This window comes from Haliotis asinina, chromosome 15, assembly GCF_037392515.1.
Source record: "Haliotis asinina isolate JCU_RB_2024 chromosome 15, JCU_Hal_asi_v2, whole genome shotgun sequence".
Classification (NCBI taxonomy): domain Eukaryota; kingdom Metazoa; phylum Mollusca; class Gastropoda; order Lepetellida; family Haliotidae; genus Haliotis; species Haliotis asinina.
The window spans coordinates 6,946,234-7,234,591 of record NC_090294.1 but is presented as its reverse complement, the minus strand read 5'-3'; the positions used below and the strand labels follow the sequence as shown (position 1 = coordinate 7,234,591).

At 39.7% G+C, this 288,358-nt stretch overlaps 10 protein-coding genes across 12 annotated transcripts; 5 read left to right on the top strand and 5 right to left on the bottom strand.

Annotated features, from left to right (window-relative positions):
- The first annotated feature begins 3,420 nt into the window (after positions 1-3,420).
- LOC137265569 (methyltransferase-like protein 27) lies at positions 3,421-13,411 on the top strand. Its single transcript, XM_067800988.1, has 5 exons — positions 3,421-3,570; positions 10,989-11,117; positions 11,962-12,097; positions 12,700-12,792; positions 13,211-13,411. The coding sequence occupies exons 1-5, from the start codon at positions 3,421-3,423 to the stop codon at positions 13,393-13,395; spliced, it is 693 nt and encodes a 230-aa protein (XP_067657089.1). The 3' UTR covers positions 13,396-13,411.
- Positions 13,412-29,290: 15,879 nt separating this feature from the next.
- On the bottom strand, positions 29,291-34,394 carry LOC137266239 (methyltransferase-like protein 27). The gene is made up of 5 exons (XM_067801735.1): positions 34,245-34,394; positions 31,040-31,168; positions 30,793-30,928; positions 29,742-29,834; positions 29,291-29,475 (listed from the first exon to the last, which is right to left on the bottom strand). The coding sequence occupies exons 1-5, from the start codon at positions 34,392-34,394 to the stop codon at positions 29,291-29,293; spliced, it is 693 nt and encodes a 230-aa protein (XP_067657836.1).
- A 16,712-nt stretch (positions 34,395-51,106) lies between these two features.
- LOC137266238 (solute carrier family 23 member 2-like) lies at positions 51,107-64,269 on the bottom strand. The gene is made up of 11 exons (XM_067801734.1): positions 64,132-64,269; positions 61,531-61,688; positions 60,532-60,611; positions 56,454-56,521; positions 56,021-56,202; positions 54,514-54,634; positions 54,159-54,315; positions 53,209-53,462; positions 52,675-52,948; positions 51,665-51,773; positions 51,107-51,254 (listed from the first exon to the last, which is right to left on the bottom strand). Exons 1-11 carry the CDS (start codon positions 64,267-64,269, stop codon positions 51,107-51,109), a joined length of 1,689 nt encoding a protein of 562 aa, XP_067657835.1.
- Positions 64,270-67,877: 3,608 nt separating this feature from the next.
- On the bottom strand, positions 67,878-94,898 carry LOC137265567 (solute carrier family 23 member 2-like). The gene is made up of 11 exons (XM_067800987.1): positions 94,761-94,898; positions 80,964-81,121; positions 79,755-79,834; positions 74,071-74,138; positions 73,638-73,819; positions 72,479-72,599; positions 72,035-72,191; positions 71,078-71,331; positions 70,538-70,811; positions 69,468-69,563; positions 67,878-68,251 (listed from the first exon to the last, which is right to left on the bottom strand). The coding sequence occupies exons 1-11, from the start codon at positions 94,896-94,898 to the stop codon at positions 68,094-68,096; spliced, it is 1,686 nt and encodes a 561-aa protein (XP_067657088.1). The 3' UTR covers positions 67,878-68,093.
- Positions 94,899-113,896: 18,998 nt separating this feature from the next.
- Positions 113,897-133,234, top strand: LOC137265566 (solute carrier family 23 member 2-like). The gene is made up of 11 exons (XM_067800986.1): positions 113,897-114,099; positions 119,524-119,681; positions 120,538-120,617; positions 122,960-123,027; positions 123,436-123,617; positions 123,917-124,034; positions 125,770-125,926; positions 127,549-127,802; positions 128,552-128,825; positions 131,373-131,468; positions 132,605-133,234. Exons 1-11 carry the CDS (start codon positions 113,983-113,985, stop codon positions 132,835-132,837), a joined length of 1,737 nt encoding a protein of 578 aa, XP_067657087.1. The 5' UTR covers positions 113,897-113,982; the 3' UTR covers positions 132,838-133,234.
- A 3,639-nt stretch (positions 133,235-136,873) lies between these two features.
- On the bottom strand, positions 136,874-179,645 carry LOC137265563 (insulin-degrading enzyme-like). The gene is made up of 29 exons (XM_067800983.1): positions 179,425-179,645; positions 177,433-177,617; positions 173,219-173,295; positions 172,442-172,468; positions 171,487-171,590; positions 170,460-170,629; positions 166,710-166,832; positions 165,641-165,753; positions 164,362-164,451; positions 163,722-163,794; positions 162,567-162,659; positions 161,878-161,969; positions 161,511-161,591; positions 160,970-161,073; positions 160,616-160,718; positions 159,262-159,357; positions 159,022-159,048; positions 158,274-158,356; positions 153,403-153,547; positions 152,720-152,830; positions 152,120-152,240; positions 150,756-150,847; positions 149,845-149,956; positions 149,328-149,495; positions 148,341-148,465; positions 145,310-145,457; positions 144,385-144,446; positions 143,266-143,424; positions 136,874-142,339 (listed from the first exon to the last, which is right to left on the bottom strand). The coding sequence occupies exons 1-29, from the start codon at positions 179,532-179,534 to the stop codon at positions 142,238-142,240; spliced, it is 3,096 nt and encodes a 1,031-aa protein (XP_067657084.1). The 5' UTR covers positions 179,535-179,645; the 3' UTR covers positions 136,874-142,237.
- Positions 179,646-185,725: 6,080 nt separating this feature from the next.
- Positions 185,726-196,894, top strand: LOC137266237 (uncharacterized). Its single transcript, XM_067801733.1, has 9 exons — positions 185,726-185,804; positions 186,112-186,168; positions 187,008-187,037; positions 187,525-187,584; positions 189,696-189,788; positions 191,291-191,347; positions 191,687-191,767; positions 196,047-196,278; positions 196,870-196,894. Exons 1-9 carry the CDS (start codon positions 185,726-185,728, stop codon positions 196,892-196,894), a joined length of 714 nt encoding a protein of 237 aa, XP_067657834.1.
- A 1,739-nt stretch (positions 196,895-198,633) lies between these two features.
- On the top strand, positions 198,634-203,268 carry LOC137265570 (protein C19orf12 homolog). Its single transcript, XM_067800989.1, has 4 exons — positions 198,634-198,790; positions 198,920-199,030; positions 201,294-201,386; positions 201,914-203,268. The coding sequence occupies exons 2-4, from the start codon at positions 198,934-198,936 to the stop codon at positions 202,132-202,134; spliced, it is 411 nt and encodes a 136-aa protein (XP_067657090.1). The 5' UTR covers positions 198,634-198,790; positions 198,920-198,933; the 3' UTR covers positions 202,135-203,268.
- Positions 203,269-214,322: 11,054 nt separating this feature from the next.
- On the top strand, positions 214,323-223,038 carry LOC137265565 (uncharacterized protein C2orf42-like). Its single transcript, XM_067800985.1, has 9 exons — positions 214,323-214,458; positions 215,916-216,625; positions 216,928-217,060; positions 217,449-217,625; positions 217,780-217,902; positions 218,202-218,306; positions 219,084-219,292; positions 220,005-220,164; positions 220,533-223,038. The coding sequence occupies exons 2-9, from the start codon at positions 215,930-215,932 to the stop codon at positions 220,736-220,738; spliced, it is 1,809 nt and encodes a 602-aa protein (XP_067657086.1). The 5' UTR covers positions 214,323-214,458; positions 215,916-215,929; the 3' UTR covers positions 220,739-223,038.
- Positions 223,039-225,579: 2,541 nt separating this feature from the next.
- Positions 225,580-281,336, bottom strand: LOC137264842 (regulator of G-protein signaling 12-like). Of its 3 annotated transcripts, none has more exons than XM_067800184.1 (15): positions 281,047-281,331; positions 261,192-263,650; positions 238,166-238,276; positions 231,928-232,107; positions 231,725-231,811; positions 230,796-230,942; positions 230,506-230,649; positions 230,340-230,397; positions 230,049-230,218; positions 229,700-229,879; positions 229,341-229,538; positions 229,064-229,151; positions 227,861-228,078; positions 227,378-227,546; positions 225,580-227,105 (listed from the first exon to the last, which is right to left on the bottom strand). In XM_067800184.1, the coding sequence occupies exons 1-15, from the start codon at positions 281,249-281,251 to the stop codon at positions 226,129-226,131; spliced, it is 5,391 nt and encodes a 1,796-aa protein (XP_067656285.1). In that variant the 5' UTR covers positions 281,252-281,331; the 3' UTR covers positions 225,580-226,128. The 3 variants fall into 3 exon arrangements, with proteins under 3 accessions (XP_067656285.1, XP_067656286.1, XP_067656287.1); XM_067800185.1 differs by lacking the exon at positions 281,047-281,331 and adding an exon at positions 266,436-266,602; XM_067800186.1 differs by lacking the exon at positions 227,861-228,078 and having other exon boundaries at positions 281,047-281,336.
- Positions 281,337-288,358: the final 7,022 nt, after the last annotated feature.

The window sequence follows — 288,358 nt, the reverse complement described above, 5'->3', positions numbered from 1 at the left end:
CCGATGGGCAAATGTTCCTAGAGAATATCGTGTGTGCTTTAACTCCCATGCAGTGTTAAAGTTCAAATGCGATGCTTTATTACCTTCTTACCTCAATTCAAAAACCTTGTGGAAAGGTTCACGCTGTTCACGTTAAAACAAACGAGCAAAATTGGAAATCTTGCTATGTATATTAATGTAATATTTACGTTTAGAAAAAATGCATTAACGTTTGCTTCCTTTTCGCTTATGTCTGCCATTTTGACATTTATATATATATATATATTGGTGGAGTTTTAAGTAATACATTGAACTGAACTGATCGATGACGGGATATGTACCCCGAGGACGTGGTATATGTTCCCCCAATTAGCAAAGTTACCAACCGTCTTTATATTTACCCTTTCTGCTTCCCAATGAACTTACATACTTCAGTGTTATCTTTGATGGATTTCTGACATATTCAGGAGACTCATGGTGTATATACTAAACGAAAGAAGTAACTATGCAAAACATATAATTATTGTTACTTAAAAAGCTATGAACATAGCCCTGAATAAACATGAAGCAAAGCACACCGGTAAACATTATTGACGACGTAACTGTTCAAATTAACCACGTTCACATTTTTGGAGTTGTCCTGGATTCATGGAAAGTATTCCTGCAATCAGTTTGATGTTTGTGCTACTGTCCTTTACGTTGTTGACGACGTTGCCAAGGACTAGACCCAACACTAGGCTTTGATATCAGGCAACAAAGTACGTAAAAGCATTCATGAATACTTACAGTTGCACGATATGATTCCAAACACCCGGTGCACTGGAAATATGTTGATGACAGTATAAATGCCATTTCAACACGTTTGTAATATAAATAAAAGAGCCGGTCAGTTGGATCAGTCTCAAACCCCATTGAATCATAGGTATTTGTATTATGGTTTACAGAGTAAGATTGCAATGCAGCAGAGAGGGTTTGGGTGATCCTGGCACAGTCAGGCCGGTAAGGCTCATCATCAGCTCAGGGCCCTCGCCCCCTCTACACGCAGCCCGGGCAGCGAATGGGACTTGTCCCAGGAAACACTGCCTAGTCGAACCCACCAAGAACGTTCCGGAGAATATGGAGGCTCCCCAACACTGCAGCCTTCTGCATTACCCAGATTGTCAGAAGGGTTGTGCTCCCAGTGGAGCCCAGCTCCCAGGGCTCTGGGCCAAGAGATCAGGAGGTACCAAACCAAAGGCACCGAGAACAATGGGGAGCCTGACAATTGTGTACTTTGGATGCAAGCGACATTTCAAAAGCGAGGTCCGCACATTTATCATGCTTTTCCTGAATCTTGTCAATCACACTGCTGTCAAAAGGGACAGAAAATTCAATGATATAAATAATTTCATTGATTTTATCAAAAAGGACAAGATCAGGTTTGTTGGCTGGAATTCGTCTCAGGCTGTATATTGGCCTATTGCAGAGATGTTTATAGCTGTCATTTTCCAGGACGCCCTGGACATGTTCATGGTTGTACCATGGATGGGCCTCGGGGTCAAAGCCACAGGCATGGCGGAGAAGATGGTAAAAGCAGCGAGCCATGCCATCATGTCTTTTAACATATGTTGTTTGTGCCAAGGAAGGGCATCCACTGACAAGCTGTTGAACAGTCTCTGTGAATTCATTGCGAATTCATCGTGAATTCATTCAAAGGCGACATTTCATATTGACATTTTCTTTAAGAATCACATTCTGGCGATTGCGTGTGGGAAGTGACTGGTCCTGAGCAGCAAAAAGGAAGCCCTCAGTTTCACATTTGAGACCAGCCGACTTCATCCAGGCGAAGGAGTCGGTTGGATTGCTGTTCTGTTCCACACACTACACTGTACACACGATGTAGTGTAGACAGCTTCTCCACAAAGGACCGACTCTGAGCAGACTTGGTGAAGGACTTCACCTGGTTTACTCCCATCACTGTTCCGTCCTGCAGTACATCGCCATCAACAAAATCAAATTCAAATTTCAGATTGTGACCAACAACCTTGGCACGCTTAAAATAGGTATGGAATTCCTTGTTTCCATCGTGAGTCTTGACATCACCAGAGGATCATCTGATAAATAAATGTATGCAAAATTACACAATAAAATTCTGTCATGAAGAGCTTCCACATAAATGAAACCCCGACCTCCAGAATTGATTGGCATATATAAACGATTAAGAGAGAACGAGGGTGGTGTGCTCTGTTATCAGACATGATCTGTGGTCAGGCGGTCAAGACCCTGGATGTCTTGTTTTGTCTATTACCCCAAAGGAATAGGAGAGGACTGGCACAGCAAAAGTATTGGTGGCATTGACCTTGTTTCGAGCATTTAGCTTGGAGCTACAGATTTTCTTGAAACGAGATTTATACTCGACCCGAAGTTTATCTTGAATCTGGGCATTCTGGGGCTTGTCTCGAACTTGCATTCCAAGATAGGTATATGCCTGATGTTCCACAAGATGCTCAATAACTCCTCCCCCTTGTAAACTGACCGATCCATCTTTGGTTACCATGCCACGTATTTCTATTATCATTATACTATTATTATTTCAAACCTATGTAAAATGATTACATATATTTACATCTTCCGTTTCTTATAATCACAAATTTAAATATATACACAGAAATGCTTCATTATATTACCACACATTTCAAACAAGCGGCACATAAACTTATACTTAAAATAAACTGCCATTGATGTCAAATTCCCAACATAATGGCACTCATTGAAATGCACAATGTCGTGCGTTGTTGTTAAGCGCCATTCGGGCGATATGTTGAATAAATGTGAGATGTTGCTTTTAGGTTTACCCAGACTTTTCAAAATGAGTGAGAGTTTGAAACAGAAAGGATAAAGAAGGACCTTATTCTGGTTTCCCCATTCCATCGGCGTGGCTCTTCAGATCAGTATATGTCTCCAACGCATCTCTCTTCTGGTAGCACGTGGGTTTGTGACGTCGGTGTGCCATCGTCCTGTTGACGATTGGTAATACCTGGTCACGACTATAATATTTACAAGCTGGTGTGATGTAGAAAGGATCTTACCATGTAAACAAGAAACATCACAATTTTGTCGAAAATCATACACTTAAGCCCAGCTTGTTTCATTGTACCTGTTCTCCATAAGTGTGTCACGTGTTTCGTTCTAATATAACAATTCTTGACGACTGCAACAGCTGGCAGAATTGTATTTCTAATGGAAAATAGTATAAATGGTTTCGGAATAGGTTTGACACACCTGCACATAGTTTCACAGACCTCAAGTGTCATCTTTTCTGATCAATCCCTCTGACATTGTCATCAGTTGAATAGCGTCTTGTGTATGATGCACCACTTTAACAGAAAAAATGAATACATGTCAATACCTGTCACAGTGGAGATACAACACTGGAATCTCTCGTCAGAAACAAACATCACAATGTCGAACGGCCGAGATGACATTGGAAACTTAGAATGGAAATCTGATGATGCAATTGCGTACGAGCAGAATGCCAGGGCATTTCGAAAAGGAATCACCACGGATGAGGCCATGAGGTATTATTCACAATACTATCAACAATATGAAGAGGTGAGGTATAACATTAACAGATACTCGTTGTTTTATAAACAATGTCTCTCAAAAGACAGGTGATTGTCAAATATATACACTTATGTAAGGACTGATCATGATATGACTGATTCTTTAAAATATTTGACACACCAAGTCATCCAGTTTTACGTTAGGGTACGGACATTTGGACGCGTGTTAAATTGTCACGAAAATATTGAAAAAGTTAGTTTGAATACATATACGAAAATTTTAATTGTGGGCTTACAAACACCTAATGTTATAATGTGTAGTGATTGTGGACGTTATCCGTAGTATATAAAACTCTTATGATATTTTTAACATACACTGTTCAAATACAGAGACAGATCTTTAAACCCTTAAATGTTGAATAATACATTATCATTCTGCACACACACACACACACACACACACACACACACACACACACACACACTCATATATATAAATATATAAGGTACTTATATATATATAAGGGTTTCTATATATATATTGGGGTTTTTAAAAATCTGTATATATATATATATGGTATATATATATATATATATATATGTATATATATATATATATATATATATATATATATATATATATATATATATATATATACCATATATATATATATATATATATATATATATGGCCTTCATGCATAACACACATCTTTGACAAAACTAAATGCTCTCTTTACATATTGTTGTGCTATGTACAATCATTTTCTGATTGACTAAAAACTAAAAACATAGAGACATTTTTGAGAAGCTGCGAGTGCCAGCTCCGAGGAAAAATCGAAAATTCTGGATGGTAAAGTTTGGTATAGTGGCAAACTGTGGTACAGTAAGTTGCAAACACTTTGTACTGTATAATACAACATAGCAAAGCTCGAATTCAACCATTCAGATGCGTGCACGGGACCGAAAATGAGCATCGCATCAAACTCCGGTAGTAATCTCTGACGTTCCATACCCCAAGCCGTAAGCCCTAATGGGTTTACTTGGGAGGGTTATTGGTCGAAGACAGCTTCCCATTCTTGTGAAGTCTCAACATGTTTCCTTTGTCGCACGTTTTGAGAAGCATGCGCATGTGTGTCACAAACACCAAGGCAACGAAGTTTCACTCTGGAGAAGTTACAGGAGAGTCAGACACTACAGTTGGTGTATATAAGAAAGCTTAAAACATTTTTTGATGATAAAACTTGCAACTTGGAACATGTTATGCATATTGAATCAGAAGAGCATGTTGACAACCCCACTGCTACGTGTGGGGAACACACAAACAGTCACAAGGCAGAATGTAGACAAACTGACATTCTCATACTCGAAGCAGTGACAGGCCTAGCGAGTGAATTAAGGGGTGTAGTGTCATCACTCACAAGACGAATATCGGAATTAGAAACTAACCTGGAAAATAATCTCAAGTCCTTAATCACGACTACAATAGAGACAGAGGTGAGGAAGTTCAAGGATGAATTTCAGAAAGATTTTTCCAGGTTAGAGTCAAAAGTGAATAAATTAGAACAAACACATGCTGAAATAGTGCAAAAGGGTGTAGTCTCTCAGAAAGCTGACTCATGCTCCATTGTGATCAAAGGACTAAAGGAAACTTCACAAAATGAAACACCTCAAGATTTGAAGAGCACTATTGAGGACCTGCTAGTCAACTCATTACAATTAGAAGGTGTAGAAGCTGTGAGCTGTGAACGCTCTGTCAGAAACCATGGTGAGAGCAGAAACCCAGGTCACATAGTCAACCAGCCTGGAACCCCAGAACAAAAACATTTGGTTGTGAAAAACAAAAGCATATCAAGGAATAAGAATAATATGGAAAATGTCTACATTGATAATTATAAATCAAGAGAAGAGCTTAAGGCAGAAAATAACATGCACATGCTTCTCAAAACGTGCGACAAAGGAAACGTGTTGAGACTTCACAAGAATGGGAAGCTGTCTTCGACCAATAACCCTCCCAAGTAAACCCATTAGGGCTTACGGCTTGGGGTATGGAACGTCAGAGGTTTTAAGAAAAACATGAAAAATATTGATGCTTTTAACCTTAGATGTGATGCTGTCAACTTTCTTGATTGTGATATCATTGGACTATGTGAAACAGTTTTACAAGGCACATATATAGTTGAACTCGAAAGATATGAATGGATAGGACAGAACCGGCAAAATTTACATGTCCGCGCTCAAAGAGGATCTGGTGGATTAGGATTTTTGGTGAAAAAAATCACTTATATCCACATGTTAAGAGACAAAATGACTTTAACTCAGAAGGATGTGGATACAGATAGGTAGAAACAATAAACCCGACATATACATGTGCATTGTTTACCTGCTTCCAAATGGAACAAGTCGGATGATAGATACCGAACTTTTTCTGAATGATCTCTTAGAGCAGTTTCATTTTTATTAAACAAAAGGAATGATATACATTTGAGATTTTAATTCTAGATGTGGAGATGTACAAGATATCATTGAAGGAGTAGACAGCTTGGAACTAAGAGAGGTTATTGACAATGTAATGAACACTAACGGTGAATCACTTATAAATTTTATTACAACCTCCAGCTTATGTATGTTAAACGGTCGTGTTGGTACGAAAGACTACATATATTTGAGAGCAAATCTGAAGTGGACTTTGTGTTATCCCCATATGAGCAGTGTCAGCATGTGTAGAACTTTACAGTACAAAGAATCAGTGAACTGATCAACAAAGCTGGTCTAGACCCACCACCAAATTTACCAGACCACTCAGTTTTAACATGGGAAGGTTTTTCACTACACACAAGTAATGATACGGAAAACACCAGAAAACCTACAAAATATATTATGAAGCATAATGCTGAAGATATTCCCTTTGATTTCCTCCTCAACAATGAAAGTATGAATCTATTAAAGAACCGGATTGAACAGACAAGTTTGAATCAGACAGGAACTGTATGATGAACTGTTGTCAACCATTAAAGAAGAAATGGACATGAAACTTGAACACTCGGTGATTCATACTAATCGGGACAGGAACAGGGCAAGGAAATCAAGAGCGAAGCCATATTGGTGTGAAGAGCTCCAATTAAAGTGGACAATGTGTGTGATAAAGAGAGGAGATGGACTAAGTATGAAGGGTCAAAGCTAGAAAAGGAGAACTAAGGAATATGTGCAGTGCAGCAAGAAAAGAATTTGACCAGCTACACCGCAAACATAAAAGGACTCACCAAAGAGAAAAACAACAAAATCACACATTCCTTATCTAAACCAAGTATTTTTTTAAAGATATTGGGAAACTCGGGGTAGAAAATGAAAGGAAAATCATGATACCTGAGGAAATACCCACAGAAGGAAGTAAAATTATAACTGACCATAAATTTGTGATGGACAGATGAAAAAATTATATTTCTGCCTTGCAAAACCCTGCCTTAAATATAGATACCCAACAAGCAGATCACTCGCAGGACTTATATAACATGTAACAGGAGGCGACTTTAACTGAAGCGGAAGACCTAAATATACCAATAAGTATAATAGAGGTTTCAGAGCCTATAAAACCAATGAAAATGAACAAGGCCACAGGAATTGACAATATTCAAGCAGAGGTTGTAAAGAATGATGCATTCTACACAGGATGTCCAATCTCATGTTTGTGTCTGGTTTAGTACCTACCCTATGGAGAAGAGGAATTATTAGCCCAATACCGAAAAGTGGAGATGGTGACCAACGGATCCCGATGAATTATAGAGGAATCACACTTCTCTGTATCCCATAAAACATACTCATGACTTCTAAATAACAGAACATCCAGCTGGCAAGAAAAGCATAATCTCCCATCATCTGCACAAAATGGATTCAGAAAAAGACGCTCATGTCAGGACCATATTCACACTCCAACAAAAATTCTCTACAATAGGAAAATGTCAAAACTGGCAACGTATAATTATATGCTTTGTGGATGTGAAAAAAACTTTTGATTCGGTGAAAATATATCTTCTGTGGTACAAGCTAACGAATCTGTATGGAATTCATGGAGCTATGTTAAATGCTGTTCAACCACTATACCACGATGTTAAATGCTGTGTCAAAGTCAAAACTGAAAGGACAGAGTGGTTTGATGTATCTTCTGGAGTAAAACAAGGCTGTTGTTTGTCGCCAACATTATTCGCCATGTATGTGAATGATAGTATACATAATCTGAAGTGTGGAATAGATATTGATAACATCAACATATCTATTTTGTTATATGCAGTTGAAATTGTGCTTATATCCCCAGAAGAAGGCAAACTACAGAAATTACTTAATCACCTACACAAGCGGTCCCAACGATGGAATCTCCTTATGAACGTAGATAAACGATCCTTCAATGCAGGCCAGTGCCAATGCCCAGGTCAACAGTGCAGTTCAGTTGTGGTGATATGAAAAAATGCTGTTTTCAATACAGATATTTAGGTATGTGGATAAATGAATTCTGTGACTATAAAAAAAACGTGCAATAAATGTGTAAATGTGCAAACAGAGCTCTTCGTGTGATAATGAGCACGTTTAATGCTCTGGGTGGGGTCAGTTTATACCCAGCTGCTTGACAGCTTTGTGCAGCCTATACTTAATTACAGTGTTTCTGTCTGGGGTATGAATATGTACAAGGAAATCAGTAATAAGGCCATTGGATTTTTCTTGGGAGTAAGGAAAAAAGTTCTAACGTAGCTGTCAGAAGTGAGATGGGATGGAGTAGTGCATACTCGAAAGTTAGGATTGAAGTACTGACAGTCTGGACAGTCAGAAGAAAGTCTTCATGGGACTATAAAGTTATAGAATTTGGATTCATGGAGAGCATGATGTAATTGATTATTGTGTATCAACAAGCAGATCGACCTTCCTCAGCAGATGGTGTTAGATATGTCGGATAGAGAGAATTGGAACTCAGATTTACTTAATGACAGTAATAAGTTAAATGTTATTAAATTAAGAGCCTTTAAACAGGAAATATATCTATATATCTATATATCTATCTATCTCAATATATATATATATATATCTACATATATCTATCTATCTATCTATATAAACATATGTAAACAATATGTAAACAATATCCATCCGTCCGTTGATCCATCCATAGCCGCCCATTGAATCACCCACCCATCCATAGACACACATGCGTGTGCATCCACCCACACGCACCCACCCATACATACACATGTTATCAGTTGTTCACTGGTCACGGGGGGAACATGGGTTGATGTACCCTTTGTGTTCACTGAGCCAGAAGAGTCCCGAAGGTCCAGTGAACAACGTGTCTGACTTACCGAAAACCTCAGTGTTAAGCCCGAACTGTTTGAAGAACGGGTATTGGATGGTGACAGTGAGTACCGAAGTTAGGCAGCAGCCTAAACACTACTCATACGAAGTACCAAACAAATTCCCATCGATATTATATATATATCGATATATATATATAGTCTTTGAAGGGCATTTAGAAGTGAAATGCATAAGAATGAAGATTTTATGGATATCAACTTCTTTATATGAGAACACAACGTTTCGGAGTTAATGCTTACTCCTTCATCAGGTGATTGAGAATGGGGTACAGAGGGTTATTGTTTTACCTGTACATATAAATATAGCTCTGTACCCCATTCTCAATCACCTGATGAAGGAGTAAGCATTAACTCCGAAACGTTGTGTTCTCATATAAAGAAGTTGATATCCATAAAATCTTCATTCTTCTGATATATATAATAATATCGATGGGAATTTGTTTGGTACCAAAACGAAGTACCAAACAAATTCCCATCGATATTATATATATGGCTCAGTGAACACAAAGGGTACATCAACCCATGTTCCCCTCGTGACCAGTGAACAACTGATAACATGTGTATGTATGGGTGGGTGCGTGTGGGTGGATGCACACGCATGTGTGTCTATGGATGGGTGGGTGATTCAATGGGCGGCTATGGATGGATCAACGGACGGATGGATATTGTTTACATAACATATAATTTAATAGTAACTAGGAAGACCAGGGCTATATAGATAGGGATACATTGTCTATGGCTCTATAGTGTGGTACTCGACAGCTGGTACAGGCTCTATCATCTAACGATGAACCTCATATAGCATAAAACCCAGCCTATTCTAAAGCGTGCAAGCGTTTGATAAAATATATGTCAAAGGCACCATCTGGCGAAGTTACTAGCATAATGATAACACGTTATTTCTGAAGCAGGGCTACTTAGGTGGTACAAATACAGACTGTTAAGTGTTGTGCCTTTCCAGTACTGTCTCAAAATGAGAAACGCACCTTTAGGAAAGTGTTTTAGGCAAGAGAATATACTCGTAACTGTTCATTGAAAAGTAATCTGCCCGCTGTGTTGGTGATTCTTTTTGACGAAGGAATAACCATTTTTATTTCTTTAACTCAGAATTTTCTCAAAGGTTACACTATCCATTATGTAGTCAGAATGTTTTACTAGGGGCTGCATAGAACCTGAACTCACACATGTTGTGTCTACATCTTACAGCGATTCGTCTCCGTCATTCATCTTTTTTGTATGGCTAGAATGTTATAGTGTTGTGTGACGACAAGCTGATTTCACACTGAATTCCTTCTGAGTCAACGTTTTCGTCTAGTCAGGAAGGACAACGGCACATAAAAATGAGAGCATAGCGTCGCTGTCCTCGGTCAAATCGGTTTCTCCTTTACAATACACTTCAAGATCATAAGCGGTATCAACCTGTGATAAATATTTCATTTTACCACAAAAAGGAAGATGGGTACTTTGAAATCATCTCAGTAAATTATCATTCGTCGATATATACACACGAGCATAAACTGAGTACCACCTGAATTAGCTGGCATTTTAAACATCCAGATAAAAACAGGCGATCACACAACATCACACTCGAAAGCATATGCACAACACACACGCCACACAGTATCTCAGAAGTATGTTGTATACTCTCGAGGAAAGGGGGTAAGTGCATTAGGATGTTAATTATATGAATGTAGTATGTGTACTGTAGTTTTTGACCTGATTTAAAGGTAGGCAATACTAAATCACTACTTTTCTTGGCACGGCAGGACGTAGATTTCAGAAAACACACGATGACACGTTATTGGTAGACATGACGCCGGAATGCCCTGTCATTACGATATTATGCCGTTATGACATTATGCAAAGGGATTATACATATATTGGTTGGGTTATATTTATTCATTTTGCCAAACCAAGAATATGTTAGTTCTTCCAAGGAAACAGATCAGAAATCTCTCTTTCTCTTTCTCTCTCTCACTCACTCACTCAAACGCACACACACACACACACACACATACACACACCGCCTCTCTCTCTCACTGACACCACCTCACTAAAACACCTGCTTAACCACTTTCCCACACTGACTGATTGACGTTTCTTGCTCAAGGATCTCCGGCCAGGACGGTACAACGGTCCCAGGATTGCTGCTGATGCTGTGGCCCGCTACTATCCCCGGGGCAGGGACCAGAAGAAGGTCATTGACATTGCCGCAGGGACGGGATTCGTTGCTGAGAATGTAAGCATTGGTTTGACCTTTATAATGGTCAGGCATTCTTGTAATTCAACTGGATGTAAATTCGCATCATTGTGTGTATTTGTCGCTAGTTTTTCGGTTTATATATTTGCACATACACGTGCACGAACATTCACCCATGCATGTAAACATGCAAGCCTCAGACACACACCAACACAGTGACATCTATATTGTCCTGCTTTACATCGAACATTGATGAGATATTTTGGTAACAACAGTTAAGTAAACATACTAACTGATCCTCTGTTATTGTACACATATGTGTACTAATTTAATTCTTAATAAATCTTGAATACTATTGAATAAATACACGTTTGTTGAAGTGATCAATACTTCGAGTATCCATGTATGCTTCCACAGCTAAATCTAGTACGGAAATAAACCATTTGAATGTATATAACACGTGTTTGTATAATATACATATATTAACATACGGACGCATATTCAAATGCATTCTGAGGGTTCCATGTATGCGTATTGTCCTTGGCTATTGTCCTCTGTTATTCAGATACAGTTTCCCGTGTAATATCACGTTTCTTGCTCTGGAAGTCAGCAGCAATTAGTTTCATGCCATGTTCATTTATCTGATTAAAATACTGTACACACCAACTTTCTCTAGTGTCATTTTACACCCAGTCAAGCAAATTCCAGTCCTGGGTGTTGGGGTGTGTGTGTGCGGGGCGGGGATGGGGGTGGGGTTGGGGGTGGGGGTGGGGTGGAGTGGATAGTGGGGGGTGTATCGTCCAATGAATATAACTGTATAGTTCAGGCGTATTTCTAAATAATATCGAAACAATTAATACAAGGTCAGATGCGAATGTTTCAGTTGAAGGCACATGGCTTCACGTACGTAGACGCCCTTGAACCGTCGGCCAACATGATTGCTCGGGCCAAGCAGAAGGGCCTGTATCAAAAGATCTACGAAAACATGTTAGGACAAGATCCTTTGCCAATAACAGCTGGTAAGCACGTGACTATATCTGGGTGTGACTGGTCTCAGTGCCATCTACGTCAAACGCTATCCCTTTCATAAGAATAATCTGTTGACACTAAAGTCGACTGAGCATGTGTCTATAATTCACTGTGAAATGGTGACCCTGCCAGGTGCTCACGACTAAAAGAGCGTAACCTGCACAACCCGTGACATACGCCAAAAGCACATGCAGACGCAAGTATTTTGCAGGCATGAGAACATAGAAAAAAGGGAAAGAAAAAATAAAAGAAATATTTCAGGAACCGTACCAAATCACGCGCATAAAACATTTAAAAAAAATGTTTCTGGAACATTTCAGGAAATGTTTTTAGGATGTTATTAAAACAATATTTTTGGTCTGTTAGCTGGGGAAGTAATGCACTGGAACGTTTGAAGTTGAAGTAGTCCATCTCTTTATATGTTCTCATTACCGTTTGTTGTTGTTGTGACACTTCATCATTCGTTGAGACATATCACATACATATACACACTGATGCCGCTTCACGATAGGAGACACCGACACTGGTGAAATAAACACAGACCTTCCCTAGGTTGAGCCTCTCAATGTATTACAGTATGTTACGTCGGCAGATACGTACGACTGTGCAGTCGTCTGCGGTGGATTTGGGGAAGGACATATTCCATGTTGTGGATTATATGAACTCCTCCGGATTACAAAACCAGGTAACAACCACAAAGGATACAGAAAGAATACGCTGATCTGAAACCCAATGATTTCATATTTCACTTGTTCTCATATCTAATGCAAGTAGTTTGTTTGAGATGCATTCTAGAAGTGGCATGGAGATGGCAAAAACTGATGAACTACTGTATATTCACAATAGCGATATTTTGGTGTAGCTTCTTATACCGTTTTCAAGCATATGAAAGAATGGTGGAGTACACAAGCTTATATTAATGGCACATGTAAATATAGTAACGAGATAACAATAATTAATGCTTTGTTATTATTATGTCATCTCATTCTCGAATCACTAATAAAGAAGTTGATCATCCATAAATGTTTTGCCATCGCCCGAATACGACTATCAAACTATATCAAGGAAACAAATAAAAGTCATGTTTCATTCATTTTTTTCAGGTGGTGTGATATGCAATGTGATGAGAGAAGAATACTTAAATGAAGTGGAGGAATACAGGGAATGTCTCGAGCCACTCATGAACTCGTTAGAAAAAGCAGGAAAGTGGTCACTGATCTCACGTGACGTCGTTCCAGACTATTTTATTGACCTGCCAGGGATTGTATTCATGTACAATGTTAACTGAAATCGTCAGCCAACTTAATAACGACGGTCATATGCCAATTAAATATGTCAACGTACTGAATAGCAATTTACACAGTTCAAAAAGAGTCTTATTTGAAGTAATAAAAACTTCGTCCTCTGTTGCAGTTGAGTGAACCTTTTCAATTCGGAAGTTGATAGGCCAAACATGCACGTGCCTATTCCAACAACTCTAATAACGTCCTGGCGTACAAGAAGGGCATACCGAGAACTATTGGTGAAATTGACTTGTTAACAATGAGCCGATGTAGTTTGAGCTGACTTATCGCTCAGCCACTGAGTGGGCGGAAATGGGGCAAATAGAACTTCTTAGATGAAGGGAGACGTAATAATTCGACAGACAAGCACAAGAACAGCATTACACAATGCCATTTAGAGGTCAAATGGTCAAATGTAAATGTTATATTAAGGATTACACTTACTTAGTAAAGCACAGATTCTGGGTGCCTTTTGTAATTTAAATATTGCAGCATAAAGAAATATTCTGTCCAAAAACAACAAACAAATATTTATTGAATGTCATAATGTAGCACATTTTCTTATTTTTGTTTTGTTATTTTTTGTTTATTCTGTTTGCACATTTTTTCAAAGTATAAGTCACATGTTTCATACTGTAATCAACAAACTATATACATACCAACTGCATGCTCTTAATATTTTCAAGAGAATATGCAGGGATCAATTCACGAAATGCTATCCTACATGCAAGTGACAACCTGTGACAAGGACCTGGGTGCTCCAGCAAAATTCCAGTTGTAACGTAGTGTGTTAAAACATCAGACGTTTCGGTGCATATACACATATTTCCGTGGTGTAGTTCCCATGAAACCATAGCAACACAGATACAAAGCCGATCCCTGTTTATAAGAATTTTCATAGCCGAGTCATTGTTTTAAATGAGTCATTGTGGCCTCTACAATTTCCAGTTATTATTTTGAACGTTTCTATTGAAGATGATAGGAGTAGAACATGAAGTATTATGGTAACAGATGAGCAAAGCAACTGGGAAAGACATGTGTGTCTGTGCCGGTTTCAAGAAGGTAAAATAACATGAAATAGACGTCTACGAAAATAGATGTTGCATGTCTGGTGGTGCTAGCTACCATACTGGCGTCAACCGGGGTTACGTGGTCCTAGTTAGTCTTGACTCACGGAAGATAATGCGGTCACATTCTCCCCAAAATGATAAATCATAGAAAAAAAAAGCATGAGAGTAACAGAAAGTAAATGTCCGATTACCCGATAATAAATTTATGACCTTCTTAATTCACACCATCGTAACCTTATGTACGTGACTTCAGACATGCGAGCTAGTTGCACCGTAAATACAGAGGGAAGTTAGTCCAACGACTTGATCCTCAGACTAACCGCTGGTGATTGTTTCCCCAACTGATGGATTTCACATGAATAGTAATAAATCAGTGGTACATTTATTATGTGTGAATTACTTTTACGGTGGTATTTGTATGTTTCTATATATATCTGTATATGTTTTTTTTAGATTTATGAGTTTAAATTTGGGTCATATATTTTGCAACCCACTTGATATAGATATATGTTTTACAATGTGTCGACAGTTCCAACATAGGGGAGAAAATATACTAGTATATCAAACAAAGGTGAGCCACATATTTCATATTCCATACAATATAGATAAATGCTGAATAATGTGACCACAACTCTGTCATATATAACATATGTTTAACAATGTGTCGACTGTTCCAACGTCGAGGAGAGAATATATATCACGCACAGGTCGGTGACATTTTTTACAGCTCACATGATGTGAACAAATGTTGAACAGTGTGTCGGCAGATCGAACATAAAGCAGGGAAGATATATAACATTCAATTTAAAAGTAAAAACAGATGAAATAGTTCGTACAGTAGAGTATAACTCGGACGCTATTAATATAAACAGTTAGAAAACCTATCACCTCTAAAGGGCAAATCACTAATCTGCGTGAAGACATGAACATACGTCTTCTAATCCAAGAGACGCACTCCCGCAAGACTAACCTTTATGTCTAAGAAATTCCTGACGATAAAGATGCTAACAGAAAGAATGTCGTGAACTTTTCACAGCACTTGGCTTGCAAAGATCACGGAATAGGAGACAGACATCATTCTATACTTCAGAAAGGTGCAAGGTACCCCTCGAAGTTTATCGCTATCGAGGTAACCCCATTGATGTAAACATCTCTACTTACCTGCAGTTCGATTGAATGTCTGCCACTTTAAATTACGTATATCACAACAAACATTTATTTCTACAACCACTGTTTACCTAGCCCAACATCCGAACAGACATACATGACTTACTAACTGACACTAATACTACGTTCGACGCAGCGCGATATATACTCCGTGCTCTGTGTTCGAGCTGCCGACACACTGTTGAACAATTATTTACAACATGTGGGCTGTAAAACTTTATGTGGTATATATGATCCATGCTCTGTTAGAGCTGTCGACACACTGTATTGCATACGTGTGCAGGGAAGCGGTGATAAACAGACGCATTTTCAATCAAAATTGGATAGTTTACTGGACTGTTCAGTCAAATTCGAGTATTTTACGTAGTCGTGGTAGGATGAAGTAATCGAAATACACCAAATGTCGAATAGCCACTCGCAGAATAGATGGTATACGTGTACATGTATATCATAGGTACATGCTAACTGTAAATGCCATCCATGAACTAATTTCAGGCATCAAAACTATTTCGTGAACATTACATTCGAATATAGTATATGCTGATGAACAGGCAACTTGGAGTGTATGTGTGCGTGTGTGTACGTGTGTGTGTACGTGTGTGTGTACGTGTGTGTGTGTGTGTGTGTGTGTGTGTGTGTGTGTGTGTGTGTGTGTTTTCCGAGATTGATGGTTCAATGCTGTGCACTGTCAGACTCAAAGTAAACTAGAACTCTAGTTAATCCATCATCCTGATGATGATAGCGCTGTTTACGGCAGGGTCGACTCCATGTGCTTCTATGCGGAGACAGCTTTACTCTTTTTATGTAGAGAAATACTTGGTCACACAAAGACGAGTGCCTAAAGTGAAATCATGTTACCCGTAAGCAGTCAGTGAAAATGGATGAAAACGTCTGTTGATTGTTGGTTTCCAACCACAGTGCATATGCCAAAATATACTCTTTTGATCACTGCATATGAAAGACTTTTGGTTAGTCATAAACGAAACACCATTTTTTTAAAAAAAAAAAAAAAATTGTGGTTAAATAATAACATGCGCCTAAAAGTTTCTAAAAAGCCGTCTGCTTCTCTCTCGCCAGCAAACGAAACCGCAGAGAGGTTTCGTAACTCTGTCGCCAGAGCCCTACAGTGAAGTCATAGAAGGAGCAATTTCCAGTCAAATGTATAGAAAACGTGTAGGAAGCTCGCAATTTTGCTGATTTCTCGACGTCACCAAAGACATGCCGAATTGTTGTGCTGCCGTCAATGTTCCTTGGCGTCGGGTGACGGTGTCACTATGCACAGATTTCCACCAGACTCCGTAGTTTGTGCTTAAATTGGTTGTTAGTGTGTGCGAAGTGAGCTTTGTGGAAGCCTGTGGTATATACTAAATCGGATGGTTCGCCCTTTACCACGCTTCCAGGATAGAAAATGGAGTTCACGTTTCATCGAGTTTATAAAATCAAGACTACATACTACACATTGCTGGCCAAAAGGATCAAGATATAACGCTTTCTTCCTCGGAAACGAGGTTGTTATGTTATAAACAGTGTCATGTAAATACCCAATATATGTCAATAAAATACATGTTTTACTACCAGTAGAAAGTAATTTTGATTTTGTAAGTCGGTGAAAACAAACTTAAATAGCATTCATCCTCAGACAGGGCGCCGCCATTTCTGAAAACCGTGAAGTCACGGGCTAAAGTGCGTTGGAATTATTGAGATTATGATTTGTTCTCATCAAGTTAGAAACTCAAAAGTACTTTTTACTGGTAGTTCAATGTGCATCTGAATCATGGCCAAAAGGATTTTGCACGAGACAACTTTTAACATAAGGACTTCTTCCAAGGAAGCAAGGTGGGGGTCGAAGTGACATTTATACTGCAAGCAATGTCATATTGACCTCCACCTCATTTCCAAGAGTGAAATTGTTATGTTATAAGCAATGTCATGCAAAATCCTATTGTCCATCAATAAAATACATATTTTACTACCAGTAGAAAGTAATTGTCCATTTGTAAGTCGGTGAAAACAAACTTAAATAGCATTCATCCCATGACAGGGCGCCGCCATTTTTGAAAATCGTGGAGTCAAATCCATTTGAATTAATAAGATTATGTATTGTGTGTTCTCATCAAGTTAGAAAATCAAAACTACATAAATGTGTACTTGAATCATTACATTGAATCATAAGAGTTTAGAACAAGAAGGGGGAGCGTTACACGCATCCCACCAAACTATCATTCAACACAACCAAACGTTATGGAAAGTGCATAGCTTCATAACTGTAAAAAATGCACATGTCTGATAGCAGTGAATGTCATACATGAGTCATTTTATTAGGGGAGCGAATAAAAGCCATCAGTAAATACAAAAAAGAAAGTGAACAATTGTTGATCCAAATAGAAGATGGCACGGGATTCAAAACGTAAATCTGAACGAAACCTCTATTCCAAACAAGTGCCCGTTCGCTGAATGACCTGAATGAAAGAACAACTGTATTGTGCCAATGATCAGAAAGTCGTCAACTGTAATGTGTGTGCTCGGTGAAGGGAACCTTCTGTTCCCTTCTGTATCTTTATTTAGTGATAAAACACACTGACGCATTGTCAGCACTGTATGTAATTGGACAACGGCGCATACATTTCTGCTTGAGGAGACTGGGTATATTTTTAAAAATACAAAGGTGTTTTGTAGGATGAAAGTGAAAAGTCGTATATATAATCAAGAAATACATTTTTCTAATGACATGATAGAATACTGTATATTGAAGCTGGGAAGGTCCTGGAGGACATGGAGAGTGAGACCTGCTACAGCGTTCAGGTCTTTCCTTGACGATATACAGAATATACCAAATTCATTGACTCTATATTATTGCATCATATACGAACTATGCTGTGGTGAAATCAGTCGCATTCAGGATTACTTAGCATGATTAGCCAGGCGCACACCTACGTGTACGTGTGCGTGTGGTGCTGGTCTTGGGAGTGAAGGGTTTGTTGAGTGTGTGGGGTTTTGAGCTTGCACATGTCTTTACCGATGCTCCTAGTGCAGTGAGACAATACCAACAAGAAGAATCGAAGCCGACGTTTGGAACACTTCTCTCCAAACAGATATTCTTTCCACTGGAACAAGTTGGAGGTACTTTCAACGCAGTCTTACAATTGCTAAAAAACAAATATCATTCAATATGTAATGGATCATTATTACGACGACGAAGAGTCTGTGAGTAATTTTACCAAAGTCAGTGAAATCAGTTTATATGACGTAAATCCCCACATGGGTACAATGTGTGAGGCCCATTTTCTGGTGTCCCCCGTGATATTGCTAGAATATTGATAAAAGCGGCTTAAAAACAAACTCACTCATTCATTCACTTGTGCCTGAATGAATGATATACTGAAGTGCTTTATTGATTTAGGGCAAGAATAGCATATAATAATAGCTAGCATCAGGAATGATGTCTTCCGTTAATGTCTCGAAAATTATTACATTTGTATACATTGCAAGTAAATCAGTTCAACTTGTTTGGGGCTTCGGGTCAAAGTTTCATCATGAATATGTACTTTTAGATAAATAATTCTCGTGATAATTGCATCAACGGTATGCAAACGGTCAAATCACATCATGAAATGATGACACCACTGCTTGAAGTAAAACTGATAAGCAGTTAAGTGTTTGGATATGGTAGAAGGACACATAACTGGGAGTTAATAATGTGGAGACAGACAGTTACTCGTCCATTTTGTACACATTGAATTCAGCTTTAAGATTCTCAAACAAAGCTCATATCGTTGATATGTCAAATATTTATTCCAAAAATTGCACTGTCATGAGCATACAAAATAAACAGTCTTCTTCACACTGCAGGTGATAGTAACTCAGTAGTAGCCGATTCCTGAAACAAAAAGTAGTCACATGTAAAACTGGGACTTATGGAAAAGTAAGAAGGGAATGTTGAGACTGCTTGCACGATAAAGTATACCATGTAGTTCAAGTAGCTGACACAGCTATGAAGATGTTTATCAACTAACATCAGCTAATTTGCGTAAAATAGTAATAAATACATGGGTACGTGGTCTCATTTCGTAAGAGTGGCCATAGGTTTAAAATGGAATAACGGATGAAATAAAGTGACAACATGTGTTGTGAAATACCTTTTCCTAGTCCGATTCCGTATCCTGGCATTCCGTAGAAACCACCGTAGCCTCCATACAGACCACCCATTCCTCCGTACAGGCCATACCCGTAGCATCGTAAAGACCTCCGTGCATTGCACCTATTCCGTAGCCTAATGCGCCCAGCCCACCCATTCCATGTACTCCATACAGACCGGTTGGTTCACCCAAGGCGGTAACAGCCAGGCAGGCAACCAGGACGGCGACGATCTTCATCATCTTGGGTACCTGTTCAGTAACATTAAAATCATCTTGAAGACAGGGAAACAACATGTTATCATTACTCGTCTGGAGAATTTACTTCTTGCCACTCCCAATCAATGATGTTATCACTTTAGGCAACTAGATATGCTTTGCAAATTTGTACTTTGATTTAGTTATATTAGCTGAAAAAAGAGAAGTGTGCAGCGCAGCGGAAGAATGAAAACTTCAAAGTAATCACGTTTATCACAGGCCAAGAAAGCTACTTACAGTTTGGTTTTAACACGTATCTGTGTCTTAAGAGCTGGAGAAAATAAGAGATGATCGAAAACATTCCCCCTTTCCTGTATATATACATTTGTGGGCTATATGTGATTGATTTCTCTTGGGATGACCACTTCCAGGTAAGCAACACGCCTTAACGTTGATGATGTAAACTGATCATTCTTTTCGCCTCAAATGATCCGCCTCAGGTTATTCATGTATGTTTGTTTACTTCAGCATTCTTTTAGGAAGTAGAGGTGGTATATAATAGGGTGTAGGTCTCTCTCCCCATCTTCTCTCTCTCTCTCTCTCTCTCTCTCTCTCTCTCTCTCTCTCTCTCTCTTTCTCGTCCTTTGTACTTCTAAATGAGGTTCGTCTGGAGAAGTGATGAGTAGAATGCTCCATCTGTGCACATACTGCTTCCTTCTAGGTTTTCTTGAGTCGCGAAAATTTGAATCTTGTCCCCTACATGGTCAGTTATCAGGAGCTAAAATCATGATCCTTTCGACTTCCATTAGATATTCAGGCTTGTGAAATCCTGGCAACTTAGTGTCATTCTAAATGCGTTTTATTAGGTGATCGAAATTATCAACGAAATATCCAGTGCTCATATATACCTGTCATATTGTATTCTTGATAAACCTTTGATTGGTTTAGGAATTAAACTCCGTGTGGTTCCGGAAATGTGGATCTCCGTGCTTCTTTAAGTAAATCAAGTGCTATCAGCTACTGAAGTAGAAATATAACGCGTTGAAAAAAAATCTCCATGAAATCGAAGTTCAAACGATTCACTAATTTCACCCCAGCGCCCATAGGTCATGCGCAGTGTGTAGGTCGCGCGGCTTGAACCGGATTGGCGGCCCGTAAAGACACAGCAAGTGATGCGTGCAGGGATTATTGCTGTTGTCGAAGGTGGAGAAGTAGAGGTGTTTCTTGTGATTACAAGCACCTTGGGTCTGCAATAATAAACATATAAACTGGTCCCAAACTTGTTTGCAGATTTGCAAATCATGTTTTCAGGAAAGTGTGGCATTAGCAATACCAATTTCATAATTTCATAGTTAAAAATGCTCAGCTGGATAACTGTTTAATGTTTGATGTTTTAATACATGTCTGTGGAACTTCTCTGGAAGGCATTGTAGAAGTTGACATGTATAGATGAAGGAAAATCAAGTTCTGTGGATAGTCATAACATCCAACGCTTCAACCTCACCATGAACAGGGGTCGAGGATATTTTATCTCATCAGCCTATCACCACCTAATAAAAGATCACCACTAATCCACCAATACCCCGGCCACTGGCTTCAATACTACCTTTTGTGATTGTATTCACAACCAATGAATATGGACATCAACCTACTCTCTTCAGCCATGTCAGCATTCATGGATCTATTGTATAAACTCATCCAACACATTGTTTTAATCACTATTACTCTGTACATCCATCTACTCTGTTCAAATCACTCACCAACCATGCAATGTACACCAACCTTGTCTATTCTATATACACACTTCCAGCTATGTGTATATTCTCCATGTTACAACTCTATGTATCACTTACTCGATAACGGTGTTAGTACCTACACCGAAACGTCGCACCCATTGCAATAGAGAAGTTGACTATCCATAGAACTTGGTTTTCCTTCATGGCTGTGGAAGCATAGAAAAATATGCTGATCGAGATAAGCAGTAACAGTCAAAACCGAATACAGTCAAACCTCGTTGTGTCGAACTCGTCGGGTCCAAGGGGAATGTTCGACTTATCCGAGTGTTCGACACATCCGTCAGCATTGAAAAGACCAAGAACTGCTTTCTTGACACCTAGCTACGTGTTTGTCTGCCTGTTTGCTGGCAGGTGTGATACTTCTGCTCATGACATATGATTACATCTGTGGGTTGCAAACAATCTACATCTATCTTTGTCGGATGACTGGTCGAAAACCGGTGCACATCTCAGATTGCCAGTTTCGGTATGGTTTCTTACACCGTTATCACTGTTGCCTGACAACGTTTAATGAATCAGTGCCGTCTTAGGACGCTGTCCTTTCGGTTTATCACTAGTCTCAGGACGCCGACCTGCGGTTTCCTTTAAAGGTTAAGCTCTGATTAGGCTTAATTAGCGTTGCGGATAATCTACTCTAGATGTTTTGAAAAGGTGAACTCGTCGTTCCTGTTAATGGCACATTTGTTCCAACAACCAACAAGCACCTACCCTAGAAGGGTGACATTCACGCCTGAAGAAATACGTCGGCAAGGCTCACCCAAACATTTTTGAGATCGTGTCGTTCCTGTCACGAGAACAGACCAACACAGAAAACAAGCTGGTCCAGTATATATGCTGCTGGATAGATGCTTCCGTCCAAGAAGAGGAAGCACAGGGAGTTGGAGGGACAACTGGGTTACATCAATCTCCAGCTTGAACAAGGAACACTGTCCGTGAGATAGTTTGCTGATTAAGCATGCCACCTACTGAATTTGGGTTAACATCTATAGATCAATCCCCGTGAAAAATGTAGGCAGCATGCTGTATGAAATTACGATATATTTATGGGAACATGTCAAAATGGCCATCCGACAAAATGGCCACATTGACCCTAGTCAAAGTAGCCATACCAAAAAGTCAAAATGGGCAATACATTATTTTTGCATTTTTCAATACTAATGACATTTTGTAGTATTTGATATCAAAGTGTGAAAATGACATAAAAAGTTATATCACACAAAACATGGTGTTTGTTATTAAAGTACTTTCCTAATTGATACTTTGAGACTGCGGTGGAAGAGAAGTTCACCCTTCGCGAGACAGGCTCACGGAAGGAAAACCTCCACTGATGGAGACTAATAGATACATATATGTCCAAAAGGTATTCCCCCTATATGATGGGTTGAGATTGTCACTGAGATGGAAGAGAAGTGCACCCTTCAATTTTAAAATTAACTGTTAATCCTCGTGTCTATTGCAATCGTTCTTACACTTTACAGGGCCAATCTTCAGGAGGACCATTGGATTGATGGTCTGAGTTTGACTAGACCTAACAGCTGTCTGGCCCATTAGAAGATCAAGATTTGGATTAGAAGTAACTGGTAATAAAAATAAACAGTAAAAAGGTGCTTGTACGTGAAAAAAGAACATACATATATATGTGTTATTTGTTTAAAATGATTTGTATATGCGTAATAAACATCAAGTGCTGTCTGATATAACTTCTTTTCTCATTTTTACACCTTGATATCAAATAAGATTGAAAAATAATAGAAAAATGTATGTCCATTTTGACATTTTTGTGTGGCCTTTTGACTTTTTGGTGTGGTCATTTTGATTAGGGGTTGTGGCCAATTTGACTTTTCTGTGGTCATTCTGACTTGAAAGATTTGTGGCCATTTTGACTAGGACCCGTATTTATGATGTATTTGTTATGTATTTAGCTTATTTATAGTAAAAAGAGTTAAAATCGTGTCAAACGACTTTGTTGATGAGTGTTGTGTATGGAAATAGAGTGATATAAATAACAACTGTTTTCATTTTCTCACTAGGTGTGCACTCATCCGCATAATCTGGATTATCTTCTTCTAACAACTCTTTGATTTCCATCGTCCTTGTAATCCATTATGTATTGGTAACATGAAACTAATGTCAGGACCCCAACCTTTATTTTTCACATGAACCAATGAAACCATACCGAAACATTGCATCATATACAGTCAAAGAAGGTATCCATGAAGAATCGCACTTTCTTATTATTCACCATACTTCGAAAATGCCAATCAGACAGATCATCTCTGTATACACACAATGAGCCCTGAGTGAATCTTCAAACGAACCATCCCAAAGAAAGACTTCGTTACACGTGAGTGCACATTCATCGGCTCTAACTGGTTTCGGTCTCTCGGGTGCTTCGTTGCGACGGAAGTAAACCCAGGTACAAAAATATTGCATGGGGTAGGAAGATTAAACGTTGATCAGAGATAATACCGAGATATCTGGTTTCTTTAACACCTTCTACCATCTACCATTTGCTTCATGGATTTCAGGCAAATGCTGGTAGTGTATATTATCAGTCCTTGTTACTGTAACTCGTGTTAGAAAATACATCTTCATCATTATTCTTATTAACATTTATTCAACCGAGTCGCCGATATTGTTTAAACTCAGGGACATAACTCGTTGAAGAAGAATTTCACCAGATTTATTTGCAATGTCAGCACTAAGGTGGGGTCACCACTTGGTTAAATAGCTTTAAGAATGGTTGCCAAGTGATTACTTCGACATAGGTAATGACAGGCCGTCCATTCATAATCACGTATATGTTTGTTTCTGTAGATCGAGAGCAGAATATGTTTCAGTGGTTGGATGTGAATGAGTGTTTAAGTCATCATTAAAACACATAAATTATCGGACATAGAATCAAGTACTTTCCCCTATTCTTTGCACTTATGTTAGCCATACAGGCTATTAGCATTGCAATCGCCTATGTTGATGTAAGCTTTGTGTAACTGATAATACAGATCCTGAGGATGAGTCTACGGATGGGTTTGTGAAGGTGGAATTTATAGAGAGCAAATGCCATATGTAAAGATAGGCGTTATGCAACTACTTGAAGATTAGTATTCAGATGCACTAACAACTGTCTCACCCGGAAACGAAAATAAATGGTGACATTTGGACTACCTCAGTTCCCATGTACCTGTATTTTCAAGAATAAAAAACCTTGGAGACTTACTAATAACGTTCAAGGCAAATAAGGTGACTGTGCAGGTAGACGTGTTTCTGCTAGGGACAAAAAATTCACTCTAAAGATTTAGGTTTGTGCTCTAATATATGGAAGTACCGCGAAGCCCACATGGGTGTAGTGAAACCTGGAGGAGAGGTAGAGGTCGTTTTATTCCGACCAGGTGAGACGTGTTTTCTACCCCGTTATAAGGCTACCCAGGATACCCGTTTGACACTCAGTCTCGCTATGTTGTTGTTGGTCCCTCACTTGTCTGTCTCGGGGAAGGCTGATTCCAAACTGGAACTACTACAGTTCCAGAGTAGAACTAACAAATCCGGGGGTAGGATGTTGACCAGATTATCTACCACCAATGTCACCGGGATTGTGTCATCCTCGCCATTGCCAGGTTGTTTGGACCTCGCTGTAGCGCTCAAGTCGATGTAGGTTATCTTTCCTCACTTGACGATAAGTTTGAACGTTTTGCCCGTGAATTCAACTAGCAGATAAGTGCGCTTTAATCAGTAAACGACTCACTCCGTGACAGAGTTTTGTTCTAATACACGACAAAATGTTATGGATGTCAACTTCTCCTTTATTGTTTTCACAACGTTTCTGGGCTATTCTGTGCCCCTTCGTCAGGTCATCCACCTTGTCGTATATTAGAATACTGACTTCTAAATGCCTCTAAAGAACCTCAGAGTTTTGTTCATAGTGACGAAGACACAGAAGTTACATATCCAGTTCAGGTGCATAAATGTCATTATGCAAGGCATAACTAAGAGCAAGGAGAGACTTGGAACAAAGATGAAAATAAAGTTAGAGACTATCTCTAAACTAAGTGAATATGGTTAATGCAACATCAGTCCCATTATTCTGGCCCATCGGTTGCATAGTAAATCTGGTACCAGACCAGTCATAGTCCGTTTCACTTATTAACACATGGAATCAGTCACCAAAGACTGGTTGCAGGACTGTTGATTGTGCGTCTGTTTCACTTGAGTGTGCAGAGTAGATAACAAGGTATTCTGGATAATTTTAGAGATTTATTTCATACTGATATTGATACCGCGGTTTCGAAAATTAAGTCCTTACTTCAGTTATCCGGTGTTAGACCTGGAACAATCAGATTCACTTCACCCTATTGACGACAACCTCCCCGATTTGATCAAGAATGTTACAAGCTTAAGTCCGAAAAATGCAAACAGTTTCAGTAGTAAAAATTTGATTCTAACCTTGAATCTTATTTGAATGCAAAACATGCTTTCAAAAGATGCTGCCAATTAAAAAAGGTTATCTAGCCAAAGCTGAAAAGAATCCTAAAATATCAGCAAGGCATCCAGACTGTTTGATATTTTGGAGCACCTTACGACGTCATGTTAAGAAATCAGTAACAAATCTGATAATATTTCGTTACTTCAAAGATCTCTTTTGACTTCAGTAATAATTCTGACGATTGTGATGATTTTTTCATTCTCTTGTAATATGTTGAGAACCCCAGTTACTGAAGAAGAGGTAATAAAATCTCAAAATAAGTTGAAATAGAAAAAGGCAAATGGAGATGACGGCATCCCTCCATCATTTTACAAATCTGTTCTTACTTCTCTAGCATAATGTTCTTGATAATAGAACATTCCCATCAATATGAAACACTGGTATGAGTGTCATTCTGTTCAAGTCTGAGAGTATATCTGAATCATCCAACTGTCTTGGAATATCTCCTAAATATTTCTGGAAAACTGTTTACTAAATATTATGGAAAGGCGTTTACGTGTTTCTGGTCATTTAAACGAACGTCCTCTGGCAATACTACAACGTTTAATACTTTCGCTGGTGTGAGGCAGGGCTGTGTCATAAGCCCCTGACTGTTCATCTTTTTCATTATTGAGCTTGTAGATGATATGCATGAATTATGCAATATTGGAATATTTGTTATCCAAAAATTAAAGATGCACTATTACCTTGGATTGCAGACAATGTGGTTATGTTTTCATTCATGGTAAACGGTTTGCAGAGACAGTAGAATTTTCTTCAAACATTTCATGAACACGTGTTGATTAGAGCTGAATGTGGAAAAATCTAGTACAGTTATCTATAGAAACGGGGGTATTGTGGAAAATTCTGAAAATCATTCCGCTACCAAACTATGAATGTTGTTTCTTCGTATTATAAATATTTGGATCTTTTATTTTCAAGTCGATACACTGGACCATCTCATTTGAAACCCTCGAAGAAGGCATTATTTTCCATTTTCAAAGTTTTTTTTAATGTTTATAAATGAATTTAATTTGATTCTGCTCGCTTAATTTATGACTCTAAAATAGCGCCATTTTTTGTGAAATGGATTAGAAATATGGGGAGCAAACATTTTCAAAAGCAGCGAAACAAGTAGCTGTAACAGGCATATTCAAGATCAAATAAAAGTTGTTAGATGTTGGATTAAACTTACAGGATGGCCTGAATGTCGGTACCCCCATCAAATGATAGTGCTATCATTAAGTAATCAGGGAAAAAATCATGGCTTCAAATGTGAGAAATATGTTATTCTCAAGCGTTTTTTATGTGTTGTTAAATCAAGATGTTGGCGATATGCAAATATCTTTTGTCAGCATTTAAACAACGAATTAAAGATATTTATATTCAGAATTGGTCCGAAACAGTAAATTCACTCAGTTTTCCTAGTCACTCTTCACAAAGTAAATCAATGTTCAGGCACGAAAAAATATATATCAGTGTAAGCCACTTTTAGGATTTTTTTCATAAATTCAGAATCTCTCTACATGTTTTAGAAATATAACGTTTTAGAAATATCAATATATTGAAAGATTGATAAAACTGAAGGCGAATTTCAGATATTGTTGGTCCATGAAGCTTCTTTTCTGCCTGTCGAAAGATGTACTTAAAGTGCACTAATGAAACATCACACACGATGGGGAGTCTGTTTATTATCAAATCTGTTGCCATTTCCATAAAGCATCTGATGTCCATTCTTAAATCACGCAAAAAACTAGTATCTCGTGTCATGTGGCCAATAGTTGTCAGAAAGCAACTCCAATCGTTCTTTGGGTCACTTGGCCTCAACTATTCAATAAACGCTGTCTGTCTGTCGGTCCTGGTCAATAACTTATGCGCTCATTTTCGTAATCTCATCTTGAGTATATCATTCTAGCTGTGACGGTATTGTCCAGCTGGGATATCAATAACCGTGTTAATGCTCCATTTCCTGTGTGTTTCCACCACGACACCCCCTATTTACATGTGTACTGTTACTTCGTCTGGTATTCTGTCTGCATGTGCAAGAACAGCACGAGCAACGAACAGGATCTGCCGCTCACTGGGAACGCCCTGAGGTTGAGCTGGAGCTCCTGTGACCTCATCGAGCCTGACACGTTACTCATTGCCGTATTTATGATGACTGAACGTGACGTCCGCTCACTCTGCTGTCGCCCATTAGAACGTTGAAAGCGACGTTGTCCTTGTAACGTCAAACACCTAGTATCCTGTCTACATTGGCGTTCACAACTGGTGGGGAATTACATTACTAGCTCTTTGTGATTGATGCAAGTAGTTTCTTGTAGCATGCAGTTGCAAAAGTGTAATTTGATTACTTTTTTTAAGTGAGCATGTGCATGTATCCAGTTAAGTGTTGAGAGGGAGTCACTAGGTTCTAATATTCTTGAAACTTCACGTATAGTCAAATTATTGATACTTCTACCTTAGAAGACCTAACATGGTGTCTGTTTCTGGTTGCGGGTTCTGCCAGTCGGGCTAAACATGCTTACCCGTTTCGTGAACATCTAGTGTTATCTCTGACCCATTCATATACGTTTCCCAGGTGTTCACAGCTAGCTTTTCACTTGTGTCTCAGACTATTCTTTTTTCTCTGACGTTCTATTATCAATGAAAACATAATTCCTTGGTGACGTCTTAAGACTTGAGGTCAATATCGATCGACACATATGGATGATGGATTTTTTTATTCTTCATTTTTTACACTCTTTTATAAAGACTATATTTCTTCTCCTCAGTCCGTTTCGCATATGGATGTTTCAAGTTTTACGTTAATGCAGTTTATAAAAATAAGTTTACAATGGCAAATACAAGTAACGTAAAGCGTTGAAATTGGCGAACTAAAGATTAAGTGAGGAAATGTTTGTTAATTTCCCAATAGTTTCATGCATGATCTTTTATGTGCCTTTACGGTACGCAAAGAAGCTATTTGTCTTGATTAGAACCGACATGTGTTTATTAATTCTGATATAACTTTTATAAATGATTTACATTACTATTGACTATATTGGCATCAAGTTTAACTGATGTATGATGGTCGATTAGTTAACTATGTACATGAATACAATCCCTGGCAGGTCAATAAAATAGTCCGAAACGACGTCACGTGAGATCAGTGACCACTTTCCTGCTTTTTCTAACGAGTTCATGAGTGGCTCGAGACATTCCCTGTATTCCTCCACTTCATTTAAGTATTCTTCTCTCATCACATTGCATATCACACCACCTGAAAATGACAATGAGGCATGACTTTATAGGTATCATTGATATAGTTTGATATATGCATGTGAATAAAAGTATCGCAACACCTATTACCTTTTCTCTCTCAATATCGTAAAAATTGCCACATAACACCATTTTAAAAAATAAACAAAAACAATAACCTATTAGTTGTTTTTCCCCCATTTGTATAGTCTGAGAAAGGGTGAAATGTGAAGTCCACGCATGATTTCATATCGGTGTATAATTTTTTAGTCACTTTGTGGTTGTTACCTGGTTTTGTAATCCGGAGGAGCTCATATAATCCACAACATGGAATATGTCCTTCCCCAAATCCACCGCAAACAACTGCACAGTCGTATGTATCTGACGACACAAAAGAGAGGCATTGTGACAATCGGGTGGGTAAAGCTTTGGCACAACATAGGGGAGGTGTGTGTTTATTTCCCCACTGTTATTGTCCCCCTTCCTGTTGTGTCATCAATATTATTGATAAAAGCCGACTGGAATCTATTCCTCTTCACTGTAAAGAGTGATTGAGTTTAGTTTTACGTCGCTGTTAGCCATATTCCAGTAAAGGGAACACCACAAATGGGCTTCATACTTTGTACCCATGGTGTGTAAGGAGGAACGTATCATGCCTCTATTTACCTTGTCTTAATCCAAATAACAGCAGTAACAACTATCGTAACAATAATTACGATCTGTATCCACTGAGTGTGTTTTCTGGGATGAGTTCTGTCCGGGATTTGAAGCAACACTTCAGAGATATGTAGCAGAGACACGCACATTGCATTCCTGACCACGCGAGCCGTGCCAGTTTCCTTGTCACAGGGATACACAAATGGTATGATCTGAACTATACACAAATGGTATGATCTGAACTACCAGTTGACAGAGATTTGAATACGTCCACCTCGTCTGTTTCATAAATGTGTATACCTGTGCATACGGATGCAGTGTCAAAAACAACAACAACCAACCCGACCACGAGAACATGTGACGAGGGGGATGACATCAACTTTTTACCAGTCAAACGTTCCCGTGTTCTATTTCTGTATATTTTTCTTTTGTTTTCATATTGTCTCGTGTGCAATACACTCGTCTTTGCATGTGCTTACGGAGAGTGCGCCCGTTTTTGCCCTGGCCTGGATACCGTTTCATAGTGGTTTATAGCCACATACTCATAACATCCTTGGAATCACGCAGTCGGCTTTAATGTCAAATGAAAGTGAAAGCTTTATGATGCAATTTCCGTCACAGTCCAGACGTACACCATGATGGCGCTGAGACCAGTCACACCCGAATTTACTCACGTGCTTACCAGCTGCTATTGGTAAAGGATCTTCTCCTAAAAAGTTTTCGTAGATCTTTTGATACAGTCCCTTCTGTTTGGCCCGAGCAATCATGTTGGCCGATGGTTCAAGGGCGTCTACGTACGTGAATCCATGTGCCTTCAACTGAAATTCAAAAACCGAGAAACCATCGACCAATATAAGGGATTCTGCTAATGTGCATCAAGATAAAATGCACGAGTGCCTGACCATTACAAATACCATATCAAAGCTTACATTCTCAGCAACGAATCCCGTCCCTGCGGCAATGTCAATGACCTTCTTCTGGTCCCTGTCCCGGGGGTAGCAGCGGGCCACAGCATCAGCAGCAATCCTGGGACCATTGTACCGTCCTGGACGGAGATCCTTGAGCAAGAAACAGGTCAGTCAGTGTGTGAAAGTAGATGGGTAGATCTATGTGTGAGTGAGGCTGTATGTGTGGGTGAGGCTGTGTGTGAGAGTGAGGTGGTATTTGTGAGGTGGTGTGTGAGAGTGAGGCGACGTGTGTCTGTGACTGTGGGTGTGAGAGTGAGGCGGTGTGGCAGTGGCGCTGTGGGTGTGAGAGTGAGGCGGTGTGTGTGTGTGAGTGAGGCGATCTGTGTGAGTGTGTCTGTGTGTTAGGCGGTGAGTGTGAGAGTGAGGTGGTGTGTTACGATGTCTGTAAGTGATATTGTGAGTGTGGGAGTGAGACGGTGTGTATGAGTGAGACAAAGGGTGTGAGAGTGAGGCGGTGTGTGTGAGAGTGAGACTTTGTGAGGCGATGTGTGTGTGTGGACACGCGTTTGTGTAAGTGAGGCGGGGTGTGTGTGAGATTGTGATTGTGAGAGTAAGGAGATATATATGTGTGTGTGTGTGTTAGTGAGACTGGGTGTGAGAGTGAGGCTGTGTGTTTGAGAGTGAGTGTGTCTGTGAGATTGTGGGTGTGAGACTAAGGCGGTGTGTGAGAGTGAGAATATGGATGTAAGAGTCAGACAGAGTCAAACAGTGCGTTTGTGAGACTTTGAGAGTGATATTGTAAGTGTGAGAGTGAGGCAATGTGTCTTAGAGCGAAACTGTGGGTGTAACAGTGAGGATGTGTGTGTGAGTGAGGCGATGTGTGTGTGACTGAGATTGTGGGTGTGCGAGTGACGCAGTGTGTGTGAGAGTGACGTGTTGTGTGAGAGAGGGAGACTGTGTGTGAGCGAGAGAGTGAGTGAACTGACAGTAGAAACCAGTTATACTTCTTACATTGCTGATCTCTTTCTTTGGATGAATGAATCCAAATATCATCTCTGGTAGGCGAAATGAATAGATACAACCCACTACCAGCCATCATATGTAAATAAGTACGAAAACTCTGCATGATGTTCAAATCCAATAAACGACAGGGTTAGTATTAGAGCTCCTTGCTGCCATGATAATTAGAGACGAACTCTCTGCGGCCGGCGTAGTATTTCGGAATGCAATATGGATGTGAATCTTGTCAGACGAGTTAGGTCTTGCTTATCACGTGTGTCAGGCGGTGCTTAATTTAAGGCCATGTGTATACATTGTTCAATAATAATGATTGTAATGATTATAACACTACCAATTTCTCCTTTGTTTCGGGATCAGATATCTATGCTATTCATAGTACAACCTGATACCGTAACAGTTTATGATCAGGAAGAACCCATGCGTATTTGCAAGGACAAATCGATTTAATAACTGAGGACAAGGGCGCCATACCCTCATTTCTACATGTCGATTTCCAAACTAAACACTGGCACAGGAATTCAGAGTGAGTGAGTGAGTGATTTTAGATTTACAATCACATTTCACAATATTTCAGCCATATCATGACTAAAACAAATTTAGAATTCACCATATATGCATGTAAAATATAAAAAAGACTGTCATCGGAGAACCCAAACCAACTAGGATATCACAGAATCAAGAAATATAATAAGCATCTGTCTCTAAAACTGGATTCCAAATTAGGACAATACAGCATATAAAACGGGCTTTAGATCGCTACTGCCTGGAAGTAGATCACCATACTAGGAACTTAGTGTTAAATCAACTGGCATTAACAGAATAATATCATATATGTAATGTACTAATTACAAGAAGAAACTGTGCACACATGAAATCAAAATATACAATGGAAGTGTGATACATATTACATTTATTTAACAGTATACTGCACAACATATACTTCCCATCACAAGTTTTGCTTCACTTAAAGCATTCACTATATATTATGTAATGTATGTATACATGGATGCAAGTATGGCTACATCGAAAATTAATTTCCACTATTTTAGGAAAAACAACTGCAAACTTTGTGCGGATGAGTGGCAGGAGGATCTTGCATGAAAATGTGCAAATATCGTGTTTTTGGTGTAAAGTTTTGCTAAGAAATTGACAATTTTCACTAAGTTTAATTATGTATTTTTAACTCCTGACCATGAAATGTTCAACGTTACGAAATTGTCTTACAATACATTTGTTCATGTGTAAGCATATTGTGGAATATTTATCAAAAGCTAGTTCAGAACATTTTCCTGAGATAAGTGGCTACATATAAACTAGTGAGTGTAAATCTTTGATGGGTAGTATATAAAACCACAAAACCATGGTAAAAGTCTATCTCACACAGATGTCCAAATGGTTTTGTAACTACCTCAGTACTAATTTATTTATCAAACCTGATAAACAGACGAATGATCTAGAGAGGTAAAGGTGGGATTGTTCCATATAAACCTATCTGGAGCATACAAACAGTTTGTACGACACATACAAAAATACTATAAGTGTTTTGTACTTTTTGATACGTTGTCATTGATAACATTCTTGTTAAGAAGTGATGAAAACCTCGAATTTCCAACCTGTCACTATGTGCAACTGATCTACTGCTGCATATAGTGGCTTTGTTACGGTTCACCAGGACAGTTAGGAAGCTTTATATAGCATACCTTATTACCAAATATATGAAACCGCGATAAATGACGTGAATAACTTACATTAGTAATTCATGACACGTAAAAGTATATCACAGCTCTCCTCTATCGGTTTTTTTCAGTAACAAATTCATGATTACCTCTGGATACACTTGACTTGATGTGTGTTAAATGGTGGAGACGAACCACAAAAAGGTTTCGATATAAATGTGGTATTTCGGATAGTATGCAGGCCCTTGGACATACATGCATCTCACGGTCTTGTCTTGTTCATTTACTATAGTACAATGACATTATTGATATTTTAGGAATCATATACATACATATAATATATACACATATTATGTGTCAAGTGCCACAGCTAGTAAGTATTTGCACTGTTCCACACAAATTGAAAGCGTACAAAACATAATCCCATTAAGTGTACTTTATTGACAATAATTAAGTCAGTTTCTCCACTGAGTGACTTCTACGATGCGTGTATAAAACACGGAGTATCATTTGCTATCGTGATACCTCACCTCTTCATATTGCTGATAGTATTGTGAGTAATACCTCATGGCCTCATCCGTGGTGATTCCTTTTCGAAATGCCTTGGCATTCTGATCGTAAGCAATTGCATCATCAAATTTCCATTCTGTGTCCCCAGTCTTGTGTCGGCCTTTCGACATAGTGATGGGTCCTGACGAGAGACTCCAGTGTTGTGGCTCAACTGTGACAGGTATTGACATATATTCATTTTCCTATCCCGGTAATGCATCATACACAAGGTGCTATTCAACGGATGCGTCGCCTCCATAGTTTGCTAATGTTTCATAGTTAACCCAACAGTTGCCAAACACCATCAACGAGGGGAAGATCTGTGGGCTTTGCTTTACTTTCAGAGAGATCGACACGAAAAAGACGTTTATTTTGTTTAATACTTGAGGTCTGTAAACCTATAAACATATGTGCCATACTTATTTCGAAACTGTTATAGTTTTTTCCATAGAACTACGATGATGCCAGCTGTTAGTCATCAAGAACTATTATTTGAGAGCAAAAAACACACGATGCACTTGTGGAGAATAGTACTATGCAACAACCCGAATTGAATGTCACATTTATGCAACATATCGCACACAAGGCGTTTAAGAACACTTAACCACATAGTACATTTCAAGCCCTCCTGGACGAGATACAAGATCTAAGATCTGTATCTGCCTTGTGCGCTATCTAAGAAATACAGTACCACCTTTACCAGAGGATGAGTTTGGGGTCAATTTGTATTGTGCAAGAGGATGCATACTGATAAATGATAAATAGAAATTACAAATTACTGGACAGATGGTATGGATTGCATCATCTAGCGGTTTAGGTTTTTTTGTTGTTTTGCTTTTTTTTTTTTTTTTTTGCTTTTTTCTTTTTTGCTTAATGCTTAATGCATGTATTCTGAGACCTCGTGATGATTTCAATATGTTTTGTTTTTTGTTTTGAGTGTGTATCTTACAATTTGCCGTACTACTTGAATAAGCCCGATGCAATTTCCCTTACTGACCAAGATATTTACTGAGATGAACAACTGGATTGTCACTGAATGTGTTTGCTCACATATTTTACCCTGGCATGCTTTAATTGTAATTTTGTCTTGTCGCGTGTGGTAACTGCTCTACATGCCACATATATAATGTTACATTAATATAATGTTAGTTTTCCATTGCCTTGTGTTACAGTTAAAAATTTGCCGTGACAAATGATGTAAGAAACCCTAGCAATGGCACTTACCATAAGGACGAGTACAATACCATCGGTGGTGAGTTTACAAAACGTACATACGTATTTGATAGGTGAAAGAATGCTTACCGCGGAGAGATAGTTTGCACTCTTACTAATGCCAATGTACTTATTACTAAGTCATGCATTTAAATCATGAAGGAAAAAACCCGATTGTATTAAGATTAAACAAAATACGTTGAATGAATTGGTTTCACTGGGAACAATGTGCGCGTAAACAACTTTGAAGCAAACACTGGAGTCATGTTTATGTGAAAGGTTGATCTTTCCTGTTGGTTAAATTTCCTTGTGCCAGGAATATGGTGCAATTAGCTTCGTCATACTCATTAGGCGTGGAAACATAATTCTTGTATTATGTGTTTGTAAATTACATATAAATAATGTATGGCTAGTCCGATGATTGAATTATTTCTTCGGACTCAATGAAGGATAAGATTACTGACTGAGTGACACTAGACAAACGTAAACAATTTCTGCTTATATAGTGACAACTGACAAGTGATGCCTGTACATACACGCTATGATTCTTGAAGATCATGGTAAGAATATTTTCAACTAATGTTTGTCGTGAGCTGCGGCTAAAATGATCCGTCGTCATGTATCTCATATTGCGTGGATCGATTCTCTTGAGTGAGGTGGTAAACGGGAACCATACCAGTTACTCCTGCAATACGTTTATAAATTTGAACATCAGGTATATGTCAACACAAACCTGTGTACTGTCATGAGGTGTCATTGGTATCAACATGGACGTTAAATGTATTACTGCGGCATTTCGATTATCTTTTATACACGACAATCCACAAAGAACAGTTTCAAACCGTTTGACCTTGATACACATGGGCCATGAGTATTTTGAACTTTTTGTGTCCTCGGTCCAACCTTAAACAAATAGCGCAAAACTTGGTAAGAAAGGAAAAACACTTGTGTAGTCCTCAGGCATGCAAAATATTATTAACGGTTTGCCACTGACATTTATTCATGACTGGCGGCTACAAATGTATACGTGCAGTCTCGATTACGATATGTAAGAACAATGTTATAATTGTTCAGCATCCATCGATTACCATTAGCATACACATTTTTAGAAAGGTGTCTCAGTTCAGTATCAGCTTAGATATTAGTGAACCAGTGGGTATAATATCTGTTACAATATTTCAACCATGTCCATGCGTGAATGGGATTCAAACGGATCGCAGGAATATCTGCTGAAGGAATCTGACATCTGTTACTCTGCCACTGAACAATATAGAATGTACTAAATATTATATTGTGTTTCCATCTGGTTTAATTGCTGTAACCAAGTGCAATAGGGAACATAATTGCAATTAACCCATCAACTTCAAGTGATATTCATTTTAAGTTACTATCTGACATGAATGAAGTTGTTCTTTTGTTAAATGTTTTAATGATACGATGGACGATGACGATAAGCGTATACGTTTCCTTACATTCTCAATGAAAATGTTCCGTTCCGTCCGTGGATGTGTGCACCGTCGCAAGGTCATAGCTAAAATGAATATTTAATATAAAAATATTTTTAACAGTCGTATCCTGAATTAGTATTTACAAAGTGAAACTGGTTGTCTAATTACTTGTTTTCAGCAGTTTTACCGTTTCTTGTGACATGATTGTATTTGACTCAGTATGAAGAAATGCAGAGGTTTCGTGACTCCCTTATGTCCCTTTCACTTATCTCCCTTTCCTCTCGCATACAATCTCACTCCTAATGCAAGAGGTATCAAACCACACACGCCCTGGTTGAGAACCTAACACACAACACAGAACACCGCATATACAGTGCGGTGGTGAAGCTTAGTGGTCAAAGCGTTCGCTCTTCGCGCCTTGTTCCATTTCCCATATGGGTACAATGTGTGAAGCCGGTGATCCTGCTTGAACATTGCGGAACCCAACTCACTCACTGTAACGCCACATCTTGTAACTCTTCCAAAAATGTCCATTTCCAAAGCAGTTAGCTTACAATGTTGATTTATTTTGTACAGTCAGACATCACATTTCATTTCCATAAACAGAAACATTTACACAAACCAGATTTATTTTGTACAGTCAGACATCACATTTCATTTCCATAAACAGAAACATTTACACAAACCAGATTTATTTTGTACAGTCAGACATCACATTTCATTTCCATAAACAGAAACATTTACACAAACCAGATTTATTTTGTACAGTCACACATCACATTTCATTTCCATAAACAGAAACATTTACACAAACCAGAAAAACATCCTTCAACATTCAGATACTCGTTGAAGTTCAACTCTTAGATCAGTCTCTTTAAATTTACTTTACTTTAAAATTTACTTTTAAAAACACTCGTGTTTGTGGTTCAAACTGAGAATGATGTTGCCAAATCAAACGCTCAAATAGCAAGGAAAGATAGAAGAAAACTGTTCTTCTTGGAAGCAGGCTTTCCCAAATTGAAGCTTACATAGCAAGTGGATAGAGAACCACGGAGCATTGTAGAGAGTGCTTGTTCTGATATCAAGTCTGGCCTTGTGACCATGGACAGTTGAGTTGCTGAACAACACATCTGTGACTGTTAGCACGTGACACAAACACCAGGACAGCGCGATAGCCAGAACCACCTGAAAACAGAAACAGTTTAATCATTAACCTTACTGCAGTAAAGACTTGGATGAATGATCTGTTAGTTATACAAATTTGTGATAAAGAGAAGAATTTTTTAACAGTATATCAAAACACCTTTTTCATTTTAACGAATTGTTACAAGGTAGAAATAATACATCCCCCAAAACATGCGAAAAATATAACAAGACCCTTAGCGCAATTGATACCTGATGATTGCAAAATGTACACATAGTGAAATTCGGGCGTGTGAAAGGTTAACCTCGCCATTTGTAATCTGTACTCACAACATTCGGGTGTTTTCTACTTCCTGTCGCAGCCAGGTAAGGGAATAGTGACCTTCATCAGAAGGATGGAAAACACCAGGACGAGGCCGATCGATCCGCGAAACCTCTGGACGTGAACATAAGTAGCTAGTGCTGAACATATGTATCAAGTGTTGAACATACGTATCAAGTGTTGAGCATACTAGGTATCAAGTGTTGAACAGAAGAACCTAGTGTTGAACATAAGTATCGTGTTGAACATAAGTATCAAATGTTGAACATAAGTATCAAGTGTCGATATATTCATGTTGCCCAGGCAGTGTCTTAGTCAAGTAGCCGCGGTGTGATTCCCCGTCTTAATATTCGCAGGGAGTACATTTGAGCGTTTTGTCAAAATGTATTTAGTGGAATGCGAGTCAAATGTTTTAAAGTTATCTCCCTTTCATTGATTTGCATTCGCAAAAAATCGGTAATTTCCGTGTGCCATGCGTCATTCAGTGTTATTCGAGGTAAAGAAGTAACCGAATGAGTTGCCATTGGCAGCGGGGTGCATTGCAGTGTACCTCAATTGTAAGCGGGGCACAAAACCTAGATATTGGAATGGTCGTTATTTAATCTGATATCAGGTTTTGGAATGACGGTTAACTAAATAACCATCGTATCAGCCTAAATAACGAGCATTTGGCAACTCATTCGGTTACTTCTTTACCTCGAATAACACTGAATGGCTGGTATGAGTTTTCGAAACGGGTTCAGTTTTTAAAAATAAATACATAGTGCAAAGTCATAGCAGATGTCTACCTGACTCTGGAAGAAACCGGCATTATTACAGACGAAATCGGAGATAGCATTATAGTCAATGAAACATTCGATTGTCTTACATTTAAAAAGGTGAAAATTACACTAGCAGATCCCTGAATGGCAATCATGACATCAAGAGGTCACGGAAATCGTATACATGTCCTCCATACATCTTGCATAAGCGCTGAACAAACAACAAACCCGACCTAGGGTGTATATTTCTATCTAGAGTTCTTGTGTGAAAATAGATACTGTGTCCGCTTCAAGCATTAAAGGAATCTCATGGTTTGTTTACGAGTATACCTACCACGTCGATCCGGCCATAGCTAACAGTATACAGAACGGTTTGGTCTTTCATGAAACTGACCAACGAAGGAGGGTTTCTGCAAATGATAGTGCCCTGAAAATAGCGTTACCGTTATTATAGCTAAAATGGATATAATTTCTTTTTTTTAAAAACGAGAATGAAAACAACGGCGTCGGTTTTGAAGCATTTACTGTTAACAACATACGACGGAGGTCACTGACACACTTTTCACAAATATGGAAACGTCACAGAACAAAACAGGTGACGTTACCTTGACCTTTACCCATACTACCAGCCTCCATTTTTGTCAGTGGTCAACAACGTTAATTAGAGTTCCATGTTTTACACTGCTGTATGTTGTAATTTATGGTACAATTGTTATGGCTGGCACCTGCCAGAAATTGCATAATGGCACTGGTGAGTCATAAATATCGTCAGTAATGAACCAAGATCAAACAATCCATGGCCCATGGGTGATTGAACATCAAGAGCCGAGATATTCATGACGTTACCTAATAAAATGGCCCGTCCTCATGCATTTTGCGGGCATTATCAAGCTAAAGTGGCAAGCTCATTTCTGATAACGTGCGGTACTTTTAATGATAATTGTATCCATTCAGCTATAAAATAATCTGTCAGAGTAAAGATGTGTAGATTTTCGATTTCAGCAATATCTTGCCGAAGACTACGTGGACAGAATGTTTGTTAACATGAATATTACACGAAATACAGTAAAGTGTGACCAAGAATATAGACTACACGGTTGAAGAGTAATACATTTGACGCATCAGCGGATCCGAACAGCTTGTCTTGTCGCTGGATTTTCTAGTTAATGTCATGTCGAATTTGTTTGAATTCGTCCAACAAATGCCCTGTTCTGGGTGGTCAGAGAACAGACATGTGTTCATATACTTTGTTTTGAAAAGTGCTACTAGAGGCAGGTGTAGGTAGAAGGAGGACTTGCTTACCGTTATGACTGATGTCACTGATATTCAGCGTTTCATACATACAATTGACTCCTAATCCACATTTCTCAGTCGGCAGTACAGCAACAACTCGACGATCAATTGTTTGTCATGTGTTGACACAAGTCCCTGATGAGATTCTCACTATTTTTTATTTCGATACTGTAATCCGTTGTCAGGAGTGTTAAGTTGAAATTGGGTCTGCGTCCTAATTAGGTAAACAAGTGACTGCTACAGCTCTAATTGCCTTAATTAGTTTAAACTACTGCTACCTTTGATTCATACCGCATGATGTGTGTGGAGACAGTCACAGTTCAGATGGATACTTGTCGGAAGAAGGTATGTGAATATCGATTCTACGTGCAAACATCGAGTTACAAGGGTAATTTTGCTTGTCGGGACCATGAAATGACATCGAAATATCCGAAATATCGAGACATTCGTATCGAGTGAGTTCAAATAATGATAACTAGGACTTTTCCGGGACCTAGAAATTATATCCAGACAACCGAGATACCGACTTATCAGAGTTCGACACAACAGTGTTCGACTGCATTTCCACTGTTAGTTTCACCTTTGCATATTCGTCTAACGACTCGGCTAGGCTGAAGACAAACATGTCCTACCTGTTATCCGGGAGGCGATTTATCCACTGGGTAAAGAAACGTTGTTCGTGTAATTTCTATCTGGATCTCTGAGTTCTCTTATCCAGACACCCGAGGTGCTGTCATTGTGTCAGCCATGTCCTGTATTAACATGATGACTGTCATGCCTTGTGTGCGACTCGTGTTATATATAGCTACTCACTACGGTGTAAGCAGCATCTGAGGTGCACTGGTAAGACTAGAGGAGGTTGAGCATGGCGATTGATTACAGAAAGGTATACAGTGTGTAAAAACAAAATAACAAGAAAGGCACTGACAGTCTCTATGCACCACTGACTGGTTACAGTGGGATCAAATTGTTGTCACAGTGACATGGGTTATACGGAAAACAGAAAACGACAAAGAAGCGGATTGAGTACATAGTAAAACACTAAACTGTAAATGGAATTAGAATATGTTTTACAGTATCTGTTCTACACATTTAGCGAAATTATCATTTGTCATTTAGGAACAGAACAGGACTAAATTTTAAATGAAATTAAAATATTTAAACTTACCAATAAGATAACAAATACTACTGGATCTGCACAGGACTAATCATGGACATTTTATTATAAAGGTCACATGCAACGTAACACACAACTTTGCAGATTCTGATACCTTTCGGTATACACTTACCGAAAGTGGTTTCAACAGCTATTCTGCGCTGCGCTCTTAACGCAATCGCACTGCATAGCTTCGCGGAGCTTGAAACGGAGTGTGAGGTCACGAACAGCAGTCTAATCTTCGTTGTGTACATAAACAAGTCAATAATCTACTAGTTACATTAAAACAAAACATGTTGATTGTGATAAGCAGACTCCGTCACACTGAAACCTAAATGTCTGGTTTACTGACACTTATATGTCAGCCTGCCTGCTAGAGGCAATAAGCAATGCACAACTTCAATCGTTGACCACATGCATTTAACACCTATGAGGCTTATAAGGCAAAGAGCCGACTAAGAGTATCGGCAAATAAACCCGTGGCCAATGAGAACCTTCGTTACACTTGTGTGCACAGCACAGGCTCTCACTGGGTTCGGTATCGCGGCTGTTTCGTTTCGAGGAAGGTAAACCCAAGTACAAAACATTGCACTTTTGATTTGCGATTACACGCTGATAATTTTGTTTATTTGTTTGTTTTTTCTTAATCAACAATGCATTTTATATAACATGAATAAGTGATAGCTGTGTTTTAAATATGTTTGATTTTTTGGCTGCAGGTTACCTTTAACTTTAATTTAACTTTAATACATGCGATGCCGCATAAGTAAATTGCATGGGAGGGAGGTCACCAGTGGCCGTGCATTTGCCATGGTGCAAATGATGTCGCTGTGTTTGCATTCTGCATAGTTGATTCTCTCTCACAACAAGACTTTGGTGAGTTTGCTACTAAATATATTTTGTGACCCATTGCCTAAGATTTTGTCTCACTTATATTGTACTTGAAATCTGTATTGTGAAATTGACTTGTGACTTTGTATACCTTGCTGCCGTTGCATAATAATACAATTTGAATGTTTATGACTTGTCTTTGTTCTGTTTTGCTGGTTCACAAGGGAAATTCTTACATCGTTTGTCACGGTAAATTCCTAACCGTAACAAAATCTCTTGAAATAAAGTCATAAAGGTATGTGAGCTGATTTGAGGTAGATCTGTTAACAAACTATTATTGCGGAGGAAATTGACTACATGTTTAAAAACTCACATTTTGAATACTTTAGCAACGCACCTCGTCAGAACAACTGGACGGTTTACACTGCATTTTTGTAATAGGTGTTACTGACGCTTCTTTCCATATACGTGGAGAGGAATGTTGAATAACTGGCGATAGTGAATCAGCTGATAATTTAAGAAATTTGTAAGAGATGCCATCAGGTCCAGTAGCTTTTGAGGTATCTACGGTAAACGAATATCGTGTACTTCTTTTACAGTGAGTTCAATACGTGTTGAGGAGTTCATAGTTAGTAAATCTATTGGTGGTAGCTCCTTATTTGGTTTGGGTACTGTAGACTGTTCTGTGAAAACGTCATTTAGAACGTTAGTGATATCACTTGTATCATCGTAAACAATGTCATTAACAATAATAGGAGGAAAGTTATCTTATAAGAAAGGTTTTAACTAAAGACCATCATACTTAAATGCCGCGAGAAGTGCTTATTTGCTTATGTATTTGCGATACATTATCTTTCTTAGCATTTCTAATGGCTGCAATTGTTGTGTTTCTTAAACTTTGCCCAATCTTGTGGTCGATTTCTCTTTTTTGCTTGTGTATGTTGGCGGTTTCGTTTCCGTTATCAACTTACGTATGTTGCCATTCATCCACGGCGAGTCACGGTTTCTAATGGTAACAACTTTACTACGTATATGTGAGCCACATATTTTATTTAGATTTCATCTGAGATCTTCAGCAATAACACCTTGATTGTCTGTATACAATACAGTCTCGCAATCGATGTTTGAAATGCTATCATTAATACCATCATTATCAGCAAGTGAATAATCATTCATAAACGTTTCGTTTATAATTATATCCTTTAGGTTGTGAGTTACTAATATCTACGAAGATAGAACAGTGGTCACTACAGGTTGGGTCCAGGACAACAGAGTTTCGTGTGTCTTTTGTTCAAGAAACAAATATCAGATCAATCAAGCTGCTAGGCTTTGGCGTTATTCGCTTTGGTTCAGTAATTATTTGTTTAAGTCCATAGACTGTTTGTAAGTAGTCTATCTTTTGTCTGTTTTCACCAACTAAATTAATCTTAAAATCTCCTACTAAAATCGTGCTCACATATAAGTCCATCACGTTACCAATCGATTTGTCCATAATATTCCAGTATACCTCACTTTTATTAGCCTTGTAGAATGTTCCTAAGAGGAAAGAACAAGTTTTCCATCGCACCTGCACCCAGATAGTTTCTCGGCCAGGTAGATCTAAGTTACTCATGTGTTTACAACATAGGCTACCTTCTACATTAATTGCGACACCTCGTCCGCAAGATGCTCTAGCCTTCCTAAATGGTAAGTGGACACCTGGGATGGAGATATCATCATTACGTATATCGGGATGTAGCCAAGTTTCAGTTATGCATATAATGCCGTAAGATTCAAATTCAGCTTCTATAACATGAATGTTATCCTTCAAACTTCTTCCATTTAAATGAATAACCTTCAAATGGCTAGTAAATATTGGTCCAGGATTCGAATTCATCACAGCGCAATAGTAGACTGAGAAACAAGATCAACATAGAGATAGAACTGGTGTGCAGACACCAAGATTTATGGTGTTGTTTGAATGAGGTCTTGTGTCAAACGCAACTGAATAACTGGTCAGGTCGACGTGGTAGACTCGTAAACAAACCAAGATATTCCTTTAATGCAGGCACACTATTTATCTACACACATGAAATCCAGATCGGAGTATACTCCCTAGACCGGGTTTGTTGTTTGCTCAGAGCGTATGCAAAAGTTATGAAAGACATGTATACTATTTCCGCGAGACCTTGATGTCATGATTGCCTTGCAGGGATCTATTTGTATAATATTCACCCTTCTTTAATTTAAGACAATATAATCTGTTTCATTGACTGTAAACCTCCGATTTCATCTGTAGTAATGTCGGTGTTTTCCAGAATCAGGTAGACATCTGCTATGACTTTGCACTAATCATATCGGAACTTTCGTTTTGAAACTAAATCCTTTTAGAAACGTGATATAAGATAAGATAATGTTTTTTTTATCCCGAAGGAAATTTGTTTTGTATGGTTACAATTGAAAACACATACAATACAAGAGAAACACATACAATACAAGAGAAACACATGCGATACAAGAGAAACACATATATAAGGACATAAACACCTATTCGTATGTCAAGTAGTACTAAAACAGCTGGCAACAACGCCCAGTATATGAGGTAAAGATAAACGTGAATGTATAATAGCAAATTTAAGAATCAGATCTATATACAGGCGACATTAAAAAGAAAAAGAAAACTTTGCTGAGGAGCATTAGCACTAAACGTATTTATATAACATTTTGATAAAGTATTGTAAAGTGATTAACATACATTAAAATAATTAATTTAAAGCACTGATGCTTGCTGGGATGAAAGAATTTCGAGTCCTGTTTGTTCTGAATATCGGCGTACGCAGTCGACGGCCAGAAGGAAGAAGTTGAAATTCCGAAGATAGGACATGACTGCTGTCATTTATAACTTTAAGTGCTTTCTTTCCAATTTGCTGCTTGTAAATAATGCCGATATCTTGTCCAGACATTTCGCTTGGTATGTTAACAATTTTGGAACGTTTACATCAAGTTTGAACAGACAGACCCCCATACCAGCAATGTACATTGAAAACTAAAATACTTTGAATAAAAGACTTATAGAACAATGACAATATGGTTGTGTCAATCCTAAAATAACGAAGAAATAACGTAAAAAGTATTGCCGCTTTAGCCCTTTCTTGTGTATGTAGTCAGAATTGCTGTTCCAGATGAGCTTAGAATCTGTCACTGTGCCATGATACCTATATTCCTCAACACTGTCTATGATTTCGTTATCAATGGCAATTGGCAGTAATTTACGTTTACTTTTCCGAAAATCAATAATTATCTCTTTTGTTTTCTTAACATTTAATTTAAAGAAGTTACACCAAACAAGAAATTTTGTGATTTCGGAACGACAGTCAATCTCCGAGTGAATTGTAAATCCAGCGAGTCCGGCGTCATCTGCAAACTTTACAGTTAAACACTGTGAAAAGCTACTGATACAGTCATTTGTATATAAAATAAATAAAACCGGGGAAAGGACACAACCTTGCGAGGCACCAGTGGAAACGAATGTTGTTGTTGAATGGGTGTTATTAACAGTTACAAACTGGGGTCTTTTTACAAGAAAAGATTCTATCCATTTTATAACACATGGGCTGACTGACATAGTACATAGCTTTTGCTTTAAAATATGAGGCTGGAAGGTATTAAAACCTGAAGAAAAGTCTGCAAACAGAAATCGTACATAGGAATGGGAAAGTTCTAGATGTTTGTAAATATTGTTTAATAAAGTGATGGTAGTGTCCTCGACACCTCGACCAGCTCTGTAGGCAAAATGAAGAGGGTCGAGACGGTGCTCTGTTTCTTGCAGGAGCAAACGCTTTACAATCCTTTCCAAACATTTCATAAGTATAGGCGTCAAAGCAACTGGACGGAAGTCGTTATCGACGGTGTGCGTGGGGATTTTAGGTACTGGGATAATATTTGTTTTCCAGATGCTCGGGATTGAATGGCTGTTGATAGAAATTTGAAAAAAGTGTTTTTAAAATGTGGGATAATTGTTCACGGCATTCTTTTCAAACTTTACCACCAAGATTATCCGGATCAGTTGCTTTGCGAGTATTTATTTCAGAATTGAGGACATCAAAGGGAGTTAACTCAATCATACGGTCATTGGTTAAGATATTTCGGACATTGTCTCTTTCATCACTGATGTCCACTGTATCAAATCGAGAGTAGACAGTATTTCAAATGTTAGCAAACTGTCGAGGGTTCGAGACGTTTATGTCAACACCCTTCATATTTGTCCCCAGTACACATTTGACTCCCTTCCAAGTCCGTCCGAAAATTGTTGTTCAATTTTAGACTTGTATTGTCTTTTACATGCATCTGTTGCACGTGGTATTTCCTTCTGAACACCTTTTACTTTCGCCATGTCACCAGCAGAGAACGCACTTTTCTTTTCATTGAGCACAGACTTGAGTTCTTTAGTCACCCACGGCTTATTGTTAGGATACAGCCTTCTTGTTTTCACGGGTATGACACAATCAACACAGAAATTGATGTAATCAGTTACCACGTCAGTCAGTTCATGAATGCCCGAGCGGGAGTTCTCGAAAACGTCCCAAGCTGTACAATCAAAGCAGCCATTGAGTTGGTCGAGTGAACCAGCTGTCCATGAGTTTTTGACTTTGATTTTGGCTTTTCGGTTTTCAATTTAGGCTTGTATGTGGGAATTAGATACACTGAGTTGTGTATCTGACGTACCAAGAGGGGCTTTAGCAAATGATTTGAAAGCGTCCTTGACATTGCCGTAGTATAAGTCGATTGTTTTGTCCTTGCGTGTCTGACAAGTTGAATATTGACAGTGGTTAGGTAGAGTTTTATTGAGCCTGCAATTGTTAAAATCTCCAAGAATAAATTTGGGTGCATTCGGACATGTTTATGAATAGCATCTGCTGCCTTGTTGCCGTTAACATCCGGTGGAATATACACGACGCTGATAAATATTTGTCCAAACTCCCTTGGAAAATAGAAAGGCCGAACTGACACTGACAACATTTCCAGATCTTCTGTACATACTCTGTCATTCACAATACCATATTTACACCACTTGTTATTAACATATAAGCACAGACCAGTCTAAATTTCGACCATTTCAAAACCCAGGTTGTGAAATGGTCGTTATTTAGTTTGATATCAGGTTTTGGAATGACAGTTAATTAAGCATGATACAACTTTGTCTTGCTATCATTCCTAGTAAAATATTACATTATAACTTCCAATATATGGTGGCGATAGCTAGATTTGAACCCACTAACATTTGCTCTCTAGCTCGGTGGTTTCATCAACTAGGCTATCGCGTTACCTGCTGTAATGAGTGAGTGAGTGAGTTTAGTTTTACGCCGCACTCAGCAATATTACAGCTATATGGCGGCGGTCTGTAAATAATCGAGTCTGGACCAGACAATCCAGTGATCAACAACATGAGCATCGATCTGCGCAATTGGGAACCGATGACACGCGTCAACCAAGTCAGCGAGCCTGACCACCCGATCCCGTTAGTCGCCTCTTACGACAAGCTGAGTCGCCTTTTATGGCAAGCATGGGTTGCTGAAGGCCTATTCTAGCCCGGGACCTTCACGGGTCCCTGCTGTAATGAATATTAACTTACCTTATAGAAAGTATATAGATAAGGGTGTATGTCTGTAAATGTGTAACATTAATGTCAATTGATGATTAAATGAGGAACGAAACACAGAGAGTGACATTTGAAAGTGTCTACGTGACACCCCAGTTATGTGCACGAAATGCTTACACTCCTGAAAGGACAAGCAGGAGAAGAGCAAGAGAAGAAGCTTACGTAAAATCAAACATGGGAAACTGAGAATACTATATTCGGTGGCATTTGGAGTGAATGAGTGCGAGTTAGTTAAAGGTCGCTTTTGACAATATTCATGCATTACCACGAAGAGGGACACCTGAAATGGGCTTCACACATTGTAACAATGGACATTTGGAAGAGCGTCAGTCTTTTAACTGATGTTACAACATTCAAAGCCTTAACACCTACTATTATATTGATAATGATTCATGAACACAATATATCGACACTTGATACTTATGTTCAACACACGATAGTTACACTCAGCACTTGATACATATGTTCAACATTTGTTACTTCTGCTCAAGACTTGATACTTATGCATGGTCAGCACTTGATACTTCTGTCCAACAGTTCATGCTAGGATATAAAAGTCCCTCATTCATTTTTAACATACCAAATGTCAGTGGTTCTGTAGTGTGGTTATCAGGAGCCATATTTATTTACCCAAACCATGTCATACGACACTGTAGAAAACCGTGGTGAGTGTCATACTAATCATCAATATATCCACTCTTGATACTTATGTTCAAAACTTGATGCTTATGGCTAACACTTGATACTTCTGGCCAACATTTGATACTTATGTTCAAAATATGATATTTCTGTTCAACACTTGATGCGTATGTTCAGCTCTTGATGCGTATGAACAACACTTGGTACGTATGTCCAACTCTGATGCATTCACAGATCGATCGTGCTCGTCTTGGCGTTTTGCATGTTTCCATGACAAACATGGGGTCTACGTTTCAGTAGCACTAAAAGTCTTGCTGTTACGGATTATGTCCGACCTAAGTCATGTATGACGTCACCAGTGTAGAATGTCATGGACTTTCTTACGGAATATGAATAATGGCCGAAGCTAAGATACTAGTATGAATAGCACCAATTTTGCATTATGAATTTAGGTACATGTTTCTGATGATGTTATATTTAACCCTGTCATTTATTTTCCAGTATTCTCCTTTAATGTGTGTCAGCAATGTTGCAGATATTCACGGCTGAGTGAAGTGTCTATCACTGGACTCGGCATATACACTCAATATATACAAGCGGTGGGCATTTGTGCAAGCTTCATATACTGCAATGTAAACAGTTCTATTTGTTGTTCCATCTAAGGAGGTAAACAGCTCTATTTGTTGTTTCACTATTGATCAGTAAATGAACTGGATTTGCAAATAAAGTTGACTCATACTTGGTTAACTTTAAAACAGTGCCACTAGAGGCGGTTTTCGGCGAGAATTTGTTTACTGCAATTGAGAACGCCTGACGTCACTGACTTTCACCGATTCATACGTTTTCACCGTTAACTTTACCTTTGTATATTCTCCCAACGGCTAGGCTGAAGACAAACATGTCTTAACTGTAATCCATGCTGCTGTAGAAAGTTGCGGGAAGGAGATTTGTCCACTGGGGAAAGAAAAGTTTTTTGCCTAATTTCTTTCTGGATCTCTGTGTTCTCTTCTCCAGACGCCCGAGGTGCTGCAATTGTGTCCGCATAGTCCTGCGGTAAGATGACGACTGTCGTGCCTTGTATGCGACTCTTGTTACATATAGGTACCCACTACGGTATAAGCAACATCTGGCTTCACTGTTAAGACTCGAGCGGATTGAGCATCATGATGTTTGACACGTTAATACTTCAGATACAATATTAGGTATCTCAGATCTTCTACAGAAGGCTTGAGTTTTTATGTATACTGTGTCCATAAATGTATTTACTTTGTGCAAATTGTTTAACATTCAAATGCCTTCGTCAACTACAGAATCTGTATGGCATGTATAAGCATTCTCTGTTTTAGAACCTTATTTGCTACAATTATCGTATCATTATAGACGTTGGATATCTAAATTTAGAACCTCAAACCACAAGCTGCCGACTGAGACTGGACGTTGGTACGGTATAGAACGATGTAACAGAGCTGCCAACTTTGTGCATTACCTGTCTGTGATGAACTTCACTTCCTATTATACTGCTCAGCACTCAGAACCCTCAGACATAAATTTCTTCCTCAATATTTCTGTAGACACCCCACTATTGACAAATATTGTATCTAATGAAATGTGACTATTTACCGCTTAATTCAAAAATTGCCAGATTCATCAAAACTGGACTTTGCTCCATGTCGTAATATGCATAAAATTGCTGTATGTTCTCTGTGTCACCTTATGTGATTTTGAGAATAAAAATTCTGCTCTGTTCTATGGCCAGAAACCTACGTCCCGTATCATCATGGGCGATTTAAACGGGTATATCCCTCAGTTGGGAAGTACAGGCACAAACAATACGGGGAAGATTACAGGTTCATAACACAAAAGCAGGGACTGATAATTACCTCGATCAGGATCCCGTTTCACAAAGCTCTCGTGAGGCTAAGATCTCGTAACTTTCCTCGTAGTATTCGTACCTTGTATACTGTAACATAGGGAGAACGAATGCTACGAGAAAAGTTACGAGGTCGTAGGCTTGCGAGAGCTTTATGAAACGGCACCCTGTTCTTCAAACATTTGCCTGAATCTCGATATTCTTTTGAAATACTCGATCAAATATTTCTAGAATGGTGGCCTAACTTTGACTACTAGTGATCTCTTATCTTTTCCTTTCTTGTACATTATTTCATGGTTTATTATTATGTCTCTGAGCTAGTTTTCACAAACTTGATAATCTGGTTCTTCATGTTCTTTCGGGACAGCAATTTATACAGATTTTATACATTAACTATTTGTATATACGTCTGTCGAAGATAGCTTAAACATTGGCGAAGTGATCTCAAATTTTAATTTGCTTATTTCGCTAACTTCAAATATTATTCCACCATATGGCCTCCCCTTGTCCTACTAACACGTGACTACCGCCTATTTGAACGTGGGAGACACAGGGAAATATGAACAGCATCTAAGTTTGTCAATGAATGTGTTGATGTATGGTAGCCTGTACGGGTCATCTGTTGTCTCTTGATTGTCACATGCTGTCTCTCCATCTCGTTCTGCCATGCCACGTTCTGCCATTGCGCACATGAGATAGTTTGATAGTGACATAAACATAGTTTTATCATCGGAATCAAGACGTAACAATATCAACGTCTGTTCTAACTCACAGAAGATGGATGGCACACACGTTCGAAACCCAATGCAACAATGTTCACCTTAAATGCAAACATAACAAGTGCGCGTGTGTTTGTGTGTTTGTCTGTCTGTCTATCTGTGTTCAGACAAATACAGTCATCCGCATAATGTGTGCATGTGTATAGACAAAACCCAATACATAACTAGCCAACACAATCATCAAGGGAAGAGAATGGCATGTCACGTTTTCTATGTTAACTAGATATGATTAGTGAGAATCAGTATTTTTTGTAATTATTGCCGTTGCCATGTGTATACAAAACCCAATCAATATTGGTCTTATATCTTTCGTGTGAGGTACCTGGTGCCAGATTGTCCAGGAGGCATCCCACAAACATGGTCACGAACATGGGCGTCACCAGCAGAACCTCCACCACTTGATCGAGTACCCCTATGCCTGGCAACAGAAAAATATATATGATGGAACAGCTGACAGAATTAAACATGGCGCAGAGGTCCCTGTACAAGCAAGTCGTAAAGATTATACCCACTGGTTACTGGTTGGTAATGTAAACTCCTCTAAGCTTTTTCGGGCTGAATTTGTCTCTTAGGTGAATTTTCTTTCTACAATATCTGGGATTATTCAAAATACAGTTTCAGCCAATAATAGTTAGTCTCTTGGAGTTAGGTAGTTCCAAATGACCAATGAACATAGCTGTAGCAAATTTGGAGTCACGTGATCTTTTTTTTGCTTTGACTGATAACAAAACAAATAAACTGATACACTTTAGTTTAAATTCCAAACAATAGAGCACACTTTCACTAGTTTAGTGCATAATTTCGAATAGCAGAATCGGAAAATCCATTCAATTTCAGTGGCTGACACTACCTTTCTTGGAATTCAGCGAAGGCCGACTGGTTTCCAAGAATAGGTTCAAATCGCGTTCAATAACTGTAAGGTGTAAGAAGTTAGTCTGTAGTAGTCGGAGGTATGAATGAATGAAATGAATGATAGATGATTTGTATCGCACCTGGTTTCCAGATTGGACATGACTACTCACCGGCGCTTGTTGAAGTGAGCGGACAAAAAGGAATGTGTGGACATCGTGATGCTTCTGTAATCAGCGTTATCCCCCAAATCATATCACGCCCTTCTCCTTAAATGTCCTTTAAAGGCTGTTTTATTACCTTACCTTTGAACCGTGACAAGGCTTTTGCGGTGTGATATTATATCCTAACGACGTAATTCTCATATCGCATATCAACGTGAACCTTCATTCACCCTGTTCAGTATGTGGCAGGCTGATATTTGCCAGACACACCCAACCTAGCTACTTCTCGGGTAGGTGAGACAATACCTGTATTGATGGCGTTGTCGTTGGCAACCATCCAGTCTGGCAGGAGGAGACCCAGAGAGAGAGACATCCCAAGGATAAAGAGGTTTCTGGAGGAAGACAGGTCGACGGACTTCAACATAGACACGCCCACTGCCGTCACGGTGCTCACTGTCACAAAGTTGACCCCGCCCACTACAGGGTCTGGGATTATTGTAAACACAGCTCCCACCTTGCCTACGACACCCCCTACTATCAGAATCAAGGCAGCTGTCACAAACACACCCCGACTCGCAACCTGTTGATCAGAAAACACCTGTACATGTTATAGAAGAAGCAAAGTGGCCAGTTGAAATTATTATTTTGTTTGATATGGTTTTTAATCCTGCACATTACTGTAACAACGACAGATAGAACCATGACTGTCAGAAATTCCCAAAGCTGTTTTTATTCTGTAATAGGATCAATGCTTACTGTGAATGGCACCCACACTACAAACCACTCATTTGCCGGACACACATTGTGTCTCATGAAAGTGAAATCCATTTTTCAACTGACCTTAGTGACAGTGACCACCCCGAGGCTCTGTATGTACAAGATGCTTGAATACACTCCTCCCAACATGCCGCTGATTGCAGAGCTTATTCCGTCCACGGCTATCCCTCTATTCAAGGCGTGTCCCGGAAGGGGAGGTAACTCTACTACGCTCGCCGTTGCAGAGTAAAAGCCTGGGACCTGGATGATGGTAACTATGGTGATGAGTAACATGGCTGTGAACCCCGAGGAGCTTATGGTCGGCGTGCCGAAATGAACTGAAAAATATAAGAGTCATTTGTTCGCACTGCTGAAAATGGAAGATTCTACGATCCTTTCCGTTAATAACCTCGGTTCCCACGATTGCGACCTCCATCACTTTTGTCTTTCTCCTCAGATTTAACTAAAACATCTCTAAGAGAATAAGTTGCCTCTTCGTTATTGCTGCTACACAAGTGACATCTGTAACAAATGCATGCGAAGGCAAGTCAATTGTATACTTTGAAAAACACTGGAACATATGTCACAAATCAAAATAGGGAATTGCATCATTTTGTCACTTCTGTGTCAAATTTGGTAAATCATCCGTAGGTCTACCACGGCATATTTCAAAACGTATTCTGGGGTCTAGAAGAACATAACTGAAATAAAACTGCTCTCAAACACACCGAATAAAAACTGGCCCGTAGTAGTCCATACTAGTTGGAGGCCGTTTCTAGATACTTTGGTTCACTGTGTTTTATCAGACCCATTCATCAATGTTCACTAAATTCCTCACTATACTTGCCAGCTCTTTTATTTACTTATGTTTGAGTTATTTGCAGTGTTGCTGCGCTAAATATATCCATTAACGAGCTCAATGTATTCTGTATGTCTTGTAGTAAGGACTTCGTAAAGTAGACTTCATGTTTCAATATAAACAGTTTAGTGTAATTCCAGCTGAAAACCAACGATTGTACCATATTGGAGCTTACATGGCAGAGGGAAAGAGAACCATGGAGAATTGTAGAGGGCACTTGTTCTGACGTCCGTTCTGGCCATGTGACCATGGACAGTTGAGTTGCTGGACAACACATCAGTGACTGTTAGCATGTGACACAAACACCAGGACAGTCCGATGGCCAGAACCACCTGAAGACAGAAACAGTTTAACTATTAACCTAAGTGAAGAAAAGGCTTGATGAACACATCTGTGATAACGGGATTAATCATTTTTACAGCATATATACAATTACGAGAGAATTGATTTCTGATGATTGAAGAATGTATACATAGTAAAATTCAAGCGAGTACAGGGTTAACCTCACTGGCCAAAAGCTTTATACTCACAGCATTTAGCTGAAACAGCGGATAACGAGTCACGTGCCATTTCTTCTTCCGGTTGTAGCTAGGAAAGGGAATAGTGACCTTCGCCAGAAACACAGAAAACACCAAGACGAGCACGATCGATCTGTAAAAGCATCAGAGTTGGATATACGTCTCAATCGTTCAACATACGTATCAAGTGTTGAACATACGTCTCAAGTGTTGAACATAGGCATCGAGAGTGGAACATACGTCTCAAGTGTTGAACATAAGTATCAAGTGTTGAACAGAAGTATTAAATGTTGAACAGAAGTATAAAATGTTGAACAGAAGTATCAAATTTTGAACAGAAGTATCAAGTGTTAGCTATAAGCATCATGTGTTGAACATAAGTATCAAGTGTTGAACAGAAGTATTAAATGTTGAACAGAAGTATCAAATGTTGAACAGAAGTATCAAATGTTGAACAGAATTATCAAGTGTTAGCTATAAGCATCATGTGTTGAACATAAGTATCAAGTGTTGAACAGAAGTATTAAATGTTGAACAGAAGTATCAAATGTTGAACAGAAGTATCAAATTTTGAACAGAAGTATCAAGTGTTAGCTATAAGCATCATGTGTTGAACATAAGTATCAAGTGTTGAACAGAAGTATTAAATGTTGAACAGAAGTATCAAATGTTGAACAGAAGTATCAAATGTTGAACAGAATTATCAAGTGTTAGCTATAAGCATCATGTGTTGAACATAAGTATCAAGTGTTGAACAGAAGTATTAAATGTTGAACAGAAGTATCAAATGTTGAACAGAAGTATCAAGTGTTAGCTATAAGCATCAAATGTTGAACATAAGTATCAAGTGTGGATATATTCATGTTTATTATGACACTCATCATGGTTGTATACTCTATCGCATGACATGGTTTGGTTAAGTAAATTTGGGTTCTGATAACCACACTACAGAACCACTGACATTTGGTATGTTAAAAGAGACTGAGCGACTTTTACTTCCGCTTTAATAAGATATTAGCATGAATGACTGTGCTTGGGACCTTTGACTTTTAAGAACGTGTACTTTATTATTGTTTAAAGTTGTTACACTATGCTTGAAATACGATAACACAGTCTTAATAAGTGCTGAACATAACAATCACGCCTTTGGACATAAGTATCAATGGTGGGAGATAAGTATCAAGTTCTGGACGTATGAATCAACTGTTGGACATAAGTATCAAGTGCTGACCACAAGCTTCAAGTGTTAGACATACCTGTCAATTTTGGACATGTAAGTAAGACATGTTGAACGTAAGTATCGGGTGTTGGAGATAAGTATCAAGTGTTGAACATAAGAACCAAGTGTTGAGCGTAGGTATCAAGTGCTGAACATAGGTATCAAGTGATGGACATAAGTTTAAAGTGTTGAACATAAGAATCAAGCATGGAAAATTAGTATCAAGAGTGGAACGTAAGAGTCAAGTGTTGACGTATTCATGCCATCCTCTACCGACAAAGTGGATACTGGACTACTCACAAGCTAGCTATTCCCCAGTGTTGTTCACACAGCGGCATCACGTAACGACAGATCGTTAACCCGAGGACCAGTACGGTTGGAGCTACTGTCAGAGGACTGATGAACCGGAGGAGGAACCCCAGAATTCCCGAGATTCCGAGAAGGAACTGAACTCCTGAGGCCAGCATCAGGTTCCCCTGGATCTGATGTGTGATAAATGGTAATTAGTGCATAAATTGTGGATTCTGTGTTTTGGAAGTCAGTTTATTTCTATTTGTATATTATGTTGCGGCAAGTTAATTGCACACAGGAATGACACAGTTTACTTAAGCTTTAGTTGTTTGTGTTCTTATTGGTGTAAATGTATGCACACACAAAGACACGCACATACACAAATGTAAATATACAGATATCGCCTTAACTAAAGCTTGACGATTGAAATACGATTTTGCACCTCTCTCATTCGGATCTTCCAATTGGTAGATGAGGTAACATTTGCAGATTCATTTATGCCCAGAGACTCTGAAGGAGATGGTAAAAAACAAATCAACGGTATGCATGTAATGACAACAAGGATGTAAAACTTTCGCGTCAACTTAGTGTGCAGATTCTGTCAGTCTTGTCACAACCCCTAGTGTACAGGGTGGCTTACCGAAAAGTCCACACCTAGGATTGAGGGCAAAAATCTTTTCACGCGATGTGTTGATTTAGCGTTTTTGTTTCAAGGGATTAAAGTATGGATGACACCGAAAGGATGAACTCAGGATCGAAAAGTAATCACCAAGGTATATATGAGATCTGTTCACCTGTTCGAACACTATTATTTAGTGAGTTCACTTAGTAACACCTAGTATTCACTCAATGCCACTAATTAATCCAGTATCATATCACACATAATAAGGAAGCATGACGTATTTCTAAAACATCATTACCATCATGGCAAGTACACAGCATCAGCGCTACTTTCTTTCTACTTGTTGCTTCAGTAGGTACCTGTGTATAGGGGATATATGTATAGAATTAGCAGGAGAAACACAGGAGGTGCAGTTTCTTGGAAATGCCAATAGAAATCATTGTAATTCGAGTGTTTCTACGATCAAAGACATTCTTTCGAAATGGCCATCAGCACCACTGGTATAGGACTGAGTGTAATGAAAGGGGTTTTCGTTCCTATTTTCTGTATAACAACAACAGTGCCCACTTTCTTAAAACAACAAAATGCAGTCACCCGTAGAACAATAGAGGGTTAGTTATAGTTTCCTTCAAGCTATATCTGTGAAAACAAGTGAGCAACATGTGTTGGTGAGCGAAGTAAGTCTGAGCTGAATCTTAGTAACGCTAAACTTTTCCGACTTTTTAGTTCCTTCTACCCGAATTTATTCCACCTCGATCATTTCCTACGTGATGATCTCCAGCATAGAAGAAAATCTCTCCTGCAATACCGTGATTGTGTCTCTCATTTAACTGGAGTTACGAGCGTGCATTTTCTGGAAATTGTATTATTGATTAAATGATAATTATTATTTACCTCCCCTTTAGTAAGTGTTTTGGTTAGTTGTGGGTACTTCCGGGAGACTACTAGAAGATTCCACCTGGATGGCGATGGTCGAAAAGTGCTCAAATGTTCACGAATGAGTGACTTTGTATATAAAAGCTAGTTGCCGTGTTGAAGACGGACACACCGATTAACTGGATTGTTTATATCTGCCTCCCTGCGTCAAACCTTGACCTTCATAACCGCTGTTACATTCAGCATAACTGCTACTCACTCTCACATCAAGACTTTAGTGAGATGGCCCATTACTTTAGATTTGACTCAGTTACGTTGAACTTGAAGCCTCTGTTGTGCACCATTGTATCTTGCTGTTGTTTGCTGAATGCATATTGCTGAACATTTTAGATTTGTCTGTGGTACATTTTGTTGTCTCTCGATTTCTTATACCTTTTATTAACCGTAACACTGGTGATTCCAGATATGTCGATGACCTCTTATTGTCGTTACGCATATTGGTGCATCTTAAGATGCATATAAATAAATTATGATTTCAAACTCATTACACCGATGTCTTTCTGAGTTATTGCTGAGTGAGTGAGTGAGTTTAGTTTTACGCCGCACTCAGCAATATTCCAGTTATATGGCGGCGGTCTGTAAATAATCGAATCTGGACCAGACAATCCAGTGATCAATAAACATGAGCATCGATCTGCGCAATTGGGAACCGATGACATGTCGCAACCAAGTCAGCGAGTCTGACCACCCGATCCCGTTAGTCGCCCCTTACGACAAGCATAGTCACCTTTTATGGCAAGCATGGGTTGATGAAGGCCTATTCTACCCCGGGACCTTCACTTGCTAGTTACATAGCAGTTTATGAATTAAGAGTGAGCAGACTATGCAATATACCATTACCCACTATTCTGATACAGACTATACCCTACTCTCACTGCTGTTTTACCACGGCCCATTTTCAAAGGTGGGCAAAGTGGGAGTAAACCATCAGTGCTGCGTTGAGACTGTCTGATCCTCCCTTGCCATCTTGATTTGACACAGTCGCCGTTTCGGTATTTGTACCCTGTGCACTAAAAATGCAAACCACGAATCCGTTGGTATGTGACCAGATGGTGGCCACGTGAATAAGTGCAAACACCTTGTTGACGGTACAGCAACTTGTAGTGAACTTAGACAAAGTAGTGTGACTATGTGTCCCAGTCCGTCCAGTTATGAATAGGTACCTCGTTAGGATAAGGAAGCCGAATAACCTCGGCGCACATAGTGGCAGCAAACTTTGTGCACTCGAAGGACATAGTATCAGCGCTTCGAGGAAGCACTAGTTGTGTAGATATGTGCGCTATATAGATATCCTATAATATAATAATGGAGCTCTGAGCCAAATGCTCAAAACAAAGTCAAAGCTACCAATACATCTGCAGCGCCAGTCCTTTCCTATTCCTTTTTACTAGCATCAAACAAGGTATCCAGAATCTGACCTGAGGTTCATTTTGTTGATGGCGATATTCTGCTAGACGGTACAGCGATAGGAGTAAAACAGGTGAATTCCTTGCCCAGGTTTGCCCAGAGTCAGTCATTTGTGGAGCAGGTTCCTTAGAAACCATAGCATTCCGTGTGCATGCAGTGTGTAGAACGGAAAAGCAATCCAACCGACTTGTTCACCTGGATGACATCGGCTGGTCGTAAATTTGAAACTGAGGGCCATGAATAGCCTTAAACGAATCCATCCAACAAACCCTAGCTTGTCCTTTTCGATAAAGTTAATCAATTTATTTCACTGAATGTTCTGTCCCATTTGACAGCAACGTGATTGGAAAGATTAAGGAAAAGCGTCCTAAATATGCGGACCTCGCCTTTGAAATATCTCGTTTGCATTCCAAGTACAGTGTCGTCAGACTCTCCATTGTTCTCTCTGCCTTTGGTTTGGTACTTCCTGATCTCTTCGTGCAGATCAGGAGAGTGTCAGGCTCTTCACCGAGAGCATAGCTCTTCTGACACTTTGGGTAATGAAGAGGGCTGCAGTGTTGGGGAGTCTAGATATTCTGCGGACAGTTCTTCGTGGGTTCGATTAGTTTCGTGGGAGAAGTACCATTCGCTGTCTGAGCTGCGTATAGAGGGGGCAAAGACCATGAGGTGATGATGACTGTGCCCAAGGATCACCCGAACCTTCTCTGCTGTATATTTCTTCTTATTCTGTAAAACATTATTTACTGACCGGCAAAAGAAAGTATACAATACAAGCACGCAGCTCCCTTCTTACCGAAATGTTAGACGTCGGATAATGTCACGTGGTGCGATCACATTTGTGGGTTGTGGGTTGCTTGTCTAAGTTGCTGTCTATTCTGTGGTGGACCTTTCCACACGCCTATTCTAGCGCATCCCACATGTGCTCGATCGGGGACATATCTGGATAATACTTTGGCCACTCGTCGCTACCAACGACGAACGACGACGACGACGACGTCCCAATGCAGTCTGAGACGTCTGTGTTCGGGGGCTAACACCTGTCCTTTGAAGGGTGTGTCACGAAGACGTCTAGCCACCACGTATCAACTGACACAATGATCTTGTATCTTGTCACTCTTAAGCTGTATGCATAGATCTCAGTTATGAAACTGAGTGAGTCGTCTTCACGGGTCTCCTTCTCCCGCCTACAATTGTGTACATCGGGGAAGATGTCCTTTGCTCCTTTGTTTAACGCCGTAACGTTACAGCTATATATACAACAGTCTGGACATAGTCCAGTTATCAGTTGAATCAGCATTGTTCTGCGCATTTGGAAAATGATGACATGAGTCAATCAAATCAGCCAGTCTGACTACCCGATCGTCTTAGTCGCCTCTTTTGACAATTCTAATCCAGATCTTGAAGTTCAAGAAAATGTCCATGCTGGAGCTATTTAAGGATATCAGGTCAACGATACACCCGAAGCTCAATTTGAACTGCTTCAACAAACTGCTTCAACCTATATTTCGAGTTATAAATGACTACAAATGTATGTATGTAGTCTTTCTCTACCTACCATCACTCCATTTGGGGGCACTGAGGATGGCAGCTATTGCGATGAGATATGACGTGTTGGGACCATGAATGACTGGTAATCTGCAACACAGTGGTCGTGTAATTGTTCTAACAAAAAACATATCAGTGAGGAAATAAACCCAAACACCAAAACAACCAGAGGTTGCATACACATATCTGAATTCGTCGAAGTTTGGTAACATCTCCCATATATTAAGGCCCACCTTCTGAATCTGCCTTTATCATTAAAAATAAGGAGATTTTGCTTATAGATTTTCACAATGCGGTGTCATCAGCTATATTATTCACAATGCTAGGACGTCACAATGCTATGACATCGCTGCACTGCAAGTCTAATGGTAGTTCCCTGTTCAGAGCTGTACGTTTTTGACTGAAAGCTAATGGAGACGGGTTTGAAGACAAAAGTAGTTAGAGATATATGTAAATTTTGAAATTATTATAATGATCTATTTCTTCGTCGACACACTGATGAGATACCAATCATAAAAATACCAATATCCTTCACTTAATTTGCTCAGTATAGAATATCACCCTTGTGTATTATGGTATCCAACATATTTCACATTCGCTGATAAAAAATAACACAGTTTTACACATACAAATAGTTGCGTGTTCAAGATTTGTTTATCACCGCCTTGTTTATCACCTGTCTTGTTCATAACAATAATATATATGTTAACACCTATGCTCTCAAGGAGTCCGGTATTCCGAATGTCTGTGTGGGGACGACCGCGAGCAGGATAATGACGCTCGTAGGAAACGCCTTGAAGCTGCAACTCCACTCACCTCACTCATGTATACTTGTTTATGTCATGTCTTGTGTATTGCTAGCCAACTAAAGATGTTCAAGCTCAACTATGCGTTCATCTTTGTCAACAGTTAACTGTACATCCACTTGTTGACACAGTGAAGCTTAAGAAGATGAAATTTACAAATATTCACTGTCATTTAGCCATAATTTGTTGTAAGCTCAACATACCGACATCCTATGCAGATCTGCAATAAACTGGCAATGCCACTTGTGAAAAGGAACAGATTCAGAATCTGGGACCTCACATCCATTAAATGACCAGCTCCAATCTGATTGGCGAGGAGGACTGCACTTCCCAATGCACCGGAAACACTAACAATGGCTTCCTGAAACAGAACCGATAGGAGGTCTGAGACAGCACAATGCACAGTTTTAAAGTAGAATTACAATGAAGAACGTACATGTAATAAATAGTGAATCCGTGCTATTTGATCTATGTAACGTTCAAATTTATTATACACGAGAGTGATGTATTAAAGTCTGGACCGACTGATGGCAAAATTGAGTCATAATCGTGTCTGATACAAGACAACATTATATTTGGTTTACTGTACAAATGCAGACCCAAACTATGTACTTCTGAACAAGCGGAACAGCACTAACCTTACATTCTCATTTTCTTTCTCTCAACTATCCTCAATTGCACTGGATCACTGATAACTATGTATACAAACATGTGATGACATTTGTATCTTACTTGCCATACGTTTATTAGACTAAAATCAGGGAAAGGGTCTGCTAAAGGACACTTAAAATCGTATACCATTCTCAGGTATTTCATTCTAGTGGCCATAGGTCTAGAAAATGTAGCCGTGGCCATAATGTGTATTAAAACTGGATACCTGGAAAAGATCGTAATTCGGCTTACTATGAAATACACCAGTCTAACAACATTTCAGAAACATCGAAACATGTGAGATTGTTGAAGAGAAAAAAACAAAACAAAGTGTGATGAGAGAGAACAAAATAAAAGTTGAATTTAAAGAAAATATGCAACCTCGATTGTCCATCAGGTGTCATTGTATCAAATGGCAAGATAGGGGTGAACATTACACGAATGGATAACTGAATAGCATTAAGGACACCAAGAGTTGTTCTCGACGTATCTGGGATCAGCTCTGAACAAACAACAATCCAGGCCTTGGGTTTATATTACTCTAGAAATGACATGTATGTGAATAGACATTGTGCCTTTATCAAACATTAAAGCAGTCGTATCAAATGTCTCAGTTTTTTAACATGGTATTAGCTGCATAAAGTCAAATCTGACTGTCATATTATATTCGGAGGCGACAGTATGTCATTGCCGACGTGACTACTCAAAGCATTCATTTGTGTTTGCCACACCAGTATTTAGGTTTTGTAAGTCATCCCCGTCTTCCAGGTGAATAGCCTTCACATTTGTTGTCATAAAGGGCAAAGGTAGACGACCTGTAGTACAGTCGGAATAGTACAGTTCTTCCACGTTTATCTCTACAGTTTATGTAGTTGATATGCGAAAGTGCGAAATATCTGTTAAAATAAGTTCGTAAAGTATTAACGTTCATGACGTACTACAATGGAGACTCACTGTCACTGTAAAAAGAAAGAGGTAGGAGGGATCGCCTCAAAAGCAAAGCCAGGACGGATGTGGCAGACGATATTTGGCGTCGAGCTGGGGGAGACAGATATCATCTAAGATATGATAATCATTTGCGGGAATTAAACTGGGGAAGTACACGGCGCAATAGAATCGATGTGGGTTATTTCGGCATATCCTATTTTAAGTTGTGTACATTTGAGTGATGCAGAGTAACAGTACTTCAGTAAATCCGATATTATTATTGTCATAATCAGTCTGGCCATTTTCTTCAATAATACACACCTCCGGACACAAGCCGTTTGAGTAAGTAAAATAAATAGTTAAGTGGGGTCTGAATAAAGGAGGTAAATTGTGCTTGTGTACAGGGGTAATTGCAGTAATGTTAGTGTTATAATACTGACCAGCAAAGCATTATCTTGTCGCTGGATTTTCTAGTTATTATTAATGTCATGTCGAATTTGTTTGAATTCTTCCAACAAATGCCCTGTTCTGGGTGGTCAGAGAACAGACATATACTTTATTTTGAAAAGTGCTACTAGAGGCAGGTGTTGTTTCGAGGAGGACTTGCTTACCGTTATGACTCATGTCACTGATATGGAGCGTTTCATACATACAATTGACTCCTAATCCACATTTCTCAGTCGGCAGTACAGCAACAACTGGACGATCAATTGTTTGTCATGTGATGACACAAATCCGTCATTAGATTCTCACTGTGTTTTCATTCGATACCATATCCGTTGTCAGGAGTGTTAAGTTGAAATTGGGCCTATACGTCTAATTAAATAAACAAGTGTCTCCTACAACTCAGTTAGCCTTAATTAGTTTAAACTACCGCTACCTTTGATTCATGCCGCATGGAGTGTGTGGAGACAGTTCAGTCGGAAGAAGGCATGTGAACATCGATTTTACGTGCAAACATCGAGTTACAAGGGTAATTTTGCTTGTCGGGACCATGAAATCATATTGAAATATACGAAATATATGTCGAGAGATTCGTATCGAGTGGGTTCAAATAATGATGAATAATGGAGGACTTTGCCGGGACCTAGAAATTATATCGAGACAACCGAGATACCGACTTATCAGAATTCAACACAACGGTGTCCGACTGTATTTTCACTGTTTGTTTTACCTTTGCACATTCTTCTAACGACACGGCTAGGCTGAAGACTAACATGTCCTACCTGTAATCCATGCACCGGTAGAAAAATGATGGGAGGCGATTTATCCACTAAGTTAAGAAACGTTTTTCGTCTAATTTCTATCTGGATCTCTGAGTTCTCTTCTCCAGACGCTCGAGGTGCTGTCATTGTGTCCGCCATGTCCTGCTGTAAGATGATGACTGTCATGCATTGTGTTCGGCTCTTGTTATATATAGCAACTCTCTACGGTGTAAGCAGCATCTGGGTTCATACATAAGACTAGAGCAGACTGAGCAGGGTAATTGATTACAGAAACGTCGACCTCATGCAGCGTGTAAAAACAAAATGACAAGGAAGGCATTGACTGACTGGTTACAGTGGGATCAAATTGTTGTCACAGTGACATGGGTTACACAGGCAACAGAAACGACAAAGAAGCGGATTGAGTACATAGTAAACACTAAATTGTAAATGGGATTAGAACATTTTTACAGTATCTCCTGTACACATTTTAACAAAATTATCATTTGTCACTTAAATATCATTTGTATTTAAATTTTACCAATAAGATAACAGATAATACTGGATCTGCACAGGACTAATCATTGACATTTTATTTTAGAGGTCACATGCAACGTAAAACACAACTTTACAGATTCTGATACCTTTTGGTATCCACTTACCGAAAGAAATCGCCAAAATGCCAGTTCAACGTATAAAGTTGACAAAAACCGCGATGAGCCCGCGAAATCGGAGTACAAACGCCCTGGGGGAAAAAGTGTTTTCAACAGCTGAGCTGCGCTCTTAACGCAATCGCAGTGAATAGGTTTGCGGAGCTTGAAACAGTATGTCTGCCCGGAGTATGAGGTCTTGAGCAGCAGTCAAATCTTGGTTTTGTACATAAACAAGTCAGTAATCTACTGGTTACATTAGTGGCAATAAGCAATGCACAACTTCAATCGTTGACCACATGCATTTAACACCTATGAGGCTTATAAGGCAAAGAGCCGACTAAGAGTATCGGCAAATAAACCCGTGGCCAATAAGAACCTTCGTTACACTTGAGTGCACAGCCATCGGCTCTCACTGGGTTCGGTATCGCGGCTGTTTCGTTTCGAGGAAGGTAAACCCAAGTACAAAATATTGCACTTTTTTTATTTGCGAGTACACGCTTATAGTTTTGGTTACATGTTTGTTTTTTCTTAATCAACAATGCATTTTATATAACATGAATAAGTGATAGCTGTGTTTTAAATATGTTTGATTTTGTGGTTGCATGTTACCTTTGATTTTAATTTAACTTAAATAAATGCCATGCCGCATCAGTAAATTGCATGGGAGGGAGGTCACCAGTGGCCGTGCATTTGCCAAGGTGGAAATGATGTTTAAGAAATATACCTCATGCTGCCTTATATATGACATATGCTTGGATTAAACACAATATTCCAGTAAGTGAACAGATCTCATACTAAAATTGTGATTACTTTTCGCACCCAATTTCAACTTTGGGTGACTCCCAGACTTTAATCCCTTGAAACAAATGCCAATCAAACATTTCGCCGCTTGCTTGGTCTGTATGTTTGTTCGTGACGTGTGCCATCGTTAGGAAAGTATAACTGCTTATTTTCTCTGCAAACCACCGGCAGGGTACAAATGAGTAAACATGATGAAGGACGCACACAAATATCATGAATACATGACAAGATGGCTGAATGCCATGCATCATCGCTTCATTTCTCACTGAAAATCACAAATTAATCAAAGATACTAGTGGTCATATTTTTAAAATATGATTCGTATTTGCAGCAATATCTAATTTGCTATTTGGAGAGACAATACATTTCTTAAGATAAAGTTTGTCACTTGTGTCATAAATAAGTAATCAGACAGGTTTCAAATGTCAGGGGTATGCCCCAGGTCGTCGAATTCTCTGCACGACCGGACACATTATCATTGGAAACAGATAACAGTATATAGGTGGTAATGTAAGTGATTGTCAGTAGTCAGTGTTATCCGTAACTCAGTCCTTAATTGCACTAATAAAACCAGACGTTTGACGTGTTTCGATGTCAGGTATATCACATATTCTACAGAAGGCATGAGTATATATGTTGTTCTAAACATACTTTATTTCGAAAATGAAATCCGGACTGACAAACAAACGTACGCATATGTGAAGGCCATACAGGTACAAAATACCATATACAATACAATGAAGGAAAGTGTACCGAAACAGAATGGTATGTCAGCGTTGTACAATGTAATTAATGTTAGTTAATTACTAAGGCTCAAGGTTAGACGATTCTCACAAGGTATCATTGAAATCCTTTAGTTTTTGTAAAAAAAATAATGAACAGATTTTAACAACCTAGTTAATGTGTCTGATCCGAGAGTTTTATCTAAAAAAGAACTGATTTAATATCAAAACCTTTGCAGTAGTAAGATTGACTAGTTCTTATGGAATTTTGCTTTCCACGTACAAAAAAGAAATGAAGAGCATACTCGAAGTGGTGTCCACAGGGACATGATGGATCAGTGGTTAAAAATCTGTTGAATTCATCTAGGTTGAGGTCACTACACCCAAGGCGCAAGCGACTACGGATGTTTTGACAAAATCTGTCTCCGAAATTGAGATCAAGAACAATATCATTACTCACATTTGGTCTGGTTATTGATGTTTTAAGGCTAGAGAGCGTTGATATATTAAGATAGTTTTCAGGCAAGACATTCCACATGTTTATAGTATCAGGAAGAAAAGAAGGTCAGAATAGTAATCAGGTGCAAGTCTGTTTTGCCATCTTAAGGGTTTACTATTTGCTTCTTCATATATTTAGTCGTGACTGGTGCCTCGAACAGCACCACACATGGTTCTTAATGCGTCAAGATTAACTTTTTCAAAGAGTAGCGACTGTTTTAGTTCATTTAAGCCATGCATGCCAATAGTAACCGAAAGAAGGTAGAGGTAATGTTTAATAGTGTTACGAGAGTGTATTTTCTGTAAATTGTATTATCAATGAAGTAATAATTATTATTGGGTCACAACGTTTAGTGTTTTGAATGATTATTATCATGGGTTCATATTCCGTATCATAGATGTTCGGTACTTTTCGTGTTTTGGGAGCAGGCATTAAGGAAGTGCTCTAGAGTTGCCTCCCTTGATTAACTGTCTACTTTCGGGAGTCTACTACTGTTCTAGAGCATTCTGATTTGATTGTGATGGTCGAGTGTGCTCGACCTTTCAGGAAATGTTAACTTTACATATAAAGGCTAGTTGCCATGTTGTCGGACACGGATACACAGATTTTCTGGAGTACATATCTGCCAGTCTCCGTCATCGTTTGACCTACATTACCGCTGCCTGACTGATTGCTGTGATAGATTCAGTAAAACTGTTTCTCACTCACACATCAAGCCTTAGGTGAGTTGACATTATATTTGTGACCCATCACGTTAGATTTGACTCAGTTGTATTGTACATGAAACCTCTCTTGTGAATCTTTTAAAATTTTTCCCTTTGCTTGCTCCATATAAAGTATCATTGCAAATATCAAACTTGTCAGTGTTATATTTTGCAGGTTCTGAGGGGTTATCTCAAACCTCTTGTCTCGGCAATTTTTAATTGTAACAGTAGATATATTCTAACGTACTACGAGAGCGGCGATGTATAAGACGCAGTTTACTTTGGGGCTTTGTTTTGGAGGCTTAATCCTAAATGTTTATCACTAACTTTGAGTACTAGTGATCTCTTATCTTTTCCTTTCTTCTACATTAACTCATGGTTTATTATTATAACTGTCTCTGAGCTAGTTGTCACGAAGTTAATAATCTGGTTCTTCATGTTCTTTCAGAGCAGCATTTTATACAGATTTTACACATTAGCTATTTGTGTATACATTTATCTAATGTGGCTTAAACATTGGCCAAGTGATGTTAAATTTTAATTTGTTTATTTCATTATTCTACTATATGGTCTCCCCATTGTCCTTCTAACACGTGACTACCGCCTATTTGAACGTGGGAGACACAGGGAAATATGAACAGCATCTAAGTTTGTCAATGAATGTGTTGATGTATGGTAGCCTGTACGGGTCATCTGTTGTCTCTTGGTTGTCACATGCTGTCTCTTCATTTAGTACCGCCATGCCACGTTCCTCTTTTGTTCCTGCGGGAGATAAGGATGAGTGAACATACATTCCGCACATGCGATGAGATAGCTTGATAGTAGTGACAGAAACATAGTTTTATCATCGGGATCAAGACGTAACAATATCAACGTATGTATGTATGTATGTATGTGTGTGTGTGTGTGTGTGTGTGTGTGTGTGTGTGTGTTCAGACCAATACAGTCATCCGCATAATGTGTGCATGTGTATAGACAAACCCAATACACAACTAGCAAACACACTCATCAAAGGAAGAGAAGCGTGTCACGTTTTCTATGTTAACTTTTTTATCTTAGGAGCTCTTTAAATATACACTTGGACAAGAGCGAATTCATGAGTGATATACTGATACATTTGACAGACAATCAGTAAATCCGTTTCAGCCTCCACAATGTCCAGGTCGTGTTGTTTTTCTTCATAAATCTGCACAGACTAGCATCACGTAAGGTTCTTTGTCCAGTTGGGCGTCCATTATAAAGGGGTGTAATACTTCTACGCCTCGTGAGTATTTTCCACTATATTGGGTCGTTGGAATGAAAATATATTTTCCGAGAACTGCACTTAAATCATTGGCATTTTTAATGACACGTGATTATGAAGTATTGCCGAAGGAGTCTATTTTGCATTTATGTAACCGTGTTTATTAAAACCCCAGATGAGTGAACTATTAAAGATGACACATCTAACTAGAGTACCATATTAAAATGTGGTGAAAGTACTACACATTATTTTCGCCATTTAGATGAAAACACACAGTGATTAGCACTGTAGGGGTAGATTTTGATTAGTGATTATTAGTAACTTGTAATTATTGCCGTTGCCATGTGTATACAGACCCAAATCAGTATTGGGCTAATATGTCGTGTAAGGTATTTTCGTTCAGCTGATATACGATATTCAGTATATGATTTGTGGATGAACATAAGGATGAACCTAGTGTAATAATGATGGTTGCTAATACAAGGAACTGTTTGGGAACACCTTCGTTTCATTGCTAGACGAAAAGATACGGTTTACAACGATATTTTATTCAGCCTCTCTTATACATACTTGGTCTCAGCAATAGACTGAAAGGGAGGCTCTTATTGAACACAAACTAGACTCCTGTTAGTAATATTTAGTATTCAGTGCGCCGAAATCAGCGATATTTTAACTATTGAATAAGGCTTTTGCAATGTGAAATGATGCTGACTGCGAACTATGAACTGATTATACCTGGTGCCAGATTGTCCAGGAGGCATCCCAAAAATAAGGTTACGAACATGGGCGTCACCAGCAGTACCTCCACCACTTGATCGAGTACCTCAATGCCTGGCAACAGGAAAATATATATGATGGAACAGCTGACAGAATTAAACATGAAACCAGAAAACAGTATTCAGTCTGAACTTGTGTGTCGGAATCAAGAAGTCACGTTAGAGTGCTACATATTTTCTTCCGGATCCTTGACTCAATAATCTAGACAAGATCAAAGCATTCAAAGAAGCTCCCTTGTAACGACCACTCCGACCCCTTCAAAGAGACCCTACCCGTTGTTCCTTAAATCGCCGATGACTGTCTTGGAAGACTGACACAGAACAAGTCTCAAGGGGTCCCTGTACAAGCAAGTCGTAGCGATTATACCCACTGGTTATTTGTTGGTAGTGTAAACTCCTCTAAGCTTTTTCGGGCTGAATTTGCCTCTTAGGTGAATTTTCACTCTACATTACACACTGGGATTATTTAAAATAAAGTTTCAGGAAATAATACTTAGTCTCTTGGAGTTTGGTAGTTCCAAATGACCAATGAACATAGCTATAGCACATTTGGAGTCACTTTACTCTAATTCAAACACTTTCGGGATTTGTTTTATTTTGACTGATAAAAAAAATTTACTAACTCGACACACTTTAAATTCCAAACAATAAACCACACTTATACTACTCCAGTGAATAATTTCGAATGACACTGCCTTTCTTGGAATTTAACGAATAGTCGACTGTGTTCAATAACTGTAAGGTGTAAGAAGTTAGTCTGTAGTAGTCGGAGGTATGAATGAATGAAATGAATGATAGATGATTTGTATAGCACTTGGTTTCCAGGTTGGACATGACTTCTAAACGGCGCTTGTTGAAGTGAGCGGACAAAAAGGAATGTGTGGACATCGTGATGCTTCTGTAATCAGCGTTATCCCCCAAATCATATCACGCCCTTCTCCCTTAATTCTTTTAAAGGCTTTTCTTTACCTATCAAATACCTCTTTGAACCGTGACAAGTGCGATATATAATCCTAACGACATCAATACCTGTATTGATGGCGTTGGCGTTGGCAACCATCCAGTCTGGCAGGAGGAGACCCAGAGAGAGAGACATCCCAAGGATAAAGAGGTTTCTGGAGGAAGACAGTTCGACGGACTTCAACATAGACACGCCCACTGCCGTCACGGTGCTGACTGTCACAAAGTTGACCCCGCCCACTACAGGGTCTGGGATGATTGTGAACACCGCTCCCACCTTGCCCACGACACCCCCTACTATCAGAATCAAGGCCGCTGTCACAAACACACCCCGACTCGCAACCTGTTGATCAGAAAAAAACTTGTACATGTCATAGAAGAAGCAAAATGGCCAGTTGTAATTATTATTTTTGCTTGATGTGGTTTTGAATCCTGCACATTACTGTAACAACGACAGATAGAACCATGACTGTCAGAAATTCCCAAAGCTGTTTTTATTCTGCAATAGGATCAATGCCCAATTACCATGAATGGCACCCACACTACAAACCACTCATTTGCCAGACACACAATGTGTCTCATAAAAGTGAAATCCACTTTTCAACTGACCTTAGTGACAGTGACCACCCCGAGGCTCTGTATGTACAAGATGCTTGAATACACTCCTCCCAACATGCCGCTGATTGCAGAGCTTATTCCGTCCACGGCTATCCCTCTATTCAAGGCGTGTCCCGGAAGGGGAGGTAACTCTACTACGCTCGCCGTTGCAGAGTAAAAGCCTGGGACCTGGATGATGGTAACTATGGTGATGATTAACATGGCTGTGAAACCCGAGGAGCTTATGGTGGGCGTTCCGAACTGAACTGAAAAATATAAGAGTCATTTGTTCGCACTGCTGAAAATGGATTGATTCTAAGATCCTTTCCGTTAAAGACCTCGGTTCCTACGATTGCGACTTCCATCACTTATGTCTTTCCCCCTAGATTTTAACTAAAACATCTTTAAGAGAGTAAGTTGCCTCTTCGTTATTGCTGCTACACAAGTGACATTTGTAACAAATGCATTTCGCGCGAAGGCAAGTCAGTTGTTTACTTTTAAAAACACTGGAACATATGTCACAAATCAAAATAGGGAATTGCATCATTTTGTCACTTCTGTGTCAAATTTGGTAAATCATCCGTAGGTCTACCACGGCATATTTCAAAACGTATTCTGGGGTCTAGAAGAACATAACTGAAATAAAAGTGCTCTCAAACACACCAAATAAAAACTGGCCCGTAGCAGTCCATACTAGTTGGAGGCCGTTTCTAGATACTTTGGTTCACCGTGTGTTATCAGACCCATTCATCCATGTTCACTAAATTCCTCACTATACTTGCCCACTCTTTTATTTACACATGTTTGAGTTATTTGCAGTGTTGCTGCTCTAAATATATCCATTAACGAGCCGAATATATTCTGTATGTCTTGTAGTAAGGACTTCGTAAAGTAGACTTCATGTTTCAATATAGACAGTTCAGTTTAATTCCAGCTGAAAACCAACGATTGTACCATATCGGAGCTTACATGGCAGAGGGAAAGAGAACCATGGAGAATTGTAGAGGGCACTTGTTCTGACGTCCGTTCTGGCCATGTGACCATGGACAGTTGAGTTGCTGGACAACACATCAGTGACTGTTAGCACGTGACACAAACACCAGGACAGCCCGATGGCCAGAACCACCTGAAGACAGAAACAGTTTAACTATTACCCTAACTGAAGAAAAGGCTTGGACGAACACATCTGTGATAAAGGGATTAATCATTTGTACAGCATATATATACAAACGTCATTTTTTATTTTGAAGAAATGCTATTGAGTAGAAATGCATCCCCAAAAGATACGAAAAATATAACAAGCCTCTCACTGCAGTTACGAGAGAATTGATTCCTGATGATTGAAGAATGTATACATAGTAAAATTCAAGCGAGTGCAGGGTTAACCTCACTGGCCATAAGCTTTATACTCACAGCGTTCAACTGAAACAGCGGATAACGAGTCACGTGCCATTTCTTCTTCCGGTTGTAGCTAGGAAAGGGAATAGTGACCTTCGCCAGAAACATAGAAAAAACCAAGACGAGCACGCTTGATCTGTGAAGGAATCAGAGTTGGACATACGTCTCTAGCGTTGATCATACGCATCGAGAGTGGAACATACGCATCGAGAGTGGAACATACATCGCAAGTGTTGAACATAAGTATCAAGTCTTGGACAGAAGTATAAAATGTTGAATAGAAGCATCAAATCTTGAGCAGAAGTATCAAATGTTGGCCAGAATTATCTAATGTTGAACAGAAGTATCAAGTGTTAGCTATAAGCATCAAGTGTTGAACATAAGTATCAAGTGTGGAATCGGATATATTCAGATGTTTATTATGACACTCATCATGATTGTATACTGTATCGTATGACATGTTTTGGTTAAGTAAATGTGGCTTCTGATAACCACACTGCAGAACCATTGACATTTGGTGTGTTAAAAGTGACTGAGCGACTATTACTTCCACTTTAATAAGATATTAGCATGAATGACTGTGCTTGATACCTTTGACTTTTAAGCGTGTGTACTTTATTATTGTTTACAGTTGTTACACTATGCTCGAAATACGCTAACACAGTCTTAATTAGTGCTGAACATAACAATCAAGCCTTTGGACATGAGTATCAATAGTGGAAGATAAGTATCAAATTCTGGACATAAGAATAAAGTGTTGGACATACGTATGGAACACAAGTATCAAGAGTGGAAGATAAGTGTCAAGTTCTGGAAATAAGAATCAAGTGCTGGACATATGAATCAAGTGCTGGACATAAGTATCAAGTGCTGACCACAAGCTTCAAGTGTTAGACATACCTGTCAATTTTGGACATGTAAGTAAGAAATGTTGAACGTAAGTATCGGGTGTTGGAGATAAGAATCAAGTGTTGAACATACGAACCAAGTGTTGAGCGTAGGCATCAAATGCTGAACATAGGTATCAAGTGATGGACATTAGTTTAATGTGTTGAACATAAGAATCAAGCGTGGAAAATTAGTATCAAGAGTGGAACGTAAGAGTCAAGTGTTGATGTATTCATGATGTATCGATGTATTCCTCTACCGACAAAGTGGATACTGGACTACTCACAAGCTAGCTATTCCCCAGTGTTGTTCACACAGCGGCATCACGTAACGACAGATCGTTAACCCGAGGACCAATACGGTTGGAGCTACTGTCAGAGGACCGATGAACCGGAGGAGGAACCCCAGAATTCCCGAGATTCCAAGAAGGAACTGAACTCCTGAGGCCAGCATCAGGTTCCCCTGGATCTCATGTGTGATAAATGGTAATTAGTGCATAAATTGTGGATTCTGTGTTTTGGAAGTCAGTTTATTTCTATTTGTATATTATGTTGCGGCAAGTTAATTGCACACAGGAATGACACAGTTTACTTAAGCTTTAGTTGTTTGTGTTCTTATTCGTGTAAATGTATGCACACGCGAAGACACGCACATACACAAATGTAAATATAAAGATATCGCCTTAACTAAAGCTTGACGATTGAAATATGATCTTGCACCTCTCTCATTCGGATCTTCCAGTTGGTAGATGAGGTAACATTGGCAGATTCATCTATGCCCAGAGATTCTGAAGAAGATGGTAAAAAAAAACAAATCAAAGGTATGCATGTAATGACAACAAGGATCCAGCGACTTTAAGGTGTCGAGTCCACCTGTGACCGGGTGTAAAACTTTCGAGTTAACTTTGTGTGCAGATTCTGCCAGTCTTGTCACAACCCCTAGTGTACAGGGTGGCTTACCGAAAAGTCCACCCCTAGGGTTGAGGCCACAAATCTTTTGATGCGATGTGTTGATTTAGCGTTTTTGTTTCAAGGGATTAAAGTATGGATGACACCGAAAGGATGAACTCAGGATCGAAAAGTAATCACCAAGGTATATATGAGATCTGTTCACCTGCTCGAACATTATTGTTTAGTGAGTTCACTTAGTAACACCTAGTATTCACTCAATGCCACTAATTAATCCAGTATCATATCACACATAATAAGGAAGTATTTCTAAAACATCATTACCATCATGGCAAATACACAGCATCAGCGCTACTTTCTTTCTACTTGTTGCTTCACTAGATACCTGTGTATGGGGGATATATGTAAAGAATTAGCAGGAGAAAGACAGGAGGTGCAGTTTCTTGGAAATGCCAGTAGAAATCATTGTAATTCGAGTGTTTCTACGATCAAAGACATTATGTTGAAATGGCTGATTTACTGGTGCAGCATCTCATTTGCTAAAGTTGTTAAAGTAAAATGTCCATAATTAGTCCGGTGTAAATCCAGAATTATTTGTTATCAGTGATGTACATAAGATGTATTGATTATCTTAAAATATTATATTTCCATTAGTGCCTTAGTGTTCACGAATGGCAAATGCTAATTTCGCTGTAATGTGTACATGAAGTGTATTCATACTGTTATAATTCCATTTTGCACTTTAGCCCTTTACTGTTCATAAATGACTTAATGATGGCATTTTTGTCTTCTCTCAGAGTTTATTACTCAATATGGAACCAGAACATAAAACGGGATGTAAAATATACAAACTATGCGAGAATGTGACAGGAAATGTACACACTGATTACTGAAAACTATACCATGTACATTGATAAATTTTGATAAGTATTTGATTGTTGAAGTCTTAGAACTTGACATCCGTTTTTTATATGAGAGACTAGGGAAGGAACAAACACCATGTTCTAGGTGAGTGGTGCGTTCTTGGTTAAAATGTGAATATCTAAAGATATAATGGAATGAATTCATCCGAACTTACTTGTTAGTTACAAAAGTTACAAAGTCTTTCCTTTCTTGCGAGCTTCGTCCATCTCCCACTTTCTATTGGCAATTTATCGTTATATGTTTCAAAATATAGAATAGGTTTCCATATATTTTCTGATAGCAGTAAGTATTTGTCAAGTGAAGGTAAGTTTTAAATAACCTAATATTGATCTTTGGATGAATTATTTATATCACTTGTCCACTGGTCATTCAGGATTGTTTCGGTTTTTGATGTGAGTATTGGACTGAGTGTAATGAAAGAGGTTTTCGTTCCTGTTTTCTGTATAACCCACGTGACTGTAACAACATTTTAATCCCATTGGACCACAACAGTGCCCACTTTCTTAAAACAACAAAATGCAGTCTCCCGGAGAACAATAGGGGGTTAGTTATAGTTTCTTTCAAGGTATATCTGTGAAAATAAGTTGGTGAGCAACATTTGTTGGTGAGCGAAGTAAGTCTTAGTAACGCTAAGCTTTTCCGACTTTTTAGTTGCTTCTACCCGAATTAATGTCACCTGGATCGGTTCCTACGTGATGATCTCCAGCATAGAAGAAAATCTCTCCTGCAATACCATGATTGCGTCTCTCATGTAACTGGTGTCACGAGAGTGCATCCTCTGTAAAATGTATTATTGATGAAGTGATAATTATTATTTGGGTCACAAAAAAGTTTTGAGTGATAATTACTATGGGTCACATTTCGTATCTTAAATGATCAGTGCTTTACGTAGTTTGGCAGCAGACTGTAAGGTAGCACTTTAGAGTTACCTCCCCTTTAGTAAGTGTTTTGGTTAGTTGTGGGTACTTCCGGGAGACTACACTAAGATTCCAACTGGATGGCGATGGTCGCAAAGTGTTCGAATGTTCACGAATGAGTGACTTTGCATATAAAGACTGGTTGTCGTGTTGACGATAGACACACACAGAGATTAGCTGAAGTACTCTAAACTGCTTCAAAGTTCACCCTACATAACCGCTGCCTGACCGCTCGCCGTGTTAAATTCAGTATAACTGTTACTCACTATCAAGTCAAAACTTTGGTGAGTTTACATTATATTTGTGACCCATTACTTTAGATTTGACTCCGATGCATTGTACTTGAAGCCTCTATTGTGCACCTTTGTATCTTGCTGTTGTTTGCTGAATACATATTGCTGAAAAGTTTAGATTTGTCTGGGGTATATTTTGTTGTCTCTGCATTTCTTTTGTCACGGCAAATTATTAACCATAACACTGGTGATTCCAGATACTTAAGATGCATATAAATAAATTATGATTTCAAACTCATTACACCGATGTCTTTCTGAGTTATTGCTGAGTGAGTGAGTGAGTTTAGTTTTACGCCACACTCAGCAATATTCCAGTTATATGGCGGCGGTCTGTAAATAATCGAATCTGGACCAGACAATCCAGTGATCAATAAACATGAGCATCGATCTGCGCAATTGGGAACCGATGACATGTCGCAACCAAGTCAGCGAGTCTGACCACCCGATCCCGTTAGACGCCCCTTACGACAAGCATAGTCACCTTTTATGGCAAGCATGGGTTGCTGAAGGCCTATTCTACCCCGGGACCTTCACTTGCTAGTTACATACCAGTTTATGAATTAAGAGTAAGCAGACTATGCAATATACCATTACCCACTAGTCTGATACTGACTATACCCTAATCTCACTGTTGTTTTACCACAGCCCATTTTCAAAGGTGGGCAAAGTGGGAGTAAACCATCAGTGCTGCGTTGAGACTGCTCCTCCCTTGCCATCTTCATTTGACACAGTCGCCGTTTCGGTATTTGTACCCTGTGCACTAAAAATGCAAACCAGATGGTGGCCACATGAATAAGTGCAAACACCTAGTTGAAGGTACAGCAACTTTTAGTGAACTTAGACGAAGTAGTGTGACTATGTGTCCCAGTCTGTCCAGTTATGAATAGGTACCTTGTTAGGATGAGAACGCCACAATAACTTCGGTGCAAGTAGTGGCAGCAAAAATTGTATACTCAAAGGACATACTATCAACGTTTTGAGGAAGCACTAGTTGCGTGAACATATGCGCTATACAGATGTCCTATTATATAATAATGGAGCTCTGAGCCAAATGCTCGAAACAAAGTCAAAGCCACCAATACTTCTGCAGTGCCAGTCCTTTCCTATTCCTTTGGAGTAGCGTCAAACAAGACATCCAGAATTTTGACCACCTGACCAGAATGTGCATGCAGTGTGCATGCAGCATGCAGTGTGTGGAACAGAAAGCAATCCAACCGACTTGTTCATTTGGATGAAATCGGCTGCTCTTAAATTTGAAATTGAGGGCCATGTATAGCCTCAGAAGAAATTCATCCAACTTGATCTTGTCTTTTCCGACAAAGTCCATGAATCTATTTTATTGAAAGTCCCTTTTGACAACAACGTGATTGGCAAGATTCAGGAAAAGCATTCTAAATATGCGGACCTCGACTTTGAAATGTCTTAATTGCTTTCCAGGTACACGGTCGTCAGACTCCCTATTGTTCTCTGTGCTTTTGGTTTGGTACCTCCTGATCTCTTGGTGCAGATCTCTTGGTGCAGATCCGGAGAGTTCCCAGGCTCTTCACCAAGAGCACAGCTCTTCTGACACTTTGGGTAATGAAGAAGGCTGCAGTGTTTGGGAGTCTAGGTATTCTCTGGACAGTTCTTGGTGGGTTCGATTAGGCAACGTTTCGTGGGAGTAGGGGCAAAGTTCATGAGCTGATGATGGCTGTGCCCTAGGATCACCCGACCCCTCTCTGATGCATTGTTGTTGGGTTTTTTTCCTTTATTCTATAAAAAATTATAAACTGACCGGCAAAAGAAAGTATACAATACAGGCACATAGCCCCCTTCTAACCGAAAACGCTAGACGTCGGACAATGTCACGTGGTATGCGACGCCTTTTCCAGTGGGTTGCTTGTCTAAGTTGCTGTCTATTCAGTGGTGGACGTTTCCGCACGCCTCTGTTCCACATGTGCTCAATCGGCGACATGTCTGGATAATGTACTGGCCACTCGTCGCTGCCAACGACAAACAATAACGACGTCCCAACGCAATGTCAGACGTCTGTGTTGAGGAGCTAACACCGTTCCTGTGTAGGCCTCTGATACCTCCTGCACGAAGACATCTAGCCACCATGTATCAACTGACGCAGTGATTATCAACTAACACGGTGATCAAGGGAATACGCCACTGATGACGTTAACGTCAGGAAACTTTTCTCGGGTGTAACATCCTCATATGCCGGTGTTCAGCTGGTGTTGTTACTCGCGGTCTGCCACTTCGGGGTCTGTCCTGTGTCAGGTCCTATGCCTCTAAGTTGCAGCAGTCTAGAGACGGGTACATAGGTGCGGTCGTAGGTTCTAGCATCGTTGACGTATGTCGATACCTATGGCTCTCTTACGTCGGCATTCCGCTATTGATAACTGACGATAGCCGTGACTTATCTCTGGTGATTGTAGCCTGTACGCACACTAATTTTTATAACATATTTTGGGAAATGCTAACTTTTGGTATACTTCCTTTTGCTGTTACGTTTATATTCCAAATGTCACCGGATATATCATTACGATGTATTCTCTCAGTTTCCTCTATTTCCTTTTACGTACACTTCTTTTCCTACTCTTCAACTGATGGAAGTCACAAGCATACACTCCGAAACGTAGTGTTATTCACAAGCAGGTAACACTGATGAATCTGTTTTCCTCATGCATTCAAAGATATGACTAGTTACCACGATCGTAGAACGTACATAGTAAGGTGAGGTATTGTGTTGGACGACATTACCAGTTGAAACACTTATTTAACTCACCGGCACCATCAGATGAGTGAGACTGTGAGTGAAAGGTATGTTCAAATATAGTGAAATTCCAGACCCAAAGGAAAACGTTACCATAAATTCTTCCTTCACGACATACAGTTTTGCGGAGAGTATCTTGTAATCTGTATGCATAGATCTTACTTATGAAACAGGTGTGTCGAATTTTCTTCACGGGTCTCCTTTACTCAACTACAATTGTGTACATCGGGGAAGGTGTCCTGTGTTCGTTGTTTAACGCCGCAATATACTCAGCAGTCTGGAAATAGTCTAGTGAATCATCAGCATTGTTCTGAGCAAATGGAAAAAGATGACCAAGTCAATCAAGTCTGCGAGCCTGACTACCCGATCCTGTTAGTCGCCTCTTTCGACAATTCTAATCCAGACCTTTACTGGAAGTGCAAGGAAATGACCACCCTGGGGCTATTTGAGGATATCAGGTCGTCGATACACCTGCAGCTCAATTTTAACTGCTCCAACTGGCTTTGTTTTGACTTATCGAACAGAAATTCCAACTCTTTTAACCTATATTTCGAGTTATAAATGACGACAAATGTCTGTATGTAGTCTTTCTCTACCTACCATCACTCCATTTGGGGGCACTGAGGATGGCAGCTATTGCGATGAGATATGACGAATTGGGACCATGAATGACTGGTAATCTGCAACACAAGGGTCGTGTTACTGAACTAACAAAATCTCAACCCAAACACCGTAACAACCAGAGATTGCATACACATATCTGAATTCGCCGAAGTTTGGTAACATCTCCCAAATATTAAAGCCCTCCTTGTGAATCATTATCATTCAAAAATGTGGAGATATGGTCTACAGAATTTTACAATGCAGTGATGTCATCAATTACATTATTCACAATGGTATGACGTCATAAATTTGATGCCGTCACAATGTTATGACATCCCTGCACTGCAAGTCTAATGGTAGTGCCGTGTTCAGTGATGTTCACTTTTCACCGAAAGGTAATGAAGTGTGATTTGTAGACAAAAGGAGTTAGGGATATAAGTAAATTTTGAAATTATTAATAATGATCTACTTCTTCGTTGAGACACTGACGAGATATCAATCATAAAAATACCAATATCCCTCACTTAATTTGCTCAGTATAGAATATCACCTTCGTGTATTCTGTTATATATAGAGAGTTAAAACAAAGAGAAAATAATACCGCGTGTAACATTGTTTCATTGAAAGTGTGTGGAGGTGGCGTTGACTTTCATTTGAGTGAAATGTGCATCGTTTCAAGCATTTTATTTTCCGACAATTGCCTATTCGGATTTCTTAGTTGACTTGCCATGCGAGCGTTCTTAATGGATGCTGTTATTGTAATTAGGTAATAGTTGTATTTCAAGGTTTGCTTTTCTTTAATCTGTAAGGACATTGTAAATTGCCTTGTGTATTACTATAATATATATATATGTTCATCCCTATACTGTCAAGGAGTTCGGCATTCTGTGTAATGTCTGTGTAAGGACTGTGTAAGGACGACCGCGATCACGATAATGACGCTCGTAGGAAACGCCTTGGGGTTGAGCTGTGACTCCACTCACCTCATTCATGTAAACGTGTTTATGTCATGTCTTTTATGTTACTAGCCAACTAAATATGTCCGAGCTCAACTATGCCTTCGCCTTCGTCAACATACACTTCATCTTAATTATGAGCTAAAATCCCAGTCGACTGTACATCCACTCGTTGACACACTAAAGCTTAAGAAGGTGAAATTTACAAATATTCACTGTTATTTAGCCATTTCTTGTGAGCTCAACATACCGACATCCTATGCACATCTGCAATAAACTGGCAATGCCACTTGTGAAAAGGAACAGATTCAGAATCTGGGACCTCACATCCATTAAATGACCAGCTCCGATCTGATTGGCGAGAAGGACTGTACTGCCCAATGCACCGGAAATACTAACAATGGCTTCCTGAAACAGAACAGATAGGACGCCTGAGACAGCACAATACACAGCCTTGAAGTAGAATTGCAAGGAAGAACGTACACGTAATAAATAGTGAATCTGTGCTATTTGATCTATGTAACGTTCAAATTATACACGCGAGTGATGTATTAAAGTCTGGACCGACTGATGGCAAAATTGAGTCATAATCGTGTCTGATACAAGACAACATTATATTTGGTTTACTGTACAAATGCAAACCCAAACTATGTACTTCTGAACAAGCGGAACAGCACTAACTTTACATTCTCATTTCCTTTCTCTCAACTATCCTCAACGGCACTGGATCGTTGATAACGATGTAAACAAACACGTGATGATATTTGTATCTCACTTACCATACCTTTATTAGATTAAAATCTGGGAAAGGGTCTGCTAAAGGACACTTATAATCATACACCATTCTCAGTTATTTCATTCTAGTGGCCTTATGCCTAGAAAATGTAGCCGTGGCCATATTATAAAACGGATATCTCTCACATAAACGATCGTATTTCGACTTACTATGAAATACACCAGTCTAACAACATTTCAGAAACATCGAAACATGTTAGGTTATTAAAGAGAAAAAAACAAAACAAAGTGTGATGAGAGAGAACAAAATAAAGTTGAATGAAAGAAAATATGCAACCTCGATTGCCCATCAGATGTCATTGTATTAAATGGCAGGTAAAGGGTGAACATTACACGAATGGATAACTGAATAGCATTAAGGACACCAAGAGTTGTCCTCGACGTATCTGGGGTCAGTTCTGAGCAAACAACAAACCAGGCCTTGGGTTTACATTACTCTAGAAAGGCCATGCATGTGAGCAGACATTGTGCCTTTATCAAACATTAAAGCAGTCGTATCAAATGTCTCAGTTTTTTAACATGGTATTAGCTGCATAAAGTCAAATCTGACTGTCATATTATATTCGGAGGCGACAGTATGTCATTGCCGACGTGACTACTCAAAGCATTCATTTGTGTTTGACACACCAGTATTTAGGTTTTGTAAGTCATCCCCGTCTTCCAGGTGAATAGCCTTCACATTTGTTGTCATAAAGGGCAAAGGTAGACGACCTGTAGTACAGTCGGAATAGTACAGTTCTTCCACCTTTACCTCTACAGTTTATGTAGTTGATATGCGAAAGTGTGAAATATCTGTTAAAATAAGTTCGGCCTAACTACAGTTCAAATGGTAGGAACTTAGGAAACGTCGAAAAGGACTTTACTTAGGGGGGGTTAGTGAAGAAATAAACAATGCAGATATCAGTCGAAGTCCAAGGCGACTTACTGGGAACACACCGTGGCTTTATGCAAAAATTAATGTGCAATGACATTCTATTGTGAAGGGCACATGTTAAATGCCAAGACGACTTACTTGGAACACACCGTGGTTTTATGCAAATTAATGTGCAATGACATTCTATTGTGAAGGGCACTTGTTAAATGCCCATTTTAAATTACACTATATACATTAAACACGTCACAATTTAATTCTGGACTCACAAAAGTCCAGAAACTCTCAGCACTGTGGCCACTCTCTCACAAGGGATTTCGCAAAATTAAACAGGCAGCTGTTATGTATATGTGCTAAGGATGAGAAAATAAAAAAAAAAATTTTCGAAAACTCAAAATTTAAACTCGCTCGCCCATGGGCACGCCCATGGGCGAACAGTGGTCAGTGGGTAGGCCCATGGGCAGGCCCATGGGCGAAAGTGTTTAATTTCATCCAGAATAAATGTTTTGGAGGTTGTAAATGAATGAAAAATGTTAATAAGTATCATGACACAAATGTCAGCTTGTTGTGACTTGACTCTGCTAACTGACAGCGATTTTAAAAAAACTAGCCCATGGGTGAAAAACATATTGGCCCATGGACGAGAATAATTAATTTCATTGAAACTACATGTTTTTTCCAGGCTTTGCAGTTTTTCAATAAATGAACGTGTATTTATTATTGTCTTGACACGAAATTAAGCTTAGTTTGACTTAATTCGGCTAATTAAGAGTGATTTTTCAAAAAGTCTCGCCCATGGGCGAAAACCATTTGGCCCATGGGTGAGAATATTTACTTTTACTCAAAATACACCTTTTCCCATGTTTTGAAGGTTGTGAATGGATGAAAGTATGTTCATAAGCATCATGTCACAAAATTCAACTCATTTTGAATTAATTCCGTTAATTTAGAGCTATTTAACAAAATCTCACCCATGGGCGAAAAACAGTTTGGCCCATGGGCGAGAATATTTCCTTTTACCCCAAACACATCTTTTCCAATATTTGGAGGATGTAAATGAACGAAAGTACATTTATGAGTATCATGACGGAAATTTCAACTCAATGAGAGCAATTTTGAAAACTCTCGCCCATGGGAGAAAGACAGTTTGGCCCATGGGCGAGAATATTTGCCTTCACTCAAAATACATCTTTTCCTGTGGTTTGGAGGTTGTAAATGAATGAGGATATATTTGTAAATATCATGGCACAAAATCCAACTCATTATGGCTTAATTCCGCTAATTGAGACCGATTTTCAAAAAACATCTCGCCCATGGGCGAAAAACATTGGGGCCAATGTGCGAAAATATTTCCTTTTCACTCCAAATACATCTTTTCTAATGTTTTGGAGGATGTAAATGAATGAAAGTGCCATTATGAGTATCATGACACAAAATTCAACTGATTTTGACTTACTTTTGCGAGTCCAGGAAGATTTTTAAAAATATGCCAGAATAATTACTTTTACTCAAAATACATCTTTTCCTGTGTTTTGGAGGTTGTAAATAAATGAGGATACATTTGTAAGTATCATGGCACAAAATTCAACTCATTTTGACTTAATTCTGCTAATTTGTAACAAGTACAAGAATCTGGACTTCCACTTAAATGTTCATAGTTTTTTTTTATTGTCTTGGGGGTTGTAAATATATGAATGAAAGTGTGTTTATAAGTATCATGACCAAAAAAAATGAAATCATTCCGGTCTAAATTCGACTAATCTCGCTCGTGGACGAAAATATTTTCGTTTGCTCGTTTTCTTTATTTTGCAAACATGTGGTTTAAAAATAGATGAAATTCTAATGACAATTCAGTTTAATTTAGTGAGTTTAGTTTTATGTCGCACTCAGTAATATCCCAGCAATATGGCGGCGGTTTCTAGATAATCGAGTTTGGATCAGACAATCCAGTGATCAACAGCATGAGCATCGACCTGCACAATTGGGAACTGATGACATGTGTCAACCAAGTCAGCGAGCCTGACCACCCGATTCCGTTCCTCTTACGACAAGCATAGTCGTCTTTTATGGCAAGCATGGGCTGTTGAAGCTCTTTACTTCCAGCAACATATACAGTACACTTAGAATACTAAGCCTTGAGATTCTTTTGAATTTAGGTATTCAACCTATATCTATGAAGTTGAAGTTATTTGTGAAAGCCCTAATCAAGAGTGACCAAACTCCAGTGACTATGCTGGGACACATTAATAAACGGTGTTGTGAGATCTTTAAACTGTATTGAAATATGTCTCGCCAATTCCACTCACATCCGCCAAATGTATCTACCTAGCAGTTTTAAGTGTACCTACCCAGTTTAGCATGTTTCGTTTTAATAGTGTGGTCTCCATTTTAGTAATTCCCGTTTGCCAGTCCCGGCTTTTCTTCGTCCGAGGTTTTATGGGGTATTCTCCTATTTGTCAGACCAGAAATTATCTACAACAGGGGTAGGTCACTCGCTTGTTTTCTTTACTATTTGTACTAATTAGTATGCGCAACTTAGGCTGCGTTTAACAGTACTTCAGCCAGTTTACTGTATCAGTCGAAATCTTACAATGAATGAATGAATGAATGAATGAAGTATATGTGAATGAATGAAAGAAATGATAAAAGAAATAAGTACATATGTGAATGAATGAGAAAGATATAATAAAAGAAAGAAGTACATACGTGAATGAATGAAAGAATAAATGATACACCACGGCCATCCCTTCCAAAAGAACGCAAAACTATCGTTAGATCACATGTGTTAACATCAGCTTGTTATTGTCTCCCTGGTCAGACGTAACAATTGTCAGACAGGTTAAAACAACAAACTATCTGGTTGACTGCACAGCTGCCTGTTGACGTAGTATACCCACATCACCTACTTTTCCTTAACCTTCATCTACATCACCACCCTTAATATATTGAGCAGAGAGCACAGAAGGCCGTATAGATGTAACCACTGAACCGTGGCGTCTCTCTGCTCCCAAGTTCCCAAGTGGGGGTGTCCTTCTCTACCTCTTCCATTAATCTTAAAACATCTAACAAGCTCAACGCATGCATCTTTTTATTAAATTGTGATGTTATACATAATCATAAGAGTATTTTTATGTATTATTCAGTTGATAAATTATTTTATATATATATATATGACACGCTGGGCAGGTTTAGGGCATCTTGTGTTAATTTACCATTACCATTTTCATAATGCTTAAAAAAGACACTCATTAATCTATCACAGAGTTTTGTCATTCCTTCACTCCAACATGGTTGCTAAATCCCCTATGATCATAGTATATCGACTCTACCATACCCAATTCACCTAATCCTGAGAAATCAACCAGTCATGACATACCCACATCGCCTAATTAATTTTCCGTACCTATCGTGTTAAAAATACATAAAATGGGAGGACGCCTTGTTAACTAATGGGAGTGAGCCTTGTAGGGAGTACTCTCACTCTCACAAACCCACATATTGAGGAGAAGCGGCCGTGTTTGTCGGGGATTTTTCTGGCTTTGCTAAATAAATCGTACATAAACATGTAAAATATTTTGATTTGATTCTGTAACTACCCACATTATGATATTGAGACCATTTTGATTTATCGAGTAAAATACGATTGAATAGTTTTGAGTTTGAATCTTGCCACTTTAGCGCTCTATCTTTATAAAATGATGCATGCATGCTAATATTTAGGTGGTTTCTAGTATTCCATCTATTTGTTTAAATTAATTGATTTTTCTGTTTTTGCTTTGTTTGGGTTTTTTTATTGCTAGTGGCCCAGCGAGTGAGTCTGCTTTGGTACCTGTAAATTTATTCTGACGTTTGACGAGCCGGACGTAAACAAGAACATATATAGAGCCCCTGCATCAATACGTATTAAAGTGTTTGAAACATTATTCTAGACCAGTATTTGTACACAACTGATGAAATGTACCTGAAAGATCAAGGTTCATAAGAACTACAGGGCACATTTCTCCTACCCCATTTAAGAATGTCCATTTCTGATTGGTTCACGGGGCCTTGCGAGGGAGAATACATCATTAAGTTTTACCCCGCCACGTGGGAAAAGCCTGCATCCACGGCAGTCAGTGAACTGTAAAGCAGTGGTTCGAATCGAGTATAGTTAGTACCATCTTAATATAATACATGGTTCCAGCTTGTTTTGATGCTCTATTTACATAAAGTGATATTTAAACATTCGTTATGGTAAATACGGTGTAGCAATGTGATGAAGAGTATGCGGGTTTTCTTCATCCCATTTCATCCACCGATGAGAATGGTGGTATCCTCTTTTGGTTCACACCCGGATTGTCGATTGTTTTATCAAATACACAACAGGACTGTCGAAAAGCAGTGGCGTGTGACAGTGCTCAACACTGTTCTAATGACACCCGGAGCGTCGACTGCCTTGGAGAACTTGTGCCCGAGAATAGCAGAAGACTCGTCTCTACGCTAATTAACGAGCTAAAACACATACACAAAGACATCGGTGAAAGAATGAGCTGTGGAACCAATTCCTGAAAGATAGTCGTCGCACGAACAGTAGTCGAGAAAGTTGGCGTCATCGTGAATCGAGGGTCTGTGAGCATTGTAAACAGCATATTGTGACACAGTGGCCACAATAAAGAATAAAGAAGAACTTGACAGAAGGCTTCAGCGTCTCAACGAGCAGCTCCAAAGACAAGAGATTTCCGTAATGAGCTGTGCTCATCAGACCGTCTGCCTCGCTCATAGTGACCACATTACTGTACTTTATAACGTATTTGGTTTTCCTTCACGTCCGGAACGTCGAACGCCATAGTGTTGACACCTGCTTATCTCCTCACGTAATACCCGAAACATCGAATTTACAAAAAATTCAGTTCAATTTTAGACAGGCCAGGCAAGTCGTTTGTTTAAGGAGTAAGAGGATTAGGAGACATGGTCGACTAGATTTCTTTGTTTAACTAATCCCACACGGCCTTCACCAATAGAGGGAATGATTTCTGTTCAGTTATGACATTGCTGTTCTCCATATGTCTCTATTTTCTCCACACATCTCCATGTTGTTGTATATTTGTGTGTTTTGGAACTCTGATTGGGACTGGTGAACAAGCTTTACAGTACCTCACCCATACAGCATATAATACAAAATATAAATGAAGCATGTGTCGTCATCCATATGAACTATCATATAATAACATATGCATACCTATCATTACATAACATACAACTATCATATAAGTAAACATGAAAAATAGAGTTATTTTTTGTTGTGTCTGACTAGCTCTTTGTAGAAACACTGAACATTTGTGAGAAGGTTTTTGAAATGTTAATTAGTTTCCTGTTAAAAAATTAAAAATCAAGCTTTGTGTTTTATGATAAAATCGTGGACGGATTCAACTATTTTCTGGTTTTCTCAGTGAATACGTTCTTTTCCGTCCACCGAAGCAGTAAGGAAGACCATGATAGCGTATGGAGTAGTCTTGGTCATCTCCTCCGTTACCCCCTCCACTGAATCCACACCCCACCAGGGCGTGTAGGACTTGTCTCGGTGGATAAAAAGGGACTCCTATAACCCCATATACCCCTAATCACAATGCTATAATTTGTCGTGTTTGTGTATCCGGTTTTGTGTATTCTGTAATATTGTATAGTACTGGTGAAGTGTTAATCAAAGCAATATTTTACTTGCTAAACGAACCACGTTCTTTGAGAATCAAAATATGTTTTAAGCACATTTCCAGAATTGAAATGCAGCATGCACACAATAACTAAATTGGAAGGAATATCGTGCCGGACAAGGTTTTCCAGAGCACATGCACATAAATGTCAATGTCTTTCAAACACTAATATGTGCAGGTCTTGCAAAAGGACAAAGCAGGTATGCTTGACAAAGTTCTTGCAAAGGAGGTTTATACACAACACCAAAACCAACTGGTCAGCTCGACGCCTTATAAAACAATCAATTCGAGATTTCCTTTGAATGTGAGATATTTGGCTGTGCGTCTTGTGCAATCAGTCTTTTTCATCCATATACACTCACGAACACCTGTTCATTTCAAAGCCGGTGTCCCCTAATGACCTAATGTGATCCATGGATGAATTTTGTATATGACAAGTAAAATACACTTGAAAGCGGCAGCTGTTTTACTCCAATAAACAAACCAGCGGACGAGACATGACTTTCGGTGCAAATTGTCGTAGGCGCTTTGCGGAAATTACGTAAGTGAACGCGGAAGAAACAGAAAGCGTCATCGTTCCGCTCTGTTTCCATTGTCTTTGCGAGTTATGCTGAGATACTCAACAAACTGAGATAAAAGTCAAAATGATGAAAAAGTGGAAATCAGTGTGTGGATTAGAACTTGAAAATCACTCATGAAGTCTCTGACAAAGTAATATCTGTTCAGGTCATGATCATTTGGAAAAAAAACACGAAAGTTCTATGGATATACAACTTCTTATAAGGTAAGTAGCATTTCGGCGTAGCTGTTAAACTCGTTATCAAGAAAGGGATATCTTACAGGTCAAAATCGTTTGGTGTAGTGACAACGGTGTTGTTTTATGGGATTAGACACGGATTTTCTTTAAAAAAAGTAAAATGTGTGTCCCCAGGAAACGAAATAAGACACGTGTACCAGAATGTAAGTGAATCGATGTTAGCGAGTTCAATCAGAGACTTCAGTTAATAAAATGGGCTTTCAGTTCACTCCTTCCATTAGTAATGAGTTATTTAGTTTCTTGATAAAATTGCTTGCAAGGTGAATGTTGAAAGTGACAGTTTTCAGGATCATATTAACAACTTCAGTTATGGCAAATGCGCTCCTATGCTATGTCCTACTTATTGTACGGGAAGATACCTTTGTGTAAACAGCTATATGTTCATTTTGAGAACTGGTAAAAAGGGAGAATATATCTCGTGAAAATGAACTTTGAAAGACTGCAGATCAACAGTTCTAGTTGTCTCAACAACATAATTTCTAAAATACTTAGAGACCACAATCACGAAAGCCAAAGTAAATCTTTTCGAGTGTAGCAAAAATAGTGAAAATTTATTTAAAAAATAGAAAAGTAAACGCAAAGTCAATCTTGATTACATTACGTATTCCTCATAGCCCGATATAATGATTACACATTAATAGTATGGATACGGTAATCTATAGTTTAAACTAATCTCCTCAAGTAATCGGGACTGGATTGGCAAGCATAAACATACATATCAATGCCGCTCCATACCAATAATATAATTACATAACATACATGATAACAACACTTCATGTTCCGCTCGTCAAACGTCAGAATAAATTTACAGTTATCAAAGCAGACTAACAGGCCCACTAGCAGTAAAAACAAAACGAAACAAAACAAAAACAAATAAATTAATAACTCCAAATGAATAGATGGAATACTACAACCCACCAAAATATGCACGCCCCCTTTAAAAGGGCAGAGTGCAAAAGTGGCAAACCGGTAAAATATGCCAAGATTCAAACTAAAAACTATACAATCGTATTTTACTCGATAAATCAGAATGGTCTCAATGTCATAATGTGGGTAGTTAAAGAATCAAAGCAAAACATTATACATATATGTATCATGAAATAATAATTTATCAACTGAATAATACATAAAAAATACTCTTATGATATGTATAACATCACATTTGAGTAAAAACATGCATGCGTTGAGCTTGTTAGATGTTTTAAAGATTAATGGAAGAGGTAGAGAAGGACACCCCCACTTGGGAACTTGGGAGCAGAGAGACGCCACGGTTCAGTGGTTACAGCTATACGGCCTTCTGTGCTCTCTGCTCAGTATATTAAGGATGGTGATATAGATGAAGGTTACGCAGGAAAAGTAGGTGATGTGGGTATACTACGTCAACAGGCAGCTGTGCAGTCAACCAGATAGTTTGTTGTTTTAGCCTGTCTGACAATTGTTACGTCTGACCAGGGAGACAATAACAAGCTGATGTTAACACACGTGATCTAACGATAGTTTTGCGTTCTTTAGCATGTTTTTATTCTTTCATTCATTCACATATGTACTTCTTTCTTTTATCATTTCTTTCATTCATTCACATATACTTCTTGCTCTTCATTCATTCATTCATTCATTCATTGTAAGATTTCGACTGATACAGTAAACTGGCTGAAGTACTGTTAAACGCAGCCTAAGTTGCGATGGAGACGAATCAGGTCACTGTGTGCATTGGAGCATGAGGAGGCGCATACTAATTAGTACAAATAGTAAAGAAAACAAGCGAGTGACCTACCCCTGTTGTAGATAATTTCTGGTCTGACAAATAGGAGAATACCCCATAAAACCTCGGACGAAGAAAAGCCGGGACTGGCAAACGGGAATTACTAAAAATGGAGACCACACTATTAAAACGAAACATGCTAAACTGGGTAGGTACACTTAAAACTACTAGGTAGGTACATTTGGCGAATGTCAGTGGAATTGGCGAGACATATTTCAATACAGTTTAAAGATCTCACAACACCGTTTATTAATGTGTCCCAGCATAGTCACTGGAGTTTGGTCACTCTTGATTAGGGCTTTCACAAATAACTTCAACTTCATTGATATAGGTTGATTGATATAGGTTTGTTATATTTATAGAATACCTAAATTCAAAAGAATCTCAAGGCTTAGTATTCTAAGTGTACTGTATATGTTGCTGGAAGTAAAGCTCTGTGTTCGGGACCCGTGAAGATCTGGAGTAGAAGAGGGCTTCAACAACCCATGCTTGCCATAAAAGGCGACCATGCGTGTTCTAAGAGGCGACTAACGGGATGGGGTGGTCAGGCTCGCTGACTTGGTTGACACATGTCATCAGTACCCAATTGTGCAGGTCGATGCTCATGTTGTTGATCACTGGATTGTCTGATCCAAACTCGATTATCTAGAAACCGCCGCCATATTCCTGGGATATTGCATAAACTAAACTCACGAAATTAAACTGAATTTTCATTAGAATTTCATCTATTTTTAAACCACATGTTTGCAAAATAAAGAAAACGAGCAAACGAAAATATTTTCGTCCACGAGCGAGATTAGTCGAATTAAGACCGGAATGATTTCATTTTTGTGGTCGTGATACTTATAAACAGACTTTCATTATAAATTTACAACCCCCAAGACAATAAAAAAAAACTATGAACATTTAAGTGGAAGTCCAGATTCTTGTACTTGCTACAAATTAGCAGAATTAAGTCAAAATGAGTTGCATTTTGTGCCATGATACTTACAAATATATCCTCATTCATTTACAACCTCCAAAACACAGGAAACGATGTATTTTGAGTAAAAGTAATTATTCTGGCATATTTTTAAAAAATCTTCCTGGACTCGCAAAAGTAAGTCAAAATCAGTTGAATTTTGTGTCATGATACTCATAATGGCACTTTCATTCATTTACATCCTCCAAAACATTAGAAAAGATGTATTTGGAGTGAAAAGGAAATATTGTCACTCATGGGCCCAATGTTTTTCGCCCATGGGCGAGATGTTTTTGAAAATCGGTCTCAATTAGCAGAATTAAGTCATAATGAGTTGGATTTTGTGCCATGATACTCATAAATATATCCTAATTCATTTACACCTCCAAGCCATAGGAAAAGATGTATTTTGAGTGAAGGCAAATATTCTCGCCCATGGGCCAAACTGTCTTTCTCCCATGGGCGAGAGTTTTCAAAATTGCTCTCATTTAGAGGAATTAAGTCAAAATGAGTTGAAATTTCCGCCATGATACTCATAAATGTACTTTCATTCATTTACATCCTCCAAATATTGGAAAAGATGTGTTTGGGGTAAAAGGAAATATTCTCGCCCATGGGCCAAACTGTTTTTCGCCCATGGGTGAGATTTTGTTAAATAGCTCTAAATTAACGGAATTAATTCAAAATGAGTTGAATTTTGTGACATGATGCTTATGAACATACTTTCATCCATTCACAACCTCCAAAACATGGGAAAAGGTGTATTTTGAGTAAAAGTAAATATTCTCACCCATGGCCAAATGGTTTTCGCCCATGGGCGAGACTTTTTGAAAAATCACTCTTAATTAGCCGAATTAAGTCAAACTAAGCTTAATTTCGTGTCAAGACAATAATAAATACACGTTCATTTATTGAAAAACTGCAAAGCCTGGAAAAAAACATGTAGTTTCAATGTAATTAATTATTCTCGTCCATGGGCCAATATGTTTTTCACCCATGGGCGAGTTTTTTTAAAATCGCTGTCAGTTAGCAGAGTCAAGTCACAACAAGCTGACATGTGTGTCATGATACTTATTAACATTTTTCATTCATTTACAACCTCCAAAACATTTATTCTGGATGAAATTAAACACTTTCGCCCATGGGCCTGCCCATGGGCCTACCCACTGACCACTGTTCGCCCATGGGCACGCCCATGGGCGAGCGAGTTTAAATTTTGAGTTTTCGAAAAAAAATTTTTTCATTTTTTCATCCTTAGCACATATACATAACAGCTGCCTGTTTAATTTTGCGAAATCCCTTGTGAGAGAGTGGTCACAGTGCTGAGAGTTTCTGGACTTTTGTGAGTCCAGAATTAAATTGTGACGTGTTATTATAAACTATAGCTGTAAAGTATTAACTTTCATGATGTACTTCGATGGAGTCACTGCCACTGTAAAAAGAAAGAGGTAGGAGGGATCGTCTCAAAAGCAAAGCCAGGACGGGTGTCGCAGACGGTATTTGGTTCGGCTGGGGGATAGAGATATCATCTACGATATCATAATCGGTTGGGGAAGTACACGGCGTGTCATAACAATTTACAAATAATATCCAGTTCTGTCAATCTGTGGGTGGCCATGCCTCATATATTTTGAGACACTTAATACGATGTTTTTCTGTGGGTATCAGGTATCATACTCTTTTACATATATTAACATAGATTTCATGGAAGTCACTTAAAAAGGTTAATCAATAGATGAGATATAGTCAACACAGATGCAAAAGCATACAATATCTTTGAGATGACCCCATGTGCCTGTGGGCAGCGCATGCATATCATGCCAGCTGAGTCTATGGTCTGTCGCCATACCTGGCGGAACGACCTAATTGCCATCTAAAGTCTAACCTGTTGTTTTCAGCAGCAGCTATTCGTATTTTTTGACCGATCTTACGAGTAAGTAAAACTTGCTCCTCTGGAGCACTAACCTCTTACGCACCCCACTAAACGCGCAATAGAATCGAAGTGGGTTATTTCGACATATCCTATTTTCAGTTGTGTATATTTGAGTGATACAGAGTAACAGTACTTCAGTAAATCCGATATTATTATTGTCATAATCAGTCTGGCCATTTTCTTAAATAATACTCACCTCCGGACACAAGCCGTTTGAGTAAGTAAAATAAATAGTTAAGTGGGGTCTGAATAAAGGAGGTAAATTGTGCTTGTGTACAGGGGTAATTGCAGTAATGTTAGTGTTATATTACTGACCAGCAAATCATTATCTTGTCGCTGGGATTTCTAGATAATGTCATGTCGATTTTGTTTGAATTCTTCCAACAAATGCCCTGTTCTGGGTGGTCAGAGAACAGACATGTGTGCATATACTTTGTTTTGAAAAGTGCTACTAGAGGCAGGTGTAGGTAGAAGGAGGACTTGCTTACCGTTATGACTGATGTCACTGATATTCAGCGTTTCATACATACAATTGACTCCTAATCCACATTTCTCAGTCGGCAGTACAGCAACAACTGGACGATCAATTGTTTGTCATGTGTTGACACAAGTCCCTGATGAGATTCTCACTATTTTTTTATTCCGTTGTCAGGAGTGTTAAGTTGAAACTGGGTCTGCATCCTAATTAGGTAAACAAGTTACTGCTACAGCTCGATTTGCCTCAATTAGCTTTCCACACAGCTACCTTTGATTCATGCCGCATGATGTGTGTGGAGACAGTCACCGTTCAGGTGGATACTTGTCCGAAAAAGGTGAATATCAACTTTACGTACAAACATCGAATTAAAAGGGTAATTTTGCGAGACATTCGTATCGAGTTAAAAGGGTAATTTTGCGAGACATTCGTATCGAGTTAAAAGGGTAATTTTGTGAGACATTCGTATCGAGTTAAAAGGGTAATTTTGCGAGACATTCGTATCGAGTTAAAAGGGTAATTTTGCGAGACATTCGTATCGAGTTAAAAGGGTAATTTTGTGAGACATTCGTATCGAGTTAAAATGTTTCAAATAATGATAAATAATGTGGGATTTTGCCGGGACCTAGAAATCATACCGAGACATCGACTTATCAGAGGTTGACACAACAGTGTTTCCACTGTTAGTTTTACCTTTGTATGTTCTCTGTGATTCGGCTAAGCTGAAAACAGATATGACCTACCTGTAATCCATGCACCGGTAGAAAGATGATGGGAGGCGATTTATCCACTGGGTAAAGAAACGTTTTTTGTCTAATTTCTATCTGGATCTCTGAGTTCTCTTCTTCAGACGCTCGAGGTGCTGTCATTGTGTCCGCCATGTCCTGCTGTATGATGAGGACTGTCATGCATTGTGTGCGGCTCTTGTTATATATAGCTACTCTCTACGGTGTAAGTAGCATCTGGGTTCATACGTAAGACTAGAGCAGGATGGGCAGGGCGATTGATTACAGAAACGTCGACCTCATGCAGCGTGTAAATACAAAATGACAAGGAAGGCACTGACAGTCTCTGTGCACCACTGACTGGTTACAGTGGGATCAAATTGTTGTCACAGTGACATGGGTTATACAGGAAACAGAAACGACAAAGACGCGGATTGAGTATATAGTAGACACTAAATTGTAAATGGAATTAGAACATTTTTACAGTATTTGTTGCACACATTTAGGAACAGTACAGGGCTAAATTGTACTTTATTAAACTTTATTATTACTTTACTAAATTAAACTTTACCAATAAGATAACAAATAATACTGGATCTGCACAGGACTAATCCGTGACATTATATTTTAACTTTAATTTAACTTTAATAAATACGATGCTGCATTAGCAAATTGCATGGGAGGTAGGTCAACAGTAGCCGTGCATTTGCCATGATGGAAATGATATTTGAAATATACGTCATGCTGCCTTATATGTGAAATATGATTGGATAAACTAGTGGCATTGATTAAACACTCTACATAAGGACGCTCGGTCAACTCAAAATACTAATATTCCAGTAATTGAACAGATCTCATACTAAAATTCTGATCACTTTTCCCACCCACTTTCAACTTTTGGAGACTCCCAGACTTTAATCCCTGGAACCAACAACGCTTAAACAATGTAACTCCATCAAAGCATTTCACTGTCAACCGTAAGAGTCGACGTTTCGGTAAGACACCGATTGAACTTTGTTCCGATTGAGATTCATTGTTCTACACAGCCAACGGTCTTTACAACTGACCATCAGTTATGTTAATGTTTACTTAATATTCCGAATCATCAAATGCACGACCATGTTACTGGATATTCACAGTCGGGTCGAGAGGTGTGGTGCACGGGGTGCACTCCTTTTTCGTCCTGATAGTTTAAATGGCCACTGAAACTCTAGTGAAAACGGTGAAAGTGAAGTGTGTAATATAATAAGTAAAATAACGTTGTACCTTTTCTTATTATTCATCAAGTTGTAAAATGCCAATCAAACAGTTCACCACTTGCTTGGTCTGTATGTTTGTTCGTAACGCGTGCCATCGTTAGGAAAGTATAACTGCTTATTTTCTCATCAAACCACCGCCACGTACAAATGAGTAAATATGATAGGGCATGCACACAAATATCATGAATACATCGCAAGATGGCTGAATGCCATGCAACATCGCTTCATTTCTGACTAAAAATCACAAATTAATCAATGTTACTAGTGGTCGAATCAAGAAACATATTTACATCAATATTTAATTTGCTAATTGGAGAGACCTTAATACATTTTCTTAAGATAAAGTTAGTTAATTGTGTCACAAGTAAGTAATTATGCAACTCAGACAAGTTTCCAACGGCAGGGGTATGCCCCAGGCGGCCGAATGCTCTACACGACCGGACACGTCACCATTGTAAACAGATAATATCAAATACGTACTAGTTATCTCAATGATTTTAAGTGGTCGGTGCGCTCCGTAATTCACTCCGTGACTCAATCCTTAATAGATAAAGCCAGGCGAGTCCAGTGACAGATACCTCACTCAGCCGTGAATATCAGCAACATTGCTGACTGGCGTTAAGGAGCATACAGGAAAATTGCAATAAATGATTGGGTTAAAGATAACCTCATCAGAAACATGTACCTCAATTTATCATGCAAAAATGGTGCTATTCATGCCAGTATCTTAGTGTCGGTCATTATGCATGTCCGTGACACTCTACGCTGGTGACGGCATATATGACTTACGACGGACCCAATCCGTAAAAGCAAGTGCTACGGAAAAGTAGACCCCATGTTTGTCGGTGTTTTTTGTCAAGATGGGGTTTGGGTTATCCGGGGTTGGCACCGCGGAATAAGCGAACAGTTTTCGCTTGGTGTAATCCTTACCAAAGTCTGTTGATATATTTTAAGTATTTTTATTCATTTCAGCATGGTATACAAAGACAGGGAGAGCACATTTCCGTGTTGAAGCAACCAAACTATGAAAAAATTACATAAACAGAGACTGAGTCTGGGTGTACACATCTCTAGCAGCTGACTACATCGGTTACTGGCAAAATGTAAAGCTCTTTGTGCTATTACAACAAAGAGTTACTGATATTCCCAAAAGTAAGAAATTGGTATACTAAGTCAGTAGACGCAAAGCTCCAGCGATATATTCTGAGAATTATCCACGTGTTCGGGATAGTTATACATCATGAGTTATTTACAAAAAGTGAAAACATAAACATAAATGGTCAAGGAGTGCACCCCTGTGGCAGCACACTTCATGGGATGAAGGCGAGATTGGAGCTGGTTGTACCACTCCAGCAAAAGTTACAAATAATTTCTAAGAGAAAAAATATTGGTATACACAGTCAGTGGGTGCAGAGCTCCAGTGACAAACGCTATGGATTACACGCATGTCTGAACGGGTTATGCATCAGCAATAAACAGTTAATGAATTCAGAGTTTGAGAACATGGACATACAAAATCAGGAAGTGCACCACTTCAGCTACAAACACCATGGGTTACACGTAAGTTCGAGCTGATTATACATCAGCGACCAAGCGTTAATTATAACAGGTGGAAGTCAGGGAGTGCACCAATGCAACAACAAACATGGATTTCACACATGTCCAGACAAGTTATATCTCTTCGATCAAAAGTTCATAATTGCAAATTATGAAAACATAGATATTCAGAGTCAGAGTGCACCACTTCAGCCACAAACCTCATGGTTTATACATCATCACCAGAGAGCTTACTACAAACAGAGAAAACTCAGGAATACAGAAATAAGGAGTGCACCACTCCAGCCACAAACTCCATAAGTTCCAGCTAATTATACAACAAACAACAGCGCGTTTATTTCGGAATGTGAAAACATAAGCAAACTAAATCATTCAGTGCACTACTCCAAGACCAGTCTCCACGGGTTACACACACGCTCAAGCAGATCATACATCAGCAACAAGTTTTCAAAGTGTGAAAACATAGGTGTACAAAGACAGGCAGTGCATTACTCCAGCAACAAACTCCATTAATTACATATATGTTCACGGATAACATCTTCTAGTTCTGATTTGCAAATTGTACAAATATTTCCATCACCAATTTCATTTTAAACTATTCTTTTTCGATGTATACAATATTGTGGATGAATCCAAACTGGAAATCCAACAACTTAACGTCAGGGGTACATTTTCTGTAGTTGGTGAAAATTGAACTCCAAGGTAATGTAATCTGAATCATACTTTCCCACTTGTTACACATATCATGTATTGCAAAAGTTTTAATCAATTTATCACAGAACATCGTACAACCTTTAAAAGGTCTAACTAGGTCATACACTGCATCGTTAATACCCAGATTATGATTCTCATTGACAGAATTGACTGAAAGTCTCCATGAAGCAGATATATTTTTCAGAAGTTTATTGTAATCTAGAAATGTACCTCTAACTGAATATCTGTTCTTAAACTCATTAAATGAAAGCAGACCGGCAAAGTTACAAAGGCCCTTAACTGATCCCATACTCAGACCAACCTTTAAGAAAAAAAGGAAGAATCAGCAAACTGGTGATAATACCAGAGGGGCTCCGAGAGTGTTTTAGATAGATCATTGTGTACAGCTGTAATGTTAGCCATAGTGCCAGTCCATACAGATTTTGTCTCGTATATGCCACATTTATTCCTGACATACGATAGAATAGAGAAAGGGTATCCATGGCCGCGTTCAATCTAATATCGGGGCCACCTCAAAAAGCTGGGTGTCGTCAGCACATTGACCTAGTTTCTATTTCTTACAATTCCAAATGTTACGGTTAGGAATTTACAGTGACAACAATTTAAGAAATCCCCTTGTAAACCAGCAAAACAGAACAAAAACAAGTTGTTTACGTTCAAATTATATATTGTTATGTAACGAGAGCAAGATATACAGAGTCACAAGTCAATATAACAATGCAGATTTCAGATACAATTCAAGAGAGACAAAATCTAAGTCAATGGGTCACAAAAATACAATATATCAAACTCACCATAGTCTCGACTATGGCAGAATGTAAACACGGCGATCGGTGCGACAGCAGATAATGTAGATTCAGGCCTTGACAGGATTTCAAGTGTGGCAGAGAATCCAGCAAATTTGAATGAATGTCAGTGTGAGTGTCGCCCTCAACACGGCAACCAGCCTTTATATATATATATATATATATATATATATATATATGTCCTAAGTCATTTCCCGAAAGTTCGGGCACAAACGAACATGGACAACACTGTAGAATGGTCTCGAAACAGTATCCCGGAACTGAACATCGAAAACTAGGAACAGATAAATTCCAGAATGCCAGAATGCTAAAAGTGTTGACCAGATATTAAAACGAAATGTGACCCATAAAATTTACTATTCAAAACACTAAACATTGTGACCCAATAATAATTATAACCGAATTAATAACATAAATATACAGGAAATGCACACTCGTAACACAAATAATCCTTTCATTAATTTGACGAATCATAATACCAAAGATCTCAGCCACAAATAAAAATAGATATTACGATATGAGACCCCCCTGTCTACATCCTCTATTATTAGGAAAGAATTCGGACAGATGTCCATTTTGAATGATGAAGGAGGTAGCATTTTTCGTTCATATAGATATCCGTTTCAACATGTAGGGACCAAATCCAAACTTTTGTAAAACTTTGAGTACAAATGTTTTTGAAACTGTGTCAAACTCCTTTCAATTAATAGTCAAAGACCCTTCCTATTTTGTTTTCTAGTTCCAAACATGATATCCTACACCAGTCTTATGTTTTCACTAATACATCTGCCAGGGATAAAGCCTGTTTGACTTTCATGTATCAGATGGTCAAGAGTAGCTTTCAGTCTATTAGTGATACATGTACTTATAATCTTATATATAACATTCAACAAAGATATAGGGCGTCAGCTTCTCAGATATGTTCTATCCCTGCATTGTTTAGGTATGCATGTTATACCTCCCCTGTTCAAAGTCAAACTCGAGTGATCACTTTCAAACGATTGATTGACATATCGAAGAATCCATTTTCCCAAAATCCAGCCCCATAAATTTGAAAAATTCTACTGTGTAAGCGTCTATGCCAGGACGTTCTTTGTTTTTCATAGATTTAACTGCTTTAAGAATTTTACAGGTGTTATTGGCTTTTCCAATTCATTTTTAGAGCACTTGGGAGGGTAGGGGTGTTCAAATCTGAAAGACTCTGTGCACCTTTATGGTCATCTATACATTCTTGTTCAGAAACTAAACCCTGTTTAGAAAGTCTTTTGTTTATCTAACATAGATTTTCCACCAATATTGACTTACCCTGTTTCAGACGTGAAACACGTCATTGACTTACTAACATAGTTTCTGTTTTCTAAATTACAAAAATATTTTGATGGTTTGTTCCTCATCCTCATACCTTTGAGTCCTGGTTCTAATTTGCAATCCTTTAATTTCCTGTTCTTTAATCATTTTCAAATTCTAACTTATATTTTGACAAATCTGCAATGAGGGTTTCATCAATGTTTTGCAAATTGCCACGTATCGTATCTTCTGGGTCATTTTTTTATTCTAATTCCATTTTTAGGAAGTACGAAATAGTTTTAAACGTTATACTCATTAAAAGGTTTCAGAAAAAGGCCGTCATCTATGTTTAATTTCAAATCGATATTATCAATCTCACCGATTTCAGAATGGATAGCATATTGTCTTCTAGTTACGGTAACCTCCATTTCCTTTCTGACTATTTTAACATGTTCATCTCATAGGAGTGATGTATTGAATTTCCAATAGCCCTTTCCTCTTGACTTATTATCAGATGAGAAAGGTAAAGTGATGACTGAGTGTACGACTTATATCCTGGCAAAATAGGAGTATCAACAGTTACATTTGATATATACATTTGACCAGAAAGAAAGCCAATCTGGCCTGGTCCTTGAATTCCTTTTCCACCATGTATACACATGCATCGATATTAAGATCACGTAAAATGCAGCAAGATCAAATTCAATTTTCTCCATAATAATATTTCTAGCATTAGGACCATTTACATGCTAATAGTTTTCTAGATCTATTTAAAGGTCTAGTTCTAGGTTCCAGTCTCCACAGAGTACCATCGATTCATTGTCGATTTCATCAACTGCTCCAAATAGATAATTATTGACGACTTGGACATCTTTGTTTGACAGATATACATTCATTAGACTTAGTTTCACACCATCAACACTAGTATCAACAATTATACAACTACCACTGACTACCATCTTGTTTATTTTTGTGTATGTCTGTTCCTACATCATTGTTAAATAATAGCGCTCCTTCCCTGGAGTTTGAGCTGAAAGGAGCAGCTCTGATGCTGTTGATTCCCCACTCATTTCGCCTTTTACATGTTTCATTTTCTATTTTCATATTTCATATATATTCATAATTTCATGTCTCTTTTGTTTTTCAGCCAGACACATGCAATTTGCAGAGACAATATTAATTCTATTAACCATTATCAAAATGGTTAGAAACTGTAGTACTTACACAACATATTGACAAGAGTGAAAGAATCAATGCAGAGCCACTGAAATGTTTTCCCTTTTCCATACATAACACAAAAAAACAAAGGCAAAAGTCCTTGCGATAATCCGCCCCATATTGTATTAACAGCGCGAGTTGAAAATGCACAAAAGTACACGTTATTCTATCTTTACTTTCCAAGACAAACGAAATGAATTATAGCATTCTGCTTTTAATACCAAGAAAAAACGGGAGCAGATCCGGCAGAAATAAACCACATTTGGTAAGTCATTTGAGATGAAGATGCTCTGTCCAATTATTACTGGTGGTATATATGAAAGGGATTGATACAAATATTAATCGTAGAGGAGGTAAGTTCACACAAGAGTGACCATCCATCCAGGTACGAATAACGTATATGTTATTCCATAAACAACAAAACTCATTATTTGCTAAAACACATAAACTTCACACATTTAACATTTGTAAATATTGGTGCTTTATGAAATAATATCTCTGACCCGTCATGGAGCAGATTATTAAGAGCATAAGAGTTGTCTAACGAATTTGAACCACATCGGTATCCGCCTCAGTGTAGAGACAGGAGAGGTGAAAAAGAAATATTCTTAGCAAAGCGTAAGCCATTCAACGAAAAACCGGAAGTGAAATCACCGAAGGTGCGCATCCTTGTGGCAGAGTAATTTAAAAGAAATTTCTACACTGTTGGTTTGGTACTAAAATAATTCGTTTTCATTTCATAATATTCAGCTGACACTACATCATTACATGTTACAACTTGCAGTCAGTCTTAGTCGTTTACACTCATTAAATCGCGTCTGATTTTGATGAAATATTTGTTATCAAAATCAGGAAGAGATTTCCCATCACATTTTTCGCTCTAATGTTCCTTCCGGTCTTGAGCTCCAAATTTTTCAGAGTACTCGAAAATTACCTAAATGGCTACAGTTACAACGGCAAATGATAAAGTACCCGTTTTATTCACTGTTTGTTTCCATTTTTGTCGAACGACTCAAGTCGGCTTCAGACTTTGTCAGTAATGTGTACCGTGAACGTCATTCTGTATTCTCAATGGCTGACCTGATGTCATTCTAAGGCTATAAGCGAGCATCATAACTACTTTTCCATGAGCTAAAACTAGAAAAACAGATATTACCCTGACTAGAATGTTATAATTCGGGACATATATTATCTGCCTCGTTTATGCTGTCTCTGATGGACCATGCTGGCTTATTGTATGGAGACAAGATAAATTATATGAGTGAGAACTATTTTTTAACGAAATAATTCCTTGCAATAATGTACGTTTTGCAGCAGATGATTTCTGTTGCAACTGTCTAAAGCTGTCCCAGCTGTTACACGTTTAACACAAAAGAAGCAGCGATCAGATGTTGAAAAAAAACAACAATAATAGTGTGATCATATATTTATGATGGTAATGAACGGTGAGTATAGAAGTTGAAACCTGGTATTTCTCATTCATGATCTTCTGTAAATTACATCAGTTATATTTTCTGAGTGTGTGAGTGAGTTTTTAGGCCGCCATATTCCAGCTATATGGTGGTGGTCTGTAAATAGTCGAATCTGAACCACACAACCCAGTGATCAACAACAGGAGTATCGATTTGCGCAATTGGGAACCGATGATATGTGTCAACCAAGTCAGGGAGTCTGACCACCCGATCCCGTTAGTCGCCTCTTACGACAAGCACAGTCGCCTGTCATGGCAAGCATGGGTTGCTGAAGGCCTATTCTACCACGGGACCTTCACGGGTCTATATTTTCTGAATTGGAATATTCCCGTGGATCATGTAGAACCACATTGCCATGCTGTTCTGCAGGATGACTCAATATTATGTTATATTGTTTTAATCCATGCAGGTAAAGTGTTACTTACATCATAATTCAATTAGTATATAACATGGTGATCAAGCATTTGTCTACGTTTCGTATTACACGCACGTGTTGCGATATCATATCAGAATTTTACTAAACGATTTGAGTTAGTTATGCCTACTTCACCATATTTCAGGGGTTATCTTTCTATCTGAATCTGATTTATGTGGCTCTAGTAGACAAAATGTACTTGATGTTTGTTGAAAGGTGTCGGGTATAACAAAAAGAAGCAAATGTTATAATGTAATAAAACACTCCATGTTTTGCTGAGCTTCTTTCTTAATCATGGTACAGAGGAGTCTTTCAAAGCATCAGCCTCCGTGAGTAGTCAAACACTGATGGTAATTATGCTGACTGGATTAAGAGGGGCAGTGCGGGAGCACTTAGGTGTTCATGGGCTACTGTAAGGTCGCTAACAAGGCGTGAAAGCTCATGGGCCACCGTGGGAATAAATCATCCCCATCAAACATGCGTGATGACGACGTGTCCACCGAGCTCTGTAGTACTTAGTCTAGGAAATAGATCCTCAACACGAGTACTTGCATCATACACACGATGTAAGTACATATTGTGCAAAATGTAGAAGGGCACAATTTGCTTAGGCTACGTACAAGACTAACGCTTAATCTCTGAATATATATATGTAACTTTGACAGAAACACCGATTTGAATTTAAAAGGTCTCAATGTCAATATGTATAGCATATATACGATGTAACTACATCTTGTACAAAATGGAGAGGGTCACAATTCTCTCACTTGCCATTTACCAAAGGAATGTATGGTTTATATAGAATAAAGAGAAAGCTGAAATCTCTTTAACTCACTGACAAGAAATTTGAAATCCAGATCAAATTTGTTTAGGAGGTAACAGGGGCGGATAACTTTAAATCAAAGTAAATGAATCTGGTACTTCCTGTATTTTGCGCTGCGCATTTGTCAATGGAAGTCAAATACCAGTCTTGACACATACTACAGATGAATCAATAGTTTTTCGTTTCTACCACCGATTAGTTGTGGTATCGGAGGTTCACTTTCCCTTAAATTAGCAGTCTTCCACGCGTATACAATCAAAAGTATTTAGCACACTGATAAAGCTTCATGGTGCAAACACACTGAATGAACAGAATTCGCTTATTTTCTATCTGTTGAAGAATTAGCATTTTCAAAATCGCGCGAGGAGGTCGGTAACTCAAATTCTGGATGTCGGTTGAGTTATCAGGTATTGTCCTAGTATCACGCGTACGTAGGCGAGACTCAAGCTTTGGATATGCAAAGCTCTTACACATTCGCTGTGACCTTTCAAATGACCTCGAGGTCACTAAATTCAAACGATCTCAGTAAATCTCGGCAATAAACCTTATTACCAAATTTGAACAAAATGCATCATTCTTTTTGTGCAGTTTAACATCTGACTTCGATTCCAGCTTCTACCAATTTAAAACATACACAAATGTTTCTTATTTCCTGACTTTTATTTTATTTCAGTTTGTACGTATATTACCAAGCTAAGATAATACCAACATGTGTTGGGAGTATCCTCTAACGCCAGTCAACTGCAGGATTAATTTCAAGGTCACAGAGGGTATGCTTGCGATATCTCTAAACCTAAAGGATGGAATTTGTTCGCATTTTGTATCAAGACATACGATGGCAGTTTCAGTCACTTTTACGTAATTCTCAGGGTCAGGCAGAGGAACATTGCGACATACAGATATCGACATGTGGCGGGGTAATAGTTATGTTTGTGACAAACGTCTATAAACTACTAATTTTCAAGTGGTTTGCAAATGATTTTCATAATTTCATGTTAATTCTTCCAGGTGTGAAATTACTGTCTTCAACAAGCCGCGTGTAAGTTTCGAATATTCAAGTTAATTGTTTTTCATTATGGAGGTTTTTTATGTTGACGCAAGGACACATTTTACGAGCAATAGCTTCCAATAATTTAATGTTATTTCTTATTTCATTTTGAACTTCTTCATAGCATATCATTATTTAAAAGGATTTTGTTTGTTTACTCATTGAACTGTACGTATATTCTTCTTCATTTTCGAATTGTTTTCAATGTTGACGCAATAACATTCTTGAAGCAAATTTTATCTTTTTATCACATGTGTTTTGTAACGATTCATGCTTCGATCATGCATTCATATATATTTCTTTGTCACAGTTCAACTTGCTTCGTATTGTTTTTCTCATCACATTACTGCATATTATTGCAACTCATGAGGAGGAATTTTATGTGACATTTGCTAAGGATATGAATAGCAGACGCATGGTTATTCCGTGCCACATAGCAGTCAGACTGTCTACTCATTTGGTGTATTCGATTGATGCTTTTACAAAAAAATATAGAAATGCTAATGTATTGTATCATTTACTTCAAGGAATTGATCATATGTGCTCGTTATCAAAATAAAGTCAAAATTCTTTCTGTACATGTACGGTATACAATGAAAGGTGACACCTTGTTATTAGTAGACTAAAGAAATTGTTTATGTATTTTCACCGCTCAAAATACAACAACGAAATAACGGGTGGCATTAATCTCACAGATTGAAAATAGTAATGCAGATAACCTACGAGTGCAAACAGATCGGAGATAATCTGTTTTGATAGGATAAACCGTGTAAAATATCACTACCTCGACACCATGAGCACTGATTTGACGTCACGTTGCTTCTATAATAACCTTGACCTTATTGTAATCGTTTTCAGGTTTATGTGTGGTCTAAGATGACTGTAATACCTACAATTTGTTGTCGAGGAATTAGCTTGGGACCGCAATGCAAATAACCAACAGAAGCATCGATTTTGTGTCCAGTCTTTATTCCGTGCATTTCATGAGTCATTATATGATATAACAGCTTAATATTTCAAGTTCGGTCAATTAGTACATGTATATAAATGATTACCTAAACCTTAGATGCGTAAACCCGTTGAAGTTCTTTGAAATTCTTTCACGTACTGCTGCCCTTGTGTTGTTTTGTCCCTGTCAAAGCTGTGATGCCTCCAGCTCTTTCAACTACCCCTAGTACAGGTGCATGTGGCTTTGTGCTTCGTGCTTCGTGTCTATCATTTTAGGATTACTCACTGCAGCTGTTGCTTCTGTCTTGCTCCTCCCCTGTCGCCGAGACTCCGCTTCTCTGAATGGCTAGAACAAGTCCGGATTGTGTTACTGCCCCAGTCATGTCTTTGACTCTTTGCCCTTCTTATTGGAACATTCAACCACTTTCTACTATTGATAACCTTCGAATCTCAGGTTACTTCTTCCCTATTCTCTCTATTGATTGGCCAGGATTCACCAACTTCCATTGTCATCCATAACAACATAAGAATATCTTTTCGTAATGCCCTTCAACTCCACAAGAGTTTATCGCAACCTTTTAGTGCATACATTCTTCAAGTCCACAACAGCTTTTATCAGGTCCTTGTTCAGACATATATGTCGTAGGTAATATTGTGTACGGGCATTGCATTTAAGCAATACATTTTATTGTGTACCTATTTTATTGTGAAGTCATTTATATATCTGATGCTTGATGTGATTAATTTATTTCTTGCACTTATGTCTTTATTTCGCATAACTGTGTATTTGTGTGCTGTTCTCAAACATAAAAAAAAAAATTTTGAGATGAGAACAAAAGCTCCACGAAGACCAGGGGTATGTCATATTTTCATCAATCTTACACAAATATTTCTGAGTTTATAAAACACAACTAAACAACCCAGTTTGTATATTTTACTCAATAACGAGAATACTAAACGTTGACTTAGTGTAAATCGTCATTTTCCAAGATGAAAGATAAAAAGTATTGTGTGTTAAGCTTTAAGACTACATGCATTGTCCATCCCAAGTCTGTAATCCGGCAGTGTCGATATGCGCTCGTCTTGATTGCCAAGTTTACTTGATAAACCTTATGTACTAATCGTTAAGACTACATGTCCGGAGAGAAAGGTAAAGATTACTCTATGACAACTCACTCGCCGAGAAAGTTGTTAGATAATTTAAGTCATTTCTGTATTCCGAAGTCTTCCAAACTCGGGGCGTAATATCAAGATTCAGATAGGCAGCAGTGTAGATTAGCAGCATTTGTAAGTATTGTTTGAAGATTAGTCAGTTGGACGTGCTTCCGTATCACGAACTCTGAGAGCATCGTTGGTATATATAACGGCCTTTATTCGGGGCATTTCACTCATGATATGCATCGAATGAAGACTAGCCACAAATCGATGCTTCTTTTGGTTATTTGATGGTAAGTCATGTTCATTTCATTCACTGTATGTTCATAAATTATGATAATTTACTTTCCGATTTCTGTTTTCTGTTGCGACCCATACTGTTAGTTATACGACAGTATACTGTCGTTAAAACGTTTTGATTAAGTACACTAGAGAATATTTGTGCAATAGTCAGACCATGTAGCACCAGTAGCACCAGTATGTCAGTTTAGTGTACGTCAGACTGGTTTACAGTATAATCTAGTGGCCTTACTCATGGTATAATTCAGTAAATCACAGGTACATATAATCGGTCTCGTGGAATCAAAGAAATTCTTGTGCACGTCTTGCATATTTTATTGTGTGTTTGCAATCAAATTGTATGCCAGCGAATGTATTTCTATATGATTATTGTGTATGTTAATTTAAATGTATTACATGAGATAACTATACTGTACACGCAAAACTAGGGAGCGTTTTCAGTATTGTGAAGTTCTAACTATATATACGCTGAACACGTTCAATACCATGCTGTTCGACATACGATCTTTAGTAGTTCAAGATAGCCGAGCTGTAAAGACGTGGGCATATGATTCAACTAGCATAATGAAGTTTATGTTGTTTGTGTATTCTTACTATTTCCTTACGTTGTGACTCGTGTAACACATCATTTATATAAATGATTACACAATATTATACATACACAATGAAATGCATTGCTCAGATGCAATGTCACCACACAATATTACCTACAATATATCTGTCTGACCAAGGACTTGATAAAAGCTGTTGTGGACTTGAAGAATGTGTGCACTAAAAGGTTGTGATAAAATCGTTCTTTTCATTAAGAAAAGATATTCCATAATTAAATGGACTTAAACACTGATCGAAAACAGTTAGTAGACAAAGTAACATCAGACTCCATGCAGATCATTATAGAAACCTATGGAAACCTAAAAATAGTGATTAGGTTTGAAACAGGTTCCAGGATTGTTTTTGGAATATCCAGTCACATTCGACAGATAGTGTTTCCTACCTCTAATGATTTGTCCCATCAACAGGGAATGTTTGACTTTGATGGATGTCAACATCATGTGTCTGAGAAGTAGAAGGGGTGGGTGGAGAAATGAGGATGTCATGATCAGACATGTTTGAATGTGGGGGTCTTGGGGTGGTGCCACCAACAGTCACCTGTTCGCAGAGAAGCTGAGGGAGGACGTGCAGTCTCTTGCTCATTACTAGGAACTTGGCTATTGGGAAGATTTTCATTTCTCTCAGTGTAAATGTATAACTTGTTGGTTTGAACGAGAGACTTGTGAACACCGGCTGTGTATGAATGCTGTAGTTTGAATGTGTGATTTGGAGCTTGAATGTGTGATTTAGACCTAAATCAGTGATAGTGAAAGGACCTGCCTATTTGCTTGACAATTTGGAAGGGAGGACTTTTTGAACTATAGGGTTAGTTAACAAGACCTTGTCACCAGTGGAGAAGGAAGGGTCCTTATCCTTCACATCTGTGTGTTCTATATTTATTTTAATTGCCATATGCATCTAAAGTCTGATGCATTGTTTTCAGCAGGTATTCCTATTTTGTTCTAAGTTTTGTGAGAATTTACGAACTGATTTAAACAGTATTTCATTTCCCAAAAGGCATGCAATATACATTAGACATTCATAAATTGCAAATAGGCTGCACCAGCCTTTATAAATGCTTCTCCTAACATTTAAAACATTTGATAAAAAATATGCTTCTAGTATATCCTTTTACGCATCCCACTGAACACCCAGTTAGGCTGATGTGGCTGATTTCGACATGTGCTATTTGCAGTTGTGTAAATATTAGGAATACACAGTCACAGCCTAAAACCACGTTTACTGTTTCTGTTTTTGTTTTTTGTTTGTTTGTTTTTTGTTGTTGTTGTTTTGTTGTTTGTTTTTTGTTTTTGTTGTTTGTTTTTTGTTTTTGTTTTTGTTTTTGTTTTGTTTGTTTTTTTTGTTTGTTTTTGTTTTGTTTTGTTTTGATTTTTTTTTTTTTTTTTTGGGGGGGGGGGGGTATTTTGTGGACTGGCGGTTGTTTTTTTTTTAATAATTCCGATAGTACTTTAGCCTGTCGTCCTATGTTAAGCCGATAACTGTACCCAACTAAGTACGAAAGGATGAGCCTTGAGCATTTATCATACCCAGGTGTCACAGCCTATGGTACGACATTGAACCTTGGGGTGTAGCTGATGTGATATATAAGTTTTGGTATCCTACTCTCAGAAGTTATTGAACAGTTCACATTGACAGAAAGAGACCCCCCTCACGGCAGTGAAAATGAATAAAATTGAGTATAGAGCAGTAATTACGTTTATAGTTCTTGAAGGAAACTCGGCGAAGAACATTGAAGAAAGGCTTTCAGCAGTTCATGGGAAGTCTTCCCCTTCATCTGCTACCATCAAACGATGGGTCAATGAATTTAAGCATGGTAGAGAGAGTCTTGAAGATGACCACCGTCCAGGTCGCCCAACAACAAGCACTATTCAGGAAAACATTAACAGAGTGCATAGACTTGTGCTGGAAAATCGTCGAATCACATTCCACGAGTTAGAGGAGACCACAGGCATTTCACACGGATCCATCGAGACATCTCTTCATGAACGTCTCGTCATGTCTAAGGTGTGCGCAAGATGGGTGCCAAGAATGCTTACAGATGAAATGAAGCAAACAAGGGTCACCATAAGCAACTCCATGCTAACCAGATACAACAGAGAATCCAGAAGATTTTCACTTTAGGTTAGTAACCTGTGATGAAACCTGGATCCGCTACTATGATCCTGAGAGCAAACAAGAATCCATGGAATGGAAACATGTCACTTCTCCCAGGACCAAAAAGTTCAAAACCTCCAGATCAGTGCAGAAGGTAATGGCGACAGTCTTCTAGGACGGCAAAGGCGTCAGCCACATAGTTTACTTACCAAAAGGAAGAACAATGAATGGGGAATATTACGCTAACTTGTTGAGGCAAGTGCGACAGTCAGTCAAGGAGAAGCGCCGGGGCATGATCAGACGTGGTATTCTTCTACATCAAGACAATGCTCCAGTACACACCTCTCGCGTTGCAGCCGCTGCTGTCCAGGAATGCTGGTACGAAATCTTGCCGCATCCCCCCTACTCTCCAGACCTGGCACTAAGTGATTACCATCTGTTCCCAAAGCTCAAGAAACACTTGCGTGAACGTAGATTTCAGGATCATAATGAGCTTATTGCTGCTACTGAGGCTTGGTTTGAGGACCAAAATGGCGCCTTCTACAGAGATGGCATCAGCGACTGGCAGAAAAGATGGAACAAGTGTCTTAACTCACAAGGGGACTATGTTGAAAAATAAATGTGGTTTATACCAAGATTTTGTGTTTTGTCTATGCAAGACTCAAAACTTATTGACATCCCCTCGTATACATGCGTCCTCCTTCTTGCCAAGTGAATAATTGAACACTTGCCATTGTGTGATGTGTGCTGTTAGTTCCCGTTCTAATTCATCAGAGGTTTTTAATTAATTCAGCTGATACGTTATATATGCATCACAGCTTTATCGCCATTATCATGATGTCGTTTAATGGGCTGTAACCCATGTGAGTAAGGGGTATTAATTGTATCACAGGTTTCTTTTATATGTGATCACATTACAACAGTCATGTGTATCCATAATTATCGTAGTTATGTTCAGACTGGGCATATACATGACATTAGGATTTAACCCGGACAACACTGAAAGTATAACCTTTAGTCACAAAATCAATCATTGCCTTAGACGAATTTATATATGCACGGTAAACAAATCCAAGTAGTAGGAAGTCATAGTCATTCAGGAATTACCCCTCTAAACGATTGTACACGCAAAGGTCACAGAAATTGAAAGATTGAATATGTTTCTCGAACATCGACACGTCAATTTTATTTGACCCGTGGCATTTTTTCATTGCCATTCAAAATGAATAATTTTGACTTTACCGCGTCCCGATCATCAACTTGTCCACTATAATAATGAGTGTCTGAACGAGTGTGACTGAATCTACAACTCATTAACATGTGATAAAGTCTCCAAGTTGTATTTCTGAGGGAAAACAATATAAATGTCTCATCACTTTTATATCACAAATTTTAGAAAAGGTCTTACCACCTTAGTCTCTTTTGAAAAAGATTTGTTTATGACTAACTGCGGCGTAAAACTAAGCTCACTCAGCTATCTTTAAGGCGCAAACGTTAAGGTGGACAATCTGTAAATCTGTAAGGCATTGTGATCCCATCCAGCATAGTAGAAGTAATGAAAGGACAAGAGATACATCTGGATTTCTAATCCACATGAATCCACTTGCAGGGAAAATTGAAACAGATAAACATTTGGATAAATATTTTGCATGAGATCAAGTTGCAAAATTCACTGCATGTTTATAGTGTTCTAAATCAATCGCCATCGTTAGACATTGTTTGGGGGAAGGTAGTGGGTCTCAAAGAAGCATTATAATGAAGACACATACTAGCGCGAACAAGTGCAAAGTTGGCAATTAATTGTTGGCGAGATTTACTCTCATAGGAACTACATCTCATTTGCACTACATCACAACTGAGCTACAGAAACTGATTTGGGATTGATTATCTGAGTGGAGGCACCTGTATGACATGTAATGGACACAGCCCGTCAGGTCTCCCAGAGGAAATATATGCGCATATGCTTAAGATTGCAAGTGTAGAGTAGCTTGATACAGTAAATTGTGTTGTTGTAATGGTAATCTAATATCCAGAAAGTGGGGGACATAAGGAAGAAGGGCATGTTGTAGATAGTGAATATTCTTGTAGTCAGAGAAAAGAACAAGCCAAGCTTAGTATATTCGAGTAGGGGTGTAGGTTATAATAAAGTAAGGCGAGACCAAGTCTATGTGTTCTTTTGCGGGCCCCCGCAGGTGGTATTTCTTCAAGATTTAGTAAAAATTGAAAATTGATTTTCACCGCTATAATATTAAAATCCAAGTGTAAATCTAACACACACACGCGCGCGCGCGCGCACTCCCCATGCAGTGGATCTCCAGACTTTTGTCTTTTGTGTGTCTGTGCGTCTGTTTGTCTGACAGAGACACACACACACACACTCACAGAGAGAGAGAGAGAGAGAAAGAGAGAGAGAGAGATAGCAAATACGTAACTGATAATTATTTGCTTTCTTTCGGGCACATCCACTACGCAGATGCGCGGGACAGTATGTAGGTTATCTGGGCATTGGGTAATATATACTGTTTTAAGCTGTAGGTCTTATGCCAGGACACCCGTTTGCGAACACAAGGTCAACAACATATGTCCAAAACCAGGCAAAAGGAAAGGGGGAAATGCATGAAACTTAAGGGGCAACTATTCGAGGGAATACCTTAGAAATCACAATGCCTTCTTATACTGAATATAGCTATATCAATAACACATGCATGGTTTATCTGAAAGAAACACAAATGAGATTACATACAATGTCGTATTAAAAGCGTATCAGTTACGTATTTAGAGCGGTCGATGACTTTACACTCTTAGGCGATATGCAGAGACACACACACTTTTTACTTATAAGTTCAGTGGAATGTCATGTGAGACATACGGATACCAGGGTCGTTATAACCAAGCAGAAGGTGAGTAAATGTACATAAGTACATTGTGTTTCATAAATGCTGATATTACCGATGAATGTTTAAACCTACGCAACAAAACGTTAAAAGTTCATCAGAAAGCATAACTGTCAGAAACCGCTTACGATATTCACTCTATTGACCTTTGTTTCCATTTACGCGTGTCCATGTATTCCAAAAATGAAACGCCCAAGCGATCTATATTTTTAAAAATCAATTAATCACCCATTGTGTTCAAACAAACGGCAAAATATGTATAAAAGTGTTGATAACATGATTTTGCAAATTACTTTAACCTGAAAATAGTTGATTTTGATGAAATTTCGGTTATTTGTCCATGTGTAATGAATTTGTTTCTGTGAGATGGCCACATTCTTTGATATGACACACGTGCTACCCTCCAAATGAATGCATCACTGAAATCTTTATTTGTTCATGTGTAAAGATGGCTTTCAACGCTATAAAAGAAAAAAACGGAAAGACATATATATTCATATGTGTTTTTCCTGGAACCATATGGCACTGGTGACATGTTGATGATGTAGAATCAATAGCATCCTGCCATATTGGCTGTTACAGCTGGTCTTTGAAGCAGGTAAAGAGCTGTTACACGTGGTACATCAACAGACACGGGGATGGAGGAATGCACGCACCCACAAGAGGAGGATGTTGAAGCGCGGGTTGATAGGCAGCTTCTCTACCCCGTAGATACATCACCGCCACTTCCCAGTCTGCTCATAAATGGACTACAGGTGAGTCAACTTGCAGCATGGGAAGTATCTGAGGGACACGGGAGAAGCCTCTGCGTTTGACTGACACCTGGTTGACTTGCACACAGCAGATACATGAGGACTTTGGGGACTGACAGACTTTAGGGAAACTGGCTGACAGACACCTTTGCGAGCGATGGACATCCTTGGGATTGACGAGCGAGACAATAACCATGCAGGCTGACCGACATCTGACACATTTCATACTGACAAATATCTGAGAGACAGACACCTTAGCGACTCGCGGACATCTGAGACAGTTGTCAAGTGATGATCGAGGGCGACATACATTGTTCTGTTCTTACATCAGCTCGTTTGTCCCGTGATGATAGAAACACATTATTCTGTTTTATCATCAGCTCGACTGCCATGTGATGACAGACACACATTATTCCGATTTTACATCAGCTCATCTGTCACGTGATGATAGACACACATAATCCTGTTTTTACATCACCTCGATTGTCTCGTGATGATAGACACACATTACTCCGTTTTTACATCACCTCGATTCTCTCGTAATGATAGACACACATTACTCTTTTTTTACATCAGTTCGAATGTCATGTGATGATAGACAGACCTTACTCAGTTTCAACATCACCTAGATTGTCTCGTGATGATAGACACATATTAATCTGTTTTTGCATTACCTAGATTGTCACGTGATGATCGACAAACATTACTCTGTCTTACATCACCTCGATTGTCACGTGATAATCGTCACACATTACTCTGTTTTAACATCAGCTCGATTGTCTCGTGATGACAGAAACACATTACTCTCTCTTACATCACCTCGATTGTCACGTGATAATCGTCACACATTACTCTGTTTTAACATCAGCTCGACTGTCACGTGATGACAGACACACATTACTCCGTTTTTACATTACTTAGATTGTCACGCGATTGTCAACACACATTTCCCTGAACATCAGCTCGATTGTCACGTGATGATCGACACACATTACTCTGTCGTGTGATGATCGACAGACATTGCTCGGTTTCTCATCCTTACGAGATACCCATTCACACCTTGGTGGAGTGGAGCAGGTAATCACAGCAATTTGTAATAGGTTACTGTACGTTGCTGTACCTGGATGTTCGCATGTATTCATGTGGCCACCATCTGGTCACATACCAACGTAGTAATGGGTTGTTTTACGCACACAGATATCCCATTACAAAGCGACACCTGTGACCTGAATATTCTGAACTGATGCAGCAGTAACCGAATTGGTTATGAGTAAACATTGCTGTCTTTAGTGGATCAGCAGCCATGATGACTGATCACTGAATATATCTACACAACCTGCTCCTGTTGTGACAGTCGTTCCATATCGAAATATGTCAGACATATTTATGTTCAGATTACTAAGCACATATTTAATGGCACTGTTGTTTATTCACAATTGCAACTGAGGCAAGTAATCTTACAAACGCAGTGATGTCACGTTAGGAATGAACTCCATACAGAGAACACGCTTCATTCGGAATGTAGATGTGGGCTTAGGTAAATCTGGATTTGAGCACTGAACGCTTTGAATACAGTAACGTGGTTTTGACAGCATGATTTCCGAGTGTTTCACAACGAAGCTCATACCATATAGCTGGAATACCGCTCGGCGTTACAGCCAGTCAGTCAAGATTACACTGTTACAGCTAAACCTGCTGCTCAAGCATCAAGTGTTGCAGTGTGCCAGGTGTAAAGAGACAGAAGGTGTTGATTGCGATGTGTCCTCAAAACAGTCTGGTATAAAAAAAAAACCAATAACATATGGGTCAGCCGTGTGGGGTCAAAGAGAGTTCTAATCCATCAACGCAGTTCAGAATGGAACAGATCGTTTCTCGTGGAGGATATACACCCACTGATGCAGTACCTAGAGACTGGGGAAGGCTCTCTATCGACAGTGATCGAGTTTAGTTTTACGTCGCAGTCAGTAATGCTCCAGCTGAGGGGGTCTGTACATAATCGTGTCTGAACCAGACAGTCCAGCGACCAAAAGCATGAGCATTGATTTACGCAACTGGAAACCGATGACATGTGTCAACCAAGTCAGCGAGCCTGACCACCCAATCCAGTTAGTCGCCTCTTATGACAAGTATAGTCACCTTTTGTGGCAAGCATGACGTGATCGGTTTCAGGTCTAAGTGTGAGTCACTACCTGGATGATACTACAGTGCCTTAGTCGAAGTCCATTGATGTGTAGCACCAATTACACTGGCAACAACCCCATATGGAAATCTTCCTTAGGTGAAACTGTGTACCCCCAGTGTATGAACTCCAGCACTGAATACGAGATTCACATATTGACAGTGTCCATCGTATCTCGACATCAGATCTGAGTTTCACCAAGAAGCTAGTGTCATCTGTAAATATTATTGTATTTAGTCAAATCTGGACACGCTCTCAGAATTCTTAACAATAATCACCTTATGTTTAATCCTGCAGACAAAGCCATGTTTAAATATTCCAACGAAACGTAAGTACCTATTATTACGGGAAATTTACCTTTGTAGTTGTGGTGTGCAGAGCCTATAAATAATACACATAAGTACACAAAGGAATTTTAACTGTCGTTCCCTTCAGGTAGAAAGTGAACGTATGTAAGCATTAACACAGTAAAATATATTACATCTGAAGCTCGTATCAAATGAAGTAAGACTAAAGAAGAGCTATCAGGAGATGGCCACTGAACCATGTCTCAAAACGTTCCCTTAAATACAGCGCTGTATATGAATAAACAATGCTATCGAGAAACCGTCAAACGTAACATATGCCATATGTTATTGTGATTTGTATGCTACCTTGGTTCATTAATGGAATATCCTATTTCATACATATGGCTTGGATATCAGTGTTACTCTTTAGACATGTCCTTCATTGGTATGGGATAAATAACCTGTGTGTTTTACTTTTTTACGATCAAATTCAGGAACGCCGATATGTGAGCTGTGCACTCTTCTTTCTTTATAACACTTTTGCAAAAAGCATTTGCACTATGTTTCTATACTCTTCGAAAAGGAAACTTCACACAAGAACAATCTGATTTCAGGAAAGTATCCCCACAACCTGCGAATCAAGGAACATCAGACATCTGTCAAGAAAAAAAAGATTCCAAATCAACCATTTCCGACCACATCCAAGCCCACCCAAATCATGCTATACTTTGTAACAACATCAGCATCAGTTCAGACTACAAGACAAGCAATCAACATCAAACGACTCAGTCCGACAATTAACAGAGATCAAGGGTATTAATCTCTACGGCTTACGATCAAACCTAATCAAGTATAGCCCACCTTTTCCCACTGGCATCGTCATCTGTTATCACAAAAAGCCTCATGTCAGCACACTATACATCAACCTCCTCCCTTGAATGAACTCATATCCATGTACATAGTTCTCCTTGTGTATAGGTTCTGCATCTTTTGCTTGATAACGGTGTTAGAATCTACATCGAAATGTTGCATCCACTGCAAGAAGGAAGTTGCCTATCCATAAAAGTCTTAGTCCTCATCATACCAACTTCTAACAAGCCACTTACAGAAGTCACGTCGTATCCTTCACCAACGGTTGATCTTTGGAGCATGACAATGGTCGACCTCACATTGCACGTGTTTGACAGGAGCTCCTCCAGCAAAACAACGTTCAGGGGTTACCTTGGCCTTCTCGATCACTCGATTTGTCGCCCATTGAACATCTATGGGATACTCTTGATCGACGCTTGTGCCAGAGAAATCCGCCACTTGAGACATCACAACCCCTGCACACATCACTTCAGCAAGAGTATCAAAACGTTCCTCAAGACAGCATTCAACATCTCCTTTCTCTTTCTTCTGTGGGTAACCGCTGCCAAGCAGATACTCATGGTGGTCACACCAGATACTGATATCCTCTATTTACGAAAAGCTTTCTGGATAATCATGTTCCGTTGATTTGTAAAGTGATTTAACTGTAATTAAGAAACAATGTCATGTTTGCACTCAGTAAGTAAACTCCAAAACAGAATGTCAAGTTTTAGTTTTTTAAAGGTATAAAGTCGTCTTTTGTTTATTGTGAAAAATATAAAATACTCCCGAAATATCAATACCTTTGGTATTCAGGCAATATGTGTGTGTATGTAGGATAAGTTTTAGGCATTGCGAACCCGTGAAGGTCCTGGTTAGAACTGATTCGTAAGGGTTACTAACAGGATTGGGTGGTCAGGCTCGAAAACCTGTCATCAGTTTCTAATCGCGCAGATCGATGCTCATGCTGATGATCACTGGATTGCATGGTCCAGAATCGATTATTTACAGACCACCACCATATAGCTGGAATATTGCTGAATGCGAGGTAAAACTATACTGTTTCACTTTTGCCATTGCGGCATTCTAATGGCTTTCTCCAGTTACTGAAAATATGAGCGACTGAGGGAAGAGCAGGAGGTGGTGGATCTGTTGTTTCACGTAGCTCATCGTGAGTTGATATCAATCGCCTGAATTTCTTGTATCGACCAACCAACAGCAAAAAAACGACAAAGGACGGATACAGCGTGACTATATGTAAATCTGACTTCATAGGGAGCGTTCAGGTCAGAACTCAGATTTCGTTAAGAGCACGTTTGAATCCTGCACGAAGTTATACTATATACTACTAGATATTTGTATAGCGCCGATATCCAGTCGGTTCAACTGCTCAAGGGTGCTTTGTTTTTCCCTTGATCATTGGATGTCTATCACAACGGCACATAATATTTTCAATCTCAACTCCCTGGGGATCATTCAACTCTTGCAGCCTCCCAGGCGCACCGAGTTAATGTGACTTTCCCATCCTTATGAGGTACCCATTCACAGCTGGGTGGACTGGGACAGACAGTCACAGTACTTTGTCCATGTTTACTGCACGTTGCTGTACCCACAACCATGTGTTTGCATTTATTCGTGTGGCCACCATCTGGTCATCTACCAACGGATTCGTGGGTTCTATTAAGTGCACAGGGTTGTGTACTGCACATTAGGGGTTCTGACAACGCTGAAAGAGTCTGCACACAAAGTTGACTCCAAAGTTTTTCACACATGGTCACAGGTGGACCCGATCCCGGCATCTCCAAGCTCGCTGGATTAGTAGCCAGGCGCCTTAGACAGCTCGTCCACCGCGCCACTTATTTGTGGACTTTGGAGCCTCAGTTGACTGACTTCCAAGTGAACTCCCTTCATTTGTAAATCTGAAGTTACTGTTGTTTCTTCTACTGTTGTTGTTGGTGTTTCTGCTGCTGCAGTTGTATTTATTTATTTATTTATTTGCCACTCTAACGTTTGCTATGGCGTTTCATACCTTTAGGAGCCATTTCTATAGACTGCAGCATTATAACCTCGGGAAATAACGTATTTATTATGTAATAATGTATTATATTTCAGCAAGCATTCCAGGTAATAACGGGCTCTCTGCCAGCGGCTGTGTTGATCGCCAGCCTGATAGGGGCAGGAGAAGAGTATGGAGTGAGAGCGGAACTTCTTAGCGTGTGCCTCTTCACCAGCGGGGTGGCCACGTTCCTGCAAATATCTGTTGGGTGTAGGTAGGTACTCTGTTGAACATCTGTGTCTGGTGTAGGCATGTAGTCTGTTGAAGATCTGTGTCTGATGTAGGTAGGCAGTCTGTTAAAGATCTGTGTCTGGTGTAGCTACCTGGTCTGTTGAAGAACTGTGTCTGATGTAGTACGTGGTCTGTTGAAGAACTGTCTGATGTAGGCATGTACTCTGTTGAAGACCTATGTCTGGTGTAAGTACATGGTATGTTGACAATTTGAGTCTGGTGTAGGGATGTAATCTGTTGAAGATCTGTGACTGATGCGGGTATGTACATGTAGTCGATTTCCCAGCATCAGAAAAGGCCGTCGAGCTGAGGTGAACGGATATCGCAGACGCGAATACGTCGTCGAAGTGCCATGATATGTAGGGGTTGCTGCTTGCCTGGTATGCGGTCGTTACTGTGGACTGTAGATCACTTGAGTGGCATGCGGCGTCATAAGTGGTATTTCCATGGACGCTGAATCCTGCAGCTCTCCATCTGTCACCACCCCAGACCCAGCCCGATATTCGAGACATGTCATACGTGTTCCATTACGATCGACAGCACTACTCTTTTTTCTCCTAAAGAGCGTATTCGAGCAACAACCGTTTGATTGCGTGTATCATTTTAACTCAGGATCACTGTCAAATCCAAACATTCAGTCATTAGTTTATCACCCCAAAAGTTCCATGACATAACTTTTGCCTCTGAGTTTATTTAAGATCACTGTCACGGTTGCAGTGGAGTGTATTTGAAAGCGTTTGCCTGCAGGTGTGTATTTTCAAATTATATATCATTATATCATTGCAGTCTCAATTAGCAGCATTGAAGTACATTGCTTGTTTACTCAACCTTTGTTATAGATTACCGGTTATAGAAGGGCCTTCTGGGACTCTCTTGGTGGGCATTGTAGCCATTGTCAGTGACCCGAAATTGAGTGATGGTACGTACATTGCCTCTATCATGCTATTCCTCCACCTCTATTTCCATGGTGTTTTCCACGTGTGTCCAAACTGTGTGCTGTGACCCATTTGTCCGTTGCCCCTGTGCAGGGCCAGTGACTTACATTGTTCGTTACCCCTGTGCTGGACCAGTGACTTGCATTGTCCGTTACCCCTGTGCAAGGCCAGTGACTTGCATTGTCCGTTACCCCTGTGCAAGGCCAGTGACTTACATTGTCCGTTACAGGACCGGTGTCACATTTGTCCGTTCCCCAGTGCGCGACGACTGCGTTCCATGTGCACGTTAGCCCTGTGTCTTCCTGAAGGTTGGAGAACTCGACTATGTTTTCGAGACCGTCGAGAAAGTGTTAAGCGCACTCTCTGATTGTCCAGGACGTCTCTGGGGATCAAATAAACCTATGTTACATACTTGGAGGTGTTTCTAAGTTGAAAGAATCAGTGCATACCAGACCGACCTTCTGAGACAAAGACACATGCGTAGATAGTTGCAGTCCCTGTCCCACGGAGCACGTCCGTGACGTGGTCGGGAGTCATGTGTACCCTCTACTTTACCCCAACTTGACAAAACGCAACGAGTGAAGTTGACATGACTCCCTCAGATTTCTTTTTCATTGTCGCGTCAATATTTGATTACACGATGCCATTTAGAAAGTGGTCAAATGCAACATATGTCATATCTGGGATTTCACTTTCTTAGTAAAGTACAAATTCTAGTACTTTTTTCGGTTGAGTCCCATCCGGGATTCGAACCCGCACCCTCAGAGTCAGGCACCTAATCGCCAGCACACAAAGTCAGCCGCCTAGCCCGCTCAGCCACCGCGACTTCCACAAAAATGAAAGTCGGACAACTGGTAGTCTAGACTGCGTACTTTGTGTACCCCTCTGATGAGTGTAAATTGGCACGGCTCCCACGGCCGAAAGCTATGATTACACGATGCCTTTTAGAAAGTGGTCAAATGCAACATATGTCATATCTGGGATTTCACTTTCTTAGTAAAGTACAAATTCTAGTACTTTTTTCGGTTGAGTCCCATCCGGGATTCGAACCCGCACCCTCAGAGTCAGGCACCTAATCGCCAGCACACTTTCTAAATGGCATCGTGTAATCATAGCTTTCGGCCGTGGGAGCCGTGCCAATTTACACTCATCAGAGGGGTACACAAAGTACGCAGTCTAGACTACCAGTTGTCCGACTTTCATTTTTGTGGAAGTCGCGGTGGCTGAGCGGGCTAGGCGGCTGACTTTGTGTGCTGGCGATTAGGTGCCTGACTCTGAGGGTGCGGGTTCGAATCCCTGATGGGACTCAACCGAAAAAAGTACTAGAATTTGTACTTTACTAAGAAAGTGAAATCCCAGATATGACATATGTTGCATTTGACCACTTTCTAAATGGCATCGTGTAATCATAGCTTTCGGCCGTGGGAGCCGTGCCAATTTACACTCATCAGAGGGGTACACAAAGTACGCAGTCTAGACTACCAGTTGTCCGACTTTCATTTTTGTGGAAGTCGCGGTGGCTGAGCGGGCTAGGCGGCTGACTTTGTGTGCTGGCGATTAGGTGCCTGACTCTGAGGGTGCGGGTTCGAATCCCGGATGGGACTCAACCGAAAAAAGTACTAGAATTTGTACTTTACTAAGAAAGTGAAATCCCAGATATGACATATGTTGCATTTGACCACTTTCTAAAAGGCATCGTGTAATCATAGCTTTCGGCCGTGGGAGCCGTGCCAATTTACACTCATCAGAGGGGTACACAAAGTACGCAGTCTAGACTACCAGTTGTCCGACTTTCATTTTTGTGGAAGTCGCGGTGGCTGAGCGGGCTAGGCGGCTGACTTTGTGTGCTGGCGATTAGGTGCTTGACTCTGAGGGTGCGGGTTCGAATCCCGGATGGGACTCAACCGAAAAAAGTACTAGAATTTGTACTTTACTAAGAAAGTGAAATCCCAGATATGACATATGTTGCGTCAATATTTGACCAATCGTTAACGGTTCATGACCAGTTACTGATCAAGTCATCTCAAACAGTGGTTTCCATGACAACACATCCCTGTTTAGTTTCATAAGATGTTTTCAGCCTTAAACTGCATTTGTCATTTCCTTCTTGTTCATGTGTGCCATCATCTGTTTGCTTCGAATACTCCCTACCTATTTGGAAAGTACATTTTACACAATTTATTCTGTAGCATCTAAAATGATATCAGAAGTGTATCAAAATTGCTAATGTGGCGAACTATTTTTTCCGATTTTTTTTGTATCAGACACAATTGTTAACGCGACGGGTGAAACACAGATTTTACAAAATGTGTCTTGTTGCATTCAGCTGCCTTACGAGAAGGTAGAGCTGGCAATGACACAACAATCGTACCCTGGAAGATAAGGATGACGGAGGTGAGATCCTTGTTTCTGTCCATGAGCCAAACCAGATGATTGTTCCCTTATAAAACCGACAAATACTCTTGACCTTGCCAAGGCAAAAACCTTTGTTGAGAAAAGCTGTAATATACCATGACTCCGGTTATGTGCTGGAAATGTGTGCCGGTGGTGAAACGAAACTATAGACCAGGTAAAATATTAGTTCAATGACCGTGGGCACTACATGCACCATGAAGACAACTAAGGTCATGCCATGATCAGTCTTTCATGACCTGCACTTGTTGGTTAGTAGGAAAGTACTTGGTTACAATACTAAACAAGGCATAGTCAAGGTGTTACTTTCTGTCGCAAGACATGAGAACGTTAGATACATGTTTGATTGTTGTCAGATGATGATGATATGTTGCATGCTGTTGTATCCAGATCCAGGGGAACGTGATGCTGGCCTCAGGAGTTGAGTTCCTTCTTGGAATGTCGGGAATGCTGGGGTTCCTCCTCCGGTTCATCGGTCCTCTGACTGTGGCTCCCTGCGTGACAGTTCTGGGCGTGACTCTCTGTCAGTACATGATACCACTGTGTGAACAGCACTGGGGAATAGCCAGCTTGTAAGTAGTCATGATAGCACTGTGTGAACAGCACTAGGGAATAGCCAGCTTGTAAGTAGTCGTGGACTACATGTACATGATAGCAATGTGTGAACAGCAGTGGGGAATAGCCAGCTTGTAAGTAGTCATAATAGCACTGCTGTGTACAGCACTGGAGAATAGCCAGCTTGTGATTTAGTTTTACATCCACCCTTCAAATCAGTAACTGACATACCGCAAGTACATAAGTCAAAGTTTTGTAAAATACCATATCGGTTGTAACAATGTGAAAGAAGGACATGTTTTAATATTTCTTGTAGGACAACATTGTTAGCCATCCTGTTCGCTTTGTTCCTCGTGAATGTGAAAACTCCGTTCCTGACAATCAACCATGGGAAGTGTTCTGTGTCTCGACACCCACTATTTCAGTTGAATGCAGTGAGTATTTGCTCCATTGTTTCATATGCGACCGGTCATTAACGTCAGGGACTGATACATGATACGTACCATGATACATGTTGTGATACATACCGTGGTATTAGTGAATAACATGCACAGAGGCGTGGTGATTAAAATGTTCTCTCGTCACGACGAAAGCTTGGGTTTGGTTGACCAAATAGGTACCATGCGAGAAGCCCATTTATGGTGTCCCGTCCGCGATATTGCTGGAATATATCTGAAAGGGGCGAAAGGTCATATTCAGTCAGTCCTCTCATCAACCTACTCCTGTTATAAACTACTATTATAATTGTCGAGTTAGTCAAGAGTATTCATTGACCGAAACTGCACCTGTTCAGACCGTCCAGTTATATAGTGCGCAAGAACTGCCTCGTGCTAGTCAAGTGGACAAATTCAAGGTTCTCTCCATCTAGACCCCCAGTGTCTACACTATACCTACAGAGGTTCGAATCCCTGTTTTGACATATTTTCTTAATAAATATAACCATTTTTGAAATGCACGAAACAATGATTGGAGGGTAGGACACGCTCAACTGGCGATACAGTTCCCTAGTTTGAGTTCGGCCCTGTTTCCAGAACAACTGATGTGTCTTTGCTTGTGCTCAGCTTTTCACCTGAGATCATAAGTATTTCATGTTGATCAAACACGTGATCACAATGTGACCGGGATAGTAACTGGATGTTTATAAATCCAGGTCGCTGGTTGCGGGGATAAAAACTTTATTCCCGGTAATAACAACACCCTGAAATAATGCATGATTCAATAAAAGTCAGTGCATGTACATACGACTTAACATCCGCCATTACAGTGAGTGAGTGAGTTTAGTTTTACGCCGCACTCAGCAATATTCCAGCTATATGGCGGCGGTCTGTAAATAATCGAGTCTGGACCAGACAATCCAGTGATCAACAACATGAGCATCGATCTGCGCAATTGGGAACCGATGACATGTGTCAACCAAGTGAGCGAACCTGACCACCCAATCCCGTTAGTCGCCCCTTACGACAAGCATAGTCGCCTTTTGTGGCAAGCATGGGTTGCTGAAGGCCTATTCTATCCCGGGACCTTCACGGGTCTCCGCTATTACATCTATTAGATGAAATAGTATAGTCATGCACAATCTAAATTAAAAAGCTACAAAGGGCGATCAATAAATTCAAAGGAAGTGCGTCTTCGTCGTTGGTTTGGATGTTTGAATCAAACATGGTACTGCTGTGTTTCAGCACCCTTGTTTTGGGCAGTTTTTAACAATGTAAGGACTCATCGAAAACTGAATCAGTTGCTTCTCTGCAAGTTCTGTCATGTCCTTTAAAGTGCCCATTAAGCATGAAAAGGGTTGCATGTACCTTAGAGTGTAAATGACCTCGCCTAATTTAAGTTAATGTATTACTATCAAATGTTAAGGGTGTTCCCATACTTTTTTTGTGTATAGTATATGTATCTGTCACATTAATATGGTGAGAATCGCACAAGCAGTCACCTTTCGATGAGATGTCTAAAATTATGGGAATAGTGTTATGACATGTGTTTGCAAAAGCGCTCAAGGACCCCTCTCGGTGTCAGATATGGTGTAATTGAAATACTGCGTAGAGAGGCGATAATCCCACCTAGCTCGGGTTAAGCATATACTGAACTAGCATTTACTATAAGATAGCTATCTGTAATACGTGGTGCCGTATGTCACATAGCATTTATATTCACGTGTACTTTTAGATAATCCTGGCAGTTGCTGTGTCATGGATAACTTGTCACGTGCTGACCGTGACAAATACCCTGCCTAGTAACTCTACCATTTATGGTCACATGGCCAGGACTGACGTCAGACTGGGAGTCCTGTATGATGCACCATGGTTCTTCTTACCTTCACCATGTAAGTGTGGAGTGAGTGAGTGAGTTTAGTTTTACACCACACTCGACAATATTCTAGCTAGATGGCGGTGGTCTGTAAGTAATCGAGTCTGGACAGTCCGGTGATTAATACTATGAGCATCAATCTACGCAGTTGGGATACGATGACAAGTGTCAACAAAGTCAGTGACGCTGACCACCCGATCCCGATAGTGCCAATATTTTGACAAGCAATAGTTACTGAAGATCAATTCACTGGATCTTCACGGGTAGTGTTCTTAGAAGACTGTCATCGATGTGGTATCATTACATATGGTACCTATATGATGAACAATTTTAAGATGAATATTTTTATTAACATATACCATTACAAACTTTGTGAAAGTTCCATTGTGGGATGATATTTTGGAACCATGTTGTATGATAGTGTATGGGTTAGGAAACTGATATTTCGCCATTAATTTCGTGCAAACAGGTGTATTTTGTGCAAGCGTTATTTTATAAATACGTACACAGTTGGACTGAAATTTGATATTTACAGTGAAACATGACAGAGTGTCCGTTTCAACAACACAATGGAGACTAAAAGTTGTTCCGATATTTTTTTGAACTCAGTTGGTTGGTTCCGATATTGTTTTGAATCAGTCAGACGGGTTGTTTTAACATGCGCGGCTTGTGTCTGTTGCGGCCACATAACACATTACAATCGCGATATCGACAAATAAAATGTCGATATCGACATCTGGTCAACCAAGTGTGACAGATGGTACACAGGAGTATCTCAAACAGGTGTTAGTGTGAGTAGACACATTTGTGATTGGCTACATAGATTAACCAACCTGACTACCACGTGTTATCCCACGATGGACGGACCGTCAAGTTGCTGCAGGACGTCGTTGGTGTCAAGAGCGGCAGCGTCTGACCAGTCGCCGTTATTCAAACGTTGTCAGTTCTGACTTGCCACCCATCGAACATGTCCGTGATAATCAGTGACGACGTGGACGTCAAAAGCCACCGACCACCGTCAACGAACTCGAGGCGCTGCTCTGCAGGAAGGATGGGATAAAACAATTTGACATTGGAAGTTTTATTTTCAGTCTTCCTCGCCGAATCCGGGATTTTTTAGAATAGAAGCAGATTCACGCGATATCAATGAGTATGAAGTTTTACAGGTAAATTAATGACCAGTAGGGCCAATCATCAAACGTCTTCTGACGTTGCAAATTTCAGTCAGTTGGCCCTGGTGCACTATGTATCTCTTTAAAAATTTAATATCACCAGTGGCACGTTGTTATTGAATATCACCTTTATTTTTCATCAAGATATTTACGATACAGAATGGTCTTCCTTCACATTTTTAGAAGAAAAAGTGACGAGGGAGGAAGACATTTTGGGGTCCCTCAGAAATACTGCTTGGAAAGTTTAGCACGTGTTAATGAGGTGTAGATTCAGTCACACTCGTCCTTGCAGACACTCATTTTTATAGAGGACAAAAGGATGTTCGGGACGCGGCAAAGTCAAAAATGTTTTTAAATGGCAATAAAAAATTGTTACCCGCACAAATTAAAGTGATGCGCCGATGCCCGAGAAACATTTCACTGTTTTATTTAGCCTAATGGTAATTATTCTCCTCGTGACTTGCAGTTCCGTATGGCCTACCGACCATCAGTTCAACAGGGTTAACAGCCATGATAACAGTGATCCTGGTTTCGATCATCACAATGCCTGGCAACTACTCTGCAGTATCTCGTGTAGTGCAGATGCCTCACCTCCCCGCCCACGCCATCAACAGGGGGATAGCGGTGCAAGGGTTCAACGGTGTCGTCAGTGGCATGCTGGGAGGGGTCATGTCCAACATGACGTATGTGCAAAGTCTGGGTGTGATCGCTGTCACAAAGGTGAGCAATAAAACGACAACGTTACTACTATTTATAAACATGGTCAGTGCCCACAGACGAGTGAATCTGTAGTAACTTTGAGTGAATGTATTTAGGTTTATACCGTTTTTAGCACTATTTCATCAATATCACCGCGAGAAATGGATGAATATAAATCATGATGGTTTGGCAGAAATGCACTGATAATATTATGCATACTATTAAATATAAATAATTATTAAAAGCTGAAGTGTATTTATCATCAGATTTTCCTATTTGTATTAGGTCGGTGATTGTATGATTTAAATGTTGTATTATGGACTAACAGTAGAAACATGCGTTATGATTGTGCAGACTATTTACGGCGACTTTGTCATTTGTGCGCGGATTGTGAAAGTTAATCCAAGAATGTAGTTTGGGCCACTGGCCTTGGTATTGGAATAAAAATGTATGTCTGTCAGTCTGTCAGTCTGTCAGTCTGTCAGTCTGGCTGTTATATTGTCAATATACATAATAATGATTGTTTTATATGTCTGACGATTTGTTGCTTGTGGGCAACCATGAAAGGAATATATTGTTCTTTCAGAATTTTCAAACAGAGCATGCCAATGATGAAGTTTCATTAACATTTTGTTCTTCAAAACTATCCACATCCCATCAACACGTTGCGATCGGGATAGTATTTATGTCGGAGACTTATTTGGGATTCGATACTACATCGGGGCAAGCAGTAAATTAATCACTTAACTTTGTTTTTATTAACTGTACAGGTTGCGAGTCTGAGAGTGTTTGTGACAGCGGCCTTGATTCTGGTGGTAGGAGGTGTCGTGGGCAAGGTGGGAGCGGTGTTTACAATCATCCCAGACCCTGTAGTGGGCGGGGTTAACTTGGTGGCCATGAGCACTGTGACGGCAGTGGGCGTGTCTATGTTGAAGTCGGTCGATCTGTCTTCCTCCAGGAACCTCCTAATCCTTGGAATGTCCATCTCTTTGGGTCTTCTCCTGCCAGAATGGATGGCCTCCAACAAAGACTTTATTAATACAGGTGGGAACATCGGTTACGTTCTTGACTATCTGCTGTTAAGGTAGCTGTTGATGACAGGTATTTTAATGAATCACTGAAACTAAGCGATGAAACAACGCTATGGAAAATGGTATTACTGTTATAATGTTATGTATGTAAAGTATTTTCGTCAGGTTATATATCTCTATCACAAAGACATGAGCGCCGAGAGTGGTAAAAGCAGGTGCTGCCTGGGCTAATTAGAATGCGTGCTACCGTTACAGAAAGGGCTAAATATAGGTTGGGTTTAGCAATTGTTTAGCAATATTTTACTGCTGGACAAGTATCAGATGAGTGCAGTGAACGCGTTTGTGACAAGCAGGCGGGGCAAATAATCTGGACGAATACATTTGGTTGCTACAGGTAGATTTGCGATTCAACACGTGCAATACATGCTGACCGTGGCGTGAAATCAGTACCTCTACAGTTTAACATGTGTATCGTAGAGCGATTTTAGTTCAGCAAGACACCACCACGACACGATTCGCAAGAGGAAATTGAACTTTTTAATATACTTAACATCATTGAAAACGCACCACCTGTAAATTTTGAAATAAGGCAATAGAATCTTTTGGAAATGGAAAATTAATGGTGGGAATTTTGATAATAACACACTAGATCGTAAATAACGCTCTACAGTAAAAAACGGATCGTTCGAACACATCATCGAACACATCACATGAAAACAACAAAATTCATGCACATCACACACGAAGGGCACAAATTGCATGCAGAAAGCATGCTGTTCAGGGGTATAAATGACCTTCGGCACAAAACCGTTCTCATTTTCGCAGTACTTTCGTAAGTAAAGTTTTTTCGCCATGCCAAGATTGTCATCAGAGGAACGAGAACAGACCTTGGGTATGTTGCAGGTCGGCGCTTCAAGCAGAATCATTGCACGACGATTTGGGTGTCATCATTCGACCATTTTGAGGCTTGCTAACAGGTACCAACAAACAGGAACCAGCAGGGACCGGCAACGCCCAGGTCAGGCACGTGTTACCACCCCTCGTCAAGATCGAGACATTGTACGGCGCCATATTCGGGATCGAACCTTGCCCGATGCCAGAACCGCCAACGCTGTCCAGGGTCGACGTGGTTTGATCAGCGCTTCCACCGTCCGACGCCGTCTCCGTGCGGCAGGGTTACGTTGTCGACGCCCTTATGTTGGACCCATCCTGACTGACAGGCATCGCCGTGAACGCCGACAATGGGCTGAACAGCATCGTGTGTGGTTGTTACGACGTTGGCATGGTGTGGTGTTCTCCGACGAGTCGCGTTTTCACTTGCGAAATGCTGACGGGCGTCTACGGGTATGGCGTCAACGGGGTGAACGTTATCATCAGGATTGTGATGTGCAAACCGATCGGTGGGGTAGAGGCAGCATTATGGTGTGGGGAGGGATACGTTATCACCACAGAACCGCTCTGATTGTTTGTTGTGGCAGAGTGAATGCCGTTTACTACCGTGACAACATTCTTCAGAACAACGTCGTTCCCTTCTTTCACCAGCATCAAGATCTGCACACATTTCAACATGACAATGCACGAGCCCACACTGCACGTGTTTCGATACAGTATCTGGCTAACAACAACATTCCTCTCCTTCATTGGCCTGCATTGTCACCAGATTTGTCACCCATCGAACACTTGTGGGATTACATCGGCCAACGCCTCGCACGTCGTCCGCAGATCAACAACCTTGGGGAACTCGACAATGCCTTGCAGCAAGAGTGGAATGCAGTGCCTCAGGACTTTATTCAGAGACTTATCCGTTCAATGAGGAGACGTTGCACAGCTTGTGTTGCTGCTAACGGGGGTCATACACGCTACTGACTTTCCATTTTGACCCCATCTTTATTTCATTGTCAGCTGCATTAAATCTTCACTGTTTTGCTTGATTGTTTTTTGCTTCTTTTCTTTATCAAACATTGGTCTACACAAATATGTAAAATTTACATAGATTGCTCACTTCTGCTCTTAGACATCCACAATTTTAGGGGTGGTGCGTTTTCAATGATGTTCAGTATATTTAGACGAAAACCTGTTTCGGTCTTGTTTCAAATGGAATGTTCTGGAGGGCGCTCTCATATATGCAAATTGGGGTCATTTGTCAGGTCGTGGCTCATCTAATACTTGTCAAGCAGTAGAAATATATCAAGACGAGGAACAGCAGAAATGGACTCCACACATCGTACCCATCTGGGGAATCAAGCCTCGGCGTGACGAGTGAACGCTTTAACTACTGGACTACCCCACTGCCTCTGTTTCTGTTACAGAAGGTGTTACCGTTACAGAAAATGCTATCGGTAGTGTAGGTGTTACCAATGCAGGTGCTAACATTCGGATGCATGTTAACGTTACAAAGGTGCTAACGTCAGATTGGGTGTTACATATTCAACTAACGTAACATTAGACGTTAGCGTTACGCTATATACTTGGAGTTTGGGGGTCGGTTTATATTTACCGTTTGTTTTTAAGCAATTAGTATAAAAGATATTCTGCTTCATTGCGTTGTTCTGCTTTTTAGGCAGCCAAGGGTTTGATCAAGTCATGACCGTCCTGTTGTCTAATCCGATGTTTGTATCCAGTGTGCTTGGTTGTGTCCTGGATAACCTTGCTGCAGGTATGTTTCTGGTTAAAGGGGGAAATCGTAAGTTTGTATTCATGCACGACGTTTAATATGGCAAGTGGTGGAGCACTTTGTGTTCATTCATTCTATTCATATAACATTCTTTTGGGACGTGTTTGGTTTGATTCCTTTGGGACCATAGCAACCTAGGTTACTGACCGATCTAGTCGTTGATGATTGTTATTTTAGGGCGTACTCCGTAATTGGCGCGGTCTAAAGAATCGTGTCTAGTAAAGACCAACAGTTCAGTGTCTAAATGACATATACTTCCCATTGTAAGTTCACATTCACTGAAAACACTCACTATATGTTATGCATATGTATATTGATTGATTGATTTCTCCACTAACTTGGTGGAACCAACTGCAAACTCTATGTAGATGAATTGCACGAGGATCGTGCATCAAATTGCTGAAAAACATGTTACCGAAACAAATCATCCAAAATGTCAATTCAGGCTATCAAGTTGATAAAAACGCGATGAGAAAAGGCCTGGGGGGAAATGTGGTTTCAAAAGCTATGCTGCGCTGCGATCATAAAGCATGCACAGTGAATAACCTCGTGGAGCTTGAAACAGTATGCCTGCCGGGAGTATGAGGTCATGAACAGTAGTCACAATTGTTGTGTACACAAACAAGTGAATGATCTACACGTTACATGAAAACTTGCTGATTGTGAGAAGCAGACTCTGTCACAGCGAAAACTCAGTGTATGGTTTATTTACACCTATATGTCTGCCTGTCTGTCAGTCATTGACCACGTCCAGTTTGAAATTTACATCTATCAGGGTAAAAAGCCATAAACAAAATAAAGCTGGCTAAGCGTATCGGCAAATGAACCAGTGGCCAATGAAAAGGCTTCGTTACACCTGAGTGGACACCCACCGGCTCTGACTCGGTTCGGTATCGCGGCTGCTCCGTTTCGATGGAAGTGACCCCATGTACAGAATATTGCACTTTTGATTTGCGACTATACTCTTATAATTTTGTTTATTTATTTTTTCTTAATCGACAGTGCATTACATGCATCATGAATAAGTGATAACTGTGTTTTAATAATGTTTGATTTTTTGGTTGCATGTGACCTTTAAGAAGTGGAAGGTGTATCTGCATCGTCACTTATATTTCCAGGGACACTGGAGGAGCGGGGCATGACACATCGGGATGACACTGGACCCTGTGATAGTCACGTGACAAAACATGACCCGTACGGGCTTCCATACGTCACCAGTTTCATAGAAAGGCTCGGATGTTGTTCTTTCTTTCCTCTGTCGCCGACATATGACAAGGAAATTACATGTACACGGTGTGACCGGCGTACACTGAAGACGATCCTTGTTGAGCGAATCAAGTCACATGAGTGAGGACTTAGACTTTTTATCAATACTGCAGACACATCACGGACAAAGAGACAGCAACACTGAAGTGAAGCAACATTTTAGCAGTCAAATACTGAGGCATTGATGAATACGTATTGGAGGTTTATTTCCATTTGCCCTAATGGTAGCATGAGGGAAACAAATGTCTGTAGACAACGTGTTATGGATATGTGATATGATGTCTTTTGTTATGGAGTGAGTCCGGCAATGTGCCGGTAATTCTGCATCGGGAGTACACCAGAAATCAGCCTCACATTGTAAATGTTTGTGAAATCAAACCTAGGACTTTGTTACAATATACGAACGCTTTAACCACTTGGCTAATTAGGCCTCTAGTGAAACATTTGCAAAGGCATGGAATAAATTGTCACTTTTTCCCTTAGTTTCTCTTCATCATCTGTTTCCTCCTTGCTTCATAATTTGCAATTTTATCGATCTTGTAAATCTGATATCCTCTGCTATTTTGGAATGGCATGTATCAATGGCAGTTCCGTAACAGTCAACTACCAAATGTCCTTCCACTGATGTACCCACTTGTGCTAGATAAACAGGTTGGATGACAAGAACAGGAAGGATCACAATAGACAACTTTCCCTTCACGTCAAGCAATGATCTAGCAGCTCCAGCCGTCGGTGTCTACACCTCAAAACGTATGAGGTTCAGTCAGAGGTGTTCTTTCTTCAACAGTATCATACCACTATTTCTAAGTGTGAACCAAGTTGCAAGGTCCAAGGTCTCTGCGAAGCTTTCAAGAAGGTATATGGGAAGACATTTCTTCCAAGTCTCTGTCTATAATAATGTTCCATGTAATTCGATAATCTGATTTCTACTTTGTCTATCCGGGTGAACGAGTAAATTGTCTTTGCGTGTGCTCGTGAGAGTGCAACCACTGAGTTTGGATGTGCTCATCATTCCGTTGATACCTTGTATCGATACTGTACTACTCACACTTTGATAAGAATCACACAAATTCACAACTTTAGCTTAAACGTAGATTTATAATTTGAAATTGTGTCCATTTTACACTGGACGTATATAATAATTTGATGATCCCTCTTTGTCCTTCATTATACTTCATACACGAGTAACCATAAAAAAATCAACCATTTTGCAAATCATGTAAGGAATCATTGACAAATAAACAACACCTGTCAATAGCAGGTATAGGATTTACCTAGTTTATAGTTTTACGCCCCTTTTAGCAATTTTCCAGCAATATCATGGCGGGCAACACCAGAAATGGGCTTTAAACATTGTATCCATGTGCTGAATCGAACCCCGATCTTCGGTGGACGTGTAAACGCTTTAACCCCTGGGCTACCCCAGTAACTTACATGATGGTATTTCGTCATATTCCACCTGGTGTGCGGAAAGATGTCTATGTTTCTGACAAAAGGGTTGTGTGGTCCAGCCAATGCTTGGTTTTTCGTGATTATAACAAACAAAAGAAACGAAACATATATTTTGAATCTGAAAATAATTTCAAAATTCGTTTTCTCTCACGTGATCTCTGGCGTGAACCAGACAATGATGGCCGCGTCACGAGCTGCTGGAACAGCTGTCGGTGTCGTAACTTATACCGACATTGGAATATTTAGGTTTGTCCTCTCATTCGGATAATACTGCAGTATAGCATCACATCCAGCAGGATAGATTAACATGGAACATTATGCAATCATCAACATTATGTCATATTACATCATAAATACAGCACTTTTAACATACTTCCGGGTGTCAGAATGCACAAAGTCCACTTAATAAGAGACCATAAATTTGTCAGTTGACACGTAACTTCATTTGCATCAGGTTTGCGGTTATACACAGCAATACATACACTCATATACATGTATGGTATGAGAATTACATAATTCTTCGCTGATACGCTTCCTAGTTTTCCCTGTGAGTATGTTATTGATTTTGTAATTAGACCCAGACGCAACACAACAGCTTTACACCATACCCTGCCTCTGGGCATAGTAGAATTTCTTTTGTTCAGTCAATGAATAACATGGAGGCACATGTTGACTATAATTACAGAGGCATATATAGTCTTATACAGGCGGGTAGCCAAGTGGTTCAAGCGTTAACATCTACAGTCCCACGAAGAGACAGTCACTAATGTCGTTTAATGCAATGGAAAAACGTATTCTATCAAACGAATAGACACAAAAGAAATACAATATATTCTGAGTCTTAAGTAACGTCAGTAGTGTCCGAAAATACGTTATGCGTTTAATTTTCTCAGAGGCGAAAGTTGTTGTGATACACAACCAACCCAACACAATCAAGTGTTAATTTTTTACTGCAGTTAATGAAAAGTTGCAATATGGAAAGTGAAGTGCTCCAAGGCATGGTGATAGTTCATGGAAACACCGGACGTGGCATCAGCCACAGCCAAAACAGATTCAGGGCGTCAGTGGCGAGTGTGTTCATCTAGTGTGTTGATGCAACCCTGGCACCGTCGTCTCATAAATGGCCACTGAACCCCGATGAAAGTCCTGGGTGCCGTTGTACAAGGTAACCTTACCTCTACGACTGTATTAAGTCCAGGTTAAGGTAGGGATAATCTACAGCACCTCTTCTCTCTGGTTGAGGTATAAGGAGGTATACGATCATCTTAGCGCCGACATCGCTTTGTGCAACAGCACCCTGGGTAAGACCTTTCCTTGTCCTCAGGGCCTGGGAACCTACCTCAAAGTATCCACATAACTCTCAAACACAATCATGTGCGTCCTTCATGCAGCCTATATCACACCCCACATCATAACGCCTCTGTCTTCAGTGTCGACCCTTCCAGAACACATGGTCAGATGTAATCAGTGTGCCAAACAGCCCGTGGCTAGTAAAACTCCAGTAGGGCCAGTAAATCTCAACAGCCACTGATTGGCCTGGGGTCAGTATGCAAATATATCACTTTCTCTATCCTCCTAAACTATCATACATTTTAAAGCATACAAAATTATGGTCTGATAAAAATGTTCACCATATCAGCATGTTAATGAGGAAACCCATGTCATGGCCACAATAATATTTTTCTCATCTATTTTTAGAAATCTTGAGTGGAAATTTTAGACGTGTGGTTGTCTGGCCTGGGCATTTATGTTAACATTACTGGCCACATTTCTCGAACATGTCACGTTTCTTGCAGACTTCCTGCATATGGAAAAACAGCTCGTTTCCGGTTCTTCGACCATTTTAACACACTGTCTCAAACCATAAAATTTATGATTATCAATCATGTAACAATAACTTTTACCCCAGGATGGTGAAAAAAATCATCGCTTAAGGATCATAACTGTTTATGCTCAAGATAAAGAAACACTTAATTTCTCTAACTAAGGTAGTTTATGAGAAGACCTGTACCTTATACATGTAGTTTGCACTAAGTTGAATGAATGAAAACATCAAGGTTAAATTTCAGGTGTATCACATTGACAATTATTGACAAAATTAGTCCCCATTGAGCCGTGTGAGAATATGAATGAATGTATTCTGATTGTGATATTTATAGTTATTGTAACACGAAATATCCCCCGCCTTACCTCCAATTTCAGTCACAGTTAATTTCATGTCACATCAGATATATGAGCCAAATTTCGTGAAGAAATATTGAATGGTCTTAAATTTCTACTCCGGAAAGGATAAATGTGCACGGACGGGATGCATTTAAATATCCCACGCTAAACGCGTTGCGGGGATAATAACTATTCAACCACTCGTCTGTTGTGAATACAGTATTACTGTGCAGTGTCAGCCAAAATTCACATATTTGTCATGCTGAAAAGTCTGTGAAAGACTTGTGCCACGGGTATAGCACGGTGTATCCTTTTCTCATCACTAATGTTCAGGTATCAATTCATATTCTGAGTACTATTTAGCCACATGTGTGCAGTGAATTTATATATTCTTAGCCTTTAATATTCACTTTGAAATTTTGAAAGTAATTATCCCAAATTATATTGGTTGTATAAAACTGAAGTTGGTTGTACACACATCAGAAAATTCAATACAAATACAACACTTGTCGTATATACACTTTATTAACACATACCATGTTAAAATCATGTTCAGAAATCATGATGAAATGCATGTAGAAATTCATACAGTCATAACACTCGTGTCGAGACTAGATGACCAGTAGACAGATGTGAATGGTTTAAATTATTAACTGAATTCATCTACATCTACCATGACATCTTAAATGGTTTCGCTAGGCTAATACTGCAGCCTATTTAAATGGAGGACAAACAGATATCATTGTCTCATACATGTATCACAGAAAATCACTAAATGCATTTGATTAAAAATCATCACATCTAAACACGGAGCTTGTTTCAGGGTTGATAAAGGGATACCACTAAAACCCAAACGAGGTGAGGCAAACAACAAAATGTTTGGCCAAGTAGGCCAAATTACTGATAGCACTAGTCAGCGTTTCCTTTTGAAAAGTAAATTATCAAAGTAAAATGACCCATATCTTTCTACGTCTAGAATACTTGCTTAAAAACATATGCATATGAACTAACTCCACTCACAGGATTAAATCCTCTTGAAGTCTCACAACATGCATCAGTATTTTATGGAGAAGATGGCGGAAATAGCCACCACTGGTTTACACAAAATAAATGTTCATTGTAATTAAAAGGTTATTTCAGAATAATGTGTTACCTTTTTATTCTAGTAAGATTGTTTTCTCAGTTCCTAGTCACTGTCATCACGAACCCTATTGCTAATTTTCATTTTCATCAGTGAGAGCTGGGACAACCACATCTTGAACCATGATTCAGCCTACAGGAAGTCTGGCAAGTGAGAGCTCAGCCTAATGACTTCTTGTACCAAGAGTTCAGGCTAATGAGCACTTGGATGAATGAGTGCTCCTATAGTATCCAGAAAATGGTACATGAATCTCACAAAAGTCGCACCCTTGCATCCAGCTACCACCCACATTGCTGCAGACAACAGAAAGGTTTACATAAACATTATGCAAGAATTAGGGCTCATTTGACTCCATACCACACACACAGCCACTGTACTTGACTGTGATAAACAATAAAACACATTGGTCAATCTCAGATATGAAGAAACGGCATGTATACAAGTATACTAAAGTGTAAAGTAATCTGGATAAAAAGGTAGTCACAGCCTCATAATTTAAAAAGGAACCCTAGTTTATTGATGATTTAAGTCATAGGCAACTTGTTAGTGGTACACTATTGCGGAGAGTGGCCTCCCTTTACCAGAAAAACATTACCAAGTCACATGCTAAGTTTCAAGAAAATAATGGAGTACTAAATATACATCTCCCTGACTGTCCAGCTGGAATATTCCGTGAATCTCACCATGATCAAAGACCAGTAGCATTCTTGAACATATTTAGGCATTATTCTCACAAGGTAGGCAATGTTCAACACAATACTCAAGGGTAGAGGTGGCCAGCTGATACAATTACTGATGACCTAGTGAGTGTGTGTGTTTGGCTAAACCACATGCAGCCGTATTTCAGCTGCATCAGGCGGCAACAGGGTAGCCTAATGGCTAAAGCGTCTGCTCATCACACCAAAGACATGGGTTCGATTCCCCACATGGGTACAATATGTGAATCCCATTTCTGTTGTTCCCTGCTGTGATATTGCAGAAATATGGATAAAAGCGGTGTGAAACAACTTTCACTCAGATGCATCACTGAATGTCAACCTGAGGAGATGCAGGTCTTGGACATTTACCACGTGAAACTGTCCAAAGAAAGAAATCTTAACAGTGAGAGAATAATTCCAAACCATGAAGTTCCATTACTGGTGGACCAAAGGGAAGTAACTCTGCCCTGTGATTTACAACCCACACAAAGCCCAATCATTCCTTCCTGATGGCTGAGTCTCCCAGTATATATGAATGTGCTCATCACACATAGTCATCAGTCTTCGGACAATCTCTCTCCAAATGACAGAACTAAAATTAAATGTCATCCTGTATTCTAAATGCCATAAAAATATACTTACATGATTAAAAGAGGGAGTGATTGGTGGTTAATGCTGCTTTTGCAATTTTTGAGGCTGTATCATTGTGGTGCATAACTGAGACAGGGTCCGGAAAAGTGCAACTGAAACTGCAGCCAGTGACCTCAACGTCAACAGGGTCTGATAACAGTCACATCTAACAGCAAACATTTATCAAATCTGTTCATATTTACAATTCGTAAGTAATGGCAATCTAAGTAAACTTAGTCTCAGTGTATTTCATTACATTCCACCACTGAGTCGAACAAACCCTAGCAGAAGGTCGCGTCAGGTAACCTTTGAGCGACCTATGACCGTCTAATCAATAGCGAGACAGTTAAATAGATTTAACCAATCAGACAACGGCTACTACTTAGGGATCGAATGGACTTACAAAATATTCAGGTCACTGACACAGATCTCTCTACAAACCAAAATCTGCATATAACAGAGTTATTTGACTTGCAGTATATACGCTGTGGGGTTTCTGTTGACATGGTTATCAGTCACTGATATTTCTGCAAGATGACATCCTTGAATACTGTCAACAACTGTATTTTTAGCGACTATTTACTCACCATTGTCATGGTTGTAACATGCACCATGTACATAACCCAGAATCGATCGTACGCTAAATAGCATTCAAAATCGTTCGAGTAAGAACCTTTTCAAGATAAAAAGTTCAAAAGGTATGTGCAAATGTCCACTTTCATGATTTGGTAACCTGAGTTCTGATTGGCCAATCTCAAAGGTTACAAGACATGACCTCCCATAAGCTTATGTTAGACTCACTAGAAGAGTGTAACAAAAAGTACTCAGGCTAAGTTTACTTAGACTGTAAGTAATGAATACCGTTTCTGTTACCCTCAGGACTATTCAGGAAACAGATGTAGGAAACACATAAAGGTGTTCATGTTTACAGAAGTTCATGTTCAGACAGTCCTATTCCTGGTAATAGCAGGATGTATTATAAAAAACATTACATACAGTTCTATCCCTTATAACTGACAGGCATGTGTTGCACGAAAGGTGGCTGAGGTACAATATGAGGCTATTTTGGAGAACTGACATCTAATTAACAATAAGTTTGACATGATTTTGAAGTTTTCCAGGATCCTTGTCCCAAATACTTGAACCTGAGTTAGTTTTTGAACTATGTATGTTTTGTTAAATGATATGTATCAATTGTTTTAGTACATCATTAATGCATAATGGATTGACAGAAATACACTAATAATGGCCATACATTCAGTTGAAGATGATCATCATACACTGACACACTGATGCTACTGAACAGCTACATAATGATGTCACCACTTCCAGTCACTAAAACAGGTGATGATGTCACAATACAGTCAGATGTTAACATCGTCATGCAATTAGAAAATGACATCTCTATATAGTCACATAATAACATCACTAAACATTGACATGACATATCAACGAAACATGACATCACCATAAAAACTGCCAGTCACATCATATAGTGGCATCACATCAGACAGTGGGATCACATGAAATCAGACAGTGACATTAACATAAAATAAGACAATGACATCCCTCAACAATCAGAGTATGACATCACAGTACAATCACTCAGACAGTGACAGCCATATAGTCAGACAGTGACACCCCTCAACAATCAGACAGTGACATCAGTAGAGTCAGACAGTGACATCCCTCAGCAATCAGAGTACTACATCACAGTACATTCTGACAGTGACATCCATATACAATGAGATAGTGACATCAGAATGCAATCCAACAGTGACATCTCTCAACAATCAGAATATATCATTCTCATATGGAATAGGTAAGTCCAACATTTCCAACAGGTAGGATCATTTTCAGGAAAAGTCATGATTAAATAATGATCAAAGTCTATCTGTACTGGAATTTGGACTTGTTCTAACAAAGATGACATGATAATAACCATATTAACTGTGTCAAGCAATCAACAACAAATCCTCTCACTTAAAAAGAACTCAAGTAAACCTAGAGTCTGTAGGTGTCACAGTTTACATAGAGTCATTAACTAAGGTAGTAATCACCAGGGGAATATGCCCCTGCCTCGTGAGGATGGACCACTTGGTGAAGACATTATGACAGTGCTGTACCTGAGGGTAGTCTACTAGTTTGAGCATCTGTTCCAAGCAACTAAGCAGCATGTGTAGAAGTCACAACCTTGGCATCACCACGGCCTACATATCCACATCAACACACTAGAGGCACCAAGATACTTATACTCAAGGTCAGTAGAAAGGGTACACAGCATGACATTCAGGATTTAGCTGAATAGCAGCCTCCAGTTGAACCTTGAATCTGGATGTATCCTTGGCGATTAAACCACACACAATCCAGGGATGCTGGGGTGATTGGCACATCACAATATGTTAACTTTAATTATTCAGTTTAGAACAAGGATAGCTTCCCTTGACTTTCTTTGACTATAATTACGAGCACATATAGGTGTCTTACATATTCAAAGATGCCTTTCATGTGACTGCACAGTGAGTAAGTGAGTTTAGTGTTACACTGCACTCAGCAATATTACAGCTATATGGCGGGTGGTCTGTAAATATTCGAGTCTGGACCAGACAATCCAGTGATCAACAGCGTGAGCATCGATCTGCGCAATTGGGAACCAAATCACCGAGCCTGACCACCCAATCCCATTAGTCGCCTTTTACGACAAGCATAGTCGCTTTTTACAGCAAGCATGGGTTGCTAAAGGCCTAGTCTACCCCCGGGACCTTCACGGGTATGTGACTCTACAAAAACACATTTCTTTTAATTGAAGATCCTGAACAAGCTGCACTGATGCCTCACTGCCACCATGAGTGGATCTCAAACCTGGCACACAAATCATACACCATGTCATCGGCCATGTCAGCAACTCACTAAACAAGTCGTTATGAAGGGTTTCACAAATGTGGTGGAGTTGATAAATGATCAACAACTGGTTCCAAACACCATTTTGTGAAATCTGCAAGGCAACAGGAAACACTTTCCTACATAGGTAAATGCTATAACCTAATTCCTAAATCATCTAAGAGATGCATCAAGTCCCCAATGAAAGTCTTAACCCAAACCCCCATCCCAACACAACATCACATATTCACACTAAGGGGAGATGACAGGATGGGATGTATAGAGTCCCAAGGTCACTTAATACCTTATCCCCTTCATTTCTTCAGCGCCCAATTAAATATCCATCCCCAAAACAAAGCCTCCCCTACCTGACAAAAAATATTCCAGTCTACTTATAGATCTTCACCTCTGACTTATATTCTGACCTATTAGAGATCACTTGTAATCAAAAGAGCAGCAGTTTTTCATTGACATTTCTGAGTTGTGAGCTCAACATAGAAAGAGTCCATGCTGGAAAGACTTCAGAGTTTAGATCTGGCCTTGGAACAGTCCATGTATGGTCTTGCCAGGGGATACAGGGCGAGGTTCCTCTTGAAGTCCCATACATTCTTCACAACTGTTGCCTGAAACAAAGACGGTAAAGTCATTTGGCCACATATTGAGGATTCACTAAATAGTGTTATAAACAGAAAGACAAGCATTATGAATTGAAATAATCATGTGTTTACTAAAAAATAAATATCCCAAATAAATACAAGGTATGCAATTATCACTTGACAGCAAAACATAAGTGAGTTGCCATCGAACACCAATAACTGTGGGTAGGAGACCGATATTGGATCAATGGATTCTGCAAGACACCTGTGCCACATTAGTCAAGGCTCTCAGGCCATGTAGAACCTTACACCAGAACATCTGTGGCACATTAGTCAAGGCTCTGGGGCCATGTAGAACCTTACACCAGAACATTTGTGGCGGTTCCTTATGGAACCTAAGACAGAAGGATCATTGAATGATCCTGTGGCATGTCAGGATCGTGCAAGGCTCCTGTGGTAACTAAGAAGTGTGGATCCACAAGCACCAAAGACCAAAAGATCCATGGAAGGTCCTCCTGGCACCTGGGACCAAAGGATCCTTGAAGGCTGCTAAGACACCTTAAACAGCAATCTTGTACAGTTTGTGTGCGTTCAAAGGGGTATGATGAATGATTAATGACTTTAAATAGGGATAAGTGCACAAAACATAAATAAGACACATGGTCCTGAAACCTCTGTACCCAATAGGATATGAAATCTGATTTTTTTATGATCGATTACAGAAACAGTCTTAACCAACCATCATGTAATATTGTGCTATTTTCATTCTCCACACCAAGGAGTGCTAAACAACTGGTGGAACAGTGCCAGTACGCACTTCAGGTGCAACTGAACACAGACAGGTGGGATGACATCGAGCAGTCAGGAAAAAGCCAGCACTTATCCCTATTTCAAGTTATTTAATCATTCATGGTTCTCATTTGAATGGACAGTAGTACCAGTTGGCAACTTACTGTTGGCCCTGTGATGATGACCTCATCCTCCCCTCTATCTATCCGGTCATTGGCCTGCGAGTCGCTCCCCAGATCACCATTCATCTGATCACCAGGGTTACTCGAGATGATGTGCACACTCAGCTTATGTCGCTTTGGAGCATCAGCAGCGATGTAGGACTGCAAGTGGGACGAACAAACAATGAATTTGTTAGAGTGTGGTCAGATGCAAAATTTTGAGATTGCTCAAATCAGAATCATAACATCATTTCTAAGAATATTGTTTTATGTACAAACACTTTAGCTCCCAATATATCTCAATACATATCACAATACAGGAACCAGAATGGCAATGTATTGTAATGCAATATATTTCCCAATACACAGCCCTACTGAGTGCAACATGCATACACACCATTCTTGGGTATTCGTTATGTTTTATAACATATCCACTAGTTACCCATAAGTCAGACATCACCAGTGAAATACCCATAGACTTAGATGTTGATTACTGTTGCAAGGATAATTTTAATAAATTGAGTAGAAGTCGTTTGATATTTCGCAAATATCTCGGAAATCACCTTCAGCTATGTGTACATAATTTACTTTCATCTCTCCGTAGTTATCAAATGGCACCTCATTAAGCACCATTTGTACACCTTGATTTTAATCTATCTCACAGAGGGCCATGTTAAATCTGATTGGCATCTCTAATATATGTCTTTTAAATAAATGTAGTTTTTCTTAATAGTCATCATAAAATTGAACGGAAATTATGTGAATGTAGCTGAGGTGATTTCACAGCTTGTAGATAAGTACTGAAAGCAATTCGACCAAAACTAAATTCATGAAAATTATTCTTGCATGTGTTGATTAACATGCAGGTCTATGGGAATTTCACTATTGATGACTCACTTAAGGCCAAATCCCTTCTACATTCCTAGGCTAGGAAACAATGTCATATCCTCACTCTCTCACTACTATGTCCCAGCTGAATCTCTGATGCATATTTACAGCAAAACTGAGTTCTAAAGTTTAGCTGTTTCAGGGTATCACAATCAATTCCACTTATTGCCACTGTCACCAATATACTCACTAACAAATAGGGTATTCTCAACCATGAAGAAATATGCTACTCACCTTGTAAAATGTGTATAGATCATCCTTGGTGAGAGTCTTCAAATATGCTACTTCCACATTATCTAAGAACAAAAATACAGGCTTTACTCGTCAACTTAACATTACCAGTTCAACAGTGGGAGCATTACAGATGAAGTGATTCACAAAGAGTTGGTGAGTTCTTATGACTAGTGTCAAGTAATAAGTCAGTGAGTTTAGTTTTACACATCATTCAGCAACATTTCAGCAATATGGCAGCATTCTGCAAATAATCAACTTGGACCAATCCAGTGATCAAAAGCATAAGCACTGATCTACCAAATTGGGATACTATGTCAGTGAGCCTAAGTCAGTGAGTCTGACCACTCGATCCTGTTAGTTGTCTCTTACAACTCAGTTTAAAATATGATTAAAAAGTTCAGTTTGTGTCAAGAAATCTGGGCCAGATCAATTCTGGAACAATCATATGATTCTGGGCATGCTCAAGGGAAGCAACTCTGCACACTTGTATACACACAGGAAGAGAATGGGAGAGGGAGTGAGCAAGTGAGAGTGTTTTGAAACATTCCGGCCATATCTTGTTAGGCAGCCCCAGTGAAATTCCACCCATTATCAATCAAACTGGCCATCAGCTGTATCAGTGGTGCTGAGGTAGCCTAATGGTAAGCGTTTGCTCATCAAGCTGAAGACACAGGTTTCATACCCTACATGGGTACAATGTGTGAAGCCCATTTCTTGAGTTCCCCACCTTGATATTGCAGGAAATGGCTTAAAGTGGCATAAAACCATACTCACTCACTCACTCACTCACTCACTCACTCACTCACTCACTCACTCACTCACTCACTCACTCACTCACTCACTCACTCACTCAGCATAATCAGCCCTCACTCATAATCTGACCTCACTCATGTGTAACAACACCCCCCATGACACTAACACTCACCTCTGTCAAAGTGGTACTGCTCGGAGATGATCTCTCCCCAGAACTTGCCATTCAGCACAGATAGCTTCTTGGGTTTCTCCAATCGTTTTGCTGCCAGGGCCTTCACGTGCTTGGCAAACTCCTCTTCACTCATCTTGTTAATATAATCCTACACACACAAACAGTTCTAATGGTATCACTTCACTATCAATCCAAATGTATCTGTAATTCCAGCTGGGAAAGACAGAGGTACATCTCATTCATTCCCACTAGTAAATTGTCAAGCAAGACTGATGTTCTGACATATTTTGTGGAATGCCTAAATTAATCTAGTGAACTAAATGTGATAACACTTATTGTCTATAATGTAAAACTGAGGAACTAAACGTGATAACTATTATTTCTAATGTGTAACTGAAGAGTGTTTGTCTGAGCTAAAATATGAATCTAACAACTATCTGTCTTTTTAACCTAACCTAACATTAAATTAAACATCTGGTTTCAGCAATGTTGAAAACCCAACTTCAATATTCTAACATATAAATTCTGGAAGCCGGTGCAGTTGACCCGCAGGCAAATCTCATGCAGTCCACATGGAAGCATTGCGATGAATGTTTATATATTCCATAAAAAATGAATGACATGCGCTTGAGTGATCTCTCCCCTGCAGCTGACAAGAAACTGATGGAAGAGAACAACCCCACAGTCAATATCAGTTTTAGCCACTAAAAATAAGGATATTTTCTGTTCAAGACAGTGGTATTATTTGTAAGGCTAAAGACAAATGTGTAGTGCAAACACACATTAAAGGGGCACTGATGCGGAGCAATTTCCACGGACTGGTTGTTTCTTTTGTTATTGTTTTTCTCCCAGATGATATCCCAGAATTCGTGACTGGTTCGCAATCTCTGCTGCGCCACCCATATGCGCAATTGATAGTTTAAGTATAGACTGACCAACAAAGATGAAGTCATTATTATGAAAACAAATGAAACACTTTGATGTTAATCATCTGCCAGTGGCAAAAAATGGTTAGGACTGAAAAATAACGAAGTCAGTGTACGTATTAATAGTTTGCCTCACAACCATAATTAGTTTCTTGATACATTTGTATGTATTTTGAAAGTTTGTGAAAAAAAACACACACAATCTGCTTATACTTATAGTGAATTTATAACGTGACTGTAATATCTAAACTTTGTATAGATTGCCAACATGAATCATATTTCACACACCCGCTATTCACGACCTAGTGCATGTTTTCTGTACTACAGATTCTGCTGAATGCTACAACGAATGAATTAAAACAAAATGCAGATATTAAGTTTAGAAGAGACTAAAGTTATAGCAACAATGTCAGGCTATTACCTCATTCTGGAATGTATCTATCAATATCCACATAAAAGAATGATATTCCATTCGTCTGCAGCTGGTAAATAATCCTGCTCTATGTCGTGTGTCTTACAACAGTCTAATTTGCGAAAAAGTGACACATCGTTTCAGGTCTTTCTCATTGGTTAACTCCTGATAAACCTCTCATTTGTCACCTAAGATAGCACACCTGGCAAGTGATTGTATGATGTCATCCTTTCTAAGTAATTTTGTTAATCAATAATGAGCAATCAATCAATCAACGCAATGGTGGTTAATTCTTTGAAGGGAGGATGTTTCTACACACGCACTTTACCACAGGGTGTAGTCACTATAGATTAGTAAATCTACAAACAAAAACACTGCCATTTTGACAAATCCGCCGTGGAAGTAATTAATCAATCAGTGTGTTATCGGTTCATCCTTTGAACGATATTTTGTAACTCAACTGATAAACCCTCTTGCATCACTTATACAGACATATTACATAACATACAATACATTTGCTACTACAGACCTTATTTTATAATGTTGAGTATTTACTCCAGACAGGAGAAGTGCCAAATGGGAGCCTTTGTCAAGTAATCTTAGTGGTGTTACCACTAATTATACCTGTCATAAATTCATTAGTGAATCAAGCCATCAAGTGAATGGTGACAAATAACACGTGTAGGTTTATACCATCAAACGCGAGTTACAGCAAGGAAGATGTAATCTCTGTGTCGCATGCACCCTGAAAACATTTATTGGCCGAAACTGTTTTGAGAATACCAACGGAACTTTGTTGTTACATAAGAAATACATACAAGCATTTGCTGTGTATAAAATATATCAGCTGTGTGTTTTTATTATCATAGATAATAAACCAGGGTTGCTACCAAAATTTAGCATGATTTTTGCTAGACTATCTAAATATAAAGCTTTGCAATCTTTCAGGGTTATATGAAGTACATGGCTTGCTACATACCTGTAGACATCATATTTTCACATGACATTTGGGTCAGTCACTAGACCACTATACCATCCAGGCATCAGAAAAAAACTCCAATCCTGGGATATTTTGTTACAATCAGACAACGATTACCATGGATATTTTTAAATAGAGGCATATGATGGGCATCCGGTCTCCTGACTGTTTAGGGTGAAGAAATTCTGCTAATGAGGACAGGAGCCCAAACCCTGTGTCCGTCACGGTCGAGGGAGCGGGTGCTGACCAATTTGCAGCTTGGTTTCGTAACCAGACCTTTGGCGAGAAACATTATTCGCTCCGCATCAGTGCCCCTTTAAGACATTGTTGGTGTACTTCATTGTCTTCATGTGTGTAAGTTCACACACCTTTGTCTTCATAGTATTTATTAATCAAGTTACTGTTATCCCTGACAATATTCTAAAAAACATTAATCAAGGCTACCTCAATTTCATTATCTAAAGACTTTTCATTTCCAATTGCCAATCACAAGATTTTTTCAAAGCCAAGGGCCAAATTGCCTCTCCAACACAGATCCAAATTCAAAGAGTTATCGGTACTAGATTGCTACTTTAGCAAACCTTTGCTCTGCTGTTCGGAAACTACAACATAGCAATCAACAGATCCACAGTTATCTTCGTTCCTGCAACCATTAGAGACTTGGGACCTATACTGATGCTGAGTCTCCACAGGATAATACGCTACAGCACTTACGTCAATGGTCTTGAGGAAGGCTTCAACCCGAGATTCCACAAAGGCCGGCTGTCTGTCTGATTGGACGATCACTCGGAGACCCTGGACGCCACTAGACCGACGCAGACCACTGAACACTATATAACCTGAAGACAACACACATTCATTGTAAGTGAGTGAGTTTAGTTTAGTTTTAGAAATATTCAAGCTATGTGACAGTGGTCTGTAAATAATAGAGTTTGGACTACACAATCCAGTGATCAACATCATGAGCATCAATCTGCCCTTTGTTGAACCGATGACATGTGTCAGCTGAGTCAGTGAACCAGACCACCCAAAAACATTAGTCGCCTCTTAAAAACAAGCACAGTCACCTCTTGTGGCAAGTATGGGTTGCTGAAGACCTAGAAGTGCTAGAAGGATAACAGTCACACGACTTAACACACCAGGTACTCATAATCCTCTAGATCAACAGAGGCAATTCTAAACAAACTCTCACCTAAGATGAGACCACATGTATCACATGTGGGGCAGGACTGGAGTCCTAGAAACTCTCAGGAGTCAAAGTGCCAAACACGGCCACCCATCCATGGACTCTCCACACCCAACACTAATTAAATTCAACCGATTTGTGACCTGAGCTCTATGCAGAGGACCACACACTGCCCAACCACAACATGACCAACCACATAGTCATCATTATGAACTTTTATATTTGACAAAGTTGCCCTGACCATACACACCATCAAACATGATTGACACCTGTCATAACTGCTTGTATAAAATGAATACCCTTGACACTGAACTTTGGTGAACAACATGCACTCTGTCACACTGTATTTATAAACTTTTTCACACATTGTGATCTTGAAAATAAAGCCAGTAGTTCAAGGTCAAACTGTGTCATGTAATGAAAGAAGAAAGGGACAATCTCATCAATCTTTTGTGACCTACATTCTCCATCAAAGTGAGTAAAACATGTTGTAAAGATGTTGTTGACGTAGTCACCTAGCTGTTCCTGCGTGCGGAGGATGTTGAAGCAGGGCTCACTGATGATCTGAGAGAACAGTTCCAGCTGCATATTTAGTGTCGTGTCCTGGCGGCCACATTGGTAGTAGATCTCAATACACGACCCACTGTGCACAGTGTTGGTCTGCTCGTACATGTAGTAGCAGCCTGCGACAGGATAACATGGCGTACATGACACATCACACATGATAAATGCCATATAACAGATGACAGAATTACAGCTTATGCCAGTCTGACTAATGTCATGCAATAAGGAGTAAAACTACTTGATGAGTCCTTATCCATTATCACAATTAAGGCTTGTATATTTTCAGGTTCCAAGTTGTATCTGTTACAAGTTGGTTCAGCTGTTGATAATATTGACTCAGTTGTCACAAGTATAAAATTTATGTCAGATATACACAGTTTGACAGTAAGTAGATTCTACAAAGTGTACACATGCTACACACAGCCCTCCTCCACCCCTCCCGTCCATCACACACACTCCATACCATACCATCAGGCAACTGTAATTCTCGTGTACGCTTGTGCTGACTTGGCAGAAGTGGTTTTGAGCCACTCTTTTCCCGAAGTATTGTCTCTATCATGGTGCCTATCTCCAGAGCCCGCTGAAGAAGAGAGGTGAACAGTGTGAAAATATCATAGTGGAAATCATCATGTTATTTCTCGCAAGAAATACCATCTGAGTGTCCACGTCATATTAGAATAATGTAATTTTCTGAATACAATTGATATTTTATACTTATCCTGACTCATGACATAAGCCCTCCCAGCCGCCCCGCACAGCAATGCTGAATTTCTATATTTGCATGTTGGGCAATATACAAGGAGAGAGTAAAGAGCATGGCCAGTCACATGACCAATACGCAGGAAAGGGGAGGCTACACATGGGTGAGTGTATTTTACATCCGCTTCTTTCTAGAAGGGAACTTCAAGGGATTTCAGGTATTCCACAACCTTTGCCAGAGAAGAGGGGATAAGCAATTAGCATGAGTCAGGATAAGGAAAACTTACCAATATTTAGGCACAAGTGTTGTAAGGATAGTATGATATGGGCACTCATATAATATTCTGTTTATTACCGGAGTCTACAAATTGAGGAAAATATACCCAAATCTAATTTCAAACATAGGCTGACTACCCTCTGTCACTACATGTAGGACACAACATCATAGAAGAAACATAACGTCAGAGCAATTCTCATGAAGTCTTGCCACCATGACAAAGTGATATTTTGCTCTAATGCATTGTATAAAAAATATGAACCCTGATATTTTCACCCTCATAGGCCATTATTAGGTTATTATAGGCCAGTCAAATGTGAATATGGGTGAACATAATCCTAGTTAAGGAAAGACTAACTGATCATTTCTATATTCTCCGCCAAATACAAGAATAAACAAGCACCTGTTTAGTGATGTTTCCATACATGAGGCCTTCCACATAGACCTTGGACAGCAGCTGGGGAATGAAGGCTTGGAGTCTCTCCAGCGTCACATCTGTACAGCACACAACACACATCATCACAGGACGAATTTCACTATCCAGAACTACATCAATGTTTCCTTGATTCCTATGCATCACTGCACATTTTAGGTAATGGTTCATAAAAGATTATCAACTCTCTTAATATCGTACATAATATTCTATTCTGAAAATGTTCACCAAAATGAAATTTAAATATTGTGGAATATTTGCTTGGATACATCAGTTTCTCACAAAATCAGTAACCAGTTGTTTTAAAGTTAGCCAGCAGTCAAAAGATCTGTTCTTGAATATGTTCATATTTATATACAATGGAAGCTGTCTAATTCGGACTCGAATGGGATCGACTTTTGTGTCCGAATTATGAGGAGTCCGAATTGGATTGGCAAGAGTCAAGAGTTAGCTCCCTTGACCGGGAGATGAGCTTGCACGGTACTTTTCCATGGTGTAATGTGTTTTCGGGGTAATAGCGCAAAAGGTGATCATGGACATTTTTGCGTACCTCTAGATTATCTAAACTGTAATTCCGTCAAAAAATATAACTTCATCTTTTATAAATAATTTATTGTTAGAATGCTCTGTCGTCGAGTGGTTTCCAATGCAACACACATTTCATGTCTTGTCCGTAAGCACGAGCTCTAGAAGTGACATACCATGTTTTCGTGTTACTCGCTATTTCGAGGGGCAACTCCCTTGTATGGAAGTGCATGTGATTCAATCTTCTCCACAGAAATCAACAAATACAACGTTCCATTGGTTCAGGCATTTTGTCACTGATGAGAAATTACTGGAGTATTGTCTTTTTATAACAAAATCGCATACCATCAAAATGACTATGAGTGAGTCGTGTCAGCTTGCTGAATTTCTTTGTTAATTCCTTTTGTTAATTGCTTATCATCACACCTGATAATCCGTTCGAATTCGGTAATCGGCTTACTACAAAGCACTTCCGCCTCAGGCAGTCCCGCTAGTCCAAGTTAATTAGCAATGTTTTCATAGTAAATTACCTTGTAGGGCGGAGATTTCAGTCCAAAATCCGAGTTACATGAAGTCTGAATTAGTTAGCCTATATGTAATGATAGCTTAGTTACATTCTGCCGGGACCAACAATTCGGTCCGAATTATATAGAAAACCGAGTTACATAGTTTCCAAGTAAGACAGCTTCCACTGTATTTCACACATGTCAGTTTATCCCAGTGTTTTGTTGGCTACAGCAACGCCACATTCTTACATATACTGTCATGTGCTATGTGATTAATCATAATGCTAGCCAAGACAAACTAACCATCTAATGACTCCAGAAGTTCAGACTTTGTCCAGACCATCTCAGACACAAGGACGGAGGTGAAGTAGATGGCGTGCTGGTGAGGCTGCTCAGCCACAAAGTTCTTCAGCCCACGATAGTACTGAAGGAAGCACACACATGTGTAGACATAATGTACCTAAGTCTGTTGGGGCATACCCGAACATATCCCTGCAGTTCAGTAATTACTGTCAATACGGACGATTATGTTGAGGTGAAATTAGTAGGTTACGTGGTGGACTGAAATTGATTAATGACATTTTTACTTCAATTTTCCAAGTAAATGCAATCAAAGTCAAACTTAAGTACAATCAAAGAGGTTTTCTAAGGTCTAACACCATCATCATTTTGTCATAGGACAGTGCATGTTCAATAGTATCCCTTAGAGATCATGTAACTGATCATTTCTATATTGTATCTATACACTGGAAACTTCAATTACTCTTTCAAGAAATTTAGCTTTAGTTACCCTAAACATTTACTGAAGTTGCTTACTGAGTACACTTTGGTCACTGCATGTTCTTCCCTAATTAAACTACAACTGCTTATTAAGGATGACACTATCTGGCACCAAAGACTCACCAACTCCTTGATGATCTCGTAACGTTTGGGATCCACAGTGTAGGTGGTGAATCGCTCTATGATCTTCTGTAGCAGCACATGTAGCTTGTCACTGTAACCCTTGACAGATAACTGAAGGCAGAAGACAGAAAGTCACACTTAGAGATATCACAATGCACTGATACTGTCCAGGAAGGTCACAATATTGTTAAGAGAGTGTATTTTCTGTAAATTGTATTATTAATTAAGTAATAATTGTTAGTGGCTCACAACGTTTATTGTTTTGAATAATAATCACTGTGGGTCACATTTCGTATCATGAATGTTAATTACTTTATCGGCAGGCCTTGAAGGCAGTTCTCTAGAGTTACCTCGCTTTTAAAAAAGGTAAACACAAGACTACTACTGTTCTAGAGCATCCCACATTAGTGGCGATAGTTGTAAGTGTTCGAAAGTTCCAGAGTGAATGACAGCATACATAAAGGCTAGTTGCTGTGCTGTCGGACACGGAAATATACAGAAATACACACAGATAACTGGAGTACATAACTCTGCATCTCTGTCAATGCTTGATCTGCATAATCACTGCCTGACCACTCACTGTGTTACATTCTGCATCTTTTGTAACGGTAATTTTCTGGTGGTGTACCTAACACCTGCCCCCTCACCACCACCCACCCCACACTTCCCCACCCCACACTGACCGTCATTCCATACATCGTGTTGTCCAGGTTGTACCCGAGTCCGGCCAACTCTGCATCATAGGCATATTCATTGACAGCATCCTTAAACAGCAGCATCAAAAGGCTGTTCATGTTGGCATGCAGTGGGTCTATGTAGGCGTAGGAGCTAAAACAGTGACAGCAAAGGACGTCTACAAACATATCCTTAAATGCAATCACGTATGGAAACAGACACACAGACACAGACATGTCACATACCAAGAAGACGAAAACTACATAAATTATATGCTAATTTAAGTAACAAGTAGAAATAATGGAAAATTAAGGCCAGACCAATTTTATTTCTTGTTTTAGGGATCCGCCTGCCGTATTTATTCAAGAATGAAAAAAAAAAAAAATTATTCAAATCTAAATATTTTAGATATTTACATACTTAACTTACCATAGGGCTTATGCATATTACCTCAAGCATTGCTTAGAAGAGATCAGACAGTCGTTGATACGCCATTCTACCATCCTAGAATTCTACTGCTAGGACGGAGTTCAGCGCTGAAAGGTACGTCGCAATGGTGTTACCTCGCAAGTGTTTAGATCTTCTCAGGTATAGAAAAAAATTCCGCCAGCAACTGAGGAGAAGCTGCTAACGGATTCTGCTTCCTGAATGTACAAAATTTCTCAAAAGACGTCCACTTGCTGTCATAAAGAGATGTCATAGATACCCGGTGCGCACGCGCAATGACCTTTGCCACCCAAGTAAAATAGCCCTTAGCCCTTAGAGCTTTCTGTAAATGGTCCAGACGTGAAGACAAAACCTCGCTGGATCAGGATGGTGAAGATGACTGAGTGGATGGCAGAGTAACTGCGGCCAATCCGGTAGCGGTAGGGGGTCCCCGTCGGCGAGACGACGCAAGGCGGGGAACCACGTTCTGGCCAGCCACCAGGGCGCGACCAAAAGCAGATGAATCCGCCGGGTCTGATTGATCTTGGCCATCACCACTGGTAGAAGCGCTGGTGGAAGGAACGCATACGCGTCCAGCCCCTCCCATGACAGGGACATGGCGTCTGTCGCCCAAGCCTGCGGTTCCGGAACAGGAGACACGTACAATGGAAGTTGATTGTTGAGTCGTGTCGCGAACAGGTCGATGAGCGGCTGACCATGTTGTTGACACTATCCACTCTGTTGGCGATGGTCTGCCTAGTCTGGAGAGGGCGTCTGCTAGTACGTTTCTGCAACCCGGGATGTGACAAACCTGAACTTGAACATTGCCGTCGTCGAGAATGTTGGCCAGCTGAAACATCTGCTCCAACAACCGGCGAGATGTCGTGGTGCCCTGATTCCGTATAACGACCGTGGAATTGTCGGAAGCTATCAGTAGACATGTGTTCTGCAAAACAGACATCCAATGCTGAACTGCAAGAATGACCGCTTGAAACTCTAGACTGTTGATGTGCCACCCGCGTTCGACGTCGGACCACAGCCTCGAGACTGTCTGACCATTGAGGTGAGTGCCCCAACCCAGAAGGGAAGCACCGACAAAAAGTTCGTGGTCGGGTGTCAAGTCTGTCAAGGAGACGCCGATGCAAACGTTTGACTCTAGGGTCCACCATCGCAGATACCGGTGAAGATGATCTGGTAGAGGGAACTTGATACGAAGAACGTCGGCTTGTATGTACGGCAGGAGAAAACGCTGTAACGGCCAAAGCATTAGATGACCCCTTAGCATCAAATCTTGAGCCGACGTGAGAAGGCCTAGCAGGGACTGCCACTCCCTGAGAGACATCGGCTGAGTGAGTCTGCGATCGGCGAAGGCTGCTCTCTTGACCCAACGCGCCGGTGGGATTCTGACAAGGTTGAAATGAGTCAGAAACAAACCCCCGATGAACGTCAACTCCTGGGACGGCTCCATATGGGACTTCTCTCTGTTGACGATCCACCCCAGTTGTTCGAGGAGGCGCATGGCAAACCTCAGCTGTCTGCGTAGCCACTGAGGATCGGTATGATTGAGGAGACAGTCGTCTATGTAAGGATCGATGTCGGTGTTCCAAAGATGGAGGAAATGGGTGATCAGCGCAGTGATACGAGTGAAAAGCCACGGGGCCGTGGAAATGCCAAATGGGAGTACCTTCCATTGGTAGTGACGACTGGCGAACACAAACCGCAGGAACTTCCTGTGCGGCCGATAAATCGGGACATGGAGATAAGCATCCTGCAGGTTGAGGCTGGCTAGCCATGACCTGGGTCCGAGCTTGGTCAGCAGTTGTCCCAGAGAGATCATGCGGAAGTGAGGTGGGTCTTGAAGATACAGCCGGTTGAACGTCTCCATGTTGTGTATCATGCGCAATTTCCCAGAATCCTTCTTGGCTACGAGGAAAATGGGTGAGTAGAAGAACCCCGGGGACTGTTGGGGGTCTAGCACTGTCTCTATGGCGTTCTTGTCTAGTAACATTTGAATGCTCTTGGTTAACAAAAGACTTTGGGTTGAAGAATACACGCATGACTGGGGCGTTGATGTCAGCAGCGGCGACACGGTAAGGAGGGGCTTGTAACCAGTCCGAAGTATGTTGGTAACATAAGGAAACATAAGGATCTTCTAGTATTGTCCAATTTCTCCAAAAGATCCCTAATCTCCCGCCTACAGGAGTGGGTCGTATCAGGACGACTGGGGGCGGGAGGTCCCAGTGGTGCTGGACCAATCTTTCAATGGCTAGAGTAGGGGTGCTTGCCTCTATCCCGGCTGGGTGTCGGTGTCAGCATCGGCGTCAGGAGCACCAGAGAAATCAAAGTCGACGATGGCGCTGGGTCAGCGCTCGAGCGTAGTAAGGTTCTCAGTAACTTCTGTACCTCCAGGTGAGCGAGGGCATCCGGGTGAGAGAGATCAACGAAGGTGTCCGAAAAGCGCTGCAATCCAGGCATCGGATCCAAAGGAGGCAAAGGAAGCATCAAAGAAGGCGCCGACACTACTGATGGAGATGGTTGATCCTCTGGCGTCCTTGCAAGTGAAGATCATGATCCCAAAGCAGGAGACGACATTTTCCGTTTCCTTTGCGTAAAACGTTTCTTCTTAGCCGACAAGTACTCCTTGAATTCCTGTACAGTAAGAGACGAGCAATGATGGCAGCGATCATCAAAACCACAAATAACTACTGCACAGTCCGGACACCAGGGGTGGGGATCCTTTGCCGACTTCTGCACCTTACAGAGTGTGCAAAATTGTCGGGTCATAATAAGGCTGCAACATGCAGAAAAGCAAGCAACACTGAGAACCACGCCATAAAGAAAAAAAATGGAGCAACACCCATGTAGAACAAATGAGCACGCCCTAGCGACGAGACAACAGAGAGAAACCAACATGGCTGCCCCCAATGAACCACGCACGGCGTCAGAAGAAAAAACGACGATAAAATGGATAAGAACAACAATATCTACACATGGCAAAGCACATAGGCAAAGGAAACCGCTTGGGAACCAAACTTTACCCACATGTGCAAAGAAAAAGGACAAACAACATGGAAAACTAAGGATAACGATGTGAGTCGAAAACACGAGGTAGCCAGGTAAGTGAAGTAAAAAAGGGAGAAAACGGTAGAAAACCATACCTACCAGTACAATATCAAACACAGTAGCAAATAGCGTAACAAACGAAAAAACACGTCTGATGTGTGAGACGCTTGAAGTAAAAGTGAAGTTTTGGATTGCTCGTGCATGCGCGATTAGTGAGATCGCGTCACTTCCGTTCCAATACACTGGTCGATACATGAGGTGGCCAATTGGTAGAATGGTGTATCAACGACTGTCTGATCTCTTCTAAGCGATGCTTGAGGTAATATGCATAAGCCCTATGGTAAGGTAAGTTAAAAATATTAATTTTCCCTGCTCAAAAAATAAAATCCTAATGTTTTCATTGGCTTAAAATGTAAACTCACAAGAAAATACTTTTTAGGTTGTTTTTTTTACCCATATTCATTTCATAAATTGCAAAAAGTAAAATATTTTGAATATTTAGAAGGAATATTACTTTGATTGGAAATTTTATTTTTATTTTTTTTCCTGCCTGTCTTTAGGTTTTCAGAGGACAAAAATCTGTAAAAAACATGAAATAGATTTGGTCTGGCCTAATTAACTGAAATTTAGTTAATGGAAATCGAGTACACTAGCAATTGCTTTTGTAGAATCCACTGTAACCACAGAACAGTGTTTAACAGTATTTACTGTAGCATAAACATGTTTGTTCGTTGTTTCTGCTGCAATCAGTAATAGTCATTACAGTTTCTCAGTAAAGTACAGATTCTTGTACTATTTGTTGGCAATTCGATTAAATGGATGACTCTGAGGTGATACATTTTAGTCACCTTTTACAGACAGTTCTAAATTAGACAGTCAAGCAGGACTGTTATCAGCAACACCTTGATACACATTAGTCACCTTCTACAGACAGTTCTAAGTGAGATCTTCAAGCAGGACTGTTATCAGTAACACCTTGATACATATTAGTCACCTTTTACAGACAGTTCTAACCTAGACAGTCAAACAGGACAGTTATCAGCAACACCTTGATACACATTAGTCACCTTCTACGGACAGTTCTAAGTGAGATCTTCAAGCAGGACTGTTATCAGTAACACCTTGATATATATTAGTCACCTTTTACAGACAGTTCTAACCTAGACAGTCAAGCAGGACTGTTATCAGCAACACCTTGATACACATTAGTCACCTTCTACGGACAGTTCTAAGTGAGATCTTCAAGCAGGACTGTTATCAGCAACACCTTGATACATATTAGTCACCTTTTACAGACAGTTCTAAGTGAGATCTTCAATCGGGACTGTTATCAGTAACACTTTAATCCACATTAGTCACCAAACGGGAATGACAGTAAAGTTTTACTCACCTTCTGATTTCAAATGTCATGCAGGCTTTGGGTAGCAGGAACTCATCATCCTGCTTGAACCAGAACCGGCACATAGCATCATCCTGCAATCAGTTGCTTTGATCATTTATTTGGACGCCTGGAAATAACTGATCAAAGATATCTCAAACCAACCAAGCCTTCTGAGTGACCCTAAAAGATTCAAGTCTGTGGGTCCACATAACATATGTAAAAAGATTCAAATTTCATGTTTTTCATCTTACACTTGTCATAATCCACTGTGACCTCTTTGACTGGCATTTTCGAAGTTGCTGAGTAATAAGAAATGTATGGATATTATAGATGACAACTTCTATAGTATTTTATGATATGTGATTTTGGTATAGATTCCTACACAGTCGTCAAGAGTGGAGTTAAGAGTGAACGGCTACAGCTCAGAACAGACTTAAGTACAACTAATAGGAAACAACAACAAAAACAACACACTGGTATGCAAGAAAGGGATAAACAATAGCAATCAATATTAGTAATTATTGCAGCAACAAATTTAGAAAGCCAAATGGGCAAGAAGTGGAACAAAATTTACATAGATTAATTGGCAATGATAGCTGGAGCGTTCTGTTGTCTTATCAGTTCATTCTAGACTAACTAGGTCTCTGTTGATTGACGGTCTGTTTAGTTCAAAACTACTGACAGCAGCATTTAACGGGAAAAGGGTGCAAAAGAACAAAGGGTGTTAAGGATGAAGCATATCAACGATATTACATACCCTAATCATGTCAGGAACTGATGAGGACTGAAACATAAAGTATTACCATCATCACTGAGTGTATAAAGTGAGATAAGAACATGCTACATTGCTTTAGCAAGCTTCTACAATTTTCTCTGTCAAATATCAAGTCACTGAGACATCAGTTAATGTGAGACTATAATAGAAGTTAAGGAACTTGGTTAAAGATCATGTTTTGCGTTTTGTATAGCTAATTTGTTCATGTTTACAGATGTCTACCTCTGGCTCCCGTGTGACAATGTCAAAATTTGTTGGAATGAATTCATTTCTCTGAGGCAGACGGAGATTTTCATGCAGTCCACAATCACTCCATTTCTGAAAAAACAACATGTTCATGTTATACAAGACACAAGAAGTCATTACCTGACCAGATGTATGTCTGGAAATAGTGGGGGCATGGAATGGAGTGAATAACTGTTGAAATAAGTTTCAGTCATTACATAGAGAGGATCACTTACTTAAGTCACATCATCTCTGGATGTTTCTATGACTCCATGTCAACTAACGCTAATCATCTCCACAAGAATATAACTTAATGTTGACTAACTTCTAGTCATCTCTGAATGAATACATGAAGCAATGTTGTCACCCTAGTCATCGCTGTTGTCTTTGCCTGATCATCTCTGAGACCCGTGAAGGTCCCGGGGTAGAATAGGCCTTCAGCAACCCATGCTTGCCATAAAAGGTGACTATGCTTGTCGTAAGAGGCGACTAACGAGATCGGGTGGTCAGACTAGCTGACTTGGTTGACACATGTCATCGGTTCCCCATTGCGCAGATCGATGCTCATGTTATTTATCACTGGATTGTCTGGTCCAGACTCGATTATTTACAGACCGTCGCCATATAGCTGGAATATTGCTAAGTGTGACGTAAAACTAAACTCACTCACTCACTCACTCACTCACTGATCATCTCTGCAGGTATACCTGACTTGCCCTAATCATCTCCGCAGCTATACCTGACTTGCCCTAATCATCTCTGTAGGTATATTTGACTCACCTAATCATCTCTGCAGGTATACCTGACTTGCCCTAATCATCTCTGTAGGTATATTTGACTCACCTAATCATCTCTGCAGGTATACCTGACTTGCCCTAATCTTCTCTGTAGGTATATTTGACTCACCTAATCATATCTGCAGTTATACCTGACTTGCCCTAATCATCTCTGCAGGTATATTTGACTCACCTAATCATCTTTGTAGGTATACCTGACTTGCCCTAATCTTCTCTGCAGGTACACCTGACCTGCCCTAATCATCTCTGTAGGTATATTTGACTCACCTAATCATCTCTGTAGGTATACCTGACTTGCCCTAATCATCTCTGCAGGTATATTTGACTCACCTAATCATCTCTGTAGGTATACCTGACTTGCCCTAATCATCTCTGCAGGTATGCTTGACTCATCCTAATCATCTGTACAGGTATACTTGACTCACCCTAATCATCTCTGCGGGGTATACTTGACTCACCCTGATGATCTCTGCAGGTATACTTGACTCATCCTAATGATCTCTGAAGGTATACTTTACTCACCCTAATCATCTCTGCAGGTATACTTGACTCACCCTAATCATCTCTGCAGGTATACTTGACTCACTGTAGTCTGTACCATACCACTTCTCCTTCTTATCTGTCATCCCCGTAAATTTTTGAGCAATGATGATGCATCTGGAAAAAAACATGGAAAAAAAAACATCACATTTCTTTACACAATCATGTGATGCAGCCATTTCATAATATTTTATGACAAACATACTTTTGGTAGCCAGGATACATAATGTGAAAATGGTATTGGTATCTTCAGTAGATTTAGGGAATGGCACATCTGAAATTTCTTTCGCAACAGTCAGACATCTGTTGATGGGCCTATCTAAGAAATGGCATAACCATTTCTATACATATTGTTTCCTCTGACTCACTTCATGTTTTCTGGCACAAGCTTGTCTATGACCAACTGGACAAGTTCCGGCTTGTACTCTGTCACTGTGTAGCTCCCACTCAGAACTTCCGGCATTGGGAAGTCCTAGAGACAGACATTGGACAATAGACAACAACAATAAACAATTAACAATAGACGCTCACATGTACACCAACTTACAAACATCTTCCCTGACAGAGAACTGACATATCCCTCCAGACACTCCGCATTAAACGCTCACATGTACACCGACTAAGAGTGTGTTAAGGGTCAGTTAGGGGTATGAGTGGGTAAGGGGTGTGTGTGTTTGATGATGATGTTAAGGGGGTCACCCATTTTATACACATGTACTTGGGGTGGAGGAAGGAGTGGGATTGTTTTAGTGGGCTGTCATCACTGGTTTTGTACATGATATGCTTGTCATGCTAAAACTCAGGTTCCCAACATGGGCACTTTGTGGAGCCCTGGTGTCCCTCGCCATCATATTGCTGGAATATTGCTAAAAGTGGCAAAAACCTAAACTCACTCACTCACAGACTTACATGAATCATCCCTGACAGAGAACTGACGTATCCCCGCGGCCGTTCCTTATCTTTGAAGCGGAAGGCCATGGCACTCAAGTCCTGGAATCAACAGAATGACATATTGAAGACCACCACATACATATTCTGATTAAACAAGACTTAGAAACTAGAGGTAAAGCTGCAGGCAAAACTGTAAGTAAAATTTCTGAAAATTACAAAACAGGCAAAAGCAAACAAGTAGATTTCAGGTGAAAATTTATGCCAAAGCACTGAAAGCACACTTAAATACACACACAACAGGTCAAATAACAGGTAAACTACAGGTGACATATCCGATAAATATGACATGTACAACAACAGGTGAGACATGAGGTAAATCACATACCTGACACTCCTTGAAGATCCACTCCTTGACTCCCTCTGCCTTCAGCATGTTAATGTACTGGTAGATCAAGGTGATGATGTCTTCAGTATGGTCTGACGATAAAACATACAACACACTGAGATTAAAAAACAGATTTATGAAGTTAAAAGTCAAAATGGTCTCAAACTTAAAATACTGTTGATGCATCAAAGTGTGAGTGAGTGAGTATGATTTTATGCCACTTTTAGCAATATTCAGCAATATCACAGATAAGGACATGAGAAATGGGTGTCACACATTTTACCCATGTGGGGAATCGAACCCAGAACTTCAGCATGATAAGAGGACACTTTAACCACTAGCCTACCCACTGACCCATAAATCAAAGACATTTTCCATAATGTTGAAAGTAGCTGGTTTCTTTGTTCACTTTTCTTATAATGTACATAAGTGCTTTAAAATATTATCACTAGAATCAGCTGAAATGTTTTGCATCCAACCTATTTTTCTCCAACTTACTTGTCTGGGACCCATTTCACAAATCAATCATGGTGCCAAGGTGATCGTAACTATCACACTTCAACAGACACAAATGACAGTCACAGGGCTACAATCACATTTTGAAATGTACCATGGAATTTTGGCAAAAAATGTTACTTCTAACCAAAATGTATGGCATTATGTAATGTTATGAGCACAGGGTCACCTACCCATGCCTTCTTCAGTGAGATCCACATTGACAATGAAGAAACTGAAGCCTTTGGCTCCCGGTGAGCCTCCGCCAACCAGCGTGTTCACCCAGCCTACAGACAACAGACAATATATATAGTCAGTCCACTGTATGGATGATGATTTCTTCATCATACTATGATAAACATTGTGATATAGATTCTCATGCTGTTGTCAGTCATGAGTGACTATAATCAGATAATATAATAAAGAGGAAACAATCAATAAAGTAACTTGCCTTTACTGCTACTTATTATTTCTGTTCTGTTCTGGAATCCAATATCAAACACTAACAACCATCCAGTGATGAATCATGTTAACACATGAAGACAAAGTCATCAATATCCCCCCAAATGGCAAAATACCCTCAATGAATATGACTACAAACTGTGATTATGAAAAATGGAAGGACAGTATTAAAAGGTTTTAAAAGTTATGCTCCAGAAAGGAGCACTACCATCAATTTCAGTCTAAGTCAAACTTGCTGTCATGGAAATGCCAAAAACATTTTATTAAGAATACAAAAACTACCAAAAGGCACCAGTTCACCACCAGACCTATATATGTGCCAAGTTTGGTGAAGAAATAGTGAACGGTTTCAGAGTTCTGTTCTGGAAAAGAGCAATACCACCAATTTCAGTCTTAATCAAAATTGTTGCCATGGAAAGGCCTAAAATATTTTATTCACAATTCCGAAACTACTGAAAGATACCAGTATACCACAAGACCAATCTATGTGCCAAGTTTGGTCAAGAAAAAGTCAATGGTTTTAGAGTTCTACTCTGGAAAATAGCAGTATCACCAATTGGGGTCTGTCAAACATGTTGCCATGGAAATGCCAAAAATATTTATTTAAGAATACCAAAACCACCAAAAGGCACCAGTTCATCACCAGATCTATCCATGTGCCAAGTTTGGTGAGGAAACAGTGAAAGTTCTGCTCCAGAAAAGATGAACGTGCATTGACACATGCACAGACAGAGTCCATTTTAATACTCTCCACTTAACATGTTGCGGAGGAATAATAATAATACACAAAATTAGCCTAAATGTGTTGTCACAGAAACAGCTTTGATGAGTGTAGAGTTTACTGCTAAAGCAATGGTTGATAGTGAAAGGCTTCGACAGTGCCCTACCTCTTGCCTTGAGTTCGGACAGCAGACTCCCCGGCCCCTCATGTCCAATCAGATGACCCAGATAGTGTTCGGGCTGGAGGATATAGAGTACACCCTTAACTCACAAAAACATCAGCTTTATTTGACATTACACCTTTAACTCAAAAACATTAGAACTATTTGATATTACACCGTCAACTCGTAAAAACATCACCTATATTTGACATTGCACTGTTAACTCGCAAAACCATCACCTATATTTGATATTACACCTTTGACTCAAAACCATCACCTATATTTGATATTACACCTATAACTCAAAAACATTAGCTATATTTGATATTCACTATGCACCATGAACATTGCTGCGGATTGACCAGGCATGTGAGCATGAAGTGCCCAAGATTAATGGCGTCAAGCCCCAGGCACTAGGACAGATTACACACCACCCTGGGCATGGCGATGTAATAAGTATTAAGTCACAATTTCTTACAAAACTTAGTCATATGTAGAAAGATACGTGTAGCATGTCACATTATCAGATTGCATTAGCGCATGTTTCATACAATTAAAAGACACCCCAAGTAACAGAAAGCTGCCACAGAACATTTCAGGATTATACTCCTGGCTTTGCTGTGTAATATGGATTTGTTATATCTACCTTTGATGTGTAGTAGGGGTGGAGATCTGGCAGCGACCATGACACATTCATCTGGCGGAGATCCTTTACAGGGACAACACAAACGTTCCTCTGCAAACAAGGTGAAACACTTGGTGTTAACAACTTACTTCATTTACATCAGCTCTAGTAATTCAGTGAGGATAAATTTGTTCTGCTTGTAGTCATATTCCAGTAATGAGTAATGACACAAGAAGCTAAACCTAGATGCTTGTTGAAGGAGTGAATGTGTAAACATGTTGATTTTACACCAGCACCGTGTCATCTACTACATAAATCAACACTGTGGGTCACAGTGGATGAGGTGAGAGGGGATTATAGGGGTAGGGATGAAGGGATGATAAGGGGGATGGAGTTAAATGAGTGGGGGTAAATGGATGGGGTTAGAGGGGTAGGGTTGAGGGGATGATAAGGGGATAGGGTTAACAAACTGGGGTAAAGGGATGGGGTTAGAGGGGGTTAAAGAGGTAGGGTTAAGGGGATAAGGGGATAGGGTTAACAAACTGGGGTAAAGGGATGGGGTTAGAGGGGGTTAAAGAGGTAGGGTTTAGGGGATAAGGGATAGGGTTAACAAACTGGGGTAAAGGGATGGGGTTAGAGGGGTTAAAGAGGTAGGGTTTAGGGATGATAAGGGGATAGGGTTAACAAACTGGGGTAAAGGGATGGGGTTATAGGGGGTTATACAGGTAGGGTTGAGGGGATGATAAGGGGATAGGGTTAACAAATTGGGGTAAAGGGATGGGGTTAGAGGGGGTTATACAGGTAGGGTTGAGGGATGATAAGGGGATAGGGTTAACAAATTGGGGTAAAGGGATGGGGTTAGAGGGGGTTATACAGGTAGGGTTGAGGGGATGATAAGGGGATAGGCTTAACAAATTGAGATAAAGGGATGGTTTTAGAGTTTGGGATAGTGAGATGAAGGTAATGATGTGTGAATCAAGCACTTTGGTTAGAGGGTAGGGATATTGAGATGTAGGTTAGGTGTGGATAAAAGGCTTGGGTTAAAGGCTAAGAATATTGAGGTGTAGGATAGTTAAGTGTGGATTCAGTGCTTTGGCATAAAGAGTACGGATTTTGAGTGAGTATCAAGGGCTTGGGTTACAAGGTACTGATAATGAAATGTAGGTTACTTAGATTAGCTTGCCTTAGGGGGCTCATGTTGATGGGGTGTGGAATAGACATGTGAGGGCTAGATGAAGTAGATGTTAAAAACACTCATAGTAGGATCATTTACCATAACCTGTTAAAACGAGACACTGACCTGAAGTTGATCAGGGCCAAAGGGGTGGATATTCCACTCTGGGACAGACACAGACTTGTTCTCAACACCAGCAAATAGTGGTACCACCATCTCCATCAGCTGATCCAGAGGCTCTAGTAAAGACATAATCTATCTCATATATCAGGACCCCACAATCTCCATCAGCTGATCCAGAGGCTCTAGTAAAGACATAATCTATCTCATATATCAGGACCCCACAATCTTCATCAACTCATTTCTTATGATAGTTATTATTTTTGGTGTAAACAAGACTTTATTAGAGGTTACCTAACAAGGCATTCGTGGACGAATAATAAACCTATTCATTTCTATAAAATATCTTCCTTTCAGTTACACAAGCATTGTCACTAAGGTGACATAATCCCCTACGGCCTATTATCAAATCAAACTTAAAAAGAAATGTAAGTGAAGATCGTAGTTCAAGATAGAGTAAAATGTTAACAAAAACATTATTCTCAAACTCCCTTGTTATCTTGCACTGTAGATGTTCAAACACAAACATATTTTGAAGTGTTTACTTAGACCTTGACCAGTGTATGAAACTCCTAAAAAAGACAGTCGTCATGACTTTGGAAATTAACTGAAGGTCACCAATGTCAACTGGGCCCTGCACCTTCCCTAGATAAAGCTCGGTGCTGAATATGAAGAAAATACAGTGAACAGTTCTTGTTCTGAGATATCTCGCTGACAATGTAAATTGCTTAAGTCCCCTTCTGACCTTCAGATGAAGGTCAAGGTCACCAAACCTGAGACCTTTCTTCAACTGTGATAAACCTAGACATCAAATATGAAAAGAATCTAGTCAACGGTTCTTAAGATATTCCAATCCATACGGATGGTCGGACAGACGACCTTGAAAATTAACTAAGGGTCATCATAATCGACTAGGCCCTGCACCTTCTTAGATAAAATATGAATGAATGAAGATAATACAGTGAACAGTTCTTGAGATAACTCACTGATAATGCTTGTGACCTTCAGATGAAGGTATTTGGATGCCTGTGAACATGTGGATATTCAGAGTACAACAATGTCTCTAGTTACTCACCCTTCCCCAGAACACACAGACCCATGACGTTAGCTGAGTAGTACTTGGAGTGGAACTTTAGCAGTTCGTCTCTTGTGTTCTGTCCTCGTTCCCGTGGTAATGTATCCAGGGTCTGCTTGTTGCCTGCAAAACCAAGCACTTACCATATACACAGTCCTCATAGTTTCATGGTACAATAAATGAAAGCTCCATCAAAGTCAGGACTTCCCTATATCTCCATGTGTACAATTACCATATTTTGTGAACAGGATCTGCCAATTTTAAAATAAGGAATAAATTTAGATAAACCTGTAGAGGTCTGCCGACATAGCATGTAAATCACCAACCTTTCGTCCAGATGTTACTGCCACCAGAAATATGGCCTTCCATGTTAACAGCTGAATGGAAATAGCCGATAAACATAACAAAGTTGGACTGGAGAACCAATCAAGCACGATTGACAAATCCCAAGGTGGGCTGGTTTGCCTGACAGCAGGTCAAACCTGATCCACGCCAGCTAAAAAGAGCTGCACGAGAGGGTGCTGCCCCAGAAGAGCACCATCAACAGGTCTGTGAAAGGTGGAAATAGCGGTGGAGTAGCCACAAATGGTCGAAGCCACCAGGCCTTCTTCCAAAAAATGGCTAAAACTCCAATACTCGGACTAAATCTACAGAAAAGGGATCTGCAATCCGCCTATCTGAACACCACCACCCATAGTGGGACCACCTATCCTCATACTGAATGTTTGTCGCATTCAGCTTCGAAGCCAGAATTGTGTCTGCAACTGCTCCAAGAATTCTGTGTGCTTCAAAGCTAGACCTGACTGAGGCCAAGTCACCCACTGAATCATTGGATTTGGGTGTGGCATGCTGTTCTGTGTGAGAATGTCTGGTCGAAAAGATAACAGAACAGGAGGCTGAGCCAGAAACCTGAGAATTACCGGAAACCAGCTGTGCCCCCGGAAATAACGTCGCTCCCAGCCAAAATGGAAGGGTCAGCAAGGTCTGCTGTCTCGCTACCAAGTAACGAGAAGTCAACAGCCACAGCGCATCCCCATAACTGCGCACATCACCGTAGACGCCGCCGACCTCAAGGAGTTGCACGTCAGATAGGCCTGCACTTCGGACAGCTAATGTAAGAGAACAACATTCGGGGAGACGTCCCCAGAGTTCTCTCCCGTCTCCAGGGCTGACCTCTGTAATGAGGAGAGGTAAGCCGCATAGACCACTACCCTAACCTGCTGCATGGCATTCCGATAGACCTCCTCACAGGTCCGGTATGCCTGCTGCAGGGGGGCGCCTGACTAGGCGAAAGGTGGAACTAACCGGCTTGATTGGCAGCTGGAGCTGTACCCGAGGAAGCTGAGCCTCCCCTGAGGGAGATCAAAGTGAACACACACTCGTCCACGACTGGTACTAGAATCATCCCCCAGCTGGTAGCGCCGAACGAGCTCTAGTAAATCAATGCGCAGGCGGGTACCAGCAAGGAGGGGATCCATCACATCCCACGCCAAGGAAGAGAGAATGCGGATCTGCGCCTGCAAGACCCTGTTGACTTGTGAACTTGACCCTGAGAAAAGCCAAGTGCTGGGTGGGTACCACGTCGGATTTCTTGAGGTTGATGCTCCTTTCCATTTCAACTATAATGTCTATCACCGTGTGGGTAGAGTCTAGACTCACTGGCTGAGTTAGTACGCTGAACAACCAGTTATTCATGTATGAGTAGCAAAGCCATCCTTGCGACTATGCGAGGGTAGCCAGCACTGACATGAGCTTGGAGAACACCCGGCAGTAGATACGCCGAAGGGGAGCACCTTGAACTGGTAACACATCCCCTCATAAGGGAACAGGAGGTACTGCTTGAATGTGGGATGTATTGGCACATGTAGATACGCATGCTTTAGATTGATCGATGTAAGCCAATCGCTGGGCTGAACAGAGGAGATCACTGAGTAAAGTGTCTCCATCTTGAAGGATGGAACCTCTAACATATGATTCAATCTTTTAAGGTTGAGAATGGGTTGGAACCAGCCATCCTCCGTAACAAGGAAGTATGTGGAATAAAGCCCCACTTTCTCCTCACCCAGTGATACACGTTGTATTGCGGATTTGTCCAGCAAAGCCTGAACTTCGTGGAGCAATATACCAGCCTTGAAGGAACTGGGGTGCGTCTTATGCCAGTGAGCTTGGGCAGGTCGCGCTTCCGCTTCGGCAGTAAATGGGTGACATGACTGGTGGACAGCACCTACTTTGAATAGGCAGAGAATCACACCAACTGGGATAAGAGTGCGTAAGTAGTACCTTGTAGATGCACTGGCTGAGGTTGCCTCGTCTGAACAGCTAGCCACTCCAACATGACTGTGAAAAGGTTGCTGGGAGCTAGATGAAGAGGTCTGCTTCTTGCTCTTACCCTTGCCTGAGTGGCTTCTCCTCCTACCCTTGCTGAACGGCTGAAGCCAACCCGTAGATTCAGGCATCAGCTGTGCCCCAGAGGAAGAGCTCGCTACAGGAGCGAGAAACTCACAGTTGCTCCAACAAGGCCTTAGAATCCTTGAAGGAGGAGGCTTGGGCATAGGCTGTGCCGAAGAGGAAGAGCTCACTACAGAAGCGAGAAACCCACAGTTGTTCCACCAAGGCCTTAGAATCCTTGAAGGAGGTCACTGCCGCAGCAGCCTCCCGAATGACCTGCTGAGCTGCCAGAAACAACATCGCTCCCAGCCATAACAGAAGGGCCAGCAAGGTCTGCTGTGCTGCTGCTGATACCGACATGCACTGCTATAAAGATGGAACATCTGACTGTATTACCCTAGAGAGAAGCACAAAACGTATTTATCTTAACACCATGTTAAACGTACAATATGTCATTTTATTTTATTTGGAATATCGTTACTGACTATATACCATCAAAACAAAATGGTGTCTGCCTCTCGGCTGAATTTTTAAAATCAGTGAACATATTCTGGCAAGCATAAAGCTACTTTAAGAAAGGTTAATTATGTTTAAGTTGAGTGTGCAAATGATTCAATATATATAATAGTTTAAATAAAGCAGTGAAAGTTGGTGAAATAAATATCAACATAGTTGAACTCAAAAACAGCTGATGGAACGGTTTTCAAACTCCAGACATTACATGCTTCATTTTATGACGTCATACCGTTACTGCATTACTGCGCTACTACACAGCATCTTGACGGTGAGTTTGGCATTTCCCTTGGCAGCAGGTAATATTTTTTCCAGTTGTCACCGAGGGGTGACACAGAAACGTGTTAAAACATAATTGACCAATGAAATTAAAGAATTTTACATGAAGGTAACATAAATATTATACTTAAGTGAGTAAAATCACTGATATACCCACATATTTGAAAGCAATGAGTGACGGAAAATGAAATACCCACGCAACATTTATAATACTCACTTAATACCAACAATAGGTACAGTACCCACAAGCTAAATCTTATCTGAAGCTCTGGTGTGAACACTAAAGAGTCGAAGGCAGGGAAGTTACAATAGTAGCATGAATATAATGGTAGTGGTAACAGCATACAATGGACTACAGCAACATTCACCTTGCCGTAACATGGGTTGCTGAAGAGCAATTCTAACCTAGATCTTCACACTGACCTCAACAGATTAGAAAACACTACCCAAGATGTTCACTATACCAGGTATAGTGAACACCAAAAGAAACTATTCGGTACACAGTGAGTTAATACTTAGTGGTACATAAACATAACATGGAGCGCTGTTCTGGTTATCATGGAAACTGACCTGATCCAAATTTACTGAAGTCATGTGATGGGTCAGCAAGGGACTTTTCCAGCTGCATGAGTCTCCATTGGTCACTCTGGAGATTCTTGTCATTCTCTGAGTTGACAGCATTGACCTCCCTATCGGTCGCAGAGGATGTAAACAGTGGACACAAGAAGAACTGGGCAAACCTGCAGTGAGATAAGCAGGTATCAACAGCAAGCATTGTGGAGGGTCAGGGATTTAATACTGGGGGGTAAAGGAGAGAGATGTGTCATTGTGGGGGATCAGAAGAGAGGGAGGGGTGGAGGGAGGGGTGGCAAAGGATTGAGGTAGGGCACAGAGATGTGTCATTGTGGGTGATCATGATAGAGGGAGGGGTGGAGGGAGGGGTGGTAAAGGATAGGGGTAGGGCACAGAGATGTGTCATTGTGGGGGATCAGGAGAGAGGGATAGGTGGAGGGAGGGGTTAAGGCTTGAGGTAGGGCACAGAGATGTGTCATTGTGGGGGATCAGGAGAGAGGGTGGAGGGAGGGTTGGTTAAGGATAGGGGTAGGGCACAGAGATGTGTCATTGTGGGGGATCAGGAGAGAGGGTGGAGGGAGGGTTGGTTGAGGATAGGGGTAGGGCACAGAGATGTGTCATTGTGGGGGATCAGGAGAGAGGGAGGGGTGGAAGGAGGGGTGGTAAAGGATTGAGGTAGGGCACAGAGATGTGTCATTGTGAGGTATCAGGAGAGAGGGAGGGGTGGGGGGAGGGATAAAGACTCGAGGCAGGGCACAAAGATGTGTCATTGTGGGGTATCATGATAGAGGGAGGGGTGGAGTGAGGGGTAATGGATATGGGTAGGGCACAGGGATGGGGGATACAGGTGGAAAAAAGGGGCGGTGGAGATGGGGGTGGGCAAAGGGGTAAGTAGGTTCTTGTTTATCAAAACATAAACCCTGTACACTTTTCTGGACATCATGCCTGTCAACTTCACTCTAACTAAGGTTCTGGACTGAGAAGAAATGCCAGATTTCTTCAGTCAGTGACTTGTGGTACCAACCTGTCCAGAGCCCCAGCCAGATTCCCTGGTGTGATGTCAAAGAAGTAGTTGGTGTTCTCTGTGGAGGTGTATGCGTTGCTGCTGCCCCCATGCTCACTGAGGAACTAAAAACAATATGGCTGTGGTTAGAGCACTGTACAAGCTGATGGCTGTCTACAATAGTGTAAACAAGGGCTATTACCATTAATTCATGTCCTCGGTGAATCAAACTGAACCCATTCATGCATTCAAATCGGGGATAGTGGGGTAGTAGGGTAGCCTAGTGGATCACAACAGTGTAAATCACACTCTCACTCAACAAATCAACCCATTAATGCAATGTTAATTATTGGATTGTTTATTTTGCAGTATTCTATTCATATTGCAGCAGGACACAAACATTGAGTCAGTGAATTTAGTTTTACTCAGTTTTTACCAATATTCTTTATAAAATAAGTTCTGTCCAACCATCTGACTGTCCGAGATGGGCTAGAATTCTGATGGATGGTCTGAATTTACAGCTAGCCAACCCAAAGATTTGGTAAAAATTTGTTCTGTACATCTGAGTAAATTCACCATATCTTGGTCTTTTATCTGGTCAAATTCATTTTGGGCTGGTAACATTTTAAAGTCACCAGCCCTAATGTCTGGATGGGTTTGGCAGGTTTTTTTCATACACTGCAATATTCTAACAATGTCATGGTGGGGACACCAGTAATGGGCATCACAAATCGTACCAATGTGAGGAATCAAATCTGCGTCTTCAGCGTGATGAAGAAATGTTTTAACCACTGGGCTTCCCCACCACCCTCAGGAGACCTAGACTGGTCTTCACACATTGTTCTTGAGCATGGATTCAGACTGATATAGATTCCATACCAGGGGTGCAGAATGTCCACAACAACCAGTGATGTGACACTAGCAATCAGTACTCAGTTTTTCAACACATTTAAACATATATGAATACACAACGTACCTTACTGTACTCATTTTCATCTGGATACTGAAAAAATAGAAAATGAAAATAACAATTAATATTTTTTTCAACAAAAAATATGTTTTAGTTAAAGAAATACATAAAGGTACTGAGACAATCTCTTCTAGGACTGCATGCAACTTGTAGGATGTAAATATTCTCAAATGATGTCTGAATTCTTCAGTGTAATGATCAAGCTAGCAGTAATTAGCATGATGAAACGGTCTTCATCAAGCAGTGACAAGCAAACTGTCTTCATCAAGTAATGATGATCATCATTAAACTGTCTTCATCAAGCAGTGATAAGCATGATTAACTACATCAAGCAGTGATAAGCATCCCAAAACTGTCTTCATCAAGCAGTGATAAGCATGATTTAACTACATCAAGCAGTGATAAGCTTCATTACACTCTTCCCATCAAGCAGTAATAAACATAATTAAATATAATGAAAATGACATCTCGGAACCTCATCCAATACATTTACGCTGACTTTGTTGTTGGTAATAACTTTTTGCAGTTCTGCCTCCCCACATTTATTACATTAAATATTGTACATATTAAGTATGCTTTTTGACAGAAAAACATGAAAGCCATTTAACATTTTGTACAACTATTGTGGGACAAAGAAACATTTGAAATGAGTATATATAGTTCTTGCAATATAAAACCAAGCACCATCAGATATATAGGCAACACTACTGCACATTCCCTTTGTCAGTTCTTGTTTTTATACTCTACACAAAGAGGTCAGAATAACTGGGGATATATACTTACCTTCTCTGTGCCAAGAAACAACATGTGTTCACAGAAGTGGGCAAGACCAGGCAGATCTGTGGGGTCACTCATGTGGCCTTGACAACATATACAATACCGGTTAGTATCATGGAATACTGTCACTACACAAGCCAATATAAACAATACTCTTTAGTAACATGGCATACTGTCACTATAGAGGTCAACCAAAACAACAATAGTTAGTAAGTCAGCCTAATGTCCCAACAGAGGACAATATAAACAATACTGGTTAGTAATGGTTGTCATGCTGTCACAACAGAGGAAAATATAAACAATACTGCTTAGTAACATGGTTTACTATCATAATAGGGAGAATAGTTTTACTCCACTTTTAGCAATATTCATGCAATATCATGGCAAGGAAGACCATAAATGGGCTTCACACAGTGTGTCCATGTGGGGAATCAAACCCAGGTCTTTGGCATGATGAGCAAATGCTCTAACCACTAGCCTACCTTACTACCCATCACAAGAGAGGACAACATAAACAATACTGGTTGGTGGATCTGCATACTGGCACAACATAGGTCAACATAAACAACAGTGGTTAGTAAATTGGCATACTGTCACTAGAGGTCAACATAAATAACACTGATTAGTAACATAGCACACTGTCATTACACAGGACAACATATACAATACTGAAAAGTAACTCTGCACAGTCTTTACAGAGAAGCAATGTACACAACACAGAGGACAGTTAAATGTTGTTGATACTTCATCATTACAAACACTGAAATACTCAACAATCTAAGTAAACTTACCAGGTAACCTTTCAGATTGACCAATCAGAACACAGCTTATCAAATCGCGAAAGTGAACATTCGCAAGTACCTTTTGAACTTTTTATCTCAAAAAGGTTCGTATTCGAACGATTCCGAATGCTATTTAGTGTACGCTCGCCTCCGGGGGATGCACATGGCATATGTACAACCATGACCATGACTGTGAGTAAACAGTCGCTGAAAATACTGTTTTTGGCAATATTCAAGGATGTCATCTTGTGCAAATATTAGCTAGTGGTAACCATGTCAACAGAACCCCCAATGCGTATATACTGCAGGTCAAATAACAGTGTTATATGCGGATTTTTGTTTGTGGAGAGACCTGTGTCCATGACCTGAATATTTTGAAAGTCCCTCCGATTCCTAAATAGTAGCCATTGTCTGATTGGTCAAATCTACTTAACCTTCTCGCGTTTGATTGGACGTTCATTGGTCGCTGAAAGGTTACCTGACGCGACCTTCTACTAGGTTTAGTTAGACTCAGTGGTGGAGCGTAACGAAATACACTGAGACTAAGTTTACTTAGACTGATACTCTAATAATCTTAAATATTCTCAGCACTTGTTCATTAGAATGAAGATTTTTATGGATATCAACTTCTTTATGAGAGAACACAACGTTTCGGAGTTAATGCTTACTCCTTCATCAGGTGATTGAGAAAGGGATACAGAGGTGTATTTATATGTACAGGTAAAACAATAACAAAGTAACAAGTGGAATGAGTTAACGAAAGCTAGTATAAACAAGCACTGATAGGAAGCCGATAGTTAAGATAACAATGATGGAAGCCAATGGTAATGCATTACAGTTGATTGGATATGTTTACATAACATGATTGGGGATAAGGATGGAAGCCAATGGTGATACATTACGCATGATAGGATGATGTACATAACACACGATAGGGGGTGAGCATGTTACATGAGGGTTGGTGATGTACAAACACAAGTATGTACTGGGTAGATAGGCTATACATGAATTACATAGATAGAATGTACACAGGTAGATGAGATTAATTTATCAATAAGTCCCAGGCACTTGGTAGGTACACTCCTTGGTCGCGGTTCATGGCTGGTTTCTGTCTCCGGATCTCGATGGCCTCTTGCAGTTTCCTTTGGCGCCAGTTGTTGTTGTTGGTAGATAGTATCCTAGTGTCCTCCCATCGAATTGAGTGTTCAGGGTTCTTGAGAATGTGTTCAGAGATGGCCGATTTCTGGTCGAGTTTCCTGACTGAGGTCTGATGTTCCTTCATTCTGGTGTTGATTGGTCTCAGCGTTTCTCCAATGTATAGGTCGCCACAGTTGCAAGGGATCTGGTAGATGCATCCTCTCGGGTTAGGGTGTTCACAGCTGGGTCCTTTACCGTTGGCTTTTTAGGTAGGTCTTGATGGTCTTGCCACTGGAGAAGGTGACATCGATGCTGGCTTTGGTCTTGATGAGGCGTGATATTTGATGACTGATGGGGCCAAGGTAGGGTATGGTTACTCTGATGGGTGATGGAGAAGGTTTGGGACGGGGTTCTCGGTCCTTAAGGGTCTTGTTGATGGTGGCTGTGACGAGCTGGGGAGGGTAACCGTTGAGTGTGGTGAATGTCTTTCTGAGGTGGTCCAGTTCATTGTTTAGGGCATCGGGGTGGCAGAGGGCTTTGGCACGTCTGGTAAGGGTGGCGATGATAGCTTGCTTGATCTGAGGGTGGTGGCAGGAGTTGTAGTGGATGTACTGGTCGGTGTGCGTCGGCTTGCGGTAAACTGAGGTTCTAAGTCCATCGTCTGTGGTGTGGAGGGTGTGTATCCACAGACGATGGACTTAGAACCTCAGTTTACCGCAAGCCGACGCACACCGACCAGTACATCCACTACAACTCCTGCCACCACCCTCAGATCAAGCAAGCTATCATCGCCACCCTTACCAGACGTGCCAAAGCCCTCTGCCACCCCGATGCCCTAAACAATGAACTGGACCACCTCAGAAAGACATTCACCACACTCAACGGTTACCCTCCCCAGCTCGTCACAGCCACCATCAACAAGACCCTTAAGGACCGAGAACCCCGCCCCAAACCTTCTCCATCACCCATCAGAGTAACCATACCCTACCTTGGCCCCATCAGTCATCAAATATCACGCCTCATCAAGACCAAAGCCAGCATCGATGTCACCTTCTCCAGTGGCAAGACCATCAAGACCTACCTAAAAGCCAACGGTAAAGGACCCAGCTGTGAACACCCTAACCCGAGAGGATGCATCTACCAGATCCCTTGCAACTGTGGCGACCTATACATTGGAGAAACGCTGAGACCAATCAACACCAGAATGAAGGAACATCAGACCTCAGTCAGGAAACTCGACCAGAAATCGGCCATCTCTGAACACATTCTCAAGAACCCTGAACACTCAATTCGATGGGAGGACACTAGGATACTATCTACCAACAACAACAACTGGCGCCAAAGGAAACTGCAAGAGGCCATCGAGATCCGGAGACAGAAACCAGCCATGAACCGCGACCAAGGAGTGTACCTACCAAGTGCCTGGGACTTATTGATAAATTAATCTCATCTACCTGTGTACATTCTATCTATGTAATTCATGTATAGCCTATCTACCCAGTACATACTTGTGTTTGTACATCACCAACCCTCATGTAACATGCTCACCCCCTATCGTGTGTTATGTACATCATCCTATCATGCGTAATGTATCACCATTGGCTTCCATCCTTATCCCCAATCATGTTATGTAAACATATCCAATCAACTGTAATGCATTACCATTGGCTTCCATCATTGTTATCTTAACTATCGGCTTCCTATCAGTGCTTGTTTATACTAGCTTTCGTTAACTCATTCCACTTGTTACTTTGTTATTGTTTTACCTGTACATATAAATACACCTCTGTATCCCTTTCTCAATCACCTGATGAAGGAGTAAGCATTAACTCCGAAACGTTGTGTTCTCTCATAAAGAAGTTGATATCCATAAAAATCTTCATTCTTATGTATTTTCACTTCTAAATGACATTCAAAGACTTGTTCATTAATTACATTTGTGATTAATCACCTGGCCAAACATATCAAGTAGCCATAGAACAAGAGTGTCTTTACAGCATGTCACATCTTTCAAGATGGACCTGTCCCAAGGACTGGTGGAATGTCTTAACAAGATGTTTTGTGTTACCCCTATGTTTAGTATCTGCTATGACATCCTTAAAACAGACATATACAATTTATAGTTATACATTTTAGGTTTCACATTACAATTTTTGCACACATACATTCAAAATGAATTATCTGTTTTCAAATCTGTTTCTTTCAATTATGGGGCTAGGTAGAGGTTCATTATTAATGTCTGTTTTGTTCAGATACTAAAAAATAAAATAGAATAAAATTGTTATGAAATCCATCGTTTACCTATATTGACGTTCATTGAAGCTGCAGATTTGTCAGTGTCATTGTCACTGATCAGAAGCAGCTTCATCCCGTTGGTGAGTTCCAGACCTCGATATAGACGCTTGTCCTGAGCGGACTTCAAGATGTCGTCATTCTCCCACACCCGTTTGATGTTCTCAGTCGCCATGATGGAAGCACACCTCAACCTAAAACATGGAAGTGCTGTAACTAGAATCATTCTGCATCTTGTCATATACCAGCACTGATGAGGAGACATCATCAATCAAGAAACCACACAATTCTACATACAACCCAAAACCCTACCACTACACAATCCAACCGACAACCCAACATACAATCCAACAAGCAACCCAACACACAAACACTATACTATCTAACAGCCAAAACCAACATATAAGTCATCAAACAACCACTATACCATTCAACCCACAAACCGACACACAATCCAAAAAGCAACCCAACAAACAAACACTATCCTATCCAACCCCAATCTCACCATACAACTCACCATACAACCACTATACAGTGCCATCTACAACAAAACATACAATTCAATACACAACAAACCATCCAACTACTATACAATCTTTAAGCTCTATCCCCATTGCCAAACATGCCAAACACAAAAATACTGCGAACAAGACAAACAGCAATAGGAGTGATCTGTTAAATAGACAGCACCTCTTTGATCTTACCCCAGGCACAGAAAATGAAAAATGAAGAATTAACAGTCATCTGGACCACACATACAGTGTCTTTCGTAATGACGACATGGAATTGTTTGCTCTCATATTACTGAACCTCTACTGGCTAGCGACCATTTATCACCATTTTTTAGCGTTTTTTAACGATTTGCTTAATTGTTTCTTAACATAGTGAAACAAAATTTGTCTTGATGTTAGATTAGCCATTCACCAACATTCCCTGTTTGTTAACAGTTGCCAATCATGTTTCTCCAAAACATGGTCAACAGAAAGTGTGGTAGTGTTTATTGTGCTTTCCCAACAACTAACAAGGCCAGTTATTGCCATTTCTGAATTGCTCATGTTATTCACCAAATTTGACATAAAAAATGACTTTTTGTTTGCATTTGGGTAATGTTTGTTTTCTCTGGGAAAAAATATAGATAAAGGTGAAGACTGACAGTTATATTTTGTCAGTATCATATGCATGGTATCTGTCAGGTCTATAAAACAGAGATGGAAATTTGGGTCTATTCAAAGGTTAACTATTGAGTATGTTTATCATATGTTTACACAAAATAAAATCTGCAGACTTTGTGGGCTGAACTGTAATGTCATCGATTCACAACATAGCCAGGATAATTTTCATTTAATTCATCATATATGAATTCAAGGTCAGCACACTAAAGGTCACATGACATCCCCCCGACCTGTTTGGGTTTTGTCTTCCGACGAGATTCATAATTGTCATGTCTACAATGTATAATACTTACAGTGATTTTAACTTTCAAAACCTATCGCTTTTGTGATATGTCAGTGTGTAAAATACTACGGGTGTACAAGGCAAGCTGTCTGCACAAGTGCTAGAGCCAGATGTGGGCAATAACTATTATGCTGCGATAACTGGTCGCCAGCCGGTAGTCTACAATTTCTATGAGCCTGGTTTTCGTAAGTTCCTTCTCAAATGGGTGTGACAAAACATTTCAACCTACTTAGACCGTAATATATCTGCACAGCGATAAATGTGAGATGAAAAAACAACAAGGCCCCCATATGGACCTGTAGATACTTTGTTTATTGTGTGTCCAAGTAAGGGTCGTGTCGTGTGATATGTTGTATTTGTGGAGAATATCAAGTGTAATCAAAACAGCTGCCGGCTCTGATCACCCTCACAGATTGGACTGTATATTCCGGCATCGACTAATCAACCTGCCACTTCCTTACAGGGTTCTTACACACTTCTTTCCAGTTATAAAATCTACACCAAGCTGTGTGATTTCTCCTGAAACAATGACAACAACATACCTACCTGTGTTGCTGCTGTCGTCCTGTTGTCACCGACAGAAACCTAACAACCGAATAGCTCGATTTGCAGCGGAATAATCCAACAGATTGTAAGAACAGCTTCTGTATTCTCATTAAAATACAAAGAAAATTAAGGGCACTGTTCAGAAATTAGAAGTCATATGTTAGATTAACTCTCATTTACAGCATGGGTCGCAGTTTAATATTTCATCAAGAGTGAGCATCACTGAAGGAACTCTTCAGAAAACGGAGATTAAAAGGTTTCTATTTCCGGTCAAATTTATAGTCTATTTCATTATCTTCCACACTAAAAAGTGATTGTTGTAACCACACTAAAAAGTGATTGCTGTAAATAATGCATCGTGTATTGTTTTACACCGAACTCAGAAATATTCCACCTATATGGCGGCGGTCTGTAAATAACTGAGTCGGGATCAGTCAATCCAGCGATCAACAGCTTGATCATCGGTCTGCGCGATTGGGGAACAACGACGTATCAACCAAGTCAGCGAGCCTGACCACCCGATCCCATTAGTCGCCTCTTATGACAAGCAAAGTCATCTTTTATGGCAAGCATTGGTTGCTGAAGGCCACCCCGGACCTTCTCAGGTCGAATTACTGAATATAATTAATGATAAACCTTTCGGCCTAAGTCTAACCTGAAACCTATACCCCGACTTGACAGCTAGGCCCATCAGGTGTGACGTTGGATGAGATCGGCAACTTTAACCGTTTGTAAAGGATAATATTAGGTCCAACTCATATCTTCAATGCAGTCACCAGTAAAGGTAGTCCTGGTTTTCTAGAATTTTATGATAACAACAACTAAGTAGGTGAAGGTACTAATTCAACAATCATTGTTTAGGGTTTATGAACAGGGATAGGTCACTCGCTTGCTTTCTTTACTATTTGTACTAATTTAAGTGTGCCTCGTTATGCTCCAACGCACACAGTGACTAGGCTCGTTACCAGTGCAACTTCAGTTGTGTTTAACCAGAGAGACTATATAGAGTATATACGTTGTAGATTATCCCTGATTTAACAGAACTTCAGCCAGTTTATTGTATCAGTCGGAATTTTACAATGAATGAATGAATGAATGAATGAACGAATGATAGTAAGAATTAGGAGCAAGAATTATGTGAATGAATGAACGAAATAAAGAAAAAGAACAAAAGAAAGTACATATGTGAATGAATGAAAGAATAAATGATACACCGCGGCCTTCACTCCCAAAACATATTAGAGAACGCAAAAGTATCGCGTGAACACGTGTTAACATCAGCTGTCCTTTTAAAACATCTACTTTGAAACATTTTTGTTTGCATCAATAATTTATTCAGATATCTTATTGCATGTGGGGAATTGAATGGACATTAACAAAATTTTAACTGACACTGTCACACTGCCCTCAAAAATAAAGTGTAAAACTATCACAACGCGTTCTAAAACACCTTCCCAGTTTTGTCAAATAATAAGATCAAAAAGAAAGAAAGAAGTTATGGAACTATAACCCTCAAGCATCAATGGCGAATCAGATCAGATCGGCAATATGTCAAATTTTTCACACACCTCAAATACACCCTAACATTTTGTTTTAGATTATGAAACTATCACTATTACTTGCAAACACATTTCACTTGATTGTACATCCCCCTCATAAGAATTAAAGGTGTGTGCGAAAGATGTTTTTGAAGTAATAACTAGAAACGCTCAAACAACGGCGAATAGTGTTTCAATGTCGGATCAGAGCAGATCGGCGATATGTCACATTTTTCACACACCTCAAATACACCCTAACATTCTTTTTTAGATTATGAAACTATCACTATTACTTGAAAACACATTTCACCTGATAGTATATTCCCCTCATATGAATTAAAGGTGTATGTGAAAGATGTTTTGAGGAAGTAACTAGGAATACTCAAACAACGGCATTTCAATGGCGAAATGTCATATTTTTCATACACCTCAATTACACCCTAACAATTTTTAAGTCATAAAACTGTTACTATTACTTGCAAATACCTTTCAACTAAAGGTATGTTCTCCTTCTAAAAATTAAACGAATATGTGAAAGAAGTTTTTATCGGCACAATTTAGTCTATGTTCGCGGTGAATCGAGAATAGAAGCCAGTGAGCTACAACTTACCGACTTGAAACTTTACTACAAACCTTCTGTCCTAATACGGACACTAATACCCATTATTTGACTTAAACTGAATTGACAAAATAGTTAACCTATCTTCTACATGTTGGATTTCAGTTGTTATAACACTCATCGAACTTAATCAGCTCTTGTAAATACACCGGGCTCAATCGTAAATACTACGCTGCCACCATATTTGCTACACCGGTTACGTAACGACCCGAGACATACGTTCAGCGGCTTTTCGAGGAGTTTCCTCTCCACCTCAGGCCTTCCCTTGTCAAATTAACAAAACAGGGATACAGTTATCACTTATAAACTACTGAGCAAACGTCTGGTACTAAATGATATATTATTTCCATCGTTTGAATTATGAATTGGAGGGAATTATTTTCTCCTAGCGGTAGCTAGCGTCACATGTGTTATCTGTCCGCCGTTAGGTGGCGTGATATGGAAGTATATTATTTATAACAGTTCAGACATTTGATATTGGCATATCTATTAGTGCACTCCTTGCCTTCCAGCAGTTAACGCGTTTATATTTTAATGTTGTATTTCCTATGTTTCAGATGCATGTGATCGTTCGTGTGATGGGGACTGAGCGATTTTCACCATATGGTGGTTTATGGCTGTCGAGCCGTTAAGATACGTAATTTGGAATGTGTATCGACATATGTCGTCTGTGGAGTCGTTATAATACGGTAATGTGGAATGTATACCATATGTCAGCTGTTAAGATGTTACAATACAGTACGGTTGGAATGCTGTCGAGCCTTTATGCTGTGGCAATGATGTGATTATTATAGTGTATTGGTTGTTATAATCGTTTGAATTATGAATTGGAGGGAATTATTTTCTCCTAGCGGTAGCTAGCGTCACATGTGTTATCTGTCCGCCGTTAGGTGGCGTGATATGGAAGTATATTATTTATAACAGTTCAGACATTTGATATTGGCATATCTATTAGTGCACTCCTTGCCTTCCAGCAGTTAACGCGTTTATATTTTAATGTTGTATTTCCTATGTTTCAGATGCATGTGATCGTTCGTGTGATGGGGACTGAGCGATTTTCACCATATGGTGGTTTATGGCTGTCGAGCCGTTAAGATACGTAATTTGGAATGTGTATCGACATATGTCGTCTGTGGAGTCGTTATAATACGGTAATGTGGAATGTATACCATATGTCAGCTGTTAAGATGTTACAATACAATACGGTTGGAATGCTGTCGAGCCTTTATGCTGTGGCAATGATGTGATTATTATAGTGTATTGGTTGTTATAATCATATATATGCAGCACCTTCTGTGTTTTGTGGCAGAAAAGTGGTAGCATACTGTATATTAGAGATCTCAGGTGTCTATATACATTTGCTTTCTCTACGGGAGTTGTTATCCCTGGTTTACGTGATGGGTTTCAGCGTGCATTCGTTATTCACGTATGATTTTGTATGTATAGACTGTAGGTTTTGTGATGAAGCAATGTTAAATAAATCGGCCGATGAACGCACGTCTGTTCTTTTTGTTCAAGTATGGTTTTGTTGTGTTCCATTTAGACGCGAATGGAGAAGTAACATACTGACCAGCCAAAGAAACACAAGTATGCCTTTATGTCAAGTTGTTCAACAGAATACCACCAAAACCATGTCTAATTATTTATTCTGTAAAAAACACATTGACAATTTCACAGCTGAAAGTTGCTGTTGACATTAAATTCCGAACACGAAAAGTGACAGTCTCTTTAGTAGCGAATATAGCCACCTTCAGCTTACAGACAGGTCGTGCAACGTTGCCTCATTGAGTTCAGCACTGTCTGAAAAGATACCTGAAGCAAGTGGTTCCACTTACACCAATCTCTGTTCCAACGGCCCAAGTGTGACTGGCTCCACAGGGGCTTGTACTGCTGAAAATAATACGTCCTGGGTCCAACAAGCGTACAATGATATATATACACACATAAAGAAGGAAAGGGACGTAACGTGCGCAAAGTTGTCAAACACCCCACTCTCGATTATGGGCGAATTCTGGGTGGGAGATTGTGGAATATACAGCCGCGATTCTTGCTGAAATAAAGCCAGATAAATTCCCTTTCGAATACATCCAAAATTATCCAAATCGAATTCGCCCATAATCGAGAGAGGGGTGTTTGACAACTCTGTGCGCGTTACATCCCTTTCCTTCTTTATATGTGTATATATGTTAGTGTACGCTTGTTAGACCCACCCCCATCTGCTCAGTCGTTAGTCCAGGGTCGACAAACGCCAACGTTGCAAGAACCTTCGACTGCACCCGTGCAGCCGTATCTAGATTACTGCAACGTTACAGGCAGGCGGGCCAGACACAGTACAGGCCATGAAGTGGAGATCGCGAGTAGCAACACCAGCTTAAGTCCGGCATTTGGGGACGTTACATCTGAGAAACTCTTTCCTGGCGGTACTTTAACGTCATCAGCGGCGAATTCCCACGGTTACTAGACGTCTTCGGGCAGCAGGTATCAGGGGATACAGACCCTTCGAAGGACAAAGTTGTTCATCGTTGGCATCGATGAGAAGAACAACGTGAACGATCTATAGTGGCTCGCACGTTCTCCAGTGATGTTCACGATAGAGCACATGTGGGATGCACTAGACAGACGCGTTTGCAAACGCCCAAACCCACCACAAAATATAAAGCAGCTTGCACAAGCTTTCCTGGACGAATGGCGTCGCATACCACGTGACCTTGTCCGACATCTTCAGCTTGGAGGCTGCGTGCCTGTACAGATGCAAGGGTGGACAAACATGATGCTAAGGTGATGGTAGTACTGTATGTAACTCAGTACCTGCTTAGCCTCTATGTGTTTGAAAACTGATTTTCAGGACCCCCAGACAGCTTGCGCATGTCTGACACCGGGTGTTTCTGTAGTACGAGTGTGATTTTTAGCTCAAGTTGAGTAAAGATGTTGTTAACACCCCTGTGTTATGTTTGTCTGTCTAGGTACTCTGGGTCAATGATAATGACCTCTTGAAAACCAAGTACACTTTCTTTAATTTGCCGGTCAGTTTACGCAGCATGTGTACGCAATAGCACAAGAAACGCAATCCCGTAATTCCGAACTCTTAAGATTCTAATTCTAAATGTTTCACTGTGAAAGGCAGCTCTGTGTGTGGAAAAAGAAGACACAAAATTATATGTTGACAGAATTGATTTATATGGATATAAATCTTAAAGATGTAGATAACCAAACTGGGTACCAAGGTACGACCTTGTACTGACAAACGGGGAATCGTATGTGGACGTTTATCTATAATTCTTGCACGACATTGCGTGATACTCGATACTGAATGGCTGAGAGCTTATCAAATCAGTACTTAGACGGCAACTTAAGGACCGCTAATTAAAGCGTTCTGTTTTTAAATTACACTTAGCGGTCGTAAATCACGTTAAAGGACGGCAAAGCTGAAAACAGAGTAGCTTTATTTTCTAAATATTACCGTGTTTGCCTGTTCACGAAAATTATTGAATCTGGGATTCGTAAATGTCAAGTAAATATGAAATAATTTATTTACACAGATCGTGTTAGACATGTTTACTTTTATAGCTTTAATACATTATTAAGATATATACATTTCGAAACAAAACACAAACACGACAACAATCACATTTTCAGCAGCTTTTCCAACAAATTATCATCATCATTGTATTTGTAAAATGAAATGGTTTAATTTGTTCATGAAATACAGCAGCATCCGAGTGTTATGCTTATGGCATTACAGAATGGAGTTATCTTTCAGCTTTGAAGTAGAGAGTAAGTGAGTATGGTTACACGCCGCTATTAGAAATATTCCAGCAATGTCACGTCGGGAAACACGACAAATAGGCTTCACACATTCTACCCACGTGTACAATCGAACCCCGGTCTACGGCGTGACGACCGAACGCCACTAGGCTACCCCACCTCACTTTAAGTAGATAAACATGAAAGCTTTCTACAATGTCACGAGTCGTTATTTAGTTTGCGTAGAAACAACACTAGTGAGTCTCGAATGTCAGTGTCAGTACTGTTTCTATACCAGTGCCTGTGCGCTTTGATGCATGATATGATTTCAGTGTGTGACGTCAGACCTGTTCAATTCTGACACAACTTTTCGCCGAGGCGTACTCCTTTCCTCATAGCAATGGATCACGGTGAACTATTTTTTGATCACCTTCTATATTTGTTGAAGACCATGGATGTACTCAAGGAAACTGCCCTAGGTATGTACATATACACAATAGGTCCTGTGATTGTCTGTGTCAGGAGTGTTGTTTGGCGCATTCTGTCTGATCAGTGGGGTGTTTAGTAGTTTTGTACGCAAACCTATTATGCAATCATACCTTGACCGAACAACAAACTTACATTGCAGGGAGTGGTAATGCTTCCTGTATGCGCCAGGTTATTCAACCTGTATTGAAATATCGACATTTGTTTCAATACTGATCAAAACTGCTGATCTCAGACCGAAATCGCATGGTGCATATAAAACTTGCAAACAATTTCATGCATGACATGCTCCATTTTCAGCTCTTGATGACACTGACGATGCAAGTATTTTTAGGAGCGTGACAACATGGATTCTAGGTACTGTGTCGTCTATTTATTCTTCCAAGTACATGTATAATGTAAGATGAAACACGCTTTCATACCTTGTTCATTACCATGTCAGTTTTTATCTAAAAACTCTAAAATGAAAACACCAGTTTCTCTCAAAGCAAATTAACGATGGGGGAATCCCCATGTCACTACGCGTCAATGGCGACTTCATTTCAAACAATATCATCCCGTTACCGCAACCTTAAAAGGGTGTATTACGCGAACCTAAATAGTCACCTATAAAGGTGTTTCTCCCAACCTCTGCACAGTTTCTTAAGTAATAATACATATGTGTTTTCTGTACTTGAATGTTGGAATTGTGTATTAATAATTGCAATCAAAAACGTAGTTTATTGAGGTTGACTCTGAGTAGTTCGTTCATCCATTGTTATAGAGTCTCCATGGTCTGAACTGTAATCACGAGACCAGTCATGTGACATATAGCGACAGGTGTGGCTAGTTGAACAGTCATAATCTGTACATTTTCGCCAGCAAACGACAAATGTCAGATGAAAATTAAAAACGTTTTTCAATGTTTGAATGAATTTCAGTTGTTTCAAATGACTGGTCGTACTCATCTAAGTTTGCCTAAAAGCAGCCAATCAACGTTCAACAAAAGGTGCAACCTCCCCAGGGACTCATTACCTCGTGTCGTGTTACCTGTTACTCTGTGTTACCCATTTATATGGGTAATAAATGGCAGAGGTGGACACTTACCAACGGGAGACATGTACATGTAGTTGATTCTCGCTGGTATGCAGTTTCTAACTACTAAATATGTTATACCCTTATTGTGAATGTTACTTCATATTTATTTTCTCTCACAGCTCGGCTCAGTGAGATGAATAATTATCTCTGAAACAAGATCAAAGGTACGCTAATAGTTCCTCAAAAGTGGACAAACTCAGATCTCCAGGCTGTGCAGCAGCTGTTGAAAATATGTTGTTCTTTTTAATGGAGGTGACTTAGATTTAGCTGATAAAATAGCACGTCTGTGTTACGCTACGCTGCAAGGATTGTATGTGGCAAGAACACAGACTTCACACTGGTCACGTGATAGTGTGGTACCTCAACTCCGACACGACCTTAGCGTTGTTCGTCTATTTTTGCCGTCTCTTTATTGGAAATAAGTGAGTCTAACACAAAGATATCAGCAATGATACACTAACTGTTTTCCTCTTGATAATATAAAGGCGTGTATTATGTGTCCAACACAAAGATATCAGCAATGATACACTAACTGTTTTCCTCTTGATAATATAAAGGCGTGTATTATGTGTATTATTGTACACATTTCACGTGGATGTATACATGTTCTCCATGGAGGAATTACTTATGTTTCAGATATTTCCATCATTCAGTGGATTACAACTTCAGTCAAGAGAGTTAGAGACAGGGAACGTGGTAAAGCGTTGTTTGAAACCGTGAATGATTTTATTTTGACGTTCCGAACGATTGAAACACTTACACGTAAACTGTCCGTTTGAGTCAAATCTCCCCAATGAATTGCACTCTAACTCAAAAACAATAACTATAAATGACTCAAACTAACGTGACAGTAAATAGGGGAATCACACCAACTCTGCGGAATTTTTGTCTACAAAGAGAAAACGTTGTTTAACAAACCACCATTGTTTTCATGTAAACGGACTTTAACTAAAACCACACTAGGTTTACAGCATTGAGTCTGTACTGTAGTCAGCCACTTAAAATAGAATAACGGACATGCTCTCGATAGCTGCATGTGCGCTAATATACTGGGTCAAAAAAGAAACTTCACAAAATGTAATTTTTAAAAATAATGAACAATTTTTCTCTGATGATACATCTATGTATCCGAAATGGTCTCACTATTTGTCTACTCTAGTAAAACGTTAGCAAAACCCACTCAAACCCATCCATTCGTCTTGCAAATGACGTCAGTGCAAAATTCGGGTTTTGCACGTGCAGTCGATCACGTGACCTTCTCATCGAAGTTTTCTTCATTTGCACATGTTTCCACTGGCCTCAAGAATTAAAAAAAAAATTTAAACCACAGTTGTAACGGTACTTTAAATGTTGTGATTGTCACATGCGCAACGTGAACGTGCCGTTGGAATGTTGCAAGAGGGAAGATGAGTTACTGACGTCGCAAGAGCAATGGGATGCAGCCGTCGTACTGTGTATGACTTGCTAGGTCGTCAACAACAAACTGACACCACTTCTATTCGCCTACAGTCCGATCGTCCACGTGTGACATCACGAGCAGAAGACCGTCAAATCGCCTTACGTCACCTACTTGACAGATTTCTGCCGGCTAGATGAACCAGGGCTGAGATGTTTAGTGGTCGACTGTTGGTTGCGGGCTGCCAATCTCCATTCTCGACGTCCATATCGTGGGCCAATATTGACACCATTTCATCAAAGTCAGCGTCTGCTGGGGGTCCAAAATCACCTCCGATGGAGCCAGAGAGACTGGAATCGAGTCGTCTTTGGCGATGAATTCAGGTTTCCCCTCAGATTTGCGGATAGCAGGAATAGAGTCTGGAGACGTCCTCGTTAACGGTATGCCCAATGTTGTGTACTGGAAGTGGACAGATTCGGGGGCGGAAGTTGCATAGTGTGGGGTGCTTTTTGTGGGAACAACCGTTCCCGACTTCTGGTCATCCGTGGAAACCTCACAGCTGCTGCTTACCGCGACCAGGTGCTCACCCCTGAACTCGTTCCTTTCATGGCGGCTCATGGCCCAGGTCTACAGTTCCAGCATGAAAATGCTCGGCCGCATACCGCGATGTTGAAAAGAAATTTCCTTCAAAACGCTGGAATCAACGTCATGGACTGGCCCTCGAGGGCCCCTGACCTTAATCCAACAAAGTATGCGCTTGGGAGAAGGCTTCATGGTCATAAGAACCAACCTCAGAATTTGCAGGAACTTTGCGCTGCCTTGCAAGAACAATGGCGCAGAATCCCCAACCAAGTGTTCACAAGCATTAGTCAGTCAAAAAGTAGACGAGGAATTTAAAGATCTTACCATCTCTTTTATAGTGCCCTGGAGAAAGAATGTGAAGTTTGTTTCTTGACTCAGTATCTTTGTGAAACGAAACCAAGTCATTCAGTCCATAAGGGTTACTACTCTCTGTAATGACAAAGACGAAGACATTTCAAGAAATATCACTTTTACTGGCAATGATACATCATGATTTAGCTTTAATTATATATTGACAATCCGGATAAGAATCGGCTGTCGGGTGGCGGTGAATGCTTATGTTAAACTTGAGATAAACAGCCTTTTGAATACTATAATAGTACTTCATATGCACGTTTTCTTCTTTCAGTTCGTAATGTACCTAACCTGATATGACTAGAATGTTTGATGTTATGTACTCCTCGTACAAAACCTACCAAAGCACAATATATGCGCGTTTTATTTACGCTTCGTCTGTTTCGTTTCATTGAGATCTTATGCCTTGCTATCTTGAGTTTGTAATTACTTCATTGTGTAATTTTCATCACCTTATCATCACATCTTTATCCAGGTAAATCCAAGTACATCCTTGGTGCAGGTGTTGGAATGTGCGTTTCATTAGTGTTACCTGGACTGACCATGCTCATGATTGGAGCTGTGACGGGTAGGTTGAAAATAAGTCCACCTCATAGTCCCCGAACCACATTATATTCCCTACCATGTCCTGAAAGGTTGTTAAATTTTCTGAATCTCTGCTCTCCACGGGGCCCCTTTTCAATTCAAATGTGTTTGTTTGTTACTATCAACATTATATATATGCAGAGACTAAGAGTCAGTATACAGTTGACAATTCCAGGAACAGTGAGTGAGTGAGTTTAGTTTTTGCAGCACTCAGTAATATTCCGGCCATGTGGCGGCGGTTTGTAAATAATCGAGTCTGGAACAGCCAACCAAGTGATCAACATCATGAACTTGGGATACCATTACATTTAAAATGTTGAATAAAATATTAAATATGGGACTGGAAATCTCGGAGCACAAACCTGTGAGGAAATGGGTGTATACCTTGATGGTGGCGATATTCCGGACGCGGACATATTTTGCGCGCACCGGCTCAGTTCCATCAAATATACACCGGGAAGATGAGAATATTTAGGTTTAAATACCTTTCTCGGTAGGTTATACTAGACAATTACTATAATGCCAGTTTGACTATACAAAAGTTCGACAAGAAGCCGATAGCCTGGGGCCCCGTTTCACAAAACTCTCATGAGCCTAAGATCTCATAACGTTTCTCGTAACATTCGTACCTCCTGTGTTACAGTATACCCATGTTGTGGGTCTCAAACCACTACTTTCTTGCTGCCGAACAGTTATCGCCGCGTAACTGTTATCGCCAATACATCAGTATCACGGCGCTCCGCTCCAGTCACATACAATTCTGGTGTTTTTCCCACGATATTTGACAACAATAAAGGACAGCGAAAGAAAATTCTTCAAAATTCAGAATAAAGTTATGAACCCTTTATATAATACAGAACGTACACGGGGGAATGCCTCACAATCTATATGTAATAGCAAGTTCCACTTTTAGACATTCTGATATGGCGATTGCTGTTACAGTTAGTTGTTGAAAGAACATATACCATGGACCCGTGAAAGTCCTGGGGTAGAATATGCCATCAGCAACCAGTGCTTACCATAAAAGGCGATTATGCTTGTCGTAAGAGGCGACTAACGGGATCGGTGGTCAGGCTTGCTGACATGGTTCCCACATGTCATCGGTTCCCAATTGCGCAGATCGATGCTCATGCTGTTGATCACTGGTTATCTGATCCAGATTCGATTATTTACAGACCGCCGCCATATGGCTGGAATATTGCTGAGTGAGGCGTAAAACTAAACTCACTCACTCAGTCATATATACAATGATTCCCTGCCGCCGCGTTATATTAAAACCCGACTGGTGGCAGTGAACGGGGAGGTCAAAATCCTCGCAATGACACATGGGTCTGTGCATTTCCCGGGTTCGTGACGGCTCATCGATATGAAAACACATTATCTAAAAGTGTTGTTGGAATAAATTCGAACAGAAACTCATTATTGTATTGGGGAATATCCGTGATTGTACTGTTGCATATAAATATACATGTAAATCATTTTCAGGAGTTGGTGTGCAGTGGACGCTATCTACATCAGGGCGTATAAGAGAACCGTTTATTGGTATTTGTACTATTCTGTACTTTGTAGAGATATGGCCACAATATATATGTGGAGATATAAATCAAAGAATGATATAATCTTCCAAAGGAAAATAGTTAATAAATTCCTACATTAATTATCTGGAATGTATTAATCTGTCATGTTCACAACATAATATATAATAGTCGTTTTCTTCTGGGTTCGAATCCGAGGTCAATTATCATATTTATCGTCTAATATCGTTGATTATATCGTTGTGGATTATTAAAACCCAGCTCACTCTGTCCAGGCTGAAATCTGTGTCTTGTGATTATATTCACATATGTCTCCTCTTTCAAATTTCATCCTCTTCATCTGCAGGATTCCTTGAAAAATTGGCTTGGCCAGTTGCTGGGACATTGTTTGGATTCTGGATATTTGGTATTTGGGGAGCAATAACAGGTGTTTTGAGTGACAATATTTTGGGGTTATTTTATTGCAATGGTTGCACACGCTCTGTACAAACAAAATCAGTCTTACACGCGTTATCTCCCAAAACGTAGACACAAATGAGGGAGATTAACTAAGGCAATACCCATGGCTGAAATAGACCAGTCCTAATTAGTGCTCCCTGCAGAGTAGGTCAAGAGGTATCCTCCCATTTGTCAGACATCCCAATAGTCAGACAGGTCAAAAGACAAACCACCCTGCCTCTTACCTCTTAATGAAATAGGAATAGACCATAAACTAAATAACAGAACAGAACACTCAGATCAATATCATCGGCATATGAGGTACAAATGGCAATAAAAAATAATATTAAGATGGAACAGTAGTTAGCCGGAAGAATTTACAATGTGCATTATAATTATATTTACAGCATTTAATTTTATTTTTCATAAATGATCTAAGGTTTCATGTGAAGAGCAATATATATTTTATCATATTTGGTCTGATTATGAAGGAAGCTAGTTTATAGATTGATCTTTCTTTTCTAAAATATGCGCATTTAAGAACATAGTGAAATTATCACCCACATCATTCATACAACATAGTATACATTTTCTTTCATTCATTGGTGTGGCATGCCATCTTCATTCTTCAACTGGTAAGTGGTAGCGTGACGTAAGAAGAACACGCAGCAAGGGGATGACTTTGTTAAACAGTATGAACGCTAGATAATTTTCAAATTCAAACTGAGATGTCTTTAAAAAAAGAACAGGATTTTCCACCTCTGAGTTCCAGATTATATACAATAGAAAATAAGATTCAAGATAAATTATATGAAGTGTTTGTAAACAATTTAGACCACTCAGTAACATCAACTCTACAAGAGGGATTAACTTTTTGGATACCTGGCTCCAGTTCAGATAATGACTCACTGAGTAAATCAATTAACAGTGCAACTCATTACAACAATATTTGACTAAAGTGTACACCTCATAGTGTATGATTACCAAACTGACTATCTTAAAAGAACCCATAAAAACTTACTTCTGAAGTAATCAGACCAGCAGCTGGCAACATCGGAAAAAATGAAAACTGAAGATCGATTATTACACAAACCAGTTATGGTAACTTGGCTTACACTCTTGCATCAGCAGTCGATCATCACACATACCAGTTATGGTAACTTGGCTTACACTCTTGCATCGGCAGTCGATCGATTATTACACAAACCAGTTATGGTAACTTGGCTTACACTCTTGCATCGGCAGTCGATCGATTATTACACAAACCAGTTATGGTAACTTGGCTTACACTCTTGCATCAGCAGTCAATCGCCTTCTGCTTACAGAAACAGATTAACTCTGTTCTGACAACTATAAAGTTGGTTCCACACTGCCCTCCACTTTCACACCTTCTTTGTTTGGTGTCCTCTCATCATGCCTGCATTTCATTCTGCCTACAGTAAAAAACAAGACAAGTCATGGTCTGTTGGTCACATCTATATAGGTAGAAAGGGAAAGAAAGTGTGGAAGAGCTTCAGTTTTTAGATGTCTCAAGTCATCTCTTGAAACTGAAATTATTGACTAAAGATGATGATGATTTGTTTGATTGGCATTATTCGAAGCTGGAGAGTTTCTGTTGATCAGAGATCAGGGATATCTCATCCCTATTGCATACAATGAACTGATAAAAATAACAGATTAGAGCTCACCAGCCATCTTCACTAATTACCTTATCAGCCATGTATACTTTGTTACAGTTACAGCCACTACTGGCTTCCTCTTATTGTCACATCATTACTACCATCCATTGTTGTTGTTAATCCCCCGCCTTTGATCCATACCTACATGTTGTTATTGCTTTATTCCTGTCCATGTATATAAGTCTGTTCTGCGATGTATTAGTCCACTCTTGCTTGATAACAGTATAAGGATCCATACCGAAACGTCGCATCATATGTAATAAAGACGTTGTTATACATAAAGAATCTTACCCTCAAAGATGATGATCATGGTGGTGCCTCTACAATAATAATAATGATGATGTTGACAGGCAAATATGAGATTTTCGTCATACTAATGTCTCTGATTCATATATCAGTTTATGATATAGCGTCTTCGCGGCGGCCCGCTGCCTGCTTGTCACATGGCGGGCAACCAAAAAAATATAACATAATTAAAACAAAGTTATCACTTGTTCATGATATATCAAATGCATTGGCGATTGTGAAAAGACAAATAAACCAAATTATAAGCGTATAATCGCAAATCAAAAGTGCAGTATTTTGTACTTGGGTTTTCCTCTCTCGAAACGAAGAAGTCGCGATACCAAACCCACTCAGATCCGGTGGATGTGCACTCATGTGTAACGAAGCATTGTCATTGGCCACGGGTTCATTTGCCAATTCGCTTTGTCTTGTAAGCCCGATAGGTGTTAATTTCAAATCGAATGTGGTCAGTGATTGAAGTTGTGCATTGCATATTGTCATTAGCAGACACTCAGGTAGACATATAGGTTTGAGGTTGAAATAATATATCTGACAGAGTCGGCTTATCACAATCAACATGGGTTTTTTTACGCAACGAGTAGATTATTTACTTGTTTGTGTACACAACCAAGATCAGGTAGCTACTCACGACCCCATACTGGGGCAGGCATACTCTTTCAAGCTCCGCAAACTTACTCACTTCGCATGCTTCATGTGCGCAGCGCAGCATATTTGTTGAAACCACTTTTTTTCCAGCGTTGGGGGGAAATTAGGAAATTCGCTTGAATTTCGCGGGCTTTATTCGTTGCTTTAGTTTTTCAGCTTTATGGGTTGAATTGGCATTCTTACGATTTGTTTCGGTAAGTGCACACCGAACGGTATCGGATTCTGGACAGTTGTTTTTTTACGTTGCATGTGACCTTTACACTTAATTTCATGGCCAGCCATTAGGGTCAATACATTGTCCAAGGGTATGTATTTGACCATGTCATTGACTACTGAAAATATTTCGAAAATAACTTACAACTGTGGTAACTAGACGACTTCTACATAGTTTATTATCAATCAAACCGTAACTTCCACAGATCAGCCTACCCATTTATCTAACACTAAATGTGAAAAAGAATGTTCTCTGTGACCAAGCTGAATTTGTTATATTTCCTGATGCACATTGCATGAAGAACACGTAGACAACAGATACTGAAAATGATTCTGACGGCCTGTTCTTCTGATTCAGATGACAGTGACACTAAATAAATCAAAAGTGACCACCAAGTTAAGGTCTTTTTAGTTGCTTTTGCACATGTTTGAGTTTACCTCTTTAGAGGTACGTCATTAGTCACATTATTTTAACACCTTACCTTAGTTTCCTGTTTTTAATATAGGGCCGGGTACATGTTAACAGGGCCAGCAACATTTTTCAGTTATTAGCCCTGTGGGTTTGCTGGTGTTCAGGAGTTTCATACACTACATATACATCATGTTATTTAGTATAAATAAAATATAAATCCCACTGGATGTAGGCAGAATGTGAGTAATCCCATTATTTCAGTCTGAGAGTCTGGATGGAATCCGGTTTTGGACTCAAACTCAATTAGTGGTAAAACGTGTACTTGAGGTCGTTCCCAGATTAAACATATATGTTAAAACTGACCATTTTCCAACGGCCACTGTTTTTCCATTATAAACGTGTGTGTAGGATTCAGTAATCGATTTTACTGTACACCTCTTCCTCTCCCATTGTCAGTTTCAGTTCAGCCCATTCAAATAGATGCGAATAAATGATTTAGGGCCATCAATCACCATAGTACATGTATATGGTTTGCTCCAAAGCTTGTCAACTGAATTAAATACATTCGTGACCAACTCTTGATATTCCGGGACAACCTTCCTGCTGGTATCAGAAAAGTTCGAATGGTGACAACATCTTTTCCATAGAATGATTTGAGGATTTCAAAATTTTGTTGAATATAAAATTTATTTTTGGAACGATGCTTTCTTTTTCCTTCTTGTTTTATTTTCAGCAATGAAAAATACGTCAAGAAGAGATCAATAATGAGCGTGGACTCAACCTTTTTCTTTGATAATAGTAATATTTCTCCTAAGTTGTTTTAACAGTATTGACAATAACGTAAAAAAAACATGTGATAGAGAATATGATATCCAATTAAAAAAACGGAATGTTTAAAATTTACATTCCAGATTTAAGCAAAAGAGCTTATTTAATAACTACTTCAACGCGGTTTTCTGTATTCGGATTTTTTTCCTACCTGTTGATGTTATTATGCTTTGCTTCTTCGGCAGGGGGTCTGTTGTTCTGCTGTGAGGTCGACAGGTACAAGACTATGGTTGGTGCCTTGATTGGCTTCACGGAGGAAGAAAGGGATGATTTGGTCTCAGAGATTCATAGCTTGACTGGTTCGCCGGAGACAGAGGATCTCACACGCTTCCTCTCATCCCAGTCTAACAGAAAAAAGTTATTACGTATCCTGTTTGACCACACCGAACCTTCATTGCCGGATCCAAGGAATGGGAGGTGGGGGTGGGTGGGATGGTGTGTGTGTGTTTGTGTGTTTAGAGGATTCGCTGTCTTACCTGAGTACAATGTGTGATGCCCATTTCTTGTCTCCCGCAGTGATTGTGCTGGAATATTCCTAAAAACGGCGTCACGCTGAACTCACTTACATCATCCTTCAGTTTGTCACATCAAGACTGCTGTCAACTCTTCCATATTGACACAACTGTCGTTGTCAAAGATTATCTCACTACAACCGATGTTGACATTGATCTGAGGGGAAAAGTAGGTCGTCTGTTTTATATAAACTCGTTCCGTGAATAAAAGGCCATGGTAAGAAATGAATTTCGAAACGTAAAATTGTGAAAAAGAGCAGATAAATGATTCATTTTCAAAGATAGGAGGCTTTTAAATATTGGATACATATTAGTTGTGCATAACGCAAAACAAGTATCATAATATTCTTATATTCTAGTTCTATGATAGAACAAAATATATTTGAACATTATCATTGATTGTGTATAAGGAAATGGTATGTAGAAGGAAACATGTAAATTAATTAAATATATGGCATATACTTTATTTGTTGTAATGCGTATTTGTGTATTACAGTGTGACTATCGATCTAGCAATATAACACACACACACACACACACACACACACACACACACACACACACACAAATTTCACTATTAGTACTATTACCTTCCTCAACAGCTCAAGCATTACACGTAAAATACACCGTAAAAAAAACAAGTACACGCCCGTTCTCGTAGCATTGTTTGATTTCTTAAGAGAAACAAAGAAAATAAATAGTTAAAAGTGGCAAACAGTGTGTTGGTATTAGCAAAACAGCAAATTCAGCTTTGCCAGCGCCTAACGTCTTCAACTCGGTTCAGATGATGACAGATGAGATACCCCGAACTGGGCGAGAGGCCCCGATGCCAACTGAATCGCTACTGATCACTATGTTCCCGTTGAGGCTTACGACATACTTGTGAGCATCGGGACACGTATATTAAGAATAAAATCGTGAAAATCAGGGTTTGAATTAGTCTTAAGCAACTCACACTTGTAAGCGGTGAGTAACAGGATCAGGTGGTCAGCCTTGCTGACCTGATAGACACATATCATCGTATCCTTATGTGCATAGATCGATACTGATGATATTGATCACTGGATTGTTTGACCCGGACTCGGATCATTTACAGAGACATATGGCACTTTGCTGGAATATTGCTGAGTTCGGCGTTGAACAACTAACCAACTAACCAAATACAGAATCTACAGTAATCTTGCTGGGTGATCACTCTCGGTCTTTTTGGCCTCTCGGGCGGTGGCGTAGCCTTGTTGGTAAAGCGTTCGCCTCACGTCGAAGATTCGGGTTCGGTTCCCTTTATGGATACAGTATGTTGAACCCTTTTCAGGTGTTCCCGTCATAATAGTGTTGGAATATTGTAATACTGAGGCGTAAAACTAAACTCACTCTTGAACTTTCACAGTGTTACGTGTGTGCATAATTTGTTAATTCCTGCACAATCAGATAAAGACGATACGATGCTGTGACAAAGGTTGAATGACTGTTTTCGGCAGTTTCTAATACGTCTCACTAGCTCCACTCCTTATATATATATATATCGTCTTAGACAAGAGGACTTGCTCGTTATATTGATGTGTTTACCCAACAGAAAATGGGTACCCGGTAGCACGAGACTGTAAGGTAAATCTAGTGTCTAACAGTTAGCATTGGTTGCACTGTCAAGTGACAGGTGTAAGCCACTTGGTGAAACGAGTAAGAGCTGCATAAATGGATTTTAATTATATTGTTCAAACACTGCTAAATGCATGATCTTGCTTATCTTCGCTATAAACCCCTAGTTTTCAGTTCTAAAGACTCCCGGGGTAAGGCAGAGCCCGGTGTTATGACTGTATGACACGCAGACTACACATGAAGTAAGAAGCCACCTGTGGTCACGACGTCACGTAGTTACTGCAACACGCGTGACAAGTCCAATTATTTCCTGATACGATATATATCATGTCCAATGGGTAATGAATCCTTTTTGTAGTAAATAAGAATGTTAATTTAACTGGAACAGTACATATTTACTGATTTAAACAGCACTGAGAGCTTGCCCAACTTTCATTTTCAAAACCATGTGAAAGCCCGTTTTGAGGCCCTGTCTTCGCTGCCTAAATTACGCCACATATAATGCATTAGAGTTGCATTGGAGCATCCATCAGGCTGTGTTGTCTTTGATGACAGCAAACGTACAAATGGCTCCCTTGCCGTTTCATGCTTGAAGGCCACCATGCACTTGACTCGTTCAGACAAGCCATTATGGTGTTGTTGGCACACAATGATGAAATTGACTATAGAGGATATTTCTTGAGAGTTACGCCCCTTTGTAAATAAACCACGCTTTGCCTTGCGGAAATGATTCAATGTTGAAAGTGAAATTACCTTTAGCCGGCGTATTTTCCTCGGACAGTGCTTGTCTGACCGACAGGCAATACTCACTATTGAAATACGTAAGTGTTCCGTTGTTGTAACTACTGTCCACAAAACAGTCTGTCGTTACATTTATCAGAACCTGCATATCGCAGGCTATCTACAGTCACGTTTTACATTTACTGACTGTCATATTTTTCACGTTTCAGGTAGTAGTATTACCATGGCTGCAAACGTTCTTGGAATGGCCTTTGTGCCCTACTACAACCACTTAATGAACTTGTTGGAAACAAACAAGGAACTAAAGAAAACTGCCACAGGTATACTGCTGTCAGTTACACCAGAGACCAATAATAATCTATTATATGGTCTCTGGTTACACGTATCCCCTCGAACCCTTTTATCGGACACTTACAAATATTCGACACACTTCGTTGTTATTTTTCAGTTCACATGAACAACAATAAAAGATCTCACTGTCAACTTCAATCAGAAGACAAGCCTTTGTTTAAGATCGTACTGGCTAGCGACAAGTTATCGCTGCGTACCATGCAGTTACTGTCAACACCTGGCTGTAGCGCTTGCGCAGACAACTTTACTTGTACTTCTGTAGTATTTGACACACTGACACATAAAAAAATGATAGGTTTCAAGAGTTAAAATCACTGTGAGTATTTTACGTTGTACACGTTACAAACATGAATCCCTCTGAAGATGAGACCCAAACACTTTGGAGGATGTTGCGTGACATGAGTTGACATGAAATTTCATAAATGATGAAAATTGAATGAAAATCATCCAGGCAGTGTTGGGAATATATGACTTGACAATTCAGTCCATAAGAAGGGCAGATTTTAATTTGTCCGAACATACCCGTAGTGCCAACATTCACTCACTTAACTTTGAATTGACACAAATTTCCATCTCAGTTTCATGGACTCAACAGATACCATGCAGACGATACTGTCAAGATCTGTCAATTTTCAACGTTATCTTTTCGTTTTTCTTCAAGAAAACAAACATTGCGAAATTTGCAAACTACTACTCAAAATGTCAAGTTTGATAAGTTCAACTCTGCGGTGACATCTGCATTTTCCCGTCAGCTTATAACAGCATCCGTCAACATCCACAATGAGAGCGAGTTTTGGTCTTATAATATTTTTTTTGAAACAGATTCCAATTATGAAATTTTTTCAATATGTCAAGGTTTGAAACACAATAGTTTTATTACCAACTTTATGTCAAATTAGATGAATAACAGAAAAAATTCAGAAATGGAGATAATTTGTCTTGTTAGTTGTTGGGAAAGCACAATCTACACTACCATGCTTCCAGTTGACTGCATTGCGAAGAGGCATGATCGGCAATTGTAAACAAGCAAAAACATTAGTGAATAGCTGATCTATCATCAAGATAAACTTTATTTCATTAGGTTAAGAAAAAATGGAGCTAAACGTTAAAAAACGCTTAAAAACTGCAATATGTGGTCACTAGCCAGTAGTTTTTCACACTCCAAAGATTACAAGAGTTAGAATTACTGTGAGTATTTTACATTGTAGCTGTTACAAATATGAATTCCTAGGAAGAAGAGACCCAAACACATCGGGGGTATATCACATAACCATAAGTGTGTTGACATGAAACTTCATAAACGATAAGAATTGAATGAAAATCATCCTGACTGTGTTTTGAATCTATGATTTGACAATTCAATCCACAAAGAGTCCAGATTTTAATTTGTCTGAATATAAGCATAACACCAACAATCATTACACTTAACTTTGAATTGACCCAGATTTCCATCTCCGTTTAATGGACTCGACAGATACCATGGAGATGATACTCACCAAATATAACTGTCACTTTTCACCTTTATCTTTACGTTTTTCCCCGAGAAAAAAAACATTGCCAAAATTGCAAACAACTACTCAAAATGTCAAGTTTGGTAAGTTCAGTGACATCTCCGTATTCCCATTAGCTTATATCGGCATCTGTCAACATTCACAATGAGAGCGAGTTTTGTTCTCCTTTCTTCTTTTTTTAAAACCAATTCCAATCATGAAATTTCTTCAATACATCAAGGTTTGAAGCACAATAGTTTTATTACCATGTTTATGTCAAGTTAGGTTAATAACATAAAAACTTCCGAAATGGCAATAATTGGTCTTGTTAGTTGTAGGGAAAGCACAGTCTACACTACCGTGCTTCCTGTTAACTTCGTTTCGGAGAAACGTGATCGACAACTGTAAACAAGCAGAAAACATCAGTGAATAGCTGATCTGTCATCAAGATAAATTTTATTTCATTCCGTTATGAAATAATGGAGCAAATCATTTAAAAACACTTACAAATGGCGATAACTGGTCGCTAGCCAGTACAATGTCTGTGTGTTGCTGCTCTGAAGTCCACTTCCCAACCCAGGTGTACAGGAAGATAGATCTGTTAGTTGTTCAGATAAAAGCAAGCATGGTGACATACCTTCCTGTTTGTAGTTCAGATTTGTTCATGCAAGATGACTAACTTGCCTGTTTGTTGTTCAGATGTATTCAGTCAAGATGACTTCCCTGTTCATTTGTTGTGCAGGTATATTCATGCAAGTGGCATGGGGAGCTGGGGGCACCATTGCTGGGGGTGTGGTTGGCGGACCTGTTGGTGCAATGGTGGGAGGGATTGCAGGTTTGTGAACAAAACATTTTTAAAAAATCAAACATTTTTTTTATTTATGGTGGAAAGGAATAAGTTGCCTCTATCTTCATTTAAAATAAGTTTGGCATGGTTAAGTAAAGCATTTACTTAACTACATCCATTACACCTGAAATTTGTGGGACTCTTCAAAGCAGTGAAATAATGTCATGTAAAAAAGTTGATAACTGATACACATCACAAAAATTGATAGTCATTGCCTAAATATCAACAGAACATAAATTCTTTCAATTAGTTGAATTTCTGATAATTATTCTTTTTGTGTGTGTGTCTGTGTACATCGAAATGTAATACATGTATATGTTACAGAATAACAGGAATTTGAAATTTTTCTGAAGAATTTGTATAATAAATATCTTGGTCATTTCAAGGACTTTGATATACTTTTTACTACATCCATTTTAGATGCTTGTGTGAACTGCATACATGCTTTTCAGTAAAACTGCAAATCAAGGCAACAATTTCTGAACATGTTTTTAGTGTGTTTCATTTGTTGTCAGGGTCTGTGATTGGCTACTGTTTGAGTGATGAGTACCAATCAATGATCAAGGTTCTGAAGGAACTGACAGATGAAGATAAGAAGCGACTTGTCAACCAAGTTCAAGAAGTGGTAGGATCATCCGGGATTGAGGCTCTCACTCGCTTCATCAGGCAACAGGCGCAGAGGGAAATTCTCCTCAACGTTTTGAACAAGTTTACCACAGATCTCAAAGGAGGATAACCATTTAGAGAAAATAATCATGGAATTGTATGTGCCTGCTGTCTGATATAAAAGTAATATTCCCAATACACATGTACATGTCCCATATCATATTTTCACTTAGGTCTGTTTTTTATCAGTACATTTATTCATCTGTGTGTGCCTGAGATGGAAATAGGGACTGATCCTGACATGTCCATACTGCTTTGTTTGTAACATATTTATATGTATACATAAACATTCATTGCAAAGACATCTGAAAATGTATGCATTTTACCAGAGTTATTGCCCTTTACAAATGTAGGTCATGTGATATTGGCACAAACTCCTGATCAAATCATGAGTAATAGATGTTGCTGTAAGCCACATAAGCAATTTTGCAGCTATTTTTGGCTATCAAATTATGAATAGTATGTTATTACTGCTTGACAAGTATTAGATGAACCAGCGCAAAGAATGCGTGTGTAACAAGCAGATGGGGGAAGTAATCTGGACGAATACACTTGGTTGCTACAGGCAGATTGCTGTTTAGGCATGCACAATACATGCTGACCGTGGCATGAAATCAATGCCGCTACAGTTTAACATATATCTCATAGAGTGATTTAGTTCAGCAAAACTCCATACACAACACAATTCGCACGAGGAAATTGAACTTTTCAATATTTAGACAACAACCTTGTTTCAAATGGAATATTTTGGAGGGCGTTCCCACATATGCAAATTGGGGTCATTTTTCGGTTCATGGCTCATCTAATACTTGTCAAGCAGTATGTATCATGTTGCTGAGCATTTACCAATTTGATCTAATCAGATAATTTAGCTGTTTACACAAGTAGGTACACAATGTATTTACGCAGTCAGTCTGTACTTTCAGAAAGGAATATTAGCAAGTGGGTTTTAAACAGGTCTTGTTGTCATGATATGTCTACAGTGGATCAACTCTACCTTAGGATAGTTCAGTAATCATTTGCATATAGCTGGGTTTGCAGAGGGAATATTGTGATGGGGATATTGTTCATTTTAATAATTTTTAAAGTTGTGAAATAGATAATATGACCTCATTTTTAGTGAAATATCATCATTTTACATGTACTCGTACTTAAAATTTATGTATGAATGAAATAAAGTTTGAATTGGTTTATTTTTATACAAGGTTCTTGCCATTGTGTTTTGGGGGTGACTTTCAGTACCATATATATTTGTTCCCTTTAGGTTCCACATGAGCACTTGCATTACAATAGGTCCCTGGCTTCGGAAGAAGGAACTTATTTTGATCTCAATAGAACACTGCTACTGATAGTCATTGTCTTGTGGATTGCCCGTTTTGCCTTGTTACACTATTGAATATTCACGCACAATCTCAAAAGGGTGGATCTTTATCCAGTATACAGGTGTGTATCTACACATGCACTACGATTGACATGTACAAGTTTGTTTTCACCAAAATTGACAGGTGTGAGCATTTTTCTAGTATATTGGTGTGTATCCGTTCATGATTAAGGTGTATGTGCTTGTCCAGTGTTATGATGTGTAACTGTTTTAGATGGCCGACTGTCCAGTATTGAAGTATGTGTGTTTTGTGTTAAGATGATTCTATCTTCATCTGCCTCTGTTTGAAACATACTTACCATTAGACTTACATGTACATTCATTCCCGTTGGCCTGCATAACACGAAAACATGTTGAAACACTAGAAATAACACAGTAGTTGCTTTAGCCTTGACCAAAGTGCATCCCTCTTTTTCACAAGCCATCAACGTAAATAAGTCTGTAAATGAGGTGATTGTATTTTACAGGCGCTTCACACAATACGTCAAATGAAAGCAAAGGTGTGTCATTTCTCAGTCTAAGTAAACTTAGTCTCAGTGTATTTCGTTACACTCCACCACTGAGTCTAACCAAACCTAGTAGAAGGTCGCGTCAGGTAACCTTTGAGCTACTTATAACCAATCAAACGCGAGACGGTTAAATAGATTGAACCAATCAAACAACTATTTAGGGATCGGAGGGACTTTCAAAATATTCAGGTTACCGACACAGATCTCTCCACAAACAAAAATATGTATATAACACAGTTATTTGACCGGCTGTATATACGCTTTGGTGGTTCTGTTGACATGGTTACCATTAGCCAATATTTCCGCAAGATGACATCCTTGAATATTGCCAAAAACAATATTTTCACTGACTGTTTACTCTCCGTTGTCATGGTTGTAATCGTTCGGGTACGAACCTTTTCGAGATAAAAACTTCAAAAGGTATGTGCGAATGTATGTGCTTTGGTAAGCTGTGTTCTGATTGAGGTCAATCACAAAGGTTACCTGACGCGACCTACCTTAAGGTTCTGTTAGACTCAGTGGTGGAGTGTAACGAAAAGTACCGAGGATAAGTTTACTTATGTTCTAATTCTCTTCGATCAAACGAACATAAAATATTTATTTATGTACAACAAAATACTTCGCATGGGTAATGCCTACCGCAGCTCACAGGCGAGCAGGTTTATTAACACAGAGTATACAAAGAGCCGGCAGAATATTAAAATACCATCTCGTCTGCACCTTCAACCTGTACCTGAAAAACAAGCAAATTCAAAACCAGAAGAAACTGCTTACACATATATGAAGTATACAACAGACGTTCCTGCAATACTAACTTCATTTTATTAATATTATTAATATATTATTATCATTACTGTTATTATTCATTTGTTTGTGTTTAAATGCAAGACAAAACTAAAATACATATCTCCAATTCCTTACATCCTCAATTTTGGGTCAGGTCCCATCTCCAGGCCGCTCCATGTCATATAAAATCACATCAGGTCAGCCCTCTCCTCCTTACATCCGAACCTCAGTACCTCACTGCTAATACAGATCGCAATACTGCGTAGATGAACCATCCGGCTTGTAATCCAGAATTATCCATACGGATTGAAGGTTCAATACTGAAACCTTCATAACTTCAACAAGTTCCAATACACTCGATTTAAGAAAGCTGCTCGCCGTGTTGTGCGAAGACCTCGAATGACTCAACTCATGCTCAATCTCACCACGTCACCTTCGTCACGTGGCTTCAGCACAAATCTCACGTGCAAAACACCTTCGCTGCAGTAGGCAAGCTCTACCGTATTTAACCCAAAATAAATTCATTTATGTTCTAATTCTCTTCGATCAAACGAACATAAAATATTTATTTATGTACAACAAAATACTTCGCATGGGTAATGCCTACCGCAGCTCGAAATTAAAAGACAGGGCAAAGAAGTGAGAACTATTTATTACAGATCCAGGAAATTATAAGCCTAACATAGAAGTCACGCTCAGTAACTCTTTTATGTCATCTTTAACATATCCATCTTTTGCCGTGTCGGAAACCCAGCGACCATGTCTCTTAAACATACAATAAATCTACCATCTCTGTACACATCCGTCTTACTCTTTTCTATGAAAATACGAACATATCCTTCATGAAAAGAAATATCAGACCGCCTAATAGAGGAAACTTCAGAAAATCTGAAAAAAACAGCATATGAAAGAATGGACATTGTCAGAAACCTTAAATCTACAAGCGAACAATCCTCTCTGCCAAATCTAACAACTAACTTTTCCAAAATAGCAACATCTATAGGCTCTTTCTTCTTGAGAGGGTCACTGTAACATCTCCTTGCCGCTTCTGTAAAATTCTTAATCAGGTCATGTTGACATGGATCTGGTAAACCCGCTACTCTGTGTGCCCATCTTATACCGTAAACTGCATTCATAATAACAGGAGACCTTTTACCCGACTGAATCAATGACGTAAGGTACAAACCTACATGAAAAGAGTTTGCAGGCAAAACAGTTATTTCTTTAAACCTTGAGGCCCATTTTTTCCAACATGTAAAAGCTCTTCTGTATTTTACCACTGTAGCATCTGCTTTAGATTTTAAAACTATTCCAGGCATTTTTGTAGATAAGTCAACTAAATCCTGGTGCACCAGATCATCCTTGTCTCGCCATATACCAACGGAAAATATACCTGAAAAGATATATAATCAGTTGTCAAACCTGAGAGCAACCATGAACCCAGTGAAACTATTGAATATATTCTGCTTGCTCCCTCCTGAAACAGCGTTGCTGCCACTTAACTGAATCATGTCTGTAATGAATTTTCTGGGTTGCCCTTCCAGGAATAACAACGGCCAGTATGGAGCGGAAGGCCACATTGGCACCACCAATGTAGTAGAAGCATTGCATGCTAAGATGAAATGTACAGTTTTACACACCAAATACACAGGAGGAACTACCCAGTTGTTCTCCCCATACCACTGCTGAGTAAATGCATCAACTGCCTCTGTATCTGGTACCCATGACCTGGAATTAAACCTTTTTAACTTGGTGTTCAAATGGTTTGCAAAACGATCTACAGAATGTGGCCCCCATCTTCCATCTAAAAATTTGAAAACTTCATCTGTAACTCTCCAGTCATCCGAATCTTCAAATCTGCTCAGAGCATCGGCCTTTTCATTTTCTGATCTGGGAATCCAGCTGAACTTTAACCTTATGTTGTACTGATTGGCTATCACAAAGATGGAGGTGGCAACTTGTTGTAGATGTTGTTTAGAACTACCACATGAAGCTACATGACAACATGGTTTGCTGTCTGTGAACCACTTTACAGGTTTGCCCATTAGAACCCTGGTAAACGCAATGAGAACTAATTCTATGGCCTTCAATTCTCTCCACGTGGCACTACAAAGTTTCTCTTGAGAGTCCCAGACATATTGAAACACATGATCAGAATCCGCAACATAACCTCCACAACCTACATCACTTGCATCTGAAAACACCAATAGCATAGGTTTACTAACCGTAGACAGCGCTCTTGGTTTTAGATTGCTAAGGTTGTCTCTCCAAAACAGCAATTCATACACACAATGAGAATTATTTAACCTAAGAAATCTATCCCAGGAAGAAGCCTTTTGGACCTCGGAATACATATGCCTTGTGAAAAGTCTACAAACATCACCCAAAACAGGAGTAAGAGCTATGACTTTACCTGCTAAAGCAGCCAAACTCCTTGCTGTGAACCTGGGCAAAACAGATGTGAATGCTGAAAAACTAGACACTATATCTTCTGTTTTCTTGACAGGAATAGAAAGAACACTAGAATCTAAATTCCATGTGAATCCAAGCCACTCTAACTCTGTAACAGGATGCCATACTGACTTCTCAATATTAACAACAAAACCTGATTGTTCTAGAGTGTCTCTAACATTGTCCGAATGGCTAGAGCACAAATCCTTGGATCTAGCATAACCAAAGCCATCGTCAAGATACACAACAATATGAATAGATTGCCTTCGCCAATATGTAACTAGTGGACGTGGACGAATACACTTCGTAAAGATGTAAGATGCAGATGTTAACCCAAACGGCAAAACTGTGAAACAATAGTACCTAATAATGCCATTAGCATTCCAAGCAAAACCCAAGTACTGTTGTTGACTAGAGTGTATGTCGATGTGATGATAACCAGATTTTAAATCAAACTTAAACATGAAACCTGTGTCTCCAAGGCTGTTTTGTAGCCCTCAAAAACAATCTTTCTTTTGTAAACAAACTGATTGACAAACCTAAGGTCAAGGATAAGCCTCTTCTTGCCTGAACGCTGTATGGCTACTGAAAGAGGATTAACAACTAAAGGAGGACTATCAAGCTCAACAATACAAGAGTTTCTTAAAAGTTCTTGAATAGCCTGTACAACAAAAGTACCGTTCCACAAAGCGGATTGGTTATTTTTAGAAAAAGATGTAGGAGGACTATCAATGAAAGGAATGACATAACCGTCTGTTATAGTATCGATCACAAACTGAGGAGCTCCAATTTTAACCCAAAAGGAAACATGTTTCCTTAAACTACCTTTCACAACACACAAAGATTCGGATTCAAACTCGTAAGACCTTAGCTGAATAAACCCAGAGGCGAGGTCATTACCTCCTAAGCCTGCAGAACTATCAATGTCACAGACTGGAGAACAAGTGACATCCTTCTGTTGTGTCTTGGTTTTCTTGACTGATGGCGTCTGAACGTCGGAACTGCAACTTTCCACAGCAACTCGTCCTAAAACAAGTTTTTTTTTAAGAATACTCTCAGGAACGATACAAACTATTCATCTGACTAAAGTAGCAACTTCTTTATTAAAGAAACGTGGTTACCTGAAGTGACATCTTTACTTCTTGACAACTGCATCTTGGTTGGACTGGACTGAATCGGAGCAGGCTGAATGGGCTGCACGTAGTGAGGCTGCCGCTGGACAGGCGACTCTCCAGTGGCCGAAACCGCCACAGAAATAACACTGTTGGTTGGGAGCTGGACCTCGTTTGACCATGGAACGAAATGGCTGGCTCTGACCTGTTGTAGTTTCCCTAGAAGTATCAACCATGCTAGCAGAAGACACAGTAGCACTGGGTGCAACATAGTTGGGTCTCCCTCTGGTCCGGAATGAGGACGCACGTCTTTTGCGCAGGGCTTTGTTCTCCGCTTTCTCGAATCTACGTTCTTCCTCGGATCTACGTTCTTCCTCGGATCCAGAGGCAATATCATCTCCCTCTAGTTCAGCCACAACAGCTCAACCAGATGGTGACCTATCCGCTAAACGGATATGCTTATTCCTCCTGGAAATGTCTGAGGAAAGATCTTGGAGAATCCCCACACAATCAGAATACCTACTACACTTAATGTATCTGAAAGCAGTGTCAATCTTGTCCAAACAACCAGCATTAAATTTATACTGAAGTTGGTTGCCTTTAAACCGAAAACTTGGAATTTCTGAATCTCTACGAGCCCTTTTGAACGCTGTGAATGATCTTTCTTCACTCTCTTCAATAATGTCACGTTTAAATGTTTTTAGTTTGCAATCCATGTAATCTTTAAATAATTGAAAAGTTTCATAACCTTCTATGGATTCCTTCTGCTGATTCGTCTTGGATGCATCAGAGTCCTCCGAATGGTGTGAAGGTGAAACCGAACGCTGATTCATAGCAGAGTGTTGATTTAAGAAAGCTGCTCGCCGTGTTGTGCGAAGACCTCGAATGACTCAACTCATGCTCAATCTCACCACGTCACCTTCGTCACGTGGCTTCAGCACAAATCTCACGTGCAAAACACCTTCGCTGCAGTAGGCAAGCTCTACCGTATTTAACCCAAAATAAATTCATTTAGACTGTCATTTCTTTACTTCAAAACATTTGTGTGATGTGTCATTGAAGAAATATGGAAAGCTCGGAAATACATACAGTGCATGCTGTTATAAATATTCAGACTCTTTGTCCAGCCTCGACTTTAGTGTACATGACGATATTCTGTAAGTAATGGTGTGGCTCAGACAATCCAGTGCTCTTAGCATGGTTCCAGCAATATCACGAGTGGAACGCCAGCAATGGGCTTCACATACTGTTCCCAATGTGGAATCGAACCTAAGTCTTCCGCTTGACAGCAAACTCTCCAACCCTATTCAACCCCACCGCCCACCAACAGGATCGACCCATGCAATTATGTGTCAAGCAAATCAGCAAGCCTGACCATCTCCGTGAGTCATCTCGTACCACAAGCATGGATTGCTGAATGCCAATTCTAACCTGAGGTTTCAGTGTTATTATTAAATGATAAATGTGACTTAAAAGACATTCATCAAGCGCTTTTCTTCGAATTAGTAGCAAGGACTGAATAAAGGTTGTCCCGGGTTTGCACCCAAGAACGGAGATGACGTTCATTCAGTTTTCCGGTACTAGTTTGAAACAAACAGTCAAAGGGATTCACATCATCCTTAATTTTGATGTCTGATATATGATTCATTAATATAATAACTAATGAATTTATTGCTGAATCCTGACTTGTGGGATCAAAACGGTTGTACAGTCAACTGTTTAAAATGGCGACTACACTGCGGCATTGAAAATAAACGTTCTGCATAAATGCTGAGGAGAGACAAACGCTTACTCTCATAGACCCGTGAAGATTCGGTCTTCATCAAACCACGCTTGCCATTAAGTGAGTGGGTTTAGTTTTATGCCGCACTCAGCAATGTTCCAGGAATATGGCGGCGGTCTGTAAATAATCGAGTCTGGACCAGATTATTCAGTGATCAACAACATGAGCATCGATCTGCGCAACTGGGAACCGATGACATGTTTCATTCAAGTCAGCGAGTCTAACCACCTTCGTCGGGCAGTTAATGAAAGACCTCGGGCTTCTGCAAATGATAATGCCCTGAAAAATAGCGTTACAGTTATTATAGCTAAAATGAATAGAATTTTTAATAAAATAAGAATAAAAACAGCGGCGGTCTTTTCAACTGCCCTCCTTCGTCGGACAGTTAATGAAAGACCTCGGGCTTCTGCAAATGATAATACCCTGAAAAATCGCGTTACCCTTATACTATACTTGTCGTAAGAGGCGACTAACGGGACCGGGAGGTCGGGCTCGCTATCTTGGTTGGTACGTCATCGGTTACGAGTCCGGACTCGATTATTTACAGACCGCCATATATAGATGGAATAATGCTAAGTGTGGCGAGAAACTAAACTAAACTCACTCACTCACTTTAATCTCATAAGCAGAAGCCCCGTGAAGGTCCCGGGGTAGAATAGGCCTTCAGCAACCCATGCTTGCCATAAAAGGCGACTCAGCTTGTCGTAAGAGGCGACTAACGGGATCGGGTGGTCAGGCTCGCTGACTTGGTTGGCACATGTCATCGGTTCCCAATTGCGCAGATCGATGCTCATGTTGCTGATCACTGGATTGTCTGGTCCAGACTCGATTATTTACAGACCGCCGCCATATAGCTGGAATATTGCTGAGTGCGGCGTAAAACTAAACTCACTCACTCACTCATAAGCAGAATATGTGATCATGAGGCGGAGCGTGCAAGCTGGGACTCCGTCAGTTTCACAGTCACAAAGGTAAAGAAGTACAACCAAATGTGACTTCCGATGTCACATAAGTGCACATTCAAAGAGGTTTAGCACTTTTGTGAAAAGTCATAATTTAACATGAAGCTCAGAATTTGAGATTGAGGAAAATCATTTCCTTACACTGCATTTGAACACAAATGACCAAGTAATTGCCATTGATAGTTGTTTTAGCACTGCGGCGGAATCGAGTTCGATCCTCGTGAACGCTCGAGATATAGTCATTGGCTTTAGATTCATTAGTCAAGTAGTAGGAGGGTCGGGTGCACGGGGACCATGACATTAGTTTTATTGACTTTCTGCTAAATAGAAGACATCTGTATACATTTACTACAAGATGTATCCCTCCAACGAAATTTAAAACTCATGGAGAAAAAACAAACAGTCAAACATTATTAGAGAATCAAAAGCAATAAGGTGTTTTACATTCCTGAGAGAGAAAAAAATGTTTAACCAAAGACGCAATTAACTAAGGTATGCATGTATTAATGCATGCATGTGTATGTACACACATATGTACGTACGCACGCACGCATGCATTCATGCATGTATGTATATATGTATAATTTTGTATGTGCGTGTGCGTGTGTGTTTACTTTATATTTCAGGCTGCTCTTAGCATTTGATGGGTAACGTAGATGACCAAAAATGTTATGTTTCTCGGGCTCCTTCAATTTCCTCACCTGGTGCCCATTCTGAGCAAGAATATTACATTGATTTCTGGTTAATAGTGGATGAAATCATGTACAAGACGCAAGTTTATTCCAGATTTGTTTCATCTTACAATATAATGATTGAAACAATATAGTCAGGTAGATTACATATGGGGGTAACGTACATTTTAGTTATCTAAGTTACCTCTTTGAGATTGTTTTAAGTTAAAGGCTGTATCCCACCAACTGTCATTTATTTTGATGGAGAGAAATGTACTTCTTAAAAGGGAACATCAGTATTACTATAATTACATTTATGTTTTCTCAATCTGTGTTATTCGTTTTATCACAGAGATAACAAAAACAAACAAGATGCCTGTATCGTCATTATAAGACTTTAAATGGTCAAGGGAGTGGTCCATATTCTTGGTTTTCGCACACCGTTTACTATGAGTTGTTACCTGTTAAAACATACTAAAATTTCACAGAAAGTCAAGACTTTATTTTTCAAAAAAATATATGTGGCGATTGGCTCCACTTTACAGAGAACTGGTGATATATGTAATCGAGTCTGGACCAGAGACTTGAGTAACTGACATGAACATCGATCTGAGTAAATGTGATAGAAGGCATGTATCAACCTGACCAGAGAGCCTGGCCACCCGATCCCGTTAGAGAAAAACATCTGGATAGGCGAGCATCTCCATGATAGAAGAATACCAACGAGGCAGAAATTCGTCTGTTCGACTGCCACTGTGATGGAGAAATATGTTATGGAGAGACAGAACACCTCGTTGGTATAGAGGAATAACAGCGCGATTGAGAAACATCTGCTCTCTGGGGCATAGCTGGAGCTGCAACGAATCACCCAAACCTCGATTCGATTTTCGATACTGGACCGTCGATTCATTATTTCTTATTCGACTCTTCATACACGTAACAACATCAGATGTCGCAGCGTCTATTGAACAAATCATTTCACACTGAAAACCTTTCCCCGAGATATGGTTAGGAAATAAGAAATGACAATTATGTAACCTTTTCCAAACAAATCAAATATGATGTTTAAGCACACAACGACACTCAAATATCGAATCGAAATAGTGATAGCAGTTATCGAAACTAAGATGTCACATTCTGTTTTCGCTGAATCGAAGGGAATCATCGCAGCCCCGACATCTAATGTTATGAGGGGCGGTGGGGGAGCCTAGTGGTTAAAGCGTTCGCTCGTCACGCCGAAGACCCGGGTTCGATTCCCCACGTGGGTACAATCTGTGAGGCCCATTTTCTGGTGTCCCCCGCCGTGATATCGCTTGAATATTGCTAAAAACGGCGTAAAACCAAACTCACTCACTCTAATGTTATAAAAATGAACCCGTACATAACATGAAGGTGCATGGGCAAGCCCCCAATACAACACAGCTTTGAAACCAGTCGGGCTTACTCGAAACAACTGCCTAGCTACGCCTGAATGGCTCCAAAGACGAACACCTCCTCGTTGTAGAAAAACCAACTCGAAAAAAGACGCATCAACTTCGATGGATACGCACTATGGTATGATAGCGAAATGGCTCTTCGAACTGTCTGGCGGACGAAGAACTATTCGACTGAATAACACATTTCACTTTAGAAATGCCATGAAGAACATCGGCTATGTTCAGGCTGTCATGATGTGAGGTTGAACTCGGTACGTTTTCTGATGAATATTTGCTGACGTGCATGATGGACTGATTACTGTGATTTTTCTTACTTTATGGATATATTATATTTGATGAGGGAAATATTTTAAATAGATTAACTATCTATTTACATTATTTCCGCATGTGTTGCTAATGAGATTCCAAATCAAAGATACACGATTTAGGAAATAAACATACTGTATATGACTTGGTGATATACTGTGAATGACTTTGGTGAACCAATCACAATTCAGTATTTACTGAAGTCATGGTAGAATCATGCTTAGGGTTTATAGCAAGGACACATTACCGACAGTACAGATGAGAGACTAACGCTTATATAATTTTGAAAGAAACAAACAAAATCATTTAACTTAAAAAGGAGCCCCGGCGAGTTGGGATATTCATGAACTTGGGGAATGTCCATTAAAATACATGGAGAACTAAATAGGCCTACTGTGCGAAGCGGCTGTAGCACTCACTCAGGCAATGTAATTGTTGACACTGCTATGGTTGGTTTCTATCTTTCACTGAACCTCTACATAAATATCTTAATATAGTTTTACTGGGATTTGAACCTATTTTCAATAAATTAACATATATTAGGGGATTAGTCATTTTAATTAAACATTTACATAGATATGCATTTAAGTATATGCAATTGTTGCTATAGATACGTCGATGTAGCTGAATAACATTGTTGTGGGAACGTTAGTTGAAATAATTCATAACAAGATGAGAATAAAATATCGTGAAAACTACATTTATGTATATTGTGCACACGTGGAAAAGTGCATGTTCCAATAAATAATCACCATTCAAATACACCAAAAATCATTATGGCTTTCAACAAATGCTCCCTTGCAGTTATTCTTAGCCAATCAATGACGACTTCATATCATGTGCTCAAATCCAGCCAATCAGAAGCTGCGACATTTCATTTCTTCGAGGAAGGAGCCAATATGGCTACCCATCACAAAGATTTAGTTTGACTGCAGACATGGACTCAGTACTTACCTTTTTGGAGTTTGTTTATCAAAATCGTCTGCGTTTATAGCTGGTGAGTATTTAACTACCTGATTATCTATCCGTCACCTTTAAGGAACGCAAACATAGAGCTTCTGATTTTGGCGCATTATGCGAGCAACAAACGCGACCTAAGACTAAGTCAATAAATACGCATTTGTGGTTGCGTGTAGTACCGACCCATCCGATGTTGTGAACATCGTGTATATAAGACTAGTGTTATGCTTTGTTCGGTTTGGAACCTAGGTTTTAAGGTGTTTTACATGCACCGAATTTTTATCTTTTTATGAAATTATTGTGACGGTCAGGTTATCAACGGAAATATTGTTTACTTCCCGCCACACAAGCCTGGTGAGCTACTGTCGAATAAAGAGGAAGGTATCTGCTCTCATACCGGCGAATCAAGAGATACGTGTACTTTAGATATGCGTCTAATATCCATTTAAATAGCAATTAAATGAGAACCTTAAACAACCCTCCCATGTCAGATGTTAACATGAAATCTGTAGATGCATTCTCTACATAACTGTCATAAGACAAATTATCATTTATGGATGCTGCCCAGTCATGTACCAGTCATGGGTTCTACCAGTCATTTTGATAACACTATAGTCTGTTTAGAGAGTGTAGACATGTCCATTCAAGTTCAGATTTCAAAACCAAACTATTTGGTGAAGTCAATACTACAAACTACACATCACCTTGTAGAATCATTCTAAATTGATGTAAAACATAAATTATAGTTTGATATATAAGCTCAGCTATTGCAACAAACAGATGGCATTGTGGCACTTCAAATATATTATGCTATTTTGTTGTTCTTAGTTGAAACAACAAATTACATTACAAATATTTTGGAGATAATCTTGAAAATGAGCTCATCTAAAATGCTGCAGCATCAGTGCCCACACATCACTCTTTCCATCACTGCCCATGTGGAGGTTATGATGAGCCTGCATGCAAATTACAATCATATTTACCATAAATCCTGTTCATGTTCCATTTTGCATCACCCTTGGTTATGCATATACCTTATCCTTACTTGTTATGGTCACTTCAACTAGTGTAAAAAGCTTTTTCACTGTATAACCACAACTCTGACACTAATCATGCTAATAGGGGCAGTGAAGTTCTAGTTTGCTCATGGTTAAAGTGTTCTCTCATCACACCGAAGACCTGGTTTCAATTCCTCAGAAGGGCATAATATATGAAGCCCATTTTTGGTGTCCCCCACCAGAATATTGCTTAAAAGCAGTGTAAAACTATACTTGGTCACCCTGACTCTTACACTACAAAATAGTACAAACGAACTAGTAGTTCTTCGTGGTATGGAGCATAGTGGTTCTGTCAGGCACAACCATAAATATGTAAAATGTATGAAGATTATTGTTTGATAATGTTTCAGTTTTGACATTTAGTTATTGTGAACTAGATATGCAAGTAGCTACAACATTATTGCTTTACATATGACAGTGAAAGTGTCCATTTCAGGTGGGTGTAAAGTTATGGCATCTCAGGAAAAGATCAAACTTCTGTTTGAAGATCTTGGGAAACCAACTTTACGAGGTGTACGAAAGTGTCCTAAATGTGGAACCTACAATGGCACAAGGGGGATTAGTTGCAAGAACAAGGCTTGTGATGTTGTGTTCAAGGAGAAGGAACGTAAAAGGGGCCATAGTGCTGATGCAGTCAAAATCATCACTGGTTCAACAGTGCAGGTTTTCTCAGTGCGGCTACGTGATCGAGGGCCTGACTACCGAGGGTTTGTACAACTACCTCTAGTTCAAGATCTAGATGGGAATCCAGCAACAATGGTTGATCCCTCAGTGCTTGCTACAGCAGCAAGGTGCTATGTGGACACATGTAGTCGGAACACAAACCAGATCAACATCCAACAAGATCAACCTTGTGCTCATATCAAAGCTGCCATTGAATGCACAGCTGAAGCTCAGCCCCTCACTCTGAAGAACTCAGTACTAAATTCCCTTCAGGTGTCAAATGAAACAAAACAAGCAATCTGGCTTCTGGCTACCGAGACAACAGGTCCCCTTGTGCAGAGAGTCACTAAGAATATCATGGTCGTCAAGTGTAAACCCAATCCTAAACAACCACTAGGCTTCCTTCATTTTGCCTTCTTTGAGACATCGAGAAACCGAAATTCACCAGACTACAAGTTTCAATGTAGCTGTAAGATATTTAAGGTAAGAATTTCCCCATCAGGTATTCTTGCTGTTAATCATGTTAATCGTTGGTTTTGAAACAATGTAAGGGCTAACTAACATAAGTGACATGTGACAAGGTTTGTAGGAGATATCGAAAATATTCATGAAAGTATAGAATCTGTTCACCACCGTTTCCATTCAAGGATCCAAGGACTTAGTGTAGAATTTCGGTTGACCTTCCCTATAACTTGTTGTGACAGTTAATTTGCCGTACAGGTATGATGATTATGATGCTGCTGATAATTTCTGAATCATAGAACTTGATTAACAAATCCTTTCAGAATTTCAAACCAGGTGTACCAAAGGATGACAGCATGAAGCGATGTGTCCACTTTTATGCTTGTATTTGTGCATTTGCAAGTGATGATAAACTGGCCGAAGAATTTGAGCATTATGTCAACTTGGACAATGCATGTAAGTTTTTATCTGCCGTCATCAGTAGTTAACAAGGAAAGACTCATATCTAGTCCAGCTTCATCATATTTCTTGGTTTGTCAGTACCATACCCATGCTTGTTGATATCACTAAATAGTGACATTGGTAACATGTCAGACCCACATCAATTACAGCTTTCCTCCCAAACTGGCCTGATACAAATCAAATACTGTTCACAGTGACACTACAGCTAACTCTCAACATCATGTACAAACAGGAAATGTCTTCTATTTTTGTTTGCATGAAAAATCATTTTCGGATGTGTTGCAGAACTACATTTTTTTCAATATATTTCATATATTTTTGAATGAGTGATGGCATGTGAGATGCTCCAATAGTTTGTTTGACTTCATGAGACTGATTTCAGTATCAACGATAACGCCAAGCGTGAGTGTGACCGAGCGGCAGGTGCTCACGATCTATCAAACAGCTGATGGCTCCACACTTACCACTACTGACCCCAGCACGCTAGAGGTTATTGTCACAGAGGAAGATATTCTTGGTCCTACGTCTGCCAAAAAGAAGAAGAAAGATGATACTCTGGGTAAGATGACCTTGCATTTGTTGGAAGATATTGAGAATTTAAAAGATCTATTGTTTCTTCTGATGAAGTAGAAATACTAGAATGACTAATTGTCTATTGTTGTCGGGTTGTCTGAGGCTACAAAACATGTCCTGCAAGACCAGTGTACTTTCAGCTCAAGCCAGTAGTGCATTGCTTACACTCCAGGAGGGTACACCGGCACCCAAGAAAGCCAGTCCTGTCAAACAGCAGACTCAGCAGACTGTGAAAACAATTGTCGCGACTCCCAAGAAGCCTGGTGGGTAGTTCTATATGTCACACTACTTTTGGTTAGTAGCAGTGTGACATTTTTGAGAATGTTCAGGATGTGGAGGGTGTGGATTTCCCAATGATATTTTTGGACAGAATTAAGATAACCACCCCAAGTTTTGTTTTTAAGACAATGGCAGCTGACTCACCATTCTGACACTCAGTCTGTCCGGTGGGATCCATCCCATGCACCCAATTACATGTTATGGGAGCCAGTCTCATTTGCTTGCTGAAATCTTGTAATAGACATTGCCAGTAAACATTCATTGAGTTGTGTTGTCGTTCCAGTCCAGACCCCGTTCTTGGATGAGACTCAGACAATCATCACCTGGCACCAGTGGCTGGCCAGCGTTACTGAAAGGATCAACCAGACCATGCACTACCAGTTTGATGGTAATATTACTTGAACCAATGTAGGGGATCCACTCTTGGCTCACTCAGCCTGACACCAGAGTTCTCATTATCATAAGAGAAATCTTTGATTTGGACGAGAATCCTTGATTTCCACTACTAATGTTACCTAGGTTGTGAGCAGTGACTGAGTTTTGTTTTTCACTGCTTTTGAGCAATATTTCAGCAATATCACAGCGAGGAGCAGGATACTAGAAATGGGCTTCACACATTGTACTCATGTAGGGAATCGAACACGGGTCTTCAGCGTGACAATCCAACACTGTAACTACTAGGCTACCCTGACTGAAGTAGTAAACAACTAGGTTGCATGACTATCTGCTTTCCTTCTACAAACTGACATTCTGTGATGTAAAGAGATTTCTGCCCTAGCAAGTGTGTCTTGCTGATTTCACAAAATGATCCTGTGTATTCTGAGACTTCACAAAGTGCACTAATCATGATCACATCAACATTTTGTTTTATGATGTCACAGTTATATATAACTGATGTCAACATTGTCATCCAAATGATGGAAACAGTACACTAATGTGCATGAAATGATATCCAACCTGGTCCCCATAGGTCATTTGTGGTGCCATGATATTGCTGGAATATTTATAAAAGCAACATAAAACCCAACTCTTTCTGGTTACTTTGTTTATTATTGTCGTAACTTCCAACCCTGAGCAGAATAGAAATGAAATCCTGTGCTGAGCAGTGTTACTTCCAGTCATTCACTCCAGAAAGTATTTTGCTATTTATGAACTATATCTTCAGGTAACCCAGAGCCACTTGTGTTCCATGCACCGCAAGTGTTCTTTGACTGTCTCCAACAAAGAATCTCAGCCGGAAGTCGAAAGAAACGCTTACCCAACTACACTACTGGCTTTGTGAGGAAGGATGCCCTTCCCCTGGGCACCTTCACCAAATACACATGGCATATCACTAATATACTCCATGTCAAGCAGATATTTGACACACCAGAGGTATGTCATACACATTCTTGCCTCTTCGTCATCACACATAAATTTATTTGAGACAGGTTTTATGTTTCTTCACCAGAATTGTAGGCTGATGATCTGTTTGTCTTTGGTAGTTTGACATACTTTACATTAGGGAGACAGAGTTGTCTCCCTTTGTCAAACCAGGCCATGCAGGTCATGGTTTTGAGTTTGTATCTGTTACTTAGAAGTTCATGACCCCTGAAGATTCAGGGTTGAATTGATCTTCAGCAACCCATGCTTGCCACAAAAGGTGACTGTGCTTGTTGTAAAAGGGGATTGGGTGGTCAGACATAAATATTTGGTTGACCCATGTTATTGGTTCCCAGTAGCACAGATCAATGCTCATGCTGTTGATCACTGGATTGTCTGGTCAGACTGCCTCCATATAACTGGAATGTAGTTGTAAAAACTAAACTCACTCATTTGAAATTCATGTGCCAGTGGTTAACAACTGTGACCCACACTCCTGGGGTCCTTCATGTTCAGGTGATGCTCAAAGATCATGACAACATCTCTTACAACTTGAAATGTGTACACCTGAAAACAGACCTGACATACTCCACTACTCAGAGTGTTTGTTTTTCTGCAGGAAAACCTTAACAAGGAAAGATATTTTTTTGTTGTTAAATGATTACTAAAACCATTTAACAAAAATAAGACACTAAGTCCTTAACCGCTTGACTTCATTTTACAGATGCCTCTGGAAATTACAAGGAACTTTGTAGAGAACAGGGATGGGACATTTGATCTGTATGAGATACCCAAAGTGCAGGTGGAAAATATTGATGATTCTTTTAAGGGAAAAACACAGACTCCTATCAGGCCATTTGAACTGAAGACCTTTCTCAAAGTTGGTAAGTCATCACATCAGCTAAATTTCAAATGTGCTTGTTCTGTGACTCTGTATTAAAGGTTGTTGGTTTGTAAGTTGATCAACTGGGCCAGTGTAATTGGAAAAGTCCGTGGGTTTCACGTTTCAAAAATGACTGATGGAGCTTCATGTAAACACGATCATTGATTATTGAGTGCCATGATGACACCAATTAACTGGGACAGTTCGGTCTTGGAATGATATACTGATGTGATAATGAATGTTTACAGGTAGAAACAAAATTGATTTCTCGTAGACACAGCAGAAAGCAAATTTATAACATCTATTTTCTGAAAGAAGAAAAAGGTATTTGTAGCATAATTATATATTCATTTCTGCTTTTGGTTACAGGTAATATCAGTGGAGAGAACAAAGATCCCACTCCCTTCATAATCGAATGGATACCCGACATTTTACCACGGTCTCGGATAGGCGAGCTCAGGATCAAATTTGAATATGGTCATCAACGAAATGGACAAATCGAGCACAGAATCTCAGCTCCAAGTTCTGATATCCCGATACAGACAATACAGTTTCAGGAGGTGTGTCAAACGTAGCACATGAGTCTCTCTAGTTTAACTTTTATTATGGAGAACACTCACCAAGCCAGTGGTGGGACACTATCACTTTGAGTTGCCTCCCCTTGTCCATGGCTAAGGTCGCAAGAGGGTCAACAACCTGCATCAGTGTCTACATGTGATCAAATGGCATATCTATTTTGAAGATAAACAACCAAACAGTATTGCTGGCTCTTGGCATGTTTGTGTGTTCAATTTTGTGAATGTCTGCGAATGAATCCTGCTTGTAATTATGGTAACTTAGCTTCATGCTGTCTCATCAAAGACTGCACAAGTGTGTTGCCATATGTGGATAAAACAAACATGCCTCATACAGAACTGGTTCCTGAGGAAGGAAGAAGAATAACTGAGATTATCTGTATATAGAGGTGCCATAGTATATGGCACAAACTGCTACAAACTGAAATCTATAGATAAGCAGCAAAGGCTCAGTTGACAAGGTCTGGTGGATCTTAATTTCTCTGGTTTGGAGATAGGTGTGGCTAATGGGGGAGATGGCACAACACGCCCAATTTCTCCATGTTTGATAGACACTAAGCAAACAGTTTGATCCTATTGTAACATATATGCAGTGGATGATTTGTCTTTCTAGAATGGATAGTTTATCGTTGCAGATACTGGTATTAAGTATTTGTGCATTGATTTAGATATAATGGTTCAAATGATATTCTGAATCTAGTCGATAAATGTTCTGAAAAAGCAGGGCAAAACAAGGCAATAAATGACATTTTCAGAATGTTTTGGGGGGGATGTCTGAGGGGGGGATTTTTCTCACAATTTAATTAATCAAGTGTCCTATCAGTAAATCAGCATTAAGGTGTCCAAATTGTTTGTTGAGGCAAGTGAAATAATGAGACCAAATCATCAGATTTCATCACTCTCGTTCTAATGCCTTTGTTATCTCATTGAATCTCTCTGTACTGTTGGCCTGTGCCCTCCCATCAGTCTCCCTGCAATTTGTCCCTTGTGCTCTGCCCATCAATCTCCCTGTAGCGTCTGCACATAATGCCTATCAGTCCTGTTAAGCCAGCCTCTGCTCTATCAGTCTCCCTGTAATTTCAGCCCCTGCTCTGTCTATCAATGTCAGCCTGTAATGCCTGCGTTTACTCTCTCCATCAGTCTCCCTGTAACATCAGACTCTAATGCCCATCAGTCTCCCACTAATGCAAGCCTGTACTCTCTCCATCAGTCTCCCTGTAACATCAGACTCTAATGCCCATCAGTCTCCCAGTAATGTGTTGATGTGCCCATCAGTCATGCAGCAGTAATTATCCCTTGCAGTCAATGTTGCTCCTTTGTTGTACATTGACAAGAAACTGTTCATGTTATATTGTATGTTTAGCTCATGGTTTTGTAAGTTATTTTTGTGTTACTTAACTTATTTGTATCTTTCACAAAAGACTTGTCACTGCTTTATCAACTTGTACAGATCACCTTGTGTTTGACTCAGCAAGCCTTGAACAATACGCTTTTTCAGCCTTTATAAAACAGGATTATAAAGTATGGCTAGCTGGACTTATTCTTGATCATCGAAAAGAACTGGTATAATCTGCCATAAGGTTTTATTCAAGAAAAGTACTTAAATTTAAGGAAGCTATTTGAAAATGGCCTCAGTGTGTAAAAAAATGGCCTGAAAAAAATAATATATTCCTTCAAAGGTAGCAATAAAAATGGACCCATAGAACACCAAGTCTCACTGGTATTAATTGAATGAGAATCTGACAAAAATGGCTTTTTAAAAAATAGTACAACACTGACAAGAATGTTAAGCTGCAACTTTGGTTAAATTCCTTGTTGTAATTTCTTGTTAATATTTGGGTGACGTATCTTATGGAATATTTGTACAGAAATGAATAGCTAGATTATTCTCAAGGAAATAAGAGTTTCTTCTCTGGGTTAAAAGAGTACCTTGACAGCCCCATGTAAAGTAGGCATCTACTGATGGAATACTGAGGACATGAACTCTGTCATGTGGAACTCAGTACTGTATACTTATCTCCTGTATGTCACATAAGGATGAGTACTGAATACCAAACCTCTGATGCTGAGCTGGGTGCTACCATCTACAGAAGCTATCTGTCACAGGGAGCTCCGTACTGTATATGTAACATCTATAAGTCACTTGGACCTGAGTACTGTATAAGGCTGTTGCCTTAGAAGCTTTCTATGCCATGTACAGTTGGGTACTGTTGTCTACATATCCTTTCCTGAGCAATAGCTGTCTGAATGTTCACAGTAATAAAGTTGTGGCAGTGATTGCCTCTGGATGTTAACCATTACGAACACTGTGTTGCTTGTTTCTTAAGGGATCTCTGTGCAAGGTACATAGTCAAATGAAAGGCAAGGGAAATGCTTTAAGGGAAGCTGAAGTGTGGCTGTTTTTTATGTTGTTAGCCAATTATTGGTAGTTTGTGGACTGATAAAATTGTACATTTGTCTGCTGTGGACACAATTTATGTAACAAAAATATGGGAAGACCCTAAAATTTGATAGTCATATACAGTAAAATACCTTTATAACGAACTCCAAGGGACCACTGAAATTAGTTATATCCATAGTTCATTATTCATGACAATCCATCAAAAGAACAATAAAACACACTACAATGTATATTGTACGATACAGCTATGATGTACTCAGTTTATTGATGCATTCATTCATTCATATGACAATTACATACGTTTCACTGCAAAGTCAGCTATCTTGCTTTGTCCACGCTTGGCCGACTGCATGCGTGCCACAGCCACAACCATTAGCTACTGGTAACTGGGACTCCCAGGTTCGCCATACACTGATTTCCAAGTGATTGCAAATGAGTTCGCTATAGCCAGTAAGTTCGTTATAGAGAATTCGTTATTCATAACTTTTTTATATGATTACATATAGTGGTTTATTCAGGACTGTTAAAACAGTTCGCTATAGCCGCCAGTTTGTTATATCCCTGCTCGTTATGAAAGTATTCTACTGTATAAGCTTAATTGTGGTGGGGTCACTTATGCTCAAAAGTATATGTAACTTTTTGTGTGGGAACTTGAAATGACATATTAGAACTTGCAGTGAAGCATCTGATCATTATTTGTCGAGTTTGAGTAAAATGAAACATTGTCAAAAACAGCAAAAAACAAGGGTGTTGAAACACTCCAGAACCATGTTTGATTCAAACTCCCACACACAACACCCTAGTACATGTTGTTCACTGGTCACAAGAGGAACATGGGAGATGTACCCTCAATGTTTGTTCAGGGGTTGGATCCATTGTTGCATTTCACATTTTCAACAGTTTAAGTGTTTATGTTATTTCCCATTCTGTCCACAAGTGAAACTTCCTCTAGACCTATTCAGAAAAGCTACCAGTTCATAATTAACAGCAAAGACCACCTCTGTGGTGTAGTGGTTACAGTGTCTGCCTGGAGAGTGGAAGGTTGCAGGTTCGATCCCAAGCTCTGTCATACCAAAAGACATTAAGATATATGATCCCTTCCTTGGTGCTCAGCACTATGGGGTATAAGAAGGACACGTCGGCTCAGAGTCTATATATTATAAGTTATCACATCGTGTCTCGGGAAATACGGGGTTTTATCAGTCCCGAGTAAGATTGTATTATTGAATACTCGGGACTGATAAAACCCTGTATTTCCCGAGACATGATGTGATAACGCATTTATCTAGCTGAATGTTTTCACTAAATCAAAACAACACATATCGAATCGTCTTGCTGCCATGTTGAAAGCAGCTGATCGTTTGACCTCAATGCACCGCACATTACTAAATGCGTCGTCACTCAGAGAGCGGGGTGATATGACTTTCGTAGTGGGAGTACACAACTTTTATACTCCCGCTTGCGGATCGTGATGGATGTACATGGTATTTTATCAGGGTCATGTGGACCAATCAAAACTCGACATTCTTACATGAGGCTAGATAATGTCTTAGAGGTATTCATGCTTAACTGCAGCATGGTGTCTCAGAGAGCTAGAGCAATAGAACCATCTGAAGTCTGGGCTAGTACAAGTAGCCACACATACACATATATTCTTCAGTTCGATGTTAAACCTATTTCACCTCACCACCAATAGAAAACCAGAACGAAGAGTTGCAGTGTAAATTCCCCACTTTCAGCCATCTGAGGAAACAAACAGACAAAAATTAACCTCACATTATACGTGCATATTGAACATTTTAGAATGTGTCATTCATTCATGTGTCGAGTAATGCAGATAAAATTGTAGTCAGCTTTGCATGAATTATAGTTCTGCTTCTGCACACCATCAAGATGAATTGAACCAAGGTTTTTCCAGAAACAAAGTGCTCTGTATTTACCTAAGCTTGGAACCCATGAAGATCCCATCCGAGTTAATTGGTCTTCAGTAACCCATGCTTGTACTAAGGGGATCAGGTGGTCAGGCTTACTGACTTTTCAACATGTCATCATATCCCAATAGCGAAGATTGATGCTTATGTTGTTCATCATTGCATTGTCTGGTCCAGACTCAATTATTTACAGACCATCACAATATAGTTGGAATATTGCAAAGTGTGGCATAAAACTAAACTCACTAACCACTGGTGACACAGCCAGTGTTTTAGCCAGGATGTTTGTGAGTGTTGACAATTAGCACCCGAACTACAAAAATGTGTGCCAGTGTAGTTGACAATTTTGCCATTCATGGTAACCATGGCATAGAAGACCAGTGGATTATATTCAGTGTTGCACCAATGGATATGCTCTAGCATTGAAAAAAACCAACAAATTTTCAGTGTGAATGGTGCCTGGCTGAAGTAGTGCACTGCTGTGCACATATCAAGAACATGATTCAGAATTTACTTTCAAGTTTTTATTGAAAGCTGCGGCCATTTCTATAAACATAATAAATACAACAGATGGTTTTCTATACAATATACATATATACAATTTCTTTACAAATTAGCACCGTATACTCTCGTGCATCCAACATGAAATGTAAACAATGATGGCAATTCCCAAGGCACGTGAGTTACCTCCCCTGTGTTATTAAGCGAATTACTTTTGATCATAAATAAAATGCCATAAAAATAAAACATTTTAATAATTTGGAAATTAAAATGCATGATACTTACAGGAACGTAAAATTATTTGCCATTTAACAAAGTTAAAAGTTCTAAACTACAAACCCCGTAGGCTACTGGTCCACTGACTCAAAAAAATAAGTCATATGCTAGCAAAAACAAAATGTTTAAAAGAATTGCAGCCTTTTGTAAAGGGTATAATACTTAGAGTATTTAGAAATACAAAAGGTAATGAATAATTTTGCCAAGTACAACTTCACAACATAAATGAGACATAAAATTACTAGTTCACAACCATCCAGTATACAAACATACTAACAAAATTACACAAAAGTCACTGTTTCTTCTACATATTTAATGTCCACAACTTGACTATGTTGGGTGTTTCCCAGATGTTTGGGTGTGGTCCCAGGTTTTCCTTCCAATGACACAGTAAGTCTCTCTTGTTGTGAACACAAGTTCTCACTGTCCTGCAGTGAGGCTAGATCCTTCACCTGACCACTATGCTTGAGAACTCGATGATAGCCAGACCTTTCTGAAAGTTTTGAATGAGAACTGTTTAAGTCTTTATTAATTTCAGACAGTGGTGGTGGTGGGGTGTAATTGGGTGGTTTCCTGGGGATTTCTCTCGGGGTAAGTAGTAAGGGTGGGGGTGGTCTAGGTGATGGGTGGAGATTCAATGATACACTCTTTTTGTTTTGATCCATAAATGTTTGGTCAATGGCTTCACACACTTCCTGTTCATTGAACCTGTCATGAAGTTTACTTCTAGGTGAGAATCTTTCTGGAGATGCCATTGGAGCTTGAGATGATAGGGGTTGCACACCAAGACGATAAGGTGTTTCGGTCCACTCATGCTCATGTTGAATGTTCGTCTGATAAAAGTTCTCAATGTTTTCAATGTCGAATTCATTGGCATCTAAAACTACTGGTTGCATTTGGAAGTAGTCATCTGCAAGTTCTTGTGACGGCACCTGACCATCCAAACTAAAGCTTTGATTGGAAGAGCCAAACCCAGGTGTTCCAAATGTGGTAAATTTGTTGATCTTCCTGGAACTAGGATTTGGACCTTGACGTTGAGGTGTCTGGGCTCCCCTGGACAGACGGCCGTGACCCTGCAAGTACTCCACCTCATCGAAGAGATCAGAGGAAGACACCCCGCATGTTGTTGGGTTGTCAGTCGACACCTGAGGCTCCATCTTCAGGAACTCGGGAATCTCAGCAGAGTCTGTGCCTACTCCTCTTTGGTCATCCAGTCGCTGGCTCTGAGCTCTTGAGAGAAGCTCGAAGAGTTTCTCATCTGAAGAAGGAAATTAGTACTTCTATTAAAATAGGATAACCAGACATCTCATGAAGACACAGTTACATACCTTTACACTGAAATAATGATGATTATGATTGTTATGATGATGATGATGATGATGATGATGGTGATGATGATGATGATGATGATGGTGATGATGATGATGATGACGACGACAACAACAACAACAACAATGATCGATGACTACAACGACAATGATGGTGGCAGCTTAAATCATTAAATACTTCATTGGAAAACTGGATACTCACTCTCTGGATCAGATCTTGGACGGGTTTCATTCTTTGGGAGAGCAAAGGTCACCTTGCTCTTTGCTGTTGTAGACTTCGACTGCTTGGTGTCTTTTGCTTTGCCCACCGACTCTCTTCTCAGCAGGCCGAATAAGCCTGATAAGCGATGCTCGTCTGGATTTTTGGGAGCCTAAAGAAACAAAACCAAACAATTGAAAGATTTTTTTCCTAAGCACTAACAATAACAAAGGAAAAAACAGATTCAAACAAACCTAACAAAACCACAAACATAAAAAAGCATGCCAAAAACATTTATTGAAAATCTTTTATCCTCTTTTCGAGCATTTTTGTCTGCAATCCTTGAATAAATATTTTTCATGCAACAGATCACAACACACCAGACATCCAGCTAAAGCACGACACACGTAAGGTGGAAGCACCGCAGATCACACAAGAGGGGAGGTAACTCCACCTCACACAAGGGGAGGTAACTCCACCCCTTACCTTAGTCTTCTCCAGCTCCACAATACCAAGTTCATCAAAATTATGAGCTGATTCCGCTTTCCCTTTCATCAAGTCCTCAAATATACGATTAGTTATTTCGTCTAGCGATCCTGCCTTAATGTTACCCAGGCTACCAGATTTGTGCCGGCTAGCTGTGGGCGGGAGTGGGGGTCTGTGAAAGGTGGACGACATGCCAGGTCGCTCCTCGCCAACCCAGTCTGTTAGACAAATAACGAAACATGCAAGGTTGTTAATGCATTTCAACGATCCATGCACCGTGCAGGGTGCCACCGATATGTGCAGGTATAGATCTGGGTAGTGATACATATTGAGTGAGACAGAGAGTGGCACGAGGTAGTTAAAATCAGTAATTCAGAGGCACCAGTGTCAGTGAAGCGAGAGGCGAGTTGGGATTAATTGTCAAGGAAGTGTCAGTAAGCAAACAAGCATCAGGGTTAAGTAGTGTACAAGTCAGTCATGAAATAATGAGAATAAGTAGTTAATGCCGTGTTAGTAGATCATGCAATATTTGTAGATTACACAATATTAGTAGATAAAGCCATGTTAGAAGATCCAGGTAATATAATGCAGTATCTTTATTTCATATTAGGAACATTAGCAAGTACTATGAATGAAATATGTTGTTACTGAAATTATTCTGATGAATGGAGGGATGATGAAGAAAGCGGACATGCAGCTTTTTTAACCAAACTGAATAAGACACACACACTGCAAACCAGGACAAGCATGGAATTTTTACACTGATTCTCAACCACAGCAAAATAGGCCAGACTTAGCAGGACAGCAACCAAACACACCAAACAAAAGAAAATAGAAAAATGACTCCATGGAAATAAATAAGTAACAAATGTACTATATGACGCACCAGCTGATGATGACCTTGACCTACCTCGTCTACAATGACACGAACATGTGCATGGCAGAGATCCTGGCATTGCAGCAAGTTAAAGATGCTTTAGTTATAGTTCAATTGCTACATCATTATGTTAGAGGAAACATCAGCAAGCTAACTGAGCTATGAATACATCGCAGAGCCACTGCAGAGCTTCTGATGGTGCAGATCTTGACAAACATCTTTACATTCCAACTTGCTTTAATTATAAACATAATTTCAACACAGTTTAAAATCGTGTCTATTTTCACACTGTGAGCTGTTCAGGAAAGCATTGTTGAGGCACACACCTAAAGTCTCCTTGTTGAGGATGACGACCCGCTGGTTGTCTAACTGTGACACCAACATGTCAATATCCAACAGTTCCTCGTGTCCTGACTGAAACATAACATAAACACCGTTAGTCACTAATGATTTCTGGTTCATATCATGTCATAACATCATCTGATTTTATATAAACAATCAAATAATACAAAAATAAAAGTTTCTAATAATGTTTTTAAAATATATATAGCTGTAGATCTTTCAAATAGTGAACAAAGTGTAAGTGTTGAAATGTCTTCTCACCAGTTGAACAGCTATGTTCTCAATTCTGTAACCGTATTTGTTGAGAATGGGCTTGAACACATCACGGATGGTTCTGTTAGGCTTGGCCTTGACCCCAATGGATTTCTTGTTGGGGAAGTCCATACGGAACAGAACCCTTCGCTCGATGACAACCTCCTTAGACCCAAGGGTGGACACGTCCTCGCTAAGGTCAAGTGGCTGGAAAAAAAGGAACAAACTGAATTAATTCTGTAGCAATGAATGAGTTTGTATTTCATATTTAATTCAAAACTAACCCAGTTACAGTGCTTATGTTTTCATACGTAACGGGAGAGAATGACAAAATGGCCAGTTATGGATGGATATTTGGCATGACATACCTTGTCTGAGCCAAGAAGAAACACATCAACAGCAGCGATGGAGAGGCCTCGTTTCTCACACAGCTTCCCCAGCACCGAGCGACTGGACTGGCCAGGCTTGGCACACACGACAGTGGTGGAACCATCAGGGAGAACAACACGACAGAACTTGAACTGACCCTCGTTGGGATCCCTCATCTCCTGAAAACATCATGTCAAAGTGTTATTATCAAACGCTTGCTTGTATATATCTCACTATCTCTCAATGAATATTTAGTTTGGAACCATTTAGCCATCCATGTGTTTGGGAAATTCATGATTAGCGTGAGGAATGCTGACATCCTGCCAGAGAACACCCATGAACACATACCTCCTTGGTCTGGAACACCTCCTTCCTCATGGTGCTCAGGTCAATCCCAGGCCCAGGGCACTTCTTCAAGTTGTTGTTCACCTCTTTGTCCTTGACCTTGATGTCCTTGGCTGCCACCTTCTTCAGCTCAGATTCAGACTGTGCCTTGTTGTTGCTGTGTTTGTTCTTATCTGTAAGTACCAGATGACAATTAGTCGGTGTGTACAACAAAACAGCTATATTATTAGTTTTATATTCTTACGTTACATTTGAATTGTTTGTTTTTTTCTGAAGACTGAAACTTCAACTTACTTTGTCTCCATGGCAACAAAGACCTCCTTCTCTTCTCATTCTCTTTGCCCTTTCCATTCTGAAATAAACAGCAAAGAATTACATCACTTATCCAACAAAGTATTTCATTCACTGTATCATAATTATTGCAGAGTTGCGACGTATCTGGATTCATCACTGTGCCTACCTTCTTGTCGTCCTTGGTGGCTCCAGCCATCATGTCTTGGGGCAGCTCAAGTGGTCTCCCTTCCATCTCTCTCATCAAGTACGTCTTGTACATCTCGCTCTTCAGAAAACGAACATAGCTGTCCTGCTTCATCAGCTGCCAAATCTGCAGACACAACAACAACATTAGCACCAAGTCATTTATCACTGAATGCTTATAAGAGACAATTCAAATGAAAAGTGTGTTTTTCCTTTTTAGTTCTGAACATGTTACATTTAGATTTGATGAGAATATAGCTTGAGCAGCCTTACATGTTTCTGTGCCATGTCAAACATGGATGGAATAGGGTTGTCAAGATGCTTCTCTGCATTCTGACGAGAAGTACTATCCACATTGACAGGCTCAGATGCCTTAGATGACAGGTGCTTGGAGAAGATTTCCTTTGCCTTGGCTTTTCTCTGTGAACCCAAAAAAGAGCAACTTAAAGAACGTGAAATCAAAGCATGTACAGACTTATTATTGAATGTGTAGGGGTGGTAAAAGACGACAGTAGTCGCTGCATGCAAAAACGCAATAAAGAAAACTTTCTCAAGCAACATAAATCCATTAAGATAAAGAGATATCACATAAATATATGTTCTGGGGGTATCTGGTTTGTTTGGCTGCCACAACAAACGGGGACATAAAAAAGACTATGGGCTAACATCATTCCTGAAATATTTTCTCGAAAGATTCTTAACCATTTTCCTGATCCTATGTTCCTGACTCATCCTCAAAGAAGCTAGCAATGCTTGTTGTGGCTTGCTAGCACACAGTAATTATCTGACAAAAGGTTGGTAGACATGGATGACTGCACCTTAAAGGAAGGACTTGAATATCAGCTATAGATTATTATCTGACAGTCCTTGAAAACTGTCATTAAATTGTTTGAAATAGTATGTTTTACCTTGGCTGTTACTAACATAGAGGAACAATGCTGGACCGTTACAAAATGAACATAAATTATATAAGACATACATGAAAACTTGAGTTTTGTTATTGCACTTAGGTGAAGGTAGACTGAGCTGCACTGGTTGAATATTCAAGTTTTTTTAGACCCAGAGAGTCAAGACAAACTGTGCTGTGTGTCGACACTCATTAATTCATGATCAGGTAAAAGTAGTTGCTGGGTAAACTGCCTTTAGATATGCATTTATTCCTAGTCATGATGTTTACAGAGTTGTCAGGAAAGTAGGTTTACCTCATCGTCACTGCTGAGTTGTTTGTACTGCTCACACAGACGCCAGAAGACAATGTTTTCTTCACTGAACTCCTTTTTCAAGAATTCCTAAACGAGAACAAATGAAAATCAATAGAAAAACAAATCAAGGCACACAACATACAATATTTAAGTTGGATAATAAGAAATAGAAATCATTTCAAACAATGAGATGAAGAGCTTACAGTGAAGACGACAACACCGCCGTTGTCACGAAGAAGTTTGTCGAAGTTGACAGCCCAGCCCGCGACACGACCAACTTCATCCTTTTCATCCTTCTTGGCCACTTGGGCAACAATGCTGTTGACGCTGTTTGCCGGCAGCAACTTCTGAATTGATTGGTCTCCATCGCCTGCTATGAGCGACTGAAATTGAAAGAAGGAATACTATAAATGGAGTCAGAAATTAAAACAGTTCCTTCACCTTCATACCAGCATGTGTAGATCCAAAACCACACCTTACAAAGGTCCTCCTTGTTCCTGTGTCAATACCGAGCTCTTTCTATTGTGTTGCCGCTCGAGACAATATCAACTAATATCAGCTACCAAATCAGATACACTGTATACCACATAATAGCTAATGAATAATGCTTCAACTTATGTCCACTGTGGAGCACAGTCAGATCACAATTAGATAGTTGGTGGTTTAACAAGATGACCTCTCGAAGCGTGGTTTATGAGGCAATATGGCTGCCATACTTACTGAGTTGTGAAGGAATATAATTTGTGAGGCAGACGCCTGCACAACGCTTTGATCGTCTGCACCAAACAACTCCTGGCGCAGTAATCTCATACAAATCATAGTGCATTATCAATATTATCCAAGTTCAACATCCAAATATTGCATCCATATATCCAAGAATGTTCAAATATTGGAATCACACTGGTTGAGTCAAGAGGACCAAGTGCCACCAAAACAATGGTGGGCAGTTAAATTGTTACAAGTAGCAGTATGACTTGCCAATCTCAATGGGTATGTGTATGTGAGGGCCAGGCAGGTCTCTACACATGAGCAACTTCCAAAGCCCCCTGATTAGATCAGCCAGATCCAACTGCAGTCTATTCATACATACATTGTAATATTCTTATAATAATCACAGCCAGTCAGGTAATGGGACCAGTGTTATATTCAGTCCTCTGATGGATTCTTTTGTCAGCTGGGATTAACAAATTAAGGAGATTGTAGCAGGCTGGGAATGCAGTTTTGTGAGCAGGGTCTATATTTTATTTACCAAACTAGTCTCCAGGGAAGGCAGAATGAAATAATACTTGAGGAATTAGAAAACAAGGGTTGAGCAACACCTGTGTCTGATCCTGTTGTCACACTTCACTGTATCCAAGTGTATTTCATAAACAATGACCACATCTATCTTATTCAGTTGTCTATAAAGTGTTAGATATCACTTGTATGTTTGACATGAACCAGACGACACAAATGTGTGCATTCAGGAAACAGATCATATTTGAACCAATATTTTGCTCTGTTGGTTTACAAAGATATTTTCAAACAGTTAAAAATCTAACATATCAATAATAATCCATGTACATTAACATTTTTCAACTTAAATGTCAGACTTGTACCCCAGTACCACCAGTACCTGTTTAAACAGCAGCCAAGTGTACTGTTGCGTTATTTCAGTAGTTACAAAGAAACCTTGGTTCTGATTGACAGCCTTGCCTTGTACCTGTGTCTGTGGCATGTATTGTAATGACAACATGTGTTTGACCCGGGATAATTACCCTGTGACCAAAGACTGATCATGACGGCCTCTGCTGTTACTCATTACAACACCGGGCTGGCCAGCCGAGGTCAGGATGACTAATTAGTTCAATGTAATAAGAACACTGTCATACTTCACAACCACGAGAGATCTTACATAACAGTAAATGGATCATGGTTCTTGTTCTGATGTACTGTTAGTATCAAACTGGAAATATTTAATTTCTTTCATCTGTACAGATAATTGAATGCATATCAAATGACACAAAATAGATGCTATGGGAAATCAAAATACTGAAACTAACAGAACTGACCGGATCAGGAAATAAGAATGAAAGAAGTTAGGGATTATGAAATCATGTACTCTTTACCATATATATTCTAAAAAGTGTTTGTAAAATTTCTAGATGGGTATAAAGTTACTTTGACTGGGCCTGAAATGTCAAAATAAATTATACTGAAGAAAATAAGGAAAGAGTTTCACCTGTAATCCCCGCCCACCCTCTCTCTCTTTTTACATAGAATATTTCCACCTTCCCTGGTGCAATATTCCAACACTGAAATAAGTTCATTGAGTGTTTTTGTTATACCTGCTCTAGTTTACTAAATGTATATTTAGGGTCTTTTCATTAGGGTGGGGGGTACAGGCCGAACTCTTACCGAAAATAATATTTTCCTGCCACTATCTGTTCACAGTTCAGGTAGTATAGAACTAGAGTCAACAAGCAAGGCTTCATACTATTACTACATATACCTGTGGGAGACACGATTATATGATACTCAATAGCTGAAACACCTCACCCTGCATTCATTGTTACACTATTGACTTTCTGAACATGGTCCAATAAAAACAAAACCATATTCTTTTTATGAAGGGGTGAAATAGGCTGTAAAAACATGGGTCATAAAGTTTTGAAGTTCAAAGCCGTTGAAGTATGTTGTAAAGGCCCTTAAATCTGTGAGGGGGATTGGGGATTGTGATCCCTCTAATGACAGCCATGCCCCAGGGCCAGCCATCTTCCTTGTCTTACAGTATAATGAGCTTCAAAGGGGATACTAATGGCCTAACACCATTGTCAAGGGATTTAAACAATTTGTCAATAAAGTGTAGAATCTTCAAGGGGATTAGGTGCAATGCCCTGGGCCAAACAATTCATGTTTCACTGGCGGTTTAAGACAATAACAGAAGTTGGCAGGAAAACAGTAGCAGGGCTCTCCAAAAACACTATCACTGTCAATGTCGGGGGAAATATACTGACTTGGAGGAAATATTTGGACACCAAACAGAAGAAAGAAGCCAAAAATTTGAAACATTTTAAATCAGTCCTCATGACAGTAACATATATAAACTTTTCCCATTTGCATATAATTTTGACAGTTTCTTAACTAAACGCAATGTAAGAGTTAATTTTGAAAAAATAAGTATGTTGCACCACACTAACCGACAGCAATGCCACCTAAGGCTGATTAATTAGAAAAAACAAGAAAGTAAACTTACATGATGCAGGTTAATGGTACAATCCAAGTAGCCATACTGTTTCGATTTAGATTTTTTGCTGATATGTCCAGATCGGCTTCGGTGGTGCTTTCGCTTCTTAAACATATGATGTTCAAGACAGTCGCTGTATGACTGATTAGCACCATAGCTGTATGACAGGTTGAAGCTCATGTCAAGAACCATTTTCAAATTGAAGTGTAAAATTCAAATATGAAAACTTCAACAAACTGTGTGGAATCTACACAAGTGATGCACCGAGTTAAGTCCAGGAGTAACTATGATATCCAAGGGATGCTGACAGTTGAAGATACTGACAGTGAATGCTGTGATCTGGTCCAGCACATGTATATAGCCTGTCCAACAGACAGCCAGTGAACACTGCTTGACTTAGGAGCAGCCGATTGATTGGCTGTGTCCACCTTCATCCACACACAATTACTCTGCTGCCACCAATCTAACTTTGTCACCTGACTATTGCTCTAATTACATCTCAGTGTTTACACAAGCCAGACTCTCTTAATCACACACAAGCTCCCTGGGGATGCTGGCCTGGGTTGTCTCTGATTGGCTTACAGATTGGACACTGAATGGCTGGCACAGCTGATTAGATTAACTGCCTGTCAGTGAGTATCTGGTGTAAAGTGTGGGGATATTGAAAGGTGAATGAAATATCTGATATTTATCTTACACCCCAGCAACTGTTATCCCTCTTTGAGATAAACAATAAAGGTATATACCCCAAAAGCTTCTTGTGTATAGCTATCATCCATATTTGTACTGTTACTTGCAGTTAGCTCTAGCTGATACCACACCTCTACACATAGTGTAACACTTTGACAGCTTCAGGGTGATAAACATTGATACAATACTTTCCCCAAGTTTGCCAAGAAAGGTTTAAAACTCGCTCTAATACCAATTAAGATTATCATGGGCTTGTGACAGGCTACCTAAAGCCTGTGGCGTATTTCAATCCTATCCATCATTTCATCACAGAATAATGTAATATCTGTTACACAATGAAATAATATGGTGTGACACTTAGATACAAATGCTTATCTCCTTCACCTAGAAAAATTCAAAGCATGGAGATGCCCTATATTTACTAACTTCACATCTTAATACCAGTTTTCTGTTAACAATTTGGGAAGCTGTTATCTAATGATTCATCATGTTTCCATATTTAACTTTGATAAACCATCTGAGAAACATTTGCATCACTTTTCAAGTTTTTACTTCATTAAATGAACAGTAATTTTGTAAATGAATATAAAATTGATAGAAACACCTTCCATGGCAATCAGGAAGGTGCTAAGGCACTGATAGGCTTGATGAGGTGTGACATGTGTACACACTGTCTGATGTGATCAGTGCATTCTTGTCTCCCAAGCTGAGCTGTGCTTCTGTGAGTGTCTGACACTGCTGCTTGCTGTGTTACACATTGTCCACACACTGTCACCAGCCTAGGTCTAACAGTAGAGCAATATGTAACTTGCAGGAACATACATGTCTTCCACTAATTTGGAAAATGTAAATTGTATGTCTGGCAAGATAATATATGTTCAAAGTTCTCAATTACAGTCAACCATCAGACTTCTGTCTACAGGGGCCCTTTTGCTCACAGGTATACTCTGCATACATAACAATCTCTGACAAAAAACAGGGCCCCTCTGACAATCTCTGACAAGAACACTCTCCTAGCCTAGCCTAATGTAATAATTACAAGACAAAAGTGAAATGTTACAAAACTCAGATGTCAGACAAGTAGTTTTCACGACTTTTCACAAATCTTATTGAAAACTGTCACATTTTAACTGATTTGACTGGCATCAGATCTTTGTTAGTGTGTATTGTATGAAGCTAAATCATCCTTTTGCCTTTTCAATACCAAGCAAAAAGGTCAAATGGTCAAAGGCATATACTAAACAACTCAAGGATCTTATTGATGTGAATATTGCAGAGGCAACCTGAGATGCTAATGTCAACAAATGTATCAATAATGAACATCATTATCTACCCATATGACTATTTCTTCCCTGTATAAAACAGAATTTAAGATATCATGATTTCTTCAAGTGACAGGCATTGCTATATTTCTATCACACAAACTAGGCAATGTTGGACTATTTCAAGGAAGGAAAATGTCGAAGGAGTTTGATTAAAGTTAAAAATGAGTCAATCAGCATATAGGTAAATCGGGACTACACAGAACACATATGCATATTTGTTGACACTAAATCAATTAAGCATTAAGTCACATACAACAGTGGCAGACAATAGTTCAGTTGTCAATCTACATTAATGAAGAGTAGAAACAGGGCCTGGTGTTGCTTTAGAGTGACTAATCTAGCCAGTGTTGTTTCAACCAGAGTGGTTTAACCTACCAGGTGGGGAACAATTGCTCATTAGCCTGTCAATCCTAATTAATAGACTAAGGTCACTGTGACCTCGGAGGGTGTGGCCCTTTGATCAGTGATTGAGACAAAGGACTATGATGTCAGATCAAACAGCAGTGAAGACAACCATTAGAAACATGGTCAAACCTACAACATCGTCACATCAAAGGTATTTGAAGTTTCCCTAATTGTCCTCAAGATGTATTTCAGAAGGTGTGAAATCAAACACATTAATCTTAGATGGATTTAAGTTTGAACAAATCAAGCTGTTTGTTAAATACTTTCAAACTTCAGACAGCTTAATTAAGAGTTTTGTGTTTGCCTTGCACTGCATGTTTCAGCCAGGTATTTATAGATGTTGCTTGACAGGTGATGTTTGTTTGGGATGACAAACATATCATTTCACTGTAAATAGCCTTGTTGGTAAATGTGAGGTTCTCCACAAGATGAGTTCCAGGTCTTACAAGTACCATGTGAACACTGAAACTCACCATCCACAACCAATTGCCATGTACTGGCTCAACCATGTAATTATTTACACTGACAGGTAAACACAGCCATAAAATGTAAAATAAGCATTATCAGGTCCAACATGACTGGTTCAGCCCTCCTTGTGGTGATGAATCATGATGTTTAACTTCTGTGCATTGACATGAAGGTTGGTTTGTATTAGTCAAACTGGGGCTTCAATAATGAATATTCTTTATGCACAGATTAAAGTTTCCTTCTATGCTGGGACATATACTTATCTAGCAACAGATTTACTTTAATTTATAGCTTATAACATAATAAATGTTAAGGAAAAGAGTTTACCTCATGTGAGTGGCTAAGTGGATTCGGAATCTTCATGCCTCGATTTCGCCTGAACGATCCTGTCTTTGTCCACTTCTGCAATGCCGCTACGTCAGTTCTCTCCTTCTCTCTCTGAAACGAAATCGGTAAATCCAGGTAAAACACTGAGGCAGCCATAGAGGGGTTGGCTCTGTCAAAATGGAACTTTGACATATCGAACTACTGGAGGAGGGGACCCAGGTGAGGGTGAACCTGAAGTTCAGGCAAGAAGGAAGTCAAATCACTGCAATCAACACTGTGACTGATGGGAAATCAGCTGTCAATCAAACCAGTTATCAGCTGTTAAAGAGAGATCGTTGAGGCAAGGACTCAATGTCCTGTCTGAACTTTAGGTGATAGGTTATCAACTATAATCAACATAGTTTACACAAATTAACAAATTAACCCCCCCCGTATCAGTTTAAACTATTCCACATGTTTAATGTGAGGACAGTCAACATTGAGACCCAGTGATACCGAAAAGGCTGTCACATTTAACATGTTTATATTGACAGGATAGGGAACCAGTTGAACACAAAGTATACAGAAAAGCAGAAGAAGACAAGAAAAGACTTGGACCGTGAAGCATGTTACAGACCCCTCAGCAAACTGAACCTATGTCTCAAAATCCTTCAAGCTCAGGAATAAATATATGGTGGGATGTCCCTAGATGGCAACAAGTGTACACACTTACAAATGTACTTACTATATGACGACCCAACACAAAAACAATCACTTTCTCATTGTTGAAATTTTGCTGATGTAGCTATAAATAACCAACTCTGGGGGCTGTCACACACTCCCCACCTCTGAAGTAAACACCAATATGACACCACAATTGATGACTATGATCTTCTTCCCATAAACCAAACATAAAACTGATCAAATGAGTTGAAAATAATTTCTATGTTTTGTTTTCCAAGCTAATAAAGTTGTAAGGTGGAATTTGAATGGAACAATATATTAAAATAAAAATGTTGGCTTACCATGCTGGAATACCTAAACTGTAGGGACAGACGACGAACAATTTGTGCCATATTCACTCCTGATGATCACTTAATGATAGAACCTAATTGTTACAAAAACAATCAGCAAGCTGATCCTTGATAAAACATCAGAATCATTTATTGTGTCTGTTTTGACAATACCAGAAATATGATTACTCCTTGCAGGTAACTCAATACATTCAGCCAGGAACACACCTGGGTGTTCAGTTTGTACAACCTGGTGAATCTAAAACACTCAAGAAAATATTCCCATATCTAATGACAATGGCTCCAACATCAAAGGAAGTAATTAGAAATGTGAGTCAAACTTGAACTCTTCAAACAGCAAACCCTGAGTCTAAACTGTCTGTGGAACCTAGTCTGTGTCTGTGTTTTCTCAGACTTCAAGAGAGAATGACTTCCATTTTGGACAACCAAATTATATATATGATGGAAACCTATAGCAACATGTGGAACTATTTAGTAGCTTATTAGACTTGAGACAGACACTTACATTCTAACCAAGACCACATGGTGCTGCAGGGTAGCTGGGCTTTATGGCTCTGTTATTGCCTGGGTTACTGTTGGATATGACTGGGCTACGTGGTGCTTTATGGCCCTACACAGGAACTACTGCTAAATTGACCAGGAAGTTTAATTAAGGTAGTGGACAACTGTTATTAGTAGGCGCTGGTGGAAGTTCGTTGTGTGTGACAGATTGCTGTAGACAAGTGACTATCAGTATCAAGGAGAAATGCATGGTGCCTTACCATCAGATCTGGCATCAATCCTAGAATCCTGGGGTGTTTATAAGCTTTTTAAAATTGTATTACTTGAATCCATAAAATTCTTTAACATTAACCTTTTGACTATTTAAAAAAAATTCTTACCAGTGTACGTGATTAGTAATGATGGAAGAAAAAGTAACAGTAAATTGTCATGAAACAGGAATATTTTGCCATGTGTAATTCAGTGACATGAACTAAAGGGGGAAACTGATTTGACATAGTTTATCTAATAATAATGTCACTGACATGGTAATCTTTTTCAACCTTTTTTCATCTTTTTTTTTGTAAGGACAACACTTACATTCATTTATTTTCTGTTATGAATGTGTTGGTATCAGCGGATGGAATAGCAGTGATCAGTTCATTAATAATTCATGCAGAGTTTTTTTTCTTTCACATAGCAGAGGGGGCCAATTGTTTTGATTAAACACATCTATCACTGAAATTTGTGAGAAAGCTATGACGTAATGTGATTGTAATCTCTTCATAATCAGAAAATCACTTCTAAATGAAAAGCCTTCAGAACAGACCAATTTTGCTCTCCCCAGGTCAAAATTTTTAATTGCCAAAACTTTAAAATCTTTTCATAGATTGTCTTTTGCCCAATATACTATTCATAAACTGCCAAAAGTAAAATACATTTATTTAGATGGAATATCAATTTTACTTGGAACTTTTTAAAAAATTTCTTTCCTTATCATGCCTTTAGATATCTGAGGGCAACAAAAATAAAATGGTCTGCCAACACAAATCATTTAGGGAAGGTCGTGGCAGTTCTAAAGTACTAATACCTACAAGTTGGGCTGGGGTACAAGATTACAGGTACAAGTGTCCCACCATGCTTGCACACTGATTACAACTACATGTATCACAGGGGATATCATCTATCTGGTACAAGTGTCCCACCATGCTTGCACACTGATTACAACTACATGTATCACAGGGGATATTATCTATTTGGTACAGGTGCCCCACCATGCTTGCACACTGAATACAACTACATGTATGACAGTGGGTAATGACTATTTGGTACAGGTATGTTAACTGTTATTAAGTCCAACCAAACATGGCCCCCAGGTCTGTTTGTAATCTATACAAAATCTCTTATCAACATGGACAAACACATATGCAGTCAATAGGCAACATTTTTCACGAAGCCTCTGATCGAATCTTTTTCTGTGCTAAGATTACCTGAGATATAATCACAATATTTTGACTTGTACTTTCTGAGATAATATCAACAGGCATGCCAACCAAGTTCCTACCTCAGGGGACACTTCTCCCCCTGAACACAACCCATAATACAAACAATGCCTCTATACAACCCTGTTGACTTCCAGATCAGTTTGTGTGGTCAGACCTACCGTTTCTATTTGACTAGCAATACTGTATGTCTTCCCTCACAATCTTGATTCGTGTTTATTATCAGCAATGGTCGTGAGATTTATCTTGGGATAAATATGAATAATACAGACCATGTCAATTCTTATCATGTGAATAAATGTTGTTGTTTGTACAGACTAGCGTGAGAGATGACATGCAAGTACATTATCTTCTAATCATGCCCTTCAATGGTACATAGCTCGTTCAAAATCAGTAGATTGATCCCCTAGGAGAAGAGGGGTTTACTTCCTTATCTTGTCTCAATCTATTTGACAGGAAAATACTAAAACATTTTATGCCTCATATTGCCATTGAATCTAGCCTGATTATAACCAGCCAAAATAAGTTACCAAACATGCTGAATTATATCTGAGCTGTGAAAATCACTGAGAAACCTGGGATTAGAAGACGACCGATACTTTGGGAAATTTCAGGCACAACAGGAATGTTCTGCATCAAGTGTTAAATGTTCTATGATTATCATATGCAAGCAAACGAATATTTAACACTAATTTGCAATCGTTCTGTTACCACAAACATCAGAAATGAATAAATTGAAAAGAGGGATGGTTTTAACATCTATTCACCTTTCAGACAAACAGGTAAAACGCCAAGAAATTAAGACTGGACACATGGTTTTCTAACTCTTACTTCTAAGGATCACAACAAATGATTGTTAACAAAGAATCGCACATCACAACAATAAATGGGACATTCGTCCACAACTTGTAGAATGATGAAAAGCTTGTACTCAACTTGACATCCATATCATAAACTCTGATTTTCTAATCTTCCAAATTCTAAAACTAAACAGGAAGACATTTCTTAATGTTTCAAAACCAGTATCTTGAATAAATGATAACAGGAAATTATACCACCATATTTGTTGAAGTTGAAGGTGCTCCATTCAGTACACACTTACCTTCTGAACATGGTAAATATCCCTAGTACTGAACTTGAGTGAGAAACTTCGCATACCACTGAGTAATATCAGACCATGTTCACTACACAACTGAATACCGACTCCCCTAAAGCACAATGCCAAACATTCTCATTGTCAGTGTGGTATCAACAAGGATGTAACACAGTGTCTGTTTCTGCTTGCCTGGTTAGACATCATCACTGCTAACATTCCTTACACACACCATTAAATGTGTGTACACGTTAACACACAAACAGACAAATAGAAGTTTTACACATTCCCCACGACTGAGTGACAGCCAAATGTAATACTGTGATACTAGCAGTGCCGTTCATGTAGGGTGATCCTTCCCTGGTTATTATCCTCGCCACAAAGACAGATCGACAAGTGAAGGTACCGAAATTTCACGCTACAATGCTTGCAAAGACAGACAGTACTTGTGTGCCAATATTGTGCTGAATTCTTTCAGGAGCTGAACGGGCAGGGACTGATATAAAACACAACAAACCACAGCTTGAGTAAACATAGCTCAATGCGATCTGTTTGTTTTAATCACCTGGAAAACTTTTTCACTGAGCGACAGTTCCCTTGCTTACAAATATGAAATATGAAATCTTTGTGCTCTGTTGGCAAGATCGGGCGTGTTTTGTGGTAATTGCAGTCCATTTCTCTCTGTCAATAGATCCAGCAAACCAAAGCATGCTGAATGTCATTGATATGACCAAGGTTGAAAAACAAAATCCCAAGGTAATGCCTTTTACACAACATTTGAGATAGGGTTTTAAGTATGACACAGGTTAACTGCTTACAGCACACAAAACCAACTCAAAGTTGATAAACATGTTTTAGTTGAAGGTTCTCCTTCAACACTCTGCAGTAACTGAAAAAGCATTTTTCAAAGCGACTTTATCTCAAGCAAACACTGATCGAGCATTAATCTGAGTGTACACTAATAAATTATCTCAACTATCAATGAGGAATTGAATATGTTTAAGACATGACTGTTTACTGAACTGGTACAGCATTCTGGTTGTGGGATTAGCTGTCCACCAGGTATAGCAGAGTTTTCCAGCAAGCTGTTGCTTGTATTTGATGATAATATTTATGGAAAACGATACATGTTGGATAATTACACTGAACACTGTTAAAATCAAAGAATTAATTAAAATTATTGATTTTACTCCGAAATTACAAATGATATGTTTTATGTTTCAGACCTTATATTCAGACATCATAAACTTTCATTAAGAATTTCTTTGTGTGTGTTTATTACTTAAACTCTTTGTGAGAAGGTTTTATTTTTTTTTAATTTTGCATAAGATAGTGCTTAGTACTTGTACACCAAAAACAATACAATACTGGCAAAGAACTGCTTCAACTGTTTTTAAATTACATTTTCGTTTTTAAGTTTTCATGACTAGTGACATAATAAAAATATTCTTTTGGTTGAAACCGGATTGTCAGATGTGTTGCACATAACACAATCATTTGTATTTGTTGCTACAGGAATATTATTCATATTCCAGTAATTATTTTCATCATCTATGAGGAGGCTCTATGAACTAAACGAGCATCCTCAATTTCCCGAGGCAATGTTGTGAGGTGTACTCATGTCAGCCAGGTGTGGTGTCTGTTACACAAACATTATCCACACTTCTCCTGATGAACTGGGGTATCGTTAAGTAATCGCTACAGATTATACTAATTAACGCTAGTTGACAGAATTAGAAACTGGACCTGTTAAGGGGAGGCTACTCTAGTATTCTTGGATTACATCTGCATCTACTAAATGTTTGTACAATATCTACACACTTTAGCTATATTGTCTGGAATTCATGTGAAAGAGTTACATTAAAATTATAATGATATGAGTACACAAGTGCACTTCAATCAGTGTACCAATATCTAAAAGAAGAAAATTATGTATGGAATTGGGTGAACTGTTGTACAAACACTGTTGGTACCCAGTTTCTTCGTACTGAACTGTACTTTACAAATCACAAAACATCTGGCTAGAATTATTTATCACATCCTTGCCAAAAACTGGTGGGGATGCTTTGTCTTTATCCAGACATACTGTGTGTGCATTTTCAAAAGGAGATGTGAACGCATGTCTTGTCTTCTACTTGTTTTATTATTGGTATTGCCTTTCAGTGAAATATGTTGTGTGACTAAGTCTAGGTCTGGTAACCAAGGTTTCTCAGACTATGCTCAGGATTTACACAACCTGTCTCAGAAATAGCATGGACAAACTTTAAACGCCATTCACATGAGTCAGTACACATCAGTGCCACACAGCCCTTTGAACGGAAATGTGAAAGATAAAATGCCTCAATAATAATTTCAAGGTTTGAACGAATATATTTTGTTGGTTACAACTTCCTGGACAGTTAAATGCATGGATACCAAGGGGTTTAGTCAAAGTGTTTTTATAACAAGTCATGAATTTTAGCAGGCTCGTAAATACCATGAAATAATCCTTTGAAAGTTTACACAGGATCCACTTGGTTTCCTGGGGAAATTCTAAGTGAAGGGAAGGACAGTTTGGCAATTCACAATTAATATTTATATTGACTTCTACTAGGCATGACTATAGGTCAAATATCTACCTAAACAAGTCAGTCGTATATCAGATCCATGATCATCTATGGTGCAGAGTATTCAGATTCATGAAAGTATATCTGAATATGTTCTCTTTAATTGTGCAGCCAAGGTGTTTTTGTAACAGTTACTTACAAAACTATGCATTAAACATTACACAGTAAATATCTTCAGGCTACAGGTTTATGAAAAGGTGTACAGTTAGACTGAAGAGCAAAGTTTTCATTGTTGTAACAGTTAATTATATAACTGTATATTTAACTGTGGCAGAACACCCTCTCAAGCCCACTCCAGATCCAACACTTTTGGACACAGAGGCATGTCAACCGCTGAAACAAATCACTTTTAATGTGCTCTCCAAACATCTGGCCAGAGGATGATGCCAGACTGGAGTAAGCCCAGGATTAGCAGCTGTATGATCAGCAAGAGGGTAATCCCCGCTCCGTCCATTAATCCTAATTCCTAAACACTGGTGTCAGGAGGAGTGGATGTACATCCAGGTGGGCTGCTGCTGCTGCAGGTAGAAGGTGTCAAATATTACCTTGACAACAAACCTGTTGCCCTCACAGTTAGTGTCACAGCTCGACTGTCATGTTGACTGCTATGTACCTCTGAACCCCAAGACAAAGTCCCTATACCCAAGTTAGAATCACAGCTCGACTGCTAGGGAGGCAGATGTACCCATGAAGCCCAGTGCTAATCCCTACATCCCAAGTTAGTGTCACTGTTCGACTGTGAGGAAGGAGGAGTACCCCTAAAACCCACTGCGAACCCCTTATATACAAGGTTACAGGATAAACACTCGCCCGATGTTAGTGCCACAGTCAGGCTGTAAGGGTGGGGGGTGCATCCTGAACTGCATATCCTAGCATCACTGTTGGCATCACAACATAGGACAACCCAACTTGGATAGAAGAAAGCCTTTCAATATGTTTATGTTATCATCACACTGTTCAGATGAATGTTCAGTCAGGGAGGTAACATAAGCTTATGATGCTACTAAGATGTAACAGTCAAGCTACCAGTACCAACACCAGATACAGTCCGACCATAGTTCATACAGTGAAGTCTGCCAGCCAGGTTACATAATACAACCAAAATGTGGTGGGACAGTTATATGCCAGTGGTCCTTCAACAATTTTGTTTTCCAAATATACAAATAACACAGATAATGTAATTCAATTTTGACAACATGGAGGTGAACTGAATCTTTGTCCCAGGAAACCATACAGATCCAGTTCATTCCTGCATGCCACGACTTCCCTCTACAAATAGATAGCACCGAAACACCTCATCTCAATGCTGATCTTTACAGAAGGAGAAACATGTTTAAACACAGATGACCAATTACCTCCCTTGATGACATACACAGGATAGGATGACATTCACCAACAGGTCACTGGACTGGCTACAGTCAAGATTGAGTATAGGTACTATAACATATAGGTAAGAAAATAGTATCTCTCAGGTGAATTTCCCACTATGCCGATCATAAACATCATACCTTACCCACTCCCCATCTCTCTCTACCCCTCAAAAATAAAATAAAATAAAATAAAATAAAATAAAATAAATAATAAAAAAATAATAGCAACAATGTTGAACCCGACATCCATGTTTACAAAAGTTACACTTTATGATTAGGCAAATGCAATATATGCTTCTACCTCCATGGTTGACAGAACATCTACCTGTGACAAACCCATGAACTTGATCCAAGCTTTCAGTTGAATCCTGTTGTCATTATTCTGCTACCTTGTTAAGATATTTGTTACATCAGTGGTTAAAGTTCCAAATCACTGATGCTGAAATTTTCACCTGACAACGCCACACATCAGGTGACTCATCTTAAATGTATACATATTGACAGCATGGCTCACATACACTTTATGAACAAGCACAGAGTCACCAAGCAATTGAATTGAACACGCTCTTACTGAACTCTTGTCGTCATACCCAAATGATCACAAACTTTCACTTGTAACTAAATATTATGTATCACAGTGACAAAGATATTTTTAATGTAATGTTGCATTGTGACACCCATTGTAGCGATCTGTCATGGGAACTGCTAAGGTCAGTCACTTCAGTCTGAACACTGGTCTTGTGGTCCCTGACTAGTAAAAATTCACCAAGACCACTAAATGATAACTCTGCAGAGATCTTGCTACTGAGTGAATTTTTAAAAGTAAATCTACAAATGTTATTTTGGTCCAGTAAAGTACAGTGGGAAATTTGGATAGCTATCTTTCCCTGTGAACCTTATTCTGGTAAGATAACACCATGTTCAGCAACATTTGCTGATTTACTGGGACTTGACTTCAATAAACGGAGATCATTTCTTTGGATGATGTCCATAACATCAGTCATCAGGGGATAAATAATTACCTACAGACTGTTATCAGTTGGCAGTCTGTGGATAGTCAAGTGAAGGTGCAAGATGCAAGAAACAAATGAGAGTGCCATTCAGTATTCAAATTGTATGAAGGCAGTCTTCCCAATGTGTGGACCAGACAAGTCTGAGCTGTGCAGGAAGACTTCATAATCTTCAGTGGAGAATCATATAAGACCATCAAGACACAGATCATGGCACATAGCACTATGTGTTGTGTTAGTGAAAGGCATGCAGTCCTACACCAGCATTACTTTGTGGGATTTGCAATAAGATCTATGTGACAGGTAGATGATGACTTGTAACCAGATCTGTAAGTCATTCATCTTTGGATACCTTAAACATGACAGAAGTCTGTAAAAAAAATCTGTAAGCTAGCAGAATGTAACTAGTTCAGTTGAACAAGCAACACCCATTAATGTTACAATAGAATAGCATTTGGATAAGAATAAGCTAATTTAAACCTAACATTTGAATGATACATTTTCCATGATGTACCTGGATTAAAAAATATAAAGCTATTGTTTATTGTTTGATATTTGCATGCTTTTCTCCTCACGACTGCTTTAAATAAGTTACTTGCATCCTGGAGTGGTATTAACATAAGCAATATATTGCTTGTTTACCAATCCAATTCCCCTTCTGGAAATAAATATGTTTAAACAAAAAATATCATAAATTATGAATAAATTATGCCTACTCTAAATTATTTTCCACAAAGTTAGAAGATGAAGGATCATTTATGGCCAAAAAAGGGGAAATTACATGAGTTTCCATGAGCATGAAGTGATAAGCTGTCTCTAGTCTCAGTTAGACATGAAGTGAAATTTAAAATGCAAAAAAGTTAAAGATTCACTGATAACAAAGACTGAAGTAATATGAATAGAAGCAATGATTAAACTCAGTACCTGTTAGCCGAGTGCTGTCAGTAGTTGACCGTGGCACCAGGGGAATCTACAGACAACCTGAGCAATCCTCACAGAGCCAGTACATTCATACCCAGTCAGTGTTGACTACAACCAATGAGCAATCTGATCATCCACAAAAAAACATGTTTTCTCCCTACAAGCTCTTTACTGTTCAATTGCTTTCACTTTCCAGGAGATGAAGGTGTCAACTCTGTCTGCCATCAAAGGCTTCCCCAAGCTGCTACAACAACACTGTCGTCTGTGTTGTTACAAGGAACTGCCCTGACCACACGACCTCAATGGCTGCTCCCTGGGGTTCATGATAGCAACATAACAATAAGAGAGGAAGTGGCCAGGATTTATTCTAAGGATAACATTAGTGTAGGTAATTACTGTAGTCTTTTATCTTGTACCTATGTTATTGAATGGTAATTCATGTAGGCTGCTGTGATCAAGCAGTGGCGATCCCTGATGGGGATGATGGAAATCTCTAAATGTTGACGTAGTTTGACGCATCAGTGTTACATGACGGCTGGATTTAGCAATTAATCTCATGACCCAGTGTGAGGCAATAGTATGGAAAAATCTAAATAGGAAAATGTTTGGTAACAATACTTGAAGGAGACCTTATATATTGGAAGCAGTGATGGCACACAGCACATGTTTGGTGTTCAAACAATGGCTATGGTGTTACGTAAAGGTATTGAATTAAAAAATCCATAATACATGTCCACAATATCAAAAGGAATGCAAACTGATCTGAAAAATATTTCTGTGTATGTAATCATAAACATGTAACAGGTTTGGGTACACAGTATTTATTTGCAATGTGAAGGTCGAACGTGATGTATCGACAACCTAGATAAATGGCAATAAACTGACTTTACATGAGTGAGCTGATATTGAAATTACACTCAATTTAAAAGTTTTTCACCTGATCCCACTTTAGAAACAATGTTGAAAACAAATCCTAGTTCAAAGAGCAAATAATTACTCAACAGTTAAATCAAATGCAACAATCTTTGAACCATGAAAAGAAAAGAGACTGAAGGCCTTCAATTTGATGCTGATAATCTTATGATGACAGAGCAGTTTTACCTATGTTGTATGCAACAGTGACATCCAACTTGCTCTACCTGTAACTGTACAATGTTACACAATGTGATGTAACACAAGGTCAGTATGGTCATTATCACCCAACAGGGGCCAGCCTCATTCAGACCTGACCTTTACCTTCCTGAGGGGCAATGACACAGCCGAATGACCTCAATCTGGTCAATGACAGGAACAGATTGGTGAATTATACCATGCCAGTGGCTTTCACTCTAAAATCTGTTTCATTTAAGGAAAAAACCCACAAAGCGTAGAAGCAAATGTCTGTGTCTTGACATAACACTGAACTGTTTTGCTTCTATACACTTCTTTTCAACACTGAAGCTGAGTATAGACAAACTTTGGGGTAACAACTTCTGTATTTCAGATTCTTGTACCATTCCCTGCTTCACAATTGTACAAGAAATGTGATGTGTATGTAACGTAAAAGCTGTTATTCAAAACATTTGTCAATATAGTGTTTCCCAACTTCCAACATGACACTCAAATTTAAGTTGAGTATTACTGGCAATATTGAAATGATACACTGCTGAAAGATAACATACTGGAAATGCGATCAGAACAAAAAGATGTATGTGAAATATGTGAATTCTGCTTCGGTGATCAATCTACAAATTGTCGCCAGAATAGATCATAGAATTATGATTGGTTTGTAACAGCAGCAGATCTGATTCAAGGGAGTTAACTCACTGACTACCCCAAGAAAACTAGAAATATCGACTGTGAGTAAATGCGAGTAAATGTTACAAGTTGATAGTTATAAGAAATGATCAGTTACCTTCCTTGACTGGAACTTATCACTGTCAGGTGCTCAGTACATTATCACTTAGACAAGTGCATCAATTCTGCAGTGGACATACAGTCTCACATACAGGCATCAGTCATCTGTGTAATGTCCACTAACTGAACATCATCAGGTCACGCAACACAAGGTCATAAATCTGTCACACCCCTCCTCTTCTCTATGACAGATGCAGGCATCAGAACAATGTGAACAACCTCATTATGACATTAACTATGTCAACCTTCTGTGCTCTTTTCAAGAAAACTCCTTCTCCAAATAGTTTCTGACAGTTAACAGCTTTACCAGACATTACAGCTGTAACGCTATGTGTGGATTCTCATCCCTTTCTCAATGCCTCTACTGTTCCCATTCAACAGGCCATTCTATAGCATTTACAATGTCACTATACTATTTTCCTTTATGAAGTTTTACAATGTCGTTGTAGCCACAACTTAGAACAATATCTAAGAAAATTACAATTTTATTACGTCCAAACTGGTTATACTTAAAATCAACTGTATTTTGTTAAATACCTTTGTTACAACTAGTTGACACTTTCTATATCATCTCTCATTAGGCATGACAAATCAGCACCAACTAGTGAAAAATAGCTATAAATGAAATTTTGCACACACATCCAACATATTCACAGAAAAGTTAATATTCATGAATATCAACAGGCTGATATAGAGATACATAACTTACTGCTACATGAAACTAGCACACTGATTGGTCTGTCTGGACATACCTGCGTGCTAACAGCAGTCTAATATTGTTCGCCTAATACCAAGTGTAAAGAGAAGCAGCATGTCAGAACTTCACATGACCTTGGTCCTCCTTCCCAGTTTCTGTAGCCAGTAGAGAATTGATGCTGTAGACCAGATGAGGCAACTGCCTGCAGTGACTCAGTCCCCTTCAACCCTACTCCTGACTTCAACAATCTCTACTGTTCAGAGCTGTTTACAATGGACAGTAATTTGAGATACAGATTTAAGGAGACCAAGCTTTATCAACCAGAAGAATATCAACACACCTATACAGGGTACATCTGTTGTACACCACTGATCAAAAACCCTTTGACATTATTTATCATGTGACACCACTGGTTACCATAATTTCAGATTGTTGACTTTCCAGTACTTGAAAATGACTAATCATAGCAGCCATTGGGTCAGACTTGGTTGCTGAACATCACTAAGTTCTTATAGTGTCAATTTACAAAGATGCCAACCCTATTTTGAGCCTAAGTGTAATAATGGATGTCAAAAACTGTAATGTAGACCCAAAAAGTGTAATGCTTGTCTTCCAGCCACTTCTATAGAGTGCAAGTTTTCACAAAAGGAATATTCTAGACAGAAATATTCGTCACCAATCATTAATCTCCATGCATAAAAAAATATTAGTCAAGTGACACAAGATATGTAAATTCTTTACAAATTATTTGGAATGAGCACGATTCTCAGAATGCATGATTTCTATCGGTGTAAGGTCATTTCTTAACCCCTACCAGAGTGTTACGAAACACTTCCTTGTGAAATTTTATCCACTTTATTCATTTTCCTAAATCAGTAGAAAAACGTAATTTTCGCATACAAAGTGTAATGGTGTAATTAATTGGTCAAAATCATAATAATTACACACAAAGTGCAAGGGTTGGTATCTCTGAACTTGGGCCAGACTGTATAACACAGTACATAGGAATATTTAGCTCTGAAAGTAAAGCTCAAAGCAGACAACATTAAAATTAAAAGTATACATACAAATAAAAAACAAACACTGCCTAATCTGTTGTCTTGTCACAGTATTGTAGTAGTAATAGACTCCATGTACACCTCCACATGACTATCACTAAATATGTTTAACAAGGCAGGATATAAATACACATGGTTGTATTATCATGCAGTACAACCCAATATACAACCCCTTGACTAGACATCTGACAATATTTAGCAACAATGTGTTTACATCGTTGTACCTAGCAATATATGTCAGTGGGAGTCTATGTATCTCTGGGTCTTTCATTGACTATTCAAACAGGTAGAATCCTCATAATGGCGGCATTATTGATGAGTACAGATGGAAGTCAATATCAACATGGTTCGTGTAATATCACACAGGGGTCAGACAGGATTGCTGGTTTTACTTACAGCAGCTATTCATGCTGAGTCTCTGTGAAGAATGTAATATCTATTGTCCCAGAGTTTGCAACTCACTGATTTGTGTACAGAATCTTACTCATGCAGTTGTGGGCAAATTCAGTAGCCTGCAGGAGGTAGAAGTCTCTACAGTAATGTGTGTCAGTGTGTCTGTTGTTTAGTGGTGTTCTTTAACTGACACTGTTTATACCACAGATACATAGTGGCTACATTGAACTACATGAATCTGGACAGGGCAATCCGGTAAATGATATGATACGTCATGATATGATACGTCATGATATGATACATCATTAACCAGGTTATCGAGCCTCACCACTTAAACATAATCCCTTTAATACAAGCAGTAATGGCAGCTGACTAATTCTAACCTGGGCTCCCTTACCTAATTTCAAATTCACTTTTGCTCTTCTGACCTTTTTTGATCTAAGCATGTATTGTATTTATGTAGACATGTCACATGTTGTCAGGGATTCCCAACAGCTAACGAAAAATGACTAGAGAAGTTGATTTGTCAAGACCCTATTCCTTTTGCATCAGCACTTAATAGAGATATGATTCTGACTGCAGTAGAACAGAATATCTGAGGTCACTATTCTGTAATTTTTACGTACAAAAACTGAACCATGTACCCTGGTTGTCTCAGACATGTGTCGACATCATAAGACAAAACATACCAAACATCAACGGCAGCAATTTTAGGCATGCTCTCAGTCATTTCATTCTGGCAATGGCTGGTATGGGCCAATCAGTTTCCATCAAGCTACTGGACACCACATTAGTTTAGCAACATGGCTATCACATGACAGATAATGTGTGAAGCAAGGTGATATGAGCCCTACCTGTAACACAACATACAGAGACAACATTCAACCCCAAATGTCCCACTTCACGAAACAAAATCGGAAGCTTCAGCCATGCTATGAAAATAATCGGCCTACCTGAAAATCATAAAATGTCACATCTGTCAAGTTCATCATGTTGGATCTGGGAGCTTCAAGTCATGTTTAGTATGTCACGCCAAGGTGATCACCGTCTTGAGTCAAACACCAGAGACTATGAATACCCAGTGTCAACATAAACAGTTCGTACAGGACGAATAATACTGCACCTGAACAGAGACAGACAGGTGGGTTGAAACAACCCTAGCTACCTGTAAGCATATACCACACATTCAGGGACAAAGTTATACCTCGTCATCTGATGAAACACTAAACTCCCTATATTCACACTATCTGCATGTTAACACAAGACTGTGTACCACTTACAGGGCAACTGAAAACAAATTTACCTTGAATTTCTGAAAATATCCTTTCACAATAAATAATTACAATATGGAGACTTTCTGTCAAACAAATGCATAGACTCAAAACGTAATGGCATTATCTCCCCAGTGTAAATACACTGTATGTTTCAGCTAAATTATGTTTGTAAAATGTACAGACATTTATTGAAAATTAGTGAGACGAACAAACAAGGAACACAGGAAAAATTAGGTGTTCCTTTAATAATTTCCAGTTTTTTTCACCTGCTTTGGGGGAGGAAATCTGAGAACACAAAAACAAACACTGTCATGAAGTTTGTTCCCTACTTGTTTCCCTCGGTATGCATGTTAATCATTCTGTATTCTGTAGCAATACTGTACAGCTCAGTTGCATCAAAGTAGTTTCATATTGTATTTATTCTATTATGTTTGATTTACAAAGTGTATTTTAACATATTCACAACCTAGAAGTTCTAATATTACCTTACTCTATTCACAACCTGTATCTTACCTTGGACATGTATTTCCTTATAGCCAGCTTCTTATGCACAAGAATGTGTCCGCTTGCTTTCATATGACGTAACCTCTCTAACTTTAACATGGCTTGCATTTCAAAATTGCAAGCCACCCTCTTTCAACATAAAAATTATTTACAATGTCACACATGTGATAAAAAGTTCCACTGAAACTCCAGGTCAAATCTAACATGTACATCATCCATTATGTATGTGGAAATCTGTCCGGAGACAGTGGATGGACTCCTGATGTGGCACCCTTGTGTTAATGACGATTGCGTGTTTAGTCCACAGGGTCACACCAGTTAAGTCCAAACAGATCCCATATGCCAGGTCTCCGTGAGTATTTCAAGCAGGCGTGTAAACCCACACAACAATCAAGGACAATGTTTTTTCTTAGTTCCACTAAGAGCTTGAATAGATGTGTTCTTACGACAGCTTTGACGTTCATACCAAGCAAATACCAAGCACATTTAAAAACATTCAGCGCTAAATGAACACTCTTCATCGCTTGTTTCTAAACAGAGTGCAAGTGAAATACACCAAACTACACTACTGAAACACGTGTCCGGTTGGCAGCCATTTGTTAATGCCCTGTTTTGAAACACTAAGAATTTGCATACAAAACACTAGCAGGTGTATGCAAGTTGTAACCATGGCGACTGAATACACGGATAAGCTTCTGCTTAGTTAGTCTGTCCACGCAACTAATTCCTATCAATTTAATTGTGATGGAGAAAATTATAACACTCCTCCTGACAACACAATCATAGACGGTTTCTGAAATTCATCATTCCCTCTTAAATTTCTGAAGTCAATTACATAATTCACATTTTTTAAAGGTAAAGCTCCATATCTTAAAAACTTACTTCTCGATGTAACCACATACCAAGTTGACATGAATTCTCCATTATACAATTGAAAGTTTTGAAATTCACTGTATAACACAAGCTGTCAAACCATGAACAACAATGAGCTGTAAAAGACACTTGTAATCTCTACCACAGTAATTTAAACAAGTCGAGTGGCATAAACTGAAAGTATGAAGACTGGAGCCAGTCACTCTTCATGTGTACAAAGTATATGATGACATTAATGTTTCCACAAACTTCACATCAACTATTTATTGTTCACATTTTCTCATAAATTTATGAATAGGAAGTTTAACTGACTTCCAGCATAAAGTCGTATGTATATGTACACCCACTTAGAATATTGTGTTATAAGCTTTTTTCAGCCCCAGTACAATGGATACACAAACAGCTAAGCTTAACTATGTAAACTGTTCTGTCTGCTTTGTTACCAGTAATCGAACCTCATATGAACCACCGTCACATGAATACCTGGCTTGATGGTCATTTGGATGTGGAGATTTGGAACAAAAGCTCACTGGCATGCATATGATTGAGAATCGTATGGCCACAAATACCACCACAAGGATGGAATTTGCCATGAAATGAGCTGTAATTTGATACTACAGTTTCTAGAACTAGTAAGCTAGGCTGTCAGCTCAGATGGGGAGTAAGATAAATGGAGTCATAACAGGGTACAATACCCAGTCCCTTTGCAATCATTACACAGAATATTGACTGATTTATGACAAACGACCGTCCCCTGCCCCCCACGACAGTAGGGTTTGTACACACTTACACACACACTTCTGCTTTCATATAACAAAATCTCCCAGCCTACTAATGCTCTTTTGAACATTGAGATTACAAGTGATTACAAACAAATGAAAGGTGTTGGCTCTGTTGACCTGGCAGACGGCAGGATGACAGAATTACCCTGCAGATCTTGAGAGCGTGGATATGTCATATCTCCACCACAACTCGCCTTTGTGATTGAACACACGACTCCACACAAACCCCAAATGTAAGGTAGTTTGGTTTTCTCATAAAGTACTTTTGTTTCTGGTATCAAACAGATTAATGGTCTCATTATGTAGAAACGTGTATTACGTCACGACATACTAGAAAAATGAAAATATTATAGTTATATTCTAAAGACAGACTCACTTGTTGAGTCCACTGAGTGTCATTGTTGAGAAGCAGGCTACCACTAATTTGGGCTGTAATGACACTGAAGTATCGATGGACTGCCACTGTTGATTCTCTGATTGCAATTAATTGATGGTAGAAAACAAATATCAATATATATCGATTGTATGTGTGACTATCGACAGTTTAGTCATTGACTTCAATTGATAAATGCACAGCACAGAATACAGAATGGGTGCAGACTTTCAGTTTTAACTCTTTATTTTAGCTGTGTTTCTCATTTCTTTTAAGATATTTAAAGACACTGAAACTACTTAAATGTGTTTATATTTGATATGAAGTATTCATTCATTTCAGAAATAACTTTAAATGAGACAATGAGAAGGAAACAATACTACTGCAACAGTTGGTCACAAGAGACATTCACTATTGTAATCATGTTTTGCATAAGACTACTGTGATAGCAATAGTTGTTTTCCCCTCAACACTCATCCTACTACTAATGTGGTTTCAACTCAACTTGGCATCAAACTTAAGTATAAAATATCAATGAGTTGGCCATACTAACCATTAGGCAGTACATAAATATTGAGATCATTATTTGCACAGTAACTAGTCTGAGCCTTGATTTTCCAAGCTCTCTTAGTGCTAAGATGGTTGTAAGATAATGTTACTGTATGGTACTTACAACTATCTTAGCGCTAAGACTAGTATTAGAGAACTTCGAAAAATCTAAGCCTAGATCCATAGTTATAATCACAGACCTAACACATATTACAATAGAGTGGCTTCAGGTCTAATGTCCGACCAAAATAAGAGTTCAGTTTGAGTTTTATTTTATTTGTTTTGCCTGACAGTACACATTACATTAAGCCCAACACTTTTTCAAATGTAATAACCTATTGTTTAAATTACATATTTTGTTTATCTGTGTCGATCCACAGCTGACACTGCAGCAGTTGGAGAAATTAGACAAGGCTACAGAGGATCACTGCCCTGAGGCATATAATCCTGCATCAATATCATTCCAGCAGGAGCTGTTTCACTTTCTCTTAATTCAACCGACGAAAACATGCATTGAATCAAGGGCAGGATAAAGCTTACCTATTGCTCTTGACACATTCCTCACACTTTCATGTAGAGAAGACCTGTTTGCCTCAACTGAAGTCTGATCATGACATGAATTGTTCTGTCAAAAACTTCACACAGCTTCTAACTGGCAAATATTAGACAAATCAGGCATAGAGCTGTGACGATATATCATAGTATCAATAATCTTGATACTTTATCAGACGATAAATATATTGATACTTCTTCATTATCGTGTTTTGTATTGTTTATCTTAAAAGTGTTAATTTTCACAAGATATTGATGGTTATGTCAAAACTGACACTGTTACTTGATATAAAAATGTACATTTTACAAGAAAAATAACTAAAGATAGCATATCATGGTGTATATCAAATAGAACTGAATCGTTCCAAGATATCGCAATATGTATCATAATATATCATGAATTTTCTGTATTATCACCCCTCTAATCAGGCACCAGAGATTTAATGAGGAAATAAAACTATGTGCCACTTGTAAGGTGAATTATGTTATACTGATAATTGTAACTGACTTGGTAATGAATATCAGGGAAGGGGTGGAAATAACCCATGGCCTGTCACCCCAGTCCAGTGATTTTCTCTGCTGGGCAAGCAAATTTGTATATCACACTGTACCAGTCTCCAGTTGACTTTCCAACTTAATTATGTTGTTACTTAAGAAAATTGCCCAGAGATGTGCCAGTGTACACTAGCAATTCTAAAGTTATTTCCATCCCTCTGTGGTCCTTGTGGGTCAAGAAACCCTTGACAACCATGTTATGATGTACCTCAAAGGTCAAGAAGGAATCTGAGCTTAAAGTTTTTAAGAAGAAAGGGGTCACAAAATTAATGAATTAAAGGAACACTTTCAGTACCCAGCCTACTTTGATTCCAAGTGTGCGATTTTCCTTCAGTGATTTGGTTCATGCTACCAAACACTGTTCACCTTCATTAACTATATTTCTGATGTCTAAATCAGTCTGTCACAAGATGTCATTCATTCCAATTCAAGTTAGTGTCAGAAAGAGATCTCAATCCCTATTCTATTCTAAAAAGTTGAAGAAACAATAAACAAGTTACGTGTGAAATGTCATCTTGACACATCCAATGTTCATGGTCAGCTGATGTAGAAACAAAATTGCCACTGACAATTTGTTTGAGTAGTTCCCTTAAAAGCAGCTTTTCTTCACTTGTTCTTTGGATCTTTTTACAGGCCAATGCTTGTCAATAAGTAGAAATCTTTTATGCTGTTACTACGGCTGCAGCGATTTGGATTCATCGAAAATTTAATCTGACACCTTAGTTTTGATTTTTGCTAAGCATTATCACTCTTTCATATTGTTATTTGAACATCTATGTATATCATTACCACACAGAGATACATAATTTTGACTAGAACTCAGATGATGAAATAAGGGGACTTCCAGTGGCTAAGCTGGTTTAGCAGCTGACTTTGTGTGCTGGTGACTAGGTGTCTGACTCTGAAGGTGTTGGTTCAAGTCTCACATGGGACTCAACTCAAAAATTACTGTAATTTGTACTTGACTAAGAAAGTGTTATCACAAATATAACATATGCTACATCTGACCACTTTCTAAATGGCATTGTGTAATCACAGACTGATACATCAGAGTAAATTGAGATGGCTCAAGTAAAACATGTAACACAAGTGCCTTGTGCTTCTGCCTGTTCACTGACAAACAGATTTTGACTATGTAGAGTGAGAAAAATGTGAATCAGCAAAGAATACTGGAACCTCCCTTCCCTCAAACAGTGGAGTACATGATACCTAATTTTTTGACAGAATTATGCCAGGGCGTAGATGTTTACATGACATCACGGGTTAAAACAATCCTTGCAACAATATGGAGTTTAACATTTCTACATGAAAGCTTCTTTTGTGTTACAAACAGTGACAGTGGGGCCTTGTTTTGATAATATTTGTGTGCGCAATGGTGAAATACCAACTCAACTTTTAAGAAATGCGAACACAAATTCTGAACTTTCTTACATTTCAACAGAATTTAGTCAGTGGATCCACAAAACAAGTAAGAGTAACGCAAAATAAATATCTGGATGAAGCTTTATCTACTCGAGTAACTGTCCCTCAAACAGACATTTTCAAACTGATTGTACCACGGTAAGGTCACATAATTCTCCTGGTGCAATTGAGTCAAAGCACTATTTACTGATGAGGGCTGTGTATTGGCATATTTATTGCATTACAATATACTGCGATTCATGCTCTCGTATTGTGATACATACTGGGATATATTGGGACCTTGAGTGCTTGACAGTGAGTGACACTTCAGTCTTCTTTTCTACATCTCAAGTCTCTAAACATATTAATTATAAGCTATGTTTCTGATCAAAGAAATTTTCAAATTAAGTTACATTGTAATGGATTCTATTTTCTTTTTTATACAACTGATAGTTGTGAATGAAAATATTTGCTGGTTTTGATTTAAACCATAAAGATAGTCACAAATATTTCATATTAGCTCTTTACTCAATATAGCAGGTCTCAGAAAAACATTTTGCCATATGTATCGCTAAACAAGTGTATTGCAATATACTGGTATATATACAAGTAATACAATGTAGCCCTACTGATGAAAGTAGCTGTGAATGTTGGCAGTAATCATAACCCAATCAGTGTTCCAAGGGGAACAACTCTTGTAAAATTTTAGAAGGAGGTGTGTGAATCCCCAATAAAATGATTCTTAGGCTACTTGTAACACTGTACTCGTCAATGAGTGCAGTCAACAAGTGTTTATGATCAACTTTAGAAAGTTAAATGAAAACATCCACTTTCACCTTGTCTAAGACAACTGTAACAAAAAACAAAACAAGCAAGAGTCATCAGAAGATGACAAAATTGACATATGCCCCCACGTTTGAAAGGACAAATAATCTCACAGTTACTCACTGTTTTTTTAATCTAAGTTTGAATTGTTTCCACGGAATTCATGGAAACCTGTAAATAGCAAAAGGCACCACTTTTGGGTCTGCCACACATATCTGCCAAGTTTTACCAAGAGATATTAAGAAGGCTTTGAGTTCTGCTCCGGAAACGAAACACACCTCTCACTTTTGAGAGTAAGTCAAAAACGTTTCCACGGAAACTGAGAAAATGATAAATCACCAAAACCTGGAAATAGCAAAAGGCACCACTTTAGGTTCCAACTGATATATCTACCAAGTATTGCAGAAACATATTGAATGGTTTTTGAGTTCTGCTCTGGAAACGAAGCCCATCAATCCATTTTGAGACCAAGTCTGAAACATTTCCATGGAAACCGAGAAAATAATATATCTCAAAAACCTGTACGTAACAAAAAAAAAAAAACACTTCAGGTTCTGACTGATATATCTACCAAGTTTTGAAGAAAATATAGAATGGTTTTTGAGTTCTGCTCCGGAAACGAAGCCTACACCAGCATAAGACTAACACCAAAATGTTCCATGGAAAAACAAAGATAATATAAACGCCAAAAATCTGTAAATAGCAAAAGTCACAACCATAGGCTGAGATTACTATATCTCTCAAGTTTGGTCTAAAAATACTGAAAAATTTCTGAACTATGCTCCAGAAACAAAATGATTACGGACAGATGGACGGACGAGGCGTCGACTATATCCCCCTTCCTTACATGCCGGGGAGATAAAAAGGGTCACTTTCAGCCAATTTGATTTGACTTCAGTGTCTGCCCTTGACAACCTGGTGTCATGAGAGGGAGTCATGGACATGTTTGTGGGAGTCAGATATGCAGGTTTTCTGCGTCATGGCAAACACTGTGGCAGGCTATGGAACACTAGCACTAGAGTAAATCTCACTCTTCACAATGAGGGACTTCAACAGGGATTCTGTACAATGACATGTATAGTATACTGATCACGCGATGACTGTGCAGTGTGACACTGTCACAACAAACTGTAACGAGACAAGGGTTTATGAATGTCAACTGCAAATTCTGGAAATACTTGTATTCCTTCAGCTAGTGAAGGATTAATAATATTCTCAGTGGACATCAGTAAACTCTCACCTTCTCAAACAATGTTGTTTAAAAATTACACAGCAAGAATTTGTTTTGTGACAACTTACCGTCCTGGCCAAAGCGAATCCTTCGGAATAGCGTCTGGGATCTTCATCTGCAAGGCCAAGGGCTTTGTCTCTGTTCAGTCGTGAGATGATTCCACGGACGAATGGATCATCTTCCTCCTCAGAATCATCATCATCTTCATCATCACCATGGAAGTACGGGATGGGAGGCGCTGAAGGGGATCGGCCGGTGTGTTTGGCCACTGCACCAAAGGCACGCGGACTAAGTTTCCCAGCTGCGAGATCTACAGCCTCAACCTTCTCACTCTTATAGAAATTTAACTGAGCAAATGGAGCAGACACTGGTCGTGGGGCTGTAAACCCATTCCTGCCCAGGAAACAGTCCCTCGAGTCTTGTGACTCTGTATCACTACTCAGATTCTGTTCACTGGCATGTCTCTGTCTGGCTTGGAGTAATTTATGCATGCTCATACGCAATGTCTCTGCACTATTTTGTCTCTCAAGGTCATCAGATGACCTTGCTTTCCAGATTGAGATCGGATCAGGCATTGCACGTGGGTTAAGTTTACTACCCTGCCAACACTCTTCACTGCTTGTCGAAGTGTTCATTCCACGCCGAACCTCCATGGCAGACTGAGGTCGTGAGAAATTGTGTCTGGGAGTGGGCATGGAGTTCACATCAGGAGATAGATGCTGAAGGGCACGGTTCGAGCTGGATTGTGTTGGGTTGCCAGAAGCGTCTGCTACTTCCTGATTCTGAGCACTTTCTACTGGCATGTCCACAACAAACACTCGTTCATTCACTTTGTCCTCGCGCCCAAAACCCAGACCACTGTCACTATTGCTGCTGTTGCTGCTACTGCGCTGGACGGCCCGGACTGGGTCAGCAAGAGCTTGAGACTGGACTATATCATTTTCATACACACCACGAGGACGGTCCTTGTATAGATTGGCTACAGATAATATTATAGGAGTTGCAGAACGAGGGAACTCCAGACATCGTTGAGTTTCAGTATCTACAGTACATTGTATATTGAACGCTTTGGCTTTTTGAACATGGCTGTTATGAGATCTTAGTTCTGGGTCCACCATAAAGATATGACATGAGCTGGCACTTGGTGCATCATCCCGCTGCACGCTCATCTCACTCATATCATCGCCTGGGGCATGCAGCGTCACAATTCCAAAGAACCGTTTATCATCTGGACAGACACCACTGAATGCTAGTCTGTCAACTGGGTAATGGGCAATACTGGCTCCCATTGCGTTAGTCAACTTAACACCTTCAGAGTCTACATCCATAAGAACAAGAGTGTGAATCTTCTGTTCGATGCGAAGTCTTCGCACTGCATTTCTTAGAGATTGAATCCTCTGATGGGGTCTACTTGAGTTGCTTGGCATCTCGATTGAACCAATGTATCCCACAATAGCCTTGATGTCACCAGCAGGGTGCTGCATATCAAAGCTATCGTCATCCTCAGGATATCCTGGACTTGCAGGTTGAGCAGGAGCAGCCTCTGCTCCCTCTGCCTGCTGTTCCCGTGGCAACTGTCCCTGGTCAGACATTCCTGAGCTGGACAGGCCATGAGAGGAGACAATGCCAGATGTTGGAAACATGCCCTGGAACCCTGAGATATTCTGGGAATGAAGTTCTTGAAACTGGACAGATCCAGTAGAGGTAATGGTAGCATTCTCCATGCCATTTAAACTTGACTTTGATGTCTGTGGGCAAGAAGTTAAAGATGATTTTGAGCCTCGCTGAGGTGGTGGCGGCTTTGAGCTTTTATGTAAGCTTGCACGGGAGCCATGCCCATATTGTATATTTGATCTTGAGTCTTGTTGAAGATTTGATTTTGAGTCCCTCAGTTGCTTCAAGCTTGCTCTAGACTCTTGCCTATGGGAGTTTTTGTCAGCAGACACATACTGATGAAAGGCAGATTGGTCAGAGGAATAAATTCTTTCATGAGATATCCCATCAGTGAGGGAAGAGTTCTGTGAGGTCTCAGACTCACCACCTATCACCTGTCTATGTCTTGGTTTTAAGTTATCTCCCCTTATGTCTGCCCCTCTGTGGGGTCTGCCATTAAGATCAGAATTGGAATGTTTATCCCGTGCATTTCTTTCACCACCCTGACGAGGACGTATACGATTTGGGTATCTTGACTTTGTTCGTGGCGGGTAATCATCATCAGAGGAGTCGGAGCTGTTGTAGTTCTCCGCCACCTGCAGTTCAAGAGTTCCAGTAGACAAGCCGACCATCCGCACCACATCATCGTGGCTGTAGCGGGACACATTCTCAGAGTTCACGGACACTAGATAGTCCCCTGGTTTCAGTCCGGCCTGTTCTGCTGGGCTGCCAGACACAATACAGCTAAGGACACAGGGGTGTTGTCCAGAGATTGTGAAGCCATAACCTGATCTGCCCCTGGTTACTGCCACTGTCTTTACACCATGGATCGGTCGTTTCTTTCTTCTGCGAGGCTGATGCATTCCGGACAATCCTACAACAGACACACAATGCATTAAATCATTAATTGTCCATTACAATCTCAAAACGATTCACGGCTTGAGCATATTGTGGAACTAATCTGAATTCGATGGCAAGAAAAATATATACAGTTGAGAAGTTCACCTTAGAATACATTATTTCTCAGATGCGTATCTACTTTTTCCAATTACATGAGAAGTGATGATTGAAGCATTTGCTATTTTATAGGTTCACATCATAATTTCACTACTGGTGCATCACCATACCATCAAATCAATGCATATCTAACATTCTGTCCAGATTCTGCTGTCTTCATGATTCAACCTAAAATGACTTATCATCTCTATAAATGAGATTCGAATCCCAACATCTAATCATTCAAGGTTTTGAATTGCAACCTTTTGCCGCAGTTGAAGATACATAAATACTCAAGCTATCCAAAAGAAAAACAAAACGCATCTTTACGTTTATCTTTTGATCTGCATGACGAATGACTAATGTGGGAACTTAGCAATTTAGCATGACAACCCTACTCAACTGCTTCACTCAATCACTTCGTTATACTTAGTCTCAACAGATTCTACTGTCAGTGTATGTTTCCTCAGGTGTAGGGACAATCACGCTATCATCACAGGAAAACGGAGCCCTTTGTAGATTGCTATGTTATGTTCCTAACCCCAGTGATTCATTTCAATGGCTATCTGTCAGATTTCACACCAATGAAACATCTATTGAAATCCCAAATCATGACACATCATACAATTTGTAATAACGAGACAAACGTGAAAATGACACAGCTCCATTTAGTTCAGTACTTGGCACTGATCAAATGATATGGTAATTCCTGACAGACACATAAATGAAATGTTTCTGTAAAGTTAGATCTGACTGATTGTCACCTTTGCAACAATAGTTCTCTAACACGACAAGGTAGGAGATAATTCCTGATCATTGTACCTTGTAGATTGATATTTAAAGACCAAATGACATGTCATATCCAGGTCATGTAAAAATACAAGCTTGGGATTGGAAAATATATTTGAGAAAATTGCACGTTTAACTATCCCTACCACTTCTGCCAAATTTCCAAATTCAAAATTCATTCAACTCTCGTTGCAATAGTGTACCATCAAATCACCTTTCTTTCAATCAAACCCTACATAGCTAGGTGGGCAGGTGTGTGAAATACACACTGAATTCAAACTCCAAATCATCATCATCAACTTAGACACAACAGAAACAACACACCAGAGATTCAATAGTGATGAATAGAGAAAAAGTATGCAGGGACCAAGCTTTCACTTTGACAAGCATCATATAAGCATATGAACATCAATACAGTACCGTATATACATTCTGCCAAAAAATGCACATAGTACTGTAACATTATGCATTGCAAAATCCATATAAATTGGAAAAGAGCCCAAGGTAAACCAGATTCCTGGGGTAACGTAGATTTGCTTTATTTGGGGCTTGGCAGTAGGGAAAATAATGTGGTTCAGAAACTGTGAGACAGAGAAGGTCAAATTGTATGGAGTCTGAAAGGAATGGAATTTGGGAACTTTGCCCACTGGACCTCTACCCACAACAATTCAACAGGGGAGAACTTTGCCCAAAATGATATTTTTTGCCGATCACAAAGACACTTTTTCTGTGTGAGATAAATCAAGGTTTTTGTTTAGTACACTTTCAAAGAAATCTATCACTAATTGCACTTCACAAAAGCCTCGTCTGCTTTGTTTCTCTTTCTAATTGCAATTAATAGCCACACTTCTCAGGACATGTTTGTTCTAAGAGAGATCAAACATTAATAGCACTCCTCTACTGCTGAGATTGAGACCTTTGCATTTCTATGGGTTGGCTGTCAATAACATAATGCATACTTTTATTCAGAATGCGTTGTATTATTATGGTGGGCAAAATTCTTCCCTAGCAAAAATTGTGAATGGCAGAATTCCTATGGGCAAATTGGCAAAATTCCTGAACACTGAAGGAATGGTATTCAGTGTTAATAGAACTGCACAAGTGTATATACATATTTATAACGAAAATGAAATGATGAATTACAAGCCAGTTTCATAAGCATTGTCACTTGAAGGGGGTGACAAAAATAACACTTGAACATTGCTAAAGCCATGACGCCTCAACAATGGTTTTCGTCACTGTTCTTACAGTTACATGACTGAACTTGACGATTAATGAATGAAAATGTATTACTGAACTGATTATTTCTAATCATTTTGTATAACACTGAAAGGTTCCAGATTTACTGTTTCAGCTACCATACAAAGGAAAGTTACCTCTTTATGGATTTTAGTGAATATACATAACTGCATTGTTGAACATGTTGCACGCATTCACCTCAACAGGGCAAGAGCATTATTCACATTCAGAATTCACATTAAAAAAACAACTGATTGAATACATATCACAGTAGTTTTGTGGCTTTGAACGCCTTCAGGTATGCGACCCGACGGGATTGTTTGAGCACACAAATCATGTACAGCCATGTCTGATATCTTCCGATCCTCTTCTGATTAACACTACAGTCAACTTTATGCTCTTTCTCCAGATTTCAACATGCCAGGATACCTCTGAGAAATTCACGATGAAATAATATCACACAAGCATCTAAGCAATTCCTAATTCCGATCACTAGTACCGATTAGAGATGAGTATGCTATTTTCTTTCAAATGAAAACATGAAACGGAAAGTGACGTACAAACAAACGGTGTTGATTTCACAGACAGGTAGATGTGGCTTCGCGTACCTGTCGCCCATATAAACAATTTCTTACCGATCTAATTTCAGAATTGTAATTCCTCGGTGGTTCTTGGCATATAAACCATATGTCAGGCTGTTACATCGGGTAGATGTTTCATATTGGTGATACAAATATTGGAGGACCCCTCGAGGTATTATTTGTTTTCAGCGGTTCAAGATGGACGACCGTTTGATGTCAGTGATGGTACGGAAAATCTGATTGGCTCATTTCCTGTGACGTCATAACGCACCAAATTCAGATACCAGGTGCCCGTTGCCTTTCAAATGGAAAATGCAGATATGCATGTACGGTTTGATTATAAATAGACATTATTACTTATTTAAGATAATTCATGCACGTTTGATTTTAAAGTATATACACTGACGTCTGACAAAACCACCAGCTGTTGTATGCCATTTTCCGTGCTCAGAAACCGAAAGAACGATATATCAACAGCATGTTGGCCTTAGCTGCATGGAATAGTAAGATTAATACAACCGAACGTCGAGAAAACGCGTTTTATTATTATAATTATGATATCGATACCTGGTACATTCAACGATAAACTTGCATTGAATGACTAAATGCGATAAAATACGAACAAAACACCGAATGCTTAATGAACAATGACAACAAAATGGTGTTTTTTTTATATAGCAAACTTGACACAACTAAAACTTCCAAAACTGATGCCGACATGTATACTTGTAATTTCCTGTTTTACCGTATCCTGATTTAGATTACTGAAACAGAAATGTGGCTTCATTGTTAACAAAATATTTCTTACAGTGTCAGTGTACCAAACAGAAATCTTTCCATCGCTAGAGATAATACTTTGTCATATACAGATTCTCCATAGTTATTTTACGTATGCTTTCTGGGATAGAGAGTTACGTCCCTTTGACCCTGTCTCGCATTTATTTCTGTACACACTACATGAAGGAAGGCACCATTGATTCGTTTTCCGTATTCCACATTTAGGCGTTATACACAAACTGCATGCCAAGGCGTATATAAGATGGCAGCGTGAACAGAACTATGGCAAGACAATACTTTATTGTCCATATAGTGAACATTTTCATTGCACTGTTCAGGTCTCAGTCACATTAAAATAAACATAAAAACACATCTATACACACAACAACAATTCCTTGATCGTAATCAAATCAGTTGTTTTGTCTTGCTGGTAGATACAACATAATGGTCATGTGTGTTATGAATTTAGACTGTCAACTACTCTATGCAAAGGTAAATACTGGTTTAAAAAAAATACACATTGATATATTTTGATCTTTATCTGGAAATTAGAGTTTGGAAAATAATCGATACACTGGAGTCTCGTAACGTGTTAGGTACTCATCGGGATATATCGCAAGCGTGAATGTAGATCGCTTAGCCACCTGTTACATGTATGGATATGAAATGAAGTCTTTGAAAGGGTCATGGCAAGATGAGGTAACAGTGCAAGACTAACGAAAATATTCAAATTTGAAACTTACTGATAAGACGAACTTGATTCATCAAAACACCCATCTACTAGTAAATTATATTGTGACACTGATATAACGAACCCTCTTTACAAGCATGACCAACATGCCCTATTCCTATAACGAACCTGTGTGAACGGTGTTTCAGTGTTTTCTTTTCTTACGGATATATCGTACACATATCCACGGTATCTGGATGTTCGACACAACCTAGTTTCCTGACAAGATACATATCTAACTACAGATATACAACCACCGTATAAGCACTCGTGGTTCTGTATTACTGTAAGACAACATGGCTAACATGAGACAGTGCAGTGACGCGTCTGGGTAATCCCGACTGATGTCGACATGTTGTACAGTCCGACATGCATCTGTTGACTCGAACTGTGCTCGCCAGGGTTACCAAGGAAACGCGAGGACTAAACAAACACAGCAGCAAACATCAAAACAGAAGTTTGGAGATACCTTGTCTTTTTCTTTATCTGCATCCTTCCAAAACATTCCCTGGACAAACTGTTCACGATAGGGCGTAGAAAATAGCTGCAGTCAATATTGACCTGCTTGGAATGGAGATAGGGTCAGTTGTCTCCAAACAGTGGAGCGGGCTAATCAGACAGGACAACACTTATTGGCGGATCAAGACAATGTTTGACATATTTGGGGTGAAAATTTGGAGATGGCGACATTTTCCAAAACAATTGCACCAACAATACACTGTACATAGAAGATAGTTTAGGAATGCTTGCTCGCGCATTTGTCCTTTGCTGGCTTTACGTACATCGATTAACGACCCACTGTTTAAAATATCTCTCCTCTTGGGGTTTGCTTCACTAGTTTCAACGTTATGACAGTGCATGTGTCTGACGATGACGAGATGTCACTGTACAAACACTAGCTTCTTCATCTGCTTAAAACATATACCTAGACACATAAGTATTTGTATAAGCACACACACACACACACACACACACACACACACACACACACACATCCGCACACACACACAAACGTATTTACATCTCCCTTTTAGAAACACTAAAGAAATATACGAGCCCCCCTAACTAACACCACCGCCCTCCGCCCCTTTAATGGTTATGGTATAAAACATCGAAAACTAAACCAAACTAAAACTTGAGATTTAACAAATGCATAAAAGGAAGAAAACCAAAACAAATGTGGCATTATAAATTATGAGAATCGTTGGGCAGAACATTACAACAAACATTTTTACCTACTGGTTACAACGTATAATCATATAACTGACGTGTCACTGCTTCGGTCGCACTTCAGGGGACACGAATCTTTGTCATTTAGGCTATTGACCTGTGACCTATAACCCTCACTCGTGTCTGTTATGACCCCTGGTCGTATTAGCAGGAAAAGCTTTCTCCTGACTGATTGCCTAGTGATTACGCCAAGAGCTAATTACTATTAATTGAGAAACGTCAAGCGGAAACTGTGAAACGATAACAGCGACACCAATAGCCTGCAGTGCTTACTTCAATCATCAATTGTAATTTAAAAGCTTTAGATCTCTGATAGCTGAAATTAAAAATGTATTTTCCAAAACATCAAAGGGCGAATCAAAGATTAATGTAATGCTAATTACAGTAATTATTCATCGAGAGTTTAGTTAGCCTAATAGGAAGAAGAATGTGGTCAGAACCCGCCATAAACATTATGCAAACATTTTGTTCGTCATCTATTATAGATTTGAAGTAAAATCCTCTCTCCACGCTAGCACGTTGCGACTAATCAATAGCTATCTATGGCCTATGAAGAGTGCCTTTCTGTTTAAAAGGACTTGCGGGTAATTTCCTTTTTCGCCTCAGTTGAAAATCCATGAACAATTTATTATTAACAATAGCAATGGAATTTTTTTCAAAACCATATAATTAATTCACAAAACTTCCATGTGAGTCTTTGAGTGTTTACTTTAATATCTCCCAGTAATTACTTTCGAGAAAATGCCTATTAAATTGGTTGCGATGATGTAATTTACAAGTGTGCCTAGGTTTTACGAGTGTTAAATACATCTGCTTTTGTTGGATGTAAACATGGACTATAGGCCGACCATGACAGTTCTATATCAAGAGGAAAGTGGAGTATGGATGTACAATAGATGAGGATACAGCAATCTGAGAAGAACACTTCATTTTCATCCGAGCTGGTGATTACAGGACCACGCGCGGTGTGTGTGTGTGTGTGTGTGTGTGTGTGTGTGTGTGTGTGTGTGTGTGTGTGTGTGTGTGTGTGTGTGTGTGTGTGTGTGTGTGTTGACACCTGCACCCCCACCCATGGCACAGGTGCAGATGTCAACCCCTCACTTCCCCCTTCCATCTGATACAGGTACAGGTGTCAACCCTCCGCTTCCCCCCCCCCCCCCCCCCCCCCACTCCGTCCCCTTCTACTCGCCTATGATGCAGGTGCAGGTATCAGGTATCAACCCTCCGCTCCCCCTCCCCTTGGATCCGTCTATGATGCAGGTGCAAGTGCTAACCCTCCACTCCCCCACCCCCTTAGATCCACCTATGATACAGGTGCAGGTGTCAACCCTCTACTCAGGGGGATGCCTATGATGCATGTGTAGGTATCAACCCCCCTACTTTCCCCTTCCCCTTGGATCCGCCTATGATACAGGTGCAAGTGTCAATCCTCCGCTCCCCTTCCCCTTGGATCCACCTACGATATAACTTTTTCATTCCATACAGGCGACAGAGATTCAAATGTCGTTTTTAAGTGGTACATGCAAAGTAGTGCGATATCAAGCTAGCTTCCAGCAATTTAACACCCATTTCCATGCCGTCTGAACTCAGAGTGCACGATACACACCTCTTAGTGAAGATGTAAATATTCCACAATAGAATCCTCTGTCTCCACGATGTCCCTGTGATAAGACTATGTGCCGTATTAGAACGTGGACGGGTAGAAAATAAACGTGAAGCTACACATAGTATGATAACTCGTGGTTTGAGTCCCTCGGTGGCTGAACTGGTCAAAGCATTGACTTCTGTGTTGGCTTTAGGTGCCTAATCTCAACCCAAAAGGATACAAGAGGTTTATTCTGTATAGTGTTTAATCCCGTATATATCCAGCGGTTGGAATGAACGTTCAATGACTACATCTACTGACTGATCAGATTACACAGGAAGTGTCTCAGGTTACATGGCATTGGTAACGGCACAAACCATGCAGCCATCGAGGACATGCTGGGGAGTATATCCCTAAAACACACCGGACTGTGCCATGTCCACGCTTTATCTAGAACATACACTTGAGTCACAGCTAAAATGGAGTGATTTTAGGTGTACGCCTCTTTTAGCAATATTCCAGCAATATCACGTAGGGTGATACTAGAAATAGTCTTCACACATAGTACCCATGTTGAGAATCGAACCCAGGTCTTGGGCGTGACGAGCGGTTTCACAACTGGGCTAAATTGCACATAAAATGGAAAACGGACATTAATTGTGGTATATCAGTGTATCTACAGTCAAGTGTACCTGTTTGTGTCGATGGGCACTGGGGATTATCGACCCGCGGCCACTGCCTCCCAACCATCACCACATGTTTACTGGATGTGTGACCCGTGAAGGTCCCGGGGTAGAATAGGCCTTCAGCAACCCATGCTTGCCACGAAAGGCGACTATGCTTGTCGTAAGAGGCGACTAACGGGATCGGATGGTCAGGCTCGCTGATTTGGTTGACACATGTCATCGGTTCCCAATTGTGCAGATCGATGCTCATGTTGTTGATCACTGGATTGCCTGGTCCAGACTCGATTATTTACAGACCGCTGCCATATAGCTGGAATATTGCTGAGTGCGGAGTAAAACTAAACTCACTCACTCACTACTGGATGTGTTTACCCGTGACTGAGACCATCGACCAGGACAACGTTTCAGCGAGACCACGTCCTTACTGAGTTCTCGACGACGGACTACAAACACAATCGTCACCTTAATTGCAGATTTATTTGTTTTCACTCTTTATCCTACTGCTTTCGAACCTTTCTCATGTATTGTGGATGCAATTTCGACACGTAGTATTTTTTAGCACTTTGACAAGACGTTAAGAAGTGACACAAACATATTAGTTCAGCTGGTAAGTGTGTGATTTTATTCTAATCCTTTGCCAAGTAGACGGAGGTCAAGGAACTACTTGCTAATGTCACACAAAACCTATACAGTATTCAGCAGCGAGTGTCAGACCAAACATACCAAAACCATTTTCATAAGGGTGACGGAATGCTGCTTCATGTTTGAAAACGGTATAAGAATCCATACCGAAACGTCGCTATTGTGAAAATAAAGAAGTTGATCATCCATAAAATTTGTTCCGTCATCTTCAGCTCTTTCTAAAATGCCTCTAACACAGTTTATTTTCATAAGGGGATTGCAGGGGAATGACTTCACACGAACAGTGAGTGTTTCATTACAACCGATGGGAAAGAGGGCCGGTCATTTTGAAACCATCGTAACGTTTACTTAGCTTCAGTGTTTGAGAGAGCTGAGTGTAACACCAATAAGAATTTTTATTTTTATCAGTCATGTTACGATATGCCACATATGGTTGGTCTATCCCACCCATTGCTCTGGTAATGATGCTAGGAACAGATTGTGAAAGACAAAATATATCTACTTTCACAAACGAAAAACAAAGATATCGCCTCCATAGGAATAATCATTGCTTCGTGAGCCCTGGATACACTGGTGTTGTAAAATGCAGTGTGACGAGCTTGTCAAGACTAATTGGATCTGTTTGTCTGGTCGGTAAAACATTCCCACATTCACGAAGGTTCTCACTCAATCCACAGACTACCACCGACAGATTGAACTATTTAATGCATATATGGTGTAGTATAATAACAGTATGGGACAAAGAATGCCACCTAGAAGGAGATAATCAGAACAGGAGTCAGTTTGAAACTTGCATAAATTTAACCATTTGACTCACCAACCGTTTCCTATTTGATTGGTTTGTTTGTTGTTTACCTCCACAATAAGCAACATTCTAACCATATGATGACGGTCGGTAAGTAATCACGTCCGGACCACACAATCCAGTTATCAACAGAATAAGTAACGCTCTAAGCAAGTGTAATATAATGATATATAGTTGAAAAATAACCGAGTAAGGCGTTAAAAAACATTCAAACCAAAAGGAAAACAAATAAATACAAACAGACCAAAATATAAAAAAAAAAAACCCAAACAAACAAATAAACAACAAATTGTTGCACAGCCTCGGCGTTGATGAAAATCGAAAGCAACAACTATTTCAGTGCAGAAATTCTGCGTGTATACTAGCAAAGGAAGTGATAACTACAGGTCATTCCAGTGGCTTGGATACATTGTGAGATATACGTATCAGGATCTATTAAACACGCAATATGATCCAACCTTTATAATCAGCCGATCAGACAAATCACACGGGTCACACTTACAGCAGTAGCCGTGACCATTGTAAGTCACCTCGTTAAATTCATCATGCATCATGTTGCGTGCTCACACTGATCAGCCCCCAACTCTTTCCTAGTTCACTGTGAATCTGTACAGTTACATTAGCTGTTTTATATATTTACATCTGAAGCTGCGCTGACGTTTAACTGTTCACTATACAGATGAAGCCGCGGTAACATTTCGCAGTTCTATGTCATGAAGTTACTTTGGCAGTTTGTTAACATTCTGTAGCTTAGTTGACTCAAAGGTGTGCTTACTTTTCTGACAGCAATATTGACCATTGTTTTTATTTATATGATTATATAATTAAATTTTTATTGTGTTCATTAAAATTCTGGCAGTCTGATTGGTTAACTGGGAACATTTCTTTTGAGTTCATTTCCCAATGAATCTGAAAAAATAAGCCACGCCCACCGAACCGGACTACTTTCGGACCTGAGGAATGTCGGGGAATACCTTTACACAGCGAGGGAATTCCCTTGCACTCGGGTACCATAATGAGCTTTGGGTAAACATTGAAGTGATACATTGTGATTAACATAAACAAACAACTCAAAATTATCCGTGAACGTTAATAACTTCGCAACGCCTCGACAAGAGCACGCGCACGTTGGAACATCAGTTCATGGCATCGCAATCCCAGTCACATCACACCCTCTTTCTACTTGCAAATACTACAATCTCAGTTCCACTAACTTCAAATCATCGGGCTACGCGGATTCATACAGTTAGCACATTGGTTTTTAGTTTCATACTTCAATGCAACGAAAGAAATACACAGTCAATCCTGAAGTGGTTACGTGGTTACTAGCCTTTCGATTTCATTATACATCTACGTTGACCGTCAGTGATTGTATAGCATCATATGTCTGACCGTTCTAAATGGTTTTGTAGCTAAGTTGAATGTTAGCCGTGTTGTATAATTATCTATTTACAGTGGCTGACCCGTTACTTGTATGAATCCATAGCTGTGTTGACTGTAAAGCATGTATATAAGTTGACAGTTGGCTGTTCTTTGTGATGGTGTAAGTACGTTCAATATTATCTCAGTATCGAGCGCTTTACCAACACACCAGACCTGCTATACATTCACTGATATCTGGTTCATGTGCTTCCTTTGTTACAGGATAACCATCCACTCCACCAAGGTTACACATGAACATTCATATCGGAAGATAATACACGCAGTAAGGTTGGGTATACACTTGTTATAACTTGTCTGCGAAAAGGAACAGAGCATGTTAGTGATTCTGGTCTCAAGCACATGATATTAGGCTGTTTAGGTGGTCAGACTCACTGACCTGGCTGTTAACCTCACGGGTGCGATCATTGCTCATGATACCAGTCACTGGTTTATCTGGGGCGAGAGTACACTATTTACATGCTCGTGCCATATATGTACTGTATTGCTCACTGTCCGGTTAACCAAACAAATAAACTGCAACGCACAAGATGGTAGACCTTTTAAACACAAATATCCGTCACGTAGGCTCCTGTGGTCGGTAGCGTAAGAATGAATATCGTTGTTCATGATATCAGTCACCGGTTTGTCAGCACCAATAATGCATTTACAATCCACCATCATATACATACAATGTAGCTAAGTGTAGCGTTAAGTAAACAAACGGCAAAGTTCAAGGTAAACGTTCCTAACATTAACAACGGCCATGTCTACTCCCGCGGCGGCACACAGATCCTCCTGATAACGTAGCGAGGGAACAAACGAGGGGATCCGCCTCCCAGACCTGTTACATATATCACATTGGTTATATTGGCCTCAATAACCACCCTGTATAAAAGAGCACTAAATACCACTTTATGCTAAACAAGCTTTATCCACATGGACAAGATGTGTATCAAATCTCCATTGATGCTAGCGATCTGACTACCCCAGGTGGGTAAAGTCGTATATTCATAAACATTTCGGGGTACTGGTTTTATGTTATAGGAAATAGGTCGTGAGATACTTATTTGTTAAGGTATTCTCAAAGTGAAAGTCACTCGGTGTAAACGATGAATCACTCCTTTGTGTGGAAGCAGCCTGGGTTTGTACCGTGCCGTATTAGGGAAGACTGAAGTCCATATGGGTATAAGCTCAACTGGGCACCAACAATTGGAGGTAAAATGATCACGCGCACTGCTTGCTGTCCGCACATCTGTAAAGCACACCTCTATCTGTTTTGTCGAAATGTCTTAAACTATATGCATACCTATTAGAAGGGGCATACTCTTGAATTTGGCCATGTTGAGATAAAACTAGAACCCAAATATCCCACCTCTTTCGTAGAGCCCACTTGAGTTGAGTTAGGTTTCGACATAGTATATCTATCTTAGCATATTCCCCCCTCCCTTTCCCCTTCTGTCTCTCTCTCAATCCATAGTTACCCCTTATAGTTTGTCTCTGTCATCCTTTCTAGTTACGCACCACTGTGCCATTCAGCGGTGTCAGGATCCAGCGCTCGTGAGTTTGAATCCCTGACTCCTACTAGTCTATTCTAATGTAAGACATGCACGTGAGGTCATCAGTCTTGAAACCTTTGACAACCGAATCACTACTTGCAAGTTGTATAAATCCCAACCTAAGATCTGTGTTTAAGGTGAAATGTTCTTTGATCAGCACTTGAGCCAAGTTTCAGATTTCATTGTTCACAATGACAAACATCACCCATCTTTACACAATAACATACTTCTATTGAAACACTTTGGATAAACTTCAACCTGTCCCACTTTCCAGTACAATGTATTCACCCTACCAAACATCGCCAACCTTCGTAGAGTAACAGACCTCTTTGGATAATCACAAGTGCATCGCATGAAATACATCTTGACCCAAACTCCGCACAGCCTTGCCTGACTGCTTCGGGTATGAATACTACTGTATGTCTGGTGTCCCGTTCACCATGCTTTATTGTTAATCAAGTTTAGCATGTTTTCAAGCTAACGTACATGAACCAATTCCCACTTATGTGTCAAAGTGTATTATAAATATCCTTTAGTCTAATAGTCAGCAACTATCTATCATAGCCTCCAGCATTCAACAAACAGAACTCTGATCCTGAAACGTGCCGGGGTCTATAGCTCTCACCCGCCGCCAATAACGTTCTGTGTGCTGGGCTACACGGGGCAACGTGTACTGTTGTACGCCTCTTAATAAGTAGTGTCGACCATGTTTGTCACTTGAGCTAACACAACAAAACGTTGGAGTCAGTCCACATTACCTCGTGGTCAGCAACAACTAACCCGTGTCCGGCACAGCATGAGACCACGTGCCCACACTTTACGCGCACCTGCTAACTTTACGTCTTTAATCCGACAAGGGGCGTCGAGAACAAGTTAAGAAGTGCTAAACTGCTCCATGTTAATCACTAGGCTATTTGTCTGATCCTGTCCTTGGTAATAGAGTGGCGGTCATTTATTGTACACACGGGGTAATATACGACCTGATGTAGCATGACCGTGATGTATGACGCCAATCTCACCATAGATTACTTTTATACATACATTTCACAAACTTCGCCAACATTCCGTGTTAATCCTCATTCAATCCCGGGGCTTATCGTGCTAATACAATAGTCGTGTTTAACCAGCTATATCGGCTTGGCGTTTACACATAACCTGGGTTTGGTCTGTATTTTGACCAATGTTCAAAGTGACTTCATCATCTGATCAGCCGCATTTCAATGACGTGTTCCGCAAACATCCCCACTGCGACCCGACATCGGTTAATGTCTAGTCTGAATCTCAATACCCTTGTCACACCTGCTACCTTTCTGGCAAACACATGCTATGTACGTAATACCTGTAATCTCCAGGTACATTGTCAATAAACTAACCCCGAAAAAGAGTTTTCTCTGTCCAAACATGAAACTTTCACCAACTTCTAGAATGCCCATTAAAAAGGTATTTTCCATGCAAATGTTTCATATTGTCAGATGGGTGCGACATCTTTATGTGATCCAAAACATACACGATTATTCTAAGTGATTTTATCATTGCAATTTGTAATTGGTTAAAACAATGAGTTTATAAATAAATGATGCGTCCATTTCACGTGTAACCGAGATAAGGTGAGTGAGAGTGAGTTGAAAAACACCCCAGTTACTCATGTTACAACGAGGTCACTGTGACCTGTAACTCGGTCTGTATCTGGATCGTCTTCATCATCATGGACACCATCTGAACTCAACACACTGATTGTGCTCTGTACCTGAAGCTAACATAGTGGTCACATGGAATCATCTTTCCGCAAGCGTCCATTTTGTTTTCTTTGGTAAGTGTGCATCTTACACTTGGAACACAAACGTTCTAAGGGAAACTTGAAACAATGTTCGTATGTTTTAACCAGGAAGCAATGGTTCGACAGACATGTTGGATCTCCTGATATTTATATGTTGTGGAAACAATGACTTGTCCAGGGAGATACTGGATCTTGCCCGAGTTCCACGCCGTCAGTAACAGTGTCGGACTCTCTTAGAGGTCTCTGATTCAAGGATGAATCAAGGACGTCTGGGTGTTTACTGAAAAGGCAGCAGCAGCCAATAGTTGCAACAAAAGTATGTTCCTTTGGAGTAAACACCCAAACACCTTGGAGGAAACCATTTATTGACAAACCTGCCTCGATTGTGTTGTTTATTGTGCTATTTCAGACACAATGAAACAGGTAAAGCGACCATAATTTAAATTCTCGCTCAACTTGCTTCCAAAATAAACATTTCCATTCGTGAAATATAATCATTATCGTCTGATAATGATGCTATATATTCCCAGCAGTGGTGAAACACGTTTTCAACAAACACGTCCTCAGGGTGGCAATTATTCCAGATATATCACTGTCCCATTAGGGATGATTCATAGCACCTCAGGCAGACCTTCTGGCCCGTACAGCACGTGAAAAGACAATTTGTGACCACTGACCACTTTATCCGTGACACTTTTGAAGGCCAATCTGTGACCACTGAGTACATGATCCATGACACGAGGGTAAAAAAATCTGTGACCATTGATAGTGACAGATGCGGGAAGGCAATGCATACTATACCCATCAAAGGTTTAGACTCACTTTAAGCACTCACTCTATGTTATATATTATATACACACGAATATATATTAATGGCTACGTGGAAGATGAATTTCTCCACCTTTCTCTTAGGGGAGCCAACTGCCAACTTGCGCAGATGAATTGCACGAGGATCATGCATCAACTGGAAAGCACGTGTAAATATCGTGCATGTGAACACTTGCGTTTTGGTGTAAGATTATGTTGAGAATTCGCCACCTGTGACTGAGTTTCATCATTTATTTTAAGTCATGACGATAAGCCTTTAAATATCACGAATTTGTTTTACGAAACACCAGTTCATGTGTAAAGTGTACCTTTTAAACAATATGGAATATTTTGCAAAATTTAGTTTAGAACAGTTGCCCGAAGTAAATGGCTACATTTATGAAAGTGAGTCTAAAAGTTTGAGTAGACCACTGTCCTTGTGATCCTTATCACAAGGGCAGATAATATAAAACCACTGGACGGACGAGGGGAAGCAATCAGTGACCACTGATTTCTTCTCTCCACACTGGGATAATAACACCTAGTGATTGTTTTCGTACTTATTCATTGACCTTAACTTTCATTACATGTATGAATGCGTTTAAATACCGTGACCCGAGGGCATATCCAGGTGTTGCGTTACCTCTCCCTTGATTACAGGTATCCACGCACAGGTGTGATACATTTAGTGTGACAAGAAGCAGGATGCAAAAAGCGGAAATGCTGCCGTGCATCTTATATTAGAACTGTTTCTTGAACACGTTGTGTGAAGGAAATATGTGGTTTGAAAAGAAATATCGGCTGGCGTTTCCTTGATGTGTGCTTGAATTACTTTGCATATATGAAAGGAGACACTTTCGAACCCAGTGCCACCATGGTATTTACTTACTCTATTCAAAATGACCAACTGGCGACTCCACGCGTCTCGTGCGCTAGGTACAACATCAGTGAGTATGTAATTAAGTATTATTCGAAATCTGTACATTTATATGGATTGGATGAACACCCTTGGTACAGACTGAGTTCATTTTAATTTGGAGTTTCAGGTTTGATCACAGGAGTTCCAGTGGTTAGATTCACCACTGTCACGTACAAACTACAGCTCTGCACTAAGCTACCACGCCACACAACCTTTGGTCTGTCAGACCCATATTATTCTAAAATGTGTAACTGGGGTCCATATAATGTCGTATTTACAAAAATGAAAAACCTGTAGGACAGGCGATACTTCTGACTTCCGTCCCACATAAAACAGCCCCGTCGTCCTGTACACGCTGAAAGCATGTTTTCTGTGATTACAAGGTGTCGAGTTCTCGAGGCGAAGTCGCTGCTGCTCCAATATAAATCAGCTTTATGACTTTGGTAAACAAATAGTATAAGAACTTCAACCCTCTTCATCTTGCATAGACACATCCGCCACAAACCATTGTACTTGGAGATCTTATTTATCAACTTCATGACTTTGTTTGACTAACAGCATGAGAACTGCATCTTGCACAGACAGACCCGTCACAGCACAAAGTACAATGAGATCTGATTCCTTGTTTTCATTTCTATTGTTTCTGTGTCCCTCGCAGACTGTCCCCTGCATATCAACAGTTTCGTCAATAACAGAACGTTGGTCTTAAGTTTCAGAGCCAATTTTCTCCCAAGTCCCCCAACAAACAGTTTATTTGAATTTTACAGAGAAGAATATTGACACGGTGTTCTCATATTCCCCGTTCTCATGAAAACAATGTATACTTTGACATAAGCTCTGACCGTCCGACATAGCGAAATGACGAAGACAGATCAAGTTCCCCGGATCTGCAAACAGCGCCATTAAAACCAACGAACTTTCATTTACTCAAGCAACAGCGCTCGAAAATATAAACACTCCAGCATGTGACATCGGACCCTTAAATCCATCTCCTTTAATCCCCCCAACTGTCAAGTTATCTACAGACGATAACAGTCGCGATATGAACCTCTTAACCCCCGTCCCTCAGCAAATACCCCGTCATATCAGTGTGCATGTTGACGCTGGGGGTCAATACTCTTCACTCCGTATAGAAAGAACCCTAAGCCCATTTCTGTGAAACGTAGCAGTGTTTATAATTTCAGTGATTTGTCACTGCACATTAATGCTCTGATAGAAGTGGACCCGAAATAAGCTATGGATCGTTAAACATTTATAGTCCAATGTACCTATAGAATACAGGCATAAACGTTATATATAACATTTTTATATACCATTAAGTATTGTATTCTTTAATTGCACTGATACAAGGCAAGTTAACTTGATTGCTTTACAACATTTAAGGTTCCAGGTGAGGACATGCCGTGTGTGTGTGTGTGTGTGTGCGTGTGTGCGTGCGTGCGTGCGTGTGTGAGCGTCTGTGAGTGGACTGACCGGGCAATGTCCAGACCAGCAACTGCTGAAAAGAGAGTGTGTATCTGTGTGCGTGCGTGCTTGTGTATGTGTGTATGTGTGTCTGTATATATCTGTTTATGATACTCTGGATACAGACTTATCTCTAATGCTTGTTCCTAACCCTTCAGTAATCTCACGTGTATTGAACAATCATTGAGTGTATCTATGTGTTCAGCCCATATCAAGGTCTTCTACAGATCTCTGCCTATCTCACCTTCTCTACCGGAGTCCTTACCTTTACCGATCTCCTCAACATCGTCTTGGGGTGAGTCACCTTTGACCTCGGGAGGTGGAGGGAGTGCTTCTGCATCCATCTGCACTTTGGCCCCGGATAATTGAAGTCTGCGTTGAAGCGTCGTCTGCCCGGGACCCCCTTGAGTGTCCCCCTCCACTGCCTCCCTACGGGTAGAGCGCTTGGGTACATAGCGGTATCGTAACATTTAAAAATTCCCACGCTTGTCATTCAGACACCGATTCAACAAGCCTTTCAGGTTGAGATCAGTATCGGGTATTTCTCTGTACTTTGCTGGGAATTATCTTAACGGGTTTGTTAGATTCTGAACAACTCTGTTTTCCACACTTAACTACATGAGCACAGCACAGGATATCCACACATCTCCACGGGTTGTCTCCAACACGGAACACTTACATGCGTATCTCTGCTGGCATACTTGTAGATGAAACAAGTCAAAGTGCGTGAGTAGTTGAACTTCCGACAAGAAAACTATTACAGTATCCTACCCGTTGTTTAACTCCATAACCGTAAAATACGATGCAAACAAATTCACCAGAATATACTCTTTAAACATCCCAGTGAAAACCACTGAAACACGGGTTTTGAAAACCCTCGTTCTCAAGACGCAGATATGATACTCTCGATTGGGCGGTTCCTAATCCAGTTTCCACCAAGACCCTCCTCACGGGTGGCGTTCAAAGATTCCCGTCGTGTATGTCAACCATGCATGGAATCAACACGTCGTCACAGGGGAGATACATACCTCCTCCCTGTCGATCAAAGTCGCCTGCAGCTACTACTACATGATCAGCAGGGGGGTGGGTAGGTACACGGGCACAGATGATGTCCACGGCTCAGTTACTTCCACTCAGCGTTTGACATCACTGAAAGACCTCATCAAACTAGATGCTCCGTACTGATGACAGGGTTTAATCCAGTGAGACATAGAGACACAGACTCAGAAATGACTCCCTCACAATGCCCCCGGTGTAGGACGAAACATCCACAGCACGTCTATTGTCCTAGATTGCCAACTCGGGTGTGACAGGTTCCACAAGAATAGTTTCAGCACACGATATGTTTACTTCTTAATCTACTCCATGAAATAATTGAGATAAACCCTTGATATAATATATTCCGAGTCGTCAAGAAAAGCATTGGTCGAATGCATGCATCTGAAGGGGGTATATCAGTCATGTGATTACATAGGAAGCTAATCCATTATATGATAAAGTACTCTATGAAACATATCTGTCTCCGTTCTGTTTTCCTTTGGTGACGAGTAGCCCCAGGTCATATTGATCTAACTTTAAGCGTGCGGTATGATTATACTTAATCCACTTGATGCTTGATACAAAATGGAAAACGTTGTGTGCAGGATTAATTATGTATCCTATATGACTTCTGGTGTTACACATTTGAACAAGTCCTGTAATGATTTGCAACAGGTGGTGTCTTCTTTATCCTGCGTATGGACAAACTGAGAGCACAATAGTTGCATCAATGATTTTACCTCTTGATCGGATGCCACTGAGGATTTACAGAAATGTTCTGCTGCAGATACTTCACTGTATTGTCTTCTATTGGCAAACAAACACACAGGAAGATGGCTACAAGCAGGCGATATGTTATTTATGTCTTGGTTTGTTCAATAAGCTGATACACCGAAGGTCATCTTCAACAAAGATCTCCAGTCTTCCACCAAACCTGGACATGCGCTGATCTGTCACAAGCCTAGTCCAAGATAATTTAGTTTCTAATGCGGATTAACGGAGTTCAATAGCTATTGTTATGTTGAAGAATCATAGCAGACGATACAATGTCTTCCTTGTGTGTGACTGTGTTTTCTCTGTACAAACTGTTGACAAATAGGCCTCTTGAGGTTTGTTGATACAGTTTCCAGTGTGTCTGATCCTGATAATTAAGACAGTTAACACCCATCCGTTACCTAGGGTCACGTTTCACTCAGAGTAGGTTTGTTGAAGTCTGCAGTTGGCGATGTGGGGACAGACTCACTGACACCGAATGACAACGTGGACAAATCCCATCACTAACACACTCTTCTTCCTCAAGCTCAGTATCCCACAGAAACAGTCTAAATGACAAGTGTGAAGATACGCATCCGATTTAGTGATACACGTGTACAATAACTCCCCTCTTTCACGATGACACGCTGCCAAAAGTCAACGACAGATGGTCGTGCTGCCGTGCAGCGATGCAGTCAGAGTTGCAGACGGGCGTGCACAATGTGTGCACAGATGTATTAATCACACTCCGCGTACTGGTCTTCCATCGATTGGAAATAGGATCAAATGAAATCTACAGTATCACCTCGGTATCCCAACGCATTGTATCCTCACTCGGATAGCTGTTGCATCAAATGCGAATAAAAGCCACGCCAGGAGAGTTACTTTAACAACAAGACTCTTGCATTTTGTTCACTCTTGCATTTCTTTGCATTTAAAACGACAATAAATCAGAACAGTCGAGTCCAATGCGTGATGAGGCGACACGGAATGTGCTCTCCAGCCCGGTAACGTGTCCCGATGGTTGTCGGTGAACTAGTGGGCTCTCAGGTATCTAGCGCTTTGTTTGATCGGGGACACCCGTAACATTCCCTTCTAATAGTTCAGGAATATTCGCGAGTTGCGGTGGATGAATACATAGTTCTTCTGTATCTTCCCTAACATTTAAACAACAGCAGGTCAATACACAAGCAAAATGAATATATCCAACTTTACGGAATTATCACATTTTCACATCCAAGCAGTTTTGAACATAAAACACCCAGTAGCCAAGCCACGGCGTGAGTAATATATTTCACACCAGCCTACAACGCTTTTCAAAGGATTACAAACATCCTTTGTAGCAAGCTGTCAAATTGATCAGACGTGGAGTCTCGTGATGTCATAGCAAACGATCTTTATCTTCTTATTCTGCATATGTCGTCTGCTGTTTGTCACATGTCGTCTGCTACAACTCGTCTGCTGCTTGTCGTCTGCCTTGGTCCTGCAGAAGATGAATGTGACCCACCAGTTGTTCCGGTCTGAGCGGAGGTCACAGAGGGCTTGAAGACGAAAAACGAAGCGGTGTCGACAGATCGATAAGAGAGGAATTCCAATGCGATCACAACTGGAACTTCCGAGAAAGGGATATACTTCTTAAGATCAAACACACCAAGCAGAAAATCCTCTCCACACATCGAATGTCCTGTATGAATGAGTGTGGCGGGCTTTAACCTGCTGTTGTTCACCTGTTGCCGTAATCAGCGCTGTGGGACTGATCTCTCGCCTGCGTGACAGCCAGGCCAGGTTCGCCAACTTAGGGCGAGAATTACCCCTGTTCAAACAGACGACAAATTATTGAACTAAACAAGGAACGTTAAAAGTGGCTGGATGGATAACGCGTTGCTCAAGTGGAGCATTTACATTTAATCTGTCTTTGATCGTTGTGTGGTATTTTTAAGTAGGAGCTCTCTGCACGAACTGACTGAGGTGCAATATGAACACATTTCTCCGTGGCATTTATAATTAATTTATATTAATTTCGGTACTTCATCACTGAGGACAACTCATGACCGCGGGGTGTCACTCAGGCGTCACCAACGACCCCAATGCAACGTCTTTATTCCATAGACGTGTTATTGGTTGTAAGTGTAGAGTATCAGCGTAATTTGATAAAATTATACACTATTACTTTTTCAACAATGTCTTTGTTTTGTTCCGTTTATGAAATGGTGTCACCCCATAACGAAGATGCTCAGCCAATACTAAATATACGTCCTTTCAACAAATACTAAATATTACGTGATTCTCAGTCACGACGTAGAAAACATGGTTCTAAACCAATACTAAATGGGATTCTCAAATAATATTGTTATCATAGCTGATTCTAAACACAATGGCCTAGAATAACCACCGTCCTTATGTGGCTTTAAGTAATATTCACTCATTAACTAAACCCATGGACGTAATCCAACAAAACCAAGACTGCTGATTTTTTACCAAACTAAGAATACGTGACCCCATACCAATACCAAAGAAACTGCTTCTCAACCAATTCTAAACATGTCAATCAGAACTAAGCATATACGTACCTTTCAACAAAACTTAAGCGCAAGTTAGCACCAGCCAAAATAAAAACACTGTGATTCACGAAGAATCTGAAGAAAATACATAATTCTAAAGAAATACCCCAATTGTATCCTTATCAACCAGTATAACGTGTTTTCCAACCACACAACCGTTAGTATAAACCAATACTAAGTGCATGTGTAAGTAATTTTAAAGCATTGATAAGGATGTGTGTTTTAACAAAATACGAAAACTCCGTGCTTCTCAGACAACACGAGCTCCTATTAACAACTAAGAATGCGATTGCTAGGAATGGATGCCCCCAAAACAAAACTTAGAGCACCTTCTTCTATCCACTTCGAGGGACACGTTCCTCCAAACCAATTCTACGAAATCCTTGAAGCGGTATCCTGAACCATAAAAGTTCTAAGAATAGCGTCGGTAAAGTTAAAATTCTTGCTTCTTAACCACTAATGGGAATACCCGTCAACCATTACATATGCTGATCTACCAATAGATGTCTAGGTAGCTAGATCACTAACTAATGCCATTGACAAGTGCTTGCTGACCATGGTAATCGTGTAGACGTTCCAGCTACAGCAGCCTATCATCAGGATAACATTGGTGACCGTGGCTCAGTTGTGCTCATACTTCAAGATGGAATAAAGCGTTATTTCGTCACGCCGATGGCCCGGGCTCGGTTCCTTACATGGGTACAATGGGTGGAGCGTATGTCTGGCCTCCGCCGTCGTTAATTTGTTGGAATATTACGAAAAGCGACATAAACCCATACTCACTCACTAAATATGGAATATTCCCATGGTACTTTACAAACGCTTGCCTCCTTTCGTCAGCAGACATGCCATTGGGTGTAATAGCCTTATTACAACAAATCACACATATATAAGAAATCTCTCCATATACATAGACTGCTAGTCACCTTCCCTGTGTCTGACCCAACACGAACGCTGTGGTGTCCGGGAACACTGGGTACAGTGACTTGGCGAGGACCAATATGTCAATACATCGGTCGCTATATATGTTTGTACATCGAAATTCCTTGGATGCTACTGCCTTTTGTTGTCACGGTAACCGTAAGATGTAACAGTAACTAACGATTTCCTGGAGATTTGACTGGCGGGTGAAACGCCGCTTTGTGTGGTTACTAGTAGATCACTGAATATCAGTTCAATAAGCGTCTCAGGCCCAGCATAGTACATGCAGGAGGCAGATCTTTTTTTCATAACAGGATCAATGATTATATAGGAGAGAGGGTTCAAATCCGTAAATATCGTTTATTTGCTCAGCCATAGAATAGCAAGTGTGCAGAACGAGGCGCATTGTAACCGACGTCTGTAAGCTGACGACAGGAAAACTGGGACAGATGAGACAGGTTACATGGGCATCTGAGATACCCATGTATATACATTGTGTCTCCGTGGTGCCTATGACTGTGTCTGTGTCAATCTCTCAGAGACTAACCCGTGAGGATCCGTGTTAGACTTGGTGTTCATCACCCAATTCTTGTCTGAATTGGCGACTAACGTGACCGGGTGGTCAGGCTCGCTGAAATGGTTGACACGTCATCGCATCCCATTTGCGTAGATTGCTACACCTTCTGTTGGATCACCTGGCTGTTTGGTCCAGACTCAGGTACTTACAGATCGCGGCCATGCACCTGGAATATTGCCGAGTTCAGCGTTTAACAACAAAATCAACCAACCAGTCACTGAGAGACCAGTGGGTTGACTACAGAATTCACTGTTACTCAATGAAATAGGGTAGATCGACTAGAACAACACCTCTCTGAGACAACCATGCAGATTGCTTGAGTTCAGGTCTCTTCCAAGGCCCATTACGTAGGATGTAGGCTATCTCAGTCACGGCAATACGCACTGAAGTCGTGCATTGTTATTTGAACTATGTCTGGTGTTTCTGATCCAACAGGGTGAAAGCAGTGGGGGTATATCCTAGGTGGCTGTTTCGGCTTATAACCAATATTAAATGTTTACTCGATGGCACAGCCAGGGCGAATGCCATTTAATACTTGTCAGATGGTACGTCAGCACGTTCGCTTATAGTTTTAAAGGTTAGTATAATTCTGAACTGTGACGCCATATTGACATGTCTTGAACAACGTGCATATGAATGTTTCAGCTCATATTCTTGTAAAACGGTATCTCAACAGTCCCCGGGAAGTTCATTAAATAAACTGTGCATTATCGTCTTACCCTGAGGTTGATGTTAGTCACTCTGTTATAAGTTTGACCGTTACTGTAGTGTTAGGGTCTAACGAAAGACGCCATGCGTACCTTCCACAAAATGGATCTGTCATTTCGTACTCAGTGTGACCTCCGACATTACGCGACCTACTAAACTCTTGCACGTGCTGTATCAACAGTGTAATCTTTCGAGGGAACTTCTAGCGGAGATAATTAGCATATGACTGACAATAAAAATATCCCTGTCAGAGGATGTATGTCTCTTTAGAAGTCCTGCCGCGCAATCGACAGGTCAGGGTGCAACATCACATCTGAAGAGGCAGCGTGTCTTGCCTACACTTCACCGTTTGTTCTCAGCCACATTAATGTCGGTGTGTGGAGAAGTGGCCGGCTAACGAGGTTGTTGGTTGCCTGTTAAATGGCGCGGAGAGCTTAAAGCGGCGATATTCACTTGTTGCTGTGACCGGAGAGGCCGTGCAGCGGCACCCGAACATGAAGACTGTACCTTCTACACTTAAAACACAACATAATAGGCTTCAGTGCGATATCCATCAGGTTTCAGTTTCCACACCTCACCACGGGTAATGATGGCTAGTTTACCTGCGAACGCCTTTCAGAATCAGTGCTTTCATGTGCTTTGATCACGTGCCACTTATTCTCCCAAACATTCCTTGTTAAGCAGATAAGCCCGGTGTATTCACGGTACTGGACTATTTTTTTATATAATTTTAAAATACGAGGAAATACGTTGTGAGATCTAAAGATATTTATCAAATGAAGTGTTCAACTAGAAGTTTCAGAGTTGAACATCTAAATCCATAAATGACACTATTTCTGAAATAATGTCTTCAGCACCACTACAATGAGGAATGTCAAAACTAAGAATAAATTAATGAAAAAAAAAGAGATCCTGTGTTTGAAGCTGCAGAAGTATGCAGTCATGTATACGACCTTTGATTTTGCAGGACTTGATTCGATGACTCGTTGGAGGACTAAGGACTTTTTAAAGTCTGTCTA

Bases quoted from the DNA above. Each gene is read 5' to 3' on its own strand.
- LOC137265569 (XM_067800988.1), top strand. From the start codon at position 3,421: ATGTCGAACGGCCGAGATGACATTGGAAACTTAGAATGGAAATCTGAT. The intron at 11,118-11,961 runs GTAAGCATTGGT...CGAATGTTTCAG, and splicing joins CGGGATTCGTTGCTGAGAAT to TTGAAGGCACATGGCTTCAC. The intron at 12,793-13,210 runs GTAACAACCACA...CATTTTTTTCAG, and splicing joins CCTCCGGATTACAAAACCAG to GTGGTGTGATATGCAATGTG.
- LOC137266239 (XM_067801735.1), bottom strand. From the start codon at position 34,394: ATGTCGAAAGGCCGACACAAGACTGGGGACACAGAATGGAAATTTGAT. The intron at 30,929-31,039 runs GTAAGCTTTGAT...TTTGAATTTCAG, and splicing joins CGGGATTCGTTGCTGAGAAT to TTGAAGGCACATGGATTCAC. The intron at 29,476-29,741 runs GTAACAACCACA...TGTCATTTTCAG, and splicing joins CCTCCGGATTACAAAACCAG to GTGGTGTGATATGCAATGTG.
- LOC137266238 (XM_067801734.1), bottom strand. From the start codon at position 64,269: ATGGCGGACACAATGACAGCACCTCGAGCGTCTGGAGAAGAGAACTCA. The intron at 54,316-54,513 runs GTGAGTATAAAG...TTCTGTCTTCAG, and splicing joins CGCTGTTTCAGCTAAATGCT to GTGGTTCTGGCCATCGGACT. The intron at 51,255-51,664 runs AAGATATAAGAC...GTGCGCAATGGC, and splicing joins GCACCAGGTACCTCACACGA to AGAACGTGGCATGGCAGAAC.
- LOC137265567 (XM_067800987.1), bottom strand. From the start codon at position 94,898: ATGGCGGACACAATGACAGCACCTCGAGCGTCTGAAGAAGAGAACTCA. The intron at 81,122-94,760 runs GTAGGTCATATC...GTTCTGTTTCAG, and splicing joins TACCGGTGCATGGATTACAG to GAAGCCATTGTTAGTATTTC. The intron at 69,564-70,537 runs GTATTGATGTCG...TCCTGTTGCCAG, and splicing joins CGCCAACGCCATCAATACAG to GCATTGAGGTACTCGATCAA.
- LOC137265566 (XM_067800986.1), top strand. From the start codon at position 113,983: ATGGAGGAATGCACGCACCCACAAGAGGAGGATGTTGAAGCGCGGGTT. The intron at 120,618-122,959 runs GTACGTACATTG...TGTTGCATTCAG, and splicing joins TGACCCGAAATTGAGTGATG to CTGCCTTACGAGAAGGTAGA. The intron at 123,028-123,435 runs GTGAGATCCTTG...TGTTGTATCCAG, and splicing joins GGAAGATAAGGATGACGGAG to ATCCAGGGGAACGTGATGCT.
- LOC137265563 (XM_067800983.1), bottom strand. From the start codon at position 179,534: ATGAGAATACAGAAGCTGTTCTTACAATCTGTTGGATTATTCCGCTGC. The intron at 160,719-160,969 runs GTGAGTCAGAGG...GTTTTTTTCCAG, and splicing joins CTTGTGCCAGAAAACATGAA to ATGCATCATCATTGCTCAAA. The intron at 159,049-159,261 runs GTAGACATCTGT...TTTATGTTTCAG, and splicing joins TTGTCACACGGGAGCCAGAG to TCCTCATCAGTTCCTGACAT.
- LOC137266237 (XM_067801733.1), top strand. From the start codon at position 185,726: ATGGATCACGGTGAACTATTTTTTGATCACCTTCTATATTTGTTGAAG. The intron at 191,768-196,046 runs GTGTTTTGAGTG...CTTCTTCGGCAG, and splicing joins TATTTGGGGAGCAATAACAG to GGGGTCTGTTGTTCTGCTGT. The intron at 196,279-196,869 runs GTGGGGGTGGGT...TGTGTATTACAG, and splicing joins CCGGATCCAAGGAATGGGAG to TGTGACTATCGATCTAGCAA.
- LOC137265570 (XM_067800989.1), top strand. From the start codon at position 198,934: ATGGCTGCAAACGTTCTTGGAATGGCCTTTGTGCCCTACTACAACCAC. The intron at 199,031-201,293 runs GTATACTGCTGT...TTTGTTGTGCAG, and splicing joins ACTAAAGAAAACTGCCACAG to GTATATTCATGCAAGTGGCA. The intron at 201,387-201,913 runs GTTTGTGAACAA...ATTTGTTGTCAG, and splicing joins AATGGTGGGAGGGATTGCAG to GGTCTGTGATTGGCTACTGT.
- LOC137265565 (XM_067800985.1), top strand. From the start codon at position 215,930: ATGGCATCTCAGGAAAAGATCAAACTTCTGTTTGAAGATCTTGGGAAA. The intron at 219,293-220,004 runs GTATGTCATACA...TTCATTTTACAG, and splicing joins AGATATTTGACACACCAGAG to ATGCCTCTGGAAATTACAAG. The intron at 220,165-220,532 runs GTAAGTCATCAC...TTTTGGTTACAG, and splicing joins GAAGACCTTTCTCAAAGTTG to GTAATATCAGTGGAGAGAAC.
- LOC137264842 (XM_067800184.1), bottom strand. From the start codon at position 281,251: ATGTTACGATACCGCTATGTACCCAAGCGCTCTACCCGTAGGGAGGCA. The intron at 238,277-261,191 runs GTAAGTTGTCAC...ATTTCGTTTCAG, and splicing joins GATTCGCTTTGGCCAGGACG to AGAGAGAAGGAGAGAACTGA. The intron at 230,219-230,339 runs GTAAGTTGAAGT...TGGTACTTACAG, and splicing joins TTTGTTGCCATGGAGACAAA to ATAAGAACAAACACAGCAAC.